General features: G+C 40.8%; 20 protein-coding genes, 1 long non-coding RNA gene and 1 pseudogene across 50 annotated transcripts; 16 read left to right on the top strand and 6 right to left on the bottom strand.

The window, feature by feature from the left end:
• Nucleotides 1-7,179: 7,179 nt before the first annotated feature.
• On the top strand, nt 7,180-9,734 carry LOC103707919 (COBRA-like protein 7). The gene has a single exon (XM_008792633.4). The coding sequence runs from the start codon at nt 7,415-7,417 to the stop codon at nt 9,440-9,442; it is 2,028 nt and encodes a 675-aa protein (XP_008790855.1). The 5' UTR covers nt 7,180-7,414; the 3' UTR covers nt 9,443-9,734.
• Nucleotides 9,735-12,284: 2,550 nt separating this feature from the next.
• LOC103707917 (two-component response regulator ARR1-like) lies at nt 12,285-19,858 on the bottom strand. 3 transcript variants are annotated; one of them, XM_008792631.4, is made up of 6 exons: nt 19,375-19,858; nt 19,119-19,271; nt 18,644-19,030; nt 18,211-18,287; nt 13,243-14,610; nt 12,285-12,897 (listed from the first exon to the last, which is right to left on the bottom strand). In XM_008792631.4, exons 1-6 carry the CDS (start codon nt 19,538-19,540, stop codon nt 12,826-12,828), a joined length of 2,223 nt encoding a protein of 740 aa, XP_008790853.1. In that variant the 5' UTR covers nt 19,541-19,858; the 3' UTR covers nt 12,285-12,825. The 3 variants fall into 3 exon arrangements, with proteins under 3 accessions (XP_008790853.1, XP_038973836.1, XP_017698498.1); XM_039117908.1 differs by having other exon boundaries at nt 12,285-12,900; nt 19,375-19,855; XM_017843009.3 differs by lacking the exon at nt 12,285-12,897 and adding an exon at nt 12,915-13,075.
• Nucleotides 19,859-26,697: 6,839 nt separating this feature from the next.
• Nucleotides 26,698-32,981, bottom strand: LOC103707916 (coatomer subunit alpha-3-like). Of its 2 annotated transcripts, XR_005507832.1 has the most exons (5): nt 32,463-32,980; nt 31,241-31,735; nt 27,863-30,810; nt 27,136-27,254; nt 26,698-27,034 (listed from the first exon to the last, which is right to left on the bottom strand). XR_005507832.1 is itself a non-coding variant. In XM_039117907.1 (3 exons), the coding sequence occupies exons 1-3, from the start codon at nt 32,668-32,670 to the stop codon at nt 27,869-27,871; spliced, it is 3,645 nt and encodes a 1,214-aa protein (XP_038973835.1). In that variant the 5' UTR covers nt 32,671-32,981; the 3' UTR covers nt 27,498-27,868. The 2 variants fall into 2 exon arrangements, 1 of the variants encoding a protein (XP_038973835.1); XM_039117907.1 differs by lacking the exons at nt 26,698-27,034; nt 27,136-27,254 and having other exon boundaries at nt 27,498-30,810; nt 32,463-32,981.
• A 3,323-nt stretch (nt 32,982-36,304) lies between these two features.
• Nucleotides 36,305-37,261, top strand: LOC120105428. The gene has a single exon (XM_039117859.1). It carries the CDS (start codon nt 36,305-36,307, stop codon nt 37,259-37,261), a length of 957 nt encoding a protein of 318 aa, XP_038973787.1.
• Nucleotides 37,262-43,754: 6,493 nt separating this feature from the next.
• LOC103711244 (putative zinc finger CCCH domain-containing protein 21) lies at nt 43,755-51,600 on the top strand. Of its 3 annotated transcripts, XM_039117906.1 has the most exons (6): nt 43,755-46,640; nt 47,358-47,567; nt 48,752-48,889; nt 49,025-49,111; nt 49,244-50,901; nt 50,984-51,600. In XM_039117906.1, exons 5-6 carry the CDS (start codon nt 50,230-50,232, stop codon nt 51,248-51,250), a joined length of 939 nt encoding a protein of 312 aa, XP_038973834.1. In that variant the 5' UTR covers nt 43,755-46,640; nt 47,358-47,567; nt 48,752-48,889; nt 49,025-49,111; nt 49,244-50,229; the 3' UTR covers nt 51,251-51,600. The 3 variants fall into 3 exon arrangements, with proteins under 3 accessions (XP_038973834.1, XP_026662103.1, XP_038973833.1); XM_026806302.2 differs by lacking the exon at nt 48,752-48,889; XM_039117905.1 differs by lacking the exon at nt 48,752-48,889 and having other exon boundaries at nt 49,219-50,901.
• Nucleotides 51,601-54,034: 2,434 nt separating this feature from the next.
• Nucleotides 54,035-66,577, top strand: LOC103711242 (protein DEHYDRATION-INDUCED 19 homolog 2). 2 transcript variants are annotated; one of them, XR_604741.4, is made up of 6 exons: nt 54,035-54,364; nt 54,462-54,607; nt 57,170-57,247; nt 57,420-57,688; nt 64,147-64,315; nt 66,449-66,577. XR_604741.4 is itself a non-coding variant. In XM_008797315.3 (5 exons), exons 1-5 carry the CDS (start codon nt 54,289-54,291, stop codon nt 64,247-64,249), a joined length of 672 nt encoding a protein of 223 aa, XP_008795537.1. In that variant the 5' UTR covers nt 54,035-54,288; the 3' UTR covers nt 64,250-64,516. The 2 variants fall into 2 exon arrangements, 1 of the variants encoding a protein (XP_008795537.1); XM_008797315.3 differs by lacking the exon at nt 66,449-66,577 and having other exon boundaries at nt 64,147-64,516.
• Nucleotides 66,578-67,709: 1,132 nt separating this feature from the next.
• On the top strand, nt 67,710-70,940 carry LOC103711240. The gene is made up of 3 exons (XM_008797313.3): nt 67,710-69,758; nt 69,898-70,169; nt 70,303-70,940. The coding sequence occupies exons 1-3, from the start codon at nt 69,609-69,611 to the stop codon at nt 70,658-70,660; spliced, it is 780 nt and encodes a 259-aa protein (XP_008795535.1). The 5' UTR covers nt 67,710-69,608; the 3' UTR covers nt 70,661-70,940.
• On the bottom strand, nt 70,810-77,465 carry LOC103711241 (probable protein phosphatase 2C 33). The gene is made up of 7 exons (XM_008797314.4): nt 76,716-77,465; nt 76,454-76,625; nt 76,155-76,372; nt 75,943-76,050; nt 75,741-75,866; nt 75,377-75,615; nt 70,810-71,261 (listed from the first exon to the last, which is right to left on the bottom strand). The coding sequence occupies exons 1-7, from the start codon at nt 76,932-76,934 to the stop codon at nt 71,042-71,044; spliced, it is 1,302 nt and encodes a 433-aa protein (XP_008795536.1). The 5' UTR covers nt 76,935-77,465; the 3' UTR covers nt 70,810-71,041.
• Nucleotides 77,466-85,548: 8,083 nt separating this feature from the next.
• Nucleotides 85,549-88,392, bottom strand: LOC103711239 (coniferyl alcohol acyltransferase-like). Its single transcript, XM_008797312.3, has 2 exons — nt 87,902-88,392; nt 85,549-86,757 (listed from the first exon to the last, which is right to left on the bottom strand). Exons 1-2 carry the CDS (start codon nt 88,316-88,318, stop codon nt 85,798-85,800), a joined length of 1,377 nt encoding a protein of 458 aa, XP_008795534.1. The 5' UTR covers nt 88,319-88,392; the 3' UTR covers nt 85,549-85,797.
• Nucleotides 88,393-98,535: 10,143 nt separating this feature from the next.
• On the top strand, nt 98,536-109,140 carry LOC103711238 (lysophospholipid acyltransferase LPEAT1-like). Of its 12 annotated transcripts, none has more exons than XR_005507831.1 (9): nt 98,536-99,370; nt 100,886-101,002; nt 101,125-101,162; nt 101,371-101,429; nt 102,265-102,333; nt 103,830-103,917; nt 104,687-104,756; nt 106,654-106,794; nt 108,497-108,909. XR_005507831.1 is itself a non-coding variant. In XM_039117901.1 (9 exons), exons 1-8 carry the CDS (start codon nt 98,840-98,842, stop codon nt 108,529-108,531), a joined length of 1,134 nt encoding a protein of 377 aa, XP_038973829.1. In that variant the 5' UTR covers nt 98,539-98,839; the 3' UTR covers nt 108,532-108,560; nt 108,992-109,136. The 12 variants fall into 12 exon arrangements, 9 of the variants coding, with proteins under 9 accessions (XP_038973832.1, XP_038973831.1, XP_038973829.1 ...); XR_005507829.1 differs by lacking the exon at nt 104,687-104,756 and adding an exon at nt 108,992-109,136 and having other exon boundaries at nt 98,539-99,370; nt 103,830-103,963; nt 108,487-108,638; XM_039117901.1 differs by lacking the exon at nt 104,687-104,756 and adding an exon at nt 108,992-109,136 and having other exon boundaries at nt 98,539-99,370; nt 103,830-103,963; nt 108,487-108,560.
• Nucleotides 109,141-113,061: 3,921 nt separating this feature from the next.
• Nucleotides 113,062-120,264, bottom strand: LOC103711237 (protein FAR1-RELATED SEQUENCE 11-like). 5 transcript variants are annotated; one of them, XM_039117895.1, is made up of 6 exons: nt 119,653-119,757; nt 119,419-119,462; nt 118,052-118,212; nt 114,932-115,930; nt 114,223-114,666; nt 113,062-114,149 (listed from the first exon to the last, which is right to left on the bottom strand). In XM_039117895.1, the coding sequence occupies exons 4-6, from the start codon at nt 115,898-115,900 to the stop codon at nt 113,289-113,291; spliced, it is 2,274 nt and encodes a 757-aa protein (XP_038973823.1). In that variant the 5' UTR covers nt 115,901-115,930; nt 118,052-118,212; nt 119,419-119,462; nt 119,653-119,757; the 3' UTR covers nt 113,062-113,288. The 5 variants fall into 5 exon arrangements, with proteins under 5 accessions (XP_038973823.1, XP_026662102.1, XP_008795529.1 ...); XM_026806301.2 differs by having other exon boundaries at nt 118,089-118,212; XM_008797307.4 differs by lacking the exon at nt 119,419-119,462 and having other exon boundaries at nt 114,451-114,666; nt 118,089-118,212; nt 119,653-120,264.
• Nucleotides 120,265-132,721: 12,457 nt separating this feature from the next.
• On the top strand, nt 132,722-158,358 carry LOC103711235. Of its 8 annotated transcripts, none has more exons than XR_005507827.1 (12): nt 132,722-133,025; nt 134,499-134,668; nt 137,559-138,240; nt 138,367-138,451; nt 139,376-139,466; nt 147,610-147,794; nt 150,605-150,737; nt 150,837-150,973; nt 151,137-151,211; nt 152,171-152,287; nt 152,404-152,936; nt 157,745-158,358. XR_005507827.1 is itself a non-coding variant. In XM_008797305.3 (12 exons), exons 2-11 carry the CDS (start codon nt 134,518-134,520, stop codon nt 152,443-152,445), a joined length of 1,698 nt encoding a protein of 565 aa, XP_008795527.1. In that variant the 5' UTR covers nt 132,722-133,025; nt 134,499-134,517; the 3' UTR covers nt 152,446-152,492; nt 157,754-158,358. The 8 variants fall into 8 exon arrangements, 6 of the variants coding, with proteins under 6 accessions (XP_008795527.1, XP_008795524.1, XP_026662101.1 ...); XR_005507826.1 differs by having other exon boundaries at nt 152,404-156,904; nt 157,029-158,358; XM_008797305.3 differs by having other exon boundaries at nt 152,404-152,492; nt 157,754-158,358.
• A 5,649-nt stretch (nt 158,359-164,007) lies between these two features.
• Nucleotides 164,008-165,032, top strand: LOC103711279. Its single transcript, XM_008797365.4, has one exon. It carries the CDS (start codon nt 164,134-164,136, stop codon nt 164,731-164,733), a length of 600 nt encoding a protein of 199 aa, XP_008795587.1. The 5' UTR covers nt 164,008-164,133; the 3' UTR covers nt 164,734-165,032.
• Nucleotides 165,033-172,762: 7,730 nt separating this feature from the next.
• LOC103704724 (bifunctional levopimaradiene synthase, chloroplastic-like) lies at nt 172,763-178,937 on the top strand. The gene is made up of 8 exons (XM_039117890.1): nt 172,763-173,063; nt 173,390-173,586; nt 173,853-173,944; nt 174,141-174,370; nt 174,741-174,916; nt 176,286-176,504; nt 177,338-177,473; nt 178,066-178,937. The coding sequence occupies exons 1-8, from the start codon at nt 172,869-172,871 to the stop codon at nt 178,609-178,611; spliced, it is 1,791 nt and encodes a 596-aa protein (XP_038973818.1). The 5' UTR covers nt 172,763-172,868; the 3' UTR covers nt 178,612-178,937.
• A 12,878-nt stretch (nt 178,938-191,815) lies between these two features.
• LOC120105440 (E3 ubiquitin-protein ligase RGLG2-like) lies at nt 191,816-192,408 on the top strand. The gene is made up of 3 exons (XM_039117891.1): nt 191,816-192,023; nt 192,089-192,195; nt 192,306-192,408. Exons 1-3 carry the CDS (start codon nt 191,890-191,892, stop codon nt 192,311-192,313), a joined length of 249 nt encoding a protein of 82 aa, XP_038973819.1. The 5' UTR covers nt 191,816-191,889; the 3' UTR covers nt 192,314-192,408.
• A 1,416-nt stretch (nt 192,409-193,824) lies between these two features.
• On the top strand, nt 193,825-199,673 carry LOC103699093 (bifunctional levopimaradiene synthase, chloroplastic-like). Of its 2 annotated transcripts, none has more exons than XM_039117889.1 (8): nt 193,825-194,087; nt 194,412-194,608; nt 194,874-194,965; nt 195,142-195,371; nt 195,746-195,921; nt 197,052-197,270; nt 198,103-198,238; nt 198,829-199,673. In XM_039117889.1, the coding sequence occupies exons 1-8, from the start codon at nt 193,890-193,892 to the stop codon at nt 199,372-199,374; spliced, it is 1,794 nt and encodes a 597-aa protein (XP_038973817.1). In that variant the 5' UTR covers nt 193,825-193,889; the 3' UTR covers nt 199,375-199,673. The 2 variants fall into 2 exon arrangements, with proteins under 2 accessions (XP_038973817.1, XP_038973816.1); XM_039117888.1 differs by having other exon boundaries at nt 197,043-197,270.
• A 4,022-nt stretch (nt 199,674-203,695) lies between these two features.
• On the top strand, nt 203,696-213,563 carry LOC103699011 (bifunctional levopimaradiene synthase, chloroplastic-like). The gene is made up of 7 exons (XM_039117858.1): nt 203,696-203,978; nt 204,244-204,335; nt 204,454-204,683; nt 205,818-205,993; nt 208,647-208,865; nt 211,378-211,510; nt 212,185-213,563. The coding sequence occupies exons 1-7, from the start codon at nt 203,791-203,793 to the stop codon at nt 212,728-212,730; spliced, it is 1,584 nt and encodes a 527-aa protein (XP_038973786.1). The 5' UTR covers nt 203,696-203,790; the 3' UTR covers nt 212,731-213,563.
• Nucleotides 208,907-210,593, top strand: LOC103699012 (annotated as a pseudogene).
• Nucleotides 213,564-213,816: 253 nt separating the features above from the next.
• LOC120105427 (bifunctional levopimaradiene synthase, chloroplastic-like) lies at nt 213,817-241,031 on the top strand. The gene is made up of 9 exons (XM_039117857.1): nt 213,817-214,023; nt 214,151-214,471; nt 225,568-225,764; nt 234,109-234,200; nt 234,377-234,606; nt 234,971-235,146; nt 236,278-236,496; nt 237,341-237,476; nt 238,067-241,031. The coding sequence occupies exons 1-9, from the start codon at nt 213,817-213,819 to the stop codon at nt 238,739-238,741; spliced, it is 2,253 nt and encodes a 750-aa protein (XP_038973785.1). The 3' UTR covers nt 238,742-241,031.
• A 5,300-nt stretch (nt 241,032-246,331) lies between these two features.
• On the top strand, nt 246,332-247,941 carry LOC103698991 (bifunctional levopimaradiene synthase, chloroplastic-like). The gene is made up of 2 exons (XM_008781036.3): nt 246,332-246,463; nt 247,131-247,941. Exon 2 carries the CDS (start codon nt 247,173-247,175, stop codon nt 247,674-247,676), a length of 504 nt encoding a protein of 167 aa, XP_008779258.3. The 5' UTR covers nt 246,332-246,463; nt 247,131-247,172; the 3' UTR covers nt 247,677-247,941.
• Nucleotides 247,942-249,466: 1,525 nt separating this feature from the next.
• On the bottom strand, nt 249,467-251,048 carry LOC120105439. The gene is made up of 2 exons (XR_005507825.1): nt 250,743-251,048; nt 249,467-249,660 (listed from the first exon to the last, which is right to left on the bottom strand). It is a non-coding gene; the product is annotated as an uncharacterized LOC120105439 (long non-coding RNA).
• A 9,135-nt stretch (nt 251,049-260,183) lies between these two features.
• Nucleotides 260,184-276,487, top strand: LOC120105426 (bifunctional cis-abienol synthase, chloroplastic-like). Its single transcript, XM_039117856.1, has 8 exons — nt 260,184-260,390; nt 260,518-260,838; nt 272,374-272,570; nt 272,835-272,926; nt 273,118-273,347; nt 273,688-273,863; nt 275,080-275,298; nt 276,197-276,487. Exons 1-8 carry the CDS (start codon nt 260,184-260,186, stop codon nt 276,354-276,356), a joined length of 1,602 nt encoding a protein of 533 aa, XP_038973784.1. The 3' UTR covers nt 276,357-276,487.
• The last annotated feature ends 8,754 nt before the right edge of the window (nt 276,488-285,241 follow it).

Genomic DNA, 285,241 nt, shown 5'->3' with positions numbered 1-285,241 from the left:
ACCAACGAGCGGAATTTTCCGAGGCCTGACAACCCTCAGATGCCAGGCTAACCCGATGATCATCCCGGGAGCAGACTAGCCTGAAGCCCCGACCGGTCGCCTCGGCTTGCGCCAGCCTTGGCCGACCAACGAGCGGAATTTTCTGAGGCCTGACAACCCTCAGATGCCAGGCTAACCCGATGATCATCCCGGGAGCAGACTAGCTTGAAGCCCCGACCGGTCGCCTCGGCTTGCGCCAGCCTTGGCCGACCAACGAGCGGAATTTCCTGAGGCCTGACAACCCTCAGATGCCAGGCTAACCCGATGATCATCCCGGGAGCAGACTAGCCTGAAGCCCCGACCGGTCGCCTCGGCTTGCGCCAGCCTTGGCCGACCAACGAGCGGAATTTCCTGAGGCCTGACAACCCTCAGATGCCAGGCTAACCCGATGATCATCCCGGGAGCAGACTAGCCTGAAGCCCCGACCGGTCGCCTCGGCTTGCGCCAGCCTTGGCCGACCAACGAGCGGAATCTCCCGAGGCTTGGCCCTCGGATGCCAGGCTAATCCGATGATCATCCCGGGAGCAAACTAGCCTGAAGCCCCGACCGGTCGCCTCGGCTTGCGCCAGCCTTGGCCGACCAACGAGCGGAATTTCCTGAGGCCTAACCCTCGGATACCTGGCCTAGTGCCGGAAGAATTTCCTGAGGCCTAACCCTCGGATGCCTGGCTTAGCGCCGGAAGAAGTTTCTGAGGCCCAACCCTCGGATGCCTGGCTTAGCGCCGGAAGAATTTCCTGAGGCCTAACCCTCGGATGCCTGGCTTAGTGCCGGAAGAATTTCCTGAGGCCTAACCCTCGGATGCTTGGCTTAGTGCCGGAAGAATTTCCTGAGGCCTAACCCTCGGATACCTGGCCTAGTGCCGGAAGAATTTTCTGAGGCCCAACCCTCGGATGCCTGGCTTAGCGCCGGAAGAATTTCCCGAGGCCTAACCCTCGGATGCCTGGCTTAGTGCCGGAAGAATTTTCTGAGGCCTAACCCTCGGATGCCCGGCTTAGCGCCGGAAGAGGTTCCTGAGGCCTAACCCTCGAATGCCTGGCTTAGAGCCGGAAAAATTCCCTGAGGCCTAACCCTCAGATACCTGGCCTAGCGCCAGAAGAATTTCAAGAGTCGGGAGTCAGCGAGACGCTACCAAGAGTTAAAAAGAAGAAGGACGAAAGTGAAATGAAGAAACTCTATTTGCATTAACTTTCATTGTTTCAGGGCCGAGACCCATACAACTTGGCAAAACGCCAACACACAAAGAAAAGAACAAAAATACAGAAGGTCAGCTTGGAGGAACCCCCGGGTCGGGAACGCCGGGCACGTCCGCAGGGGGTAGGGAGGCGGTTGGAGAATCAGCAGGCAATGGCGCCGGAGAGGAGTCTAGAAGAGAGATCCCACTCAGGTCAATTTCGGGGTACTTAGCCGACACCCTTGTCAGGCCTTCCTTGAAGCCTAAGATAAAGGAGTCGGACCCCGCGTCCGACATGTCACGGACGAACTCGTCAGACTGACGATAGGCCTGTACCGCCTCCGACATATCACGGGTGAACTCGGCGGACTGACGATAAGCCTGTACCGCCTGACGCCCGATTTCCGCACTCTTCTCGGCCAGCGCCGCCTCTGCCCGCTCCATAATCTGAGCTTTCGCCTCCAAGACCTTCGCCACAATCCGGTCGTCCGCCTCGGAGGAGATCCTCAGCAGATCAGCCTGAGCCTCCTTGTGCTTCGCCTCGGCGGCAATGCGAGCAGCCTCAGCCTCCTCCAGGCGCGACTGAAGCTCCTGGTCGCTCGCGCGGGACTTCTCCAAGGCCGACTCCAATTCGCCCAGCTTGGCTTCAAGAGACCGGGTTCGGTTGCGGGCGTTGTCGGCTGACCGCTGGGCCTTCTCCCACCTCTCCCGGTAGTCGGCAGCCTTCCGGGACTGCTTCTCGGCCCGCTCCTCCGCCTTCTTGATCTCGCCCTCGAGACCCGAGGCAACCTTGAGTTGCTCCTGAGCCTCCAACAGTTGCTTCTCGAGGGTGACGAAGCCGAGTGCCCGCTCTTCGGCCACCTGGAGCCTCATCTCGAGGTCCCTGGTCGTCCTCCCCGCCGCAGCCTGACCTCCCTCCTCTACTGCCTTCAGTTGGCTCTCGGCCCTCGCCAGAAGCCTCGCCTGTTCCTCGTAGCACTCCTCCAGGCGGATCATGTACTGGGCGAGCTAAGAGATAGGAAAAACGAGGGCGTCAGGCGGGGATCAACAGAGCCTATAAATGATGAAAGCGACCAAAAGAACACTCACCGACATGAGACAGACGCAGCTGGCAGCCCCAATGTCAGGGACCCTCATCTCCCGGACCTGCCTGCGGTCCTTCTCCAGCAGCACCGTCTCGATGAGGTTTCGGGCGCCGGCGAAAGTGAAGGCCGACCCCGACTTCTCCCCGGAGTCGGACGGTGGTTCTGCAGCCTTACCCTTACCCATCGCTTGGGGAAGAGTCATGCTGACCATGCTCGGGGCGGGGACCGCCCCTGGAATTGACAGGGTCCCGCTCGGCCGGGGCCTCGGCGCGTCCCTCCTCGTATCATCCGGAGCCGACCGAGTCGAAGGCTGGGCTGGGGACCGATCACGTCCGACCCGTCCATCTCGGGCGCGCCCGGGTGATGCCTCCGGAGAAACGGTAGTCTCGGCATCGGAGGGCTGATACAGCGTCAACTGCCGGTCCGCGCCCGCGGCGTCCCCCTGATCGGTGGGTCCGGACCCGTCTGTCGGCGTCGGAGTCGCCTGCCGGCGGGACTTCTTCGCCGGTGGGGCCCCGCTCGGAGGAGCTCGTTTCTTCCTCCGGACTGCTTCCAGTAGGGACGTCCTACCAACAGCCGTTGCCTTGTCCGACCGCATGACGTCGTCGATCTCTGCAAAAAGGACGAGGTGGTCGGAGGTTGAGAAACTGAAGGAAAGAACGAGACAAAAGAGGAGAAAAGAGCTAAAAAAGAAATGGTGGCGGGCTCACGGTCAGCGGGGACCGAGCTCAGACCGACGTTCACCAAGGTATCCTCGGAAATAAGGCGAGCCACCGAGGGGAGCCGGCCCTCGGCAACCAACCCCTTCAGGACGGCGACGCCATCGGATTCCTCCCTCGACAACCTCGATAGGCCAATCGGGGACTTCATCGGCGTCTCCCAGGTTGCCCTGATTCCCCAAGAGGGATCTGCGTCAACGAAAAAGAAGCGCCCCTTCCAGCCGTGAATGGAGGTAGGAGCCTCCTTGACGAGGCCGCACCCTCGCCGCGCCGCAAAGCACCACCACCCTTTGTCCTGGGGGTGGCCGCTCAGGCCGTAGCATTCCCAAAAGACATTCAGGGTGGCGGAAACCTCGTGCATGCGGCAGAGAACCTGAAAGGCCGTCAGGGCGCGCCATGAGTTCGGCACCAGTTGCGTCGGCGCAACTCTTAAACCCCGAAGCACCTGAACGACTAAGTCCGAGGGGGGAAAGCGGAACCCGGCCTGAAGAATGCCCTCGTTGATGGCAACCTTCCCTGGAGGAGGATGGGACATCCCCTCCTCAGGCCCCGGGAGCGTAACATTGCAGGCCTCGGGAAGGTGGTATCGAGCCACGAACCTATCTAGGTCTTCGGCGACCAGCTCCGACTTAATGCGGTCTCCTCTCACTTCGCCCATCCCTAATGGCCAGTGAATCTACGGTCAGGACGGGGTCAAGAAGGGGGAAAGGACCGGAACGACTAGAGTACACTAATACAAAAGGAGAAAGTATGGAGAGCCTTAAATTGAAGAATGGGGCAACTCACCGGAAGAGAAGGAAGAACGGCTCCGAGAGCGTCAAAGGAGGAGCAAGCGAACAGTCCGACGGCAATGACGGCAGCGCAAAGGAGAAACTCGAAGATGTCTGTAAAGAGAAAGGCGGACGGAGGAGGGCCCCCGGTTAAATAGGCGGAAAGGTGGGTGACGCCTCAGTGACGCCAGAGGACGCCTGGCTGCCGAAGGGTCGCTCGCGCCCCAAAGGCGAATCGACGCCATTAAGGAAGGATGTCCGCCGAAATCCTCAGACTGCCAGGTCAGCAACAACCGCCATACGCCATAAAGAAGGCGGGGAGCTCGAAGCGCGCGCGCCTCTCCGAGGGATGGCGGCAATCTCGAAGCATCACTCCCTTCACCCGTTCCCCTTCTGGTTCCAGGCTCGGAAGTGGGGGGCTACTGTTACGGGGGAACTTAGCCACCATGCCCCACGTGACCGGCACGCGCGCCCAGGAAGACTACGGCAGTCCGACCCCGAGTCGGCAGCCCCTTGATCCAGCAATCCGATCCCGAGTCGGACATCTTCGGCTCCGCAGCCCGACCCCGAGTCGGCAGCCCCTTGATCCAGCAATCCGACCCCGAGTCGGACATCTTCGGCTCCGCAGCCCGACCCCGTGTCGGCTGCCCCTTGATCCAGCAATCCGACCCCGAGTCGGACATCTTCGTCTCCGCAGCCCGACCCCGAGTCGGACATCTCTCGACAATGACAGGCTATTCCCCAGAGGCACGCCGCAGCTTCCTGCTCCACTACTCCCTGCAACGGTTGTATCTGGCGCTGCTCCACGATCCCCTGTAACAGCCGTACAAAGCGGAGCTCCACTACGCCCTGTCATGGCCGTACCCAGCGCTGCCCCACGACGCCCTGTAACGGCCATGTCAGTGGCAGCTCCATCGTGCTACACGATGACCAACCCCCCAAAAGGACCCCCCAGCCTGGTATATATGCGGCTGGGGGGAGAAGGGGGAGGGTAAGCAAGAACTTCCAGAGCATTCCCTTACTTGCTACTATTATCTCTCCTTCTCCTCCAATCTCCTCTGACTTGATCGTCGGAGGGCCCCCACTACCCCAGTGGTGGTGCGAGGCTTGCTTGCAGGTTTTCCGGTGGAAGGTGGAGCGCAATCAATACCAACCATGGCAACTCAAACGGAACCCCGTTCACACCGCTGTGCCAATCGTTCTCGGTTTGGACCACCAGCAACACCTATCATCCTTGACCCATTTGTATGGGAAGCCCACCGAAAGCACAACTTCTGAATGTGTTCCCTGCTCAGCATGGGAAGTCTTGTTTTTACCAAAGACCAAGCTTGTTCCAGCTATATGGAGTCGGAATTCTCTGCGGCACGTGTTTTGCATTGTAGAATCGATGTAGCCCGACATGGAGATGAATGACCAAGATCTCAAAGCACTTTATCATTCATCTGTTTGCTTAGATCTCAAAGTGACCACTGCACGATTTGGATTCGAGTGAAGGAAGGTGAATCCTTCTTTAGATACAAACCCTAGCATGCTAGTGACGGTACTTCGAGCAGCAGTAGTAACCGACCCCACATTTCTTGCCTTTGATATTTTCTCTCAACTGCCTCTCTTTGTACAATGGAAATGCTCCTATTTGTATAGATTGTGCTACATGCAGTTTGTATTGACTCTTGTAACTGTGTATAAAATAGTTTGATATTTCCTGTCCGTTTGGTGGAAGGTCCCTTGTCCTTGCCCATATTCAGGGTTTTTAGCCTGAAAGCTCAGTTAGGCCTGTTTTGAGAAAAAGTCCAAATTGTTCAAAAAGGCTGGCCCCAGGATAAGATTTGTTGCCTGCAAATGTAAATTAGGCTTAAATTGGGCCAGTTTGCCGTACCTGCTATTGGTTGGGCTCGAGCGTGGGCCTTCGAGGACGGGGCTGTTCCGACCTTGCTCCAACGTAACACATTGACAGCCCTAAACTCATTAAGGAGCACACGTATGATATCCTGGTTTCTAATTTACAGCGAATTTACTAAGGTTCTTTAGGACGTGCATATCAAGCTCAGGGTAATCTTATCAAGATAACAATGATCTCAGCTTAGTTCCAGGCCTTGAGCAGATGCAGTCATCATCAGCATCATCATTTGCAATATTACATGAGATGTGGCTAGAGAGACATTAAAAGGGTCCCAATGATGGCTCGGCTCTTGCGAACATAATTAATACACACTGCAGCTAAAAATAGCATGACAGTTAATAGTGAAATGAACCATAAGTTGTACTTTTATTAGGTGATAATCCTTTACAATGTGAATATTTCAATATGAAAACGGGATCCTCCACAGTTCAAGTTCGACCTTTGCACTGTAAAGTACGATACCACCGTGGATCGCTACCACCTTATACATCTCGAAGATGAATGGCTCTTATTCATCACCGCGACACATCATGTATGATACTAAAGGTGCCTCTTTATATTCCAGAAATAAGTGAGAATCGTCTATCTATAAGATGTATGATATGGCGGCTATCTGCAATGATATCGTACTCCGTGATGTAAAAGTTGCACCAGAAAGGATCCAAACTCTTTCATTATAGGTTCTATATGGTCCAGCCGAAGGGGGTAAAACCATTTAGATTTTGAAGTTATCTCGTGTATCTCGTACATTCCAGTTGGCTGATTATGATTTTGTTTAACCTTTTCCTTAGGTCTATAAGAAGTCATGCCGCTTCTCCATACTTTGCCGAACATTGGCTATCTGAGAGAACTGATGTATTGGATATGGGCCACAATGAGCCCAAACATATCAACTAGGACTTTAGGTGTCAATATAGGAACTTCAGTCAGGACCATGTACGTAATCACCGAGGCCCAAGCCTGGAACTGAACCAAACTGTCAGCTTGGACCTGATCGAAGTTTGGCCTTCTTGGATGATATGAACGCACCGCCTGTTCCATTCCCTAAAAATGTTTCTCGGTGAATCGCTCAATCCCTATATGATACACACCTACTCCTGTGTATTACACCACAAAGATCAATTGGGCTAGAGATTTTAAGCGCCATCCAACATGATCGTCTCAATTCAACGTTTCCTCCGCCTTCCAGGGATTTCAAGGGAGCGTATTTATCTACCTTACTAATATAACCAAAAAGAAGAAGAAGAAAATACACTGAATAAAGGGAATAAAGTTAAATAAAAAAATAACAAATAACAGCCTGTTAATGTTAATCAACCTTCCGAATACATTTCAGCTATTCTAGGAAGTATCCAACAAGTTTCTCTCTCTCTAATCAATTACCGTCTGAAAGATACGCATACGGTGGGCCACGCTAAATGTGGAAAGTACAAAAGAAGGTATAGACCTCTCCTAATTTTTCAACTTGTAACAATGATTTCTCAATACCCTTATTTCGCTCCCTTCTCCTGCCGTCCTTCCATCTCCCACGGCATAAACCCTACGGTACATGCTTAAACCCACGGCTCCCCAAACGGTAACCCCCTTTTTCCCCGAAGGCCGAAAGCCCCACCCTTTCCCAGCCTGCATTTCCTTTCTCCCAAACTAAAACCCCACGCCGCGCCCGTCCATCCCCTCCCAGCTGTTTCCGCCGTCCCCCACGCGGTTTCCAGAACTCGAGAGACCGATCAATGGCTTCTCCCGAATCCCGTTTCCATCTCCATCGCATCCTCGTTTTCGTTTCTTTTCTTCTTCTTCTATTCCGTCCATCGAGGTCACAGCAGGGGTCTCCGCCTGACGCCTCCGCGCCGGCGCCCTCCTCCTCGGACTGCAACGGCGTCCTCCTGACCTACGACTTCCAGCGCGGGCAGCGGCTCCGCCCCTTCGTCCAAGACCCCAACAAGCAAACCTGGGCCTTCACCGCCACCGCCACCATCCTCAACTCCGGTACCGCCGACCTCGACGCCTGGGAGCTCCTCATCGGCTTCCGCCACCGTGAGATCCTCGTCTCCGCCTCGCCCGCCATCCTCACCGACGGCTCCCCCTTCCCCTACTCCACCCCCAACGACTCCGCCACCTCCTTCTCCGGCTTCCCCAACCACAACCTCAAGTACCCCATCGAGGTCGCCGGCGATCTCTCCCAGATCAGCGTGCAGATCTCCATCGGTGGCATTTTCTTCGGCTCCCCTCCCCCTGCCGTCCCCCTTCCATCCTCCCTCTCCCTCGCCGACCCCGCCTTCTCCTGCCCTGTCCCCGTCGTCCCGTCCAGCACCTCCACCTCCATCACCACCTGCTGCCTCCCCAATCCCGACTTCAACTCCAACACCACCACCAACTCCTCGGATGCCGACGGCTCCGACTCCTTCCTCCCCCGCCGCTCCGGCGACCTCACCATATCCTACGACGTCATCCAGGCCTTCCCCAGCAGCTACCTCGCCCTCGTCACCATCGACAACCACAGCCCCCGCGGCCGCCTCGACAACTGGCGCCTCTCCTGGGAGTGGATGCGCGACGAGTTCATCTACTCCATGAAAGGCGCGTACCCCCTCCTCGTCGACGTCTCCGACTGCATCTACGGACGCCAGGGCGAGTACTACGAGGACCTAGACTTCTCCAAGGTCCTCAGCTGCCAGACCAAGCCCACCATCCTCGACCTCCCGCCGTCCAAATTCAACGACACCGACCTCGGCCGCATCCCCTCCTGCTGCCGGAACGGCACCATCCTTCCGGCCTCGATGGACCCTTCGCAGTCCTCGTCGGCGTTCCAGGTCCAGGTCTTCAAGATGCCCCCCGACCTCAACCGCACGGATCTCCACCCTCCCCGGAACTGGAGGATCTCCGGCAGCACGATCAATCCCGAGTACAAGTGCGGCCAGCCGATCCGCGTCAGCCCGGCGCTGTTCCCCGACCCCAGCGGACTCGAGTCGAACACCTCCGCCATTGCTAGCTGGCAGGTGGTCTGCAACATCTCCACTCCCAAGGGTGCCAGCCCCAAGTGCTGCGTCTCCTTCTCGGCCTTCTACAACGACTCGGTCGTCCCCTGCAAGACCTGCGCCTGCGGTTGCCCGGCGAACCGCGGCGGCCGCACCTGCAATGCCACCGCCCCTGCCCTCCTCCTCCCGGCGGAGGCCCTCCTCGTTCCGTTCGACAACCGGACCGCCGGCGCCCGGGCCTGGGCTGAGATCAAGCAGTTCCACGTCCCGAGCCCGATACCCTGCGGGGATAATTGCGGCGTCAGCATCAATTGGCACATCAACACCGACTACACCCGGGGTTGGAGTGCGAGGATGACGCTCTTTAATTGGGAAGAAGTGAACTTTGCCGACTGGTTTGTTGCCGTGGAGATGGGCAAGGCCTACGACGGCTACGAGGATACGTATTCATTCAATGGGACGAAGATGGGGAACAACACGATCTTCATCCAGGGCCTGCCAGGGTTGAACTATCTCGTGGCAGAGACGGATGGGGCGAACCCGGCGACCGATCCCAGAGTGCCAGGGAAGCAGCAGTCTGTGATCTCTTTTACGAAGAGGACGGCGCCTGGGATCAATGTGGCTCAAGGGGATGGTTTTCCATCCAAGGTCTTCTTCAATGGGGAGGAGTGTTCGTTGCCCGACATCATTCCGACAAGCCAGGGTTTCAGGAGTGGCGGTGCTGTTGGTCTCTTTAGCTGCGTACTGCTTCTGGTTGCTTCAACTCTTCTACTGCTTCATCAATAGCTTTAAAGCATGCTGCTGCTTCCGCCGATTCTTTGATTCCTTCGATGGTTGATGGGTGAACTTGTGCCAAACTGAGTGTTTGGCATTTTGAATGGGCTATAGAAAAAAGGGATGTGGTAATTAAGCATTGTTACAAAGTGGTAGAAACGTTGGGAGTTTGCTCACCTTCCCTGTTGTTAAGGGGAAACGCATAGCTGCACATTGGTTGGGTTCAACCAGATTAGGGTATTCCAGAATGACTTGAGTCAGTAATGTTTGATCTTCTCTCCTGTTTTTTCTTGTCTTTTATACTCATAGGAAATATGTGTAATATTCAGTATTATCCTCCATCCAAACTCGCTACATCAGCTTCATTTAACTTCCAAAGACTATTTGTAAATTATCGGCTTGATCTCTGTTTTTTTTTTTTTTGGCTTGATTTCCTTCAGTTTTATACTACCAACTTCTTGGAAGGAAGTGGAAGTGAGGAAGTTGCGAGAATTGGGACAAGTGGGAGTGGCTTGAAATTTTGAAGGGCTCTCTTTTCTTGTTTGGCCTATTTGTTGGCCAGGTCGTGGGAAGTTTGGGCTGTCTTCATTGTAATAAAATTTATTTTGATGGGCCATTAGCCCTCCATTTCCCTTAAATAAAAAATCGCAGCAGGGAACAATGCACTTTTTCTCTTTGAACTTTTGTTTACAAGCATCTAGGACCTCATTATGTGCCAAGCTTAATACCGCTATTGATGGCTGGTGAAAATAATTGCATGGCAATCTTATTTTTTCAAAAATTCCATTGATTTCTTATCAGACCTTCAAAAAATTCCTATAAAATATATATAAGAGTGCAGCATGTCATGTAAAAGCAGTGATACGCTCGTCCATCTCAAGATTTTCATGGCTTTGTGCTGGACTACTTGCTTGCCTTTTTGATCAGCGTGAGCTTTTATCTTATTAGAATATCTGGAGAGATTGAATGGTTGGGTGTTTATACGATGTCACTGTTCAGTTGTTGTTGGATTGTTTGCCGCATTTTTGTCAGTGATTTTTGTTATGTGGGCTGCACAGGATGTAACATGATCAGCTGAAGCCTGTTCTCTGCCATTATAAATTCATTGATTTTTAGGCTACGTAATCTGCAGCAAGTCAGTAATATTTGTCAACTTTGCTGTGCAGCATGTATTTATTCCACAAAATAGTCTGTTTACTTCCATTGTAAGGTCATGCAATTTTTAGACCCTCTGTTTCATTTTTCCATGTTACCAGTAAGAGCTCCAGGTAACCGATGCAAATGGGCTTCTAGCTGCAGTTTACCTTTCCTTGCTTGATGTAGGTTTCTATTTAATCAGGTGTTGTCATTTACAAATGCAAGTTTTTTCAAGCCAAGTTGGAGAGATGGTTAATCCTTTCGTTCTTCCTATCATTTCTTCTAAACCTTAAGAAAAATACTCGAAGGTGCACTGGATTTCGGCATGATGTCTGTAAGGCTGATGAAATATCTTAAAAACTTTACGGGTTTGCACCTGTCCGTCTGCATGGCATGATGATAAGCACAAGAATACTTGGGCTCCGATTGATGAAGAAACCTGAGAGCTGGGAGTGAGTTTGTATTGCCTTTGCTCAAATATGGGTTCTCTAGTAATATTTAAGCGAGCTGGAATCTGCGAGCCTAGGAGATGAGTCTTCCAACAGTTTCATTGAGTCAATAATGTTAAGTCTGCTCCACTTTTTTCATTGTCATAAACATGTAATTTTCTATATAGAGCTCTTCTTCTCCATGAAAACCTCGGTGAATCAGCTTCCTTCCATTTCAGAAGACTTTTTTGTTGAATTGTTTTCCGATTTCTTTTCTGCTTCATCTTTAAATTTCTTCCTTCTCAACAATACTTGACTCTCCCGCTTCCAATAAGTTTGTTGTTACAGCTTTTGTTAGAATTATGCATATTATTTTGCCTGATTAACTTTGAAAATATTCCAAGAAGTATTTAATCAGATGCTGTGAAGATTCATTGTCTAGAGATAATTAAGGAGACTTTAATCATGATGCTCTCCCAGATAATTGCCTCCTCAACTCTCTACTCATTGGGAAAAAAAAATAAAAAAACCATCAAAAAAAGAAAAAACCAACTCCATTGTGAGGTTCTTGTATATTCGATGATGAAATTACCGATGAATTGACGCAGGTGTACATTACTGTAAAATGTGGATATTTTACCACTTCAATTCCAAGCACTTTTCGTCGTAACCTTCTAATATTAGTAGATTACAGCCAGGATTTTAATTCTGAAATTTTACAAACAATAATCTGATTGCATGAATTGAAGTTTCGGATAAATTTGGAACTTCCACACAAGTTCAGGATTTTTGGTGCAAATAACCCTTTGTGTTTTAAGTGGCATGATAAATACAACATAAATACGATCTTTTCACTACACCCATCATAATATTGATCAATTGAATTGATGGCTCTCAAGACTCCCATTGCCGTTTAGCATCTTAATTTAATTATTCTAACAGGAGGAAGCTCAAATTCATTTCCCACACACAAACGTAGATGATAAAAAAGCACCTACCATTAAGGAAAATTAGGACAAGGGTAAAAATATATAATGTTTCATTAGGAGGTCTGTAAAAATGTCACAATAACACTATTTAGTAGTTTATGCTAATGATTAACGATGTATTTCTTATAATATTGCCCTACTTTCCTCTAGTATACTTTTTTTAAGTTTCCATCGACATCTATTTGACAAATGACAACATATGATACTCGAGGACAATCTGGAAACACTGATAGACAGCATATGATCTACTAACAAGGTACAAGGTGTGTAGAATCTTAGCAGCAGCAGCAGCAATCAAGAGAAAAGAGATGGTGCAACCTTACAAATGAACAATTAAATAAAGGTAGTTGTTCATGAATCAGTAGAAAACTGTACATGCTAATTGTAATTCTAAAAGCAACAAAACAGCTATTGGAGTTAGGAAATACTCCCCTGAAATATTGAAGAGAGTAACTGAAGGCTCCTATTACCCAGCGTCAAACAACTCAAATCACACCACAACCACACAATTCACATCCTCCATTAAACTAGGTCTGTCTTGTTAGCACGAGCGAAAGTTCAAAACTTTTCAGGTATGCCTTTGCATACCGGCCATTATCTTTGATGCCACCGTGAATAAATTCAGCAGCTCCAGGACGTTGATCTGCACTAACTTCACATTTTCTTTTCTGGAGAGCTCCTTGAGAGAGAGAGAGAGAGAGAGAGAGAGAGAGAGAGAGAGAGAGAGAGCTGCCATGAGACAGGTTCTCGATTTTTTTCCGTATCTTGACTGTGACAAACAACTTGTGCAATTCACTGCAGAAGCTCATAATCGGTGGCATCATTGGAGGATGCCAGTGAGCTACACCTGAATGTCATCCCAGGAATATCCATCAAAATTAAACTCAGGATCAACCTGTCCAACACCTTCCTGCTGCTGAAATTTAAGCAAAACCACAACATGAGACACCAGTATCTGACACCATCCATTTAATTAATTTAAGAACTGATGAATGTACATTCTGAGAGATTTATACAATAAGCATCAGAAAAATTGTACAAGAAACTAAAACCTTTTGATGTATCAAATTTGAGATGTAGGACCATGTTTACTGAAAAAGAAAAAAATCAGCATGTGAAGCTAAGCTTTATGGTTCATGGTGTTTGGATTAATTCTATAATTAAATCAAGTGTTATAAAAAAGATCTAAAGACAGAAAAATATAAAACGAATGACTTAAAAAGAATATTATATATAGATGACGTAAAAGAAAACTGACCTTCTTTCCCACAACATTCATTAGCTCGTTTTGTATGATATTGTCATCAAAAAGCACTTCTTGATAACTTAGATCTGACATGCCCTCGGCCATTACTCTGAGAGAGTTTTCAACAAGAATGGTACCATTGCGTTGAGCAGTACAGTCTCCCTTCTCATGTTCAATCTCTGTTCTTACTGAAAATATCTCCTTCCTAACAGTGCATGCATTCCTACTCTTATCATCTTTTATAGCAGCAATCGAATCTTCATGAGCCAATCGTGAAGAACCAAAGTCAATATTGCTTTGCTTGGAGCCAAGTTGTTGGGCTGACTGATAAGAAACATCTATATTCTGTGACTTCCAGTCTTGGCTTTTACTTTGACGAACGTCACTAAGGAGATCATAATCTGGAACAAAGTCGTTCGCTCCTTTAACGCTGACGGAATTACCTAACGTTTCAACATTTCCCACCGGGGGCAAAGCTTCTTGAAGCATACCAATTGATGTGAAATTGGTCGTTCCTGCACCACTTGCAAGAGGATAGCAACTTCCGGTTGATTCATTCATGCCGCTATTAGAAAAATCAGCATACAAAGCATGAGAAAGTGGACCATATGAAGAAGCATTCATGTAGCCCTCACGCAACGATGTGCGCACATTCATATTACTCCGACCTCTTCCTGAGACATGACCTGAAACCTCATTTGAAAGAATTTGATGTCCCATGGGTGTCGAAAGCCTCGAATCATATTCACCTAAAATTTCATTTAGTAGTTGTTCCCTTGTTTGTAGCTGTCGTGGCATACTAATATGTATTCGATTCTGTTGCTGACACACAGAAAATTGCTGTCCTTGCTGAGTCATTTGCATAGGTAAAGAGTTACTCAGGTTTACATTGATGGTGCCTCCCGGAAATGAGGTGCTTGTTCTTTGTGAAGATGGTAGGTTAAAAAAACCTGATGCACCTTCACCGACTCGCAGTCCCATATTTCCATATGATTCGACCAGTTGTTGTGACTGACCATGCTGCCCTGACTCCATATTGGTGGAGGGTCCAGAAAGGAAGTTCAATTGCTTATTGTTCATCTGTTGCATCATTGCAGGCCTTATATTTGAAGCATTAGCCATTTGTGCGCTAGAATTGAAAAAACCTACTTGATCAATAGAAGGCAAGCCTATGCCAGTAGTTGTAACTCTTCTGGGCCCAGAATGTAGAGTCGTAAGACTTTGTGGTGGAAACTGACCAGAAACAGCAAGAGCTTGAGTATCAAGCCCATCAAATGAGCCAACTGAACGAAATGTTGCTTCTGAAGCGCCTGTATATGGTGTATCAAGTCTGGCCTCATGTTGTGGTACGCTTAGTCTCCTCAAATACAATCGGTATTTCTGTTGTATATCATTACATTTGTCAATAGACTATCAAAGGATGACTTTTAGAACAATGATATAAAAGAGGGAATCATGTGCATCAACATGAAGCATGTGACTCATAATATGCTCCAGTTGCCACAGCGACAAAAACTGCTCTAATTAGAGAAAAATGACGAGAGAGAATTCAAAAAGCAACAATTTCACACAAACAATACCGACCACATATGTGAATAATCAGCACAAATATTCTTGTAGACCTATAGGGTTATCTTTATTGACCCATTAAGAACCATGATATTACAAGTTTCACTGCAAATATGAAGAGAAAATTGAGTAGTACACATCCAAATACATGACTATACATGATTGCACGAAGAGTTCATGCAAATGAATGAATGCAAGAGCAGCTGAGCAGATAAATAATAGATCAACAACTCAAGAAAATAGATGCGGCAGAGGCTGGCACTGTTGAAGATCTTTGAGAACCCTAGCATGAAACACATTCTCAGATGTTCACTACTGCAGAACAGCAGTATGTTATTATCTGACATAACTGCAATATATTGTTGAGCCAAGGTTCCCAAATAAAATAATGCTACGATAGACACGACAAAGTAACTTATCTCGCAGTATCTAATAATCATCTAAGAGACAATATATGAGAGACACCATTTTCTGTCTAAAATCCGTACATTTCTTAACACGAGAAAAGTAGCAAAAACAGGAGTCTTCTCTATAAAACAAAGGGTCATCTATCCCTTTTCACAGCTTGCAAGAGAGATCTTTGGTGCCTTGTCCATCAATTCCCTTGACATTTTTCTCACCACTATCAATTTCATAATATGGGAGCTCAGTGCCTTGTGAAGTTAGTCAACAAGAAAGAGCTTCTCTCTGCTACAAGGATTAACTGTCTTTGCATGTTTTTCTTTTTCTTCCCAATATATAATCACCTCTCCAATATTTTTATGCCTGCAGTCGCAAATATTTTTCAGGCAGAGACATGTTGATTATGCTACAGGATTTATTTCCTTCTTGATAAAGCTACTTTTATTTGCATAACTGAATAAACATTCTCCATGATTAGGATTTAATCAGTCAACAAAGTTCACCTAGCTTGAGAAGCGCATGATAAGTTCTATCATATAGACAATAGGGCTATAGCCTAAGGGCTGCACCTCTCTTCTGCTGAGAGGAGGTTCCACATTTGAACCTTGGATGGTGTCTCCCAAGCGTTTGATATGCAAAATTTGTCCACTTCTATGAGGTGATTGTTGGTGCTTCTACAATTTATTCTCAAAAGGATAAGAAATGTCATATTCTTATCCGTGAAATGCTTCACATGCCTTCGATGTCTATAAATGATAATTCAAGTTATCAACAATGGATTAGAGGTCATGCAAATATGAAATGATGAATACGTGGTCAATCCAAAATGCAATTTAACAATGGGAAAATATTCTCATGTAGAATTTTGAGGGATGACAGATAATGACTGAGTTTATGAGAATGTATCAAGAGAGGAAAGGGGAATAAATAACATGCAGAAGGAAGGTTTCTTTTTTGTGAGAATAGGCATGCAAAATATAAAGGGATCTAATACACGCCTTAACATCAATCAAATGGCCTTATCCCATCTATAGGATGTCAAACAATTTGGTCCATCAAAATTTTGGACAAACCATACAAAGGGCTAGTTGGTGAATTGAGAGAACTATGTTGTTGATCATGTTATTGAAGCGAAATCCTTTCAAAATCTATGTATAGGGAAAAGGTGATTCATGGATACTAGTCAGAGGTAAATTTGCTAACAAGAGAAAAAGAAACACATTCACCAGTCCAAGAAAAAAAAAACTCCTATAGATATGGGATCAAATTCAGAACTTTTAGAGTCTTTTCTTCACTCCTAAAGAAATATAAAAATTCCATGCAACCAACTGCCTCAAATTATAGAGGCACGATGCTCACAAGTATCGAACAGCTATCATACAAGGAAAAGTAGTTTGTTCGGCTTTGAAAATTCCTATGCTTTTATCTAATTGTCATGCAGACTTTTAGATTGCTATAGCTATCCGCTAGTCTGATTTGTTAAAGATTTCCTTTTTTTCTAAAGATAACAAATGTCATGGATTTTACTGAGTTTTTCTATGTATCCTCTTCTAAACAGAGAAGCATTACTTCATTTAATCTTTCCACAAACATTATGAACTAGATATGTGCAAGATTGCCTTATTCAACCTCTCAACAAACATTGTGTACTAGGTATGCTATGTTATATCACATTTAGGCCATTTAGCCATAGTACTGGATGGTGATATATGTCCTTCAGGACAACTCATCCCATCAAAATTTTCTTTGTGCTTTCAATACTTTCTATAAAATAGCACAAGATAATGGAAAGCTTACTTTTATGAAACTGTTAAGGTAACATAAGACAGGTTGATCTCTGATATTCGATGTCCCAAATTTTGCTTCAATAACTGAAATCGTACAGTTCTGTGAACCAAGGGGCCCAGTGCAGGATATGCTTTAACCCACATTATTCTGCTTTTTCATATTTGGTGCTCTATCGTTTGCACAATGAGTAACATCTAAGCTACTCTCATCTTTACAATCCATATGTAGGCTTCCCATGTGGTTCTATCTTTATCTCCGCCACATTATGCCAACAAGAACACATATCCTCACTTCTCCACATGAAAATTAATGGAAGTGGAAAATTTTTACTCATACAGTTTGAAGTGTTTTTGTGGGCATGTTCCTCACCAAAATCCAAATACTAAACTTTTTCAGCAAATGATATTCCTTAAAGATTTTGGTCTTATTCACATAATGGTGGGTAAAAGACAGACACACAACTTCTGGTTGGACACACCAGGTAAATGTACAATGGTAGCATGCTTTGCATATCTATATTTAGAAAGATATTTCACAAAGGAGGGAATTTGGGAGGCAAATTAACTTGTTACCTGTCTTAGATTGAATCTATAGAAGTCGAGGATACCAGATATTGAATGTGGTGAGCTAATAGTTTATGTTTTCTTACTCTGAAGGCCTTTTGACATAAGAGGGGACTCAATTTTGTTCACACAAAATGTTTTGAAATCCAATGTTTCTGCATAAGATCCAATACAGTTCTGGAAAGAATACTCCCAGCAGAAAAACTTTCAAGGTGATTGTTGATTGAGAGTATGCCCTTTGAACAGCTTATACTTTGTGGGACATTAGCACTTCGATTTTTGAATAAATTCAGTTAACAGTCACGCAAGAGCATTGAACAAAGAATTCCATATGAGCACCAATGATGCTACAGCGTTTCTGCTTTTTTTCTTTTTTATTCACTCTCTTAAATACTCTCAAGTCAAACAAGAGAAATTATTCAACTTAATTATGCTGAATAACAATGTATTGCATCTACTGAATTCAAACATTTTTACAGAAGGTAATTTATGATTTTAGTAATATGAAATTTATCATATATGCAAATCAATATTTACAAGTCACAACATAAGCATCTGAACTACTACATGCCAGTTTGAGAGAGAGATATAAGTCGAGAGTTTCAAAATCGCATACGGAAAAAAATACTGGCTCACACTTTTGAACTAACTAGTGTACCTGCAGGTGGCTCGCAACATTTTCTCTGGTAAGTCGAGGAACCTTCATCAACTCAAGGATTTTTTTTGGAACAGCCTCTGCATGACACAGGACACATTTAAATAAGATTACAGAACAATGAAACCAGAAATTACGAAGACTGAACAATCACATGATCGGATGGGGAACTTCTTAGAATCTAGGCGCAAAGATGTCTTAAATAAACTAATTCAACTATTGAACAGCAACTCTTTTTTTGTCAAATAAAAGAGTAACACTTTCCATTTTAACTAACTTGTCGTCCCTATCAGTACCATGATTAATTTGAAATGATGATAGCTAATATTACTGGTTTCTTAATAATTTTTCACTAACTAAAACTAGATCGAATTACAGAAAGGAAAACAATTAGCACTCCAAATATCACATAAGAACAAAGAGAAAGTCCACTTACTGTCAACACCTAATTGGTTCACGGCAGCCACAAACTGCTGGTGGAGATCAACAGACCACACCACCCTCGGTTTCTTCAGCGTCGAAGGATCTTCGCGCTCCTCAACCTCCTCCTCCTCCTTCCCATCCTTCCTTCTCTTCACATTCTTCCAATTCCCCTCACTTGCCGAGGATGCGTTATCCCCATCTTCCAAAGCTCTTTTCTGCCTGTCATTCTCCTCTGCACTTCCTGAGTGCTCCAACTCCTTCAACTCATTCCTCCTCTTCCTCACCACATGCTGCCATATATTCCTCAGCGCCTCCATCCTCACTGGCTTTATGAGGTAATCGCAGGCACCATGAGTGACCCCCTTCATGACAACATCCCTCCCGTCATCGGCCGACATCACTAGCCATCAACGAAAACAATAAAAGATGAATCAAAAACACGCTCCGAATCTAAGGCCACACCCAACCTAATCCACATGTTCACTTACTGATAACGGGAAGGTCCATCTCCAACCCGATGTGCTCGAGAAGCTTGAAGCCATCCATGTCCGGCATGTACACATCACTCAGAACCACATCGAACGCTCCCCTCCTCTCCCGCAGCATCGCCAGAGCCGCCGCCGCCCGCGTGCAAGTTGTCACTGCACCAAAGGAATCATCCACTGTAAAAACCTTTGAAGTAAAGTACTCGATCGGCGAATTAGAGTGATCGATACTGGAGAATAAGTAGAGAAGCAAGGGTACCGTCGTAGAGGCATTTGCGGAGCATTCTATCGAGGATTTTTAGGCAGGTGGGGTCGTCGTCGACTACCAGCACCCTGAGGCCGGCCGGGAAATCGGGCGGAGGGCCGACTCCATCCCTCGGCCTCCCCGAGCTCGCCGTGGATGCGGCCGCTCTGCTGGGATCCATCGTTCCGAATCCCGCATCCAAGAAATCGAGATTCCAGAGGATATCCGTGAGAGAAGTACTACGAAGAAGCCTTTGGGGGTGGATCTGAGGTCTAAGAAGAGAAATAGAGAGAGAAGAGGGGCGATTGTTGGACTGACTACTCTGCTCGGTTGGACTCGTTCTGTTTGATTGCTCTCTCTCTCTCTCTCTCTCTTTTCACAGCTTTTTCTTTCCTTCACCTCTTTCTCTCTCTATTCTAAGCTCCAACCTCTCCCCCGATAGCGGAGGAGCCAGCTCATTTCCCTTAACCAGCCAACCGTATTCTCCTCTCTCTCCCCCCAGGTTGGAAACGAAACGCCGTTAAGAAATGTGGCTTATTTCTAAATTCTCCGGGTCGCGTGAAATTAGAATTATTTTATTCCATTTTCTCTACAGTCTGTGTTTCGAATTTCGATACATTTTAAAGGCCTCATCATATTATTATTATTATTATTTTGCTTTTAATTCCTTTTGTCTCATTTATAGCATTTGATGAATTTAGTGAGAGTATGCTTGCACTCGTCAAAAATGATTTTGAATCCAAAACCAAGATTTTAAACGTTAGGCTACAATCTAAAAATAATTTTGATTCGTATTAAAGATGTACCAAAAATAATTTTACTACTTGCAGCCCTCTTGGATTCTACTAAATACTTCAATTTTGTTGTAAGTGCATGAATGTGTAGAAGAATTAAATAGCCACAAGAAAGTGTATTTATTTGACTGTGTAGGAAAGGCAAGAGAAGCTTCAACAACAATATTTTTTAAATATATGTACATATAAAACTTGTAAATATATGTGAAAACAATGATATTGAAAAGTTGAAAGAAACACGCAAGTTTGGCAACTAATGTGGATTTAAATATTTTTTTTTTTGGGAAGTTCGTTAATTGAGGCTTTACATAATAGCATATCTATAGACTAAAAGTACTCTTTGATAATTGATTGATTTTTAATTCAATCTTCATAAAAATAAATGTGGAATGCCCTTTTCTCTCCAACACATTCAAGACAATTTTATAAGCAAAAAATTAAATTTGTTTCCATAAACGTATCTATCAAGAAATACCATTGTAGGAAATTATAAAAAAAAAGGAATGGTGGTGTGGCTCGTATCCTTAACCACAAATTTTCTTTTCAAATTGACATAAATTAATTTATGAGATGACGGACACACTTTCATCACAAACTTTCATTTTTAAATTTAACAAAGACTAATTACCACATAGACTTGACAAATGAATATGATATCAATTATGAAAGAAAAAAATATAGTATGATGGCAACAATGGGTTGGGTGGAGCCAACTAGTTCCAACTTCATGAAATTTTAATTTCAGTTCCAAATTTAGTTGAGGTATTAACCTAATTGAGTCTAACCCTACCCTCATGTTATTTATGGTAATCCTGCCCTATATATCATGTTAATCAAGCTAGTTTTCCACTCCCCATAGTTTTTCCAGGAACTAAAAAACACCAAATAGGAATCATCAATTGCCAAAACCTACTATTTATACCTTTCAGATTGGTCAATGGCAGCAATGGCGTGCTCGCTTTAGCTTAATTAAAGAACTAATTTAACGTCTAAACGTGGAAAAACTGATTAAAAGGTAAATTTTTTAAAATAATAAAAAGTGGATTCCGTGACCGCCTACCTTTCCAACGGAACTGACCGTATCCGGTTCCAATTTCCAAATATCCGCTCTCCTTTTCACGCCCCGTCCACTCACCGCGGCACACTCTAACGACTCGTAACCTACATCGCCGGGTACAAAGGATTTAACGCGACCAGCGGCGACTTTTAGTAGGACACGTGGCGCACCTCCAGCGGTTTCCTCCCGAGGCCAAAGATCCGCCGTGGCGCATCATACCGCGCGCGGTAGGTTTTCTCCCTCTCCGCGGTGGAATGAGCTCCGGCTTTACATGTGGCACCATCTGACGCGCCGTACGCTTCGATGGTCTCGTGGAAAGCGGAATCTAACGGTTTCCATCAACTTCGGGTGAGTCGGTAAATCATTGATTCTTTCTCTGCTTTTATTTCTCAACGAAATCTCCCGATTTGAGATAAAATCACAAACGTAGATTTGAAACGGAAGATAAGGAAAGTGGGGAGGGCATAATTTGTTATACAAGTTGGGGATGCATTCATGGGGTTTGTTATGTTTTTGTAACTTTTTGTGACCTTTTTTTACTGGTGCAGTGCAGGGGTGCTTTTAAGGGAATCGAACATGTGCGACTGCGCACATTGATTCACGCCGGTACAAAATAATGGGTAAAATTTGAGGGTACGAACTGAACGCTATCCATATGGGAATCGACACGCGTCCAGACGCATGGACCATATGCCGGGAGCGAGCCGGTTGGACCGAACCGATCTACACCGAGCCCGGTTCAGAACCTAGACCAGATTTGTAAACCAATTGGGTTGTGAGATAGACGCATGGAATTACCACCAATATTAGATTAGATGAAAATAGGATAATCAAAAGATAATGGCTTTAATTTTTAAAAAAATTTGCTACATAAATATCCTCATAAATATCGAATTTTGCATGAATATCCTTCCAAAATTGATATTTTCCTGTATGTCCTCGTCAAATACTTGTTTTGTCATTTTACTCTTTTTTTTATTTTTATTTTTGCATATCCACCCATGCTATCTAACGACGTTAAAAAATTAATGGTTTTAAATTAAAATGACTAAAATACCTTTAATGGGTAGACATGCAAATAGATCGTGATCCCGATAGCAGAATAAGCAGACAACAGCAATAACGTAATTTTAAAATTTTATTTTATTTTTAATTAATATAAATATGTTTTTTCTTAACACCGTTAAAAGAACCGAGCATTTGTACAATAATAGAGTTTTATTAGGGTATACATGCAAATATCAATTTTGGAAGGGTATTTATGTAAAATTCGATATTTAGAAAGATGTTCATATAAAAAATCTTTCAAAAAAGAATATAATAAGATAGGATAAAGGAGGGCCTATAATTAATTACTTTATCTCTATTACTCACCAATCGCGAATCATGATTCTATTAAAAATAAACTGGTTTTATTGATCGGTCAAATAATCTACAGTGATATAGCTAAAAACTGCTGAGTAGCCCCTAAGTTTCTGTAACCAAGACTCAAGAGGCATCCTTCCAAGATACTGAAAGGAGACAAATTTAAAAGAGAAGGATAAATAAAGGAACCAAGTCACATCCGAGAGCAATCATAACGTGAGCAATGGAGCACAACTCTTCCCTGCAGCAATATTGGCCTCAAAGGGGAGGCCGATCCACTTCATTAACTGGCACGGATAACGACCCAAATGCGGCCGCGGTCCACACGTGAGATTGTCGCTTCGCGCCCACCCGGTGCTTGACGAAAGATTTGCCCCGAGACCGGGCTAACCATCCGGTTCGGTGCGCGCCCCACAAATTGGCTCCGGAGCCTTTGGCGTTGCTCCACGCGGGCTGGCATGTCCGACTCATCGATTTTAATGGTTGAAAAAGTAGTTACTGGTTAGGTTTGAGCCGGATAATGAAATGCTGGTCCCATGGGTTGGTATCAACTTTCTCTTTAGTTATATCATCTGATTAGTTAGGGTTTTGAACTAGTTTTGATTGCGTAGGGATAAGAACAACCCACCTACAAATTAGTCAAATTTTTGAAATTGTGGTATCCATCATCTAGTAGGGTGATCCAAGATTGTGATGGATCGAGATTTTGGTTTATCTCTCTGTCAAGGAGAGAGGACAATTTTTTTTACAAAAAAATGAAGATGTTTTTAGATCTTGGCCAATATGTTCTAACTAAAGTTATCAAAGTCTCCACTAACATGATAAAATTGAGATTAATGATCACTCTTAGATGTTAATATTGAAATTTATTAATTAACTGAAGGAAATATTTAAAAGGTTAAAAATGTGATTGAGAAACAATATCCTGTATATTTATTGTATTGATCGATATCTCAAGATGTATTAATTTATATCAATTGAGATAATAGTGACTCAGAATTATTGTATTCATGAGTGCCTAATATAGATACAAACGGAGATGCTATCCAATATAGAAACTATGAGTTTATTCAGGTTGTAGGTTTATCTAATTTAGTCAAAGTCATGTTTGCAAGTACTAAGTGTGGGGGGTTTTTTTTGAAAAAAAAGGATATGGTAAGGGTACCGTAACTCTTTGCCAACCTGATGTCAAAGACTGAAGCTATTTATTTGCTTTTTTAAAAAAAAAGATAATCATAAAATATAATTTTATAAGCTATTTTTTTTATTAATAGAAGATATTTTGCTTTTCATGAAACTCATTTTTTGGATTATATAATTTGCTAGTTTTAGCAACACATGTTTTTGAAAAGTAACCAAAATATTTTTTTCATGCAACTCCTTTATTTTGAATTTTGTACATAACAATTTCAATAAGATCTTTAACCAAACAATTCCCATTCTTAAAAAAAAAAACTAGGAGGGGGAGGAAATCGGATAAAATTCAAATCCAAGTCATTATCATTCAACGCTTGATAACATTACCAACCAAGCAAATTGGCACCACCAAAGAATTACAAGTATCAACTTTTCCCTTTTATTATAAAAAAACCAAGATGAGGTGAAAATCAGATAGAATTCAAATCTAAGTCATTGTAAATCAACACTTGATAGCATTACCAACTAAGAAAATTAGCACCCTCAAAGAATTACAAGTATCAACTTTTCCAAAGAAGCCATGAGAAATCTATTTGTACTACAATGACTCTCGATCTAGACATAATACTCAAATGTAAAACCTTTAATTACTAAGCAAAGAGGCATGAATAATCTACAAACCTTAGTTTACATCTACAGTTATTAGTCAATATATCATTTTCTTAAAAAAACTTTTAAAAAATAATTTCTACTTGTAATTGGTTCATCTAATTTAGTACTCTTTAGTTTTTCATAATTAAGTCCAAATGATTGGCTAATCGATATGGCCTTCAAGTTGCTCCAATTTGTGCCATGTACACCTTGAACAGCCCTTCACCTCTTATTAAAATGTTTTCTAATATCCAAATTTGAGGACACCATGATTAGATCTCGACTAATAGACTTTTTTTATATAGAGAGAACTTCTGACTTGCTGCATTAGAACATCTTACAACAACTAATTGAAGACTTTCATGTTGTACGATATAACTAATTTTTAATTGCACATACTTGCAACCAGTTTATAATATTATTCTAAATAATAATATTAGTAAAGCTCGGGCCTCAAGTGGAATCGTTGGATTTTGCTCCAAGCTTCGCATGACAGCCAACTTCCTCATGAATGCGGTTAAACAAAACCCGGTCCTTCTCCGGCAAGTGCAGAGAATGGGTGGTACAAATGCGGACAACATGGAGCCAAAGAAGTCCACACACCTGAAAGGCTGGAACCCAACCTTGTCCATATTTTTCCGACACTTGTAGCATTTAAATCTTGTCCCATTATGGAGATTCTTAGCAGAAATGAGTTGTTGAGACTGGAAGTGGGCTTGCTTGTCCCTTCCGCAACTTACAATGAAAAGGCCCCACACTCATGTAGGAAGTGGGACACGGCACTTGAGATGTGATACTTGGAATGAGCTCATTTCAATTGCTTCACACGAGGTTATTTATGAAGTGTACACGGAGCAAATATTGCCGTCGGCCGTCGGTCTATATATCAGACATGACAAGATTACCTCATCACTGATATAAGTGGGGTTCTTCTATTTGACTCATTCCAGCTAAAGATTCCGATCGCGCAAGGGTATAAACAAACTTCTAATGAAAGCAAATCAAGTGTTGGGTTCTCTTGGGATGTGGTAGAACTTCTATAATTGTTGAACTTCCATAATTGTATGCAGTAAATTCACAATAAGGGCTCGTTTGGTTCGCGGAAAAAAAAGGAGGAAAAGTGTAGTCAACGAAAAAATAATGAGATGCCTCTTGTTTGATTGGAGTTTTTAAAAGAGAAAGACGGAAAAGTTGCATTCCTATGGGAATATGATTCCCACATTTTATGGAAATGTCTTTTCCAGGAAAAACATGAGAAAATTACTTTCCCATAAGGCGGAAATTACTCCATTTTTACTTTTTTCCAAAAAGGCCCTTTAGCATTAAAGAAGCATTTAAGAGGCATTAAAGACTTAATTTTTATTAAAGGCATAATAGGAATTATATATAACTTTCTTAGGAAAGTGGATGGCCAACCAAATATAAGCATTTTGGAAATTTGTCACTTTTCCATGGTTAACCAAACATACCAAAAGTACTTTTCTAGGTATTCTCTTCCTAGGAATTTGTTTTTCATGAATTATATTTGTAGAAGGAAAAATGCTTTCTGCGAACCAAACAAGCCCTAAAGGAGAGGTGCTAAATGTATTCACTTGAATGCATTCAGCAGAACTGTGTATCTGAATCGGAAGGATAGAGAGGGAAGGATAAAAAATGGTAGAAGGACAGCCTCACGGGCTATTCCTTTTTTTTTTCCTATTTTTTTAAAAGCATGGGATGGTTGGACTCCGTGGTCCTGCTTTGACTTTTCCATTTCTACTTAGGATGTGGATGCGATGAGATATGTGAGAGAAAAAAAATGCCTCATAAGATCTCTTTTGGTGCGTGGATCAGAGGATTTTTGTCCAATAGCACAAGACATGTCGGCAAACTTCTGTCCTTTTGTTGATTTTGTTCGAAAAAACCAAAACTCCACATCTATTTCTCAAGCAAAGATCAATGGATATAAAAACAGTAATTCAAGATAAGTAATGGATTGGCAAACCATCACTACTGATTTGATGTGAACACTCACAACTAAACTCGAGCAAAAATGCCTTTGTGTTTTCAGTGTGACTAGGTAGCGATTTTTAGTCTTGATTAGAACCTAGTCGCACCCGGGCTCAATAAAAAACTATCCTCGCGACATCCGGTCAAGCAAGGGCCTTCAAGATAATAAACACCAGACTCCATTCACGCTGGAAAATTTAGACACAAGGCCAAGCAGAGACGGGCTCGGACCATATATATATATATATATATATATATATATATATGGCCATGCTATGAAGCCATAGGCCCATAGCCCAATCTGGACTTTGCTCAGATGTACCTAGGGCATGACTCCCCCAATGAACAAGGCAAAAGTGCATGGTTCCCCAACTATGATCCATTTTAAACCCTTGTGAGCCAGTTGCAGAGGATTGATGAGATGGGTATTAGTGCCATGAAACCAACGCAAGGCAAAATCCATCAGATAATTAGTATTCCTTGAATCGAGATCTTGAGAATTTTCTCCCTTATTCACACTACGAGCTGTGTATCATATGTCTCAATCTGATAAAGGTTACTCTTCAAAGCTTACCAATGAAAAGCACTGTATCATTTACCGATAGAAAATGTTAGAATGGCGGCAACAAGCACAAAGCAGATCATCTGCCAAGAGGTTTCTATCATCGAAGAAGGGCATGTTCTGTGCCAAAAAACAAAACAAGAAGGGCCTGGTTCAATTAGCAACTTGATACCTTATTAACTAACACATAATGGTTGACAAGCTCAGGTATTAAAGAGTACCATATAAACTTTGCCCCGGGTCTACAGAAGCTTTTGTGCCAGACTAGTAAGTGGAATTGCAAAGCAGTTCCATGGGGTTGGGGAGATCCGCCTGTGCCCACCCAAGTTGCTATGATAGACTGACAATAAAGCCATAAAAGTATGAGCATCTTTTTCATTCATGACATGGACTGAATTAACGCACAAAGCAAATGCTCTTGTTTGGTGTTGTTTCATAGAGGCAGACAGGCAGTGTGGCAGACTCAACTTACTTTTACTTCCAATGAAACCTGAATGAGAAATATAGGTATCACTTTTATGTCCTGTCTGAATTAATAAGCCATGACTGCATAATCCTTCATTGTTAAGCCATTGCTTAGTCATTTCACCAAATATAAGAAATTCAGACAAAATTTATATTGTGTTTGAACAAGACCCTTGCCATGCCAATACAGGTCTTCTCAAAGAACTCTACATGATCTTTACGAAATACCAAGTAAATGTATTCCTTATTCCACCTCTAGATCAAATTCAAATGAACCATGTCCATGCAAATAACCTAAACTGAAAGGAGCACACATGACTCAAAAGAACTGGTAGGTACCGGAAGGAGGGAAAAGGTCTCAAGAAAGCAACATTTCAATGTATCTTACTGCACTATTTTCTAGCTAATCAATATTCCAGGCAAGACAATAACTCTAAGATAAAGACCACAATGAAAAGGATTGCATAATAGTATGATAAGTACCTTTCATCATCTTGTCTGGGTTGGAGAACATAACAGACCTGATGCATCAGCCCCCACCACTGCTATTTCACAGACCGCACAAATTTGGCCTTCAATGGCCGGAACAAATCGTGCCCGACAGTAAGGGCAGGATATATCCTTCTGCCCTTGGTAAAGTGGAACAAAAGTTGCCCCACAAACAACAAATGGATTCCTAGAATCATAATTCAACTGGCTTGCATCTTTCCTATCGCCACATGCCTGCAGCACTTGCCTAGCCTTCTTTGCTTGAGCCTCACTTGGGCTGCTCTCCACAAGCATCCTTGCGAAGTAGGCTGCTGTACTGTAGTTGCCTCCCTTGAAGCAGGTGGTCATGGCACTGGCTAGCACTAGCTTCATATGAATTCTATGGAGTTTGCAGTTGGCAAAGTAGGCTGCCAACTCCTGCTGCCAGAGCGAATTGTCCTTGATTTCCTTTCTTTTGACCTCCATCTTCAAGCCCACCACATACTCTTTCGCTATTTCAATCAGCTCTTTGACTTCATCAACCTCTCTCCTAGAGCCCACAACAATAAGAGGGATAGTGTGCAAGATATTGAGAAAGACCCGTAGAGCTTCTGAGAACTTCCCCTCTGTTGTGGCCCTATATGCTATTTTAAGTTTCTCGTCCAGCTGAGATAATATATACACAAGTGCCGGAGGACCTCTCACATTAGCGCTAGCAGACTCACTCCAACCCTTCTCAACAGCAATAGATATTACAGGAGCTGAAGCAAAAGCATTCAAGTATGTGTGACTGCCCATATGTAGATCCATGAACAATGGCTTCAAGGGAGCGAAGTTTCTGATGCCTAATTGTCGGTTAAGCAAGCGCATGGCGGTATCAAAATTCCCAGCTGCTGCATGCTCCCCAGCAAGTGATGATTTCTGAATCCAGATACGGCTCACCGGCATGCCTGGAGTAGGGGCGACAAATAAGGTGGCAGCATTACCTGTAGCTTTTGGAGCATCGATATCAGGTGGTAACTCCAAATCTTCAAGGTCCCATCCTCCTTCCACATCATTCTCTTCATCTGCCTCAGCATCCTCGACTTCCAAAACTCCATTCTGCATCGCACCCTCCGCATCAACAAGTTCCAAGCCATCATCACCCCAATCTGCCCCAGTGGCTTCTTCTTCCTCCTCATGTCCTGTCCTTCCTCCATAGTCCAAGCCACCTTCAGAAACTCCTCTCATGACCCTCAACATGGGCCAATCACCACTGCACACAAGGGGACGAGGTGGCATCAGAAGAGAACAGCCTTTGCCTTCAGGTAGAGAGGGAACATTATCGCCCAACTCAGCTGCAAGCCGATCCGCAATCTCCGTAAGACCATGAATAGAAGCTGTAATATATGCTAGGGGCAAATGACCTGCATTCTCCAAGATCTTGGCACATTCCTGTATATCACCTAGATACAATGCATTGTGGAACTGACCCATCACATCATTTTTAATCTCAGCGGTCCTCAGCATTTTGCAAAGCTTTTCTATGTTTCCCGCTACAAGATACAGGAAAGAGAGCCTTTCAAAATTCTTCGTCCTCTGGTATGCATATTCCACAATACTGGTATTTCCCTGACGAAGGGCCTCGATGCCTAACCTGTACCAGCAGTCTTTCTCATCTATCTCTTTTGCAGAAGCAACAGCTACCTGGATGTTTCCACTCTTGAGAGCCAGATAAAACCTTGTCTTCTGGTCTTTGGCAAAATGAAGAGCAACTTCTGCAAACCCTTTCTGCTGCAAATAAGCAACCACAGCTTGTCCACGCAGCTTTGAGCTCTTGATCATACTCATGACATGGTCGTATCTTTTCCTTAGAAGGGCAAGCTTAAACATATACTCTGTTGAATCAATTGGTATGACCTTGTTCTTCCCATCACGATCCAAGCAATAAATATTGTTTCCAGAAACCTTGGTTAAGTATATAGGAACATCGAGTGTCCTGATAATCCCACTGTCCCCATTTGGTAGGTAATACTTGATGTGGTTCAGGGTTGTATATATGAATACACCATTCTCATCCCAAGCACCACTTTTTACACGGATAGTTTCATGCAGCGTGCACAGGTGCACAAGTTTCTTACCAGCAATAACAATCGTATGCTTGCTAAGCAACGCAACAGTCTCCATGTCACCCGACCAAACAACATACTTAACAGAAGGAGTCTGAAGTTCCCCGAGAGTGATCCTCTGTTGGAGATCGAATATGACCACCCTATCCCCAGCCCTGCACAATATATTGCCTGTCCCAGCATAATAGATAGCATCAGTGACAATAGGAAGAAAAGACTTCTTCACAGTTTCATTCTTAAGATTTTTGACCAATACTTGATTGCTACTCCTGTCAAGGACTGCAAACCTATTGCGAGCAACAACTACTGCTGATCCCCCACTTCCCTTCTTTACCTTGATAACATCATCTTTTCTAGCACCATAATTGGGAACAATATAGAGTTCGTACGACCCGCCATCAACATCAGAACAGATTAATACAGCATTTTCCGTGGGGATAAAGGATAGTGTTCTAGGTCCCTGATTCAAAAAAATGGAACCAGGTCTTCTTATAATACACACTTGCTTTTCCTTCTGTGATGAAAACTCATAGGATCGCAAAAACTGGTCTCTGAAGTAGTAAAGAGTATCTTCACTCACAGAGAAGGCAGGGCGTTCTCTCTCCAATTTGAAAACAATCATACCACTGTCATGACCTGCGGCAAGAAGGTTCATCTCCGGATGTGCAGCGAGAATCCAGAAACGGTCGTGTTCACGCCGAAATGTCTGAAGAGCGGTACGCTTTGTAGCATCCCAAATGCAAATGCTTCTATCCTCGGAGTTGGACACAATGATGCCTTGCCTCGTATGGAATATAACACAGGATACATTGCTCGTGTGCCCTCTCAACGTGTCCATTTCCCAAGCCTCCGTATCTGCCAAACAAAAAGTAGATCTGATTAGATCCTTTGTATGTTTTATTTCTTTGACTAGAAAAACTTGTAAGTTCCAACAACCAAACTTCTTCATAGCAGTCGTTTAATTAAATAGAGAATGGACAGAAGATAGTGATTGTTAGCATGCAAGGAAGGATAAAACGACTAAATATGATAATTATGCTTTACATTGAAAATTCTAGTTCTAAGTTCTCCAAGAAATTTCTGATTCTCTTAAAGCAATCTAAACAGAATCAATAAGACCATAAGTTAACCTTCTATAGCCATGCAGAATCACAAATTATATTAATTTTTTGGTACGTCCAAACACTCAAACCAGTTTTAGCACTAAATTTCAATTTCTATAGTGTACTTATTTTGCATATGAATTATCAAAGTCGACATCTTGACATGGCCATAGAGGATTTACCATTCATTCGCCACAGCTTTACTTGCCTATCATCAGCCCCAGAAACAATAAGAGGAAGCTTTGGATGGAATGACGCCCAATTGACTCCACGATCATGACCTTCTAACACATACTTGACTATAACATCAACTTCCCCCAACAAATATGTGTTCATCCGGTTCAGACGCGAGGTGTCATCGGCTAGGGCCACTGTCTTCTTCCTCAATGCACCAATATCCCAAACTCGGATTGTTTGATCCAAGGAAGCTGATACAACCAAGTACTCCTTTGGATGGAATGAGGCACACATGACATAGTGGCCATGCCCGGTCAGAACTGAAATGCAAGTCCTTGACAGCCAGTTCCAAATCCTGATGGTCCGATCATCACTGGCAGTGACAATCCAAGGGCACTCATTGTGGAATTCCACAGTACGGATGTAATCAAGGTGTCCAAGAAGAGTAAACAGGCACCGGTCTGTCTTGTAATTCCAGACCTTAATCTTGGAATCATCTCCTGCAAATTGCAGCTTGAAAAATTACATTGGACTGAAACAAGAAAAACAAAGATCGGATTCCAGCCAGATCCAGTGCAGATATAGAAAAATATTTCACAAAGAATTAGAGAGACCAAGCACTTATGCATGCATGAATGCAACTAACCACACACTGACCTACTGAATCAGTCAAATTAAATGCAATATCGTGGAAAAAAAGTTGAGAACTGCAGATATTCAACAACGATAGCTCTATAGCAATTTTCTTAAGGTTCTGCCATCTAATGATCTAAAGCCTTTTTTTTTTCATTTCCTTTCATGCACAATACTGAACGAAAAGTTTCAAACTTCAAATAAAATAAAACAATACAAGGAAAATAAGAAGCAAAGCGTTGCCAATTGTTATGATAGTTCCTCACGGATATGCATGGAGATCTAAAAGCCAATAGTTTAAGAAAATGATAACTAAAAGACATTGTCCAATGAAGAAGAAAACGCACGGTTCTGGAAAATCCATCTTTTTTTTTTTCAGACAGAATAACAAAATTCGATCAAACAGACCAAAAAGTTTCAAACTTTAAGAAAAAAAAATAGTACAATTAAAGCATTGCCAATTGTTATGGAATTTCCTAAGAGATGCATAGAGATCTGCAACCAATCTGCTTAGAAAACAAAAGTTAAAAGAGATGTTCCAATGAAGAATAAAAGGACGATGAGGAAATCGGAAAAGGGAATAAAGGAATAAACCTCCGGAGACGAAGAGGGGTTGGGAATTATGGAAATGGACGCTGCGGACGGGGCCGTCGTGCTCCTCGAAGCGGTCGAGAAGGGTGCCCATCCGGTAGTCCCATAGCTGGATCACGCCGCTGTGGAGGCTGGCGAGGATCCATGGCCGCTTGCTATGGAAGCTCAGCCCCCTCACCCGATTGCTCTTGGTCTCGAACTTGGTCAGCATCTCTCGTACATTTTCCTCCGACAAATCTCTCTAAAAAACCCAGGGCGGTCTGGTGCTAGGAGGGAGAAATCGCGAGGGGATTGAGGAAGAAGGGCTCAAATCTGGGGATTGAGAGGGAAAAAGAGAGAGAGAGGATCGATCAAGATGAGGCGATCATGGTCGACGATGACAAGATCACCAAGGCCGATGCGGGTAGAGAGAGATGAAGTAGAACGAGATCTGGGTTACAGTAATGCGGTGGCATTCTCTCTCTGTCTCTCGGATGAGGTCTCATTCTCGTCGTTGGAGCTTTTTTTTTCTTGGCAAAACGGATGAATAGATAGCCGTTGGAGGTTTTTAAGTTGGCATTCTTTTTTATTTCTCTGTACCAAGGTGGGTAGTTAGGCCACAAGGGAGCGAAGCTGGAAAATGGAACGGGATCTTTGCAGTTTTTTTAATAATCGATAAATTAAATAATTCGAACCTAAATATATTTATAAGAATTAGAAATAAAATATTTAAAAATTAGACAGAAAGATTTGAAATAAAATTTTGGATTTTTTGCATGAATACTCTTCTAAATATAGGATTTTGCGTGAATACCTTTCTAAAATTGATATTTACATGTATACCCTCGTAAAACTCTGTTATTGTACAAATATCTTTAATATAACGGTTGATATAACGGTTGTTTTAATAATATTAAAAAAAATCATGTTTATATTAATTAAAAATAAAATTAAAATTTGAAATGGCGTTATTAACCTCACCATTATAACCCCCCCCCCCCCCCCCCCCCGACGCCTGGCTTCCCCACGCCCCGACCCAGCACCACCCCAATGCCCGGCTTCCCACACCCACCCACCCCCCCCCCCCGGCGCGCGGCGCCCGTGTAAAGATCTGAATTTTGGGCCTGTTATTAGGCCCAAAGAACTGAAGTCGGCAATGGATGCCGACTTCAGTTCGCTCTTCGTGTCGCCCCACGAAGACCACGCCGGCCGAACGGCCAGCGAAATCACCGCAAGCCCCCCCTCTTCCCTCTCCCTCCCTCTCTCTCTCTCTCCCTTCGTGAACTATCAGAGGAACCCCTCCCTATTCCTCTTAAAAAAAAAAAATCTAACATTTCCTCCTCTAACTCTTTCCCCTTCCTTGAGAGCCGCGGCCGCTGCCGTCACCGGAGCCCCGTCACCGACGGAGCCGCCATCGCCGTCGGGAAGCCTCACGTCGACGACCGGAGGTGAGAAAGATCGGATTTAAAGGGGAAGAAATGAGGGTTGTTAGTGGGTTTTCCTTCCCCTGTTTCGGGGAAGTTTTTTTTTGTGAAATCCGGTCGGCCGACGGTGGCCGGCCGGGGTCAATCCGGCCGAAACGGGTTCGGCCGGAGATGGGCGAACGGGGGGCCGGGCTTCCCAGCCCGAGCTCCCTCTCTTTCCTCTTTTTCTTCCTCTCCTTCTCCTCTTCTTCTTCTTCTCTTTCGCCGCCTGTGAAGGTGGGATGGCCGACGGCGGCTGGCCGAGCGCCGCCGCCGAGGGCCACGGTCGGCCGCCGAGGGCCGACCGGAGCCACCAGCCACCCCCCCCCCCCCCCCTCTTCCTTTCTTCTTCTTCTTCTCCTTCTTCTTCCTCTTCTTCTTCTTCTTCTTCTTCTTCTTCTTCCGGCTGGGTGCTTTCCTTGCATCATTTTCCGTGCCCTGTTGTTGTCTCAAACCAGACACAAATGAACTTTGGGTGTTTCCCCTTGCATCGAATTCCGTGCCTAAATTGTGAACCGGACTTGGACCGGGTTCAAACTGTGAACCGGTTTCATCCATGCTGTGAATGAGGTTTGATCCAAGTTGAATGAATGGGTTTTGTTATGGTCTGATTGAACCAGTGATCAGTAGGATGGATTGAGTTTGAGTTGAATCCGATTGGATCTGTGGGCTGAGTTGGGTTGGGCCCGAAATCTGATCTGAACCTGTTATCCGGTTTGGTTCAATTGGGCCTAATCTATTTTGGGCCACAATTGACTTGGGTTTAAGGGATTCTGATTTTAGGGTATATGTTTGATTTTGGGGGCCCATTCTTGGATTTATGAGCTTAGGAGTTTAAGGGGTTGAAATTAGTTTAAATTATGTTTCTTAATTAATTAAATAATTAATATTTATGTTTAATCAGGGGTTCGTGATATCTGTGGCAGGGATTTTTAAGCGAGCCCAGGTAGGTGACCTATTGCTTTAAAGTAGAATTTTAACATGTATCTTGCATATGTTGATGTTATGTTTTATTATTGGCATTATGTGTTAGATTTAAAATTAAATATTTAAATTTCATAAATTGTTATATGCTTTACTGATGGGAGTATGATTATGACTTTAATTTGGAAAGTTGATTTATTGATTTTTAAAATCCGCGTGACTATAGTCTAGGCCCCGCCAATGGGATGATACGTTGGCCCTGTCGACTTGTACTGAGGAACTAGTTCCGACACCGCGACCACCGGTGATAGAATAGTGGCAGCACAGGGGTGCGTTTTGCTCTTCGGAGCGGCTCGGTGGAGCGTGAGTTTGGCACCAGGGGGTGCGGCACAGTGGTGCGTTGGCTCAGTGGAGCGGCTCTTCGGAGAGTTGTATTGGCACTTCGGTGTAACCATGCCACTGGGTGATGTGGCCGTAGTCATGCGGTTGAGTTATTTTGAGTCTCGGATTGGGTTTACAGATTATTGTGTGGATTTTTGGATTTATGTGTTTAGCTGCTTTTATATGCATTATGACATGTTATATGATGACTTTATTGCATGATGTTGTCTACTGAGCTGTTAGCTCACTCCTACTATTTACATTTTTTTTACAGGTGATGATATGTGACTATGGGGATTACGGGGTGGAGTGATCATGATGTAGTTAGCTAGTAGATATTGACTTTTTCTTTTGACTTATGTATATATGGACATTTGAATTGAAAGTTGGAATTTATCTTTGTTTAGCTATTGATGTGGAATCTGATTCATCTGCCTTGCGTGCCTGCGGGGTTCGCCCTGCAGGTGCGCGGCGTCTGCTCGCGCCCCGGGCCCCGGGTTCGGGGCGTGACAGATTTATTGGTATCAGAGCATAGGTTAAAAATCACTAGGGACATTAAAACAAAATCATAATAAATATAATAATAAATAATAATAATAATAATAAAAAACTTAGGAATATAGGGACACATGTGAAGAAATGAGAGTGGGGTAGAAAATCTTATGGGTCGGTGAATCTAACACTAATGATGTGTATTCGAAAAAAAAAAAAAACACTTAGGAATATAGGGACACATGTAAAGAAATGAGAGTGGGGTAGAAAATCTTATGGGTGGATGGATCCAACACTAATGATAGTTATTTAAAAAAAAAAAAAGAAAAAAAGAAAGGGAATATAGGGACACATGTGAAGAAATGATAGTGGGGTAGAAAATTTTACAGTGGATGGATCTAACCCTGATGTTGTGTTATTTGTGTATGTATCAGCATGCCGCCCCGCCGTGCACGTGTGGCACCTCGCCGCCTGATCGAGACTATCGGGAGTGATCCAGCCACTTCTCATCTGACTGAGAGAGTCCAGGAGGATGAGGCTGATCAGACAATACTGGATGGACCAGATCATGGCTAGGAGAGCAGGATGGGAGGTCCGACCCAGGTGATGGAGCTGATCAGAGAGGTTGTTGGGTTAGTTCGACAGCAGAGGGGACCACAACAGCTTTTTCCCTCTGCTAGTTCTTTGGATCAGGGGAGGAGTATAGCAGAGTTCAGGAAGTTAGCTCCTCCGGCCTTCAAGGGAACTACCGATCCCCAAGAGGCCGAATGGTGGATAGATGAGATGGAGAAGGCCTTCAGGGCCATGGGCTGTACTGAGGAGGAGAAGATCAGATTTGCCACCTATATGCTTCAGGACCGGGCTCATCATTGGTGGGAGTCTGTAGAGAGGACCATGATGCAGGATGCAGGATCTGTGACCTGGCCGGGATTCCGCATGGCCTTCTACTCCAAGTATTTCCCTTCCAGTCGTATCAGGGAGCTGGAGAGGGAGTTTCTGAGTCTCTCTCAGGGGAGTATGACTGTGGAGGACTACGAGGCTGAGTTTGATCGGTTGTCCCGTTTTGCACCATCTCTTGTCCAAGACCCTAAATCTAGGATGAGTAGATTTGAGGAAGGACTGAGGCCTCGCCTGCGTCAGGGTTTAGCTGCTGTTCACTCGACTGATTATGATGACCTAGTTGACAGAGCTAAAAATATGGAGATCATCTGGAAGGAGACACAGGATGCTCAGAAAGGGAAGTCGAAGAGGACCAGGGACTTTGATTTTGACGGTGAGCGGCATCTGCGCCGACCTATGCAGTTCCGTCCAGGAGCAGGGCAGCGAGTTCCATATGGGAGGACTGCACCGGATCGCAGGGGGATATCAGGAGTGTGCTTCAGGTGTGGCCAGACGGGACATAGAGCTGTTGAGTGTCGTCAGACACGGCCTGGTATTGGAGCATGTTTCAGGTGCGGTCAGCAGGGCCACCGGATAGCTGAGTGCCCTCAGGCTCACTTTTTCTGGAGTTTGTTTCGGGTGTGGTCAGCCGGGTCACAGGATTTCCAGTTGTCCTCGTACTAGATCTGTGCAGAGGCCACCGAGCGCTAGGGCTCCTCAGCGACAGATTCCCCCTGATCCAGCACAGATTTTTCAGCCAGCCGCTCCCAGACAGCAGACAGGAGGAGGGTCTCGCACCCAGGGACGGGTATATGCACTGACACAGCAGAATGCTCAGGCATCCAACACGGCAGTGACAGGTACCTTATTAGTACATTCTACTTATGCATATGTACTATTCGACTCAGGGGCCACACACTCTTTTATTTCATCTACATATGTGCATAAGCATGATATATTTTGCTCACCCTTGGAGAGGGAATTATGTGTTAGTACCCCAGCTGGGGGTAAGATGATCACCTCACTGATATGCAAGTCTTGCCCAGTAATTGTAGAGGGTAGAGACTTGAAAGCTGACCTTATTGTCATGGACTTACATGAATTTGATTTAATTCTGGGTATGGATTGGTTAGCTATATATCACGCTACCATTGACTGCTTCTCGAAGCGGGTGACTTTCCGAATCCCTGACATTGAAGAGTTTTATTTTGTGGGTGATGGAGGGTGTGTCTCCTCTCAGATAGTGGCAGCCTTACAGGGTATTCGGTCTCTCAGGAAGGGGTGCTCTGTGTATATGGCAGCCGTCATGGATTCTGAGCAGTCGGAACAGAAAATTGAAGACATACTTGTGGTCAGGGAATACCCTGATGTTTTTCCTGATGAGCTTCCTGGTTTACCACCAGTTAGAGAGGTGGAATTTGCCATTGATCTAAACCCTGGTACGGCACCCATATCTAGACCTCCTTACAGAATGGCCCCTGCTGAACTAAAAGAACTGAAGGAACAGTTGCAGGAGCTATTGGATCTGGGTTTCATTCGACCTAGTGTCTCTCCTTGGGGTGCACCAGTGTTATTTGTGAGGAAGAAGGACGGCAGTATGAGGCTATGCATTGATTTCCGACAAATTAACAAAGTGACTATCAAGAACAGGTACCTCCTGCCCCGGATTGATGACTTGTTTGATCAGCTTCAGGGTGCCCAGGTGTTTTCAAAGATTGATCTGCGATCTGGATATCATCAGTTGAGGATAAAGGAGTCTGATATAGCCAAGACTGCCTTCCGCACCAGATATGGCCATTATGAGTATCTGGTGATGCCTTTCGAGTTGACAAATGCTCCAGCTGCATTTATGGATCTGATGAACAGGGTATTTAAACTTTTCTTGGACAAATTTGTAATTGTGTTTATTGATGACATCTTAATCTATTCCAAGAGTCATACTGAGCATGAGCAACACTTGAAAATTGTTTTGGAAATTTTGAGACAGAATCAATTGTATGGGAAACTGAAGAAATGTCAGTTCTGGCTGGATCAGGTGATGTTCTTGGGGCATATGGTATCTAAAGAAGGAATTATGGTTGACCCGAAGAAGATCGAAGCTGTAGTTGACTGGAGCAGACCGACAAATGTATCAGAGATCCGCAGTTTCCTTGGATTAGCCGGCTATTACAGAAGATTTGTAGAAGGCTTCTCTAGTATTGCTGGGCCCTTGACTCGACTCACTCGCAAAGGAGTGAAATTCGAGTGGTCGGATCAGTGTGAGAAGAGCTTCGAGGAATTGAAGCGCCGGCTAGTGTCAACACCTATTTTGACTCTGCCAGTCACGGGTGGTGATTATACTATTTACAGTGATGCCTCCAAGAAGGGTTTGGGCTGTGTGCTGATGCAGAATGGAAAAGTTATTGCCTACGCCTCTAGACAGCTCAAGCCTTATGAAGAAAACTATCCCACACATGATCTCGAGCTTGCAGCAGTTGTATTTGCTCTGAAAATATGGAGGCACTATTTGTATGGAGAGACATGTCAGGTATATACTGATCATAAAAGCCTGAAATATCTCTTTACTCAAAAAGAGCTGAACATGAGACAGAGGAGGTGGCTGGAGTTGTTAAAAGATTATGATCTGACTATCCACTATCACCCTGGAAAGGCAAATGTAGTAGCAGATGCACTGAGCCGGAAATCTTCAGGAAATATTGCAGCCTTGATTACTACTCAGAAGGATATTCTGGAAGATCTGAGGAGAGCAGAGATAGAGGTGTATCTACATGAGGCTACTATGAAATTGGCAAACTTGCGAGTCCAGCCTACACTTATTGATAGAATTAAGGCAGCGCAAGTTGATGACCCTCAACTCCAGAAGATCAGGAGGGATATCGAGTCTGGTACACAGTCAGATTTCCGTATACATGAAGATGGCTCTTTGAGGTTTATTAACAGAGTCTGTGTTCCAGATAATCCTGGTCTGAAGAAGGAAATCATGGATGAAGCTCACAGTACGGGATATACAGTGCACCCAGGCAGTACCAAGATGTACAAGGATCTGAAAGCGGTGTTTTGGTGGAATAACATGAAGAGGGAGATTGCCCAGCATGTATCTCAATGCTTAACTTGTCAGCAAGTTAAGATTGAGCATCAGAGACCAGCAGGTATGCTACAGCCTCTGCCGATTCCAGAGTGGAAATGGGAGCATATCACTATGGATTTCGTATCAGAGCTACCTCGTACCCTTAGAGGTCATGATTCAGTCTGGGTGATCGTAGACAGACTGACCAAAACAGCTCATTTTCTGGCAATCAAGACTGGGATGACACTGGAGAAGCTGGCAGAATTATATATCGAGCAAATAGTACGGCTGCACGGAGTTCCAGTATCCATTGTATCAGACAGAGACTCCCGGTTTGTGGCACATTTCTGGGGCAGCTTGCATAGAGCTTTGGGGACCACCCTTAGCTTCAGTACAGCCTTTCATCCACAGACAGATGGACAGTCTGAGAGGACCATCCAGATTCTAGAGGATATGCTGAGAGCCTGCTCTATTGATATGAGGGGCTCTTGGGATCATCACTTGTCACTGGTAGAGTTTGCTTATAATAATAGCTACCAGGCAAGCATACAGATGGCTCCTTATGAGGCTCTATATGGTAGGAAGTGCAGATCGCCTATCTGTTGGGATGATGTGGGGGAGAGGAAGATCTTGGGTCCAGAGATGGTGCAGCAGACAGTGGAAAAGATTCAGTTGATCAGAGAACGACTCCGAGCAGCTCAGAGCAGACAGAAAAGCTATGCAGATATCAGGAGGCGGGAATTGGAATTTCAGGTCGGAGATCATGTGTTCCTCAGAGTATCCCCTTCTAAAGGGATCATGCGGTTTGGAGTTCGAGGCAAGCTTAGTCCGAGATATGTGGGACCCTTCGAGATTCTCGAGAGAGTTGGATCTGTTGCTTATAGACTGGCACTTCCACCTGCTCTATCGGGGGTTCATTCTGTTTTTCATGTCTCTATGTTGAGGAGGTATATTGCTGATCCCAGTCATGTGATTGAAGTGGCACCTTTGCAGCTCCGCGCAGATCTTTCTTATGTTGAGCAGCCTATCCGTATAGTGGATAGGAAGGACCAAGTTTTGAGGAGGCGCACGATTCCTTATGTAAAGGTGCAGTGGAGCAATCACAGTGAGAGAGAAGCCACTTGGGAGCTGGAGGAGGAGATGAGAGAGAAGTTTCCTGCCTTGTTCTCGGATTGAGGTATGTTTTAATTTCGAGGACGAAATTTTTTTTTTAGTTGGTTAGAGTGTAAAGATCTGAATTTTGGGCCTGTTATTAGGCCCAAAGAACTGAAGTCGGCAATGGATGCCGACTTCAGTTCGCTCTTCGTGTCGCCCCACGAAGACCACGCCGGCCGAACGGCCAGCGAAATCACCGCAAGCCCCCCCTCTTCCCTCTCCCTCCCTCTCTCTCTCTCTCTCCCTTCGTGAACTATCAGAGGAACCCCTCCCTATTCCTCTAAAAAAAAAAATCTAACATTTCCTCCTCTAACTCTTTCCCCTTCCTTGAGAGCCGCGGCCGCTGCCGTCACCGGAGCCCCGTCACCGCCGGAGCCGCCATCGCCGTCGGGAAGCCTCATGTCGACGACCGGAGGTGAGAAAGATCGGATTTAAAGGGGAAGAAATGAGGGTTGTTAGTGGGTTTTCCTTCCCCTGTTCGGGGAAGTTTTTTTTTGTGAAATCCAGTCGGCCGACGGTGGCCGGCCGGGGTCAATTCGACCGAAACGGGTTCGGCCGGAGATGGGCGAACGGGGGGCCGGGCTTCCCAGCCCGAGCTCCCTCTCTTTCCTCTTTTTCTTCCTCTCCTTCTCCTCTTCTTCTTCTTCTCTTTCGCCGCCCGTGAAGGTGGGATGGCCGACGGCGGCTGGCCGAGCGCCGCCGCCGAGGGCCGACCGGAGCCACCAGCCACCCCCCCCCCTTCTTCCTTTCTTCTTCTTCTTCTCCTTCTTCTTCCTCTTCTCCTTCTTTTTCTTCTTCTTCTTCTTCTTCTTCTTCCGGCTGGGTGCTTTCCTTGCATCATTTTTCGTGCCCTGTTGTTGTCTCAAACCAGACACAAATGAACTTTGGGTGTTTCCCCTTGCATCGAATTCCGTGCCTAAATTGTGAACCGGACTTGGACCGGGTTCAAACTGTGAACCGGTTTCATCTATGCTGTGAATGAGGTTTGATCCAAGTTGAATGAATGGGTTTTGTTATGGTCTGATTGAACCAGTGATCAGTAGGATGGATTGAGTTTGAGTTGAATCCGATTGGATCTGTGGGCTGGGTTGGGTTGGGCCCGAAATCTGATCTGAACCTGTTATCCGGTTTGGTTCAATTGGGCCTAATCTATTTTGGGCCACAATTGACTTGGGTTTAAGGGATTCTGATTTTAGGGTATATGTTTGATTTTGGGGGCCCATTCTTGGATTTATGAGCTTAGGAGTTTAAGGGGTTGAAATTAGTTTAAATTATATTTCTTAATTAATTAAATAATTAATATTTATGTTTAATCAGGGGTTCGTGATATCTGTGGCAGGGATTTTTAAGCGAGCCCAGGTAGGTGACCTATTGCTTTAAAGTAGAATTTTAACATGTATCTTGCATATGTTGATGTTATGTTTTATTATTGGCATATGTGTTAGATTTAAAATTAAATATTTAAATTTCATAAATTGTTATATGCTTTACTGATTGGAGTATGATTATGACTTTAATTTGGAAAGTTGATTTATTGATTTTTAAAATCCGCGTGACTATAGTCTAGGCCCCGCCAATGGGATGATACGTTGGCCCTGTCGACTTGTACTGAGGAACTAGTTCCGACACCGCGACCACCGGTGATAGAATAGTGGCGGCACAGGGGTGCGTTTTGCTCTTCGGAGCGGCTCGGTGGAGCGTGAGTTTGGCACCAGGGGGTGCGGCACAGTGGTGCGTTGGCTCAGTGGAGCGGCTCTTCGGAGAGTTGTATTGGCACTTCGGTGTAACCATGCCACTGGGTGATGTGGCCGTAGTCATGCGATTGAGTTATTTTGAGTTTCGGATTGGGTTTACAGATTATTGTGTGGATTTTTGGATTTATGTGTTTAGCTGCTTTTATATGCATTATGACATGTTATATAATGACTTTATTGCATGATGTTGCCTACTGAGCTGTTAGCTCACTCCTACTATTTACATTTTTTTTACATATGATGATATGTGACTATGGGGATTACGGGGTGGAGTGATCATGATGTAGTTAGCTAGTAGATATTGACTTTTTCTTTTGACTTATGTATATATGGACATTTGAATTGAAAGTTGGAATTTATCTTTGTTTAGCTATTGATGTGGAATCTGATTCATCTGCCTTGCGTGCCTGCGGGGTTCGCCCTGCAGGTGCGCGGCGTCTGCTCGCGCCCCGGGCCCCGGGTTCGGGGCGTGACAGCCCGGCTTCCCCCCCCCCCCCCCCCCCCCCCCCGCTCGCCCCCGGCGTATCGCGATCGCGATGGCGAGAGCCATGGGGAGCGAGATCAAGATCCCGCAGACCATGGGGAGCGAGGTCGGCCCGAGAACGCAATGCAGCTCGCTCGCGATCTCCTTCCTCTCTGTTCTCCTTCCTCATTGGCTGGCATTTCCCATCCCTTTAGAGAATAATAAGGCCATGGGAGCAAGCTAACAAGCTCCTAAGAAACCCATATCTCCTTCCTGTCTGCCTTGAAAACCCACCATGAATTCACTTAAAAACGACCAATAGTACCACCGCCCACACACAAAAAAAAGAAGCGACTCTCTTGCTTGTTATCACAAAGCAAACTCATTTCTCTGAGCTTTTGCTGGATTTTAGGTGGCTTTGTGCAGCCTTTTTCCTGATTTTGTTTCTCTTTTTCTGTTTCCATTACCACCAACTCGATCAGTGCTGTTAAAGCCACCTACTTAGCATCATTTCTGGTCCTTAGACAAGCCAAGCCACCTTCTTTCCAACTCAAACCAGCAGTCCTCTCTCTCTCTCTCTCTCTCTCTCTTCTGGGCCCAAGAGATTTTAAAATGAATATAATTAATAAATTTTATAAAAAGCACGACAAATATGAAAGTAAAAAATCGTCATAAACATCAATGTCATTTCTTAACATATTATACGATCAAGTATTCCTACCTCTATTCGCTCCATCACTCTTTCGATCATAACACTAGGAAATTGGTGCATTTTTCTTTTTTTTGAGATGAATGAAAATGGTGCAGTGTACTAGGATAGGTTGTCAAGTGGATCCCAATATAGTTCGACCGTCCCATAAGCACCATACGGAGGATAGGAAAACGATGGTGAAACAAGGTGGCGATTACAAGAAGCACCATCAGACCGCACGCCTTTCAAAGCTTTCGCCGGAGCGAACTAGCCGTTACCCGCACCAGATACATTGCCATGAAAGAGGAGTCCCAGTGGTGGCGGGCTGGAAGACCAAGACCCAGGGGGGCGTGATTCGAGAAAAAGGACTCCCATATTTCCCCCATTCCACTCCTCTCTCCGGTCTCCCACCCGTTTGGCCCGAAAAGAACCGATTCCCACTTCCCCTTCTAGTTTTACCCTTTCTAGGCTTCGGTAAGCATCACGCATCAACAGCCGCCCGTTTTGATCGATACGTTTCTTCCCTCAACGTCCACTCCTGAGCTATTACTATCGCCTCTCTTTCTCCCCTCTGAAATTCCCTCCAGGTGCTTCTAGTCTCTAAAGCTGTTCTTCCAATTTTTCCATTTTCCTCGTTTAAGCTTAGAATCCTGCTCTTTCTATTAGTCTCATGTTCTTTTTTCTTATTTATGTTTTTATTGTTTGAGGAATACCGTCAAACATTTGGTATAGATCGAACGAGTATGTTCTTGTCATTGTTTGTGATCCTTTTCTTTTCCCTTTTATTTTCTCTTTTTTGAGTAAGTTCCAAATTTTGATAGTATTCATGAACAGTTTCAATGAGACCTGGACTGAAGCTCCCTTTTTTTTTTCGTTTTTTCTGTGTTTTATTCGGTGATGTGATGTATGCATTGGATGTTCTAAGGTCATTCGTGGAAATTTCGTGTTTTAGTTTGTGTGGTGAGTAATTTAGTTAATTATGATGCAATTTTGATCTCATGGGCATGGTTTTTGTTACAGTAGATGCTCTTTTTTTTTTATGAGTAAGTTCTAGATTTTCATGGGGATTTGATCAGTTTTGATTATACCCATGAGACAGTTTTTCTTGTGCTTAGCTTTGTGGGTATAGTGTGCGTCTTTAACATGCCTAGAAATTGTTGATGGAAGCACTGTGGTGTCTTTGTATTTTATTAATTGTGAGGAATTTCATCAAGCAGGAAGCTGTGTACATCAAATGGGCATGGTTTTAGCTAGAGTTAATCATACTTGATCATGCTAACTTTAATTTCAATAATACCTGTAATAGAATCATACCAATATTGAAGTGCTTTAGTTTGATATGTCTAAGAAACCGTAGCCGTGTCTTTGAACAAAGAGCTATTGAATGCGCTAGTATCAAAATGGATTTTTTAGCCCACAGTTATTGGTTCATGCACTTTGTCATCCATGTTCTTCTGTACACTTGCTCTTTTGACCTTACAGAAAAGAAACTGTGGTTATGCTGCCACTCCCAAAGGAAACAATGAGTAAACAGATAGTGTTGGATCGTTAGGGGTTGGCTTTTGATGTATGATTATACTCAAAATCATAGCATGCACATTCTTAATCTCTCTTTAATTCTTTCTGGTAACAACCATCGAGCTTTATCAATAAGGAGTCAAATAGGACTCCTCGTTCTTCTTGCATGTCAGATGGTATTATACCATCTCCTTTTACATTATTAGTGCTTCTCGCCTCATTATTGCATTCCCTAATGAAAAGCCCCATCCTTTTGCTGTTGAAGTGATCTTAAAAGACTTGCTCTCTGTTGATCCACTTCCTATGTAGTATTCATATTAGTGTTCATTCAATGGCGCAAGGGGGCATTTTTGGTTTTATATGTTTTATATGTGATTCCAACTTATGACTTTGTTAATATATTTTCACTAGTGATGTTTCTAAGTTGGCATGAAAAGTTTCTAAGTGAAGTTTCTAAGTTATGTTTCTAAGTTGGCATGAAAAGTTTTGATGTCTTCAAATGCCATAACATACAAGAAATTCTTCATCCTGTGTACACAAACAGCAGATGGATTTCATGGTTGCACATTAGGATCTTTTTTGTGTATGCATAGTTGATAACTATGTTCAAGTTATATGTGAAGATGCAAATGCAAATCCGGAAAAAAATTATAAAACAGTATGGGATCCAAGAGGGAATAGTCATGAGTTGATTTATGGTAGAAAATCAATAGAAACCATTAAAATATCCTGATTCCATGGATAAGTTTTGGGTTCTATACATACTGCCAGATTTTGTATGCATAAATCTCAGTTCAGAAATTAACATCAATCTGTTTATGTTTGCATTTCCAGGATTAAATCCTATGACCTTGATGCAAAATCTATAGTCTGTAATGATCTTTGTGCCTTTTTATTTTGTAACTGCCCATATGAGGGCAAGTTTCATATGAAATTCTGTGACATGAGATTCTTGATGCTGGGTTCACCATCTTCACAAAATGCCCTTCGCTGCTATCTTTTCGGGAAACATTTCTTAATTAAGGAACAGTCTTGCGAGCAATTGTTGTTTTAAGTTGCTCAGATTTTGTACTGAATTTATTCCTGGAAAGATTCTTGATGCTAGAAGATGCAACCTACGATTTTTCTCAACAAGATTAGAAGGAAGGAATTGGAAATCACAGAGCAGTAAACCATGCAGCGTTGATCTGAAACTTCATGATGGAACAGTTGAATCATCAACAAATACTAATACAAATCAATTACAGCTTCATGAATTTAAAGCAATTCAGTAAAGAATTATCGAGTTTGCACTTTGTGATCTCATAGGAAGCAAGAATAGTACATTACAAATCCTTGTAAATCCTGAAAAAAATTCTGAACACAGATGTTCATGGCATTAGCAATTACATGGTCAACAGGCCTGATGTCCCAAGGTATGGTTCTTCGACATATTTAATTTTCTAGCTTTATTTTCTTCTCCTAATATTCATGGTTCATCTTGGAGGATACAACCCTTATTAAATGGTTCCTTGTATTTGTAGTTTGAGCTCCTACGTTAGACTACCAATAAATTTAAATATAAATAACTGAAGATTTTGTGAACTTGTGTACTACCATGATCATCCATTCACAAAGGCTTTTTAACTAAAGTTTATTTGAATCGCATACTACTTTTCCTATTGATGTTGAGATCTAAATATATGGTTGTATTCTCCATGTATCTGTGTTTGTGTCTGAGAGAGAGAGAGAGCTGCCCATTGCATCTGATTCAAGGTTTATGATGGTAAATATGGCCTGCTTACCACATGTGACATTAGAATATAAACTGGCTGTATATTCTGAATCTGTGAAAAGAAATTTTGTGATAGGAAGAAAGAAGAGTTGAGAATTGGTGGAATAATAACTTCTAATTTACCTCACCATTGGGGATGCTGCATATAATCTGAGACCCTTTATTCTTGCAGTTGTTTTGTTGCAAATGATATTGACCCTGGAGTTTTATCCAGCATGAGCAAGCTTATACTTGTTTTTTTTAAGTTTTTAAATTTCTTTATATGTACATATTTTGGTTAATCAAGTTGTTCTCATGCCTAAGTTGGTATTGTAGTTGGTTATAGTTCCTGAACCTTATCTTCATGATTTTACAATAGGTTTAAGGAACTGGTTCCAAGCCTCATTCAATATGTTAGGAACCGCCAAATGGCTGGCAAACCAGTTCTATGTGTTTCTCACAATGGGCGCCGGTTCGATGTACCTTTTGTTATCGAGGAATTCCAACATTGCTCTGAGGAAGTTCCTGCAGATTGGCTGTTTGTGGACACATTTCCTCTTGCACGCCAGTTAGCTAAGCCAGACAGTAGGTAATTGTTCCTTGTATTCTACTTTTTTTTATGATAAACCTAATGTCAAAGTACTGCTCGGTTGTCTTAGTTATTCTAGGTTAGATGAATTATGCTGTTTTTTTGTGGAAGTCTTTTTAAAGAAACTACAAATACAGAGTAAAAGTTATATTCCGTTAATATTTTAGTGATGCAATTATCAGTAACTAAAAAGCGACTCTGATTGGCCAACTAAACATAATAACCATCAAGGCTAATCCAACTATCTGTTTTTGGCTTTGCTACCAATTGTATGGCCTTCTGAGAAGATCATTTTTCTGAGTTTATGTTTAAATCTGCCTTGACTGAATAGAGATATTGCAATATTTGATTTATGTAGTTGCACTTATTTAACTAGGTATTTCCAGTACTCCTTATAAGCAATCTTCTTTATAGTGCATAAGAGAGATTTATTAATCTGCCTTAACCACATGGAGATATCATGACATCTGATTAATGTAGTTGCTCTTATGTAACTAGGTTTCTCCAGTTCTCCTTATAAGTTATCTACTTTATACTGCATAAGCGTAAGAAAGAGATACCTCTTACCAACCACAATCGGTTTTCTTTATTTAATTCTCTCACTTACGCAAGTAATCTCAGCTGGAAATACAGAATTGTTAAGGCCTACAAACCAGATAGTCTAATGGCTCCACAAAGTTCTTTTGGGTATGAGGACAAGAAATCCAGATCTGCACAATTTGGAGTGTTTAATCTTTGTGAAACTTTGTTCGAGTTGCACTTTCTTGTGTGTGAACATCTTATGATTGTGTTACTGTAATTCTCGGTCAAATCATCTCTTCTGGCCTCTTATAGTGCCAAGATTATTTTTTTGATATGTTTTTAGTGCATAATTGCCTGACAACAGAGGAGTTGAGAAAAGAGAATGAAACAGAAGCCAGCACAAACTACAAATTTTGAGCAGTGATTTAACTGGATTCAGGTGATCTTTGGTGAAATGAAACCAGAAATTTGACAAAATTAACTGTCAGGAGATGGGCTTGCTAGTAATAAAATGAATTACCTTGATGGTCAATTCTTGTTCGGCCTTATGTTAATCAGATATATGACTCCTGGATAGGGTTGGACTCAATCAGTTGATCTTAAAAGTAACTTAATTTTGCCAAATCTAAACCTGATTCTGACATAGGATTATATGAATTTAGAGCTGAAATCATGGTTTAACTGATGAGACTTCCAGTGGAGCAATTGATATGTGGCAAAGCCCTATGGCTATACATGACAATTGTAACTGGTTTGAGTTCAGTTGCTTCGCATGATCACTGTCTCTGACTTCCTCCAAGGTATTCTCCATGATGCATGCCATCATTTTTTAACTTCTAGTTAATTGTAATATATGGATAGAGAAAGTATTAAACCAAAGGTACATCTCATCAGCTGAAGCAAGCTAAACTTTGCCATTTCTATTTCTGTTGCAGGATCAAGGCTTACCTCCTCCTCATGGAATGCACAACGCGAGCACTATGACATCTGATGCAGGAGCACGAGCCCAAATCATGATAAACGTACGTCGAGTTTGGATCCTTGCTTGAGAGTGCCCAAAAACACATTGGTTCATGATTTCCAGCATTTAATTACATTGGATTGAGTCTATTTTATTTTGGTCTATTAGGTCACATTGAGTCCTTTTATTTCAGCCATCATCCATCAAAAATTCAGCGGCACCTACCCCCGTTCTACGTCAACATCCCTTTAGTTAGGCTTGCACTTTTGATTTGAAACTGGCTGTTCCAGAGCTGATGCATAGAGCTTTCCAGGCTTCAGATATTATCAAGGCCCCTCCCTGACAACTGCAGCTGCTGTTCTCAAACTTAAGATTGAATGTAAAAGCCAGCTATCTCATTCTTGTCCCCTAACTATCATTAAGTATTATTGTATGACAGTGTCCATTCTTTTCGGCGTCGTCTTTAATTTACATTGTATTGCTAAAGTCTGAATAAAGTCCATAATCTATTTATCTTGTCAACTTAATATGATAATAAGCCCTGAAAAGTGCATCTTTTGAAGTGAATCACCATTACAATCTTTTGTGAAATTTTCACATAAATTGAGTGTTCTAAACCTTTAATTGGGAAATACCAAAATGTTTAATTGCTGGGTTGTGAGTTGTGACCTAATTGGAATTTGAGCATGCATTTTTCCTTGTTTGTATTGAACTTGAGCACGCATGACCATCATATGGATTTGTTCTCTCTTTTTTTTGGTCATTAAGGATATATTAATTTGATTAACTAGTTCCTTGTGTAGATTTTAATTATTAAATAATTATCACATTTTCGAAATGGTTGATCTGCCATATGCCCAAAGTTCAAGGGCAAAGAAGTCTTTCTAGTCCATTTACATCCTCCATTTCTTCCCTCCATTTCCCAACTGCTCACTGACCCATACTCTCACGCGCGGCGATCTCCGATTCTCAGGAGCTCCACCGCCTCGAAGGTATGCTCCTTCGAACCTATCTCCCATGGCGACCGATTTCAACTCCACCGCTACTTAGGTTCTCTCACGATCTACTAGTTCTTCTCCGATTCCTCAATCTACCCCCAAACTCTTATAAACAAAAGGGATTTGGCCTTGAAAATCTCATCTCGAACTCTGAGGAACCCCAGTGTCGGTTCTTGAATTTATGACGATTGTTTCAGTTTTCTTCTTATTCCGTGGAATTTCGGGAAGCAACGAGAGATCGGAAGGATTCGTGGCAGTAGAAATGGAGGGAGATATCACACTACCGGCATCACAGAACTCGGTGGCGGCGACGAACACCTCGTGCTGCTCCTTCGAGGACTGCGACGAATCGACGGCGGAGTCGGCCGGCTGGATCTCCGGCGACCAGTTCGAGATACAGAAGAACCAGATCCTCCGGGAGCTCCAGCAGATGGTCAACCGCTACAACGACTGCTTTCGCTGCCTCCAGGCCTCCCTCTCTGACCTCGATCTCCTCCGGCATGACAACCTCCAGCTCACCGCCGACCACCTCCACCTCACCTTCCTCCTCGAGGAGCTGGAGTCCGCCGCCGCCGCCGCCGCCGGCCGTGAATCTGTCTCTCCGGAGGCACAGGGGAAGCAAAAGGTCGTCGGAGGAGAGGGCGCGAAGGAGGATCCCGATCCGGATCCGGATCCGGCGCCGCCGGGGGGATCGGACGGCGGAGGTGGAAAAGGCGGGACACGTGTCGGTCTGCCAAAGAGCATCTCGATCCGGTCGCGCGGGTTCTTGGCTGTGAAGCAACCGCCGGCGGGCGGGGACGGTGAGGCGAGGCGGCCCCACCGCCTCCGCCTCCCGGCATCTCCGGCGCTAGAGGTTAGCAGCAGCCCTTTGATCTTGCCACGTGTAATTTCCCACTATTCTTTGAATTCCTGGTCGTCGGGTTCGATTGATGCAGGGAAAGGAGGGCGACGGGGAGGTGGAGGTAGAGGCCTATAGCCAGGGGATGGCGAAGACGGAGCTGTGCAACAAGTGGGTGGAGAAGGGGTGGTGCCCGTACGGGGAGCGGTGCCAGTTCGCGCACGGGATCCAGGAGCTGAGGCCGGTGATCCGACACCCCCGCTACAAGACCCAGCTCTGCCGCATGCTCGCCTCCGGTGGTGACTGCCCTTACGGCCACCGCTGCCACTTCCGCCACGCCCTCCCCAGCCCCCGTGACGCCTAGCCATTTCGGTCCCCATGGATCCTTCTCCAATGATTCCATCAAGCGGTACTTCTCTTCATTCTCGGTTCTCAGTTTCTCACTCTATCTTGGAGCTCTCACTGAACGCTGGTACGGCAATACTACTCTCTTATACTGCTTCATACGTAGTTTAGTACTAGTAGGTGCATACGATACAGTAAAGCCATTCTAAGGATGATTGGGATGATTGGTTCTCCTATTGCAACTTTTAGAAGCATGACATTTATGACCCATGTATGTGATGTAATGGAATTAACAAATGCTAATAGCCTAGTGTGGTTGTTGACTGTGATTTTCTTGGAATCAAAATATGGATATCCCTGGTTGGCTTATTGTGGCGAGCATGATGAAGTTAATATAACTGAAGGGCAAAAAGGTAGCAGCATTCTTTTATTGTATTGTTTATAGAACAAGAGATTGTATTATGGGTTGATATGATGGTTTGAATCTTAAAAAAAATATTTGAAGGCTGATAGCAGACTGGCAGCATAATGGGCCAATTGGGCCTTGTGCATGTCCAAAGAATTCTTAGGCAGAGAATGGATTGATGACATAACTGATATAAAAAATGTTGGTAAAGCATATCCTTAGTTGTTGACACTTTTCTCTCCAACTTGAACGTCTTGACAAGTGGAGGATTGTGGACATGTTGGGTGAAATGCTTTTAAGGTAAAGCCATGTAAAATAAATTAGGACCAAATACAAAGAATTTAGAATTTCATGTGGCAAACATATTTTAATCCCGATGATCGACATGTTTGAAGATATAAAACAAGCAGTAGGAGATCAAAAGTCACCTAACTCCTTGTTTGCATGTAAAACAAAACGAAAGAAGAATTGCATAATATATATATTTTTTTAACAAAAGATGTCCATTGGTTCTATTGGACCGTAGCCAACGACCCAAGTCCCTAAAAGGTATCTGAAATATATAAATAGAAAAATATGTATTGATATTGACATGGTATCTCTTGTGAATGACCAGAAGACAGAAGTCGTTCTTCTTTATAATATTATGAACCTCTGGATTCTCCTGGGAATGAGGAGCATGGCTCTACGATAGGCTATGAATTGTTTCAATTGTTTGAGACTGACTACAAGTATTATAATTATAAAACGACAGGCCAAGATACAAGATCAAAACATATTCCGCCTCTCCTCGGAAGGTTCCATGTTGGGCGGCGTGGTTTTTTTTTTTAAAAAAAAAAAACTCTAGGCAATAGGCTATATTAACAGTGTTGTTGCCCAACTTTCTAACCTTGATCGCTTTCGCTGATAACTACATCTACACTTGAACCTCTTTTGTGCCCTTCGTGCTAGAAATCGGCGACGTAGGCATGATATATGGAAGATTGGTTTTAGTCAAGAACGCTTTTGTGCACCCTAATCAACTTTGCATGGGCGCAGTTGGCAGCACGCAGGCATAGAAAACGGCGAGTGCCATGAAATCTAATGACTTCTTTGGGCGTTGGGACGTGACGTTTGGGCATAATTACCTTTCCTCGAGATATCATAAAATAGTGAAAGGTGTTGTCCTAACAACTCCACTCCCCCCTGGCCGCACGGCTTTTAGCAGGGTCTGACATGATAACCAAATGGATACCACGAGAAACTCTAAAATGTACCCTGCGGTTCATTTGCTTTGCGTGGCGGCCTTCTCAGCCGCGCACTTTTGCCGCCCCTTGTCTCAGGCACGTGCGAGAAAATCAACCCGGCTAACGTGTCTAAAAGCCTGAAACACCCAATCAGAAGAGTGCACGTTCCAATCTTATGCCAGGGAGCCATCTGAGGAAGCAATGGTTAGATTGGTACAAATGTAACAGCTAAGCCTCCCACCAGCATAGGACAATGAGCTAAGGGTGGCAATTAATTTGAGCCGAGTTAGATATGGATTGAATAAAATGTAGGTCAAATCAAAAATTTACCAAATCGACCTCAATTATTTATTAAACAAATCAAAATTTTAGATTTAACTCTGATCTGTTTATTAAATATATACTCCGATTCGACCCACATACTCACTTATTAAACCGCTCAAGTTGGATGTATGGATTAAATAAATTTTTAATAAATTAAATAAATTTAAATAAGTTAAATAGATTAAGCGAATCAAATCAAATAGGTCAGAAATATGTTAAATAAGTTTTAAGCAAATTAAATAGATCTGATTACGATGCAATTTAATTATTAAACAAATTAAAATAAATTAAATAAAATGAATATCTAAATTTAAATTGAATTTATTTAATAAATAAATTTAAATGGATTGAACTATCTATGACCTAAATTTATTTATATCAAAATCAAATCTACTTGAAGCAGATTATTAATAGATGGAATCGATGGGTTGGAATAAATTGCCGATCGTTCACCCCGTAAAAGAGAACCTCATTTCTCACGCAAATGTGATGCGGAGATGGTGGCTATCTTGGGGCCTGACAAGTCACACGTCAGTGGGGAAGGATGGTTGTTGTCTGGGACCATACAGCTGATCCTCAACAAATTTTAGGCGGTGGCTCAAGTGCCGAGGCTGATCGTCTCATCAACCGCGCCAGCACTCCACGTGCTGTGGTCCTCGAATATTGTAAGAGGAACTTGCGGTCCGCGTGATTTCCTTGACCAAAAACAAAAAAAAGCATTACTCGATGAGATCAAATGTCCCGCTAATACAGCAAAGAGCACAAAAAAGATCCAACGATGCGTTGTTCAAGTGGGCCCCACTTCTCTTAAATGCATATACGAGGTTTATCTCGAGACAAGGTCATTTCCATTATTCGGACCGAAGGTCGTGTCCGTTTTGTAGTCCCCAAGAGTGCGAATCAGCCGGGGGCGGTCGGTAGGAGGCCTTCGCAGAAGGAGTTATCGGCACTCCCTCTCTCCATTTACGCACAGTTTCCATAAATTATTCTTTCTAAAAACTATTTCTAGGGTTGTCAGTCACTGGCGGGGGTCTTGGCTCTGGGAATTTGGGAGGAATTGCATCATCGCATCCAAGTTTCGGCAGGGAAAAAGAGGAATCGATGGAGGCCGATTCGTGGAACCGCTTTTCGTCCGCCGCCTCGAAGCGCCACCAGTCCGCCCTCCAATCGCGATACGGTGAGGCCTCGAGATCCTAATTCCATTTTGTGGGCTCTGATTCTTGTTTTTGCTGGGTCTTTTAGGGTGGGTTTTGATGAGGCATTTTGGTTACCAGATCTGTACCTTGGGTTCGAGGAGATTGATGGCGGTGATGTTGACTACCGCGCGGAGTTCCCCTGCCCGTTTTGCTCCGAGGATTTCGATATCGTCGGGCTTTGCTGCCACATCGATGATGAGCACCCCGTGGAGGCCAAAAATGGGGTATTACTTCCTATCCAGTCCTTTGAATCTGTATTAAGTGGTCTTCAATTATCCGATCTTGAAAAGGATGAACTTTGTTTTTTTCCCTATAATTGTTGGATATTTTTTTATTTTTTTGTAAGGATTGGAATGGCTATTTCTTAAGAAATTTTTTAGGTTTTTAAGTGTTTCTATTTTCTAATGGTAGATATAACTTTTCTCAAAGGTCTTTCATTATCTTACTTGGTTAAAGTTCGAACACTTTAGGTGTTTTCTTCACTTTCTGTTTAGTGAAATTTATTAGTTGGGGGAATGCATGATTTTTATAGCTGCATCTGCTATTGATGTTTACCTGCCTACGGGAATTCTGCTAGAGTTTAATCTGACAATTGGAGCCTTTTAGTGTGTATCTTTACCTTCCTGTTGTTCGAGTTTTGTATTAGATGTGCACACATTTAATTTCCTCGTTCTTTAAATGGTCACTGCAAAACTGTCATTTTTATTCAAGAACCCTCTCTTTCCCATTTTTAAATACCTATATATTTTATCTGAAGTGGGTGTTAACAAGTAGATACCATCAATCCTACTCAGTATGTTATTTTAGAATTAGAATTGAAGTTCCTGGGAATGTTTGAAATGTGTATACCAAGACATTGGCTTTTGGACAATATTGAGTGCCATTGTATGGGGATGGATCTGTAATAAGTTTTTGCTCCCTTGCTTGTACATTTCCCATGTCATTGGTCAATTATATCAAAGCGATGTACTCAACTGCTCGTTCATCCGTTTTGCCTCCATTAGGCATTCTAAGTGGGCTTAGTCATTTAACTGCTGAAGAAGATACACTTTGCTTCTAAGGAGTTCTGAGAGTGTAAGTGTTTTCACTGTGCCACAAGATCTTGATGATTACAAATATCAACCTAGTGGCATATTCAGGAATTCTGTTCAAAAGGGGGTGCAGTCATTTATGCAAGTTTTCTAATTTAAAAATTCTCAGGAGCTAATTAAATAATTTTATTTACTTTTGAAAGTCAACTTAAGCAGTTAAAAGTAATAAGCATAAGAAACAATGATAAGTAAATAAAAAAAGGGTGCAATTTAGGTCCACTGCACAGAGCTCCTTTGGGGCATATGATGCCATTCAGGGGGATCTTATTATATGAGCACCACAGATGGTCACTCTTGGATATACATGCACCAACAGCCTTATTGGCATCAGTTTTCAATTAGACGAAACATTTTTATTTGAAAAAGGAAATAAAAAGAAAAAGAATCTGAAACATAAATTGAGAAATAGATCATACTGATATCTAAAAAAGTGATTATTTTGAGAATGAATTCACAAGAAGACAAGCATGCTTGAATGAATACAAGCAGATGAGTGAATCTTCTTCTTCGTCACAAACATGAGCAAGCAGAAGAATCTGGATGAAATTCACTAACAGGTTAACAATAAGGCAAAAATAAACCAAAAGAGTATGAGGAAAGGGGAAAAAAGGAAAATATGATTTTAGTCCTTTCTCCTTTAAATTCATTTTCTTTCATACGCCATGCTGCTTTAGCCTGGTACTGCAATTTTAATTTACTTTTCTTCTTTTCGAACTCTGTAATTCCATTTGTAGAAGAAATGCTTATGGGTTCTTCCTGCCTCTTCCACAAAAATAGTAGGAAGGTGTAAAAGAATAATGCAGCCTGATACCTCTATAACATGGTTTATAAGTTCTTTTGGATTTGCACCGATAGGGCTATCAGAAGTTTGATATTTCATGGATTCAGTAGGCCCTACTTTATTTTAGATGAATAAGAGGAAGAACTAAAGAATAACTATAGCGAAGTTCTCAAGTGACAACTCCAAAAATGTTGTACCATAGATCTTGCCCCCCCCCCTCCCCCCCCCCCCCCCCCCCCCCCCCCAAAAAAAAAAAAACCCAATTTATGCTATAGGCATGTTATAAATTTATTCCTAAAGGGGTTACCTTGTTGCTAAAGTGGTCTTACAAAGGGATCCTAAAAGTGTAGGTTGTGATATCTATGGAAATTATCAGTACTCAAAGATCATGTTTGGAAATTGTTCAGATCAGATGGCCATGCGAAGAGCTGGATCAGATGTGATTCTGTAGATATATATCCAGTACACTTCAGAATTTCTAGGGGGGAAGTGCCCCCACAGAAAATCCTTGAATGGTAGATATCTATCATTACTTGTATCAAAGTGAAGCACATGATTATGTTGCATTTATAACTACATCCAGATGGCGTAAGATGGATTTCTTCATTCTTTTTTTCATATATAGAAGTATAGAACTAAATATTTAAGTACGAGAAGATGGCATATTGTACTGTGCATGTGAAATACACAGTAGATGTTTTCAGCTTTAGTTTGATCTTTTTTTACAAAAGTATATCAGCACAAAAGTAGTGGTGTTTTTGGTGTGCAGAAGTTCTCTAAGGCTTTCTTGAATGCATATGAAAGGCTATCAGTACCTAGCATACAATATCACAATTCTTATGATTCATATCATGTAAGCTATATGTTGAAAAATCACTATTAATCTTCTAGTTGGGATGGATTATCTTTTGCAGGTATGTCCTGTATGTGCAGCTAGGGTTGGTTTGGACTTGGTTGGGCACATAACGACACAGCATGGAAGTTTCTTCAGGATATCCTTTTGCCTTTATGAATGACGGTCATCTGTTTTAAGCTAATATTATTCTGCTTAAGAAGTTGAATTCTCAGAACAGTTTAGTATTTCTTTGTATATTCTACAAAGTGGTTATGATTCGTGTTTAAATAAATATAATGATTGAATTGAATTCCTTAAGAGAAACTTACATGCAACGTAGGAGGAGATTCCGCAGAGGTTCATCTGGCTCCCATTCGATGCTATCTCTGTTGAGAAGGGACCTAAGGGAAGGCAATCTACAATCTCTTCTTGGAGGATCGTCCTACGTGGCTGCTCCTTCCTCTGCAGCACCTGATCCCTTTCTGTCATCACTGATCTACACTTTACCTGTGGCTGAGTCATCAAGAGAGGTTCAACCTGAGTCTTTGGATGAAGAAAACATGATTAACAAGAGTTCAGATGAAAAAGTTGCAGAGAGGTATGATGCGTTAGGCCATGTTAATTTAAATGTTCCCATCTTCCCTATTAAAAATCTGGGGTCGGCATGATGATTGAGAAATGGAAGATATTATTGATTCTTGCAACTTCATCAATGATTCAGAGAGTTTCTCTTTTTTAAGATGTTCTTTTAAGAAGTTTTAAAAACTTAAATTAGCATCCTGGAGATGTGATAAGTGCTGCTCACTTTGGACTGAAGAAACTTTGCATTCTAGGTAAGCACATGGTGCATGATGTTGCTTACTATTATAAAAATTTAGATCTAGGAGGACAAGAATGAATCTTAATCACCAGAACTATTGATTTCATAATTTCAGTTAGGTGCAGTATGAAGTCAAGAAATGCATATAAACCTATGTAAAACGGTATTATATCTTCTGGTATTTTAGTTTGTGTTAAGATTCAAGATGACCTCAAGTTATCCTTTATGTTTTTCTCTATTTCTATGATGTGAGTGTCATGCAATTTTTCATATTACATAAGGGAAAATTGTAATTGCTCATGCTATTCTTTGGCTTAGATTACAATCTATATTCAATAAAGGTGCATTATTTTGCTTTACCATGCATTAATGACCTAAACATTCAAATGCATCATTTAACCTCTTAACTATGTCTAATACCATTTTATCACTTCTCATTCAACTTAAATGTGAGTAGCAAATGGTTGCATGATAATCAAACTGCCAAGTAAGGTAATGCACAATAACTCATGGGCAGTGGAATCAAATTCTTGGGATAGCAACTTTGGAAGCTTGTGATGTGGGCTATCACTATCACTACTAAAGCTTGCACTATTGAGAGCATGATTTATGACTTTTCTGAGGGGATATCATTGAAGCTTTGGGGTAGCAAGGGCTCAAACTGTCAACCAGAATTTAACTCTATCATTATAAGACCTGTGCTCCAGTCAACTGCCGTCGCTCCAGTATGAACATGATTGAGGAATTTTCTGACAGTAGATGTAGTGGTTAGTCTTGGAGTTCTAGGGGCTTAAGATAAGGTGGTCCATAATTTTTTACTTATCACTTTGATTATGAATCTATTGCTAGTTGATATTAAATGTGGATTGTGGGTGCACTTACGCTGATAGTTATTGTCTTGTCTCTTACTTTGTGCCTCAGCATTGAGAATTACGTATTTAGAATCTTGTAGTCTTATGTTGAGCATGTGGCACATATTTTAACTTTTGCCTTTTCTTTTCTCTAGATTTGTCATGGGTCCATGACGACTAGTATAGACTTCTTATTTTTATTTAATCATGTTAATAGTCTTGTGGTTGTTTTATTGTATCAGGAGTACTGTTAGTTGTTATTAGCTGTCCCAAGAGTTCTACTGGTTGTTTTAGTTATTTTCTACAACTTGTAGTCTAAAGTTTTCTCATTGGCATCTATACTGATGTTATACATGTGTAAGGTGAGGAATAGTTATTAATTTGCCTATCTGTGTATTGCACTAAAGTTGATTTGTGAAATTTATACTATATCAGCCTTTTGGACATGTTTTGGGTCTTTATAGACTTAGTAGCTTACTTTAAATGCCATTCATCAATCTCAACTAACAATTCATGTCATTTCCAAGCTTTTACTGAAATGAGATTTTATCGATGATTGAAAGAAAAATAAGCACTTCGAGATACTAAGTCCTAGTTCCAGTTGACATTAAATGCCTCCAGCAATTGTAAAATCTCAAGTGCACCTGGCTGTACTAGCCTAGAACCAGAATGTGGCACCCTCAGGACGGTTTCTTAGGTGCCAGTCCAAACTAACCTGAACCAGCCCGTACAAGGCCCAAACCTACATGCTTCTAGTACCAAGCTTAAAGGTGTTTTCACACCCTTTTTTTATCCTTTCAGATACCAACTGGTACCCTGTTCTGTACTCTATGTACGTACTGGCCAGATACCAGTACAGAGCCATATGTGAAAGTTGGAATCAACTTTTTATTTGAATCAGCTGCAGAAATTCTGCTTAGTGTTTCTCAAGCACCTTCTTTCTAATTCCACAAACTGAGGAGGCATGATTTACTATTCGAGATGTTTCAGTTACCTGCATAAGAGGAAGACCTTCCAGTTAGTGATCCTACGAAATAAGGAGGATTATGATAGTGGATTTGTGTATTCAGGAGTCCATGTATTTACTTTTATATAATATAATTTATAAAGATATGAATATGTAATGGTGAAAAAGGACACATATACATATGAGGTTTACATTGATGGAAGTTAGCGAAAAATGTCATAATAGATAATTTTGACATCTGTTGAATTGTAGCGGAGGATTGTTAATGTGACAAAGGGCAACTTGTTATCAGAATTCATGTTGAAGGTGAAGTTATTGTTGAGGTGAATTCATGTTGAAGATGTGAGAATTGAACGAAATTTTATGGGCATTCAATGAAAAGATACAATAAGTCCTTGGTAAGAAGTGATCAGCTATCTCCAACATTTAAAGTGGGAGGGGAGGACCTAAGTTAACCGGGTGGAATCATTGTTGAAGAAAGGATTGGAGTTGTTGGGTGGTTGAGGATATAGTCGTTAACAGGAACAACTGCAGTAGGACTTGCGGTAGGACTCATAAAACCAAATCCTTAGAGTTGGGGTAAAGCTCATTGTTTACGGGTTTCACGACGGCGAAATCTAGGTTGGATGAACTTCTATCCGTAGTTGGTTTCTCACTGGAGTCTCTAAACTAGGAATTTTCCTCTTTCTATCCGGTCAGGTGGTTTTTGTGTTAATTATGGTTTCTATTTGGTTTCATGCATTCATAGCTTAATGTGTACTTATGATTTTGCTGGAGAGCATTTTGCTTCTTAAGTTTGTTATTATGTAAATCAAGTAAAAGACACTAAGGGGCAATACTGAAGGAAGCAGAGCATCAAGCAACTTTTAGAGGCCAAAGTACAAGAGAAATGAATAGGAAACTATTTTAAGGAGAGTATATGACTCAAATAAGCACTTCCATGGACAATATTTCTTTATATGGTACCACTTTACATGGATGAAGTTAGAGGTGATTGCAAGGGGAATAGGGGATTGCATGGACTTGAAGCTTTCGCGCAACTTGAAGATATCAAAGTATAAAAGATATGAAAAAATAGTCCTTAAGGATAGCTGATAGCGTTTTCCTAAAAAAGGATTGCAAATAATCCAGGGTAGTTTCCAATCACTTTGGCTTCGGAGCTTTTTATGATGGATTTTCCCACCTGAAAGACAAGCAAGAGATAGGGAAGCATAGATTTAAGACTACTTTCCTTGACCTTGTTGGAGATGCTTGTTTTGCTCTCATCAAAATCTTGCTAGTTGAATGGTGAAATTTGCCCCAAGGAGACCAATTGTAAAGTTGAGACCTATCCCACATCCTTATTTTCCCTATTATGTCATCTATCTCTGGACCATTATTACTACTCGCCCATTACAAAGTTGACACCCATTCCATTTCCTTTTTGCTTGTATTAGTTTTACCATTCTTACTTTTTCCTCTTCTTTGTCCTTTGTCCTTTGGTCATGATGGCTAATATTTACAACTACTTTCCTGAAATGCTTTGTCATCTTCTATGATTCTTAATTTCTATTTTTTGTCCCTTTTTAGTAAAACCTCCTGCCAGCTAACCTGATGAATGCTTCTATTTCTGATTATTTTTTTTTAAGTTTACCAAAGCAGGATGAAAGACCGTGATACTTTTTAACAGGTTATTCTCCCTTGCATTAAATGTCGTGGTGTTTCTTTTTTTTTTTCCCTTTTCCAGCCACAGTTAAACAGTTTTACATCTCTGTGAGTAAACACCAGAGATATCAAAAATGCAAAAGTCAAGTTAGCTCAGTATAATTCGCAGTTGTTCATTTTGAATCCATGGGCGACTTCTGCCAAAATTTGTTAGTCGACCAGCCACTTTGTTGGCTTCTCTGTACGCATGCTCCACCTTATAGTCAAACTGTCGAAGCAAAGTTAAATGTCTTCTCTAACTGGGTAAATCCTCCAAGGGATCCTCTGCTCCCTCTTACAATGGCATACGTTTAAACATAAGATTTTTTATCCCTTCAGATTTTGATGAGTCAACCGGCAGTTTGCCCTCAAACACTCAAGGCATGTCAATAAGATCTTGAATCTTCATATGTAGTTAAAGATCTTTACTTACAGGATTATCTGCATATTGCAAATGGGGTATGGTTGAATAGCTGGTTGACATTTAAATCTGCCAAATCTGGGGCTGAAAATAGATTGGATATCAGTAAGTTAATATTTGTATCCATTTTTGTTTGGCGAATATGAATACAATATGACTATTAATCAGATGTTGAAATTTGCATCCACATTTGTTTTAATGGATACGAATATGAATCTGATATTGACAGTATGGATGTAAATGTTAATATAATTGAATCATTAAACTTAGGGTAGAATAATATTTCACTTTATGCTTTATTAACTAAAGTGTATAAGCTTCCTAACTTTTATTATTTTCTAAAATAAAAGTGATCTTGCAAAAAACAAAAAAGATGTAACTGCACCCACTCAAACACAGTACTCTTTTAGTGGATCCTAATAATTCTTCTAAGCTACACTCTTAAAAAACTGACTGTTAATGATGCAATACACTAAATCATAGTTGTAGCTATATAGAAAAATAAATAAATTATAGACATGTTGATGTTGTGACTTCTTTCCTTCTGGAGATTATGAGAACTATACCAGGAACTAAACAAGGTTGCAAACAATTATCCAACAAAAAAAGATTGCAAATGGAATTGAATACTCAGAGATCAGTTTTTCGTGTCTGTTTTTCTTTGATAGATGCAGATACTGATATGGATATTAGTCAGATTTGAAATTTGTATTTGTATGTGGATAGATTCAGATGTGAAAATGGATCCAGACAGATATTATCTGATCTTTATTTTCCTTAACAGGATCACAATCTCATTTTTTATGACGTGCTGCACTTTTATTAACAGTGTTCATAAGAGTTTTGAAAGGAACAAGGGTAAATCAGATACATTACTGTATTTTGATATATATTATAACTTTATTCAGCTGATGGATTCGTGGTATATCTACAAGTTATATCTTGAATCCTGGTGTTGCTTTCTCTCTCTTGCAATTTGCTATCGTTTTGTAGCATTTTGGACAACTTTTGTATGATATACTGTAGAAATGCTCCTTTGGCCACATGACAATCTAAAAGCATGGTGAAAGAGCTGCCACTACAGTGCCCTTTCTTGGTATTTTTTGTTGGAGGTCAGTCCTACAGTAAGAAATACCAGCAGCCTGTTTCAGATCTGTGGAGACAAGTTAAAGAATGGAAACCTAGGAATATATGATTGGAGATAGCAAGTAGTACTTAAAAATGCACATATTTGGTGGAGAAGATTACATGTCAATGAGCCAGTATATATGGACTACAAGAGAAGTATGCCATCGGATGCAGAATTTTAACAATCATGCATTATTTGACAGCTTTAGATGTTCAGCTTCGTGACCTCCTGATGGCAGAGGACTCTGCATAAATTTAGTTAAATAGGAATTGATGATTATTCTTGTTTTGGGGTTTGGAGTTTCTTTTAGATAAATTTTGATTTCACCCATTCAAACATGCATAGTTTAGTCAATATGCTTGTGGGGAGAGTGACTAGGATCATCTCTTGGTTGTCTTAGCCACATTGTTTTTAAAATAAAATCTGCATCTTCCATAAGAAAGTAGGGGATGATTAAGCTGAAGATGAATTTGTTTCCAACGTCAGTCTGCTTAAAAATAAGGGACTAGGATTTCTGGGAACGTGGTACCTTAGCTTTCCCCCTCCCAGAAATCCTAGTCCCTTATTAATCTGGTCTATTAAAAATTTAAATAATTTGTTTTTCTTTGAACTGAATAATTTACAGTAAAACAACTTCTTTGCTGAAATCTATCTCATCTTGCCTTATTGGTGTCTGAATTATTGTTATAAAGTGGTTCTGAGGGGGCATGCTTCTTGAACAGGGTTTGCTACGCTAAAGCTGAGGATGCTTTTTTTTTCTTTAGTTTTTGATTGCTAATTTTCTCCTGATAATCCAATGAGATCTGCCAGGCACTTTCTTCACCGTTCAAAATGGTCTACTTTTCTAGAACATTCAGAATTGGATCTTCTTGTTTTGCCATATTGGCCTATTTTTCATCAGCAACAGAATTCATAATATATTTAGATTTAGAGAAAATACTGGGGCAACATTTAATTCGTTTTTAGTTTCACGGGCCTGTGCACCTTTGCCTGCCTATTTCTACTTGGGATCTGTTGCCATGGCTTTGGTTTATGCAACCATATGATTATCATCGTTGCCTATAACACTTAGTCTACAATAATTTATTGCATTTAAGTATCATTATGTTAGTCTATATGTTGTAGTTTCGTAATTATTTCAGCACTGTTTTTGTTCATTTCACTAACTGTTTGATGTTCCACCAGGGTGGAATCATCTTTATCTGAGAAAGATCAGCAAGAGAGAGCCAGGAGGAGTGATTTTGTGCAGGAGCTTGTGCTCTCCACAATATTTGGTGACGCATTATGAGGGAGTACTCTACCTCTATGTGGCAGGAGGGATCCTTATGGAAACCTGAAGACCATCGGCAGGCTGGTACGTTGTTGTAATTGTTGATTATGGCTCTCTTTTTAAGCGTTGGGGGCATTTATTTAAATGTTGTATATCTAAAAGTCTTTTAAGAGAGAGAAGATAATGGAATGTATTATATATTTAATGATAGTATCAAGATATGAAGGGACTATATCTATATGGGGGCCATGCGTGCTTGAAATGGAAGACTTCACCACTTGAGTATCCTGTGAGTTTGTTATGACAACCTGCCTACCCGAGTAATATCTAATTCCTCTTCTTCTTGCAGAATTGCAATGTAGGTTGCTGACAAAATTCCTTCTGATGCTAAAGAAAACGTGGCGTTTAAGTAGTTGTCCTCTTTGCTATAAAGGACATGGTTGCCATAATTTCTTGTCATTGATCTTGTAGCACCCCAGGCCAGCCCAGTTTTTTTTGGGCTTGTGGGCTGGCCTGAAGAAGGCCGCCCAAATTCACCGTCCCTTGTGGCATGATGAAGGGGAGAAGAAGACTGTTCTTCCTCCTCCACTTCTGGTAGAAATCGGGTACTTCCAAGACAATTTAAGTTTATCTAGAATTCAGGGATTTTATCTATTTAATCCCCATCCTCGTTAGGTTTCCTTCACCGGAATCGTCAAGAATAGTTGCCAATTTCGAGCCCTTTTCTTGGGCTTTCTTTCTCGATTTCTCACCGGAAAAGGTCATCGGAGAGCCTCGCTGGATAGGTATGAGCTCTCCATCTTCTCCTCATTCCCTTGTGTTTTGGGCTCTTGTTAGCATAGATTTGAGTCGGCAATCGCCGGAGTCTTCTCCGAAACAGAGCACCTTTATTCCTATTTCTTCCAACGGGTTTTGGCACCGTCGAATGTTGAGTTTGGCCGGGGTTTGCGGCCACCTAAGGTCGCCGTCGAGTGGGCAGCCAGGCCTTTGCGGCTACCACCTATTGCCGACAAGGGGAAAGAAAGAATAGACAGAAAGAATGATTCTTTCCTTTTTCTTGTTTTCTCTTTTTCTCTTCTCTCTACTTTCTCTCTCTAGAAGACTCAAGGAACCCAGAATCGGGTCATGTCGACCTGATCTATGAACCAGAGTTGATCTGAAAAGAAGCTCTAAATTGTCCTAGTGCTTGGGTTGCCTAATGGACTGATCACCCGACCTTGTCAAATATCTATGGAACTCACTGATGATGAACTATGTTAAACGACCTTAGCTCTGATCGAGTACACGCCTTATGATTTATTGATCGAATTGCTCAGGTCTGACTCACCCGAAATCGTCGATGCTATCATCCGGCCAATCTTTTCTATTTCTTATTATTTTAATTCGATTAAAACTGTCAAACAAAAATTTATTTTGATTTTAATATTTTTATAGGGTTAACTGAATTGCTTAGTGAAGTTTGACAATCTAAGACAAAAGAGATAAGTAGATTTTACGCTCCTTATTATTTTTCAAATAATCATGTTTTCTGTACATAAAATTTACTTGTAGAAATATCATGCTTTTTTTAAAATTATGGATCATTATATGTGTTATGAAAATCATGCTTATTATGAGAAATAGTTTCATAAATATTTTGATGAATATAAGTTTATTATGAAATATGAATCTGATCATGTCTTTTTTTCTTCTATTTATATGTATATTTTAAGAAATAGATATAAGTGTTTTAAAGACTTAGATTGCTATGAATGTCCCTAAAAATGGAAGCCAATCGATACCTTAGAGCTAGCATCCAATAAAAATGGCCTTCTGCCAATGGGTTAAAGTTGGTGATGAATAAAAACTATGATATCTTATTGATTACGAAGATAATCCTGTCAGGCTGTCACGGATTAGTGATCATGGTACGAATATCTGTGAGCAATGTTTTTGATCCATAATAGGATTAAATATCATGAAGAACGAATTACGGATTTATTTGCAATAATGAACTTGGTACTCTGTTTATAAAAGATGGATGATTAGATCATATATGATTTGCTTTATAATTTATTCTTAATATATTGTATTGTAAAATGCTTATTTTGGAATATCTATTATTTTTCTTAAATGATGCATTGATATGAAAAAACTTATGCTTGATCCAGTAAGGTAGTGAAAGGTTTGCTTACTGAGCTGTGTCGCTCATATACCTCTATTTTTTTTTCTCTTCAGATAAATAGGGCCGATAGGAACGAAGGATGGTCCAGGCTTGGAGTTTGCATTAGCAAACTTGGTGATCTATATAGCAGAGTAGAAGTTTAGTTCTTCAGTTGATTATGAAATTGTTATTAGTGATTTTCTGAAAAGTATGGATTATGGGTTTGACATTTATATTTGGATTTAGATGCTTCGAACCAATATTGGTTTTATTTAATAGATGATGAAATTAGATTTTTGTTTATTCTATTATATTTGAGATAGAATTGAAAACTAAATGAAACGTTTGGCTTCGAATTATTATGGATATACCTCTCAGTAGCACAGCCATATCATTCTCCAGATTTGGGGTGTGACAGATCTCTCGAGCTTGATAGAGGGTTCTAATTATTTGTGCACTAATGAATATAGGAGCCATGTTCAGGTAAAATTGCCATCTTCTTAGTTAGAGTGAGAGGTTGAGGAGGTACTCCTGTAATCTTGTCTTGGATTCCTGGGATGAGATCGGTGGCTTGGGCTTTCTTGATGGCTTGGTTTGTTGGCATGCAAATTTTGCAAGGCTGAAGTAAGAACTTGCACTTGTTGAAAGAGCAGATTGACATGCCTGATATTGATGATATCAAGGGTCTGAGAACCTGGGAGAGGTGTGTGGTGGGCTTTTTTCTTCTTAGGAATATAATTTCTGGAAAGCAGATTTCTGAAAAGAGGATGCATAGGAAAGTACTTTTGGCATGTTTGGTTGACCACGGAAAAATAATAAATTTCTAAAGTGCTTATGTTTGGTTGACCATCCACTTTTCTGAGAAAGTTATGTATAATTTCTATTATACCCTTAATAAAAATTAGGTATTTAATACTTCTTTAATGCTGAAGGGCCTTTTTGAAAAAAAATAAAAATAGAGTGATTTCCGCCTCATGGAAAAGTAACTTTTCCATGTTTCTCTTATAGAAAATACTTTTCCATGAGATGTGAGAATCATATTTTCATGGGAATACAATTTTTCCGTCTCTCTTCTTTGAAAACTTTAACCAAACAAGAGGCATCTTATTACTTTTCCGTTGGCCACACTTTTCCTCCTCCTTTTCTCGCGAACCAAAGGAGCCTTAAATGGTTGTCTTGTCAAGCATGTGTTGCGGGAGGAGGTTTTTTGGTTTAGCCCAGGGTACCACATCATTTAGTGAGGCACGGGCTCAACTGACCTGGCCTTCCGGCCAACTACTTAGGCTCGAGCTCACTACTTATTGGCATTCGGGCTTTCTTTCTTTTTTTTTTTGCTCTATCCAATGGAGTGGCTAGAGGGAGAGGATCCAGTGCTGGTCGTGGGGCTGGAATTGGGAAGCTCTTGAGCTTGGCAAGAACATGATAGCCTGGCGAATGCCATAATTTTCGACAGTGGTGTGGCAGTCGTGGTCGAAGAGGATGCCGTCGGAGCAAAGCATAGCGTAGGGAATGTTGATGTCGGCCCAGGCGGAGTGGAAGCCGGTGACCGACGTCGACCTTGATGAGATCCGCATAGACACCTCAATCGTAGAGGGTGGAGATGATGTAGCTGGTAGAGAAAGGGACAGGGATGATGCGAACAGCATCATCGACAGCGACGACGACAAGCATGAACTGGGGGAGGAAGAGGGAATCAACATGGAAGGGCGAGGGACATTGGCGGGGGAAGCAGCAGCAGAAGCCGAGCTAGCCACATAGGCAACACTGTGCATGAACTGGGGGAGGAGGACGTCAGTGTGGAGGGGCAAGGGGACGTAGTGAGGGAAGCGGCGGCGGAAGCCTGACCAACCAACCAACCACGGAAGTCATTAAGGCAGATGATGAGGGAGGGGAGGGAGAAGTTGCAGGAGAGTGGGAGGAGGAGAGGAAGACAAGGGTGTAGCCGAGAGAGAGGAGAAGACGAGAGGAGTAGTTCGGCCTCTTTTTCTTAATCAAAACTAGGCTCAAGTTAACAACAACAACAAAAAAGAAAAATCAGAACCAGCTAGGCCGTGAAGCATGGACTTAGAGCAAAATTAGCTCAAGTTACCAAAAAAAATCAAAATCGGAATTAGGCTGCTGGGCTCAGAACTAATATGTTGTATATACGTTATACAAATAGCCTCGAGTTCGGTCTATTTAATGGGCAGGCTCAATTTTCAAATTTGGTCCAGCTTGTCGAGCTTAAAAATCAAGTACAGACATATTTGAAACACTACAAGTTTGAGCAAGCGAGATCTATTAGTTACCACTAAGAGCATAACCGAGCCAAACCGAGTCGAGCAGCTAGAAGCTCGAGCTCAACTAAAATCAAAATTTACGTGCTCCAAACTTGACTCGAGGTTGATCAAGTCCTAATATCTAAGTTCGAACTCAATTTGACCAAAAAAATAAATAACATTTGAGATTAACTTGACTCGACTCGAACATCAACCAAGCCATACTCAGGCTCGAATATGAACCGTGGTCATATTCAAAAAAATATGATTAAAAGTTAAAAATTAGATCAAATTAGAAAAATATAAATATTATATTTCAAATTATTAAATTAAGACTAGATTTGTAAGATTTTGAGCCAGATATTTTGCTAGTCAACTTGAATACGGTAATAGTCGAATCAAGTCAAATGGTTGCACCCCTAGTCACCTTTGTTGGAACTCTTTTTGTTTTTTGTTTTTTTTGTCTCTTCAAGTTGTTCTTTCCTTGGATGCCACTTCGCTCCATGCTTCGTCAGACCGCAGCAGATTTCTCTACATAAATAAATAGAGCACCATCGTTGCGTCGTTCCAGAGTCACCTCAATTTAAAGTTTAAACCAATAAAAAAATCACGAAAACGAGGTGGGAAAGGGTGGGATAAGAAGAAAGAAGGTTCGGCCTAACTCCTAAGCCAGGTTCTCCAGCGCTTCATTCCTGCCCATTCCCCATTCAAGAGCTTATATTATTTTCACAGGCGTCAAGCTTTTTGTGTTAGGAGAACCTGCTTGCAAGGCCTGCACTAAGATGTGCAACAAAAGCACGGGAATCCCTCCCACAGCACGCAAGACCGCCGCCTCTGCTGCAAGCAATGCCGCTCGTGGATTCCTCCCTTCTTACCACATCCCAGGCCTTCTCTCTGCAATGCAACCTCGGTTCCCATCGAGTCCTATATTTCTGGTGCCGGTTCACTTCCAGCCACATCCCAGAGATCATCCACCATGGCCATCACGCATGATGATTTGTCCCTCAGGGCCCACCGGAGCACCGATGTCAGGAGCAAGCTAGCTCCCTCCCTCGCGGCTCTATCCGTGGCCTGTGGCCTCTTCAGCTTTGTTTTATGTCTCGCCGCTGAGGGCTCCAGGACTGAGGTAACAACAATCCATATCCCCCTTTGATCAGCAGATTCTCTCAGGACATCCATTTCTAGTACTGTTAACCTGGTAATTCCCCATTCTGAATGCACAAAGCGCATGGCGCCCTTTGAATCATTACTGAATACTTTGGCAGGCCACTTGGTATATCATGAGCAACCAGGGTAATGGCAGTAAGACATACCAGTGCGTCTACGACGGGAGCGGCCGGAGACCGCTGGTGCTCGCTGTGAGTGCATTCCTGTTGCTTGCGGTGGCCATGTTCGCAGAGCATGCCTATATGTTGGTGGCAGTAACGAGCCCTAAACCGCCGGGATCACTAGTAGCCTGGACGCCAGAGGATCCAAGCTTGGCATCATCCGCCAGAAATCTTGCATGGCAGACCTGTTTTATTTTTCTCGCAACCTGGTAAGAAGGTCTACATTTGCATCAGCATTCAGGCCATCATGCCATCATCTATTAAAGCCTGCATGCACGCAGATGTGGTGCCATTGAACAACGAGAGCATCCAATTTTTGACCGTTTTGTGTTCTGCTTGCAGGATCTGTTTTACCATCGCTGAGGTGCTTCTGATGATTGGCATGGCCGTGGAATCAAGCCATATAAGCCAATGGACAAAACCAAGGCCTGACTGCCATGTAATTCGGCCAGGGTTATTTGCAGCAGCAGGAATCCTTGGATTGATAACGGTGTTCCTTGGAATCGCCCTGTATCTAACGGCGTTCAGGACTCAAACGTTGCACCAGGTAGCGGAAGGCATGCAAAGAGGAGCACCAAACACAGCTCACCAGCATCGCGTACCCCCTAGTGCGCCAGGAGAGCCAGGTGCCACGGCGGCGCATCAAAGCCAGGCCCCGCAGGAGAATCCCTCACTCAATAAGACCTCGACTTCAGCATAACTTCAAATGGATTTTGGGTATAACATAACTATGTGCCTTACAATGGTTTCACTGTATCTGAATTCAGTAGATTTCTTTATTCCGCTACTTCATAAGCTGGGAGCCCTCAAACCAGAAACCTGAGAACGCCTAGCAGATTGACAGCAGGATTTCTTGAAAAATATCACTGTCAACTACTGTTCCATAAAAATTTCCAAGTGGTTAGTTATCAAACTATCACAATCTGAGATAGCACTGGAGTTAGTTTACCAAACAATAAAGTGACAACTTACATACGGCATCAAACAGTTTATTCTACTTTCCTTTTTTTACATGTAGAAGCAAGCCACCCTGAGAAACCGAATACTTGCATGAGAATTAGAAGGTGGTTCATCAATCTTTTCACCTAGACACTGTCGACCGGCTTCGTCGTTTTCCTTCCATGGCATCCTTCTTTCTTCTGCACTCGACACAAAGATAAGGACCCTCCAGTGGTTTTGATGTGGGCGAAAAATAAGAACCTGCAGTGGCAGATAAACCCTCATTTGGTGTTTGATCCATTTGGCATATTGCGCATCGGAAAGGCGCCGAGTTTGCCTTCAACGGGAAATTTTTACCCAACCTACATGAAAGCAGGTTTAGAGTGAGCATCTTCTCTAACGCACAAGGTGATAAACATATTATGCCGACGATTTTTGGAAACCATGCTAGGCTCCAGTGAAACCAGATCCCTTGGTCAACCGGCCACTCAACAGTAGAAATAATCTTAAATTTACTGAGAATCTGATCAACAAAAATCTACTTGTAGAGTCAAAGATACTGCAATGATGACTGGCTCAAAGTTACTTTCCATCATTCCTGCAAGCTGGGGCTATGTCTACGCCGGAACCGCTGGCCATCCAAACAGAAAGAAAACGGATGCGTTCGATACTCGAGCAATATGCATCAATCAGTAAGCCTAGGTGATAAATAAACTTATTCCAGTGCTCAACATAAACTACTAAATGCTAAAAACATATAAATCCCCATGCAAATGCAAACAAAAGCCCAACCAACATAAGGAGAATCCTTTCTAAATGCATTTTTAGAAAAAACGTATGCTCACTGTTGGGTGGTTATTTTCTTGTTTTCTTGAGCAGTACACAGGTTTTGAGCCTGGACCTCCTCCAAGGGCGAGGCCTTTAGGGGGAGGTGTCAGAGCTAACAATTGTTGGCAATTTTTGTATTGGTTCAGAAGGTATTCCTATGCCTTCTTTGTACATACCATAACACATTTACAACGTCATTATATCATAAAACCATTATAAATTCAAAAAAAAAAATGAAGGATAGAACCAACAGCCACGATAATCCAATTTGATATCCTTCAACCTTTCGCCTGAATGATGCCTAGAAGGGAAATGGGGAAGCCATCTATTCCAGAAGAAAAGGTCCCATTTCTCATACATAGATACATGGATCTTTCCAATGATTTTGTTGAAATTTAATATATATAATGTATCCATGGGAAACTATGGTTTTAACCCTGTTCAACACCGCCCATGTTTCACATACACCTCTTGGGTTTTAAAAAAATTTAGTTGAACCCATCAACTTAATTTTTGTTGCAATCTGACCCTTCTGTCCATCTACCGTGACCGTAAAAGACTAATGACTGGACTTCAATAAAAGACTAACGTGATGACAACATGTGTTTTAAAATTTGCTAAAATTTCAAACATGCCCTTGTCCATGTCTAATTGAAGAGGAAAAAACTCCCAACCATGTTTGCCCTCTGCAATGAACCCATTTGCACTCGCAGCTCTATCCAATTGCCTCAACATCACCTCCTATGCCACTCCCCAAGGCCATTGTCCTCGCCCCAACAGTCATCACCGTCATTGGAGCCTCCACTGCCATCGTCCCTATCGTGGCTGACCTCGCCATCCTTAAGGAGCAGCCCAACTTCACCAAGATGGTCAAGGACTCCGTCGCCATCGGTGATAAGATCTACCCCCAAGACTTTATCCACCAGTAACAAACATCAGTAGTTGTTGGAGTGAGCATTGTTTATGCAGTAGATGGGAGGTCATGGGGCAGCTAATGTCTATGTGGGTGCCTTTATAGTGGCAACAACAAAATTAGATGTTGCCTACAGTAGTGCTGATCACAATAGTGATAACCATTGCCATGGTGATGGTCAAAATCACAAAACCAGCTATATCCAAAGCTGACACATAATGCAATAACCATTGTTTAAGAAAGCTTAGTATCCTTCTACCTAGGGTAATGCACCTGCTTTGGACTACACTTGCTTGCCAAGTGCTTCCTTATTAAAAATGTTTTCACAATATCTGCTTCCCTGCACCTGCATCTACACCAATATCCGCTCCCACACCGGCTCCTGATTCTAGCAACTAAGTAACAACCACCACTCATTATAGTTTCAATTATAACAATAATAACCAGAAGTGTTGAATGTGCCTATGAAAGCAACAAAATGTGCCTACAACAGCATTAAACACAATAATCGAAAAGGCAAAAAAAAGGGAGACAGGCAAGAAGAACTTAGCTCTAGTTACTGTTACCTAGGCACTTGGCATGAGTGCCAGGAGTCTAAACGCCCTCAAGTGTCAAATGTGCGGTCTACAAAAAGGGGGGAGGAAAGAGAGATATGGTCTAACAAACAAAATAATAAAATGGCCATGAGTTTGCATGTCGTTGAAGTCATTTGTTTGGCTTCATTTAAGATTACTTTAGATATGACAAGAAACTTTGATAATTAACTGTGATAACTTTGAAGAAAGAAACAATGATACATGGCATAAAATGTACAGATAGCTATGACAACCTGATATCAAAAACATAATGATACTTCGCTTAAAGTGTCCAGCACTTGAAATTGAGAGTCCATTACATGATACTTCCAAAAACAATAACAAGTATTGCACTTGTTGCTAATGTGAATAGAGCACTTGAGTGTAGTGTCTAGTTGTGAATAGACACTACCCTCTAGTTTGCACTTGTTCAGACTAATCTTGGAAACGGAACAATAAATGGTTGGTCTCATTAATTGCTAAACTTTCACCAATTTTAATAATTCCATACTAGAAATTTACTAAAATTTATTTGGGAATGCAGTATTTTAGAGTTTTAATTTTCTGTCAAGGCTTATTTGTTCTCCGAAAGCACTATAGGCACCATTTAGAAAGGTCTCAATCACATAGGAATGAGGGTTCCTAACCAGCAAGCCCATATCAATACTTGAACATTTCTAGTTACCTAAACAACACTGAAATATAGAACAGCCTGTGTCATGTTGATTCTGGTCACGTCACCACCATGAACCCTACCATGTTCGTGTCTATAGTATCAACCAATTATACCAAGGAAATCCACATGAAATACTTATCGTCAAAGACACTAAGAATAAGTGCAAGTTGAAGATGATTCGTAGCTATCATATTGGAAGATGGTTTTAGTAAGTTCTAATTGAGTTCTCCTTTATCCTGGCTATCTCTTTCTCCTCTTCTATCTTTGTAAGTTATAACTGTTTGTCAGCTTATTTATTAGATATTTTCTTCTTTCCAGGTTCTATTCATTTTCTCTCTGAATTGAAGGACAGAATGGGGTGTGAGAGAGGAAGAGAGAGGGTATTTATATCATGAAGTGAAGATAGGATACGGATCATCCGCATGCATTGCACATGCCCTTCATTGACAAGTAAAATCGAATGAAGAACTAACAAGAAATTTAACAATAGCTGGTTAGGATGAGATATTTGACCATGAGGACAATATAAATAAACAAGTTGATAAAGATTTGTTAGCATTACTGTAAGGAACAAAATAAAAGAGGTCTAAAGTGATATCTTAATTTACACAAAGTCATGAACCAACAAGGATAAAAACCAACAAAAATACCAATTATCTATTGAAAATAAAAACATACTACTTCCAACGGCGTACAAATGTGCATGTCATCCATCATTATGTGCAAAAGTTAAAAAAAGGAAGCAAGAAAATGAAGCTCTACATTAATTCAACACACATTTGATTTATTTTTACATATCAGTATACCTGCTGCATAGTTGTCATTGCAATTAAATAGAATTTCTTTATTCAAATATTAACTTATATTATCACCATAGTCATGCAACAAACCAGGCCACACTCAGATTTGCCAGAGGGCTAGGGCTTAGTGCCAAAAATGTACTGTTTGATGTCTCACTAGAACCTATTGGAATTAAAATGTCTAACCATGAAAGATAAAAGTGTCGTAAAAAGTTTAAAGAATGGTCTGGGACTTTCATTGAATAGACACGAGTACAGGAATTCCACAAATATAATTGGATGATCTATCGAAAAAGGATGCATATAGAACTAAATATAATTTGCCATAACAGAGCATGGAAGAATTTGGTTAGCAATACATAATTAACAAATTTGCAGTGCTGTGAGGTAGAGAAAGAGTTTATCGTGGAAGATAAGCTAACATTTGCAGCCCCTCTGCTATTTTGTGCTTAAATCTTATGTCGTCTCAGCAAAAAGATGATCTCAACAAGAATTTTGAATTTCTGGATGAAAATTGTTGAAGATCTTTTGGCTCACAAAGGAAAGAAATTCATAAACTATTTGGCAAAAAGATTTTCCCAGCACAAATAACGCAACAAATTGTGTTATGAAGCATGATAGGTTACATATCATAGCATCATTCACAACAAAACGGGATAATAGATGGGATTAGATGAAGTCGCACCTTTCTTCCAGTATTGCAGAACCCTCTTCAAATAGTTCCTCGACTACACCAACAGACGAAAGTTTGTTTGCGTGTTTACCAGCAGTGTTCCGTAACTTTCTCCCGAAAAGAAGAGATGTAAACTTATTCTGATGCTTTTTTGGTGACAGTGGTAGGACGAAATGATCAGGAGGAGGTGGAACGATATCAACAACTACACAAGTTGTATCATCTTTCAGTCCACTTTTTCTCAAAGCTTCCTAAATAAATCAAATCCACGATAATTCAGCTACATGAGCTTAACACTAGTGACAAAACCATAGTACTGAAACAGATAACTATATAAGAAATAAAAACGAGGTGACCTATTAATGAATGGCATCACCTTAACAACCAGCTTTGCAGCAAGTTCTGCAGGTATCCCTCGGCAGGCCTTCGCAGCCACCTCAGATGACAAAGCATCCCATATGCCATCTGATGCAATTATTAGGCGTCCTCCAGCTCTTGATAGCTAACCATCCAATCAAGAAAATGCATCGGTCCATAGCAAATCGAATGTAACAGAGCACCAAGTTTGATTTACACACCTTCACTTGCTTAACATGTGGTATTGGGACGATGAATTCACCCACGTCCGTGTCGCCTATTGACCTTGAAAGGCATAAGCCACCCGGCCAGCAGCGGAGCGGACCCACCTGAGAAGGCAGCACCAAAAAACCAAAAAAAAGGCTCACAGATCCTAATCAAGAAATAAATTTTGATCATAAAACTTGCAACAGAGTTCATTGACACCGGATACCTCCTGCCCGCCAGAAAGATTAAGCCTCCCCACCTCCCCACCACTAGCAGTAACACGTTCCCTCTCCTCGGCATTCTCTTCCAACCTATGATCGACGGTCAGCAAAGAAACTACACCACCCTGTGTATCCAGTATGCACCGCGAGTCACCCACTGATGCAACCGTCACCGTCCACCCATCAACCACGACAAGGGTCACGGTGGTTCCCGAAGTCTCTCCTGCGGGCAACAATCAAAGATCAGATTTTTACGAACAAACAAACAAGCAAAAACGACAAGGAGGCACGCATCAAAACTTGCCTTTTCGCTGGAAATCTATATCAGTCCTCACGAAACCGGCAACCAGAGCCTGTGGAAGGGCCTGGAGCCACTCCTCCCTACCAAGCCCCGGAGGAATCGCACTCGTAACATTGTCCAAAAGATGCTCTTTTGTGAACACGGCCGCAGACACTCCGTTGTGCCCATCAAAGATCTACAACCAAGCGCCGGATCCCGTAATCCAAACCGAAAAGAAGCCAAAAGATGAGAAGAAATAAGAAATCAAAGGAGACGGCGATGATACCGCGAAGACCGAAAAGGAAGAGGAGGGGTTGCCGGGGATCCGGAGGCAGTCGGGCTTGACCAGGAAGTAGTCCTCGCCCCTCTTAGCGAAGGCGTGGTGGCCGCACTTGACGGTGGGCTTCTCGGACTTGTCGCCGTGGAGCTCGCGGCCGATGAGGGTGGCGAGGGGGACAAGGGGGGGTCTCATGCCCGGATCCCGGCGCTGCCGCACGTCGGTCATCGGCGACGACTCCGCGGTCCACTCAGAACCCTAGTCCATTCAACTTCTGCTCCTTCGGCGACCAATCCCATCTCAACAACCGCATTTTTCTTGCACCCTTCGGATCCAGATCAAGACAAAAGATCCAAGCAAAATATCAAGAAATGGATCGACGGAAACCCTAACCGAGATCGGCAGAGGGTATCGGAGGCCCCAAAGCCGGTCGGAGAGGCGTCGAAGAATCAAGAAAAGGGAAGGAAAGGTGAGAAAGGATGGCAGGAGGGGGGATCCAACGTGGCGAAGATATCGAGGAAGGATAGCGCGAAATCACCGTAGCCCACGGATTCGGGATTTGGCACGAAACAATGAGTGAGAGAGAGAGAGGCGGGGGGGTTCTGCAGTCCCTAGTCTGGGAGAGAGCAGTAATGCTGCTGAATGCGGGAATAAAATCTCTAAAGAAACAAGAAAGAATAGGGAAAGGAATAGAGTAGAGTCGGTACTAGGCGACCAAAGTGGAGGAATCAGAGAGGCGTTCTGTTTTGCTTCGCTTTTCCAGTTGTCTATTCCACGGCCTCTTACCGATTGCTTGGGGTTCATGTGCTCAGGAAATGTGAGCTGGAAAGACTAAGATATTCCTATCAAACATATGATAGTTATCCCGCATATAATAGTGCCAACCTACAAGTAGAAGCATGTATGATGTATAGTCTTTGCGCTCTATACCGCTTTTTTGAACTCAATGAATTTGAGAATTGTTCGAGAATAATAACTCTCGAATAGTTATTGACTGGCTCTCTCGGTGCCTGAGGCCCTATTCCGATGTGCACCCGCTGCTTCTTATATTTGGAGAATGGCCTTGTAACTCGAACGCTTCTAAGCTTCGCAAGTTTATCGCGAGAATAACTCCATAATCGGTTGGGGTGCTTCATTCATGGCTAGACATTTCAGGAACTACTTGTGGACTAAACTGTCTCATGTGCCTGAGCACTTGTCCTATAAATTGTTCAAGGATGCGTATGGTTGCATTCCCTCACGTATCATCTGATTTACCGCAACAAGATGAGGGTAATAAGGAGCATATTTATATTTTCTATACGAAAGTGAAAAAATACTATGATGATATAGCCTAATCATTACGGCATGTGAAAATCTCATCAAAGTTAAACGCATGTTAATAGTTTGACATTTTCTTTCTTGAATCTTGAAAAAGTTCTGGTTTTTTTTTTTTTTTTTTTTTGTAAAACACTCTCTGAGTTATGGTTTGATAGCTTTTTCTTTCGAAACTCTCTAATTACTCACTTAATCATTATCCTTTCTCTCATATTACTATGTGAGACCATTCAACCAATTATCTAGAAGTTTCATTAAGCATAGCAAAAGATAGCTGCTCTCCAATGAACACAAATTATATAAAATAACTATGCTATTTTTTAGGAGAAAGTAAGAAATTCATTTTCTTAATCCAATTTCAATGCTCAGCCTCAAAGATGATGGGCTTGGACTACTTTACTCAAGTGAACCAAGTTGGGATTATTAGAATGGGCAGTACAATAGGGAGGTTCCAGTTGATGGATGTACAGGCAACATGGTTCGAGGAGGTTATTATTTGGCCAAGATCATCTATCGTCATGGCACGGTTTAATGCAGGCTAGTGGAAGAGCACTAAGTTGGACGGAAAATATCCCTTGCAGCCACAGGGGATTTTGTAAAGTTGAGGTACTGGAATGCTGTAATAGACAAGGATGAATGATGCTATTACGTAAGCGTTCCACTTCTTAATGCAATGAACTCCACGTAAGCGTTCCACTTCTCAATGTAATTCACACCAGCCACTGCTGTCATATCAAATGATAGTCGCACTCAAGGTTTAACGACTAACCACTCTCCACAGTCCACACACAAAGCTTCACATATCTCCTGCAAGACCAAGCGTGCGACACTTGAGAGTATAAAATGACATCATGGCTGTTAGTTTTGTGTGAAGTAATGGAGTGTCTTATTTTACAATCCAATATGCCAATTAGAGGGGAAAAATGGATATTAAGAGAGGCAAATCTGGTAGCTGATAAATTGGCTAATGTAGTTGCAAATTTCCTTTTTTCTTTTCTAAGAAAAAGAAAAAAAAGGAAACATGAAGCGTTTTGTTTACTAGCCACCACAAATCAACTAAAAAATCCGGGAATTAGGATTCACCATCTTTTGGATTTTATTTTTTTTTTTGGCTTTTGCATTCAGGAACCGAAAAGTTCGAAAAAGTTGAGATAAAGGGGAAACCATGAAAGTGAAGCAAAGAAACAGCATTCCTTTAAGATAAAACTAAGTATAACTTGCAAGAAACTTATGATTTAACTACCATTTTACCATATTTTTAAATGAAACTTGCAAGGATTGGAAATAATATGGGTAGTTGTCTAAAGGCCAAACTATACAACAACGTCCAAGTCTATCAATCCTAAATCCACAAGAAATCAAATTACTCATATCACTCTTTCAGGCAAGGGAGCCATTTAGGAAGCCACTTCTCGCACCCCCTTTAACTTATAAAGCCGCTCTTTATCAAGGTTGGTAGTTGGTAACTAATTGACCTAAATCATAGTAGAAACCTTGTTTTGTTGACAACCTTTCGGGAGATAATTTTGATGTAGTCAGGCTTACACATTATGAGAACAGGTATGATTTAGTCTCATCATTTCTCACCAGTTTGAACAAACTTATCAAATGCATCTTATAAGGATAGCTATTTCTAACAAACTCATCTTATTTGATACAGCTTGTAAAGATTTTTCATTATAATTTTTTTGAAGAAGCAAATCTACGGACATGTTCATCATCAATGGAAAGAGCAGGGACAAATCAGGCCATTCGCATAAAACCGAGCGTGCGACGATCCGCACCTTCGTCCATTATTTTACGGCATAGGATTCTCGAACGGATCCCACTACGCCCGGGACCACCCTCGTCGTGTTCCACGAGCGACGATCGATCCCCTGCGTCGTGGGTCCCACGAGAAAGCACAACGCAATAGGCAGACCGTCGGATCCGGATTCGACGGTGGAACGTCGAGATAAGGACGGCAGCAGGGAAGGCGACACGGCGGGACGCGGTGACATGGCCACATGACGGTGGGTCCCGCGTGGAGCCTCGTTCACTCATTGGATGAGGTGCTGCCTCGCTGTCAGAATTGACAGAAAGAAGGCCGGCTTTTTCCACCAAGTGGATGCTTCGCTTCCGCAGTTTCAACTCCCTTTTTTTCTGCGCAACCAAAGATCCAAATTGAAGCCCGAGGCAAGTGTTCCTCTGGAACCATTTAAGCCAGTATGGTAATGTGATGGAGAAAGGAGAAGCCTTGGTTTGCCTTCCGTACCTTCTTTGTTGATCTCATCGACGCCTTTGGTGAGTGGAGCCCAGTGTTGACCGATTTGGGTTCTTTTGCTTCAATAAGTTTCTTCTTTTTCCTTTTTCTTTTTTCAGTTAAAAAAGTTGTATGCTCAAATCCCACGACCACGTGAAGCTCTCAACCACGTACGTACGGGATAAAGATCTTTTGTTAAATATATTTCAGTTCGTCAATTTTATTTTTATTCTTATTTTATATATAAAAGATTTTGCACTAATTCTTTTGCTCACCGCTCTCCATGCTCTATAACAATGGAAACTTTTATTATCAAAATAAAAAGCATTTAATAATCTTGAATAATTCTTGGATAAACTTACTTATCAAGTAGCAAAACAATTAATGAGTATTAGTTAAATTTAGCTGAATAAAAGGATGAATCAAATGTAAAAGAGACAAAAATGGCTGATCAACCAAGGCCTATAAAAGTCAATTAATCAAAAATAGTCAAAGGAGACTGATGATTTAAAAATAGTCAATCGGTCAAAGAATATCAATCCACCAAAATATTTCTCCATGTTGCCCAAAAATAGTAGCATGGATTATGGTGATCGACCATCTATAAACATTATTTATATCTATTTTTCTTCATCTTAGTTGACTATTAAGAGCGCATTTATTAAGAATTAAGGCATGATTTTATCATAATGCATGTGTTTATTCACTAAACAAAATATATTGTTTTTTAGTCAAGCAACTCAATGATTAATAAAAGTGGTGGACAAATATAAGTATAATTGATCGAGATTTTATTATCATGACTTACTGCTTATTATAATTAATCAATCCTATATCAATTGTTTACATCCAACTTTATAAAAAATATTATTTTTTATTTATTTTCATTAAGCGGCGGGAGGTAATGTTTACTTCCAACAATCAATTTCTTATCGACCAACTATATGAAATGGTCAAAATATTAGACTGGTCAAGATCTGATTAATTAATGTATGTATGACATCTGGAAGTGCTATGTTTGGCTGCTTGTGACATCACATATGGATATTTTTTGTTGGACTTACCTTTCTAAAAAAAATTACTCCAACAAGGAGAAATTAGACATATAAAGAACCATCCATAGCTATCAAGGAGCGAGTTACCAAAAAAAAGAAACAATCCAAGAGGGGATGATTATTGCTGAAAATAATTACCAATATACAATATAAAAAGTGGAAAAGGCTCTGTTTGCTATCTCTCACACTAGACATACTGATGGACAATTGATATCAATGTCAACATAGACTAGACTTTGACACCATTCTGTATCCTTGACCTTGGTCCAAAGTTCTCAAATAAGAGTCTCCTTCCATCTCGAGAAGATTGACAAGATTGACACAACGTCGAGAGGGCCTGCATCCTTGACCTTTATTGGTTTATCAATTCTTTGGTATGATCACCATTCTAGCCTAAAAAAACTTGTATCTTGTACCACTTATTTTCCTTCCATGTAATCAATCTTCATTGGATAATTTCACTATCTATGATATTACTTCTTCACTTGCTTTAATTCTTTGCAATATTCTATTTCTATTAGAAATTTTAAGTTCTTTTACTAAGGCAAATCGAATCAAGTCTATGATAAGCCTAATCTTTTGATCAACCTTGTCGCTCTAGCATACCTGTGATCCAATCAACCGCAAACTTTAGTTTTAAGAAAATATTATCAAATGATAAACATGTGAACCTAGGGCAAGGATGTGGTTCATAAAGGGCAATCACGTTGACTCGTGGTCCCACCAGAAAGATACATATAGTAACGCTCCTATCAAATAGTTCTACTTCACACTGTAGATATTAAATTCAGAAAGCATAGTAACAGATCTACTTTGCTCAAACTGTATCTAAAGTCGAATTCTATTAGATTCATGGGGACCTAAATCAATTTTTTTATAATTTTATATACAAGTTTAAGAAGAGTGAAATGAGAATCAAGGGGTAATACATCATATCATAGTGCATTTAAAGTGGAGAAAAATGAACGAGTCTAGGTTTAGAACTGTTTGCGCAAAGTAGAAAATGATACCGAACTATACGCTGAAAATTATATGATGCCAAAATTTTGTCAGCCTGATCAGGATTTAGTAGTGCAGCTAAGTAGGAGGAGTGGGTCCCTATCCTAATTAAAGTGGCAAGTTGGAAGTTCAAAAATTATTTGGTGATATTTCTGACAAATTTCAAACCTAGTTAGAACTTGTTTGGGTAATTCAGTAGGATGGTTAGATTGGATGGTTTGAGCATGGCCCATATCAATCCAACACCTCTCAGAAAATAAAAAATTCTCCACAAGCCTTCTTTTTCTTTTCTTCTTGGAGACCAATATACCAATAAGCTAGGATTTAGACTGGGACTTTGACAGATGCTTACTGTGCAAGTGTTTCCTGACCAAACCCGTGGGGACTATTCAACAAACAATTGGCTTATTCAACAAATAATTGGCTTATGCTTTCAATGGCCTTTTCCTACTTACACTCCTTTATTGTTTTTCTTGTTCTTTTCTTTCTCTATCGACGAAGATTGTGTTTGGTGGTCAATTAAGTGATGGTTAGCGGATAGTTGTTCAATTAACTAATTAAATACTACTAAAAATAGAGATTAATTTCAAATGATCAATGCACCAAAAAGGTGCTTAACCTGGGTATACTTATTCTACCCTTGGTGAAATAGGTTCAACTGAAAGAACTCTTTCTTCTCTTCTAATTTTTTCCACAGCTTAATCCAGTAACCCCCAAGCTTTAACCAACAAAAAATATTACTAACTAGAGATAAGTGATTATGAGATGGTTACATGGAGTTAAGAATAATTACCAACTAGTTAGCTAGCCAGCATCCAGACATTGCCAAGTCTCAAGAGTAAAATTGGTTGGTCAGAAAGTCAATAGTCTCATGATTTGGATGAGTAAATGTGTTTGAACATCAAATGGTTGACCACAGGGTGAACATCAAATGGTTGGTAACCACTCCTAAATTAGATATCGTGGGTTAGAATTATTGTTGCTGCTCACTTAACCCACCATTAATGTTAGAATGGAGGAAAAATATGCTGTTTGATTGACAATGTGGTAGTTAACCGATTAAGACCTTTTTTTAAAAGAAAAACTTTCATGGATAACAAGGTGAGGTTAAAAAAGAAGAGAGGTTGTTGACAACCAATTAAAACAGGAAGAGTAATTGGGAATTAGATTGCTTTGGGAATTAATAACCACACCATTTTGGGCTGTTATTTGGCTCGTTAAACTAGTAGCCACCTTCCGACAAAGTCACAACTAATAGTCAATGTAAATTATCAGGGCAGAAACAGTCTATTTTGATCTCAAAGAATCTCATAATTTAGATTTATTGGTCACTGTAATCCAAGTCTCAAGGGCAGAACTTGTTTCATTAAAAACTTGGGACAGCTTCATGATTCAGATGGATTGCATGGGAGATTTAATGGTCGGAATCAATAACAAGGACAAAATCTCTCTGGCTTGGAACTTTGGTTAGCCTCATGATTTAGAGAAGTGCTATGGGAGATCCAGCGGCCATTGTAATTTGTAAATCAACTACGTCCACCGAGTGGAGCTTGTTTGGTTAAGACTTTTAGATAGGGTTCCACAAGAGATGTAATGGTCAGGATAAATCATGAAAGCAAAACTTGCTTGGTTCAGAACTTTGGAAGGCCTCATGATTTAAATGGGTGCCATGAGAGATACGAGGTTCAGTCCATATCAACCTAGTCTCAAAAATGGATTTGGGTGCCATGGGAGATGTAATGACCACTGGGAATTACACCCCTCTAGAGAATGGACCACTGGATCTCATTTTTCATCTTCATGGTCTGCATCTACCTTAAGAGATACAGGCCTCTATTGCATGCAATAACTCTTCCCTCTGGTGTTGGAATACAAAGTTTATCCATAGAGTATGCTTGGTTGCTTGGAGAAAGTTTCGAAAAGCTGAAATTTTTTGAAAAAAAAGAAGAAAAGTGTGTGTTTGAGCTAGTTGGATGGTGGAGAAATTAAAATACATAAAAATATGCCTTCAAATTTGACTAGATTTTTTCCTTTGAAAAACTTTCCTTTTTCATCCATTTCCAAAGCTATCTGAAGAATCAAAGACAACTATAACCTTCCTTGTTGATAATTAGCTGGGCTTGGGCTGCCATGGTCCATTCATTGTGCTCGTCTTAGGCTTCTTAAACTTCGTATTCGACCCAAGTAGATTACTCCCTCTCACCTACAGATTGAGCCACTGAGTGTAGGGATAAATCTTGAAGTAGAACCCAGGAATTAAAACCAGGAAAACCATTGCCCTAAAATGTCACGAGTAACATTTCCACATGGACATCACTTCTCCAGAAATCAAAATTAAGGATCATCCTGTCCTGACGAGAAATACAGAATGATACGTCATCAAAAGAATGTTGTCAATTGCCATGTTGCAACGATTTGACACATTGGCATGTGCTTTTTGATAGAAGTTATAAGAGCCTAGTTGGCATTCTTTCAACTTAAACAAGATGATAGCAAAAAACAGAAAGTAAACAAGAAAGACCTGAAAAGGTAGTCAACCACCAGGAAGTGCTACGTGTGATAAAAATTTCATAATTCTTTTCCCCTTCAAACGGACTGCAATTTCTAATATGGATTCGATATATTTAACAAGAAATTTAGCATCTGGCCAATAACTCGGGGCATGAACATAAATAGCCACCTCACAGTTTGTACTCGGTGCATAACTTTTACAGAACGTGGGCCGTGATTCCTGCCAGATTTCCTCTTGATGCTTTCAAGATCGAGGTGGATCCAACATCCTGGATCTGCTGATGCTCTGGAATATTAAAACTACGAAAAGAAAGAAGCACTACTTTCTATGCTAGCTTTTGGGGCACTTCAAGCTCTTTGGTTGACTGTAATTTTACAATTCATTTATTTTAAATAGAAGTTTTGTATCTGATCCTTAAATTTGATGGATCTTTTATATTTAATCCTTGTCTCATAAGTATTGATATCTCGGTTATATGTGTACAAAATGTGGATAGACGTGTATAAAAATTTCTAGTTGTATACAGATCTAATCATTTGCAATAACTAGATGTTAAATGCTGGCTGTGCAAGGATTAAACATCAAACGGCAGAAACTAGTGTTAAGTTCTGAGTTGCTGTTGTCTTGATCCTTCTACTTTACCATCCAGCCCCTCATATTCCAATAGTCCAAACCAACTACCAGAACAACAAAAGGTTGCAAGAAAACGCAGGGATCTGAGCCAAATTTGCCTTTATAATATATAATACAATTATACAGACACAATAAACAGTACAAGCAACGTTTATTGTCTTTGGATATTGGAGGAGGAAACCAGTACATACGACAGTGGATAGAGCAAACAAGTATTAGACGGTAATCCAGACTTAATACATCTATCTGTTGCCCATTATTTTTTTGTATTCTCCAAACAAGAGAATCTATGGTTGGGCAACAGATCCGGATTAGATCTTCGTTGTGGCTCAATCATGCAACCAGTTCGAGCTCGAGAAGTTTGAGATAGTAGTCGGGTGTCAGCGGCCGAAACACTTGAGGCGACTCGGCCTCCAAGACCTCCACCAGATCCCTGAGAAGGTAAGCATACACCACCCAGTCCCCGTTCCCCTTGGGGCTCGGCATCGGCATCACAAACCCGGTGCTGCCACCCCACGGGAAGAAGTACGATGCCAGCGCCGGCTTCCCCCATCCGAACTCCACCTCTGACGCCGGAAACCGCCTCCCCGACGACACCACGCACGCCACGCCCCCCTCCTCATCTTCCAAGTAGATCCTCGCCACCGCCGGCTCTGGCCGGTGCGACTCCACCCAGTCGACCAGTCCCCGGAAATGCTCCGCCGTCATGGCCGGCCGGAGAAACTCATGCACCACGTCCGCCACCTCCGGCAGCGCCATCCGTCCAAGCTCCTCCGCGCTGAGGGTCCCGTAAGGAGGGGTCAGTACGTTCCCGAAGTAGTTGGCCATGGCGCGAGCGTCGATCCTGGACCGTCCATCGACAACGAGGCCCATCCGGCATGGCTTGTCCCCTGACACGGTGCCCTTTGCGAGGACGCGCCAGAGGTAGGCGGTGAAGGCCTCGACTTTGGTCCTATGGGCGGCTCCGCCGGAGCTGGCAGCGGTCTGCATGCGGTCCACGTCCTCGGCGGTGATGTAGTAGATGCGGCTGACGGTGGGCTGCTGCAGCTGGGGTGGTGACGATGGGGGAACCAGCGAGGAAATGGGCGCGAAGAGGCGGTCCGGGAAGGAGTCGTGACGTCCCGGCCGGCGGGGGTTGAGCAGCGACCTTCGGAAGGAAGGAATGCGGGAGATGGGCTTGGAGCTGGCTAACTCGGCCCAGGCCACCAGGAACATGTCCGCCGAGACTGCGTCGGCGATGCGGTGGTCAAACGAGCATGCCACCACCAGCCCGCCGCACTTGAGCTCCGTTGCCTGCGTGTGTGTGTGTGTGTGTTTAATAAAAATTGGAAAAAAGATCACTTAGTTGCACCATTAAATCGAAGTACATTCGCTAATGCTCCCTTTGGGCCATCATTCGCTCGTAATAACATTAACACTAAAAGAAAGCTCAGTTTTTTCTTACAAAAGGAACAAGACGGGTGCGGAGCGGCCAGGAGTTTTCGTCAGCTACCTACGGCAGCCGGAAAGATGGAGACTCGTCTCCCGGAAATTAACTTGGCGGCTGCATCGATCGTATTAATTGGTTTGGTAAGTTGGCACATCACAGCCGGCTGGTTAAGCATATTACATCTTACCAAATATGACCATCGGCTGTGTCCAACAAGCATTTTTCTATTTTAGAGTTTGCCGAAAAATATTCACTTGATTTACTTATATTTTTTAAAATATATATATTTATTCAATAACATTTGTTTATTTTTCTTAGAAAAAATATTTTTTGTTTTATTATTTGAGTTAGACAAGTGTGATGCACGTGAGAGAGAGGTTTCTTTTTTTTTTTTTTTATGGCAGGATCCTTTTGGCATCTCTCTCACTTTTCGTTTTTACATTCAAAAACCCACAAGAGAAAATTAAACTAAACAGAACAACATTTGTGATGAAATTCTTTTGTTTTTCAGATTGTTTGTATATTTTCTAGAGCTTTGGGAAGCAAAGGTCCATTGCTTGCAAAAAAAGTAAAAAATAAAAATAGAAGCAACGAATAACAGGAATTTTGCATGCTATCTTTGACATCAATCTAGATCTATATATATGTTAGTTCACTAGTTTTTAGAGAAATAACAATGCAAAACGACAAGAGCCCTAACTACCTTCCTAATTAAAGAAAGTTCCAACCATCAAGATGTCTAGTAGATTATTATTGCGCGCAACTCAACTTAACATCCAATACATTAATATAACTGATTTCAGATGAAAAGACAATTTTATCTTGATTTTTGTTTGTTCTATCAGGATTCTTCATGTATCCAAGCTGTAAGGTTTTACTGCAACCTAGTTTTCAAGGGATCCAACATGCTAGATTCATCTTCCTTGTTCCTTAGTGTCGTACTTAAGCAATTAATGATCTTGTTATTTCTTTGGTGATGGTCGGGCCGGGAGGACGGGGTTGGTTTACCTGAACACAGAACACCCCTCCTTCCTTCTTGGGCACGAGCTTTTCCTTGAAGCTGTCATCTGGCTTGTACAGGCAAAGCTCTCGGAGCTCTACGTCGGCGTAGGCTTCAATGAAATCCACCCCTCGGTTGTTGCAGAGCAGCTCCGGCTCGCCCGTCGAGTTGGTGATAACCTCACCTGCAAAAGGGTAGTATGTGACAAGGGCTTGCACCAGCGATCCCTTGAGAGAGCTGAGCATGGCGGCAAAGGAGGGGGAGCCGGGCAGCTTCTCGTAACAGAAGAAGACGCCCACGTCCAGGGGTGGCAACAACAGGTCCAGGTTGGAGAAGGGTAGCCAATGCTCTTGGAGCGGTAGCACGGCCGCCACCCTCTCCTTCCGGCGGACCGTCACCGTGCATCCTCCTTTGCCTTCGCCCATTCTCGATTAATCTGCGTGCTCGCTTCCAAAAAGTACAGCAGGTACGAACACGCTCAGAGAGCTCGAGGGAGGGGTTGGGTGGATATGGAGTGGAGCACAGGGCTTTTTAATATTGTGGTGGGGAAGGAAAAGACAGATTGAGACCAGTCAACTAGAAAAACATCACACGACACCTGGAGAAATTATTAATTTATTCGGTAAGCCTTAGTTTACTATGGACTAATCCGATAAAAGATTTCAGGGGAAATTAACGGGGTCCATCCTTGGATTGTAGCTTAGCTGCTGGTCCCAGGGAACTTAATATTAAACCATATATCTCTGAGGATAAAAATGCCCTTTATTTTACGTCAACTCCAAATACTCCTCAAGTTTCCAACTCCAATACTGTCGAAGCCTCTTTCCAATTTTCCAATTGCCTCTTTTTGAATTTTCCGACTCCCTCTAACTTGGTCTCCTTGCCCGTCCGACCCATGACTCTCTCATCTAACTTCTTCGATTTCGACTCACTTCCCTACAGCCGGTCAGTCCTAACCATTCTTCTCAAATCATCCCGACTTCGGCCGACTCCTATTCTATCGAAGCCTTATTCACGATTTTCCGACTCCTCATCCCACCTTCTCGCTCGTCCGACCAACGACTCTCATCCTATTTTTCCGATTTCGACTCACTTCCCTTCAATCGGTCGGAACCCTTCTTCCGTTCCCAAAATCCTTGAAAACTCTATCTTTGTAGTGTCGACGCGTTAATTTTTGACTTCTGACTTCCACACTCCTCCATATTTTTCTCTTCTCTCATATGTCATCCTCTATTCTGCATGCATGGGCATCTGCCATTATGTCTCCGGCGTGAGTCGTCTCTGCAGCCTGCCTCGTCTCTCTCCTTTTGCTGGGTAGGTTAATCGATCAATCCACCGTCATCTGCTTTTTGTATGTGAGTTGCATATCTTTCGTACCAAATTATTACTAGCATCGCTGTTAATATCCACTAAGTGCATGTATCATACAGAGTCAGATTTGCATCTCTCAGTAGTTCCATACTAAGTGTAATTAACCTCAATTTAGATAAATACCAAAATGTTGTATAGTATACTAGGTCATTAGTTTTTTAATAGTAAAAATGGCCAGAATTTGAAAATATAGTAAATAGAGAGTTTGAGATAGTATATTAGACATATTTGTCATGAAAATATCATCATCATCTTTCATTGACACAGTGCTATTTCTGTTATTTATTAAAGTTATAAAGATCATTCATTAATGCATAATGATTTACTCAAATATGCATTTCTAATTTTGAAATGATATTACTAAAAAGTATTATTTGAATACCATTTGTGATGCAGAGATCTAAGATGAAAAAGATAAAAAAGAGCAACATCAAATGTAAAAGAACGAAGAATGCTCCAATTTTGAGAAGAGGAAAAGCACCTTCTGTTGGCCTGAAGAATATGTTCAATGGAAGGTGATACTTTAGCCACTTTGTATATCTCACTATCACCCTTATTGAGTCCATGTCTCGAGAGCAGAAGAAAAGGGTGACCAGTACTCCATTTGGATATATTCTAGCTCTTTCATATATTAAGTAGAGCAGGCCAGTCCTAAATACATTGCTCTCTTTCTAAAATGATAATGAGGAGAGTTTTTGGTTTGGTAAGGTTACTAAGGTATAAGTGCCTTTTATAAGGACCGATTTTGTCCTTATTCTTAGTTTGAGGACCACAGGTGATGAGGTCGAACTGTGAAGGGAGGGAAGGGTTAAGGCTGACCGCATCACCCAATTTTTTAAGGGTGACCACAAAAAGGCGAACAATGATGCAGTAAAGAATAAATTATAATATCATATAGTTAGGGTATTACAGTTTTCACTTTTCTTCTCCAGCAGATATGGAGTCTAGCTGAGAGTGTAAGGAGAAGGAACATCACCAGCAAGGGATCTGCTAAGTATATGGATGGTTGCAAGATCGCTCTGGTGGTAAGCATATTTATGTTTCTTTGCAATTTTATTGTTGAGATATGTATTGACTTAAAATGTAATGGTTAAATTGGTTATTGGGACCAAAAATTATGAAGACCGTTAACTGTGGATCGGAAATGGAAGTTTCGGTCAACAAGAATATTTTGTTATAGCATGGTTATCAGGAAGATCGAAAATTAATTTTCTCAAGAATTTATCTTTCTCTACTTTTTGAGAAATTATATCCTATACGTCGTGTCGTGGAGGATATAATTTCTCCTATTTTCTTCCATCACATTTGCCTTTCGTTCCTTTTCTCTCCTCAAAAAGACAAATATTGCAGAAAACAAAGGTCATAGAACGAGACTCTATCCATTTCAACCAACCCAATGGATTTTAGCTATTTCTTATCTCATTATAACAAATTATATCCTACACGGCATGCACTATGTAGCCATGCATACGATCAATCACAACCGCTCATTTCGATAGTAGTGCACCAAGATAACAACTTGATAAATAGAGCCTGAATTAGTGGTTGTGATTGGCGGTGTGTACGACCATATGGTGCACATTGTATAGGATATATGTTATCCCATCATATAAACCCGTCCTTTCTTCTCCCAAACTAGGTCAATATCACCACTTGCCTCACTTTCCACTTGTATCAAAAAGAAAAAATAGAAACGATCTTTATTTCAATCCAAGCAAACCCAATCCCATCTCGGTGATCCAAATAAGGAAAGTTTCTCATATTTTGAAGAAAAATTAGAAACTAGAGGCGAGGTGAAGAAGTTCTGGACATCTCTGACCTCACTAATACGGGTGCTCACCTTCTACCAGAGCCTCCTCCACATTGTCTTCCCTCCAAAGCTCCGCTTCACAATAGCAAAGCCGTTCAACTGCATGTTCAACTACTTCTCCTCCTGCTAGTTCGACATCAACGAGATCGACGGGAAACTCGAAGCTTGAAGTGCCTGAAGTTCGTTTATTAAGGGCATTCTAAGAAACACGACACTCCTAGCCATAAAAAAGTATATCCTCCACCACATGCACCATTAAGGTTGCAAATGGGTCAAGTTGACCCGTGACCCAACCCGACCTGTTTTGGATGACCTGTGGGGCCAAATCAGTCCTAAAATTAGACCCGTTCTATTTCTCGGGTTAGGTCTGGGTTTACCGAATTCAAACCCGACTCGACCTAAATTTGTAAAATTATTGGGCCCGCGAGCTGCAGCCCGCGGGGTACAAACACAAATTCTGAAACCGTGGATGGGTTGACCCGACCCGGACCCGAACTGGACCCGAATTTTTTGGATATGGTTCGAATTATACATGGACCCGACCCAACCCAAATGACCCGTTGGATCAAAAATTGTAGTGTTGGACCCGATCTGACCTGACCTGACCCGATCTTCTATTAGGTCAGGTCTGGGTCCAAAATTAGGACTCGAACAAGAAACTGAGTTAAATCGAGGTCACTCATGACCCGACCCGACCCGACCAATTTGCACCCGTATGCACCATAGGCACAAGCCGCACAATTCGAGACGAGTTGAGGACGATAGTAATTCCAAGACAAGTGTATGATAACCGAGGCCCATAGGAATGAGACGAGATGATTGGCTAAGTTATAATTTATCTCGGGCCATGGTTAGGAAACCAGGTGAGGAGGGTTGACATGTTCAATTTTTATGGGACTAGTCTACAGTTAGGGGTGCAAATGGGTTGGATCGGGTCGAGTCATGAGTCACCCCGACCCAATTTGGTTCTTTGTTTGAGTCCTAATTTTGGATCCAAACTCAACCTAATAGAAGATCGGAGTGGGTCGTGTCCATCGTTACAATGTTTGACCCAACCGATCATCCGGGTCGAGTCAGGTCTATATATAACTCTGACCTAACTTAAAAAATTTAGGTACAATTCGGATTTGGGACAGATCCGATTCGGATCAACCCATCCGTGACTTTTCTCCTCCTTTTATTGCTATTCCGAATCAATCCAGTATATTTACATCTCAAATATAGCTTGATTTACTTACGCTTTAACCTCATGAGTGATCTAACGGTCCTTCTTTGTGTTAAGACTGATGCATGGCAAGCACCAAGCAAGATATTTAAATCATGCTCCCAGCCAACCTCGAGCACAAGCTGACTTTCTGAAACAACATAATCCTAGCCGACCTAGCCAGTTTGTCATCTTGTTCTAGTAATCATTCGCTGTCATGATCCATAGTACGCCTTTCTTGTAGTGTGGCCCACAGCCAAATCCCTTTGTGATTTGAGAGAGTTAGGTGTGGTTCGTGCAGGATTTAGACAGTTTTCACCTTCATATCCGTGCAAATTTAACGCTACCTACTCCTAAATGGGTCCGCCCATGCCTTTATTCCAGAGCTGCGGCTGTAGGTTGTTACATAGGGATGTCGACCTAAGTTTATCCATTAATTTGTTGAGACGGGCCAATGGCATTCGCCTAGATACAAAGCTAGGCTTTAACATAACTTGTTTTACATATTCAGATCGGATCAGAACGAAACGGGTCATAGAATTAAAAATTTAAAATTATCTAAATTTTAAATAGATTGGATCGGGTCAAATCTGAAGCCAGTAAATTTAAATTTGATCCAAAAAATAGAATGAATTTAATTTTAGCATTCGATCCGGTCCTACGGATGCTCTAAAATAAATCGAGTCGAATCTAAATAGGTTAAGTTGGATTAGATCACGAGTCGGACTGATCCAATTGCAGTCTTACCTACCGCTGATATTGTACGCTAAGCTGACTTGATAGTTTCTCCTCGGAAAAAATTTTTCCTATCAATTTATTATTTCCTTTATCAGCATGTCATCTGACCCTCACCAACCAGATGCACGTGCATCCCCAGGAGATCATTTTAAGGAACATGTTTTAGTTAGTTATTTTGGGGTAATCATACCTGAACCGCGGATTTTAGGTATAAAAGTTTGTGGGGCCCGCACCAGGCGAGCGAGGCCCGGCTGAGCGACGACACACCTCGTGGGGTGTGCTCGTCGCCACTCAATCAAGATCAGATGGTTGGCGTTTTCGACGGACCACAGGTGACATGGGATCTCCACGGCCACCGCCCGGTCTCCTCCACCAGTGCAATCTCCTCCGGGTGGAGACGACTCCGTATCCCAGCGAAGTGCCCTGGGTTTGCCACTAAGGTGGTAGCCTAGTGGTACTAAACGGGGATTCTAACCTTATGATCCCAAGTTTGAGTCGCTGTGACTACAATTAAAATGTAGTTGAGCTAGGCTCAAGGATGGAAAAGATATGAGTAAAACCGGTCGGGATGGCCAACATACGGCCATTTCTATCTGCATCGAACATTCTTCAACCAGATAAATCCAGATAAAGCGAGCAGGGTATCGACTTCAACCGAGCCGCATCACAGTGGAGTACACTGGGTTCGAGGACAACGCAAGCTGTCAACCAGAACCCGAGACACAACGGCGATGTGAGGCAAAACGGACATTAGCGCCCAAATAACATTCCTAGAAAACCTTCTGTATTGCACCAAAATCCGGTTTTGTTCTCATTCTATGTGCACGTTGGGGTATCATAGCATTCACTTTCTTTTTTGTATAGCGTCTGACCCGCTTAGTTGTATCTTCATTTGTACCATTTATTGTAATAAGTAAATGCTGTCAATGCACTTGCATGAAGGGAATTTTGAAGAGCCATAGGATCTTCTAAAAATAATTACGGCGCACTATTACACGATGTTCTATTTTTCTATAAAAATATGTTCGCTCAAAAAAAACTCTAAAAAATGTTAATTGTAAATAAAAAGAAAAACTAATACATATTCACGTTCAGGTGCATAAGAATTATATTGAAATGAAAACAGTCTTTTATTTGTTTTAAAAGAATAGAATTTTTGGAGTAATAAGACACTGCACGAATCATCTATATATGACTCGGACCAAGCATGATGCAAGCCCAAGTGTATTGATGCACAACTTAGGGTTAGGCAGACCTCTACCTGCTTATTTAACTACATCAGAAATATATATATATATATAACCATCACAGCCACCCTCTTGTGGGACTACAAAAACACCCTTCACACTCATCCTTCATACTCAGCCATCAAAGGGACTACAAAAACATCAATGGTATTGGTACTATGATTCTCTCTAGATCTAATTTGAACACAACTTTGATCGTTGTTCTCTAGGAAGGATTCAAGATGGTAAGAAATATTAGAGGGTTTAACTCTCATAAAATCAACTGAATGTTTTTGGTACGTGACTCCGACAGTATACATTTGTAGCACATAAAAGCCACGTTGCTCTAAGGTTGGTAAGCATGGTCTGGCTTTGTGCTTCACCACTGACCTGAGGTCCTTTAGAAAACAGTTGGTGATTAGTTGGTAAATTATTGCCCCCACTCCAGTAGGTGAACTGAAAGCAAAATTAGAGGGAGACTGATGAATAGATCATGGCCCTCAAATGGGATGGGCATTTGTAAGCAAAAGCAGTAACAATGAGAGCGAATGAAATGAGAAAAGACGTAGATATTAGCATCCACGCAAACTGACGAAATATGCACGTACATGTGAGCTCCAAAGTCAAGACCCAACACTTTGCATTTCTTTTTCTTCCTACTTTTCTTTTCCTTTCCTCTGTGACTTCTGAACATGATAGATAAAGAATGGTCATCCGAAAATAGATACGTTTCGACCACTTGAAGCTAAAGCAAAGAGGGTGGCAGGAGTCCTACCGCCCTCAATACAACCACCACCACCACCAAAGGAGTAAGAGCAACTCATTAGTGTACTCGAGAACGAGGCTCTCGATCTATCTTGACAATCTAAAAGGAAAGCCAGAAAAAGCAAAGAACAGCATCCTTTCAGCAACCCTTCTTACCTCACGTTGTTCATTTTCCCTCCAGATGAAGTCCGTTTCCCATCACTGCTGCTAGAATAAGGCCGCCTCCCTGTGCGATTAGACCCGTTCAACACTTTCCTGGGCGGTGTAGGCATTTGTGTTATGATTTGGAGTCCTAAATTATGATGCAGGAAAATAAAAGCCATTAGAAGCATTGAAAAAATTATTTTATTGAAAAAGAATATGCAGAAATAATGCAGTAAACAGAAACAGACGAGCTCATTGTACTCTGTTGATCAGTAAGTTCAAGCAAAATGCGAAAATAAGGAAATTCAAGAATCCACATTATCAAGTAAGATATGAACCAAATGGCAATCTATATACCTTAAAACACAAGCTTGATTACAGATAAGAGGGTAGGTGGGGGTCAGATTCATAGCTTTCTGGGTTTGAAATCTGTACTTGGACTGATGTAACATCAAACCTTCATGGATCGTTGAAAAATTTTAAGCAAAAATAACCCTTTGGCAGCAAGTAATCAAGCTCATGCCAGAAAGCACTAGCTCACAAAGAAATGCCTGAACTCTTGCAACAAAGGAAATTTTGATTAGCATCTAGACCAAGACAAAGAAAAGCAAATTTTGATAAAAAGTGCTTTACGTATAACCTCAAAGGTGCCAATTATGAGACCAGGAAGAAAGATAATTGTAAAGCATGAATCTCATGTTAAATTCAATGACAGAGCAGTTAGAAGGGGTTAGAGATTATTGGTTATGATCACAGATCTTTTATGGAGAAAAACAAGCTCCAACTTAACATGCATCCTAAATTTGGTTCACTTTCCAAGCTGTGATGAAAAAAGATCATATGGTAAAATAGAGGATATAAGAAAGGGAAAAGTATCCAAATTGAAACCTAGACTTTCTACTGATTTGCCATTCTGTTTGCCTGACAAATCATAATGCCCTAGTCTGCTGCAAGAGTTATCGATTGCAATTACAGGATATTGTACGCAGAGTGATGCATGCTAAAAGGATTATGAGGTAAAAGAATTGGCATCTCTGATATGGCAAGATGCTGTTCTGGTTTGGTTTCCAACAAGTACTGTACCTAGGATGGTGTTCCTTCACTAATGATAAAAAGGTATTGAAATTTCTCACACAACCATTAGTAGCCTCCATGTAGTCTGTATGTAACTATTGATCGTAGTGAGTACATACTTTCTGTCTCTTACTTAGCACAGTCTTACTGGCTCTCTCTAGGTGAAGTACTATGTTAACACACACACAGTGAGTACATACTTTCTGTCTCTTACGTAGCATGGTCTTACTGGTTCTAGATCTCTAGGTGAAGTATATGTTAACACACACACACACATGATATATACACATGCACACATACACATATATACGCATAAAACATTGTGGACATGCATAATTTAGATTATATGTTCTCAACCCATGAGTCTATCTACTATGAAAAGACGAACCATAAGTTATCTTTATGCTACTTAGAAATAAATAATTTATCACACATAAATTAGAGGATCTTATCACAGGTTAAATTGGCATTCCGTTGTAGCAATTTCAATTATATTGGCGTTGGTATTCTTCAACCAGAATTCATGGGAGAGGAGTTTTAGGATGCAAGCCTACCACCAATGATACTGTGATAAAAATAATTAAAACATTTAACTTTATTTCACATTTAGATTCACAACTTTGAAGTATATCTATATTTGCACTATCAAAAGTACAGTGTAGCTAGAAGATGTCTACGAAAACTTTATTAATCTTGCAATGAACTTTTATGGCTCGTGTAGTTGAAGTACTGGATTAGGAGGAACATGACAAGAAAAGAAAAATGAAATGTATGCTTGCTTCCATAAATACTGGCTTCATGAATGCACTGAGATGGCAAGGTAAACTGAACGTCATATCTAACACAAAAGAAAGGGAAGCAGCTTAATTGGAATGTGATTTTCTATGCAAAGTGTGTTAGTTGGACAACTCAACCCACTCAAAAGCTAAGAAAGGAATGATGGCTTGTCACCAAGGGAGTGGTGAGCTAGCCTATTAGCTTCTACATTTAGTTCTATTCGCATTAAAAATTTGCCTGGATGCTTTCCATTCGCTGGCCAGTACTAATGCTGACAAGTTGGACACCACAATGCATCCATGACAATAGAAGGATCGAAGGATCTTCATCACAAATTAATGGTATGCAGGAGGGAAGATTGAATCTTTTCCAAGCTAGCTGTGCGTCACACCATATGTAGAGCATTGAATCTTATTGATCCAATTGGCCAAAGAAGACTCCACAGTAGGGAAGGGAATTCGAAGTATATACATCATATAATACTTGATTGGTTAAGAATTGGAAACATCAATTCAGAAGTGGGCCCATGCTGGCCCAAGAACCCTTGGGCCGGGTGGCTCAGAGTCGGGCCTTGGCCCTAGTCTAGGGAGAATCAGTTTGGGCCTAGTGTGAAGGTTTTTTTTTTCCCGCTAAGAGGGGGGAAAACCAGCTACAGTCTTAAAGGGTTTATGTCCAAATCCTAAACTCACTAACCTCCTAATACTATAACCCCTTGTGTCCTCACCTACTCTCTCGCATCTTACTACCGCTGTTCTACATGGCCTAGTTCCCTGATTTCTCTCCTCTCCTCTTCGTTTCCCTAATGTCTCTTTTGCATGCAGGAGAGACCTCTCCTAAGTCGAAAAACAAAGAAGAAGAAGAAGAAGAAGAAGAAGAATCAGGATCCTCTCAATTTAAGTGTTGAGCGAGAGAGAGCTCAAGCAACCAATCGAACTATACGCATGGTATGGGACCCTCTCAGTCATAACCATTGAGCCATATAGGGACTTCTATAATTCAAAGATTCCAACTATATTTTTGCAATACTGGCATTTGACTCCACTTGAAGCATTTTTGTTAAAAAGAAAGCTCCTCCACCTGGAGCAACTTCTCTACGGTGGCATAAATGATACTTAATTCTTCATCGACTCTTAATTTGTTGAAATTTTTTAGCAGACTCGAATCTCATCTGTTAATTAAACATGTCAAAAATTTAGAACCAAACCTGTCATATTATTAAATAGATAATTTCACCCAATTTATAATGAATGAAAATAAGTGAAATAAGTTAAATGGTTAAGCATTACTATTCTTAGTAATGCACGGAAACTTCTGATAAAAACTTCTAATAATTGATTTGGACCTCCTAGGATCTCTGAAAACAAAGATCCAAGGTTGAAAACCATACCTAACGCACAGGTGCAGATTGTAGATTTTAGGTGAGGTCCATAATTCCCATCTGCACCCCTAGATTGCGATTCGTCGCATACGGTATCCAGATTTTTGCCGCACCCATGTCGCTGAAACTTTACGCATATCTCCAAACTCGCTTAATTCCATGCGAGTGCATGTGGCATTCAGCTTGGGATTTGGATAGGCACAATACTAGGCAAAACAATAAACGAAGTAATGAACCAGAAGAGATGAGGAGACAAATTCGTTCCGTTAGATCCGTGGCCGTACTGTGATCTACGGCCACGATTCCCCGGGCCGCCGCGACGGCGGATGGCCACGCCCCCCACTCCCCCTCAAACTTCGCGAACCCGCCACCCCCTCCCTCTCTCTCCAAGAATCACCCACCAATGGCTTCCCTCCTGCGAGAGGATTAGGGTTACAGTTAAGGTTTTGGTTCCTCCCAATGTCGTCGGAGCTGAAGGATCTCGTCGGGTCCAACGGATCCCTCGACTCCCAGGAGGAGTCCCCCCACGTCGGTGGCGGCGGGGGATCCTCCGGCAAGGCGAAGGACGAGCGGCCGCTCCTGAAGCCGGGATCCGCCGCCTCCGAGGCCGCCAACGCGGCCACTCCCTCGGAGAGACTCGAGGAATTGGAGAAGAAGTACGCGCCGTACGTGCGGAAGGACGCCTATGGGACGATGGGCCGCGGGGAGCTACCTCCGGCGGAGTGGGTGCTCCTCGGGATCGCCCTCGTGACGCTGGTCCCGATCCGGCTCGTGGTCGGGATCTTTCTGGTGGTGTTATATTACCTGATCTGCCGGCTGTGCACGCTTTTCTACGCTCCGAACCGGGAGGATGGAAAGGAAGACTACGCCCACATGGTGGGGTGGAGAAGGGTGGTGGTGGTCCGGACTGGGAGATTCCTCTCCAGGATAATGCTATTCGTGCTCGGCTTTTATTGGATTCGGGAGTCCCATCGGAGTTTCTCCTTCGAGGTATGAATTCAACGATGTCAGATTTTTTCCTCGATTAGTATGTTGTCGTGTTTGATGTCAATTTAATGATGTGAAGATTTCTTAGACTAGTTTCTTGTCTTATTCGGTATTTCTTGAAGAATTATTAACTATAATTTCTCTGCAGAACATCATAAAGTGACTGTTGATTGATCGAGACCCTGAGAGTGGAGAAGTTTACCAGCTTATGTTGATTTAGAGGGTACTTGCTTAAGAAGTACTTGGTTTGCATTCTAGAGGGCAACAATAGATTGCTCCCTTTATCCACGCCACATTTTGAATAATGTTGTAGAAAGTAGTATTAGTAATGGGGAACCACACAAGCTAGACATGCCAAATAAGTAAATTTATAAATTTATAGTGACATTGTAAACTGTATAGGACTAGTGTTGAAATATCATGATGATCTTCATTTCCGAGCTACTTTTGTTGAAAACTTTTCTAGCTTCTTCTGTATCTGTTGCAATTTACAAATGCTGTGCTTGTCTATCATTTCTCCTGGTTTTCTCAAATAAGCAACTTAACCACAATTTACAGAAAAATAATTATTAACGCATGTCAAGCATGCCCTGAAGAGATCAATATAAATTTGCTTTTTTTAATGTTTTTAGCAGAAAGTAGGTTGTATTGCTAGAATTTATTAATGAGCCTCCCTCCTAATACAATGAGTACAAAAAAGAGGAAAGAAAATAAATTCCTCTTCTCCATTTGGGGGTTTCTGAACATAGAACATGTTTCATGAAAATGAAAGGGGATACTTTTTAATTTTAAAGAAGGGGATACGTGTTTTTCAGGGGAAAAAAAATCCATTCTTCAGATTTTATACTGTCATTTTTTACAAAACTAGTCCCATTTCTTTGTTTTTTTTAAGGAAAGTTTTGACAACTAAACAGTCCTTTCAGTTTACTCTTAGAACTAAGTTCTAGCATAATTGCAAGGAGCTTTACTTGTATTATACACTATGAGACATCTTATGGCATTAGAGCCATGGTTATTGAAGTACTTTACATAGATCTTTTTATTTTTTTACCTGAAGAGTGTAGCAAAAGATGACCATCCATATTTATAGATTCTGTTTGAAGCATTGATTTCAATCTTGTCATAGATTTTCTTTTTAATTTTGTTATGAATTTCTCATAAACTTTTGGCCACAACTTCAACCTTTTTATGCTTCCTACTTTATTTAGACTACTATGTAAAGAGAAGGGAAAGGTCCGCTAGCATCTCCTTTCCAAACAAGGATTTTAATGGAGCAATATAATCAGGCACATTGACAATCTTCAATACTGTGAAATGGTAGCAATATATATATATATATATATATATATATATATATATATATATATATATATATATATATATATATATATATATATATATATATATATATTCTGATAAGGAGTATTTGCAGAGTATGATCTTCAGAGATTTCATGAAATTATCTATTATTCATGGGTCTTAAAATGTTTGTTAATTACACTTTTCAATTTTACTCAGGATGAGCACGAGCAGCCTGATGAATCTGAAAGACCAGAGGTTATTGTGTCGAATCACATATCTTATGTGGATATTCTCTATCAGATGTCGTCATGCTTTCCAAGTTTTGTTGCAAAGGTAGGTTGATGCCTTGTCATTTGTATGTTGGCATCATTAAACCCGAAACCATATACATTTTGACTTTATCCTGACGTACTCTCCTATTTTCGCAAAAAAAATCCTGGATTTCGTTTCTGAAGAGGTCAGTGGCTAGGCTTCCCCTCATTGGTATCATCAGGTAGCAACGTATATCATTTGCTTAGATGTTTCTTATAAATTAAAATGCTAGCCTGACCTTAATTTTGTAACTTCACCATTTATGTCGATGGCACCATTATTTCGTATTATTTCACACTATAATATGAACATTCTGTGCTGCATACTTTAGCTCATGAATTAGACTTAAATCTGCTGATTAGGAATAATGGCTTCACTTTTATTTGCAGCAAGTGCCTTGGTTGTGTCTATGTTCAACGAGAGTCGAAATCTTCTAAGGGTGTCTCGGGTACGTTAGCTTTCAAAAATCTTAACAATTTTTACATGCATTTCTTTACTGCAATTCATATTTTTATTCAATGTGTTACACTTGCTGCTCTACTAATTGAACATGCAAGGTGCTTGATTTCTTTTGGCAGTTTGGGCTTTGATTTTCTTATGTCTTTGCAACAATATATGAGCCATTGCGCTTAAATAAAAAAATTAAATTTGGTAAATAAAACACATCAAAGCCTGAGCATGTGATGTTACAGACATGGTGGAGGATTTTACACATTGTTATAGAGTTGCTAATTGTACATGATGTGTCATTATAATGCAGAGCATGTGCATGGTGGAGGATTTTGCCCATATCTTTGCTTTAGTTTTGTCTTAAGATACAGTATACTTGTATACAATTGAAAGAACTTGAGAAATAGGGCTGCAATTGAGAATGCATGAGAGGGTAGTGCCTTATAAAGCACGCACTTGCTAATGAGTAATTTTCTTGAATATTGAGAAATACTAAAAGATTTTTTTTTTTTTTTTTGTCAATGAGCTAAGTAACAATACCAACAAATTGAAGTAACTCCAGATCTTCAAGTTAATGCTTTAATAAACTAAGAAGTTTGGAGCATATCTTCGTCCATCATTAATTATTGGAGTTTTAAAATGCAAAAAATATGTAACTGAATATCTTTTATATAGTTGTAAACTGAGAGGAAATTGATTCTGGTCTTTTTTAGGCCATAGGCCACACATGGCCTGTTTTCCCACTTTTCTAGTAGTCTTATCAGCAAAAAACTGGTGAGTTGCATCTAGCATTTGGTACATTTGCATCTGAATTTAATTTCTATTGCATGCAGGTATTCTGACAGAAAGAATTAAAGAGGCCCATCAAAACAAGCTTTATCCAATGATGATGCTCTTTCCAGGTCAATGTGTGCCATCATTTCTTTATAATCTTCTTCTTTGATTGTTATTTACCAGTTAACTGAGTTTGTCTTCCTGTTTAATGTGCATACTGTTGAACAGTTCTTTGGATCAGTATGTAAAGACAATAAATTATGATATTTTTGGTTGAAAATCATATAATAAAGCTCATTCAATGTTTATATTGTCCAACCTTCTTTCTTTTTATTCCCTAGGTTTTCATTTAAGTGTAAAATGCAGAATTCTTTGGAGATAAAATTCTTAAAGTTCCAAAGTCTCATTATTGCTATACCAATATGTGGGATCACATGTCAATTTTTGTTGAAAAAAAAAATATTGGAATTCTTTGAGAGTTTGAAGGTAGGATATATACATATAAATAACCTTGGTAGTGGGATGCCAGAGTCAGAAAGTGATAAATGACTGAAAGGTTTTGTTGCTAGGAATCTCAGGAAAAAAACCCAATGCATAACAGAATTGGGAAGATTGGACTGTGTAAAGAAAGCAAAAAAAATGCTTACATGAGTTAATGCTTGTGGCGGTTTATACTAGTTACAGTTAATAAAGGTGACGAGGATGTGCTGATATTAGTGTAATTAGGTGAGATTATTGCCTTAGCTGCACTAAGAGTGAACAATTGTACGCCTCACCAAATGATGGTAAGTATATGGATATGAATTATTGTGGTACTCTAGTGGAAACCAAAATCATCATGATTTTGATGATGTGAAAATGTTTCTCTCTGACAAGACTAAGATCAAGAGTGAGGTCATGATTGCTGAGGTATTGTGCCTTGAGAGAAGTTTGTGACTTAGATTGATACTTATGAGTACTATCAAAGTGGAAGACTCTGTTGGCTTTGTGGAATTGGATGGGAATTATAACAATCAGGTCATTAGTACTGTGACAGGCACCAGATCCTAGATGCATGTAAAAGAGCCAAGCAATTTGGAGAAAACATCGATAGAGCTAACAGAATAAAGAATACCACCAGAGAATGTAAGAGTGAGTTGAAATCGTGAAATCAAAAGGGACAGAAGACATTAAATCATTGCTTGAAAAAAGGCTGAGAATTGTGCCAGCCTATTGCCTACATGTTATCGCCAACTGGATGAAGGTACGTTGTCTAGAACGCCTAAATAAAAGAGGTCTTTTTGGCACCAGCTTCCCATGGATCCAAGCGACTATGGGGAACTACTTTGCGCAGAGGTATGCAGATGGAAATGATCTAAATAATATGGAGGTATAGGCCACTTAAGCATTCATGCAATCTAGTGGTTAAATGATAGAATTTTTTAGTAGTCCTGCACGAACTAGTCCGTTACATATAGATAAATCATATGTGCAATGCTAAACTGGTTAGAATTATATCCTCTTAGTTCCTTCGAGCTTTGTTTCAATCTGTTGATTCTTATTATATGCCTTTTCGAAAAATTAAAAATAATTTTCTTTTTCTTTATTCCCTCATGCTCTAACTGGCCTATTTTGCTAAATTCAGAAGGTACAACCACGAATGGCAATTACCTTCTTCCATTCAAGACAGGTGCCTTTCTAGCTAAAGCACCAGTTCTTCCAGTGATTCTAAAGTATCCTTACAATAGATTCAGTCCGGCATGGGACACCATATCTGGGGTGAGAAATCTATGAGCTTTTTATTAGGTTTGAAGTTTGATAAATCCTAAATTTTGTTTTTGATTCCTTAGCTAGTAATACTCAACCAATATATAACTGAGGTTTTCTTTGTTCAACTACAAAGCAATTTTATGTAATTACTGATAACACAAGTTTTTGTTTTCTGAATGTATAATGAGCTAAACCAGGAAGCCAAACATTCACATAATGCTTTTGTATATAACTTGGTGTGGTAAGTAATTGCTAAAATCATTAATGTTTCTGACTTCATTTGGATGATGATAGAATTAATAATGTCTTCAAGTATAGCTTTTTGAGTAGATTTGAAAATAAAGGATATGTTATAATCCCTTAAATAATTTGTTCCAGCACCACTTTGCTTCCAAATTCTCCAAGTCTTCTATTGTGTTCGCTGGCTGTTTGTTGCATATTTCATCTAAATGCATATTGCATTTATTTATAGGTTGTTTTGGGCCCATCTGTATACTTGAAATCATGTGTAATACATGGCAAATTTTCTTTCAATGCAATATATCAAGTATAATTGTTTTTTCTAAAAGATGTTTTAGGTTCTCCCACTCAATAACGTATTTCAGGACCATCACATCCCCATGCTCATAGTTGATCTGTTGCCAATTTCCTTCTTGCTTTATGTGTCCATATCTGAAGTATATTGAACTTTGGGCTTTTCCATTTATTGGATTCTTGACCATTTCTTGATAGAAATCATCAAGCTGTGATTACATCACCGTTCCATGCTAACACTGGCAGATTGACATAGAAGATATCATGGGTAAAAGTAACTTCTCTTAAAAGTATTCATCTTATAATGAGCTGCCATGTAGTTGCTCCAGTTGATTTATATTTGAAACATGCATACATACATATCTAAATTGACCCATTTACAAGATACAAATGTCCGACGATGTAATCTTTTTTAAATGTTCCCGTCTGTTTCTTTTTGGAAACCTAGACACTCAGACACCTTTGTCACATTACTTTGGGAAACCTAGACATTTGTTACCTGTCTCAAGCATTTACTACTGCATATGGAGAAATCATGTAGTCTCACCAACAATAGACCCTCATTAATGATCAAGTTTTCTTTTGTTTAAAAGGTTAATTGCTTCAATTGTTATTGTTTATAAGGAGCCCTGAGATTCAAATATCATTACTGGATTGCTGGACTGCTGTTAGTTAACTTCTCCATGTGTTACTGGTAAGCCATTTGCAATATCGTATTAAAGCTGTGGGGCCAAGCCACTTTAAATTAAATAGTGGAATGGTGATCTTGCACAGTTAAGAACGAAGAGACAGTGGATTGGTGGTCAAAGAGCATAGACTGATGCAGAAGCTTTGTACCTACTGGTTTTTCCCTTCATTGATGCAATCCAAGCTGAAGACGAGCACTGATGACAAGGAAGAGGAAATGTGGGAGCATAAGAGTCTAAAGTTTTGAGTCAATTTTCTGTAATTTTAGTTCAATTTTTGAGTCAATTTTCTGTAATTTTAGTTCAATTTTCAGTTTAGGTCTGATCTTAGGTCTTCACATGGTTACTTTGATTTTTTTAAGTGTCTAGTTGATAGACGGCTCAGATTTGATCTAGCTATGGTCCTTAGGGTTTAGTTTTCTTCTTTCATTTTGCCAACTTAGCAGTCAACTTAAGCACTTAGGTGTAAGAGGAGCCGACTGCTTATTTGGGTCCCACATCAACTTAAAGGAGACTGTATGCTTCCTTTTGGAATCTGTGCGGACTAGGCAGGTCTTTGCCTCTTTTCCCAATCCAATTGTCGACAGCAATGCTTTTATGTTTTACCATTCACCATTGGATATGTTATGAGTACTAGTGTCCATAGGATCAAATTAGGCTTTCCCTGGTTCATCATGAGATGGAATAAGAGTGTAAGAGAATCAGCTTATTTGCAGAGAGTGTATGATATTTCAGCTTTATTGTTTTCTTCTTCCAACTTTTTTGGCTGATTTGCTTTGGCCTGAGGCTGGTTCTACGCCTCTGGAATGTCTTTACGCTCCCATTTGCAAGTTTTTCTGCACTTCTTTCTGTCGACTTCAGATCTGATGTGAAACCAGACCTTAAAAGTAGTATAGGTTGGCCTTTGGAGGGCTGGTTTACATCAGGCTATCATTCTACTCTTACTAGGATAGGTTGACCAACCAATCAGCCAACATCTTATAGCTAGTTAAGTTTTTGAGTCAAAGGAGCATGGTTCTGAAACAGCTTTATATGAAGAGAGTAAGAATTGACTTGCTAATAATTTTTGTGATGAATAGGTGCTTCTTTTATTTTTATTGTCATATGCATGAATTTTTCTGCACTATTCATTCGATGAAAACAACATTAAATAGATGGCTGAGCATTATCTCATTTTACTTGATTTTTTTGTTTATTCTTCTTGTGCTCTCCTATGATATGTCTTTTCAAAAGGTAAATTATTCATTTTTCTGGACAGAGCTGATAACAAATGGTAATTAATTTGTCAAACTGCTGCTTTCATTCACCTCCACACACCCATGCATACACCCCATTCTTCTGTCTCTCCCACTCCCTTTGTGCTGTCTCTCACCTTTGTTTTTTTGCCGAGCTGGAACTTTTGAAGGGAATTATAAATCATTGTGTTAAACTTTCTAACACATTAGTAATCATCTCGTGATTAACCCTTGAGGTTTGCAGGTGCGTCATGTGTTTTTGCTTCTTTGTCAATTTGTCAATCATCTTGAGGTGATCCATTTGCCTGTATATTATCCTTCTGAGCAAGAAATGGAGGACCCCAAACTCTATGCTAATAATGTTCGGAAATTAATGGCTACTGAGGTATGCATGTATTTGATTCTTTCCTTTAGCTTTTTCACTAAGAATGTATAGTTTTGCTGTCATTAAGTATGTAAAGAGGTCATAATGCTCAGTCCTTCTCCAAATGATGGTTTATATATTGGGCCTGCAATTGGGCTGGGTAGGTTTGGAATTTGCATGATCCGGACTTGACCCATTTTATCATCAGTCATGAACACAGCCCATACCTGAGAAAATACTAATCAGAATACTTAGTGTCAGGGCTAGAATGCACTTTTTACACCCATTGGGTTCTTTAGGGCACACAGATCCTGCCACAAGCACTAGATCTAGATCAGGAGGCGAGGTCATTGTAGCTAGTATGGGTCTGTTGCATTGTGCTGGCAATGTCATAGATTGTTTGCCGGGCATTGTGCTAGCTCTGTTAAGGGTGACAATGGAGGGGCAAAATAGACGAAAGAAAGAGGAAAGGGAGAATAAGAGAGGAGATGGATTAGGAGAGATTCGGGAAGAAGGGTAAAGAAGGGGGAATGAAAAGGTATGGATTAGGGTTTTCCCTAAGGTTGATATTTATTAATCATGTTATCATATTTTCATCAAGTGACGAACAATTGTGCTATAGAAAACAGAAAAGAGTAGACTCTAAGAATAAAACAAATGTGGAGGAAGTATGGACTCTGTCAGCATAGCCAAACTTGAGAAGTAGCACAAATCTTTTTCTAAGAAGTGTCACATTTTCCGAAATGCGGCTAGACCGAGGCAATCTAGGTTGGATCAGGTTGGCGAAAGGATTCAGGTCAAAGTTGCCAGTCTTATTCCCCAGAAAATTTGTTGAAATGATGCGACGAAAAGGTTGTCATTTCTTATTTCTTCAAAGCGGCATCTATTGTCTAAACCTTGTTCTTTTAGGTTTTCAAAGGGGTGAAGTATATCTTTTATTATATAGGAAAAATCCATCTTACTGTGCATTATTTGAATGAGCAAATAAATATTCCCAAAGTGATACTAAATGAAACATAGGTATCCTGAACATTTAAAAGATCGACATGATTATTTGTCACTAATATCTTCTTATCCTTAAGATTCCTACCCCTGATGACTATTAGGCCTGAACAAGAATGATCCAGAGGCTAGGGTTCATTTTCTAGAGGCTAGTTAGTAAGATTGTGGAAGATAACAAGCAAACTAATGCCTGACGATTTTTAAAAGCTTAGAGGCTACAACATAGTGTCTGTCTGATGATAGGGTCAAATACTCAGTGGAAGATAACAAGCAAACTCATGCCTAAAGATTTTTAAAAGCTTAGAGGCTACAACATAGTGTCTGTCTGATAATAACGTCAAATACTCATAGCCATCATACTAAATAGATAATTGATCTGTCATTCATTTTGATAGTTAGTAAATTTTGCTTTTGATTTTGGTGGTATAAACGTGACATTTAATATTTTTGTTTCTGATTTCTTTCTCTACTAGTAAACTTTACCTAGTTCCAAATTACTGATGGATACATACAAAACTTTCTTGTCTTTGAGAAATTCGGTGGGAGTGCCACCGTACCAAGTCGAACAGGGAACCTCTCCAAAGAGGAGTGGAATGCCAACCTCCTACAAGAGGGAGATCACAAATGATTAAATATTTATTGGTGGATATGATAAGATGTACAAAAATTAATCCTTCACTTAATGTTTGTGATATCTAATTTGTTGGTCAGTTTCCTGCAGGGCAATTTAATACTCTCAGATATTGGGTTAGCTGAGAAGCGAATCTACCATGCTGCGCTGAATGGTAATAGTCTACCTCGTGTTTTACATCAGAAAGATGACTGAAAAACTATTGACCTCGCTCACAGGATTTGTATAATCAGTTGAGTTGCTTGTTTCCATGCATTATAACTATATCCAGAAGTGCTAGCTGTTTTCCTCGTTTTGTTTCAGAGATGGATGTTGTGCATGCCATCATGCTGTAAAACCCCATTCCCAGGATTTGGGTAGCGCAAATTGTTTGTCTAGAAAGGATGCCCTTTGATGCCATGGGCTCTTTAATATACATGAACCATGTTCCAAAGCTTAAGATTCAGTCTTGTACATTTGGAGACTAATAATTAATAAATTACTTTTAATGTCTCTAATATTTATGAGCCGTCTTCTTGTTCTCATTCCATCATTTTCTTGAGTCTGCATCACTAAAACTAAATCATCTCTTTGGTCTTCCTGCAGGTTTGTTATGTCAAAGCTAATTTGGATTTGCGCCTGTAAATTCTTCATAGATGTTCCTGTAGTTTAAGAAAAAAAAGAATAGAACAGAAAGCAACATATTGGAATGAGTATTTCTTTCTCGCACGAATCAGTATTTTTTCTCACACCCACTTAAGCTCTACACTCCAATATGCTCAAGGAATTTCTAAGAGCAACCGTTCACTTGATTTATATCATTTTCAAACTCTCATCGATAAGGAAATATCTGAATTTTATGTTCATCAGGCAATTTTAGAAAATCCTCAGATAAGTGTGTTAGAAAGAGAAGAAATAGATGCGACATAACTTGTCCCTTGCTAGGTAACCTGTTGACCAATTCATGTTGATGTCACAAGATTTATCATGATGCATACTTTAACAATTATTGACTCATTGGTTCACATTCAATATATTGAAATTATGTTTTTGTAATGTTCTGCCCAAAAACTGTCAAATTGAAGTTGATGTTGATTGTTGGAATCCGTGTCAAGCCATGTTCCAGCAATCCATGTTTGAGCGTTCTATGGGCCTGCTGGACAAGCTTACATGTTGCTGTTAGACAGGCTTAAGATATACAGTGCAAATCTATGGGGGTTTGAATTAATAAGGCCTGTTTGAGGTTGTAAGCAGTCGCAAGGAGGCACTGGAGCATATGGTATCCTTATGCTTTGGAATATATTGGAGCTGATTAGAAGAGTAAACAGGTGTAAAGAAATTCTATACTTCCGACCATGAAGGGCTTAAAGGACCTAAGATGAACACCGAAGATTTTGCATGAGTTTAACTTATAGATCGGGTCATCTAGAATTGAAAGGCTTTCACATATCCGTTAAATGATTTTATGAAACTTTTAAGGTGTGTGGCTATCGAAAGGTCACCCGCAAGTAACTTTGAAACCACAAAAGTGGAAGGTTTAAAATAATAGCCGTTATAATGTCATAATTGTCTTAAATCATGATTTCGAAGGCCTGCATTTATGTCGGACAAGAGTTCTGTATGTGCATCGCAGGAATCCAATTCCCAGGACCGAGAGAGGCTAGGGTTTGGCGATAAAACTAGAGTTTCCTCTCTCGAGGGGAAGATTGCAGCGATCCAGCGTCGCATGGCCAGAAAGCCAACGCGGGGAGCTCCTCGGCCAGGCGAATCCAGGGGATACGGGGAGAGGATCCATAGATAAAGACGAAGGAGAAAAACTAGTGTCTCGATGGAATAGGAGGAGCGAGAGGCGACGCCATTAAGGGCTCGTTTGGTTCGCGGGAAGCATTTTCCTTCCTATTCCTAGGGAAACAAATTCCTAGGAAGAGGATGCCTAGGAAAGTACTTTTGGCATGTTTGGTTGACCATGGGAAAGTGACAAATTTCCAAGGTGCTTATGTTTGGTTGGCCATCCACTTTCCTAGGAAAGTTATATATAATTCCTATTATGCCCTTAATAAAAATTAGGTTTTTAATGCCTCTTTAATGCTTCTTTAATGCTGAAGGGACTTTTTGGAAAAAAGTAAAAATGGAGTGATTCCCGCCTCATGGGAAAGTTACTTTCCCATGAAATGTGGGAATCACATTCCCATGGGAATACAACTTTCCCTTCTCTCTCCTTTGAAAACTCCAACCAAACAAGAGGCATCTCATTACTTTCCCGTTAACCACACTTTCCCCCCTTCTTTTCCCGCAAACCAAACGAGCCCTAATAGAGCTTCCCTGTCGGACTCGTGCTCTCTTCCCCCTCTCTCGTTCTTGGCGGAGTTTCCAGGCCAGGAGGACGGACCAGGATCACTGTTTTGCAGTTTGACGGCGTCTCTCGCCCCTGCAATTATGAGATCATCTCGACCGTCCGATTTGCACATCGAATTTGATTCGGACTTTTCGGTTTGACGACAGCGATCGGCCCAAATTATCGAGCTAATCATATGCATGTTGGCTTTTTTTTTTTTTTTTTTTGCAAAAAAAAAAGGGGGAGGGGGGAGGAAGGGACAAGCCCACCCCCCTCCACTGGGCCTCCGCTCCGTCAGGAGAATGTTCGATGCAGGCAGACAAGTTTTACTCATATCCTCCCCATCCAAAGGTGAGTATATCATATCTGGCACCACCAAAACTACCAGCGGATTAATAAGCGCTCTTAGGCCCCATATCCAAGCAATGTCACTACATTTTAATCGACGCACAGGGCGATTCGAACTTAGAACCATGCAGTTAGAAGACAACGCCCAGCTCTACTGAGCTACCACCTTGGTGGCATGTGCATGTTGGCTTTTGGGCAAAATGATGGTGCATGTTGCCATAGACTATGTTGAAAGAAAATGCTGCAAGATATGATGGCTGTGGGATTCATGGAACAGTAGTGTGGCACAGAACTGAGATGTAGAGGACATTGGCATTCAAATGCACCCTAAGCTAATGTGGTGGAACACATCACAAGTGGTAGGTTGCCGGTCCGTGCAAAGAAAGGGTATCACATTTTTTTGAGGGGTTTGTTCTGATGATAAATGATGCCTATCCACATAATATGTAATGATGTTCGTGATATAGTTAAATATCAGAGGCTAATTCTAGATGTTGGATACCAAATTGAAGCACGACGGAGCAAGCTTTGATACTAATTGATGCGGGACAAAGTTGGTTTTGATACTGAATTGATGTAGGACAGAAGGAGGGAAGAGAAGAGAAGAAGAGAAGGTAGAGGGTAACTCTATTTTGTATTCTCCAATTTCAATAATGCGAATTGTGCTCTCAACTACCATTGCAATAAACAATCCAAAATCTTAATAAGAGTCGGCAAAAAAAAAAAAAATAGCACAGCTTTCATAAAATTCTAATTTAAGAGTCTACAAAATTTTAGTAATAGAGTCCCATAAAAATAAAATTTTTTAATTCTTAAATAAAATTAAAGTTTCCTAACTTCTATATTTGTGTTTAATAGAAGTGTGCCTAGGTTTCTCATGATTCTCCATTATACTCGCCTGGTTGAAAAGAACCGGAAAGGCTGCAGCGTTTGCGGTCATGAATCGGTAAAAAAAAAGGGAACAAAATATTTTTTTGTTGTTGTTTCTTTTCTGGCTTAGTAGGTGGATTGAATTTCGAGATGGTGTTGTGGGCGGAGGGTGTGGATCTTGAGGTTGTGATGGAGTGTGGAATGATAGTGGAGATGGTGCTACAAGGATGCTATGGCAATGGCGATGGATTGAGGTTTGCTCTAATACCAAGTAGATGCAGGACAACAAGCTCTAATACCAACCTACGTAGGACAGGAAGCTCTGATACCAACTGAAGCAGGATAAAGTTAACTCTACAGAGCACATTCCAGACAACCCAATTTATACCCGTTTAAAGCTACATAAAAAATAAGTTCCAAATACAATAAAAGTCAAATGTCAAGCCTTACAACTTGCTAAAGTTTTATCTTAAATCTGTCCTAGAAAAGTGATATATTTTATTTTGATTTTTTAAAACAAATTGTTATTACATCAATGCCTATTACTGTTTCTTTATTAAATTGTTTGGTGTACAGGTTCATTTAATGAGTGGCAAAAGTATTGACATCCTATCTGAATATCAAATTAGGAAGTTCATGTTGAAGCTAATTTGTGATTCACATAACTTTCGTAGCATCAGAAACCCCTAAAGACATTTTATGGTTCCATTTTACTCTGATCCAATTCATCTTTCATAGTCTTGGAATGTTAAACAAAACCAACCCATCTCAACTATGGATGGCGAAGAAAAAACTGACGGGTAGACAGATCATTATTATGTTTAACAAACTAGGCGAGATGCATTACACATAAAGGTAGAGCAGGAAGAACTAATAAGTTACCCACTATAGCAATGGCATAACAATTTTAGAGGACAGTTTATAGCAAATCATATGCTTCACCGCTTATCCTAAAATGTACCTTGAAGATGAACATGGCTCATGTTAATTCAGAACATGAAAGCTACACATGGTTCATTTCATGTTAATCACTCACTTCCTTCTCATACCCACAAATTACCTTTCAGTAAAAAATAAAAAGTAACCCCCTTCACCTTATTTTATACTTGCTAAAATATCCCAGACAAGTAATAAGTTGCATATGACGTAGAAAGAGTTCCATATCTCACTCATATATGGAAAAAAATCTTTTGAACAGATGTAAGGCTGCGGTAACACATCTTAATTATAAATTTGGGAGAATAAAGAAAGGTAACGTGAGATTGCATCCTAATTTGGGAAAAAATGAATACATATACGTACAACAATGACCGAACTAACTGCCATCATTTTATATATCGGCCAGACATCCTACAGGAATCCCAAATCATCTCCATTCAAACCTTCAGTTCCCATCATTGGGCAGTCATTAGCATCATGTCCAAATTGCCCACAGTAAGGTGCTGGATAACGCCTCCTTTTCCTCGACATCTCCACCCCATCTCTTGTTTGTCTTTCTTTTAGCTTGCCCAAAGTATAAGATACATGAGTACGTCCAGCAGCAAAGCTATGGATGATGCCATCAGTCTCCTCTACTTCTGGTATAATCAGTGACTCAGAAGGGCTCTCATAAGCAATGTCGCTCATACCATGTGTAGACAGAGGAAATTCTCTGATGCGAGATAACACCATGGCTACTTGTTCTGAAGCAACCTCAAGTCGCTCCTCTGACTCGACAGATTCTGCCATAAGAGCAGACACCATAGCTTGCAACAAATGAACACGTTCAGCATGTTCCCTTGGAGCAGTCCTAGAGCACTTTGTCAGAGGTGAGTTGATGCAGCGCCATCGAATAGGTAGGTAATCATCTGGAATATGAAAGCAATTATTCGTTGACAGAATACGAAGAATGTGTCTACAAAGGATTCCTGTAAACTCAAAATGATGACAACTACAGCTTATGAGCTCTTCCTGAGGTGCCCAAATTACTTTGCACCCTCCATCCATCTGTGTATGGTGTCTCACAAGAAAGCTTCCATCTTCTAGTGGAAATGATGCATACTGTGGAGCTAATACAAGCTCCTCCTGGAGCTTGCAAAAGGCATAAGGGGTAAGAACAGTAGCTGCATGGGACTCTATAGGGGACCCTGTTTTGAGACGTATCTTATGGAGCTTTCTTTGTGATTTCTGTTTTGGTCCTATCTGATCTTTAAAATCGAGAATAGCTGCCACCTGCAGATAAATCAAATCAAGGATCAGATAGGTGACAAATAATAACACGAAGTAAAAGATAATAACTACACACTTGCTCTACAAAATTATCAGGCTGAGACTGGGCACTAAGAAACTGTTGGGTGAAAGCACTTATTGACTCTGAATATACTGCTGAAGTAATTCCTGCAAAGAAGTAACATCTCAAGTACGGCAATGCCCAAAATGTCCTCAATGCATATAAACTGGCAATATGCTTGTTTGTATGAAGTGCATAAGCATTAACCATTTTCCTCCATTCAACTTCAAATTCCTCTACTACCTGCATATTGTAAAGACGGTGGAATTCAGCCTTCCAATTATCATACCGTGACCCAAGAAGTACCGAAAACCAATCAGAGAATTTTGCAATGATGCGCCAAATGCAGAAGGCATGTTTTGTATTTGGCATTTCAACAGAGGTTGCCTCTTTAAGCCACATGTTTTGGTCTGTTAAAATTGTTTGTGGAGCCTTTCCTCTTGTGAAACCCAAAAATGACTGTGTAAAATTAAACAGAATGTTAGGGTAGCAATCATTGAATATTTCACAGAGATATATTAAATTAAGTGTTTTGAGTATTGGATTGTTCCAGCAGGTATGGGGCATACCATACCATACCAGTATAGAAACAATAACTAGTACACCCCCCATACTGAGTGTTGGTGCCAATGGGCGTACAGTACTGACACTCAGTATGCAATGTACCTGTTGGGTATCAGCAAGGTTACCAAAACTGGTACCCAAAACCTAGTTAGTTTCATACCTTCAAAGCCCAAGAAAATGATTGAATATTTTCATCTCGTAGAAGAACGCATCCAAAAAAACAATTCATTCCATGATTATCCACTCCAATCCAGACTCCTAATAGCATATCGTAAGCATCCAAACGGTGAGTTGTGTCAAAAACCACTGCATCTCCAAAAGCTTCATATAACTGAACCGATGAAGCATATGACCAAGAAATATGTTCCAACCTGTTACATCCATCTATCTTAAATTCGTACTTGAAGTTGGGATCTTCATCTTTGATTTTCTTGCACATTGTAAGAAGGTCGATTGCATCATGATCCCGATCCAAATTTTTAAAAGATTGTAGCAAGTTCCTTACATCTATTTCTGTAAATTGTAGACAACCAAGTTTCACACCTTTCTCAAGCTCCGTTAGTCTCAACATTTGCCGTACAGATATTCCTGCTTTAGAAAACATGCAAATGCGGCTCTTATCATCTGCTGATATAGTACAATAGGCAGGAAAGTGATGCACTTGGTTTGATTTCAAGAATTCATGGTTGTGGACGTTACTAAAGCCAGTGACACACCATTCAGGGACATCAAAATCTGCCCTTTTAACTATTCTCATGTATGCCTGGCACCCACAACGTGATGATTTTCGATTTCTCTGCAGCTTGCTGTCATCCAATTGCTTTTCCTGAGGCAATCCACCACGATGACAGGTGAAATCCCTTCTGGTGATTCCTCGACCAACCCCATCTTTTCCTCTAGTGCGATGACGCCTAATCGAGAAGCCACATTGCTTTGCAAAGCTGCAATAAAATTCATAAGCAGCATCTTGGGAAACAAATCTTTGGCCAATGAAAGGGACAAGATTTACAGAAGTTTGTTTTGTTAGAACTGTGCCTTCAGGCAATTCATCTATGGAGTCGACAACTTCAGGAGATAAGTCAGTGCTGATATCAGGAGCATCTTCATGATTTTCTGATGTTTTGTCCATAATAGATAGACTTGAGCTCAAATTTGGTGCCTGATTTAAACACACATTCTTCATTTTAGTTAAGTTTAAATTCAAGCCTACAATAATAGCATAATATAAAAAATTATAGCTAAAAAGTAGAAATGTGCCATGTAAAGGAATTTGTAAAGCACGGAAAACAGCACGAAATAAACTTCTCAGTGGATCTATTTTATATGTGAAGATAGAACAAAGAAAAGCTAGATAGTATATGAACAACAATAAGGGGGAGGCGCGCGCGCACACATGTATGTATGTATATGCATGTATGTACGTACGTACGTATGTAGATAGGTATATGAATATATATGTACATGTATATGTATATGTATATGAATATGTATATGTATATGTACATTGGTTACGCAAAACCATAAAAATGTAACTTCCAACTAACAGATATGCTCTGTTAGCAGAAAATGGCTTACCAAATTGTAAACAGTATAATCATACTCTTGAGGGCAAACTACTAGTTAGCAGTGGTAACAATTTTCTGGCCTTTGCATGCAGATTCATTGCCATCATTGCTGCGTGAACTATAAATTGTAAACCATTCAAGAAAACTAAACACACAACGTGCAACAATATGTTACATAGAGTGTTTGAGATGACTGCCACCTTCACAATGTCTAAGATTACATATTAAGACACTCCTATTCTAGACATAACAATAATAACCAGATGGTCTTGTTCTATTATGTAGGATCTACTTCATAAGGGATACTTCATCTTATGCATATAACTTTATACCTTCAAAAGCCCTCAACACCAAGGTTTTAAACGGCTTGTACCGAGGCCTGTACTGCTTTCCAATTGGAATAGTATGGTACCATACAGTACCAGCACTGATGATATGTACCAAAATTGACAGGTTAAAAAAAAGAAAAACTATTGGTATGCACCAGTACAGACCTCTACAGCCATTACGTACTGGTCCATAGGGTTTCGGCATCTCAGCACCAATGATGGTTTCACATCAGAACAATGCAGAATCTGTCATACCATCCAATTCCAATGGTTTTTTAATCCAAGCAATACATTGCTGACATCCATGTAATTAGTTTAAGATCCTCCTCTCCTTGAACCTTATTATCAGTGCGAATCCAAGTCTTACCTTGTTGGGTCTCCTCATAAGCACAAAAAATCATGATCTAAAGAATTCTTATCGGAAGATTTCAAATAAAAACATATGATAGTATCACCCTCTCTGATGAAGAGCACATCTACCATTGTACCAATGTTGTATAAATATGTGCTGTATTCATGATCAAGCCAGAAGGAAGTTAGCACTATTATAGACCGTGTAAGCTAGTATGGTGCCTAAACCTAGAAAGATATACTAAGATGTGGAACCATAGAATTCTTACGTATTTGATCTAGAAAGTTTTTTCATGTTTTACCCAAGAAACATCTAAAAGATGACTATTATAAAACTACACATTATTTACCTCCTGATTAACATTTAGAGATTCACTCTTTGCCCCATGGTGTGAATTAATTAGTACAACCATAGGTGATAACTCCTACATCCTCTTGGTTGTGAAGACTCCATTATAATTATCCACCTTTACATTTATTGTCTGGCTTGGTTCAACTTTATTGCAATTATTACTTTACTTTCCCACAAACACGATAAATCACTTTCATGTTTTCATATCCATTCTTCAAACCAGCCTCTAAAATGGTTTTCTAAACCTGCTGGTGCCCAATTAAATTCCAAATATAAGATGTATTTACCCTGTCCAGTATATGAGAAACCATATAAATCCAGCTTCTGCTTAACACTAGAATTCCTACCTTGACCCATGATCTTCCATCCCAGTACAGCACTCTTGCATCTTGAATGCTCACCAGCCACACGAACAGCATGTTCTCAAACCACTAATCACTATGCATGTGATAAATAGAAATACATATGTACGTATGCACATACATTGTACCTATATAAAGAGATACATATCAAGTTATATTTTGGAACTAGTTACTTTTACTGCAATCTCCATTAGTCACTACAAGTTATGAATTTATCAACATACGCTCATTGTAAGACACCACGATCATTGTCTTATCATCATTTGCAGAGTAAAAGAAGAGCAACAGTTCTCTGATAATACATAAAGTTATTGCTCTTACAGCTCTCAACAAACATAAGGCGCCCTTATGGTGTTACCTCAAGTCCAGCATTGTCATAACATCTTCTTCTCTCTGGATCAGACAGAATGCTATAAGAATAAGAAACCTCCTTAAAATGCTCAGAAGCTTCAGGATTGTCTACATTTTTGTCAGGATGGTACCTGTTTGATCACTCAAGATAAGAATTTGGAAAACACACTGAAATCTCAACTGAAAGAATAATTTAGTATAAAGAGAAAGAACTAACACATCATTTTTTTTGGACTTGCAGAAGGCAAATGACCTTAAAGGAAAACAAATGTTCAGTAAAGCAATATATGAAAGTTATTAAGGATATGTATGTGGAACAGTGGAAGCAAGTATTTAGAGCAAGAGAAGTAAGATTTTCATGTCTCAATGCTGCTATAGGAAGGCTGACCATAGGATTATACCTTTTTACACTAGTCATACATGAAGTAGTGGCTGATAATTACAAGTATTGACACTGTATTTTATTTGGTGTTGGACATAGAATTGAAAATAAGGCCTCAAACAAAATTAGCAACCCAAGCAAACGACTTTGGTATAAATTCAAATGTTGAGATGGATATGCAGTAAGCTAGGAAAGGTAGAGTGAGGAATAAGTATATTAGAGGAAATGGAGGAATGACACTGGAATAGTATAATATAACTGATTTAGTGATATAGGCATGTTAAAGTAAAATTTGAGGATGATAATTAAGAGAGGTGTTTGAAATTAAGGTTTTAAATACCATGGAACGAGGAATGGCAGCCCAGTCCATTTCCCAGTTAGTCCTGTCCTGACACACAGGACTATGGTATCCCACCGATATTTAGAACTATGTTCAAGGGTGCGTTGTTTCAATATGCCTTTGGAACCATGGAGTTGCAGTTTGAGGATCAGGCCAGAAAAACATGTCTATTGTCCCATTAGCGCAGTTTGTGCGCCCTAATTGCATTATATAGAATAGGTATTTAGATAAACAACTGATACTTATCTGCTCTATTGTTATAACAGCCATTATATAATAACAAGAACAGCTGTTAGTGAACCTTTTGCTATTGATCTCATCAGATGAAAGTATTATTATCAAATTCAAATATCCATGTCAATTCAAAAAAAAAGAGTAACCCATATTGCAAACGTGCACATAATCAGACAAGTCCGTTGTTATAGTCTGTTATTTCCCGTTATAATGGCTACTAGAACCATTCTAACCGCCACTATTATATTCCACAACAATCCAATCAAAGACCAGGCCCGGCAAATAGTGGTCGTTATTTCAGTTATAACAGTAAACAAAATAGTTTTGCGTGGGGACCATTATGACATGATAACAACGTTACTTGGATAGTGTCGTGCCTACCTCGGCCAGAAATTTTCTGATTCTTAGATATCTCGAGTCTCTACCTAAGAGAATGAAAACAGATCAATTTATGTACCAAACCAAAAAAAAAAAAAGAGAAAAAACTCGATTTGCACTTGAGAAAACTGCATAAAAAGAGCTATTTTTATCAAAGTAAAAGGATTATACATTAAAAAAAACCCAGAAAAGCACAAATTTATAAGAGAAAATGGTGGTGTTCTTTAATCGAATTACCTGAAAGCTAACTTCCTGTAAGCAACCTTGATCTCAAGGCTTGAGCAGAATCTAGAGACCCCCAACACCTCGTACGGGTCTCTATGAATCGCCGGCCGCGACGGGTTCTCCATTCCCGCCAAATCTCAGCTCAAATCACTCCAATCCCAATTTAAAAAAAATAAAGAAACCCTAACCCTATAATCTCCGTGCAAAATAGGAATAATTTACAATAAATTAGAGAAAAGGAGGAGAAAGAGGAAGAAAGAAAGAATGGGACACGGGAAGATCGCATCCATGGCGAGGTTTGCGGATCTATCGTGCGCCGCCGGGATGGACGGGACTATCGAGCGCCTAGGGATTCGTCGACGTCGGATCACGGGCTCGTGAGAATTCTCTCCCTCGAATGGCGGCTCGTGGGGGAAGCGCTGATCTGCGCTTACAGGGTTCACTGAAGCGACGGGCCACGCGCGGGAAGGGGGCGGAGCGCCGCCCACGCCCAGCGCAGGTTAGAGGAGACCATAGGGGATCGTCGGAGGTTTCTGCTTTGGAACCCCGCATCCACGGACGGGATCTAGCGTGCGCCGTGTGGAGCTTGCCGAGTGGGAAGTTATTTTCTTGCCCAATTCATGGTTGGCAAAAGAAATGATGATGGATGGCTGTGATCCATGATTGAAGGCATTCATTGATGACAATATGAATTGATAAGTATACTCTTATTTTTTTATTGTATCAAGGTTGGGTCTTAATATAAGGTGAACCTACTAATAAAAACTCGCTATATAGTCATGAGCTTATCATTCAAAACTTGTCATGTGGTCTACTCAAAAGATATGTGGAAAGTTCTTTGCATCTTAAACTCTTTCTGAAGCTAACAGCAATTGCTAATTGTTTTGTGATAAACATAGTATTTGAGTAAATCACATACCAAGAAAGGCATGCGAGAATTATGGACGAGATATGCAGTTTGTTGCCCTATTAATGAGTGTATAGCTTCAAACCACTTAGTGAGGCTCTTTAAATAAATCTCTTTCGACTCTTTTAAGTTGTTTCTTCGCCCCTCTCAGGCCTCCTTCTGTTCTCTGAAAGTTATATCTGACTTAGGCATTAAAAGATTTCCGAGGGATTGTAATGGACAGAGCCCTCCGTCATGTAGCCGAGATCATCAACACTACCAGGGCGACTTCACCTAGGAGGGCAAGTGATATCTAGGGTTCCTACACCGCTGTCATAACGCCCAAAGTTACTTTTGTTACTTGGGAGCCCCCACATCCTAGCCATCTTAAGATGAACTTGGTAGTGTATCGGCAGGAGGAGACAGAAGAGAGATGGATTTTGTGATCTGGGATCACAACTCCAGATTGATTGCTGCAAGAAGGCGGTGCACTTGTGACATGACTGTTATAGAAGCGAAGCTGAGGGCAGCATGAGAAGGTATCGCCTATGCAAGGAGTGTTATAGGGGCTGATAACATTTTCTTGGAAGGAGACTCTGCCATGGTGATTGATTGGATTCAGAATGTAGAGTAATAGGGCGACGATCATCTACTACTTAGGGATATTCAGAGGCTGGTAAGAGACTGTGACTCGTTTCAAGCTGCTCATGTGTATCGGAAGGCGAACATGGTGGTAAATTGGGTTGCCTCCTTTACTGCTTATCACTCTGGAGAGGGTCTATGGACATGGTCTGATACCCCCCACCTTACGCTATTTTATTTTTCTTGACTTTGCTGGCTACACTCATACTAGACTGATGTGAGCAACCGTTGTACCAAGAAAAAAATGAAGGTCTCCTACTACACACTCCGATGGGTGAACTTTTTTGTTTTTGCTGTTTTAGGTCAAAATCGATGTCGGAGCGCCACTCAAAGTCATTCCTCTACCGTCCAACTCCACCAAAAACATCATTGCGGAGGCATGTCGCGATCTTATCTGATTTTTTTCAATCTGAACAATAGACGAGCCAAGATCTCTTATGGCCACCAGCAACTCGATGTTTGGGTCGAACCGATTCCAAGTGGTAATAGATCTTATGTAAAGTTACTTGACTGGTGAAACTGAATTGCATATAGAGGGTAGGCACAGGGCCAATCATGAACATGGTTGAGTATAGAAGACGAGAGCCCTTATGGCAGCCTCCATGGACGTATAGTCCTGGGTCAGATGGACAGAGAAAGTGAGGTCAAATTAAGTAAGATTTTGATTGTTATAATGTTTTACAAATTGCGAAACTGTTAAATGGGGGTTAATGTACTTAACAATTGGATGGTTAAAGTGCAGTGAAATACCAACACGATTAACTAGACAGATGCATTTCTAGTTGATTGGTTGTGGTCTCATTCAAAAAATGACATGCCTCTGTAGAGTATAGAAGTCGAGAGCTCTTATGGCAGCCTCCATGTACATATAGTCATGGATCAGATGGACACAGAAAGTGAGGTTAAATTAAGTAGGTTTTTGATTGTTATAATGTTTTACAAATTGCAAAACTATTAAATGGGGGTTAAAGTGCAGTGAAATACCAACATGATTAACTAGACAGATGCATTTCTAGTTGATTACTTGTTCTCTCATTTAAAAAATGACATGCCTCTGTAGTATGTTCTTCAGTGGGGGCCATTGATTCTATGAACGTAACCATAAGAAATTTCCACGATTAGGTGTCAAAAGAGTTATTTATTGTGCAATTTTAGCACGTAACGTTCCTCTTTCTACCATAAATAAGTATCTTGCTTCCTCCCTTTATAATAGAAATTAGTTTTGAATGAAAAGAAAAATTATTTTTTCCCTTTATAATAGAAATGGCACTAATTCTGATAGGACTCTTGCACAATCTTCTAACCTGGAGAGCAAAGTTCACATGAAAAGATGATCACTGTGATTAAAGATAGCCAAAGGCTGCCCTCTATTCTTCTTCTTGTTCTTCTTCTTAATGCACCTCTTTGGGGTCTTTTAAGAAAAGGTTCCCTGGTAGCAAGTTTAGCCACTCATGGTTATTCTATCGAATCACTCTGCCCAATAGCAAATAAGGTTTGAAAATGACCAAGACGATTGGGAAGACAAATAGGTTGAGCAAGAGAGAACCATAAACCTGAAGGCTAGTCTAATTTAAAGACCTAACCTGGAGACCAAATATGGCGTGTTGCTGGAAATTGGACCCGGGGGCGGTCGTCGGTCGAGGAGGGGGAGCGGCAGGTGGACACAGGGGAGTGGCGGTCCGTCGGCGGGCGGCGTCCTCCGTCGGGGTGCCTGCAGAAAAGCCGGTGGCCGGGTTTTCCGGCGCCGACGGTCCGTCGGCGGGCGGCGTCCTCCGTCGGGGTGCCTGCAGAAAAGCCGGTGGCCGGATTTTCCGGCGCCGGCCCTCCGATGCTTAAGTCAGAGGGGGGCAATCTGTGTTTAAAGGAGAAAGAGAAGAACAATATCTTTTGAGTTTTCTGTCTCCAACCCCCCTTTGAGGAGCAAGGGTTCCCTTTTATAAGGGGGGTCGGTTTACCTGTGATGTGATAGGGCGAGACCGTTGTACGGCTCGGCATGTTGCTTGGACTGGCACACGATCGGGTGAATCATTGCATTGATGTCGGAGATGAGGCCGTCGTACGACCCGAGCTGGCACGCGATCGGGTGAATCATTGCATTGATGTCGGAGGTAAGGCCGAGATCAGAGACTTCTCATGGTTGACTGGACTCTGCTGAGCTGATTTGCCGTGGAGAGCTGTAGGTCCGTAGATAATAGAAGCCATGCGCATTAATTGTTGAGTAAGCCGGAGGTGCGCATTAATTGTTGAGTAAGCCGGAGATTCGCATTAATTGTTGAGTAGGCCGGAGGTCCGCATTAATTGTTGAGTGAACCGGGGGTTTGCAAAGGTCATGCGCAATAAATGCTGGGGCAGTGGCAGGATATGGCCCTTGGCCGGACCTCGGGGGGTACGGCCGTAGTAGGTGGTCGACAAGAATAGACCTCGGGTGTCGGGAATTCTCCAGGTCGGAGGTTCTGAGGTCGGACGTTCCGAGGTCGGACGCCGACTTCGGTTGTCCAAGGTCGGCGGTTATGCGGCTTCTTAGGGGCGGGGTTACTATATTGCTGGGGGAAAACCGTATTCCCCCCAACACTACCCCCAACTTCCGAGTTCGAGCAGCTTGCAAGCTCGGACGCGGGAAGTAGAAATTGTCATTGTGGTTATTGAGGTCGAAGGGAATCACGTCCGCACCCTTACGCGTCTTGGAGCTTTTATAACGGAGTCTGCACCCTTTGGCGCTTCGAGGTCGCTTTAGACGGCGAACTTACAACGGGGTCTGCGTCCTTACGCCTCCCAAAGCAGCTACAACGGGGATGGCGCCCTTTGGATCTCCGAGATCGCTTCGTACGGCGTACTCATGATGAGGGTCCCTGGGCCCGATGGGGCGGCGCCTCAATCTCGTGGTCGAGGCCCCCCTCATAAGTAGGTATGCCGTTTCGCGCTTCAAAATGAACACGCGGCATGATCCGAGGTCGGATGTTTCTGATCTCGTATTGGCAGAATACTGATCTGGGGAGGCTGAGGTTACATCGGCGCTCCACGTGTCCCTGAGGCTTATTAAATGAAGGGAGCGAGAGTGACGTCCGCTCGTCTTTCAAGGTGGTCCGGTTTTGCGGACCCATGATGAGGCCGTGAGATCCGATGGGACGGCGCTTCGATTTTGTACCCGACTTATTGATCCGGAGTGAATGCGGTGCTTCGGCTTCCGAGGCCGACACGTGGCGCAATCCAGATGGGGGGTGGGAACCGAACCCGCCGATCTGGGCCGTCAGGGGGGTCTATATAAACCCCACGAATCTGCCCTAAGAGTTCTATTTGGTTGCCTTTCATTTTTGCCGTTTCCTCCTTTGCTCCACCTTTCGACCAAACCTTGCCGACGGTGCCCGGAGCGATTTCCGGCGACTTTCCCGTAGGTTTCCACCCTGTGTTAGCTAGGGTTCCTCTTCCTCCTCCTCCTTACTCCCTTTATCTTTAGTTTATTTCATTTCTCTGTAAAATGGGTCTCGGTCCAGAGGAAGTAGGGTCGAGTTTGTCGGGGGAGGAGTTGGAGTTAATCCACTCCCGGTTCTTCTTCCAGCCCGGGTTTCGTCTCGAAACTGCGGGACCGGAGGATAGGGCGACGCGGCCGCCCCCAGGTCGGATCGCGATCCACCGCGAGACGCTCTGAGCCGGTCTGCGGTTCCCTGTTCACGAGTTCGTGAACAACTTGCTAGTAGAGTATCAACTCGTTCCAGCACAGCTTGCTCCAAATTCGTGGAGGACCATAATCGGGTTCCTGTCCTTGTGTCTTGCGCACGGGATCCCGAATCCCGATCTCGGTGAGTATTTTCCGCCGGTGTTTTTTATTAAAGAAAAACCCGGCGGATGCAGGGTGGCTATACTTCGCCTTTCGGGGCGGTATGTCACTCTTTCAGGGCGCCCCTTCCTTTATTCATGAGTGGAAGGGGAAATTTTTCTTTCTTGCGTCCGAGGTGCCGTGGGGGTTCAACCCGAGGTGGGGGCACCCTCGGTTGAAGGCTCTCAATAGGCTCTCCGAGCCCTCGGGGAGGAAGCTGAGGGTCTTGGACTCCCTACGGGCCCTCGGGAAGGGATTCAACCTAACCGAGCTCCTACGGGAGGACGTCTTGGCGAGCGTGGGCTTGAGTTCGGCGCGCCCCGAGGGTAAGAGTAGTCGCATCGCTTTGTTTTTATCTGTTTTTTCTTCTCACTAACATTGGTCTGACACTTGAGAAAATTTTTGGTTTCAGACATTTTCCACATGCCGACCAGCAACACGTCCCTCTTCTCTCGATTGAAGAGGCGGGAGGCCGAGGCCGGGGGGGCTATTCCCCAACCTCGGAAGAAGTCGAGGTCGGTTGGTGCTTCCACATCGGCCGGGACGGGAGGCCCGGAGGCGGGGGCCTCCACAATTGATCAGGGGCGGACACGGGCCGCCGGCGACGCGGGCCCAGCGGCCCCTCCTTGTCCCGCCCCCGTCGCCCAGCGGGAGGGGCCGACCGTAATCCGCTTACAGCGCCCGGGGCCTGAGCCGACCAGAGGCCCCGAAGTCAGAGGCCCCGAAATCCCTAGCTCGGACGAGCCGAGCTCTTCAAGGGTTTTTAGGGAGGAGTCGGCCGAGCCAGGATCCCCACTCCTCGAGGGGAGCTCGGCCATCCACGACGCCGATGTCGCACGCGCCGTATTTCGGCGTGCGATGCTTCCAGCGGACCGGGCCGAGTTCCGGAACTTGCCGCTGGAAGAGGTTGTCGACGGTACTTACCGCAATACCGCTCGGGTAAGCTACTTTCCCAATTTTCCTTAGACTACTGGTGAATATGTTAGGTTTTTCAACTCGTAATCGCTTTACCCTTTTTCTCTTGCAGCATATCCACGAAGTCGACACCCTGGTATTCATTGCCCAAGGGTGTCAAGAAGAGACTCGGCAAGTCAGCCGGCAGTTGGAGCTGGCTAAGAAGAAGATTGCCGAGTTGGGGGCGACGCTGGCCGAGGCCGAGGCGCGGAGGGAGGCCACTGAGGCCGGGCGCCTAGCAATGGTCGAGGTGCTTGAGGAAGAGAGGGCTGCCCACTCTTTGGCGAAGTCGGCCTTGCGCGCCTCGGAGGCGCGCCTAGGGGAGGTCCAGTCTGAGGTCGCGGGCCTCAGGTACGAGGGCGGGGTCCTGCGCCTCAAGATCGAGCAACTGGAGGCTCGAGAGAGGAGGGCACTCGAGCGGGCCGAACATGCCGTAGACTCCTTCAAAGAATCGGAGGAGTTTCGCGACATGTTAGAGGAGGAAACCGTCGACGGGTTCCTCCGGGGTTTCGACAACTTCCGAAAGCAGATGGCCCGGATCTGCCCCCAGTTCGATCTTTCAACGATTCGTCCGAGGATGAGGCTGGGTTACAGCTCCGATTCAGACGACGTTCCCGCCGTCCTGGCATCCGAGGCGGAGTCGGATGAGTTGGGCGCAGCCGAGCCTGCGACGGCGGTGGCCGAGTTGGAGGGCGTTCCCGAGGCACCCGCCGAGGCTCCCGCCGCAGACCCCGAACCCGTGCCCGCTGAAGACCCTCCAGTCATCGCCATAGATGACCCCGAGGGTGACGCCGACGCGACCGCCGCCCCTTAGGACTTAGATTTATTTCTTCTTTCCATTGTAATCGAGGTCGGCCTTCAAGTTTTTGAATGGTCGACCTCCAATTCTGTACTTAGCCTTTTGGCATTTCATCAATGAAAAATTCCTTTTGTCACTTCATGTTTATCTCTCTTTGTCTTTCTTTGTTGTAAACGAGGCCGGAATTTTAACTTATTGTTTTACCGAGCTACTTGATAAAGGCATGTTCTTTTTTGATTATGTTCCGCTTTCCTGAGTTCAGATTACACTAGCCAGAGGGAGCTCTGAGCTTAGATTTTTAGGAAACTTTTCTAGGTCCATGTTGGGGGGAAAACCGTATTCCCCCCAACATGGCGTATTCGCATTTACGAGCCTTAGTAAATAACAATAGCCGAACTCCACTCTTTGCAAGACCCAACTCTAGTGATCAAAGTGGTGCGGTTCATGGGATAGCCGAAGGCCGCCCATCAAGTTTGCGACCATACATGGACAAGCGACTCAATTTTAAAATAAAAGCTTGTTACAAAAAAAAAGAAATTAAATGCCATAGACATGTTTGAATCTGTAGATATATCATGAGCAAAATTCAAAACTTCCATTGGCTATTATTTTTGACAAATGGTCAGTCCATCGTAAGCACCTTCTTATTTTTTTTTTTTTTTTTGGTGAAGTGGATGTATCATACAGTATGAATATAGGTCAACCAAAAAAATAAAAAAATAATAGTTTTTAGAGCACACTAAGCGACCCTCTCCTTTTAATTCAAAGAGTATTTTCGGAGGGGTTGTTCTCATCAATCATTTTATTGGCCATGTTACTGCTTTTGCAGTTCCTTTCCATGCCAATCTTTTCATCAATCATTTAATCTTCTCGGTTCACTTCACGCGAGTCATCCATTCATCTCCTGCATATTCTTCTACCTCTATTTACCGTTACCTTTTCCCTAAGCTCACCACAGGTAAGCCGACCCTTGCTCCGTTTCATATAAATTATTCCCCGCTCCTCACTTGCGTCGATACGCTTCCATCCTACCCGAAGCTCCGTCTCTCCCCCCCTCTCGGCCTCTCTAAAAAGTAGCGACAAAAATGGGAGAGGACACGAGACCTAGCGTAGTGAGACTGTTTGGGTTCGAAGTGACGGAACCCGGCGAGCACGACCACCCCGCCGGCGGCAGCGGGGAGGACTGCCGGGCCGGAGGTTCGAGTGCCAGTACTGCCGCCGGGAGTCCGCCAACTCTCTGGCGCTTGGGGGCCACCGGGAGTTCACCCACAAGAAGGAGCGCCAGCGGGCGAAGCCGGGAGTTCCCCGCCACCCGCCGCCAAACCCCCCCACCCCACCCCACCCAAGCCGCGTTCTGGTGCCCCACTGCCGCCTCCTTCTGGCCCTCCTCCTGGCCCTGCGCCTCTCCTCCCTCGTCGTCGCCCTTCTCCACCGACCGGACCGTCTGCGACGACGTCGACCCCGGGATCGATCTCCATCTCAGCCTCGCTCCCTCGTCGCCTCCTTGATTCTTTAATTCTTAAAAACGTGAGATGAGATTGTTATAGTAGAAATTAAATAAATTTTGAGAGTTGTGCCCTTTTGCTCGAGCTCATGGCATCATGTTGTTGTTCATGTCCCTCTACATGGCAAACTATGGGCTCCGGTGGGCTCTTGTCCAATACGTAGGGCTCGTTTGGTTCGTGAGAAAAAAAGAAGAAAAATATGGTCAATAAAAAAGTAATAAAATGTCTCTTATTTGATTAGAGTTTTCAAAGGATAGAGATGAAAAAGTTGTATTTTCATGAGAATATAATTCCCACATTTTGGGCTTGTTTGGTTCGCGGGAAAAGAAAGGGGGAAAGTGTAGTCAACGGGAAAGTAATGAGATGCATCTTGTTTGGTTGGAGTTTTCAAAAGAGAGAGATTGAAAAGTTGTATTTCCATGAAAATATGATTTTCACATTTCATGAGAAAGTGTTTCTCATGAGAAACATGGAAAAGTTACTTTATTTTTTCTCAAAAAGATCCTTTAGCATTAAAGAGGCATTAAAGACCTCATTTTTATTAAATGTATAATAGGAATTACACATAACTTTTTCAAGAAAGTGGATGGTCAACCAAACATAAGCACACTGGAAATCTGTCACTTTTCCATGTTTAACCAAACATGCCAAAAGTACATTTCCAGGCATTCTCTTCCTAGGAATCTTCTTTCCATGAATCATATTCCTTGGAGAGAAAATACTTCTCGTCAACCAAACGAGCCCTTCATGAGAAAGTCTTTCCCATGAGAAACATGGGAAAGTTACTTTCTCATAAAGCGGGAATTACTCCATTTTTACTTTTTTCCAAAAAGGCCCTTCAGTATTAAAGAAGCATTAAAGAGGCATTAAAGACCTAATTTTTATTAAGGATATAATAAAAATTATACATAACTTTTTCTGAAAAGTGGATGGTCAACCAAACATAAGCACTTTGAAAATTTGTCACTTTCTTATGGTCAACCAAATATACCAAAAGTACTTTTTTAAACATTCTCTTTCTAGAAATCTGCTTTTCAATAATTATATTTTTAGAAAAAAAAATACTTTTCGCGAACTAAACGTGCCCGTAGATCAACACCCGCATCTGTGGATATATTAATTGAGACTGCAGCAACATATTAGTTAGAGTTTTTTTTAATTAATTAACCACATTTTTATTAGGGGTTTTGTTAGTTAACAAGTGTAGAGATAAAGGACTTACACATTGTAAATCTAGCATCCACCATAACAATCTAATTTTGGATAGTTAGATTGTTTTATATTGGCTAAGATAATTATGATTACGTGGCCTTCCATCTCCAACAGAGAGAAAAATATCTTGGCTCAACTAGATGTTGATGCTGGTAATACATTGTTGGTATCTGCTTTGCCTCACTATATATATGTTTACAAAAATGAAGACTTGAACCATGTGCAATAAATTTGAAAATAACTTCTTGCATGAAGTCTGATCCATTCAATTTATTCTTGTGAAAAGAGATAAAGTTAATTCATGTTTTATGACATAATCAACAACTTAAAATGGATCCATTCAACTATTCTTGAAACGTACTAAATTTCAAGAATTATAGTAAATTGAAAGCTTCAATAGCTAAATTTTTATTGTGTATTAATAGTAAAATTTAATAGTGGCCAAACAAAAACTCCCGTCCTTAATATTGTTGCCACTAATATCGGGACCTAAATGCCAAATGGAGATTTCCCAAGAGTCGAGCCTCAATATAGTAACTTATGTTATTATTATTAGCATCATTAATACTAGTATCCACAAAATGTAGAAAGAACTTCGCCCAAATCAAGTATTAGTATAGATACTATCATAGTCGATATTATTAATACCGAGTCTATATAACCAATAGAGAATTCTACACAAGTTGAGCCAAGAATTAAGCAACGAGCTTTAATGATATTGGAGTAGATGCTCCTATCACCAATACCATCGTTATTAAGCAAATAGAGAACTCTATAGGCCTTTCTATGGAAATTCTCATCAATAATACTAACATTTTAATACCTATCCCATATCATGCCTAGGATATAGTTTTTTTGCTTTTTCCAACTATTTTTGAAATATAATATGACAATAGGGTTCACTAGCTAATTTTTTGTTGCAAATTAAGCAAAATATTTTAATGATGGTTGAGCAAAAACTTCAGTCATTAATACTAGGATCCATATAGCGAGTGGAGAATTATGTACAAAATAAGCTTTATAAAGAATTTCTGGATATTAACACTGATATTATTAATACCAATCTCTGCATGGTGACAAAGAACTCTACACAAATTGGGTCATATTAAGTAATGAACCTTAGTGATGGCTGAGTAGAAACTCTCATTTATACCACATTAACACCACCATCATCAATATCATATGGTGATGAAGAACTATCATTAATATCGATCTTGCATGATGTATGAAGAATGATTTTTGCTTCCGTTCTCATGTTTTTTCTTGTGCTTATGCAAAAAACTTCTGTCATTAATACCGACCTTGTGCAATGCATGGGATATGATCTTTGTCTTCTTTTCCAAATATTCTTAAAATAATATAAAATAATGGAACAAAATATAATAAATGAAAAGCCTTAACAACCATTTCTATTTCACATTAAGTGATGAACTTAATGCTCACCAAGCACATTAATATCGACATCATTAACATATGTCATATATTAAAAAATAAATTTTAATAATTGTGTGTACATTAATACCGACTTCTATATAGCAAATGGAGGACTCTCCACAAACTTATCTATTACATATTAAGCAATGAAGTTTAATGATAGCGAAAAATATTAATGCCAATATCATTAATATTGACGTCCATATCTTAAATGAAGAATCTAAAGGCTCTAATAGCTTTTTTTTTTTTTGTATATTAAGCAATAAACTTTAATGATAGCCTAGTAGAAATTCTCTTCATCAATACCAGCTGTATTATTAATATTGATGTCGATATGGTGAATAGAAAATTTGCATAAGCTGAAATTCCATATAGAAACTTTTCATCATTAATACTGGATGTCATTAAATGGTGTCTATGTGGTGAACAAACAACTCTGCACAAGAGTCTCCACGTTAAAAATTTCCATCATCAGTAGGCATCATTAATACTAGTCCCTCGTGATATGTAGCATACTTTTCTTTTCCCATTTTTTTTGAAAGCCATATAAAGATATGATAAATTCTAACATCAATAGTAAAACTTTTTGTTGCACATTAAGTACTGAACTATGTACATTATGTTGGCATTATTAATATCTTGTGCATATTAAGCATCAACTTTAATGATAACCAAGTACATTAAGCATCTATATGAGAATGATGAACTTTGCACAAGATTATTTGTTGTACATTAGCCATGAGTTTTAATGATAGAAAAGCATATTAATCTACTGTTATTAATGCTGTACCTATACGGTGACATACACTTATATGTTCACATCAAGCAATAAATTTTAATGATGTTTGAGTATATTATACTGGTGTTATTAATACCATATTTATATGGTGACCATCTCTCTCTCCATGTGTGTGTGATATTAGCACAGACCCAAGCTGGAGCTGCTCAATTTGTTTGATAACGCCCCCACTTTGGGGGCCCTAATTTTTCTCAGAACTGAACTAGAGTGGGAATCCTTGAAATGATGACTGGCACTGCAAGCTTAATACATTCACAACATTAAACATGCATTCTTTTCATTACTTCGGATGAGAATCGCTAGATATTCCGATTCCCCTATCCCAGCCAACGGACACTCAGGGCTCGTTTGGTTCGCGGGAAGTATTTTTCCCCTAAGAATATGATTCCTGGGAAGTAGATCCTTAGGAAGAGAATGCCTAGGAAAGTACTTTTGGCATGTTTGGTTGACTATGGAAAAGTGACAAATTTCTAAAGTGCTTATGTTTGGTTGATCATCCACTTTTCTGAGAAAGTTATGTATAATTCCTATTATACCCTTAATAAAAATTAGGTCTTTAATGCCTCTTTAATGCTTCTTTAATGCTGAAGGGACTTTTTGGAAAAAAATAAAAATGGAGTGATTTCCGCCTCATGGGAAAGTAACTTTCCTATGTTTTTTATGGAGAAAAACTTTTTCATAAAATATGAGAATCATATTTTCATGAAAATATAATTTTTTATCTCTTTTTTTTGAAAACTTCAATTAAATAGAAGTTATCTCGTTACTTTTTTTTTTTGTTGACCATACTTTTTTTTTTTTTTTTTTTTCCGAACCAAACGAGCCCTCAGAGTACTGCAGCCTCTGGAATCAAACGGGTCTCTATGCCAAATGGCAAGAGGTGATTGGTGATATTAAATAGAAAGAACCAATTCCCTTGTTCCTCGTGGCAATTAATACATGTGGGCCCAGAGATTTTCTTTTTACTACGGATCCCTGCGGGTAGCGATGCCTCGTACAAATCTCGTCAAAGTCTCCAGGTGTCGATTATCTCTATGTAATGAATTTTTTGGATATTAAATTCGAGAAAGGAGGTGGGAAGCCATGACGGAACCGAAAAGGGGCATATCCGGAGCGGGGCCCGAGGGGAGTATTTCTTTTCCGTTTACGGCAAGAAAAGATCCGGTGGGCCAAAAAACCGCTCGCTTTAGAGAAGAAAAAACCTAGGGTTTCATCTAGAACCCCGTCCACGTTTTTCTTGTAAAGAATCAACTCCGGAATCCTCTTGGAATCGCTCCCTTTCCTTCTTCCAGCTTTGGAGAGGAGCTGTTCAATCGACTCTTAGAGCCCTCATCTTGCCGGTATTTTGATCCTTCCGCAGCCATTAGGCTCCGAAACGTAGCCAGATTAGACAAGAAATGTTGATTAATCGGTCTTTTTTTCTCATCTTTTCTTCTATCTTATTCAGTTAGATTATTGTTGTCTTCGAAGATTTTAATCTGGATCTATTTGCATGCTCTTTAAGATTTTGGTTGTATGTATATTGTCGATCTTGTTTTGATTCTGAAGTAGTATTTTTCACTCGAAGAGTTGAATAGGTTGAAGCTTCGGTTCTGATATACGAGTTATTTCTTGATTCTTGAATTGCGTGGTCTAAAGATTTTTTTGAAGTAATCGAATGTACACCAAGAATGATGTGCTGAGGGGTTTAATAGATTGAATCTTTGGTTTGTGAGGGTTGGGTTATTGTGGGTTTTCTTGAATAGCTTATCCTGGAGTTATGAAGTAATGAGATGGTCGTTGAGAAGTTTTTGGATTTTAAAAGGACTTGGCTGGAAGGTGTTCGGTGAATTGGTTAGCTGTTATATAAATCTTAAAAAGGTTCTCAAATATATGTAGAGGGTGCTGCAATTTGCATTGGGACTGACATTGCATTTAATTAGACATTGGAATGTATATAAGATAAGGAGGGACCGAGAGATACGCTTCTCCGTGCCTTATGGTTTCCAAGGGGAAGGACAGGGAAGAGAGGAGGATAGAAATGTAGCCTGTGGTAGGTGAGTGAAAGAATATCTGAAAGCTAGTATGAGAAAATCTTTGGCATGATTTAATGTGAATTCCGAGGTTATGCCTCTTTTAGTGTTACAAACAAGAGAGAGGACCTCTTGATTTTTCCAACAGGCAAAATCTGTATTAGGTGAATTGCAACCGGTGCAAACTAGGATATGCCTTAGCTTGCTGGCCTTATCTCATCTATATGACGAGCCTTTTGTAAATCACAGTACAGTGAATTTGATGCCCATTTTGTCAGTTATTACTTCATGCTAATCCTTTTAATGGTTGTGCCAAATTTTCATCTGAGGCACGATTAGGCCAGAGGATGGTCTGGCAAGAGTTTTGCTAGACTGATGTGTTAGTTTGAGGACCCTTGATTTTTGGTTGCACATTTTAAGCTAATGGTTTAAACAGCAGTCCTTCAAGATTTTCGGTCGCTTGGAAAAGGTCTTGGCAAGAGGGAATCAGCAAGATTGATGTTGAGAACTACATAACAGATGTGACAACTTCACCATGCTCTCCTTTTTTGTTCATTTTTCCCAAATAAATGATGTTCTTAAGCATTAGCTTAGGCTGGAAGGTTGCAGCGATTGGGGCATTGCTTTTTATTCACTCAAAGAAGTTCATTAATTGCTTCCAGAAGGTGAGGTTAACGAGAGATGTGTGATGTACTGCGTTGGAGATAAAAATTAAAATTCATCCTGTAGTTTCCTTTCTACTTTCCAAATCTTGTAGTAAACTCTGGTTTATGCTATTTCTATTTGTGCTTTGTTTTCTAGGTTGAAGCTTCCCTCAAATATGGGAGATTATAGAGGAAAACTTAGGAGAGGCAATGCAATTGAGGAATACTTACATGGAAAAGGTGTCATTTGTTTGCATGCATTTTCAGACTTGTCACACATTTCACCAGCAACATTTGTCTATCTTCTGAAGGAATGTTACATATGTGGTAAGTTTTTCTTTACTTAGATATATTTTATACACCAATCATGAACTACTTACTGAGATCGACAAGTTCTAAATGCAGAATGGCATATTCTCTTATTATTGAATGCGACAATCATCATACCATGGAAATTTGTAATGGTATACCCAACCATAAGTGTAAAGTATGTGCTTTCTAAAATAATGGTGTCCTAGTGCTCGATGCTTCCGCCATTGTGGGATTTGGGCAGGGCCAGATGCATGCAGCCTTGCTTTCGTGTGCAGACAGGCTATTTTCCTATTTTAAAACCATGATACCTAGGATACATTGGAGTAACCTTGCCGTTGCATCAAGGCCTGCCATCTAAAGCTATGAGGTTTCTAATGGAGCACTAATTATTCCTATGTGATATATCTAACTTTTCATTCAACTTCTATTTTCTCTTGAACTTTTAGTGACATATCTATCTTTTTGTTTGACTTCTGTATTATCTTACTGTGGAAAAATAGTTTCACTTACAAATTTATCAAAAAGATATTTCGTATGTGACATGTATATGCATGCTAGTTGAAACTCAATAAACTAGCTGCTTTGCTAGTTGCAAAGATATTTTGATCCTTTTGTAACGATCAGTTATTTTAATGGCCAATGCAAGTTATCTTGGTTCTTAATGTCTGAATATTTGAAAAATGATTTTTAGGAGGATAGTGATGTCTTATGTTTTTTGTTTATTGATGAAGATGGGTCTCCAATGTACTGAGTCCTACAGTGAGGTTGTGAATTACTCGTAATATACAAATATCTTATTGTGTATTGTTGCAGTACCTTTGGTGTTTCTTGCTTTTGAATCTTTTATCGCAAGTCATCTGTATGAATCTTTATCCATGATGTCTCAAATCCTCTTTTCTGGTGACTTCAATTCATGTTATCTTAGGCTTTGCTTCTCTTTTTTGACCATTTAATCTTAATTTGAGTACCTTTTCTTAGATCACATGTTTTATTTTTATTTGCATATGTATTTATTTATTTATGCATGTATTGAACATGCATTTTTGTATAGATAACCATAACCATCAATAGTAAGGCTGCTCCATTATCACCTTGGTGTCATAGGTTCGAAACATAGAAACATCCTCTCAGCATGTGGGGATAAGACTGCGTACATCCAACCTTCCTGGATCCTATAGTGGCAGGAGCTTTGTGCATCAGGACGCCTTTCTTTTTTAACTATAACCATCAAGCCTTGTCCCAACTATTTGGATCAGATTTATTTATCCTCATTGACTAAGCATTCCTATTTAGGTTTGCCTTTAATGTTTTTGTGTGTACATCAATATATAGACATATATACCCATGTTTACATGTCTGCATATAATTGGTTGGTGTTATGATCTTGTCAAAAATGATTGTTTCCTCATATTTTCTAATTGGAATTCTAATGTCGTGAAGTTTTGAAGTTGATCTTTGAGTTATAGTGGATAGATTGATCTTTGACTAAAGAGGACTGGATCTTCTTATGGGAACTGATTATTTTTTTCAAAAATGTTGGATACTATAGAACTGTAGAATAAGGATTGCCGAGCCAGTACCGGTAGGCTTATTGGTCGGCTACCGGACTAGTACCGAACTGGCCGAAAAGGTCACAGTGCGTTGCACTGTGGCATATCGAATTGAACTCGGTGCTGGTTCGCACCGAGTCCTGTCCGAACCGGACGGAACCGGTCCGGTTCCCTCCGGTTCGCTCTTGTATTAGCCGGTTCCACCCCTATGGGGCCGGAATCATTTTCTATGCCCGAACTGTCCCGGTCAGAGACCGGACCTGTTCGGTACGTTCGGTATGGGCTGAACTGGCCGGTACCGGCCAGTTTAGCATTCCTTGCTGTAGAACTATAAATTTATTTCCAAAATTGTGGATGCTATAAAATAGACTTGAACACTAAATCTATAGCTGAGTTAGGAGAATTACTTTATGATGTTATGAGATACAAAATATTGTTCAGGTAGTTGATTTATTCATCAGCTGTTGGATGATCCCACATGCTACCAGATTTTAGTTAGTTTATAGAGGATCTCACTCACCAGTGAAGAATAACCATTATTATTATCATGATTGTAGATTTGGAATGAGAAATAAGATTATGTTCTCTGTAAGGAAGTCAGAAAGCTTGTGTTATCTGTCCTTTTACTGGCATAAGAATTTGTTAAAATTTGGAGGTGGATGAGGGTGGGATCATTTAAGGGTTGCCTTGGTATTTCTAACTGTTCAGGTAAATATGGGTCTGTATTTGCAAGACACAGGCTGATGTGGTCGTTAAATAAGGTCTAGATGTGTACTTGGAGTCAGAGCCGCATCTAAGCACTAGCTCTGGCTTCAAGATCTGGACCTGGATAAATTTGGTTCTTCTGACTCTGCATTTAAACCTGCAGCTTTGACAAGGGGAATGTTAGATTTTACTTTTGAACTTCCCTGCTGATACTGACACATCGTCCCAGGTCTGCATGCTTCTGTAAATATGAATTGAATGCCTCTTAAATTGTACTGGTGAATTCAATTTTTTTGTTTGTTTGTGTTTTGGAGTTCTTCACGTATGTAACTATGTAGGCCTTTTGAGTTGCTTGTGTTATTTAGTGATTAGTTTGTTTTTAAAATCCTAGATAAGCTACTGAGCTTGATGCTCATTTCACCAAAAAGCTTTAAATGTTGGAGGATCACTGTTGCTGTAATAGAAGACTGGCACATGTTTTTCAATGCTGTACTTAAATAGATAGAACTAGGCTTGTTAGTTACTGTTATGTTCTTAGTAGTCACATATTGAAGTGCATCATGTTTTTGTTGACCTGATAGCAAGGTTCTTTTGCATCAGTTTCTTTGATTTAGAAAATACTGTGCCTCATTTGACTATGCTGATGACAGGCACGCACAAAGCAACTCGCAAGTTTCGAGTTCTTCAGCAGCAAGTTTCACGAGCCCTGTATCATGGACCTCAACCTGGACCATTCACTTTTATCATTCAATGCCTTTATATTGTTTCTTTACTGGGACCTAATCATGCTGATGGGTTCAGTCACATGCTGATTTCCTCTCTTCGGAATATAAGAACACTGAAATCCGTGCTAGAAGATTTTTCTGAAGCAAAGCACCTTGTTGTAAAGCTATTTCTCGATAAATTTGCTTGTGCTATCACTGATGATGAGAGTATAGTTGTAAAGTTGTTGGAGGAATTTGATGTTGAGTTGAAAGATATTGGAGATGCCATATGTGGTTCAGAGTTGAATAATGGATGCTTAGACCGGGCAGAGGCATATGCTAAACAATTTATCTCTGGTTTAATAGAATCAAAGTCATATATGGCTGCTGTAAAGCTGTCAGAACGATTTTCCATTCAACATTCTGGGGAGTCTTTTCTTGTAAAAATGATGCAATGCAATCAATTTGGAACAGCAGAAAGATGGGCTACTTTTATGGGGAAGCCAATGATATGTTTACTGGTCCAAAAATATTTGGACATGAATTTGCTGAAGCTTGCTTATGACTTGGTAAAAGGTAATAATCTCATGCAGGAGTTTCCAGATGTGTCCCATTTATATAAAGAAAGGTATCAATCTCATGTCTCTTGCCTTTCAACCAAGTTTGCTTGGGATAAGGTCCTTCAGTTATACAATCTTCACACGCATGTAGTTTCTATCTCAATAATTCTTAGAAGTTTTCCATCCAATTGCAGTTCATTAAGAAAACTGGCCGAAAGAGGGTGTTGGGATGTTGCAGAACAGAGGGCAAACAATGACAGGGAACTTTTAGAGTTCCTGGTAAGAATATTAATTTTATCTACCTGTATGTGGCGAAAACCTTTTAGGCCTTGTTTATTTGCTTGTATGCATTGACAATTCATTTATATTCACTCATAGTTATGGATGACTCCATTAACATAATACTATTAATATATAAGTGCATACATACCTTGGGTGGAACTGACTTTCTTTCAAAAGGAGCACAGGTTCTTTAGTCACTGATGTGACCTAAGTTGGGGTAACAAACCTTTTTGACTTTTAAGTTTTAACTACAGCAGTCAAGTTGTGGTTTCATGTTTCTTGGGAAGCAAAAAAAAAGAAAAAGAAAAAGAAATAAGAAGGATGAAAGGAGGAGACGTCAGGAAGAATAGACGAAGAGGAGATGAATATGGGGAAAAGAAAGAAATGGTTTTAGTTTGACTGCTGCTTGTTTGATGTTATCAAGGTAAAAGGTTGCGAGATGAGAGCCAAGAGTGGAAAAAGTAGGTCTTAGGTTAGGTGCATGGATTTTTATTTTGATTTTGTAATGCTTTGTTCGATATTTTCATAATTCATGTTACCTCATGCACCTAATATATATGCACACATTTAACACACACATAGGTATACACGCACATAGGTATGCGCACACACTCACATGAGTTCACATTCATATACATACATATGACATACACGCACATAGGTGCCGTATCGTACTGGACCAGTATGCAGTTTTGTACCTTGCTGACACTCGGTATGACTCACTGTCTGATATTGTACCACGTACCGACATTGTCATTGGATGGTACCGATATGGGGTCTGGTACCGAGCGGCGAGCCTTGCTCATATGTGCTGTTTATATTGTTTATATTGGAGAAACATGTCTTTGAGCAATACTGAACTTTGTGAGCCTATCTTGCACTTAGTTTTATAATTCGCTTGAAATGCTTGTTCCAATGAAGGTATATCTGGCCATGGAAGCTGGGTACATGGAGAAGGTTGATGAATTGTGTGAGCGTTACAACCTTGATGGTTTCACTAAAGTGGTTTCGGGTATGCAAAATATGCTTTGGTCTTTGAATAAATCATCTAGAAAAATGTAGATCAGCTTTATCAATTGTTGGGTAAGATGTCTCTTCTGAATCATTATTTATAAGCTACAGCTTGCAGTGTTATGTATTTTATTTGTTTGACTGTGATTCAGGGAAGTATGTCTGATGGGATTTATTTATGGCCATTTATGCTTAGTAAGTTTTTCCCCTATTAGATATAATTAAACCTGATAGCCCTTTCTTCCAGGGTATAATATCCAAGAACCTTCTATACTTCCATAATTTTTGTTGAGGCTGAATGGTCTTCATTATAGCTGTAAATTTAGTTATAGGGTATAATATCCAAGAACCTTCCATACTTCCATAATTTTTGTCGAGGCTGAATGGTCTTCATTATAGCTGTATATTTAGTCATTGATGACTTTTCAAAATTTCCTGAATTTTATAAAGTAGTGCATAGGGTCCAAGAATATGATTGTTAAATTATTTAAATTTATGATAATATAAGGACTTCAAATAATTTCTAACTTTTAACAGTCCATAAGTCCATTTTGGAGCAGCTAACTTAATGAGATGGAGGAAGAACCTGATTGAACCATTCTACTCTGCGTATTAGATCTCAACCATTAGTTCAAAGGTTGCTCTTCATGCAGCTTACTATTAATCATCATGTGTGTGATTTTGTCTATAAAAACTCATTTCCACTTGACCTAGCCTTTTCATATTACCATGTATCAATCAAGAAGTACATTTTTTTATGCCAACAGGACTTGGTCCTGCTGGTTGGCACTATTCCCTTGTGGGGAGAGGTGTTAGGTTCAGTGTTGGGGGTGGCATGTTACCACCATAGTTCTCAGAGAGAAAATAATTACATTCACTTCTATGGAGGCTTCTGTCGCAGTTTGCTGTATACACCTTATTACTCTTGAAGACGCTAATCCATTGGAAGTTTCTTAGTGCCTGCATAGCGCTTATTATCAAAGATTGGATTCTTCTTTAGGAGCCACAATGATGATTCCGATAATTGGGACTTCAAATCTAGTTTTTATTTTAGAAAAAATAAACTATCATATAAAATAGTAGCAGCAGTAGTATTTGCAGTAATAATAATAGTAAATCTTACAAAGTATTAAAGTGATAAAATATTGGTAACTTTAAAAAAATTGAGGAAGCATTAATTCTAAGTGATTCATAACTCTAAAATCTGTAAGTTCATATATATTTTAATGTAAGTTCCTTGTATTAGGGATTGAAAACAACTCTCAATTTTTGAAAACCATCTTTTCCTTCACCTTTGTCTTTTGATGTTTTACCTTTGCATTTTAAACTTTAAAGCCTTATACCTCGACTTGTAGCTAAAGTTAAAGATAATCATTCATTAGTTCACATGGCCATTGCTCTTGGTCATAACGGTGATGGTGTGTGATGCGCACACTGGACATGCACATACGACAAACCAATCGCTGCTATTTCCATGGACATGCAACCTACTCCAAATTCCATGATTGTAGAGAATTGGTAGACATCACACTCATCAACATTGATCTAATTGAGTGCTACCATGTTGACAATCGTATATCTTTTAAAGAAGCCACCAAGGATCTTTTTTTCTTTTAATTTTTTAAATTCTAGTGTTATATCAAATGCCCTTGTTATTCAAATAATGTAGCCTGTCCAATGGGATCAAAACTAATTGGGAAATCCAGCAGGATTGGGCTGGATTATCCATTGAATTCATGGAGTAGCTAGTCTAGTTGAGTAGGCCCATATGAATTCAATACCTCCCCAGCCCAAAAATCCTATGGGAGGAAAAAAGACCCATGAAGGTCCTTTTTTTTCTTCCTGCAGACCAACAGTAAGGCTGCAAATGGGTCAGGTTGACTTGTGACCAAACCCGACCATTTAGACCTGATCCGACCCGCTTTAAAGGACCCATAAGATTGGGTGGCCCTATATCTACAGCTGTGAGAGAAGTAGTAGGTGGATGATGACAAAACTTCAAGTGGAACGCCAACTTTGCGGCCTCTCCAAATCAGCTTCTCGGTTGCCCCAGTTCGTAGGTCCTGGACAATGCAACCAGATTTAGAGAAGGTTACATTACTTTCTTATATCTGCCCATGAAAGTCTTCTTTCTTCAAGTAAGAGAGGAGAAGATTCTCTAATCTTTCTGTAATTGACTCCCTCCCGAGTTCTAAAATTAGACATGTTCCACATTTCGGATCAGGTCTGGCTTTATTGAATTCTTATCCAACTTGACCCGACGTGACCCATTCTTTATCTAGGTCTAATTTGTCTTATAATTTATGACTCGACCTGACCCGAACCCGGTATACCTATTAAACTTGGAGGGGGTGGAGTGTGTTAAGTCGGTCTCTCAGTCTCTCCCGAATAGAGTGCCAAATCTTTTGATCCCCGAATACCTTGATTGATATCTCCCTTCCTTCGAAACGGCGGTCCTTCGAAACCCTAGGTATCTTGAATTGGCGTCGGCGTGCTTCGAGCCTCTTTCGTGATGGTCCCCCGAGGTTTCCCCTTCCACCATGTTGGCATGCTTTGAAGCCCTAGATCTCCTGAGGTACCCCCCTCCTCCGATCCTCCCCCTCCACCATGTCGTTCTCCCTATACTACTCTTCCCAACTCCTCCCAGTCCCATTCCGCCTCCCCACTTCTTCCCTTCCTCTTCCATGCCTCTCCTCTCCTCTCCTGAAGAACATGGACCGCTCTCCCATGGTCAGGTTGTGCCCATGGTGAGCTGATCTCTCACCCACCCATCTGACATCAGTTGGTGATCCTCCGCCTTTGATCTCACCTCTATGCTCCAATCGTATGCATGTACCCTCCCCCTTCCCCTCTTTTTCCTAGCTTCGTCTTTCCAACGAGATCACTTCCACCTCATCTCCTTAGTCTTCGCTCAAACTCTTCGTCTCTAACCCTAACCCTTACCGAAAACAATCATAGTATTTGTATTAATTTAGCAATTATTATGACTATGATTTGTTGAATTGTTACCGAATCATTGTGATTGGTTGATATTGTTCATTGCTCTCAATTTTGCGGATTCCTAGGCAATGCCCTCTTTTATATAAATACCTAAATGTATTTATGCCTCCGAATTCTTTGTGTTTGTGCATGGTTCTCTATGAAAAGCTTTTTGGTAAGCTAAAATACGATTATAACTTTCATCTAGATGAGTTTTTTGAGATGGAGGTTATAACCACATTCTTGTAATTGTTCATAAATTCGCACGACTGGTATATCATATATATGGGGCAATTACAAATACACCAGTGAAATGCAGGGTTGGGACCCAACTCGGACCCGACTTAGACCTGATCCGGACCCGAATTTTTCGAGTTGGGATCGGGCATACATGGACCCAACCTGACTTGACCCAATCTTCTATTGGCTGGGTTTGAGTCCAACATTAGGACCCGAGCAAGAAACTAGGTGGGGTTGGGGTCATCCATGCCTCGATCCAACCTGACCCATTTGCAACCCTAGCCAACAAGCCCCTAGATAGGATTTAGGCTAAGATTAGGATGGGCCTTTAGAAAAATATGGGTTGGGCAAGTCAGAAGTCCTGATTCTTATATGAAATCCAGCCCAATCTTGTTAGATTTTCCAAACAAGCCCTAACTTGTTTATCATGCATATTACTCTATCTCTATGATTGATCACAAATTCATTGAGGAGCAAGAGTGCAATGGCTACTGGAGTTTTTGTTGGTGGCACCCATCCATCTCTATAATAAGATTCATTTAACTTAAAACTCTCCACCAGCTAACACATCCTACCCAACGTTTTTATAGTGAGATTTGGCTGACAATTCAATACATGCTTGCTTGGTTTTCTACTAAGTTGGCTTGGATTAAGAGTCCTGATTTATTTTAAAAATGTGAAATTTGCTTGAATAGTTGAGATGCTTTGAACTAAATCTAAGGGCCATAAATCCCTCTTGGCAAGAAATTATTTGTATAAGTAATAAGATTTGTTTTTTATTTCCCTACTTGGTTTTGCCTCATCTTCTATGCAATTGTACATGTGAGATCTTGTGTTTCTCACTAATGCATTTTGGATTTTTGTTTGTCCATTCTTGCTGAAAATTTTGGCAAAAAATGCATAGACAAATTCTATATTCCCCGCTCACTGAATCAGTAGATTTGAATGCCTTCACCATTCTAATTTCAAGAAAATATTAGGCTTCCTATAAATATATGAGCATTGCCAATTCCCATACTCAGCAAACGAAAAAAGAACACTATATTGATTTTAGAAAAATAGCAAATGGTTGTGCCTCTATTTGTAGATGGCTATATAGGTCAATGTTGGTCTTTGCAAGACTTGGTTGCTTTTTTTTTTTTTGAGAGAGTGTGTGAGAGAGAAAGGGAGGGAGACCCACCTGCACTATAATTATCTAGGTACCAGTACATGGGGGTGTGCCAACCAGGACTCGAATCTAGAACCTTTGGTTGTAAGTAAAGGGGTATGATCATTTGAACAAAACCCTATTCATCTTGGTTGTTTCTTAGCATTACCTTATATGAATCGAATTCTATTGAAGCATAATTGCTGCTTTGAAAAAAGTATTCAAAATAAACTACAAAAACTTTTGCCACTCATATCCATCAAATGTGATTATTTAGATGAATTATGGGACTATGGAGGATAGGCTTGAAGCATGGTTATAAAAACCGGACCGCACTGGTTGATTGTACCAAAAAATGGTGAACCAGAGCCCTGGCAGATCTGGTGTCTTTATAGGACCTAATTTGCCCCCGAGGCTGGTGCAAACTAGATTGAATTGGCCGATTTTCGGGAAAACCAGCAACTCGAGAGGTCCAAAACTGGGTTAACTAGGTATAAAAATTGAACCGGCCATTTTTTTGAGAAAACCGGCAATGATAGCGGTCCAAAACCAGGTTAGCGAAGTTTAAAAATTGTGAAACATATTTTAGATACAATTATTAAACCAGTTTTGATTTTGGATTGCTTGGGTAGTCGACTTTCTTGAACGGCCAGTTCAATCCAGCTTCTGCTGGGTATGGTGCAGATCTGGTCTTATTAAGAAACTGGACCAGCTAGGGCTCTGGTTCATAATTTTCCAGTCAGATTGGGCGATCCGATCTGATTTTTAATACTTTGTAATTTATCACTAATTATGTATAGTTTTCTAATACTGTATATAATTTTTATATAAATTTATTTTTAAATATTTTAATTATACCCTGGTTTTGATTAACTTGGCAGTCAGACCACTAAACTGGTGACTTAGACCCTTGCCCGGGTTGTTCTCTTGTTTGACTTCAATAACTGTGGCTTAAAGGTTCTGATACATACTGATACCGGTGATCTAATATTACATAAATTGATATACAGGGTTGGTCTGGCTTAATACTTATCAATTATGACGTAATGTCACCGTGCCTTCATTCTTCTTATAGTTTTGGGAGCATTGGCATATATTATAATAAAACAGAAGTGAATCATATCATTGTTGAAATGCTGTGGGTGTCTTTTGTAAATGATGCTTTAGCTGTTTTGTTTATTATGTTAGGCTGTCCTTTCCAGTTGATGCTTAGCTGTTTTGTTTATTATGTTAGGCTGTCCTTTCCAGTTCTTGAGAGAGATTAACAATTTCTACGTCTCCTAACAGGGAACAGGACCTGATCAGGTACACATAATTAAGAGGATAACATATTATTGGTATATAAGAAGACAATTACTTGAAAATGCAAAGGTTATCGTTTTTAAGTTCTTAACATGACATACAAACTATGCTCAAAACAATTTTCGTAAAACTATAGTTTCTGTAACCCTCGTTGTTCTATGCATGTTCATGTCATGTGGCCTTATGATTTATGCGGCAACCATGAGACTGGAATAATGTATGTGGTGTGCAGATTAGCATGCAGCCTCAGTTGAGGTTCCCTGTATCTTAAGAGTGTTGCAGTGTTGCTGACTGCATAATTGTCAGGCCTCTTGTATTTCAGGACTGAGCAATGTATGCTCATAGCATCAAACTTCATGATTAATGTATTTTTTATCAGCCTGATCATTTGATGGTGCACAGTAACTTCTACACTCAAAGGTTTGACCTTAATGTTTTAAGGCATACCACTTTACGAATTAATAATATCTTTTTGTTGACTCTTTGTATTGTTCAATGTACCTACAGAACGCAACCTTAGAATTATTTTGTTTTTAGCAAACAAAGCAAGGCATATCCTATCTATACTTGGTCATCTTTAGGAATCCAGATATGCTTCATCAAACTTTACATATGTTGTATGTTGGCTCTCTAGCTGGCATCAACTCTTAGAATTAGTCTGAGTTCTCTGAAGTTTTGGTCAAGGCAGGTTTGAGAAGAGAGCGACCAATAGTGAAACCTAAAGGCTAGTTGGCGGGTAGAGAAATTTTACATATTGCTTATTTAAAGCTCAAGTAACTAGGAAGATTCTCCTGGATTTGAAAAACTCCTAAAGAAAGAGGGTTAAAGACAAGGATTTGTATAGGAAACTACATTCTTATGCAAATCACAAATTATAAGCTAGACACAAACTGAACTACTATCCTGTGACATTATAGTGGAACCCCCTGGACGAGAATGCTAGGAACATCATAAATAAAAGCATCTATCTGTCTGTCAATTTTCTTGATCAATCTACTTGCCCTAATACCTCAACTTAAAATACTGCAGTAGGCAAAACAATCTTCAAATATGGATAGATTGTGCAGATGATTTGTTAGAGAAAATGCACGTTTTTTTGGGTTCTTGTAATATTCTATGAAAATATGATTCCATCATTTTCATTTGAATTAAAGAAGGGATTGCTTCTTCTTTAATCTCTTTAGGTACTATTTTGTTTTTGCCTTGTCAGTAACACCAAGTTTAGCTAAACTGGAATTGTGACTAGTACAAGTGCTGGGTATTCCGTACCATACCATCGCATGGTACACAGCATTATACTTGTAAGATTAATAGGGTTACCTAGTGCTCTTCGCGCAAGAGGAAAAATAAAATAAAAAAATAGTGTGCCTTATTATCCTCTTCTCTTTTCTCTTTTATGCGAGCTTGTAGGACCAGTGTGACAATGGTGGTGGCAGGCAACTGCAAGGTTTCTGGCGAGGTCAGAGGGAACAATGGTGAAGTGAGGTTGGGAGGAGGGGAAGTTGTTGCTGGTGTTGTGCTGGTGCTAATGGTGAGGCAGGAGATGAGGTAGGCGTTGACATTAGTGATGGCATGGAGGAGATTAGCGAGGCTAAGGAGACCAAGAGGAAGTGTGGGTGTTGGTGACAACGAGGTCGAGGTGGACGAGGTGGTCATCAGTGAGAGGTGGGCAGCATCAATTCGGTGGGCATCGGAATGAAGGAGGTGGGAAGTGAGTGATAAGATTTTGAGGAGTGGAGTCGAATGGTTAGAATGAGGACGCTCAATGGCCTCGATCCTTCCTTTTTCAGTTGGGTGAATTGAGTCAGAACTGCCCGAAACAGGGGAGAACTGCAAGGTTCAGTCTAGTTTGGCCTGTTTTAATTGGTTCGTTGCATGCACTATTTCGAGAGCCCAAATTGCCCTGGTTCCTGGCCATTTTGGTTTGATACCCCTTGAATTGCCCAGTTAGTTCGTTTTATATCTATCATGGGTTACTTCTGTAGTTTGTTTTTCCAAAAAGGCCAAATTACTATCTTATGCAAAAATAAGAGACATTAATAATACGAAAAGGTGATCTAGGCATTGATGGCCACAAATCTGTTTTGCATGAAATGTATGCTCAATTAGTTGTATGGTATTTAAATGAGATTCTTTGAATCAGTTGGTTGATTAGGAATTTTCTCATCGATTAGAAATGGTCAGATGTTTGAAGGGGATCTTAATTGATCTATAGATATATTTTCAACATTTTGGCCCAGAAACAGTTGCTGAGCTCAATCACATTTAGACCTTTTGGAGATGTACAAATTGAAATTTTCAGACTCTAGAGTTTTCTTATTGTTATGTCCAGCTGTTAAGACTATGCATGCTCATAATACTTTTACTTGCCTAAGTTTTGTTATGAATTCTTTCTCTCATCAATAATTTGGTTTACATTTACTCCAGCATCGTTTCATTTTTTATTAGATTTCTTTATTGCTCCTGTATGATGCAGGGCCTGGGGAAAGCTCTTATGGGGTGTATTATTTGGATCTGAAGAAATTGAATATGGATGATATCATATGGGTTGATAACATTGATGGACTCTTAACCGCTAGGAACTATATCGAGGAATGTAAAATTGTTGGCATAGATTGTGAATGGAAACCTAATTATGAGAGAGGCAGCAGACCCAACAGGGTAACTAGTCAACTACTAGAAACTTTATACTATAGTTTCAGTTATTTCTTGAGCAATACCATTACTTATCAATCTTGTGTGCATGTGTCTGTGTTTTGTATGTGAAAGTAATAGTGTGCAAGGAAATGTTACATTGAATAAATATCACACATTGGGCTATAAAAGAGTTCTTCATAAATGACAATGTCTAGAAGTTCTTTTCCACCGTACATTGTGAAATAAATCCTTGACGGGCTGCTAACTGCTTTGAACCATATCAAGCAATGAATGTTAATTGTAAATAGAAACGTAATTATTAAAAGTCAGCAAGTTAAACATAGTAACTTTTTATTTAATAAAATATTGTTCTTTAAGTGAATTATTTCTTGCTTGATTAATAGATTATTAATATTTCAAATATTTTTTTATGAGATTTCACTAGTGGGTGATCCATTATTGCATGGATTAATATCTACATAGGATTAATCATGCCAAAAACCTTGAACTTTTTAGGGCATTTGAATTTCATCCTGAACTCCAATTTAGTGCAGTCAGGTCGTTGAACTTTCAAAATTTTGTAATTCATACCATAGCTGTGTCATCCATTTGGTTGCCATGATAGAGATGGTTACGTGCTGTCATGCGATTTGCCGATGTAAAAAGGGCTGATGTGGACAAGCTTTTCTCCCCCATTTTTGCCCCTCTTCAGTCAGAGTTTTCACTTCCAATCCTATCCAAATCCCGTCCCTCGTTTCTGGTGACCGGAGCGGCGACGGGCGTGAGAGTGGTGGTGTCTGCCTTTGGCGACGAGTGGCGGTGCCTAGGCCTCCATTTCATTGATAAAGGTCCTTAACTGACTTATCATTCTTGTCCACCTCTGCTCGCTTTCTCAGGTCCTCCATGATGGGGTTCTCAGGGTTGATTTCCATTGTGTTATTGGAGGACATGTAGCCTGCCAAGCTAGAGTCCCTCAGTGCCTGTGCCTTCATGATCCTTTCCATATTTGCAGTCCAACAATGTTCACTAATGACCAAATAGCAAGGAGAGTCGACCATACAATCAGACACCATGACCTTTTACACCTTGTCACCCAAAACTTTTTTGATCATCTTGCAAAGACCTTCAAATTTCTCCTTAAGGGCCTCCTTTTTCTTCTTCTTATCCTTACTCTCATCAAGCTTCAATCCTTTGTAGTAGACACCAATTTCTTGCCTTCAAACTCCCTCAGTTGACCACGGCATACTTATCAATTGCATCAACCATGAAAAGGACCTCATAATACTTCTTCTTCGGCCTCTCTAGGAATGGGGAGTCTCCACAGCCTTTCTGCTCTCACCATGATGTGGTAAATGCCATTCTGGCCCTCCATCATCCTTGTAACATAGTCCTTATGGCTGCTCATCTCATTACTTCTCTTGGTGGAGTGATACCTCAGCAAATTTGCAAGCTCTGCCCTATTGTGAGAGTCCTCATGTATGCGAAGCTTGAGGTTCTTAAAGAATGCCTTGTAGAAGTTGCTGTAGCCCTTTTTGCTTTCAGCAATCTCAAAAAACAATTTGATGCACTTCTTGACTAGGTTCTTGCAGATGACTTTGAGGATCTTTTTCTGCTAGAGCATCTCTCTTGAGATGTTCAGGGGAAGGTCCTCAGAGTCCACAATTCCCTTAATGAAAACTTGAATCAGTTCCTCACAATTGTCCATGATGAAAACACAGCAAACATAAAGCTTGATATTGTTGGGCTTCTTCCTTGTGTCAAAGGTCAAAACAAGCCCTCTTGGGCACAAAAAGGATGGCCTTGAACTCCAGCCGGCCCTCCATAGAGAAGTGCTTCACAGCCAAGTGCTTGTCCCAGTCATTGGTTAGACTCTTGTAGAAAGCACCATACTCTTGGTGATCTCTTCAGGCTTCCTCATTTAGATTGGTTTCTTCTTGTTGACCAAAGACCACTCATATGAGACCTCCTTCATCTTCCTTTTCTTCTCTCCCCTTCCTTCATCAACATTTTCCACCTTGCGTTCCTTAGTTTTCTTATCCTCTCTCCTTCACACTCTCCCAGCTCGCCTCATGGCCATCACAGGTCTCCAGTTGCCGGATGGCAAGGAGGAAAGGAATTGGAAAATGAAACCCTAGCCGAAAGAGGAGAGAAAGAGAGAAGAGGGGTGGGGGGGGGGGAGAAGAACTTCAGGGCTTTTTTCCCACATCAACCAGTAGAAGGGCAGATCAGCAACTTTTAGATGGCATGTGACAGCACAGGACCATCTCCGTCACAGCAATCAAACGGAATTCACAGCCAGGGTCGGAATTGAAACATGTTGGAAGTTCGATGATCTGATTGCTCTAAATTGAAGTTTAGGAGGAAATTGGCGTGATTAATCTTCTCTACATATTTTGCTAAAGTTTTCCATTATAACTAAATGTGTGTACACTGTTGCTTTTGTTTTTTAAAAAGTCATTCTCACAAATCAAATTCATTTGATTTCATAAATAGAAGTATTTTATGGTATATTTGTCATTTGGGAATTGTGTATCATACAACCACTTTTTATGGATGAGATTACCATATCTGGATGAGGAGTAATCTCACAGAAGAAGCTAGAAGCTAATTTTTCTATCACATCTACTTGAAGCTAATTCTGTTAGCAATTATAATACATCTAGATAATTAACTTTAGAAGCCTCCTAGCTCATGAATTTGATATCTTTCATGAGATATTTATACACCTCCATCATGTGTCTTCCACAGAAATGAATATCACTATTATGATTGATGTCCTAGATTTACTTCTATTAGTTAATTTGTCCACTAATGTTAAGCAACTTGTGTATCAGGTGTCTATCATGCAGATTGCTTCAGAAGTCCGAGTTTTCATCTTTGATTTGATTAAGTTATATGAAGATGAACCAGAAGCATTAGGCAGTTGCTTGAGGCGCATTTTGTGCTCTTCAAACATACTAAAGCTTGGTATACATTCATCACATGAAATGATAGTCATATCCGTTTTTCTATGAAGAAAGAAGAATAACATAATTTTTACTTTATGTTACTTCTTGCAACATATAGGCTACAACTTGCAATGTGATCTCAATCAGTTGTCATATTCTTATGGCAACTTGGAGTGCTTTGATTCCTACATCATGCTTCTTGATATTCAAAAACTGTTCAAGGAACCTAAAGGTGGTTTATCTGGGTTAGCAAAGGTACTTTGATGATTTATAGTATGGCACCCTAACTAATAATATTTATATGTCTATGTGATTATTCAACTGGTGCTTGTTCTGTTTGAACTTCATCTAGCAGTTGCTGTTACATTTTTCAATAGATTGAGATGATGAGTCACAGAATGTTTTGTGCCTTGAGCAGAAAATATTAGGAGCTGGTCTGAATAAAACAAGACGTAACAGCAATTGGGAGCAACGGCCTTTAAGTGAGAATCAGGTCTCTCTCTCTCTCTCTGTGTGTGTTCGTGTTCATGCATGTGTACGCATGCATGTGTGTTTGCATGCTTGTGTATATGAGCATGTGTGTTTGCATGCCTTCAACTCCCTCAAGTAACAACTTCCCCCCAATTCCCTCAAAACCAAAAAAAAAAAAAGTTTTAAGAAGGGGCTGCAGTATGCGGCAATCAAGGTTGCATAGCGCTGTTGCAATACGCAGATGCATAATTGCATGCCTATGCAGTTGGTATTGTAGAAATACTTAGAATTAAATAAAATTTGCAATGGGTGAAACGAGTTAAAGATGGCAATAAACAAATAAAAACTCAAGAAAAAATTTAAGCATTCACTGATGCATATTTGAGAACCTATCTCAATATAATATGACATATATTAATCGAGAAATAACAATATTTTCACATAATCTAAGCTTAGATTTCTGGACTAAGAATTGATGAACAATCAGTAAAACAAGCAAGCAGGTATTTGCCTTATAACTAAGCTTAAAGTACCTAGCTAGTAAACAGACATGCAGCATTTAAGCCACTAATTTTTAGAAGGACACTGAAATGCAAATACTCTTTTGGGAAGTGACTTAGCATTTGATGTCATCACAATTTGATCTGCAGGTCGCTTGAGCCCATATAAGCACCCAATGTCTAGTAGTGCTGCAATTTTTTAAACATGCAGCTGCATTAATTGCATTTATCAACATCGTCTTCCTATTTTAAATGAAATTATAAAATCACATCCAGGATGTTAGCATCAGAACTAAGCATGGAGAAAGGTTCACTTTCTGCCCTACACACCAATATATGGAGTTTCAGCATTGATCTAGATGCAATATCTGAATCTAAAAATTAAACAAGAGAATAGGTCTAACTAATTTGGAATTATTAGACATCAACTAGGTCAAAAAGGGTGATTAATCTGAACACAAAACTGTGTATGTATATGCAGAAAGAGTATGCTGCTCTTGATGCTGCTGTCCTTGTTCGTATATTCCATCATGTCCGTCAGCAGCCTCAGTCGGGTGCTAACAAGGAGTGGTGCAAAATTGAATGGAAATCTCACATTGTAAGTAATGAATGCAAATAGAGCAAGTTCCAAAACCTAGTTCATTTGAAAACAAGCCAAGCACATTTATACCTTTTTTTTTAATCTACTTACCAAATCGTTCTATACTTGTGCAGGAATCGCGCATTAGTAGAAGAAGGCCTACAAACACATCTTAAATTAGTGCAGAATATGGCAATAGTGTCACCTACCAATCCATTTCGAGGTTACTGTTTCTTACCTCTGCACCAGAATTTATCTGTTGCATAGCTTATTATACATATCTGGTCATCAAACACCACCTCACATTCTGTTGCTATTGCTGGTCAGTGGTCACCCATGCGTATAATTGTTACTGTACATAGATAAAGTTACTAATAGAAATGTTGATCATATTACACCTCTTGTTCAAATTGTTCCTTCAGTTAGTAGACTCTGCCTTAGCTTCAGTAGATATTGATTTGCCTTCACTATCCATTCAAGAAGTATTCTCATGCTTGATGCAGATGCAACTCAGTCTGTGTCCTGGAGCCTGGACCTGTACTGCTCAGGTTCTTCTGGTTAATCATTACTCAAAAATTTGTCTCACTGAAAAGTTATAGATTTTTGTGGTGCTGAACAATGACAATGTGGTCAGATGGACCATAGAAGTGAGCATATGCCTTTCTTGGTAACCGGTCACTCTGGGTACCGTTTGGCTACTTTCTGGCTAATGAGTCTCAATATCGGTCATTGTGATAGTTAAATGAATTAACCGTCTGTGTAGCCTGTAGCCCGTACATATATATTCAGTTGATATTGTGCATGAATATTGAAACCTTTGCCGACTCTGGTTTGTGATCCTATTACGAGTAGAGCTCTTTGTTAGTTGGGAATTATGATAACTTCTGGGATATGTTGGAAAGGTTCAACAATTACATATTTACAACTGGTTATACTGTCTGTTAGTTTTATAGACGTGAAATCAAAAAGAAGCCCCATTGATGATATCAGATGTTTGGAGAAGATATGGCTGTTAGTTTTATTGACATGAAATAAAAAAGAAGCCCCATTGATGATATCAGATGTTTGGAGAAGATATGGCTGGTTATATCCTGATAATATCTGCTTTGTTTCTAAATTTTAGTTCACGGACAGAGGAAAATAAAGTTGGAAGGATGTATCATGCTTTCAATTCTTTCCATTTTTTCTACTAAGCTTTGCCCCAGGCTGGTATCTCATTTGAAAAAATGTGCTCAGTCATCTCCTGTGGTTGGTCTATTAACCGCCATCTGATTCAGTGTGGCTCTCGTTGGTAATCTTACATAGGGGATGAACATTTAGGCAGAGGGTACACTTGAGGGTTTAACACGCCCACTCTTAGAAAAAGACATTTCCACAGAAATGGAGATTCAACTTATTAATAACCTTAATATCCCATATTTCTTTCCAGCTGCTTCATAAATGTATATTCAATGCATCTTGTGTTATAGGCAGAAATCTTTGGGCTGTTTTTGCCATAATTTTCTAAGAGATGTTGCAAGGACAAAAAATGCATCCCTTCCACCTTCAAATGGAATGCTCTTCACCTCTCGTCTCCTTTTCCATATTTTCCTAATACGACCTTGTTTCCATTTTCAACTTTGCCATCATCTTACTTATTTACCTTCTATATATTGACCCTCTCTCTATCATCAACTCTTTGTTGCAAACTCTCATATATTTCTTTGCATTTTTTCTGTTGTCCAAGAAAAAACCCTTGTTTTGCTATTTGTCCACCATTTACGAATGATTTCTTGTAATATATGGGATCCTCTCAGGGAGAAAAGGGAGACATTTTTTCAATCTACTCAACTCCGACTTTCATAGAAAATAAAAATAAAACAATGTTAATTCAAGAGTATGGTTCTCAGCCCTTGTTCTTTTATTAAATGAATAAAATCGTTACACATGTCCAATATTTATACTAGTAAGGTCTGTCATTTTTATTTGGGTCGGATTCTTCATCTAGTTAAAGAGGTTACAATTTTCTGGCTAGCAGAAAATCACATTAAAACTAAAATTATCGTGGAGTTAGATCTTGACTCTTACATCAATTATCTTTTGTTGCATCGCTTAATTTCTCTTGGATTAGAAGACGTGTCCGATTAAAGTTTTACATGTAAAGGAAACTTGTACTTTGTTCGGCTCATCTTGCGATGAAAATGTTGTTCAACCCCTATCATCGGGATACGACAAACCCCTAGGGGGTGGTGGCACCCCTGTAGTACTCATCGAGAGTTTTTTTTCTAAGTTTTGTTTTGGCGCTTGATAGACTGAAAACAGACATAAAGTTATGGCCTCCAAAAGCTGTGGTTTGTGATTGAGTTTTGGATATGATGGATCTTGCTCCAGATCCTGTCCATACCTACCCAATGTGGCCATAGTGGTCCATAGCGAGTGATCCTCGTGTATCAATATATAGCAAGCATTAAGTATGAATATGTCACTTTGTAGAACATATGGAAGAATCGGAATAAGAAATTTTGAGGGGAAGAACTTGGAAAAAAGCTCCATGCTTATGCTAATTTGTAGCCAAAACAGAGAACCTCCAGAGGTTGATCCGGAGGAAGTGATTGTTAAAATCAACCAAAGTTGCAAAAGGCAGATTTCTAGGCAAAGAAAGGGTCATGATGCATGGATCAAAGAAATATCTTTAAAACTAAAAGCCAAACCAAGGAATCTCAAGGTATATGGGAATAGTAGTAATAGTTACTGCAGAGTGAAAGAGATGAAGAAGGAAACTGGACATATCTTAAAAGTCAAAAGATTATATGATGATTTAATTTAGCATCTAAATTGCATGTGATGGTTGGGTGTTCAGAAATCCCATATGGGACTAATTCTTAAGGTTGCTTTTAGTTGCGGAATGAGGTAAGCCAGTGTAAATAGTTAACCTACTCCTAACCTGCTTTACATAGGTGTAAACTACCACACCCTATATGGGTGGAAAGGTAGCTTTACCAACTTTTTAAATTGTACGCTCTTCCCTAAGAATCAATAATTTCGGGTGTTCGGTAGGTTAAAGTGGAATAGATGGGTTAAAGGGCCTTTTTCCATTTAACCTTCTTTTAACCCTGAATAAAACAAGCTTAAGTGCTTAACCAATTAAAGGAAAATTAAACTGGTGTGTATTGTTTCAAAAAACAGCTTCTTCACATAAGTTAATATCATTCTACTTTGAAAGACTAGATGGAATCATATTCATAGCAGCATGAGTGGAGCTTGGAACTTACAGAATATAAGTGACAAGACTGCTAGATAACCCATAAATGCTTTATTTTTTAGGAATTTATAAAAGTTCAAATGGCTAAAAAGGATGTATGTTTTTCTCCTCAGATTATTTTCTTCTTCTTTGTCTTCACCAAAAATTATCTATTTTTCATCCTAAAATTATGAGCAACTTGTTGATCTCTCCTGTTCCCTACTTGTTTTAGATGTTTTCCATGTTGTCATGCTAAACGAAAAAAATCTTGGTTATACAAATCAAAACTCTTCTTAGGGGTTCCTGATCTTGATTAGAAGCTGTGTTTACTGGTGCCTCTGTTTCCAGTTTTCAGTTTTATCTTGTATTTGAACATGTTCCTAAATTTCAGAAATCTTTGGGTTAAATATTTTTTTCATTTACTTCTTAAGTAAAAACAAAATATCAGTCTGGGACAATCCCTTCATTGTTATTTCAACCGCCACACCATTGCTGCCGATGCTACCTACAGTTGCTGCCATCACATTGTCATTGCTGCCATCACATTGTCATTGCTACCACCATCAATATTGTTACTGTTACCCCTAAAGCAGCACTACTGCCTTCATTCTCCTGTTATCTCCAGCACCAGCAACACCACAACCACCATGACTATAAAACATTTGTTATATATATTTTTTTCTTTTGAGAATATAGCTGATTATGGTGTATGTTTCTGTATTCAAACAATTGGAGCAAAAGAGGAACAAATGGCTTGTTTCTGGTTTTTATAACCATGAAAAGTGACAACAATGCCAAGCACAACCTAACCTAACGAGTTATAGAAATATGAAACGTAGATAAGCAGCATACCAAGGTGAAAATTTTACTTCTAAGATGTTTATGTGTAAATATTTAACTTAGATGCCAGGGATGATTAAGGTTCCTTTAAACGAGTCTTTGAAGGTCTAAATGCATTTTTTATAACAAAATGAACCATATGGACTATCATTTGTGATTGGGCTTTTGAGTAATTTGAGAAACCTTGTAATGGAGGAAGCTGATGCACTATCTTTTGAATGGATAATTTGGTTCAGTAGTCTCCTTATTTTACAGGAAAGTTTCCCTCTTTATCAAAAAATTATTAGCATAAATTGCCATCTTAAAGTTAATTCCTAATTTTTAGTGATCTTTCCCCCCCTTTGTTTGGTCGAATTTACAAGTGATTTTGCACAGTAGCTTGTGACTTCTTGCGCTTAAGCAAAGGATTCAATCATAACAGATGCTTGCAGGGCCCGGGCTATCTTGAAAGTGCCCTGTGTTGGTTCTGAAGGTTTCTCAATTCTTTCTTATCGTCAACTAAAGCAAGTTTTAAACACAGGATTATTTGCTTTTTTAACATCCATCACATCAATCAATCAAAATTATATCTGTTGGTAAGTTGAATCTGGGAACTAGTATAATTTTAAGGATAGGCAAGAATAATATGCCCATGTTTCTTGTTTTTCCTATATAGTTCATTTTTGCAGGTAAAATGAAAACACTTATATCATTGAACAGATTGCAGGTTTCCCTAGTGTTCAAGGATCTCAAGGGTGATTGTCAGTGTTGAGAATCTCTTTTATTGGCCAAGTGGCAATTTGATGTCCATAATTATATCTTCAATTACTAATAATTTCTTTAGCTACACATCATTATTCATTTCTTTTGAGGGAAAAAGAGGAATGATGAGAAACCCCTACCCCCTTCCCCTGCCCCAAATTATCAGAAAGAAAAATATGTACAGAAAAGTATCCCAAGAAGCTAGTTAATGGGAGGCAAGGCAAAAGAGAGATTTTAAAGAAGCCCCTTCTTCATGCTTCTTGAGCCTCTTAGAATTACATAGGTCTCTCCACTGCACGAAGCATTCAAGGCCGACCTCAGCACTGCTATGATGGATGATTTGTGCTCAGAAACACCCTGTTATTTCTCTCTTGCTGCTCTTTTCAGTATATGTTTTTATTCTGTTAGCCAAATGATTTACATTATTTCCTTGCTTGAAACTTCACCTTGTCTTCAATGTTTTACTTATTGCTAGTAATATTAACTTCTTTTAGATTTATATGAATTATTGGTTACTGAATTTTATTTCTGACTCTTTATTTTGTGATTTTCTGAGATATTTTTCAGTTAATCTAATTCTGTTTTTACTTAATGAAACATTTATTAATTCTTTCCATCAAAGAAACATCTATGAACGCTGAATCTTTAATAACAGCTAATATTTACTATACAAGGCTATGCAGCGGTGCAGTTATTTTATCCATGACATCCAAAGTCTGCCAATCATCCTGCTGGAGGCAGTGATTGAGATGAGAAAAAGCTGACTGGTGCCAGCCTGTGTGTATAATGTAGTTTTGAGATGAACAAAGGCAGATGGTGTAACCCCTTATCTGACCTGGCCCATGGTCAGCTCACCCAACTTTGCATTTGGATGGGCTGAGCCATATTTGGTTGGGACGAGCCTGGTTGTGAAAACTCTTGGCCATTTCAAAGTCAACCACATTGCTTTATGCGCACATACAAGTACAGGTACCTTTAACATGCACTGAGTTGACATGATGGTCGATGGATATTGGTTGCATGGAAATTTGTTAACATGTAAATGTGGTCAAAATCCATGTGACATCATTTTCTAGTTTATTTTTTTTCTTAAAAACCAATGAGGTAAATCTTAAATGAGACCTGCTTAGTGGTTTCGGCTCACCTCTGGTACTTGATGTATATGAGGGTATACTTATGACAGAATTGCCTATATTTAATAGCCACTATTGAAGTTTCTAATAGTTGTTGATTTTCATAATTATATGCAGAACAAAATCATCTAATAAAAACTGAACAGTTATTTTCATCCGTGGAGTGAAAATTGTGTTCATGTGTTTGCATCAAGTTTGGAGTCTCTCACAACCTTCAGTTTAGCAGCAAAAATTCAGTGATTCATACTGCATCTCTATGCAAAGAAGCCACTTTATAAGCATTGATCCTAATTTATTAATACCAAAGAGTAAATCTTTTCTCTCAAAGATTTCACAAGAAATGTGCACTCTAAATTGTGATCCCAATATGAAACTGATTAGATGCAGAGTATTCAATGGCACAGTGTCGTTGCTATATTATTGCATAAGATGTTGCTAACTGTTGTTTATCATTTGTCATCATAATAGTCTGTTATCAACTATTTGTTAGGTTATGTGATGTCTTTTGGCACAGGCATTTTATCTCGTGACTATTGATAATACCATGTTTTGCTATTTAAATTAGCCTTGAATTTCATAAAAAAAAAAGCCTTGAATTATCTTAGACTTTGCCTTTTGCTTAGGCAGGTTAGCAACTTTTGCACTCTGCCATTTTTCTTTTTGCTCATTTAATTGCTTAAAACTCTCTGGATTCTCAGACCACAATGACAGTGGAGGTGAAATCTGGGCAATCTAGATACAATATCTGTAAGCAGCAACTGCTGCAAACTATCCTTGTGAAATTGTTTGTTGTTGTAGAGCGTTCAATTTTTTGAGGTGATTTATATTTGTAGAATATAGCTGTCATGAACTGCTGAATTTGGGAAAAGACTTGGACGGTAACAGTAACATTACGTGTACATGTGGACTTGGAGTGTGAGTTAGCGGACAGGTGGGCTTAATGATCTGACTATTTTTGCAGTCCCTGATCTTTCCTTTTGTAGGCTGCAATTTTTGTTGCCCAAGGAGATGTTGAATCTCTTAAATGTTGGTTACAGACAGGGCCGGCCCGAGCCCTAGGCGACCGAGGCGGTCGCCTAAGGCCCCGAGCCAATGGAAGGCCCCGGGAGGCTGACCAAAAGGAAGCAAAGGCCCCATATAAAACGGGATCAGGAGCTGGCTATGAGTCTTCCCCCTGATGGAAGGGAGGTGGAGAGTTTCCTGGCCTGCAGGGGGCAATTTGGGATGTTGGGGACAGTAGTTTTGTTTTGGGTGGGGAGAGGGAGAGAGAGAGGAGGGAATTGGTTGGCTTGATAGACGCCTGAAGCCACTCTTATCTTTCATCCCTTCTCTTTTTTGGTTTTGGTCTTGGTTTTCCTTCCCTCACATTACTCCTGATCCACCTGGGCCATCCGGAAGAAAGATAGGGGGATTGGAGATGGACTTCTTGGAGGGTGGAGATTCTTTTAGTTTTCTCCTCTCGGTTTCTTCTCCCCTCTTGGGTGGTAGAGAGAGAAAAGGAGGGAGGGGGTTGAATGGCTGCTGTGCTGTGATCTTGCAGTTGCTGCTTGGGTACTCACTTGAAGGGGAGATGGTGGGACGGGACTTTTATTAATTAGATGGAGTGAATTTCCCATAATGACCCTACTTTCTCTTATAGAGAGGTTCCTTTATGGACAAATTCTTTTCTTTACCTTGACCATGAAGTGCCATGGGATGACCTTTTCCTATTCGGCTCTTGCTTGACATGGTAAACAGCATTGCCAAGCATTATCTCAGTTATTTAATCAGTTTCATGGCCCTTCATTTAGAGTAATTACTTTTATGTGCTTCCATTCAAGAATTATATTAAATTGAAAAGGCTTCTTGTCTATCTTTGTTAGATTCATGTCTCTTTGTTGAAATAGTGTACTTGATAGCTATCTATTTTCATATATTTTTTTAAGTATTTTATATTTATTAAAAAAATTATTATTAAAAAAAAAGGCCTCGTTCATTGGATTCGCCTTAGGCCCCGGAATGTATTGAGCCGCCCCTGGTTACAGACATCCAAGTCATTGCTCGTCATTCTTTAACTTCAGCCGTGCATGGCTATTATCCTTCTAGCACTGGCACAAGCTTATTTGCTTAAAATTTGCATGTGGTGTTGTGACCAAGGGGTGGTGGAACTTGTTATTTGAACTAGTACAACTCTACTATCAACCCATTTGATAAAATTACAGTATAGATGAAGGGGGCTGAGGGAAAGACTTGATAGATGGAATTACGTTGATTTCTGAGAAATCAATTCTAAACCAAATAGCCAAATATAAAAGATAGTTGCTGTCTTTAATTTTGTTTTTTTATTGAACACGCTGATGTTGGAGTGGAGATGATACCTAGTAGAAACTGTTCTAGACATGGATTCGAGCAAAGCTATCCATTTTGATATAGGAATACTTTATCATGCAAACAGCGTCAATTGACTAAAACTCAGCTCCCATGTCAACCTGTTTTGTGAGCCAAGAGGTCTGTAATGTTGGGTTTGTTCTAACCATTGTTCGCCATATCAGTACCAGATCCTACGCCAGTAATATCCAGGTACAGTGCTGGTATGCTCTATAGGGAATCAGTTCAGTGTATCGATACTCGGTGCATCTTCCCATGCCACGTATTGGTTTGATACCAGTATAATACAGTATGCTTGTACCAACCGGTATGGTGTATGATGGTTGAAACCATGCTTGGACAATTATCTTTGTTTCAAGAAATAACAAACGCATATTCAAGCATTCTATGATAGGAGGTGCAAATTAGCTCAATTAACAAAGTCACTGGGTATTGGTCTCAGTGTGACCAGGCTCTCCTTTAAAAGATTTTTGCCGGGCTGCTTCTTGTCTTATGCAAAGCTGTGTAATTTCTTCCAAGTAAATGCAGGAGCCTCCTCTGCATGTTATGGTTAATTGTGCAATTCCCATGAAGGTTATTGATATTCTGGAAAGAATTTTTAAATCTTTCATCTGGGAGCAAGAGATAGGAAACAAAGCTTTGCACTATTGTCAACCGAAATCACTTGGGAGGACTGGGAGTCCAGCTGCTTATTTAATCCTTAACGATAGCAGTTTATGATCCGGTTGGTCGCTAATACATACAATTTCACTGGTTCATGAGAAAGTTACAGTTATGGAAGAAACGTATCATCAATTTGGAGGGTTATTTGTAACTCAGCTTGGATTGTTCAGCATGAATGCCAATGTAAATGGGTAGTCGGTCGCATATAAACTTCATGATCCTTATGTTAAAGTAACATTCCTGTGGAGAGAATGCCAGTTCCCGTGAATATGAATCGGTTAGACAGTGCTGCTTTGCTATCTGATTTCATCACGGATCGGTAAACATGGAATGCCCGGTTACTTTAAGAAGTGTTTGATGATGAGTTAACTGCACAGAGTACAACCATTGCTATGACCAACAATATTTGTGGTGACTGTCTTGTTTGGAGTTCAGCAGGGTGACATGTTCTAAAGGTTCGGAATGTATGCAAGAAACTAAGGGATGAATTGCAAGTGGATTCTCGATCTAGATTTATTGAGCCTTTTACCTCCATGTGAAAGTTGGAAGCAGCATCTTGAGTCAAAATGTTTTGGTGGACGGTTTTAGGGTGCAACCACCTTGCAAAACTTTAATTGTTTCTAAGACATCCTCCAGCCGCATGCTGCTGCTTGTGATGTTTGTGGTTTAGAAGAGGATTTGGAACATGTATTAATCGCCTGTTTAGTAGCTATATCTACTTGGAATCATTTTTGGGAGTATTTGTCCATTGTTCTCAATTTTGACTCTATTGATTCCTTAGTGCATGCTATGTTTGATTTGAGATATATTCGTGGACAATCCATTCTCTCGTATTGTGTTTGGCTATTATGAAAGTCAAAGAACAACAAGCTTTTTCAAGGCTCACGCACAACTTCGATGCAGCTGGCTAATTTGGCAATCAATCCGGCTTTAGAATTTCATGAAACATCGAAGGCTACAACTACAACTGCTCTGGGATACCTGCAGCTCTCTCCCAGGTATAGTTAAACGTTAATTTCAGCTCTTTTGCACAAGGTCAAGCCGCTGCTGGATTTTTGGAAAGAAACCATCTTGGTCAAGTTTTATTGGCTTGCTCCAGAGTTTTTTCTGCTGCTTTTGTTGCTCTTTTCGAGCTTCAGGCTGCATGGGAAGGTTTAATGCTAAATATTCATGAATAACGTTGTAGTAAGACATTCTGGAAGGGAACTCTGCTATTGCTAATAAAAAAGATATCAAAAAATGTTTCCACGGCCAGCCCATTTCGTCATTTGCTTCGAGATATAAGTCATGCCATATCATATCTTCAGTATTTACAGGTGCGTCATGTATTCAGAGAAGCAAACTTCCCTGCGGACTGGTTTGCTGGATGATATACAGACTTCGATTTCACTGGACACTCATTTTTTTCTTCAGATTTTGCTCGTTTTCTGTATGATGCTTTGGGTTGTGCTTGTTTTTCTTGTGATCTTTGACCTACGAATTCATCCAAACGAAAAAAAAAATGTAGGAGTGCGAGTGCCAAGTAGTCTTATTAAAATCACTGGGCTGCGGTGCTTGGTAACCTGGATTTGAATTACCTGGGTGGCTGGGTGAGATGTAACGCCTAAATAAGTAAATTTGTCAGCCAGACCTCAAACGTCGGGGTTCATCTTGTTTGCCTGCACTCTTTTTATTTTTTTTCCAGATGCGCAGGGGGAAGGGAGTTTTTTGTTTGTGGGGTGAGATTTGCTTGACGAGGATTTATCGGGTTCTGTTTGCACGATTATTTTCACATTTCGTGAAAACAATCCTGGGATTAGATTTGTTTGTTGAGATTTTTTGTGGAGTTTTGCCTGATCAAACTCTATCTTTCGCACACAAATGACCATAATTGGGAGGCTGGGCCTCTCCGCCGAGAGTTGACCTGTAACTCTTATTATGCTGCATAACAAAAGATATGATGTTTTCGTTCTTTTGTGGATTATGACAAATTTGAAGGTTTACACAAATGACAATTTTGATAACCACAATATCTATTGGGAATTATACCAGACCAGGCAATGTAAATTCTGCTGCCAAGATCTCTTTGGAACCAGATTGAAAACGACATGGTCTCCAGTATGGTCAAACTGGCCTCCCCTCTTCCAATTTCTTGAGACCATATTAACCCACACACCAGTACGTCACCGTCGCCCAGCTCCCTGACCAAGCCCGTCTATAAACGTCTTCCAGACAAGTTTTCAATAACGATGTTATTTTTGTTATAATGGATTATTATCAAATCGTTAATAATTATTGTTTGTCTAAAAATGTCACGTTTGATTATTTTTTAAGTTTAAAGTAATACTATTTCAATAACTTATTTATCATTTTAAGAAACAATAGCACCAATTGTGTAAAAATAAAGCTGCTATATATATATATATATATATATATCTTCTCATGTGCAAGTTTGTATGTGTATGTATGTATGTATTATGTGTAAGTGTGCGTATACATATATTGGGGGGAGTAAGTATGTATACATATCTATGTATATTAGGCAGAGATAGGGATTTATCTTTTACGGCTCCCAACCGCCTCCTCTTTTTATTTCACCTTTTACAGTTAAAAATAAATAAAAAATATAAAAGTATTAACATACTATTTATAATATAATAAATCATATATTATTGAGCCAAGTCGGATCGGGCCGGGCTGAGTTTACCCTACCCTCAAATCTTACGACGGCCGTTGCTCTACAGCATGTTAATTTCTAGGTCCGTCCATCACGTACCTCTTTCTTCTCCCGACCATTCATGCCTCTTGGGACAGCGATGCCCGTTCCCTCCGGCTGTCTCTCCCTTAAAACTGAAAAAAGCAAACCCTGATAAAAGAAACCGAACGACCCATTCCTCCCTCCCTCCCCTGTTCCCTCTCCAATGGACGACTTCGCCAGGGCCTACCGGGCCTCCGGCGGCAACTACGACGACCGCCGGACCGATTTCCGCTCCTCCAGCGGTGCCGATTACGACCGCGGCCAACGGAGCTACTTCCACCCAGACGGCGGCGGCGCCTACGACCACGGCCACCGCGGCGACCTCCACCCCTGCGACCAGGGCGCGGGGAACGAGCTCGTGCTCTACGCCGGAGGCGCTCGGGCGAGCGACTATGACCGCGGCTACCGGAATGAGTTCCGGTCGATCGGCGGCGGCAGCGGCAACCGAAGGCTGGAGATCGTGCGGGGGAACGTGTTCAGCGCGAACCAGACCTACGTGACCCGGCCGCCGCCTTCACGGTCCACCGATCTGTCAATGCCTCTCCCTCCGTCTTGCCGGAACGGCGCCGCCGTCCGGCCTTACTCCTCGTTGTCGTCGTCGGGCGGGGGGTCGGGGGCGCGGTGCTTCGGCGACCCGGAGATGAAACGGCGGCGGCGGGTGGCGAGCTACAAGATGTATTCGGTCGAGGGGAAGGTGAAGCAATCCATCCGAAAGAGCTTCCGGTGGATCAAGGGCAAGTGCTCCGAGATGGTGCACGGCTGATAGGGCGGTGCGGAAGTGCGGGTCGCCGGAGAGAACCGCCGCCGGGGGTGCGGGCGGGGTGTGGAGAGGATGGCGTTTATGTAAGTTTATAAATCTAGCTTGGTCGTTTCTGGATGAAACATTGTTGGGGATTGTTTGCTTACTTTCGGCCCTTAAAAATGTACGATTTGAATTCTTAAAAATATGCTAATCTTTCTCCGATTTTGTTAGATCAATTAAAACTAGTCAAACTTTAATGAATTATTTGTTGTTGCATAAACAAATCATTTCTTGAAGAATACATAAATTATTGATAATTATATTTGTTGTTCCATATTCTCTGGCATTTTTTTTTCTTTAGTATATTTTTAATATGAACCTCTCATTTATTGGCCTATTTAACAAATGAGTTATTTAGATTGGGTTGGGTTACCTATTTAATAAATAGGTTAGACTTAAATTTAAATTTTTGACTTATTTAATAAATTGATCAGATTTGGGTTGATGAATTTTTGGTCCAACCTGCATACACCAACACCTGACCCAATCTGACTTGATCGTCACCACCCCCAGGAGGTTCCAAAGGTTTGCCCGTTGCTTCATTCCTCGAGTTTGGGCTGTGAATTTGGCTATATGGATTGCTATGAGTGGGAAGGAGAGAAATGAGGAAAGAAAGGGTAAGGGAAGTGGAGATACTTTCTAAAATTAGATGGGTTTTTTGAGTACTCCAATGCTTTGGTTATAATTGAAATCCTTGAGAGGTTCAAACTCGTGCACCTCTAATTCTTAATTTTTCCCCTCTAACTACTCTAACCAAATTGTTTGTTTTTAACTAATGGATTGCAGAAGGGAGGGAAGGAGAAGAAGCACAAGTAAAGATAAAATGGTCTAGTATTGTAATATGGAAAATAAAAGTCCAATACCACAGGACTGCATGATATGCAACTCCTCTTGCCAAGGATCTGCATGCATGCTTGGTATCTTCAGTACATGCAGAGGATACATGATTCGGTTTCAAAGTAGAGGTGCCGGTTCCTGTTTTGATCCTCAGTATCTTCACTACATGTAGAGGATACATGATTTAGTTTTAAAGTGGCCAAGTGCTGCCATGAGAAGGTTTCAAAGTAGAGGTGCTGGTGCTTGTTTTGGTCATCAAAGCAGTCCTTTCGATAGATTTTTCCTTGGCAAACCTATAGAATATGATCAATCAAGTTCCCTTTAATGGACTTAATAACGGCCACCTACCATTCTCGACCGTTGGAATCCTTGGAAGAAAGCCAACCTTCTCTGTTTGTACTGCTTCTGGGCACCACTTTAATTCTTCCTCTACCAATCTACCCTCTTCTAACCGGGGTGGGCTCCTTAAAAACCTCCTTAAGAACCTCAGCTCATCCATCCATGGCCAAGTTTAAGAAGGGATGATGTGATGCTTTAGGTGCGGCGAAGCGAAGCGTCTCAAGAGTGACTGCAGAGATGCCATATTAGTGTGTTTCTTGTGCAAGGTCACTGGGCATTCATCCAATGTTTGCAGCTTCCTATCAAGTCCAGTATGCCTAAAGAAAATGGTCGACAATGGGAGGCCTAGTAGAAGGCTTGTTTTTCGTTTTGGTGGATGATAGAGGTTCATAGATTGTGGTCGGGACCATCATCTTATCCATAGAATCAAGATTCACCTGAGGACCTTTCACTAATTTGCCAAAACTTAGAATCCATTCGGCGGACAGGACAACCGTATAGGTTCGGTCTTTTTGACCAGATTTCCCCTGCTTCCTTAGCAGTGTTGGACCAAGAATTCATGGACATCTTCATCTTTGTTGAAAACATAACAAATATTCCTTTTAAAATTAAAGCGCTCTATGACAATTTCATCTATTCTGTTGGAGTACAGATTGTTGACAATTTCCAGGTCCTAATTTTTGAGCCCGACAGGCTGTGCCGAGCTTGAAAATGAGATTGACCACCTCGATATCTATTTGCAGGTGTTCTTATGGCTTTACAGCATGGAAAAAAGAGCTTTTATGAATATTTCTCCGTAGATTCGCCAACCAGCATGTAAGCTATGTTGAACTTGTTGGAAAATGTAATCAAAAAAATAATAATGCCACAATTTTTTTTTCTTTTTGTATAATTAAATAAGATATTACTCACAAAGCAACAATAATCTTTACAATCTATTCAAGCAATTAACAAGTAAAACAATCAAGCAATTCACGCACAAGGGGCAACATAATTTTTTTAACCTAAAAAATCTTTCGATGTAAAAGAAATAACCACGAGACCTAGTCCCACTAAAAGCTTTTACTATTTAGAATAATGAAAATATGATTACAATAGATCATCTTTAGTTCAACTAGAGGCTGCACAAACATCAATAATATTTAATCTTAGCTTTCACAACAAGAACATTCTTCACCAATAAGACGAATTTCAATAATAAACAGTAAAATAAAGAATGAATCTCACTAAATATTGATGCTTAAAATAATCAATAGAGAAGACTTTTAAAAAATCCAAACCATTAAATGTGTAGCTCTCAATATCAAAAACAACATATTCATAAAATTTCAGCCAAATCTAAATAAAATCAACTATCGACCATCTAACAAAATAGCATTTTTTTTTTCTCTCTTATTTTTATTTTTTTTTTCTTTACCATTTTTTTGCAGAGCATTGGACTCCCTATTTCAATTCCACGATAACCTCACCCCCAACCAAAGCAGTCTTAAACTGTCCCCTTTGTTTTTAAATTTTAAATGAGATGGATCCCACGCCAGGAGGACCACCCCAACAAAACCTGCATCGGTGCTCTCAGACAGGCTTCCCGTCTGAATCAAAAATAATGGGAGAAGCACAGGAATTTGCAAGGTCCCAGCTCCTTAACGTCTTGTCCGAGGGGAACCCAACTCTTTTGCAGCCCAACAACCTTGGGATAGAGGTAAGACCCCCACCAAGCACAGAATGTTTCCCTCCTATCTAGAAAAGAGGGATCTACAATCCAAATTGCGTCCTTGTGCCATGCCCATGGACACGAGGCTCTTTGTCATCCGGTCGTTGTACCCTAAACAGCCCCAGTGGGGCTTAGATTGGACAATTAAGCATCTTTTGCATTTAGCCTCTAAATTTTTTGATTCATATAATAATGACTCAATTCTTATTAAATTAGTATAAAATCGCTTAACTATATAAATATTGCATATAGGTCCATGCAGACTAATAACAGCAATTAGACCAAGAAAAAATTAGCTGGAACTGATTGGTGCAATAGAGGTGGAACTTGCATCCATTGAGTAGTATGGCTCTCTCCTGCTCAATGAGCCTCCTGCTCCATCACATCTGCCCTCTCTCACCCATCGCCCATCTGCCTTGGTATCACTGTCAGGATCTCCAAGCCGCCACCTCCATTAGTTATGTAACTTTTCTACTCAAATGAACCAATCTTTATAGAGCACGGTATATGATGTAGCTATCAACTACTTCTAGAGATGTAATAATGAATCTGACTGACCGGAAAGTTTTATCCAGAATTATCCATCCAATTTAAATTTTTTCTAAAATCTCCATTTTGCACTTGCTTTCTAAATGATTGATCACTAAAAATATATCTAAAACATGCATTTCTTTGCCCTAGTACTTGTACCACCTCTTGATCTCACTTCTGAACCCTTTTTAGCCCTGCTCGTAGAGCCCAAAGTGTTTCACATCGAGTCTAACCATTCTCCTGGATATTCATAGAGGCCAAAGTGTTCCATATTGAGTCTAGTGATTCTCCTGAATAACCGTAAAGGCCAAAGTATTCCACATCGAATCTAGTGATCCCTTTGGATACTCGTAGTGGCTAAAGTGATCTACACCGAGTTTGGTGATCCTCCTAAATACTCGTCGTGACCAAAGTGTTTCACATCGAGTTGGTGATCCCCTTGAATATCCATAGTAGACAAAGTATTCCACATCGAGTTTGCCGATCCTCTTGAATACTCGTAGTGGCCAAAGTGATCCACATCGAGTTTGGTCATCCTCCTAAATACTTGTAATAGTCAAAGTGTTTCACATCAATTTGGTAATCTCCTTGAATACTTGTAGTGGCCAAAGTAATCCACATTGAATTTGGTAATCCCTCTGAATACTTGTAGTGGCCAAAATGTTCCACATCAAATCTACTGATCCTTTTGAATATTTGTAGTAATCAAAGTATTTTATATCGAGTTTGGTAATCCCCTTGGATACTCATAGTGGCCAAGTGATCCATATCAAGTTTGATGATCCTTCTGAGTATTCGTAGTTGCCAAATTGGTCAACATCGAGTTCGATAATTCTCCTAGATCACACAAACTAAGCAAATTGGTTTGTACCCACATGAATGCACTCCTCTTCGGTTAGGAAAAAGGGCTCTCATTTTAGATCTTGGATTGGTCACGAAGTGTTTGACTCAAGTAAATCGAAGATAGTGATGGAAATCATTTTATCTAGCAATATAATCTGTCACTTATTTTTATCTGCATCTTGTAGCTCTTTGCCTTGGATATTTCAATATTCCTCTTTGGGTTTTGCAGATGGTGCAAGAGATGTGGGTTTGATGAACTGAAACATGCCCGTAAAAGTCTTGTACAGTCTTACTTTATAAGGGCACCAAATATGTATGAACCTCAATTTTCATCTTTTCGTCTGGCCTACGCCAAAAGTGTAGCCCTGCCCGCCCTTCTTGATGATCCCTTTGATGACAAAAGATTTGACCTTCAAGAACTTCGGTGCTTCAGTGATGCTTTCAAGAGGTAACAATATTTAATTAAGTTTAAGTTACCTACACTGTGCCAGTTACCCACCCCCACCCTCTATATCTCAATTGGGGGCGCAACTAACCATTTCAATGTCAAAGATTGTCGTTCTCAGAGAAGGTGTTCAATGCATTGAGAAATTTTCATGTTAACTAGTAGCTCATGCAAATCACCTGCTTTGCCACTATTATATAGCAAAGACATTGGTTGGATGATTGACTTCAAAGTCTCTGTCTCGAGTTAAACTCTTGATAACTACTAATAGTCTTCCATTGTTGCCTTTTTTTATTGGTGTCTACATTTTTTTTTTCTTTTAAATAGTAACTAACATGCACCACTTTATTTCGATTTGACTATTCTTATAGCATTATTCTAAGTTCGAATTTCTTCTGGTGCCTAACTTGTTAACAGAGCAGCCTTGTCTAATTCTAGCGCTTGCGCATTTTGTTTGGGCTCCAACCTGCATCGAGAATTGCATGCTTAGCATAATTTCTTATCTTTTTTCTTCTTGTTTTTGAAAAAATGTGATCAAGACCATGGATTGATGTTAATTACTCATTTCTAGCACCCAGAAAAACACCTCCCAACAAGTTTGAACATGGAACCTCTTCTAATTGAAAGAAGGATGCAATCATTAGGCTATACTGGTTTAGAATGTTTGTTCTCGATTAATAACGTTTTCTATCATTCATTTTTTTTCCATGCCAGGTGGGACTCATCTCTTATTGATGATCTTCCCGAACACAAGCTACTACTCGAACGCATAGATGCTACTTGTGTAGAGTTGGCAGCAGAATCCAACATAATTCAGGGTCGCGATGTCCTTCCCATATTCAAGCATTTCGTAAGTATGAATTTTCTTAATTAACCAATTGAGACACTGAAAGCTAACTTCCAATAGATTTAGAGAGCTTGTCCTTTGTCATTTATCTACCTCATGGATCTCAATGTGCTACATCCTTTGTAATCCATGCATCCACCTTCATAGATTTTAAAATGCTCCATCCTTCATAGATTCAGAGAGCCTCTATCTCAAAGTGCTCCATTAGATATCAATCATTCCCTAGCGCAAATCTAAAAAACTCCACCCTTCGTTTAAAATTTTCTAGCACAGATCTTAAAGTGCTTCGTCCTTAATCATCCATTTGCATGCATAGATCTCAAAAAGTTCCATTCTTTATCATCTATCCACCTATACAAATCTCAAAGCACTCCATTTGTGATCCATTCGTTCACACAAATCTCAAAGCTCTCTATCCTCTATCACTCATTCACCTACACGTATTTTGAAGTGCACCATCATTTATCATCCATTTGCTTGCATAAATCTCAAAGTGGTCTATCCTTCATCATCCATCCACTTGCACAGAGCTGAAAACACTCCATTCTTTTTCATCCATCCATCTGCATAGATCTCAAAGCACTCTATCCTCTAGCATTCATCTACCTACACAAATCTCAAAGCACTCCATCCTTTAGCATTTATTTGCTTGCACAGGCCTCAAAGCACTTCATCCTTTGTCTTTTATCTGCTTGCATAAATCTCAAAACACACCATCACCTATCATTAATCCATTTGAATGGATCTTAAAGTGTTTCATCCTTTGTTATCCATCCATTTGCATAAATCTCAAAAGACTCCATCCTTTATCATTCATTTGCTGACACAGATCTCAAAGCATTACTCTCCCTCCCCTTTTCTTTAATTCTCGACGAAACAAGAGTCTCTTGCTGAGTTAGTGGGACGGGCAGCTCCAGATTCTTATAAAAAAATAGTTATCATAATATCCTTATGTGAGTTACATTTTGTAATGGAGATAGACGGCTGAGACATATTGCAACGAATTTAAAATTTTGGTGGCTAATTGACATTTTTTAAACTTTTGTAGTCTAAGAGTAAATGGCTCAAACTTGGCCTCTAATTTTTTCTTTAAGTTAACCATTATTGGAATTATTGATCCTTTCATTCTTTTGGGGAACAAGTTTCGTGGAATCTCATGGAAAAATATTTAATTTTTCACTAAGAATATTACCTTCCAAGACCCTAGCCTTCTTTCCTTTTTTTTTTTTTTTTTTTTTTTTGTAGTAACCAAACTTTTGAAATGTCTATGGAAAAGTGAAATTGCATCACAACCCACGTCCGTTCTGATTATGGTTCTACTTTGGCGAACGCGCCCGTCGGTCAAAGGACGTGCCACTGGTTCCCTTTTTGGAATTTGGAAAGAGATTCCTTCCCTTTTTTTTTTTTTGGGCCGCCCGCACTTAGTCAGGGAAGAAAATGCTGACCGGAATGCACACCCGCGGAACACGTGGAATGGCGATCGCTGGTCCGACGACCAAGCGATGGAGTATCTAATGGGAAGCTGCTGGGAGGCGTTGCGATTTGAACGATTAAGAGTCAAAGAAGAAATATCATAGACTCAAAACTTAGGATCCATGACCAACAGATCAAGTAATTCAGACGCTAAATTTATAACTGACCATGTCATATTTTAAGCATCGCTAACTCTCCCTCCACAATTACCTGCTCAATTGCCCAAGTCTTTTGCATCATTATTAAGCCATACGAAACTATGGGTGCTTGAAATTGTTAATTGACACCAAATGGCATCACGCTGGTCGTATGTTATTTATAAATAATAATTGTCACCATTGTCATTGGAAAAACCATTTTGCTGGCCATATACCGATTTGAATTGCGGCCCATAGACCACATGATGCATGACCCAGCCTGGACAGATGAGTTATACATATATTTTGGAGGTATTTGTAGGCTTATTTCTATAAGGACCCATATGAGCATGTGTTTAGTCCCACATCGGCTATTCGCCGAAGTTTCTTTTGGTACTTATATAGGACTAAGGAACCCACAAAATACATTCCGACTAGCCATTTTAGATGAGGTCCTGGATTGCGACAAATGATATTAGAGTGAATCCGGTCTATAACCTTATGTGAATTAGAAGACACAATAACATGTGCTCATTGAAGCTGACCACGGGTCGATTGTGATGTTTGTAATTAAATTTGAATTGATTTAGATTCTTAGTACTTAAGAAGTCAAGAGTTAAACAGATGAGTATGGAACGACCCACGTATATTTAATTTTATATCGGTTATTTGTTAAGTTTTTTTTTTTTTGCGGCATGTGGAAACTTTAAGGTTTATTTTTTTGCTGCATGTGGAAACTTTGAGGTTGCCCCAGCAAGAACGGAAAACACGTTCCCATTAGAAAAGTCAACAATGACGGCCTCTTCGACTTAAGGGACGAATGTTTAGGCTTTAAACCCCGCGCTCATCCTTATATAGCAGGCAGCGAGGCATTATACCTGGAGTCACCACGAGTAGATCAGAGGCCAGAGGAAGGAAAAAATTTTGAGCAGTATGGCTCTTTCATTTGCTCAGCCAGCTGCTCCGTCTCCATCACTTCCGCGCTCCCTCACCCATCGCCCATCTGCCTTGGCATCTCTGCCTGTATCTCCGGGCGGCCACCTCCGTCAGTCACTCTCCCTTTCACCTCAGCTTCTCCGCACGAGAAGAAGCACGCGCCATTCCTCCTTTGCCCTTCTAAAGCCGGAGGTCTCTGTCTCTCTCTCTCTCTAGCAGTAGAGCAAGATTTATTTAACCTCGAGATGCATGCCAGTTTATGCTAACTAAAAAATATAACATGTCAACTCCCATGTATGATTTATCTTATGATTAATATGGATCTGAGGAAACTGGATGCTTGCATTCTTGTTAGTTAGATTTGATTCACCTCCCCACCCAGCCGAACAGGATGACCCACAAAATAATGAACCTCCCTTTGTTTGTAGAAGGGTTACCAAACATGACTTATATATACAGGAGAAAGATGAGATATAGCTTTTTGTCGGACATGATCTTACCAACCTAGCCTCTTGCAGGAGGGCTTCATGCAGGCAGATGAAAAGGAGGAGGATCTGATTGGTGCAATAGAGGTGGAACTTGCATGCATTGAGACTTGTTTAAAGGATACTGCTACTCTTTTTGAGGCTCTAATGTTGGTGGATTTGATGGAACGGCTTGGAATCCAAAGATACTTCGAACACCAAATCCGACGTATTTTACGCACAAGCTACATGTAAGTGCATTGATCGTGTTAGTATATATAAACGCACCTCAGTGCCATGAGTGTATCAAGTGCCACCCAGCCAACTGTAGAAAAGGAAAATATGAACCAGACTCTAAATCAACAAAAATTTGGCATCTAATAAAACAAGTGTGTCATGAGATCATGACCACATCTTCAAAATTTCTTTTGAAGGTGGAGACTCCTATATATATAAGGTGCGGTCATCTCGTATTTACCTAAACAGCTCTGCACGTAATTATGTTTTTCAACTGCAGGCAATGGGATGATAAGTATGGGTTGAATGATGCAAAAACCACAGTATTAGCCTTTCGCTTGCTAAGGCTTCATGGCTACCCAGTCTCTGCAGGTATTGACGCGCGGCCTTTTTTCTCTGCTCAAATAATATCTGGATGGGAACTTGAGGGGCACACCCCGGTCCCTGCGAATTGCATGCTTGCTTGCAGGCCTAGCTGTGATTTATGCTTGTTATGGATCTTGTTCCAAGCCCATAAGCCCATATAACTCAACTAATTGAGATTGACCACTTCGTTATCCATTTGCAGGTGTTCTTATGGCTTTAGAGGATGGGAAAAAGAGCTTTTATGAATGTTTCTCCGTCGATTCACCGACCAATATATCAGCTATGTTGAACCTGTATAGATGCTCTCAGACAGGCTTCCCGTCTGAATCAAAAATCATGGGAGAAGCACAGGAATTTGCAAGGTCCCAACTCCTTAACGTCTTGTCAGAGGGGAACCCAACTCTGTTGCAGCCCAACAACCTTGGGATAGAGGTAAGACCCCCCCAAGCTGTCGCTGGAATATTGTTCTCAAAGCAAGGGAGGAAGATTGGGGTGTGTGTGTGTGTGTGTATATATTGCCTTCCATCCTTCTTTCCATATTTTTTCCTAGTAAGCAAACTTTTGCAATGTTCATGGAAAAGTGAAATTGCAACAATATGATGAACCTGTCCACATTTAGGTACTGCTAGCAGCACTATTTTAACAATTTGTACACGACATCAAATTAAATATCATGTTCCATGCACATGCCAAATACTAGAAGGTGGCCATGACACTTATTTTCAAATCATATTCTAATATCAAATGCCGGGATTCGACGTTTTTCAGCTTTATCTAATCTGCTTTAATCTGATTTGTCTAGGTAAATTTTGCATTGGAATTACCTCGTCGACGCCTCATGCCAAGATTAGAGGCAAGAAGCATTATAAAACAATTGTGGCCAGGAAATGAGAGTACAAGAAAATATTTGAAACTTGCAAAATTGGACTTGCAAAAGTTGCAGAAGCTATATCAACAAGAGTTGGAGGAATTGGAGAGGTCAGTATGATAAGTCATATATTTTAAGGAATGCTGACTAATTAAGATCTAGGCCATAGGATGAAAATAATAATTGCTTGCTAACCATATTCGCATCCTTCAACTGGCATCTCTATCCTCACAATTAGGGTTGGCAATGAGCTTGCTTAGGTCTTGTTCAATCAACAAAAACCCTCAACCCATACCCAACCCATTCATAATTAATTTCAAAAGAATAAATCTAAAGCTATTTATTTTCATACAAACCCGTATTCACCTATCATCCTCAATAAGCACATTACTTATCAATTATAAATATTAATAAATAAAATCAAAATAAACTTAAAAATAAGTTATGTAGAACGGGACATCCAAAAAAGTAAGAAAGTGAGAGAAGAAATTTAAGAGGAAAAATGATAAATCCTAGACATGCCATATTCTCCGCTTTTTATTTATTTTCTTAAATATTACATATGCGTTTTTTCTAGTCATCCGAACAAATCTTTTAATAGAGCATGGCATATGATGTAGCTGCTACTAATTTTAGATATTTGAGAATAAATCTTACTAGCCGGAATCTTATATCTACAATAATCCATCCGATTCAAAATTTTCCTCAAAATCTTGATTATGCACCTGCATTCTAAATGCTTTGTTACTAAAAATATCTATATAATATTAATTTCTTTGCACCCATACTTGTACTTATTCTGGCAACTAAATTCTAGAATTTGAAGATTTATTTTCTCGCATTGACCCACCAGGCCAAGAGGCTAAACCTATGCCCGACCCATTTGTAATAGAATTAGTCTCAACTAATTGATATCCGATCTATTTAATTATTTTCTAATTTATCCCAACTAAATTATATATCTGATCAATTTATATATTAAAAGAGTTATATATGTGTATGTGACTTTCTAGCAACATATAACCAAGATCTTGGAGAAAGATCAAGTACATATACAACCTATTCTTTTAATTTCACAATATTATTTTGAGCCCAATCCTCACAAGAATTACTTTTTATTTTTACCAAATACAAGGTCTTTGTAATCTAATAAAATGAATCTTGTAATCCTAGATGGCATTTAGCAATATTAGGAAATTGTTGATAGTAATAGACCCACAATCATCAATGTTGATTGGAATAGACTTAAGGCCCGTTTGGCAAAACTTTTGAAGGGTCAAAAAATACTTTTTGATCCTTCAAAAGTATTTTTGGATAGGATAGTGGTGTTTTGTAAAAAAATGAAAAGCTGATTTGGCTTTGCCAAAAAGAAGAAAAGATCTACTTGGAAAAACTTCTATTTTGGAGCTTCTCTTCCAAAAGTGCTTTCTTGTAGCTCTTTGCCTTGGATATTTCGATATTCTTCTTTAATTTTTGCAGATGGTGGCAACGATTTGGGTTTGATGAAGTGAAATGTGCGCGTAAGAGGCTTGCACAAACTTACTTTGTAGTGGCACCAACTATCTATGAACCTCAATTTTCATCCTTTCGGCTGGCCTATGCCAAGGGTGGAGTCTTGACCACCATTCTTGATGATCTCTTTGATGACAAAAGCTATGACCTTCAAGAACTTCGGCGCTTCAACGAGACTTTCAGGAGGTACGTATATTTGATTATGTTTAACAGGACCCAACACCCTCCCCCCCAACTCAAGATTTAACCTAAAATGTTCTCGATTTGGAGGAGGCAGCCCAGTTTCTCAGCATGCTAGTGTTTCATGCTTAGCAAAGTTGGTCTTTGGATGGTCTTCTTAACCAATTGCTAGGAGAATGTCGCTAGCAAATTGTTTTTCTCAAAGAAGTTGTTCAACACATGGAGAAATTTTCATGTCAATAAGGATCTCATGCAAATCGCCTACTTTGCCACAATTATAAGGCAAAGAGTTTGGGAGGATGACTAACTTTAGAAGTCTCTGTCTCCATTCAAACTTTTGATAACTACTAATAATCTTCTATAGATTTTTACATACTTTTCTTTTAAATAATGAATTAACAAGCACCACTTTATTTCCACCTCCGGTGTAATTATTCCCACAACATTTTTTAAATCCATACTAAATTATCAAACATTCCTCCGTGTCGAATTTTTTCTTGTGCTTAACTTCTCCAAGCCTATTAACAGAACAACCACAATCTAGTTCTAGCCGACCCATGTCTGGGTTCCAATCAGCGTAGAGACTAGCTTAGCATAACATCTTATCTTATCTTTTTTTTTTAAAATTTTATTTTTGAGGAACGTATGATCAATGCCATGGATTGATGTCAATTATCTATTTCTAGCTATTTCTAGCACCCAGGGAAACGCCTATCAACAAGTTTGAACATGGAACCTCCTCTAATTGAAGGAAGGGTGCAATCATTAGGCTATAAACCGGTTTAGAATGTTTGGATTAAAGGCCTTTTCTATCATTCTTAATTTCCCTTCCATGCCAGGTGGGACTCATCTCTGATCAATGATCTTCCTCAACACAAGCTAGTATTCGAAGGCATAGACGGTACCTATCTAGAGCTGGCAGCAGAAGCCAACCGAGTTCAGGGTCGCGACATCCTTCCCATATTCAAGCATATGGTAAGTATGAATTTTCGCAATTAATCAATTTAGATGCTGAAAGCTAAGTTCTAGCAGGAGGACAATAACCTAAAGATTAGGCATTCAGTCCTGATGACATTAGCCCAGGTCCATCATAGGCTTTGGCCGCACCTCTTTCCGACCTTTTTAAGAAGTCATTCGACCAAGTTGAAAGAAGAAATGAAATAGCTAAACGAGGTCTCGTATTAATTTGGATTGGTTACATAATTCCTTTTCCTCTGTCCCTCTCTTTAACGAAAAAAAACAGAAGAAACTCTCCTTAACTCTCTTTTTAGATAACATCCCTGTCCATAAACTGCTGGACTTTCTAGTGTCCCAACAATTTAAATGGGTCAGCACAGAAGTCTGGCCAACCGATCAACTTAAAAGCATTAATATTGGAATGAGTTATTGCTCAGCAGTTGCAACCGTCTTAGATTTCCATATTCCAAACATGATAGATTTCTTTTTAAAAATATTTAATTGCAATATTTCTCATATCATATCTTTGAACTAATTGAAGTCCTGAGCCATAGGCTCTCTCACAAGCATAACAATGGGCTTATATATCGTATGCATGCGTTCATTTCAGTGGGCAGAGTATGCAGCTTCCTTTCTAAAGGAAGCAGAATGGATGCATAGCGAACACATTCCGACCTACGAAGAATACATGCAATGCGCCACGGTCTCCGTTGGAGTGAAAATAATAACATGGACATCTGCATTCTTGCTGGGAGAGAAGATCACAGATGAGATGCTCAGCCGCATTGGTCCTGACTCACGCTTCACGGACCTCGCTGCAGTCGTAGGCCGACTTTCCAATGATCTTATCTCCTTTCCGAGGGAGCTCGAGGAGGGAAAGTTGGCCACGGGGGTTGGCTGCTACATGAGGGACCACCCAGGCTGCACCCAGGAGGAAGCCACGGTAGGTCTCACCAATGTGATTGACTTGGCTTGTCAGGAACTGGAGTGGGAGCTCTATCGATCAAGAGCGGTAGCGCCAGAGTTCTGTAGCCGTGCGGTCCTGAGTAATGCTCGGAGTGCCCGTCTTCTTTACAGAAGGATGGATGGCCTTACCAATTCCGATGAAGAATTCATGAAGCTCTTCCAAGATTTTATGTTTAACCCACTTGAATGAAGGCTTCTTGAGCCTGCAGCGAAGCAATGAATTCAGCAGTTCGCACCAAGTCAATCTATATATGTTTCCCTCTCGCACCGTCTATGACACAATTTGAACTTGTAAGCAAATTAATTCGTGCCTTATGTTAGCATAATTTTAGAAATCATTTTGCAATATGCAATCGCCTATAATATTTTTTTTATTTGCATAATCATGTATCAATTTATTTTATTTTTCTTATATGGAGTTTTTTCTCATATGGAGTATGTACACTAGTATATATAACTTCATAGATGTATTGAATATGATGGAACAAAGAAATAAAATTAATTTTCTTTTTTTTTTCTTTTGTTTTCCTCTTCTTCTGTAAGTATTTTAACATGGTAAATATTTTTCTCTTATTTTCTCTTGATATATCAGTCTGCAATATCGACTTTTGAGTTGTTATGTCAACTTCTTATCTGCTACATCCGCTTATAAGTTGCTATTATAGCTCTTGATCTACAAAGTTAGACAACGAGGATAATAACTATCGTTACAAATCTGAGGTGACAGTTTTATTTTCTGGTTTTGAGAAAGCCAGAGAAAAGTCTCCAAAGTTAGAGATTATTCCGATCCACTTGCTTTGTCGAATCTTCTGGAGCTTGGATGATGGAATATATATGGAAGTGTAACCAAAGAGTATGAAACTCTCCATGCTCAGAGGATGCAGGTCATCAAATTCTTGTCCACATTACGGCCATCACTTGAAAATTCCTGTCCAAGGCTATTTTCTAGCTCTCATCGTGGGATAAATACTTGGTCGGACCTATCAACCAAAGGGAATCAGAATTCAGATCGACGTGTTGACAGTTCAATATCTTCAGATATAATTGATTTGGAGGCTGACTTCATTGATGCTGCTGCCAATACCTCCATATGAGAATGTCTGCAGGAAAAAAAAAAAAATAACATGAGTCCAGTGTTCAGAATATTTTATATTGTGGTGATTCTGATTTAATGATGCATAGGAAAATTCCAGATGTTGCAAATGGCCCTACGGATTCTTGCCCAAAATACAAAGAAGGGAAAGACAGCACATCTGTCATAATTCTTGATTCAGATGATGAAGATGCAATCCATCAAACAGGAAGTCAACATGCTTCCCATTCTGGAAGGAAATCCTCTGATTTACAAACACTGGAACTCGAATTGAGAGCTTCCAAAGACAAGCCATGATAACGCAAGAAAGTCATTCAAACCAGATAATTCCCTATGTGTCACGCCCCGAACCCATCACCCGGGTCCGGCACGCGACCGGCCGCATGAGCCCTAGAGCAATGCCCTAAAGATCATGCAAGGCCTAAGATAAACAACAATTCCAATAATTCCAATAATTCCATAAATGCCAAAATCAAAGATTGATGTAATTCAATCAAATCCAGCTACAATGTACTGATTTATTACATAATTTCAAATGTCCATAAATAAAAGATAAATTGACTTCTAACTATCTAGCAGTCTGACTCCAGATCGAGCTCACTTCTTGTCCCATCCGACAGATTCTACGAATCCAGTGCCTCTGAAAAAAAATTGGAAGTGTAGTATGAGCTTTTCCAGCCCAGTAAGAATCCCAACAGCCACACACGATAAAATCATAAAATAATCAAGTATCAAAATATATATCATTTCATCATTTCAAAAGCTCAACAAACAACAAATATATGTAATCAGTACATATACACAAATCCTTTTTCACATTATGTGATCCATTCCCGTATTACTCAAATTCCAAAGTTTTCAAACTTTTCATTTCTGGCGTTGGACTAACCAAGATCATGTCCCAGTCCAAGACTGCACAAATCCCACGCATAAGCTCGTGGCAGCTATCCCACGCGTAAGCCCGTGGAGGCTATCCTACGCATAAGCTCGTAGAGGCTATCCCACGCGTAAGCCCGTGGAGGCTATCCCACGCATCAACTCGTGGCCGCTATCCTACGCATAAGCTCGTAGAGGCTATCTCATGACAAGGTTAGTCCAACCCATATTACATGTCTAGTTTTACATGTTCAATCACATTCCCATCCCATCACATATTTTCATAAATTTTCAAAAAAATATGTTATTTCTTCCCAAATGAATTTATCTCAATATTTTCATTATAAACAACATGCACGCCTTATAGGTGCCGCATCAACTCATAAACAATAACCACATAATAATGAAAATATGTTGATAAAAAATTCGTCTCATATGTATCATATCAACTCACAAGCAATAACATCAAAACCGTAAATAAATCCAACGATAAATCAATATATGCATAGAAGTGCTCAGATGTAGGGATTCTTACAGAAATTGTAGACTGACTCAAACACAGTCCGAATCACAACCTACGCGCTGGGGTGCTGAGTCCCCTGATCAAAACCTCCTGGCTCTGCCGACTCTTCCTCTACAACATCAATTACAAATCACAAACTAAATCATTTAATATTTAAATATTCCAAACCATAATTAATATTTACTATGGGGTCCATAACCAGATCCCCAAACATCTCAATCTCTCCAAGTCTAGGGCAGTCGGGGTGGCCCGACTCCCACCCTTGTACCACCGGCCCATGTCGTCGCCAGCCGTGGCCGCTGCCACGCCGGCGACGATGGCCGGTCCCGATGAAAAGACCAAAAGAAGGGTGGATGATAGAGAAGGGTTCTTCCTCCACCTCTTTGGTCCAAGGGCAACAGCCGGGGTGGCTGTGCCCTCACCTTCCCCACCCTCGGCCACCATTGGCCGAACCATCGCCGGCCGCCCCTGCTGCAGTCACCGGCGATGGTGGCCGGCCAAGAGAAAGAGAGAAGAAGAAGTCTCTTCCTCTTCTTCTTCTTTTCCTTCTCCTCTTATTATTATTATTATTATTATATTCTTATTTTTCCTCCTTCTTTTTCTTCTTCTTCTCCTTCTTCTTCTTTCCAACCGACACAGACCCCTCCCCCTTCCTCCATTTCTTCCACGGAAAGGCCACCGTGATGGTGGCTCGGCCCCCAACCGACGACACCCAGTCGCCGTCGCCGCCGCCGGTGGCCAACCGACGAGGGGAAGAGGAGGAAGAAGGTGGAACCACAAGGAGAAGACCTCGGTTCACCATTCCCATCCACAACAAACCCTAGGAACTCATATCCAACCCTCACACAGATCCGATCAACCCCCTTCCCGCCATGCATCTCGGCCATTCCGGCAGCCGGCGGCGGCCAAAAATCGGAAAGAAGAGGCCGAAACAGGGGTACCCTGTTTCGGACCCTTTTTCCAGCGATCCGCCGGCCAAAATCCCATCCACACGACCCAAAAACCAAGCAAATGATACGCAAGGGAAAGATCCACGCTTACCTCAGTCCGGCGGGGTGCTCCGGCGGCCTTTCCGGCGACGAAATCGGAGAGGAATCTGTGAGCAACTCGGAAAAAAAAATCCTCTCTTGTGGAGGGTCTTCACGGAAGGAAAGAGGAAGGCTTGTCCCCCCCCGCGGCCGGCCGGATCTCCCTCTCCGGCGCTCGGTCTCCTCCGGCGAGTCGCCTCCCACCGAACGCCGCCGCCGCCCCTCTCTCCCGTGCCCCCTTCTTCCACGATCGTGCCCTAGGCACGATCGTGATAAGGGGGATGGGCCCGGTCTTTTCGGGCCGGCCCATCCGCCCCTTTCCTTTTTTTTTTTTTTAATTTTGGGGGTTTTACATTCTCCCCTCCTAAAAAAAAATTTCGTCCGCGAAATTAATGTACCTGGAATACCAAAGAGTTGAGGATGTTTGGGTTTTATTTCTTCTTCGAGCTCCCAAGTGGCCTCTCTTTCGGAGTGGTTACTCCATTGCACCTTTACATAAGGAATGGTCCGACGTCGCAACACTTGATCTTTTCTGTCCACAATCCGTACCGGGTACTCTTCATAAGTCAGATCCTCATGCAGACTTATAGGCTCAAAATCTACCACATGGTTCGGGTCCGGAATATATTTCCTCAGCATTGAAACATGGAATACATTATGTACACTTGATAAAGCTGGTGGTCGGGCCAAACGATATGCCACTTCTCCAACTCTGTCCAAGATTTCGAACGGACCGACAAACCTAGGGCTCAATTTGCCACGAATTCCGAACCTCATCACACCTTTAGTAGGAGATACTCTCAAGAAAACATGATCGCCAACCTGAAACTCCAGTTCTCTTCTCCTATTATCAGCATAACTCTTTTGTCTACTCTGAGCTATAAGGAGTCGTTCTCTGATCACCTGTATCTTATCCACAGTTTGTTGTACTATCTCTGGACCCAATACTTTTCTTTCTCCCACATCATCCCAACAAATTGGAGATCGGCATTTTCTGCCATACAATGCCTCAAAAGGAGCCATCTGAATGCTGGCTTGATAACTATTGTTGTAGGCAAATTCAACCAGCGACAAATGACTATCCCATGCACCACCCAAATCCATGACACAAGCCCTCAACATATCCTCCAAGATTTGAATAGTGCGCTCCGACTGTCCATCAGTTTGTGGATGAAAACCTGTATTGAAGTCCAATCTTGTACCAAGAGCTTTATGAAGGCTCTTCCAAAATTGTGACACAAATCTAGTATCTCTGTCAGACACAATTGAAACTGGAATCCCGTGCAGCCTCACAATTTGCTCTATGTACATACTTGCCAATTTCTCCAAGGAAAAGCCAACTCTAAAAGGCAAGAAATGTGCTGACTTGGTCAGTCGGTCAACAATCACCCACACTGCATCATTACCCCGAGGAGTCTTAAGCAGAGCAGTCACAAAATCCATGGTGATATGCTCCCACTTCCACTGAGGAATGATAAGAGACTGTAGTGGTCCAGCAGGTCTCTGATGCTCAGCTTTCACTTGCTGACACACTAAGCACTGTGCAACATACTGAGCTATATCTCGCTTCATGCCGCTCCACCAAAAATTTTCCTTCAAGTCCCGGTACATTTTGGTACCACCTGGATGCACTGTATAAGCTGAGTTATGGGCCTCATCAAGAATCTCTTTCTTCATTTCTGGTACCTTTGGCATACATACCCTGCTCCCGAATCTTAAAGAGCCATCTTCATGCACCCGGAATTCTTACTGCATACCTGACTCTACTGTTTCTCTGATCTTCTGTAACTCTGGATCCTCTCTCTGAGACATCTTGATCTTTTCAATCAGAGTAGGCTGCACTGTGAGGGTAGCCAGATGTACCTTAGGATCATGTAGCCTTATCTCAATCCCTGATCTCTCCAAATCTAATAAAATATGCTTCTGTGTAGTGATTAATGCTGCCAGCCCACTTGAGGATTTTCTGCTCAAAGCATCAGCCACTACATTTGCTTTCCCTGAATGGTAACTAATAGTCAGGTCATAATCTTTCAGTAGTTCTAGCCATCTCCTTTGCCTCAAATTCAACTCTTTCTGTGTGAAGATATACTTCAAACTTTTATGGTCTGTGAAAACCTCACAGTGTTCCCCATACAAATAATGCCTCCATATCTTCAGAGCAAAAACTACCGCTGCCAACTCCAAATCATGTGTAGGGTAATTCTGTTCATATGACTTTAACTATCTAGAGGCATAAGCTATCACCTTCCCATTCTGCATCAGTACACACCCAAGTCCTTTACGAGATGCATCACTGTAGATGGTGAAGCTTTCTGTTCCAGATGGAATAGCTAGTACTGGGGCTGTCACCAGACGCTTTTTCAGCTCTTGAAAACTCTGTTCACAGTCATCTGTCCATTCAAACTTTACTCGCTTCTGAGTCAAGCGACTTAGAGGCATGGCAATACGGGAGAACCCCTCAACAAATCTTCTGTAATATCCAGCCAATCCCAAGAAGCTGCGCACTTCAGTTACATTGGTAGGTCTACACCACCCAACCACTGCCTCCACTTTCATTGGATCAACAGAGACACCTTCTTTGGAGATCACATGCCCAAGAAAAGAAATACTATCCAACCAGAACTCACACTTTGATAGCTTTGCATACAACTTCTTTTCTCTAAGAATTTGCAATACTACCCTTAGATGTTCTTCATGTTCCTGTGAGCTCTTTGAATACACCAAAATATCATCAATGAATACCACTACAAACTGATCCAAATAAGGTTTAAATATCCGATTCATAAGATCCATGAAGGCAGCCGGTGCATTTGTCAAACCAAAAGGCATGACCAAAAATTCATAATGCCCGTATCTGGTCCTGAAAGCTGTCTTAGGTACATCCTCTGCCTTTATTTTCAATTGGTGATAGCCAGAACGAAGATCAATCTTTGAGAAAATCTGAGCCCCTTGCAGCTGATCAAACAAATCATCAATCCTTGGTAGTGGGTATTTATTCCGTACTGTCACCTTGTTTAGTTCCCGGTAGTCTATACAGAGTCGGAGGCTACCGTCTTTCTTTTTCACAAATAACACAGGAGCGCCCCAAGGAGAAACACTAGGCCTGATAAAACCTTTATCCAGTAACTCCTGTAGCTGTTCCTTCAGCTCTTTCAATTCAGCTGGAGCCATTCGATATGGAGCCTTTGAAATTGGACTAGTGCCAGGAATCAAGTCGATACAGAATTCAATCTCCCTATCAGGGGGTAATTCTGGCAATTCATCTGGAAACACCTCTGGAAATTCTGCCACCACAGGGATATTCTCTAACTTGGGCTCCTCTTTCTAGGTATCTAACACAGCAGCTAAGAATCCTTCACAACCTTTTGCGAGAAGCTTCTTAGCCTGTAAAGCTGAGATTAATTTCATTTGATGAGGTGACTTGCTACCCACCAACCCAAACACTGGCTGACCAGGGATCTGAAACTTGATCGTTTTCTCAAAACAATCAACAGTAGCATGGTATGCTGCCAACCAGTCCATTCCAAGAATCAAATCAAAGTCATTCATCTCTAAGACCAACAAGTCTGCATTCATTTCTCTGTCCTCAACACCCAAAATACAGTTTTTGCAAACTGAATTAACTAATATAACATCTCCACTTGGCGTTGAGACACAAAGATCAAATTCTAATGGTACCGGTGATATTTCAGTATTCTTTCTAACAAAATTGGCCGATATGAATGAGTGGGTAGCACCAGAGTCAAATAAAACATTTGCATCATATGACATTAACCTAATCATGCCTGTCACCACTGAATTAGAAGCCTTGGCATCCTGCTCTGTGAGTGCATAGACCCGACCCTGGGTCCTAGGCCTCTGTTGCCCTCCTTCTTGTTGTTGTCCCTCCTGAGGTGCTCGATTTTCAGGGGCTCTCTGAGAAGACTGAGGTGCCTGTCGCCTCTGCTGTTCCTTCCCACTAGGACAAACAACAGCCTTATGCCCTTCTTGACCACAAGAAAAACATGGCCCTCCAATCCAGGTGCAATCTCGCTTAAGATGAGGTCCTCCACAGCGGTAGCATCTAATAGCACCTCGGGCTTGTCCTCTGTCCCTTGTAACAACTTGGTTCGGTCTCTGATCCTTCGACTTGAAAGGTCTACTATTTTGGCTCGGAGAATCAGTAGATCGAAACCTTTTCTTCATATTCTTTTCTCTAGCAGCCTGGGCGTTGTCAAGCCCTTTTTCTATCACCAGGGCTTTGTTAACCACATCTTTGTAACTAGATAGTTCAAAAGCAGCGACTTGTTGTTGAATCCTTCCCCTGAGCCCATTTTCAAATTTCCTTGCTCGATCACTATCCTCTGATATCAAAGTCGGAGCATATCGGGACATCTCTTCAAACTTTGCTGCATACTGAGCAACTGTCATATCACCCTGCTCCAGTCGGTCAAACTCCCTATATTTTTGGAATCGGATACCCTGGGGAAAATACTTCTCATGAAAAACCTTTTTAAATTCTCCCCAAATGAAGGGGGCATCATCCGGACTAAGCTTCCCTTTCTCCATCTCCCACCAATCAGCTGCCTCACCCTGTAACATGAAGGTGGCAAAAAGAACTTTCTCCTCATCAGGGCACTTCAAGGCTTGAAAGACTTTCTCTATCTATTTCAGCCAGCTCTCAGCCTCCATCGGGTCAGCCGTACCTTTAAATGCTGGGGGTGCATATCTCTGAAAATCCAACAGACTGACTCGGTGCTCCGGCTGAGCTGTAGTGCCTTGAAACTGCTGCTGTTGTTGCTGCTGTTGTTGATACATTGCTTGCTGCTGCTGCAACTGTTGCTGCAAGAACTGTTGCTGTACTTCTACCATCCTCATCATGTCTTCCCTGGCAGCAGCTTGCTGTTGCACCATCATTTGCATCAACTGTGAAGCACTTATCGTCTCCTCAAGCTGAATACTTGGTCCTTCGGATGTCCCAATCTCCGGAGCTCCCATCTCTGGAGTACTACCAGTAGGGTCCATGGTGTGCTCCTGCTGTGGCACACCCCGAGTCGGCGTGGATGAGGTATCTTCCTGCTGTCCAGAGGGTGCCCAAGCCGTGGAGCCATCCGCAAATCGGGTCGGCCTCCTGGCACACCCTCGACCACGCCCTCGAGCCATATCAACCTACACAATTTTTTCCAGCATCAAGTTCATCAGATTAAGAAAATTTCGCATTCTTCATATGCTAATCACACCATTTAATATCTTACGTATTTAGTGATTTTCCCCACTCAGGCTTATTCGAGCCTAATCCCTAGGATTCCTAAACCTTAGGATACCTTAACCTTAAGCTCTGATACCACTCTGTCACGCCCCGAACCCATCACCCGGGTCCGGCACGCGACCGGCCGCATGAGCCCTAGAGCAATGCCCTAAAGATCATGCAAGGCCTAAGATAAACAACAATTCCAATAATTCCAATAATTCCATAAATGCCAAAATCAAAGATTGATGTAATTCAATCAAATCCAGCTACAATGTACTGATTTATTACATAATTTCAAATGTCCATAAATAAAAGATAAATTGACTTCTAACTATCTAGCAGTCTGACTCCAGATCGAGCTCACTTCTTGTCCCATCCGACAGATTCTACGAATCCAGTGCCTCTGAAAAAAAATGGAAGTGTAGTATGAGCTTTTCCAGCCCAGTAAGAATCCCAACAGCCACACACGATAAAATCATAAAATAATCAAGTATCAAAATATATATCATTTCATCATTTCAAAAGCTCAACAAACAACAAATATATGTAATCAGTACATATACACAAATCCTTTTTCACATTATGTGATCCATTCCCGTATTACTCAAATTCCAAAGTTTTCAAACTTTTCATTTCTGGCGTTGGACTAACCAAGATCATGTCCCAGTCCAAGACTGCACAAATCCCACGCATAAGCTCGTGGCAGCTATCCCACGCGTAAGCCCGTGGAGGCTATCCTACGCATAAGCTCGTAGAGGCTATCCCACGCGTAAGCCCGTGGAGGCTATCCTACGCATAAGCTCGTAGAGGCTATCCCACGCGTAAGCCCGTGGAGGCTATCCCACGCATCAGCTCGTGGCCGCTATCCTACGCATAAGCTCGTAGAGGCTATCTCATGACAAGGTTAGTCCAACCCATATTACATGTCTAGTTTTACATGTTCAATCACATTCCCATCACATCACATATTTTCATAAATTTTCAAAAAAATATGTTATTTCTTCCCAAATGAATTTATCTCAATATTTTCATTATAAACAACATGCACGCCTCATAGGTGCCGCATCAACTCATAAACAATAACCACATAATAATGAAAATATGTTGATAAAAAATTCGTCTCATATGTATCATATCAACTCACAAGCAATAACATCAAAATCGTAAATAAATCCAACGATAAATCAATATATGCATAGAAGTGCTCAGATGTAGGGATTCTTACAGAAATTGTAGACTGACTCAAACACAGTCCGAATCACAATCTACGCGCTGGGGTGCTGAGTCCCCTGATCAAAACCTCCTGGCTCTGCCGACTCTTCCTCTACAACATCAATTACAAATCACAAACTAAATTATTTAATATTTAAATATTCCAAACCATAATTGATATTTACTATGGGGTCCATAACCAGATCCCCAAACATCTCAATCTAGTCGGGGTGGCCCGACTCCCACCCTTGTACCACCGGCCCATGTCGTCGCCAGTCGTGGCCGCTGCCACGCCGGCGACGATGGCCGGTCCCGATGAAAAGACCAAAAGAAGGGTGGATGATAGAGAAGGGTTCTTCCTCCACCTCTTTGGTCCAAGGGCAACAGCCGGGGTGGCTGTGCCCTCACCTTCCCCACCCTCGGCCACCATTGGCCGAACCATCGCCGGCCGCCCCTGCTGCAGTCACCGGCGATGGTGGCCGGCCAAGAGAAAGAGAGAAGAAGAAGTCTCTTCCTCTTCTTCTTCTTTTCCTTCTCCTCTTATTATTATTATTATTATTATATTCTTATTTTCCCTCCTTCTTTTTCTTCTTCTTCTTCTTCTTCTTCTTCTCCTTCTTCTTCTTTCCAACCGACACAGACCCCTCCCCCTTCCTCCATTTCTTCCACGGAAAGGCCACCGTGATGGTGGCTCGGCCCCCAACCGACGACACCCAGTCGCCGTCGCCGCCGCCGGTGGCCAACCGACGAGGGGAAGAGGAGGAAGAAGGTGGAACCACAAGGAGAAGACCTCGGTTCACCATTCCCATCCACAACAAACCCTAGGAACTCATATCCAACCCTCACACAGATCCGATCAACCCCCTTCCCGCCATGCATCTCGGCCATTCCGGCAGCCGGCGGCGGCCAAAAACCGGAAAGAAGAGGCCGAAACAGGGGTACCCTGTTTCGGACCCTTTTTCCAGCGATCCGCCGGCCAAAATCCCATCCACACGACCCAAAAACCAAGCAAATGATACGCAAGGGAAAGATCCACGCTTACCTCAGTCCGGCGGGGTGCTCCGGCGGCCTTTCCGGCGACGAAATCGGAGAGGAATCTGTGAGCAACTCGGAAAAAAAAATCCTCTCTTGTGGAGGGTCTTCACCGAAGGAAAGAGGAAGGCTTGTCCCCCCCCGCGGCCGGCCGGATCTCCCTCTCCGGCGCTCGGTCTCCTCCGGCGAGTCGCCTCCCACCGAACGCCGCCGCCGCCCCTCTCTCCCGTGCCCCCTTCTTCCACGATCGTGCCCTAGGCACGATCGTGATAAGGGGGATGGGCCCGGTCTTTTCGGGCCGGCCCATCCGCCCCTTCCTTTTTTTTTTTTTTTTTTTTTTTTTTATTTTGGGGGTTTTACACTATGACTATGGGAGTAATAAGTTAGATGGTAGTGTTGAGGGCTTACTACTTTGTTCATGACTACCACCAGAAGTGGTAATTCATACAACATGAGTCAACCACAAAACCAACACTCCCGCCCAGAAACCACTCAACACATCGACCAAAACATTCCAGCCACTACAAATGCAACCAACCCCAATCCAAACCAAATCAACGAACTATTGCTACAAGCTATTCAACAGCTTCAAATTGTTACCCAGAGGATGGATCAAAGAATGGACCAGTTGTAGACAGGGTCTTGTCCGTGGAAGAAAGGGTGGAACCACCCAACCATGACGAGGAGATGGGAGAAGCATAGCACGAGGTGCACATGGGGCGACAAAATCGTGGAGGATTTCAACCCAGAGGTGGTGGGCATCATCACAAACCAAATTTTGTTCAAAAAAACCGTGAGGGGGCCAATGGAGGAACAAATGATGGTGCCAATGGACATGCACGTGAACCGCTCGATGAATTGACCAAGAGGATGAAAGTAGATGTTGCAGACTTTCATGGAAAGCTTGAACCCCATTGTTTCCGGGACTGGCTGACAGCATTGGAGGATTATTTCGATTGGTTCTCAGTGTCAGAAGATAGAAAGGTGAGGTATGTCAAGATGAAATTGAAGGGACATGCTCGGGCTTGGTGGGGAAGTATGGAGGAGCACTTGCAGAGAATAAGACAACCAGCAATTGCTGAGTGGGAGGAGATGAAGCTTAAACTAAAGGAGAAATACTTGCCTATTGACTATGAGCAAGTTATGTATGAAGAATTGCTTTTGCTGAAACAAGGAACACTGACAGTAACTCAATATACTGATAAGTTCCATGAACTTAAGGTGAGAAGTCAAGTGGTGGAGAATGATTATCAGACTATTGCGAGGTATCGAACCGGATTGAGAGTTGATATCCGTAAGGAGTTGATGAGGCAAAGGCTGCTGAATGTGGATGAGGCGTATCAAATGGCTCTTCGCATTGAAGCTCAGACTGGTGAGACCAATTTTAGGAGAACCAGCACTCAGGATTTATGGTTTGCAAGATCTGTCCCTAACAGATCTCAAGCTTCGAAGCTTTTCCCCTTTGAGGATCTGCTCTGAAATGCGTGTACTTCTTAGTGCTTAGTGGGAACAAGAATCCGATGCATTAGTGTGGCCATGATCATACTACATAAACAGTGTTCGGATACTTAGTTTTTGAAATGAACCCTTATGCTAAGAGGATAAAACCTTGGGAATAGATAAGATATTATTGGAAGAACTCTATCTGCTTTTGATGAGGATAATCTTATTCCTTGCTTTGGATTTGGAGATGGTTAGTGTCGCTCTAGCTTGTAGAAAAAGGTCTACTTAATTTTGCTACAAATTTCAAGGCTACCTTTCTAAAACTGTCTGGGGATTCTTGTTATTGTTTCTATATTGCAGCATCCACACATGATCAGGAGGTATTCAGTTTTTATCCAGAGAACCGACCATGTAATGGCTTTGAGGAAGCACTACAAACATATAAAGAATTAGTTCTACATCTTCGATTAGCTGGTCTGTACGATGCTCTTACTTACATGCTATTTTTTTGTCAACCTCATATAGATCATTGTGAAGTTCCTATTTGGTCATGACTCTGGACCTTCTTGACAGGACCAACATCCTTTGCACCAATAATTGAAACAGCCATCGGCATTGCAGATAATAGTGGTGGCCAGTATCATGTTCTTCTTATAATAGCAGATGGACAGGTCAGCTATTTAGGATGCTTCTCTTTTCAATTTTTCGTTGTTATTTTTCCTATTCGTGGATTTTTATTTTATGCAATAAAAGAGCACTAATTTGAGATAGTAAAGCCTTTTTATTTGTTTTTTAATCATATATTTACTGTTAATTATTCTGACTTGCATCTCTTATGTTGGTACTTGGTAGTGATTACCCGCTGTCAATAGTTCTAGTTGGAGTTGGTGATGGACCATGGGACATGATGCGAGAATTTGATGATAATATACCTTCACGCGCATTTGATAATTTCTAGGTTACAAACTGAACATACATAAGTATGATACTACATATGCATATGAAGAGTGGTCATTTTGTGATTTGGTTTTATGCAGTTTATGAACTTTACAGAGATCATGTCTAGAAATATTGCCAACAGCAGAAAGGAGACAGAGTTCGCGCTTGCAGTATTGATGGAAATCCCATCACAATATAAAGCAACAATAGACCTTCAACTTTTGGGGTATTAGGATGATGTTTCTGATTTAATGTTTCTGCTGTTCAAGTTATTTCCTTTTTGTTTCCCAGTAAAGGAAGAGGAACACCAGAAATGACTGCTCTCCCTCCACCAATTAAAAGTCATGGTTCAGCATATTCAAATCCAAAATACTCACACTCAAGTAGCTCGGAGCAAGGTGCCGGAGTTCATAAAAGGGCGTCAGCCATTGCATAAGAGAGTTCTCTAGAAGAGAAACAAGTAAATAAATTAATTTACATATATGGTTTTTTCTTTTTTTTTTTGTAGATTCCTGAGACTTCAAAAGCTCATAGAGATGATGATGATGGAGCTGAATCCTGTCCTTGATACCTTCTAGACTGGTTTTTATGGAGTTTGATATGTATATGTTTCTTATTTTACAAAGTACATTGTAATTCTAAGATATGACAATTTAAATATTTCGAATGATTTGAATGTTTGTGTCAATGTAAATGTAATACAGGTTCATATTGTTATAATGTGTTTTTATAATTTACATTCGTATTTTTATTTTTTTAAAAAAAATAGCAATCCCGACGCTTTAAAGCGTTGGTAAATAAAAGTTGTGGCACGCCTACGCCGATACTTTAAAGCGTCAGTAAACTGAAAGCCTACGCCGACGCTAAGAAAAGCGTCGGCAAAAATACATTTGCCGACGCTTTAAAGCATTGCGAAAACCCAGAACTGGCATGCTTTGGGCTTTCCTGACGCTTTAAAGCGTCGGCGAATGTTGTTTTTGCCGATGCTTTTATTAGCGTCAGGAAAGCCCTGTTTTTGCCGACACTTTCTCTTAGCGTAAAAGCGTCGGCAAAAACTTTTGCCACTCCGGTATCGCCGACGCTTTTGCGACGCTTCTGTTTGCATCGCGGGAACTTCAGCTGACGCTTATAAGCATCGGTAAAGATTATAAAAAGCGTCGGAAAAGATGAATTTTCTTGTAGTGTATAGTTAATATTTAAAAATTATGAGCTTCAGCAATATCATACTAATGTTGATATTGATAAAAAAAATTATTGTTGAAGGTTTCTTGTACGCTTAAAAAAGAATGATTAAGTGTCAAAGAAGAAATGTCATATCTAAGACTCAAAACTTATGTCCATGGCCAACAGATCAAGTAATTTAGACACTAAATTTAAAACTGACCATGTCATATATTAAGCATCGCTAACTCTCCCTCCAAAATTGCTGAAGTCTTTTGCATCAGTATTAAGCCATACGAAACTATTGGTGCTTGAAATTGTTAATTGTTACCGAATGGCATCACGCTGGTCATATATTGTTATAAATAATCATTTGTCACCATCGTCATTGAAAGACGATCGTGCCGGCCATATACCGATTTGAATCGCCGCTCACAGACAACATGAAGCATGACCAAGGCTGGACTGATATATAAGGTATATATTTTGGAGGTTGTTGGAGGCTCAGATCATCCCTCGCTACTGTTCAAGTAAAACTTGTTCATAGAGAGATTTATGATGCTCACGTGTTGCTGAGCTTTAAGGACCGGTTCTCTAGGAGTATACTTTTTTTGTACGTCGCCATATTTTGATTATCGATTTTAGTGGGCGTGTAACTTCCAGACTGGTCGATGATAGTCTGATCAAAGAAGAAAAAAAAAAAATCGTATGAACACCATTTTCTTTTGTTTTTTTAGCTACATATGGGCACTAATTTTTCTTTGAGGTTGCCCGCAAGAAAAAGAGAAAATGACACTCTTCGACGTAAGGGACAAGCGTTTAGACTTTAAACCCCGCGCTCGTCATTATATAGCAGGCAGCAGCGAGGCATTACCTGGAGTCATACCAGGAGTAGATCAGAGGCCAGAGGAAGGAAAGAATTTTGAGCAGTATGGCTCTCCCCTGCTCCCTTGCTCAGCCTCCTGCTCCATCACTTCCGCGCTTCCTCACCCATCACCCATCTGCCTTGGCATCGCTGCCAGTATCCCCGGGCCGCCACCTCCGTCAGTCACTCTCCCTTTCACCTCAGCTTCTCCGCACGAGAAGAAGCACGCGCCATTCGTCGACGTTTGCCCTTCTAAAGCCGGAGGTCTCTCTCTCTCTCTCTCTAGCAGTAGAGCAAGATTTATTAAACCTCGAGATGCGTGCCAATTTATACTAATTAAAAAATATGACATGTCAACTCCCATCTATGATTTATCTTATAACTAATTAATGTGAATCTGAGGAAACTAGATGCTTGCATTCTTGTTGGTTAGACTTGATTCATCTCCCCACCCAGCTGAGAAGGATGCCCCACAAAATAATGAACCTCCCAGTGTTTGTAGAAGAGTTACCAAACATGACTTATGCAGGAGAAAGATGAGATATAGCTTTTTGTCGAACATGATCTTACCAACCTAGCCTCTTGCAGGAGGGCTTCATGCAGGCAGATGAAAAAGAGGAGGATCTGATTGGTGCAATAGAGGTGGAACTGGCATCCATTGAAACTTGTCTAATGGATGCTGCTGCTCTTTTTGAGGCTCTGATGTTGGTGGATTTGATGGAACGGCTTGGAATCCAAAGATACTTCGAACACCAAATCCGACGTATTTTACGCACAAGCTACATGTAAGTGCATCGATCGTGTTAGTATATATAAACGCACCTCGTGCCATGAGTGCATAAAGTGCCACGTCCAGCCAACTGTAGAGAAGGAAAATAAGAACCAGACTTTAAATCAACAAAAATCTGGCATCTAATAAAACAATTGTGTCATGAGATCATGACCACATCTTCAAAATTTCTTTTGAAGGTGGAGACTCCTATATATAAGGTGCGGTCATCTCGTATTTACCTAAACAGCTCTGCACGTAATTATGTTTTTCAACTGCAGGCAATGGGATGATAAGTATGGGTTGAATGATGCAAAAACCACAGTATTAGCCTTTCGCTTGCTAAGGCTTCATGGCTACCCAGTCTCTGCAGGTATTGACGCGCGGCCTTTTTTCTCTGCTCAAATAATATCTGGATGGGAACTTGAGGGGCACACCCCGGTCCCTGCGAATTGCATGCTTGCTTGCAGGTCTAGCTGTTCTTGTTCCAAGCCCATAAGCCAATATAACTCAACTAATGAGATTGACCACTTCGATATCTATGTGCAGGTGTCCTTATGGCTTTAGGGGAGGGAAAAAGGAGCTTTTATGAATGTTTCTCCGTCGATTCACCAACCAATATATCAGCTATGTTGAACCTGTATAGATGCTCTCAGACAGGCTTCCCGTCTGAATCAAAAATCATGGGAGAAGCACAGGAATTTGCAAGGTCCCAACTCCTTAACGTCTTGTCAGAGGGAAACCCAACTCTGTTGCAGCCCAACAACCTTGGGATGGAGGTAAGACACCCCCAAGCTGTCGCCGGAATATTGTTTTCAAAGCAAGGGAGGAAGATTGGTGTGTATATATATATATATATATAATATATATATATATAGAATATTGCCTTCCATCCTTCTTTCCATATTTTTTCCTAGTAAGCAAACTTTTGCAATGTTTATGGAAAAGTGAAATTGCAACTATATGATGAACCTGTCCACATTTAGGTACTGCTAGCAGCACTATTTTAACCATTTGTACCCGACATCAAATTAAATATCATGTTCCATAGAAGGTGGCCATGACACTTATTTTCAAATCATATTCTAATATCAAATGCCGGGATTTGACGTTTTTTAGCTTTATCTAATCCGCTTTAATCTGATTTGTCTAGGTAAATTTTGCATTGGAATTACCTCACCGACGCCTCATGCCAAGATTAGAGTCAAGAAGCCTTATAAAACAATTGTGGCCAGGAAATGAAAGTACAAGAAAATATTTAAAACTTGCAAAGTTGGACTTGCAAAAGTTGCAGAAGCTATATCAACGAGAGCTGGAGGAATTGGAGAGGTCAGTATGATAAGTCATATATTTTAAGGGATGCTAACTAATGAAGATCTAGGCCATAGATGAAAATAATAATTGCTTGCCAACTGTATTCGTATCTTTCAAAGGACATCTCTATCCTCACAATTAGGGTTGGCAATGAGCCATCTTAGGTCTTGATGAGGTCAAACTTGGGGTTGAGTCAAAAAAAAAACTTCAACCTATTCATAATTAATTTCAAAAGAATAAATCTAAAGCTATTTATTTTCATACAAACCCATATACAACTATCATCCTCAATCAGCACATTACTTATCAATTATAAATATTAATAAATAAAAGCAAAATAAACTTAAAAATAAGTTATGTTGAACAGGACATCCAAAAATGTAAGAAAGTGAGAGAAGAAATTTAAGAGGAAAAAATGATAAATCCTAGACATGCTATATTTTCCACTTTTATTTATTTTCTTAAATATTATTTATGCAATTTTTCTAATCATCTGAACCAATCTTCTAATAGAGCATGGTATATGATGTGGCTGCTACTAATTTTAGAAACTTGAGAATGAATCGTACTAGCCGGAATCTCATATCTAGAATAATCCATCCGGTTCAAAACTTTTCTCAAAATCTTGATTGTGCACCTGCTTTCTAAATGCATTGTTACTAAAAATATCTATATAATATTAACTTCTTTGCACCCATACTTGTACTTATTCTGGCAACTAAACCTAAGCCTGACCCATTTGTAATAGAATTGGTCTCAACTAATTCATACCTGATCGATCCATTTATTTTCTAATTTATCCCAACTAATTATATATCTGATCTAATTATATATAAAAAGAGTTGTACATGTGTATGTGACTTTCTAGCAACATATAACCAAGATCTTGGAGAAAACCTAAGATCAAGTACATATACAACATATTCTTTTAATTTGACAATATTTTTTTGAGCCCTATCCTGTATTTCGAAGGAAGGTTCTCCTTTCATAACTTGGAGCGGTCACCAAGTGTTTGACTCAAGTAAATGGAAGATAGCAATGAAAATCATGATCTAGTATTTTATCTAGACATCATCACTTATTTTTATCTTCATCTTGTAGCTCTTTGCCTTGGATACTTCGATATTCTGCTTTAGCTTTTGCAGATGGTGGCAGCGATTTGGGTTTGATGAAGTGAAATGTGGACGTAAGAGGCTTGGACAAAGTTACTTTGTAGTGGCACCAACTATCTATGAACCTCAATTTTCATCTTTTCGGCTAGCCTATGCCAAGGGAGCAGTCTTGATCACCATTCTTGATGATCTCTTTGATGACAAAAGCAATGACCTTCAAGAACTCCGGCGCCTCAACGAGACTTTCACGAGGTAAGTATATTTGACCCCAAACCAACCATTTCAATGAAATGATTGGAAACACCAACTCAAGATTTGAACCTAAAATGTTATCGACTTGGAGGAGGCAGCCCAGTTTCTCAGCATGCTAGTGTTTCATGCTTAGCAAAGTTGGTCTTTGGATGGTCTTCTTATCCAATTGCTAGGAGAATGTCACTAGCATATTGTTTTTCTCAGAGAAGTTGTTCAACACATGGAGAAATTTTCATGTCAATAAAGATCTCATGCAAATCACCTACTTTGCCACAATTATAAAGCAAAGAGTTTGGGAGGATGACTAACTTCAGAAGTCCCTGTCTCCATTCAAACTTTTGATAACTACTAATACTCTTCTATAGATTTATACATATTTTTCTTTTAAATAATGAATTAACAAGCACCACTTTATTTCCACCTCTGGTGTAATTATTCCCACAACATTTTTTTAAATCCATACTAAATTATCAAATGTTCCTCCGTGTCGAATATTTTCTAGTGCTTAACTTCTCCTAGCCTATTAACAGAACAACCACAATCTAGTTCTAGCCCTGACCCATGTCTGGGTTCCAATCAGCGTAGAGACTAGCTTAGCTTAACTCTTTTTTTTTTAAATTTTATTTTTTGAGGAACGTATGATCGATGCCATGGATTGATGTCAATTATCTATTTCTAGCTATTTCTAGCACCCAGGGAAACACCTATCAACAAGTTTGAACATGGTACCTCCTCTAATTGAAGGAAGGGTGCAATTATTAGGCTATAAACCGATTTAGAGTGTTTGGATTAAAGGCTTTTTTTATCATTCTTAATTTCTCTTCCATGCCAGGTGGGACTCATCTCTTATCAATGATCTTCCTCAACACAAGCTAGTATTCGAAGGCATAGACGGTACCTATCTAGAGCTGGCAGCAGAAGCCAACCGAGTTCAGGGTCGCGACATCCTTCCCATATTCAAGCATATGGTAAGTATGAATTTTCTTAATTAATCAATTTTGATGCTGAAAGCTAAGTTCTAGCAGGAGGACAATAACCCAAAGATTAGACATTCTGTCCTAATGACATTAGCCCAGGTCCATCAAAGGCTTTGGCCGCACCTCTTTCCGACCATTTTAAGAAGTCATTCGACCAATTTAAAAGAAGAAATGAAATAACTAACGAGGTCTCGTATTAATTTGGATTGGTTACATAATTCCTTTTCCTCTGTCCTTCTCTTTAACCAAAAAAAAAGAAGAACCTCTCCTTAAGTCTCTTTTTAAATAACATCCCTGTCGATAAATTGCTGGACTTTCTAGTGTCCCAACAATTAAACGGGTCAGCACGCAAGTCTGGCCAACTGATCGACTTAAAAGCATTGGAATGAGTTATAGTTCAGCAGTTGCAGCTGTCTTATTTTTAGATTTCCATATTTCAAACCTGAGAGATTTTTCTAAGAAATATTTAATTGGAATATTTCTCATGCCATATCTTTGAACTAATTGAAGTCCTGAACCATATAGGCTCTCTCACAAGCACAACAATAGGCTTATATATCGTATGCATGCATTCATTTCAGTGGGCAGAGTGTGCAGCTTGCTTTCTAAAGGAAGCAGAATGGATGCACAGCGAACGCATTCCGACCTACGAAGAATACATGCAATGCACCAAGGTCTCTATTGGAGCGAAAATAATAACATGGACATCTGCATTCTTGCTGGGAGAGAAGATCACAGATGAGATGCTCCGCCACATTGGTCCTGACTCACGCTTCACGGACCTCGTTTCCGTCGTTTGCCGACTTTCCAATGATCTTGCCTCCTCTTCGAGGGAGCTCGAGGAGGGAAAGTTGACCACGGGGGTTGGCTGCTACATGAGGGACCACCCAGGCTGCACCCAGGAGGAAGCCGTGGTAGGTCTCGCCAATGTGATTGAGTTGGCCTGTCAGGAACTGGAGTGGGAGCTCTATCGATCAAGAGCAGTAGTGCCGGAGTTCTGTAGCCGTGCAGTCCTGAGTAATGCTCGAGGTGCCCGTCTTCTCTACAGAAGGATGGATGGCCTTACCAATTCCGATGAAGAATTCATGAAGCTCTTCCAAGATTTTATGTTTAACCCACTTGAATGAAGGCTTCTTGAGCCTGCAGCGAAGCAATGAATTCAGCAGTTCGCACCAAGTCATCTATATATGTTTCCCTCTCGCACCATCTATGACACAATTTGAACTTGTAAGCAAATTAATTCGTGCCTTATGTTAGCATAATTTTAGACATTATTTTGCAATCTGCATCACCTATAATATTTTTTTTATTTGCATAATCATGTAGAGACCTATATTATTTTTCTTATACGGAGTAAGTATACATAACTCCTGAGATGTATTGAATATGATGGAACAGAGAAATAAAATTACTTTTTTTTTCTTTTTTTCTTTTGTTTTCCTCTTCTTTTGTAAATATTTTAATATAGTAAATATTTTTTTTCTTATTTTCTCTTGATATATCAGCCTACAATATCGGTTTCTAAGTTGTTATGTCAACTCTTAATCTGCTATAATCTGCTTCTAAACTACTATTACAACTCTTGATCTACCACGTCTAAGTCTGCAAATGATTGGCTCGACCCGTGACTCGACTCAACCCGATTCTATTAGACCTGACTCAACCTATTTTAGAGGACCTATGGGTCTGGGTTTGGTTCTAAAATTAAACTTTTTCTATTTTTCGAGCCGGGTCTGGGACAACCCAATCTCAACCCGAACCAGACCCGACCCGATCCAATTTTTTTTGAGATCGATTTGGATTGTTTACCCAACGACCCGACCCGAACTCGGAATACCCAATCTCTCTCTTTGTCCGTGATCCCAAGTCACTTGTCCAGTTGTCCAACCTCAGCTCCCTCAGCCCACCGGCGGCCGAAAGCACCGCCACCTCCCAATCCCCGACGCCGACGCGGTGCGAGAGGTCCACCACCTCCAACTATAGGCACGTTGCCACCAGCGCCTCCAGCCCCCACCACCCGATCCCCGTGGCCCCGGCGAGGCACATTCCTTTCAACCCCCGACGGCCACCGGCGATGTGGAGGGAGGCGCCATCGAGGGCAGAGTAGGTGGAGAGGTCCAGGGATTCGAGAGTGGAGTAGCGGCGCAAGAGGGAAGGGAGGGACTCCCAGTGGAGGATGCGGAAGGCGTGGCGGTGGAGCACCTCCACACGGAGGAAGCTACGGGAGACAAGGTGTAAAGACTTCCGATCTCCGGAGTTCAGCAGCCGGTCCATGATCTGGACCAAGAGGTCCACGAAAAGTATAGCCAGGATCAAATCAGGGGGCTGGGGGGGTCCCATTATCGCGACTTTTTCTAATGAATTATTCGGGAAGAGGGCAGCAAACTTGGCTTTTTAGGTGGGGATAAAGAGGAAGGAGGAGAAAGGGGCGAAGGGTTGGAGGAGAGGGATTAGGAATTCGAGACTAGCGTTCCAGCAGCGGTGTTTTGAGTGCCGACGGCATGATTGGCGGAGAGACGATGACATCTTCTCTACTTGTTATTCTTCCTTTTTTTAATGTGGGTGGGAGGGGGTGTAGGGTAACAAAATCGGGGACGTAGCAGAAAGAAAATCCCCTCTTTTTGGATCACTCTCATATTGGACCCGACCTGGACCTAGACCCGACCCGGACTTGAATTTTTCAGGTCGGGTTCGGGTTATACATGGCCGCACACAGGTGAGTCCCCGCCCCCTTCTTCCCCCTTTTCTTCTTCTTCTTTCTTTCTTTCTTGCTTCCTCTCTTTCTTTTTCTCTTTTAATTTACCTATCCTCCCGAGTGGATCGGGAGGAGGAAGGGCAGAGAAAATGGAAACAAGGTGGTCGGAAGGCTTACCTATTTCGGGGGTGAACTGCAACGATCCCTGCTCCGGCGCCTCAGTGGTTGCTGGTTCAGGAATTCCTCTCTGAGGAAGAAGGAGGGGCACGATAAGAGGGCTAGAAAATAGGGCTTCTTAGGCGGTGATAACCACTTTAGCGGTCGGCAGCTGTCTCTCCCTTCCGCCGGCAGCTGTACCTCTCTAAAGTAGGACCATAGGAGGTGGTGGCCTCCAGATGGGCTGCCGACCTTGGTCCAGGTCGGCCCATCTGGCGGCCCAGTCCCAGTAGTCACAATACACATACACATGACAAATACTAGCAAGCTGTCCGTGACACTTATTTTCAGGTCACATTCTAACATGAAATGTAGGCATTTCAAGTCTTTTAGCTTTACGTAAATTGCTTTAATTCTGATTTGTGTAGGTAAATTTTGTATTGGAATTTTTCCGTCAATGCGTCCTGCCTAGATTAGAGACAACAAGCATCATAAGACAATTGTGGCCAGAAAATGAGAGTACAAGAAAATATTTAAAACTCCCAAAGTTAGACTTTCAAAAGTCGCAGAAGCTATATCAACAAGAACTGAAGGAATTTGAGAGGTTAGGATGATAAGTCATATGCTTTAATGGTTGTCAACTAATTAAGATCTAAGCCATTGGATGAAAACAATAATTGTTTGCTGACCATATTTGGATACATTAATTGACAACACTATCCCTATAATTATGGCTGGCCATGAGCTAGCTTAGGTCAGGTTTGGATCAAATCAATTCGGGGTTGAGTTAAGAACCTCAACCCATAACCAACCAATCATAATTAATTCCAAAAGAACAAATCCATACGCAACCTATTTATTTCATAAAAGCCCATACCTACCTATCAACCTCAAATAGCATGTTACTTATCTATATTTATAAAAATAAATAAAAGCAAAATAATCTTAAAATAAGGTATTTAGAATGGCCGATCCAAACAAAGTAAGAAAGTGTGGGACAAAATTTAAGTGGAAAAAGTGAAAATTCCAAAACATGCTACACTCTCCTCTTTCTTTTTATTATATCTTATTTATTTGCTTAACTGTTAGTTATGCAACTTTTCTAGTCAAATCAACAATCTTTATAGAGCATGGTATATGATGTAGCTATCACTTTTTTTAAAAAAATTAATAATGAATCTAACTTAACCGAAATGTTTTATCTAGAATAACCCATCCAATTAAAATTTTTTCTCAAATCTTCATTCTGCACTTGCTTTCTAAATGCTTGATCACTAAAAATATCTCTAAATATGCATTTCTAGTATTTTGTACCCACTCTTGATCTTAGCAATTAAAAGATAGATTTTAAAGATTTATATTATACTTGCATTGACCCTTCAGGGAGACAGGCTAAATCTACACCCGATCCATTTCTAATAGAATTGGTCTTAACTAATTCATAGCATTTGATTTATATTCTAATTGATCTTGACTAACTTATATTATCTATTTTAAAAAAAAATCAAACCAAAATCCATTATTTTGGATGAGTTTTGATGGGTTAGTGAATGCAGATAAAAATTGCGACTCTTCTCATGGCGTAGACAGGGAGAGGGAGAGAATTTAGGTTCGATCTTGACAGGTGAAGGGATATTCTTGCCACTATCCTCATCTCTTCGAAAAAAAAAAGAAGAGAAAAACAAACATGCATAAGCATTCGGATATGTGTGTGCGAGCGATTTAATTTGGCTACATACATGCACCGGATGCTTGTCTTGTCAAATCATGTATATGTACACCATATTCTTTTAATTCTCAATATTATTGCACGGATGCTTGTCTTGTTGCATGGACTGTCAAAATAGGATCTAAGATATATATAACAAAGATTAAAGTTACTCTTTATTTTTGCCAAACACATGGTCTTTGTGATTTATTAAATCTTGTAAAACTTTTTGTTTTTTTGAATTTATATTGTGGTAATGTTTTAAATGACGTTAACATGTTTGAACGAACTGATAACTCTGCATTAGCTTAAGGGACGGGTGTTTAGGCTTTAAACCCCGCGCTCATCCTTATATAGCAGGCAGCGAGGCATTATACCTGGAGTCACCACGAGTAGATCAGAGGCATTATCGTTTTCTTTTTTTATGACTTGACGGGCTGCTGTGTTCATTTAAGAGCCATATGAAGTGCCAGATTTACTTAAAAAAAAAAAAAAAAAAAAAGCATGACGAGAGTTACCAAACATGATTTATTATAACAATTCAGCATCTCACCCAAAATAACTAGTCGGAAGGTATTATCTGGATTTTTTGGTTTTATATAAGTAACTAAGATCTTCTCGGCAAATAACCGATGTAGGAATAAACATACGTCTGCACGGGTCATCACAGACTCCCCCATTCAAGTGTTGATGTACTCGCCCCTGTGGGCAGCCTTAATGAATCCGGCTGTAGTGTCTCCTAGTCCACATAGACTATTAACCGAGTTCGCTCTGATACCATTTGTAATAATACAGGATCTCACCCAAAAAGGCTATCCGAAAGGTATTATTTGGATTTCTTGATTCTGTATAAGTACCCAAAATCTATCCAGCGAATAACCGATGTGGGACTAAACACACGCCTGCACGGATTCTCACACTGATACAGGAGAAAGATAAAATATAACATGATCTTACCAACCTAGCCTCTTGCAGGAGGGCTTCATGCAGGCAGAGGAAAAAGAGGAGGATTTGGTTGGTGCAATAGAGGTGGAACTCGCATCCATTGAGACTTGTCTAATGGATACTGCTGCTCTTTTTGAGGCTCTAATGTTGGTGGATTTGATGGAGCGGCTTGGAATCCAAAGATACTTCGAACACCAAATCCGACGTATTTTACGCACAAGCTACATGTAAGTGCATCGTGTTAGTATATATAAACGCACCTCGTGCCATGAGTGTATAAAGTGCCACCCAGCCAACTGTAGAGAAGGAAAAATATGAACCAGACTCTTAAATCAACCAAAATCTGGCATCTAATAAAACAATTGTGTCATGAGATCATGACCACATCTTCAAAATTTCTTTTGAAGGTGGGGACTCCTATATATAAGATGCGGTCATCTCGTATTTAATTACCTAAACAGCTCTGTACGTAATTATGTTTCTCAACCGCAGGCAATGGGATGATAGGTATGGGTTGAATGATGCAAAAGCCACAGTATTAGCCTTTCGCTTGCTGAGGCATCATGGCTACCCCGTCTCTGCAGGTATCGACGCACGGCCTTTTCTCTCTGCTCCAATAACATCTCGATTGGGATTGTTCCAAGCCCATAAGCCCATATAACTCAACTAAATGAGATTGACCACTTGGATATCTATTTGCAGGTGTTCTTATGGCTTTAGAGGATGGGGAAAAGAGCTTTTATGAATGTTTCTCCGTCGATTCACCAACCAATATATCAGCTCTGTTGAACCTGTATAGATGCTCTCGGACAGGCTTCCCGACTGAATCAAAAATAATGGGAGAAGCACAGGAATTTGCAAGGTCCCAACTCCTTAACGTCTTGTCCGAGGGGAACCCAACTCTTTTGCAGCCCAACAACCTTGGGATAGAGGTAAGACCCCCCCTAAGCTGTCGCTTGAATGTGGTTTATACGATCATTGATGATTGGTCTTGGCAAAAATGTTAAGTTTTTGGCTGAACAATCCAACGACATATCCTGTTCTCAAAGCAGGGAGGAAGATTCTTTTTTAATAAAAAGAAAAGAAAAGAAAAAAAACTGCGGAAAAGAAGGGAAATTACCATAATATTTTAGGAGAGTAGTCTTGGTAATGAATCATGGGGGTATACTGCTTGTCTCTGAAGTATTTGAGCTATATTCTTACCGGATAGCAATAGCACTATTACTTAGAAAAGAAAGGAAATAGACACATGAAACTTGTATTGTAGTATGAAAATTAGGATCTACAATCCGAATTGCATCCTTGTGCCATGTCCATGGACGAGACACTCTGTCATCCAGTCTCTGTTCCCATAAACTTGACCCGGTGAGACTTATATTGGAAAAGATTTTTTGCATTTACTCTCTAATTATTTTTGTAAATTCATGTAATAATGCCCCGATTCTTTAAATTTGAATGAAGTTCCTAAGTATATATTCGTTGAATATAGGTCCATGCAGACTAATTAACTGCAATTGGATCACGAAGTTGGCTTGATGAGATTAAGTGAGAAATGTTCCAAATATCCAGAATATACAACCTTAGATTATTTATCGTTTTCAGATTAACTAAATCTTCAATAGTTTGCATATTAACCCTTCAATGCTTTTAAATTTGCATATAAACCCTCAGACATACAATGTTTGCACATACATTCCTCATCAGTCAATTTAAGTTAACTATGGTTGAAATTGATGGTCCTGTTATCCTTTCGGGGAATAAATTCCATGGAATCTCGTATAAAAATATTTACTTTTTTACTAAGAGTATCAACTTTCCATAACCCTATTATTTTTTTCCCCAGTACTTATGGAAAAGTGAAATTGCAGCTATATAATGAACCTATCCCTATTTAGGTACTTCTAGCAGCACTATTTGTAACCATTTATACCCCACATCAAAGTATCATGTTCAATACACATGACAAATACTAGCAAGCATAGTCTATTTGTAACCATTTCTAACATAAAATGCAGGCATTTCAAGTTTTTAGCTTTATGTAATCTGCTTTAATCTGATTTGTGTAGGTAAATTTTGCATTGGAATTGCCCTGTCAATGCCTCCTGCCTAGATTAGAGACAATAAGCACCGTAAGACAATTGTGGTCAGGAAATGAGAGTACAAGAAAATATTTACAACTTGCAAAGTTAGACTTTCAAAAGTTGCAGAAGCTATATCAACAAGAGCTGGAGGAATTTGAGAGGTTAGTATGATAAGTCATATATTTTAAAGGTTGTCAAATAATTAAGATCTAAGCCATTGGATAAAAAGAATAATTGTTTGTTGACTATATTTGGATACATTAATTGACACCTCTATCCCTATAATTATGGCTAGCAATGAGCCAGCTTAGGCCAGGTTTGGATCAAATCAATTTGGGGTTGAGTTATGAACCTCAACCCATAATCAGACCAATTATAATTAATTTCAAAAGAACAAATCCATACCCGACCTATTAATTTCATAAAAGCCCATACCTACCTATCAACCTCAAATAGCATGTTACTTATCTATTATTTATTAAAAAATAAATAAAAGCAAAACAAACTAAAAATAAGGTATTTAGAATGGCCGATCCAAACAAAGTAAGAAAGTGTGAGACAAAATTTAGGTGGAAAAAGTGATAAATCCTAAACATATTACACTCTCCTCTTTCTTTTTATTATATTTTATTTATTTTCTTAACTATTAGTTATGCAACTTTTCTAATCAAATGAACAATTCTTTATAGAGCATCGTATATGATATAGCTATCACTGTTTTTAGAGATTTAATGATGAATTTGACTACCGGAATGTTTTATCCAGATTTATCCATCCAATTCAATTTTTTTCTCAAAGCTTCATTCTGCACTTGTTTTCTAAATGCTTTATCACTAAAAATATCTCTAAAACATACATTTCTTTGCACCAGTACTTGTACCCACTCTCGATCTTGGCAATTAAAAGATAGATTTTAAAGATTTATATTATACTTGCATTGACCCATCAGGTTGATAGGCTAAAACTACACCCAATCCATTTCTAATAAAATTGATCTCAACTAATTCATACTGATTGATTTAAAAAAATAACACCCAAATCCATTATTTTGGATGAGTTTTGATGGTTAGTGGTAAGGCTGCAAATGGGTCAGGTCAATCCGAGACCCGACCTGTGTAGATCCAACCCGATCCGAATTTTAGGATCCGTGGGTCCGGGTCGGGTCCTAAAATTGGACTCGAATCATTTTCTGGGTCGAATCTGGATTTACCGAACGGATCCGATCTGACCCGAATGGACCTGAAGAGAGAGAGGAAAATACAAAAGAGAATTTTTTGATTATTATTATTATATATGTGTGGGTCGTGGCACTATTGATCCGTCAGCTCTCGATCTATTACACTGTTGATACATCTGGTGTCTCGGTAGCTGGCTTTTTTTTTTCCTTCTGTTTTTGGGTTTTTGTTTTTTTTAACTTTTGCAGGGAGGAAGTGAGGGAACACTGAATTGAATATGGGTCATGTGCCAGGAATTGGATTTTGGAAGGTCTGGGAGACACCAAGTTCCGTCCAATCAGTCATATAGATCAAAAATAGTGTGATATGGGTCATTAATTATGATTTGACCAAATTAGATTTGCCCAAATTCTTATGGATCTGATTCGGATCTGAACCCGTCCCAACTTGAATCCGGATCCGACCCGAACCCGACCCGATCCGATCTTCAACCAGGTCGGATCTGGGTCCAAAATTAAAAATCGACTAAAAAATCGGATTGAATCGGAGTCACTCAGGAGCCGATCCGATCCGACCCATTTGTACCCCTAATTAGTGAGTGCGGATAAAAAATTGCCACTCTTCTCATGGCCTAGCCAGGGAGAGAATCTAGATTCGATCTTGACACGTAAAATGGTATTCCTGCACTATTCTTTGCTCTCTGTGGAAGAAAAATATTAAGAATGAAACAAACATGCATGAGCATTATGATGCGTGCGTGTGAGCGATTTAATTTAGCTACAGACACGGATGCTTGTCTTGTCAAATCAAGTATATGTACAACATATTCTATTAATGTCTCAACATTATTGTTGCATGGATGCTTGTCTTGCTGCATGGACGGTCAAAATAGGATCTAAGATATAACAAAGATTAAAGTTACTCTTTATTTTTGCCAAACACAAGGTCCTTGTGATTTATTAAACTAGATCTTGTAAACCTTTTTCTTTTTGAGTAAGCAGATCCTGGAAACCTGAACGGCGTTCCGCGATATTAGAAAGTGTTGATGGGAATGGACCCAATCATCAGTGTTGAATGAAATAGACCTAGTTGCATGGATACAGGGGAGATGAGAGTAACGGCATACTGTTTTGTGAATCATGATAAATTTTGATACATAATTATATTAATTTATGTAATAAGACTAATTTTACCGCACTCTCGGCGAAACTAATTTATCAAAAAAGATACAAATTGCAAATTGTGGACCCAAATTCCAACAATGATATTTTAAATCAAATAAAACAAAGCATAAAAACAAGTTAGATAACAAAGGTCAAGCTTGACGACCAACCTCTTAATTCTTTTCATCAGAAAGGAAAATCTAAAAAATAATCTGAGAAGTTATACGAACCAAGCCATTATAACTAACCCACAACCTAAGCAAATTGGTTTGTACCCACATGAGCGCACCCATCCTCGATTAGGAAAGAAGGCTCTCATTTTAGATCTTGGAGGGTTTGACTCACGTAAATCGAAGATAGTGATGGAAATCATTATCCAGTCATTTTATCTAGCCGTATAATCTGTCACTTATTTTTATCTTCATCTTGTAGCTCTTTGCCTTGGATATTTCAACACTCCTCTTTGGGTTTTGCAGATGGTGGCAGAGATGTGGGTTTGATGGACTGAAATGTGTCTGCAAAAGGCTTGGACAATCTTACCTTGTAGTGGCACCAACTATGTATGAACCTCAATTTTCATCTTGTCGTCTGGCCTACGCCAAGGGTGTAGTCCTGGCCATGGTTCTTGATGATCTCTTTGACGATAAAAGATTTAATCTTCAAGAACTTCGGCGCTTCAGTGAGGCTTTCAAGAGGTAACAATATTTAATTATGTTTAAGTAACCTACACTGTGCCAACCACCCACCCACCCCACCCTCTATATCTTAATTGGGGGTGTTCAATGCATTGAGAAATTTTCATGTTAACTAGTACCCCATGCAAATGACCGGCTTTGCCACTATTATTATAAAGTAAAGACTTTGGTTGGATGATTGACTTCAGAAGTCTAGCTACAAGAAAAACAAGATTTGGCGATGCTTTTTGAGGCCTTTACCGACGCTTATAAGCGTTGATCTGTTTCCTTTTGACGCTTTTAAAAGCGTCGCCAAAGGGTCGGCTATGTCGGAGTGGAAAAAAGAATTGCCGACGCTTCTAGAAAGCGTCGCTAAGAAGGTTTTTAGCGACGTATTTTAGCGACGCTTTTAAACGTCGCTAAAAACCCAGTTAGCGACGCTTTAAAGCGTCGTTATAATTATTTTTTTTAAAAAAATAATTTTAAAAATAATTTTCTCGATTCCTCCCCAATGTCCTCCCCAACACCTTCCTCTCTGCCTCCTCCATCGCATCCTGCAGATACCCCATGCTCGCAAAGCTTGGCGACACCAGGGGACTCGATCTGGGGAACAAGAGGCCCTAGGGGCCAAGATCGAGGGCCTTCTTGACGCAGGCGGCGGAGAGCTCCGGAAGGCGGAGGATGGCCGGGGTGCGGGCGGTGTGTGAATTGATGGTGTCCACACTCTCTCTTATCTCCTCCCCTAAGCTAAAGCTAGGCTAAGCCCGAGAGTTAGAGAAAAGAAAGAGGGAGTTAGAGAAAGGGAGGGGGGAGGAGGTCCGGGTCCTGATCTCGAGATCTGACCGGGGATCTCCGGTCGACGGATCCGGAGATGGACTTCAACGACCACGACGAGCTGGAGGAGGAGATCGGGTTGCCGGTGGGCTCCGGCTACGAGGCTCCTCTGGGGAATTCCGGCAGAGGCGCTGCCGGAGGCGGCAAGGTGAGCGAAGGCGGTGGTAGCGGAGGAGGGGAAGTGGGGATGGTGGCGGTCGTGGGGGCGGGGGCGCCGGGTAACCGGAAGGTGAGCAGGGTAGGGGGAGGGAGGTACAGAGAGTGCCTCAAGAACCACGCAGTGAATATCGGGGGGCATGCGGTGGATGGGTGCGGGGAGTTCATGGCGGCCGGGAGGAGGGTACTCTGGACGGGCTGCGCTGCGCCGCCTGCAGCTGCCACCGGAACTTCCACCGAAAGGAGACGGAGGGCGGCGTCGCCCCCGGAGCCGGCGTGATCGGGGCGGAGTACCACCAGCAGTTCTTCCCCTACTACCGGACGCCGGAGGGGTACCTGCACCACCACCACCACATGGCGGCCGTGGCGGCGGCCGCGCATCAGCAGCAGCACTGGCCGGCGCCGCTGGCACTTCCGTCGACTTCTGGCGGCGTAGGGTACAGCAGGGAGGAGCAGGAGGACATCTCGAACCCGATGATGGGCGGCAGAGGCGTGGGAGGAGGCATCGGCGGAGGGGGAGCATCGGGGTCGGGGAAGAAGACCTTGTTGGTGCCTTTAATGGTGTAGGAATCGAGGTCCTTCTTGCCGGGTTTGGTCTTGGCCATCGCCTACCTTCCTCTCTGCCTTTAATGGTGACCGATGTTTCGAGAGAGAGAGAGAAGACGAGGAATGGGCGAGAGAGATGTGGGTAATACTACTGGTTAAATAGATGTTTCTGGAGAAGACGAGGAATGGGCGAGAGAGATGAGGGAGGAGGGATGAGAGAGAGAGGGGCGGTGGCCAGGCAGAGAGAGAGAGAGACAGGTGTGTGAGGTGTGGTTAGGAGGGAGCTCGTTGGTATTTAGCCTGAATCTTTTCTGTTGGCTTCCGACGACGCTTTTTAGCGTCGTCTTAGCCCGGAGAACTACACCTCGTCTGTTGCCGACGCTTTTTACAAGCATCGGCAACTTTTGACGCTAGACGGAAATTTACCGACGCTTGTAAAAAGCGTCGGCAAAAAAGCGTCGGTAAAACCAACTTTTCCTGTACTTCCATCCCCAGTTAGACTCCCGATAACTAGTAATAGCCTTCCATTGTTGCATTTTTTATTGGTGATTACAAGCTCCACAGATTTCTACATATTTTTTCTTTTAAATAGTCAACTAACATGCACCACTTTATTTCGATTTGACTATTCTTACAGCATTATTAAACCCATTCTAAGTTCGAATTTCTTCTAGTGCTTCATTTGTTAACATAACAACCATGTCTGATTCTAGCGCTAGCCCATTTTGTTTGGGCTCCAACTTGCGTAGAGAATTGCTTAGCGTAATTTCTTATCTTTTTCTCTTTCTTTTTTTTTTTTTTGAAAAAATGTGATCAAGACCATGGATTGATGTTAATTACTCATTTCTAGCATCCAGAGAAACACCCCTCCCGCCAAGTTCGAACATGGAACCTCCTCTAATTGAAAGAAGGATGCAATCATTAGGCCATACAGGTTTATAATGTTTGTTCTGGATTAATAACCTTTTCTATCATTCTTTCTTTTCCATGCTAGGTGAGACTCATCTTTTATCGATGATCTTCCTCAACACAAGCTAGTACTCGAAGCCATTGATGCTACATGTGTAGAGTTGGCAGCAGAATCCAACAGAATTCAGGATCGTGACTGCCTTCCCATATTCAAGCATTTGGTAAGTACGAATTTTCTCAATTAACCAATTGAGACACTTAAAAGCAAATTTCTAATTGGAGACCAAGATCCCAAAACGTTTAGAGCTAATGACATTTAGCCCAGGCCCATCAAAGCCTTTGACCGCTCCTATTTTTACTTCTCTTTTTAGGGAAGTCATTCGAACAATGGAGGAAAAAAAAACTAAAGAGATATCGTATTAATTGGGCAACCAAACCTAATTATTTGAAAAATGGAAGCAAGTATATAGATATGAACATATATACACGTACTCAACTCAATTAAGTTGTTATCCAAACCACTTGGATTGTCTACGAAAATGCTTCTCCTCCATTCTGCTCTTCTCCTTCAAAAAAAGAAAAAGAAAAAAAAAACTATGTAAATTTTTTTTTTGAATAAAATCATACCTACTTATAAATTGCTGAACTTTCTGGTGGTCCAACGATTTGAATTGTCAGCACACAAGTGCGTCCAACCGATCAATTTAAAAGCATTGGAATGGGTTATCGCTCAGGAATTGCTCCTCTTATATTTGGAATTTCCATGTTTCAATCATGAGAGTTTTTTTTTTTCGTTTCAAATATTTGGTTAAAATATTTCTCACATCATATCTTTGAAATAATTAGTGTCTTGACCGTTAGGCTATCTCATATCATATGCATGCGTTGATTTCAGTGGGCGGAGTTTGTAGCTGTGTTTCTGGAGGAAGCAGAATGGATGCATAGCGAACACATACCGAGCTACGAAGAATACATGCGATGCACCGTCGTCTCTATCGGAGCTAGAGTAGTAACATGGACTTCTGCATTCTTGCTGGGAGAAAAGTTCACGGATGAGATGCTCAGCCACCTGGGTCCAGACTCACGCTTCATGTACCTCATTTCCGTCGTAGCCCGGCTTGCCAACGACGTCGCCACCTTCCAAAAGGAGGTCCGGGAGGGAAAGTTGGCCACGGCGGTTGGCTGCTACATGAGGGACCACCCAGGTTGCACCCAGGAGGAAGCAACGGCGGGTGTCGTCAATTTGATCGAGTCGGCCGAGGAGGAGCTGGAGTGGGCGCTCTTTCGATCGAGGGCGGTAGCGCCGGAATTCTGCAGCCATGCGGTCGTGAATGGTGCTCGGAATTCGCGCTTTCTTTATAAAAGGATGGATGGCCTTACGAGTATTGACGAAGAAATCATGAAGCTCTTCCAAGATTTTGCATTCAACCCACTTGTATGAAAGCCTTCTTGTGCCGGCAGGGAAACTCGAACTGTTTGCACGCAGGACATCTATGTACGTTTCCCTCTGGGTCTGCCGGCGTTTGGATTCATGGGCTATTAATACTGTTTCTCCCCTCACGTAATCTGAACCGATGTGGGACTAAACACACGTCCGCACGGGTCCTCACAGTTGTTGTGAGATCCAGCCCAGATAGGCCATTTTTGGTTGGTTTCTTTGGCCCAGATAGGCCGTTTTGGGCCAATCGAACTCCGCCGTGCCACTCTTTCTCCGGCTCCAACTTCTCTTTTTTTTCGTTCCATGGGCGCCGGGGCAAGGGAAGAGAAGGGGATGGGAGAAAGAATCTTTTGATCTCCCCAAGGAGAACAGCTCGTCGGAAATCTTGAACCTGTATATGTATCTTCAGAGACATAAAAGATCAAAGTTAGACGATGAGGATAATAACCATCGTAACAAATCTGAGGTGACAGTTTTATGTTCTGGTTTTGAGGAAGCCAAAGAAAAGTCTCCAAAGTTAGAGATTATTCAGATCCACTTGCTTTGTCGAATCTTCTGGAGCTTGGATGATGGATTATATGGAAGGGTAACCAAAGAGTATGAAACTCTCCATGCTCAGAGGATGCAGGTCATCAAATTCTTGTCCACATTACGGCCATCACTTGCAAATTCCTATCCAAGTCTATTTTCTAGCTCTCATCGTGGGATAAATACTTGGTTGGACCTATCAACCAAAGGGAATCAGAATTCAGATCGACGTGTTGATAGTTCAATATCTTCAGATATAATTGATTTGGAGGCTGACTTCATTGATGCTGCTGCCAATACATCCGTGAGAATGTCTGCAGGCAAAAAAAAAAAAAAAAACATGAGTCCAGTGATCAGAATATTTTATATTGTGGTGATTCTGATTTAATGATGCATAGGAAAATTCCAGATGTTGCAAATGGCCCTACGGATTCTTGCCCAAAAATACAAAGAAGGGAAAGACAGCACATCTGTCATAATTCTTGATTCAGATGATGAAGATGCAATCCATCAAACAGGAAGTCAACATGCTTCCCATTCTGGAAGGAAATCCTCTGATTCATGACAAACACTGGAACTCGAATTGAGAGCTTCCAAAGACAAGCCATTATAACGCAAGAAAGTCATTCAAACCAGATAATTCCCTATGGCTATGGAAGTAATAAGTTAGATGGTAGTGTTGCATTTAGAGCAAACAGGCAACCATCTGTCCAATATCAAAAAGTTGTCCTACAGAAAGTTCCTGAGAAGCAGCGATTTCAGGATCTTGTGAACCAAGACTAAGCAGAGAAGAGAGGCGAAAGACAAGGTGGAAAAGCTCTTGCTTTTGAAATGACTATGGAGGAAAAAAAAAACTGATGTAAACTCCACGCTTGTTTCATCTGCGGCTGTGCAGGAGCATTCATCGATCATGGGAATCTGCCAACAAGATGAAGCAGAAAACTTAGAAAATGATGAGCATCGGCTGGATGATCTTTGGAAAGAAATGTCATTAGATATGGAGTGCTCAAAGAATCCTAATTATGTTGAGCCAGCTGCTGTGCAAGAAGAAGAAGAAGAATGCAAGCACCTCCCCGTACTTCAGGATGATCTAGGCATTGTTTGTCGTATCTGCGAAGTTATTCAAAGAAGTATCGACACAATATTTGAATACCAATGGGCAAAGGCCCCACGGGCAGCAAGGACGCTCATGTCCAGATCAAGAAACACCAAGGATGTAGACGAAACATTACAATATTCCGTACCTAAATTTTTGGAAGATTTTATAGCAGCTGACATTTTTATCCATCCTAGGCATTTGAAGCAAATGAAGCCACATCAGTTAGAAGGCTTTCATTTTTTGGTTAGAAATTTAGTAAATGATAAACCGGAGGGCTGCATTCTGGCTCATGCCCCGGGATCGGGTAAAACTTTTATGCTCATTAGTTTTGTCCAGAGCTTTTTGGCCGAGTATCCATTTGCCAGGCCCTTGGTAGTGCTTCCCAAGAAAATTCTGCCTGTATGGAAAAAGGAATTTCAGCAATGGCAAGCTGAGGAGACTCCCCCAAAATAATGATAATTTTAAAAGATAATTAACTTAATACTTTAAAATGTATTTTCCAAATTATTTGATAAAATAATTATTAGTTGATTTTGATATATATTTTATATTTAGTTAAACAGGTCAGGTATGTTATTGTTATGATAGTAATTATTTTAAATTATATTACGTTATGTTATGAAATTTGGAAAATATGACTGGATAATTTATGAAATCTGTTTGTATATGTATGTTTTTCTCAGCATGGATATCATCTGTTCTGATCCTGCCAATGGAGATTATTCGTTGGTCTTATCGACTTGTATATGTGAAAAACTAGCTTCAACACCGTACCACCGATGATTAAAATAGTGGTATTTGGACACCGTTGCCACCGGTGGTTAATAATAGTGGATTTGATACTTTGTGCAACCCATGCCACTGAGTTACATGGGCATAAGCCTATTTATGTTGCAATTTTGGTATCAGAGTTTTTTAAAAACGCTAAATAAATTTTTTTAAAAAATATGTTTATTTGTGATTTACTTTTCGGTCATTAATTTGTGCTTTAATTAAATATTTGGCATGCTTTGACCCTACTTTAGGGTATTATGTTGCTTATTTGGCTAGTGTAGCCCATTATCGTATTTTCTCTATTTTTCAAATCGTGAAGCATGATCACACGAGACTGGGGAGTGCGCTAGATTTCGAATATTGTTTTTCAATTATTGGCATTTTTGTTAGATTAGTTAGAATATTTAATATGATTTATGTTGATATATGTTATTTTGAAACTTTGTATGATTGCTTTGAATAAATTATTGATTAAAAAAATCAGAAATTTGTTATTGCTTTGATATGATCTGTAGCCTTGCATACCTGTACAGTCTGCCGTGCAGCAATGCGGCGTCTATTGCACTTCGAGTTCGGGGCGTGATAGTTGTGCACCAAGTAAATAAATTCAGACACGAGCAAATGGATAGTTCTTTCAATTATTCATGTTTGAAATTTTTTTAGTGAGATTGAGGATAGAACTTCCCCTGTGTGGTTGCCACTGCCATATTGGACAGTGTCTTAAGTATTTAGTGTGGTCTGCAAGAAACTATTGAACTAGACACCGTTGCCACCGATGGCCCATCGTCGATGGTTAGAAGTAAACTATCCATTTCCATTTCAGAATGATCTATTTGATGGTACTATAAAGTTGCCATCTACCCATATTCTACAAACTAGAATTGAAGTTCTTAGACAAATGTAAGGCATCAATTATAGTTATCCTAAGGTTCCAAATGTTCAAAGAAAAGGGGAAGGAAGGATGAAAGGGGAAGGAAGGATGTTGGCAACTCAATGAATGAAAGTTTAATAGTGGACATCACTACTAACAATATTGATGCAAAGGTTTTTGAGGATGATGATAACGTATATAGACAGAAAAATGCCGATGACACAATGGTATCATCTAAACAAAAATAGTTAAAAAAAGGAGCATTTTTTTAATTTACCTTATTGGGAGTATAATCTTCTTTGGCATAATCTTGATGTGATGCATGTAGAGAAGAATGTTTGTGATAACTTGATTAGAACATTGTTAAATCTTGATGGGAAGACCAAAGATAACTTGAAGGCATATCTTGATTTGAAAGATATGGGCATAAGACAAGAGCTTCATCCGAAAGCACTTGCCAATGATAAATTTTCTATACTTCCTACATGTTACAAAATATGTACTTAAGAGAAAGATCTTTTCTTAGCAGTTCTAACAAATATGAAGGTTACTAATGAGTATGCATCGAATATTTTACGACGCATAAATCTTAAAGAGTGAAAACTTTTGAATCTTTAAAAGTCATGATGGTAACATTTTGATGCAAGATATCTTTTCATTAGCTTTAAGATCGTCAACGCCGAAACAAGTTCTTTAAATTGTTTCTTAATTGTCATCATTTTTTAAAGCATTATGTTCCAAACTTCTTGTTCCTCGAGAGCTTGATCAGTTGGAGTCAAATGTTACACTTACATTTTGCCACATGGAAAAGATATTTTCTCCTAAGCTTTTTACCATTATGGTTCATCTACTCATTCACTTAGCTTCAGAAGCTAAACTTGGTAGACTAGTTCACTACCGATGCATGTATCCTATTAAGAGGTGAGTTTGCTAAACTCTATAGTCAGTATTTAAAAATTATTAGCTTTAGCAGTATCATACTGATGTTGATATTGATAAAAAAATTATTGTTGAAGGTTTTTTGTGCACTTAAAGAAGGATGATTAAGTGTTAAAGAAGAAATGTTATATCTTAGACTCAAAACTTAGGTCCCTGGCCAACAAATCAAGTAATTCAGACACTAAATTTATAACTGACTATGTCATATATTAAGCATCGCTAACTCTCCCTCCACAATTACCTGCTCAATTGCTGAAGTCTTTTGCATCAGTATTAAGCCATACGAAACTATTGGTGCTTGAAATTGTTAATAGTTACCAGATGGCATCACGCTGGTCATATATTGTTATAAATAATCATTTGTCACATCGTCATTGAAAGACGATCGTGCCGGCCATATACCAATTTGAATCGCCGGTCGCTGCCCACAGACAACATGATGCACGACCAAGGCTGGACTGATATATAAGGTATATATTTTTTGAGGTAGTTGGAGGCTCATATCATCCCTTGCTACTGTTCAAGCAAAACTTGTTCATAAAGAGATTAATGATGCTCGCCTGTTGATGAGCATTAACACTACAGGAAAACTAATCTTTTCCGACGCTTTTCATAATCTTTACCGACGCTTATAAGCATCGGCTAAAGTTCCAACGACGCTATTAAAGCGTCGCAAAAACGTCGGCGATACCAGAGTGGCAAAAGTTTTTGCCGACTCAACATGAAAGCGTCGGCAAAAACAGGGATTTGCCGACGCTTATAAAGCGTCGGCAAATCCCTATTCCTACAAAAAAATATAGTCTATTCTGACGCTTATAAGCGTCGCTGTAAATAAATTTTTTTTAAAAAAAAATTATTTACAAATCTCTGGGGGCCTTGAGGACAGCTTATAAGCCCTGATCGTTCGGAAGCGATGAAGAAGAAGAGGAAGAGGCAAGGGAGGGGGCTCCATTTCTAGTACCCGGTCATCTCCGGCATCTAGTAAACCCAAATCTTATATTCACATATTAATCCTAAGGAAAAATATATTCTATACATATAGCTTAAAAAAATTTAAATAAATGGCCATACCTAACCCAGGAGCTCCAGAGCTCTCTTCCTGCTAGCCACAGCCGTCACTGCAAAAGAGAGATAGAAAAAAATTCAATCAAAGTTCGTTCTTTGAAACTATATTATTTATCTAACAAAAAGAAAGAATGAAGAAAGGAAAGAGAAAAGAACATGAAAAAGAAAAAAAAGGAACAAAAAGAATAAAAAAAGAAAAGAAATGAAGATAAATAATAAGGGGAGGAAAAAAAATGGAAAGGAAAGATGAAGAGAGGCACCATAGAGAAATCTGAAAACCCCTCCGGTCAATGGAGCTATCGTTGACGGCGAGGACGTGCGGCTCTCCGCCCGTGCTCTTACACCCTCTCTCCATCGCCATCCCCTGTTCTCCTCCGTCGCCATCCCCTCTCCACCGGATAGAAACCCTAAAATGAAGTAGAAATATAAATAGAGGGAGGGGAGTGAGAGAGAGAAAGAGAGGAGGAGGATGAGAGAAGAAAAGGACCGTCACTTTTCTTTGGGGCTGGAGCATCTCCTCCCCCTATTTGGAGCTGGACCATGGCCATGGCTCCGAATCAGGGGTTAGGGATAAGGAGGGCGGCAGGCGGCTGGAGGGGCTAGGGACCAGGAGGGGGCCTTATATATGTGGGTGGGGGTGGGTGAAATGGGCACGCTTTAGAGAACGCGTCGTGGGACTCCGATGATGTTTTTAAGCATCGTCTAATCACCCAAGCTCCGTTCTAGCGTTGTGACCGCCGACACTTCTAAAAAGTGTTGGCAAATTTTGGCGCTGGACCAAAATTACTGATGCTTTTAAGAAGTGTCGGTGTATAAGCGTCGGCATTTCCCTTTTTTTCTGTAGTGTAAGGACCGATTCTGTAGGAGTCTACTGTCTGTGTACATAGCTTGATGCTCTTATTCTTTGTGGAACTTTTTTAATAGGACAACTTGAACACGGTAAAGTGTTAGAAACTGTAATTATAAGAAATAAAAGAATCTCTAGCAATTAAAATAGATGAGAAAATTGAAATATGCCACCTATAATATCTCTTATATTGTTTAAAAATTCTGAAGGCTAAGAACCACCCAGCCTCCATGTCAGCAATCTACTTTGTTAAAGTTAAGATTTGTTATAGTTATTAAAAGCTTATTTACATTATAAAATATACTTAATCGAAGTATGTTGATATTTCATATTTTAATAATTATTTCTTTTCGTAAAAAAAATCAATTCTTTTTCCTCTGTTAAAAATAAAAATTTAATAACTTCATTTCATTCTTTATGATATTTTTCAAACTATTTTGTTTAAAATATTAAAAAATATCAATAATTTCAATATTTTCCATATTATTTATATATATATATTTACAAGTTTCCAAAATCTAAATAATTTTATTTACACTGCAATATATGTAGATAACAACGAAGATCTAATAATTGCAGAAGGGGAGTTCCATGGCTAGAATCATGATAGTTTTTGACTGTTCTGCTGCTTTGATACAACAAATCAAGGTTCTGATATGGTTCTACTACAGTCGACGTGCATATTGGCTATCAAAGCGACTGCTTTACAAGAAAAAAGAAACATGCACGTTGGTTTGACATGTTAGTGCGACAAGAGACTAGCAGTTCACGTTCAGATCCTAGGGTTTCATCCCACTGGGGAGCTGCCAATCAAAGTAGAAGAGAAGGTTGGCCAGGGCCATCACCATTTGGAGTCTTGGACCATCATAAAGGTGCCCTTAGGGCATATTCTTTTGCCCATCGTGAAAGGAGCGTACTCAATGTTATAACCTTTGTAGTGCACCTTGCTGCCAATATGGAACCTCCATCTCCTAAAGCTCGATCTCCAAGTCCTCCCAATATCTTGGATCCTAGCCCATGTGTTGATGATAACCTTCTGGGGATTGATTCAATTTAAGCTCATCCAGATGCAGCCCACACTAGCAGGGCACCGAGTTTTGTTTTATTTATTTATTTTAATAAAGATTCTAAATTTAAAATAAAAGCCTCTGATATAGTGATAGAATATATGGTTTGTGGCCGTTACAATAAGAAACAAGTTTCTATGCAACCGTATTGGAGATTATATCCATCTTAATCTTTGCAATTATCTCTAATGAGTGAGGCACATTATAAAGCGATATCTTGCGGACTTGGTCCCTAACTCATTCCTTAGGTTCTTTCCATCACGATTGCTCAGAGTTAGGATTAGAGTGCCTCTTGTGGGTGGCGGAGAGCGCATGCAGCTCTTCTTCCTTTTGCCCCATGCAATTTAATATTATGGTGTCTAAGCATGCAGGCTTCTGGGCAAGAAGACAGAAGCCTTTATTTTTTCTTATATTTGCCCCTCATCCATTGAATAATAGATCTTATCCCGCATTCACATCCGTAGTGTGTGAGCCACCGTTGCACCAATAATAATAATAATAATAATAATAATAATAATAATAATAATAATAGATTTTGCCCATCAAAACCATATGAAAGAGGCCGGCATTGATCAGCAGCTCGAATAATCGGTACATTTGCCGTCCGGCTCGGTTGCTAGCAACAATGTCCCATCTAAGGAGCCGAGCCCTTGTCGAACTCCATGGCCATGGTGAGGGGCTTCGACACCATGTTGACATGCATAGTGAGAGGAAGGTGGCCAGCACTTGGCCTAGTAGGTTAACATCATCCAATGTGGCCTCTTCTTTCCACCTTGAAAGCCACCACCTCACTGCCAATATGTTGGCGATGGAGAGGCTGATCAATTCATCCCGCAGATCCAGGTCTCCTTCCAGACACCCCATCTTCTGTTTGTGGGAAATCGACCATAAGAGGGCTGGCCTCAACTGGTGGCCCACCAATTAAGATCCTGGTGGCCCATCAGTTGGGATAAGTCGGGAGGTGTTGCCCCCGAAAATCCGATCTGACGGAGTCGGCAATTTGGTGGATGAGGTCTGCTTGGCTAGGATAAAGATGGCCAACAAGGTACAAGCTCCAACCTGCGATGAAAGCGAAGCGATCAAGGTTGTCGAAACATATTGGTGGGAAACCCTTCAATGTTTATGTCAAGTAGATTTTTTGTCAGATGAACAAAAATCCGACAACTCCACAATTTTTTAATTAATTCAAATAGATAAATCCAACAAATCCAAATAATTAAATTGGTTCAATTACAAGAGTAGCTTTCAATGTTCATCGGTATCAAAATAAACTAACTAACTAACTGATGACTTTGACACTCAAACTCAGCGCTCAAACCTATCCGAAACTATTCATCCTATGACTGAAAAAAAAGAAAGAAGAAGGGATGGTGAGCTTTACACCCCAGTAAGAATCCTCACACATCTACACCAATATAATAATAATATAAGTTTGAAAACAACAAAATATCGTTGCACACATCATGAAATCACAAACTGGATATCAATAATACTCGAATAATCAGTATAAATATGAACATCAAATATCAATAGAAATCCATCCACTCAAGAGTGATATAGCATAAGATATTTCATAAATCTCCGTTGATGTTTTCAATGCTTTTCTTCCCGTTTCTTTTACCTTGATTCGGATCAATTATCTTATCGACTTTCGGCCAAATCTCGGTCACATTTTCCAGCCGTAATGGGGCTTGCCAAAGTATCACATTTCCAGCTTGTGGCGAGGCCTGCCAATTATAGTTCTACATTTCCAGCCCGTGATGGAGCCTGACAAACTATCACATTTCCAACCTATGGCGGGCCTGCCATAATAACGAGATAAGCTCTAAAGTCCTTATTTATTTAATCTAATTCACATACACATATCAATTTCTTTTTATTTATTTTTGGCTTTAGACTAACCACAGTTACGTTTTCAGCCTGTGATGAGTTAACCAATAATAACATTGTTAGTTCAGGGCACCACATCTATTAGTTCGATTATGCACATGTAAGTAATGCTCATATATGTACCCATCAAACCATCCATCACAAGCGAACATGATCAAAATACAATTTAATACCAAAACTATCATAAAACTATTCTGGCTTCTTACTTATCTGGATCATAGCATATCATATATATATATAGGTAGAAAAATATTTATATCATGCAAGTCAATGTACAAGGATTCTTACCTCTTTACTAACAACCAAACAAACCAATCACCTGCCCACACCGTGATCTACGAACCGGAGTGCACATAACCCTGCTCAACGTCCTCTTTTTCAAAAGATTGTTTCCCTAAAAAATCAAATCAATATAAAAAATTATTCGAGATATCCGACAACTCAGAACCCTCTACTAGTCCACTACAAGGTCTACCATCACGTAGCAACCTAGGACTATCCAACAGTCGTCACAACCAATGATCACCCCGTATCAAGCTTAGAAGGAGAAAGTACCAACAGGAAGAGAGAGAAAAGTTTCGAAAGTCCCATAGAGAGAGAAACTAGAAACAAGAGAGAGAAATCCAAGAGAGCAAGGAGAGAGAAAGAAGAGAGAGGGCTCTCTTTTTCTTCCAAAATAGAGGAGAGTTGTTTTCTCCCTCTCTTCCACGGATCAGGGGGTGGCGGCCCAAAGTGGTCGAGCTACGACGACGGCGACCCTCAACCATGGCACCACCGGCAACGGTAGTCGGCCGACGAGAAGAAGGGGAGAAAAGAGGAAGAAGACCATCAAAGAACCAATCAAAATCGGCCTGAACATGGCCGATCTCCCTGATCGATGCCACATGAACTTAGAACTCTCAGGAGGCGGTGAAGCTCGGCTGAACCCGGCAGCCGCCGCCGGCGGGGCTTGGAAGAAGCCGAAATAGGGAACCCCTATTTTGGATGGAAATTCGGCAACTTGCTGGCTCTATTCAAGGTGAAAACATGGCTAGATGATCCAAAGAAGAAGAGAGGAGTGGCTTGGGTCTTACCTCAGCTTGACGAGGATTCGGTGATGTTTCCGGCGAGGATTCGAGGGAAGAACTCGGAGAAGCAACTCGGAATCGGTGGCAATTCCCGACAATTCACGTGGTGGAAAACTAAGGAGGAGAAGGGGAGTTATATAGGCAAGATCTCTGAGTTTGATTTGAACTTGAACTGGCCTCGGGTAGCTACCTCTTCTGCCAGAATTGGGGAGGAATGGAGTCTTCTTCTCCGCTTGGACCGTGCCACTGTGCACGGTCGGGTTGGGCCTGGCCCCCTCCGGGCCGGCCCACAAGACCACGGGACTGGGCTGGTCAAAGGTCGGGCTGGGCCTGGCCCCTTTGGGCCGGCCCTTGGCCCCAATTTTTCTTTTTGCTTTTTTGGGTTATTACAGTTTTGGAAAGGAATAGTAGAGATCTGAGTAGAATGACAGGTGAAAGCAAGGTGAAAAGTCTCTTACCTAGGGTCCCCTAGCCAAGTTTATACAGAGGAGGGTGTTGATCTGTTGTGATTCCAATCGCACAATTTTCAGATGAGCTTTTATGCTTTTTCCCTATCTCTTGCCCTAGGCAATTACGACTTTCCTTATCCAGCGTGCCAAGATCATGCTGAGCTGTAACTACCTTTGTTAATCATTTGAAGATTTGTTTGGCTATTGACTCCACATGGCACGTGCTACGCTCCTATTGATCAGTTTAACTGGCGGGCACGATTTCGGTGAGCGGCGAATCCGAGCATGACCTTTGGGGGACGTTTTCTGCAATGAAAAATAGGTCGTAGCCCACTCTTTGCTATGGTGCTCGTGACCTTCTAGTCCAAGTTATGGATCTCCAGCATCTCATCAGTATTGGAAAATATAACAATGCTTACCAGAAAGCGTCAATAAAATCCCTTCTTTCCTTGCCGATGCTTTTAAGCATTGTAATCTCCAAATGCTAATAAGCTGCGTTGATAAATTTTGGCACGGTAGATAACTTACCGATACTTCTTCCTAGCATCGGCAAATAACATTCAGGATTAGCTCTTCTTCCTTAGTGTGGGAGGTGTTGCGATTTCAAAATGTACATGCATAAATTAGAATGATGAAGTGTCAAAGAAGAAATATTATATCTTAGACTCAGAACATAGGATCTATGACCAACAGATCAAGTAATTCAGACACTAAATTTATAACTGACCATGTCAAATATTAAGCATCGCTGACTGGATCTCCCTCCACAATTTCCTGCTCTATTGCAGAAGTCTTCTGCATCAGTATTAAGCCATTCGAAACTATCGGTGCTTGAAATTGTTATTTGACACCAGATGGCATCACGCTGGTCATACATTGTTATAAACAATCATTTGTCACCATCTTCGTTGAAAAACCGATCGTCCTGGCCCAGGCTGGACGGAACATATCATCCCTGGCTACTTTTCAAGCAGAACCTGTTCATAGAGAGATTAATGAAGCTCACGTGTTGCTGAGCATTAAGGACCAGTTCGCTAGGAGTATACTTCTTCTGTACGTCGCCTTATTTTGATTGTCGATTTAGTGGGCGTGTAAATTCCAGACTGGTCAATGATAGTCTGATCAACGAAAAAAAAAAAAAAATCGTATATGTACACCATTTTCTTTTGTCTTCTTGGCTACATATGGACACTAATTTCACTTTGAGGTTGCCCACAAGAAAAAGAAAAAATGACACTTTTCGACGTAAGGGACGAGTGTTTAGACTTTAAACCCCGCGCTCGTCATTATATAGCAGGCAGCGAGGCATTACCTGGAGTCATACCAGGAGTAGATCAGAGGCCAGAGTAAGGAAAGAATTTTGAGTAGTATGGCTCTCCCCTGCTCCCTTGCTCAGCCTCCCGCTCCATCACTTCCGCGCTCTCTCACCCATCGCCCATCTGCCTTGGTATCGCTGCCAGAATCTCCGGGCCGCCACCTCCGTCAGTCACTCTCCCTTTCACCTCAGCTTCTTCGCACGAGAAGAAGCACGCGCCATTCCTCCTTTGCCCTTCTAAAGCCGGAGGTCTCTGTCTTTCTCTCTAGCAGTAGAGCAAGATTTATTAAACCTCGAGATGCATGCCAGTTTATACTAATTAATTAAAAAAATATGATATGTCAACTCCCATGTATGATTTATCTTACAAAACTAATATGGATCTGAGGAAACTGGATGCTTGCATTCTCGTTGCTTAGACTTGATTCACCTCCCCACCCAGCTAAGTAGGATGCCCTACAAAATAATGAACCTCCCAATGTTTGTAGAAGAGTTACCAAACATGACTTACTGTAACAACCCAAAATCTCACCTAAAATGGCTAGCCAGAAGGTATTATTTGGATTCCTTGATCCTGTATAAGTACGCAAGATCTTCTCGGCGAATAACCGATGTGGAATTAAACACATGCCTGCACGGGTCTTTACAGACTCCTCCCATTCAAGCCCTAATGTAGTGTTCCCTAGTCCACGTAGGCTATGGGCCAAGTTCGCTTTGATACCATTTGTAATAACTCAGAACCTCACCGAAAATGTTACTCCAAAAGTATTATTTGGATTTCTTGATCCCGTATAAGTACTCAATATCTATCCAGCAAATAACTGATGTGGGACTAAAAACACGCCTGCACGGATCCTCACACTTATATAGGAGAAAGATGAGATATAGCTTTTTGTCAGACATGATCTTACCAACCTAGCCTCTTGCAGGAGGGCTTCATGCAGGAAGAGGAAACTGAGGAGGATCTGATTGGTGTAATAGAGGTAGAACTTGCATCCATTGAGACTTGTCTAATGGATACTGCTGCTCTTTTTGAGGCTCTAATGTTGGTGGATTTGATGGAACGGCTTGGAATCCAAAGATACTTCGAACACCAAATCCGACGTATTTTACGCACAAGCTACATGTAAGTGCATCTTGTTGGTATATATAAAAGCACCTCGTGCCCTGAGTGTATAAAGTGCCACCCAGCCAACTGTAGAGAAGAAAAATATGAACCAGACTCTAAATCAACCAAAATCCGGCATCTAATAAAACAATTGTGTCATGAGATCATGACCACATCTTCAAAAATTCTTTTGAAGGTGGAGACTCCCATATATAAGATGCGGTCATCTCGTATTTACCTAAACAGCTCTGCACGTAATTATGTTTTTCAACTGCAGGCAATGGGATGATAAGTATGGGTTGAATGATGCAAAAGCCACAGTATTAGCCTTTCGCTTGCTAAGGCTTCATGGCTACCCAGTCTCTGCAGGTATTGACGCGCGGCCTTTTTTCTCTGCTCAAATAATATCTGGATGGGAACTTGAGGGGCACACCCCGGTCCCGGCGAACTGCATGCTTGCTTGCAGGCCTAGCTGTGATGTATGCTGGTTCTTTTTCCACGCCCATAAGCCCATATAACTCAACTAATGAGATTGACCACTTCGATATCTATTTGCAGGTGTTCTTATGGCTTTAGAGGAGGGAAAAAAGAGCTTTTATGAATGTTTCTCCGTCGATTCACCAACCAATATATCAGCTATGTTGAACCTGTATAGATGCTCTCAGACAGGCTTCCCATCTGAATCAAAAATCATGGGAGAAGCACAGGAATTTGCAAGGTCCCGACTCCTTAACGTCTTGTCAGAGGGGAACCCAACTCTGTTGCAGCCCAACAACCTTGGGATAGAGGTAAGACCCCCGCAAGCTGTCGCTGGAATATTGTTCTCAAAGCAAGGGAGGAAGATTGGTGTATATATATATATATATAGAATATTGCCTTCCATCCTTCTTTCCATATTTGTCCCTAGTAAGCAAACTTTTGCAATGTTTATGGAAAAGTGAAATTGCAACTATATGATGAACCTGTCCATGCACATGAACACTTAAATTCAAGTCATATTCTAATATCAAATGCCGGGATTTGACGTTTTTTAGCTTTATCTAATCTGCTTTAATTTGATTTGTCTAGGTAAATTTTGCATTGGAATTACCTCGCCGACACCTCATGCCAAGATTAGAGTCAAGAAGCATTATAAAACAATTGTGGCCAGAAAATGAGAGTACAAGAAAATATTTAAAACTTGCAAAGTTGGACTTGCAAAAGTTGCAAAAGCTATATCAACAAGAGCTGGAGGAATTGGAGAGGTCAGTATGATAAGTCATATATTTTAAGGGATGCTAACTAATTAAGATCTTGGACATAGGATGAAAATAATAATTTCTTGCTAACCATATTCGCATCTATCAACTGATATCTCTATCCTCACAATTAGGGATGGCAATGAGCTAGCTTAGGTCTTGATGAGATCAACTTGGGGTTGAGTCAAAAAAAAAAACCTCAACCCATACCCAACCCATTCATATTAATTTCAAAAGAATAAATCTAAAGCTATTTATTTTCATACAAACCCATATTCACCTATCATCCTCAATCAGCACATTACTTATCAATTATAAATATTAATAAATAAAGGCGAAATAAACTTAAAAATTAGTTTTGTAGAATAGGACATCCAAAAAAGTAATTAAGTGAGAGAAGCAATTTAAGAGGAAAAAAAGATAAATCCTAGACATTCTATATTCTCCACCTTTTATTTATTATATTTTATTTATTTATTTAAATATTAATTATTCAATTTTTCTAATCATCCGAACCAATCTTCTAATAGAGCATGGCATATGATGTGGCTGCCACTAATTTTAGAAATTTGAGAATGAATCTTACTAGCCGGAATCTTATATCTAGAATAATCTATCCGATTCAAAAGTTTTCTCCAAATTTTGATTGTGCACCTGCTTTCTAAATGCTTTGTTACTAAAAATATCTATATAATATTAACTTCCTTTGCACCCATACTTGTACTTATTCTGGCAACTAAATGCTAGAATTTGAAGATTTATTTTCTCCTTGCATCGACTCACCAAGCCAATTAAGAGGATAAACCTAAGCCTGACCCCTTTGTAATAGAATTGGTCTCAACTAATTCATACCTGGTCCATTTATTTTCTAATTTATTCCAACTAATTATATATCTGATTCAATTATATATAAAAAGAGTTGTATATGTGTATGTGATTTTCTAGCAACATATAACCAAGATCTTGGAGAAAAGTTAAGATCAAGTACATATACAACATATTCTTTTAATTTGACAATATTATTTTGAGCCCTATCCTGTATTTGGAAGGAAGGTTCTCCTTTCATAACTTGGAGCGGTCACCAAGTGTTTGACTCAAGTAAATGGAAGATAGCAATGAAAATTATGATCTAGTGATTTTATCTAGATATCATCACATATTTTTATCTTCATCTTGTAGCTCTTTGCCATGGATATTTCGATATTCTGCTTTAACTTTTGCAGATGGTGGCAGCAATTTGGGTTTGATGAAATAAAACGTGGACGTAAGAGGCTTATACAAAGTTACTTTATAGTGGTACCAACTATATATGAACCTCAATTTTCATCTTTTCGGCTAGCCTATACCAAGTGTATAGCTTTGATCACCATTCTTGATGATCTCTTTGATGACAAAAGCTATGACCTTCAAGAACTTCGGCGCTTCAACGAGGCTTTCAGGAGGTAAGTATATTTGATTATGTTTAACGGCCCCGCATCTCCCCCCCCCCCCCCCAAACCGACCATTTCAATGAAATGATTGGAAACACCAACTCAATAACCTATAATGTTCTCGATTTGGAGGAGGCAGCCCAATTTCTCAGCATGTTTCATGCTTAGCAAAGTTGGTCTTTGGATGGTCTTCTCAGCATGTATCCAATTGCTAGGAGAATGTCACTAGCAAATTGTTTTGTTTTTCTCAGAGAAGTTGTTCAACACATGGGGAAATTTTCATGTCAATAAGGATCTCATGCAAATCGCCTACTTTGCCACTATTATAAAGCAAAGAGTTTGGGAGGATGACTAACTTCAGAAGTCTCTGTCTCCATTCAAACTTTTGATAACTACTAATAATATTCCATTCTTGCATTTTTATTGGTGATTCTGAGTTCCATAGATTTATACGTATTTTTCTTTTAAATAGTGAATTAACAAGCACCACTTTATTTCCACCTCCGGTGTAATTATTCCCACAACATTTTTTAAATCCATACTAAATTATCAAACGATCCTCCTTGTCGAATTTTTTCTAGTGCTTAACTTCTCCGAGCCTATTAACAGAACAACCACAATCTAGTTCTAGCCCTGACCCATGTCTGGGTTCCAATCAGCGTAGAGACCAGCTTAGCATAACATCTAATCTCATCTTCTTTTTTTTTTTAATTTTATTTTTGAGGAAAGCATGATCAATGCCATGGATTGATGTCAATTATCCATTTCTAGCACCCAGAGAGACACCTACCAACAAGTTTGAACATGGAACCTCCTCTAATTGAAGGAAGGGTGCAATCATGAGGCTATAAACCGATTTAGAATGTTTGGATTAAAGGCCTTTTCTATCATTCTTAATATCTCTTCCATGCCAGGTGGGACTCATCTCTTATCAATGATCTTCCTCAACACAAGCTAGCATTCGAAGGCATAGACGGTACCTATCTAGAGCTGGCAGCAGAAGCCAACCGAGTTCAGGGTCGCGACATCCTTCCCATATTCAGGCATATGGTAAGTATGAATTTTCTCAATTAATCAATTTAGATGCTGAAAGCTAAGTTCTAGCAGGAGGACAATAACCCAAAGATTAGACATTCAGTCATAATGACATTAGCCCAGGTCCATCAAAGGCTTTGGCCGCACCTCTTTCCGACCTTTTTAAGAAGTCATTCGGCCAATTTAAAAGAAGAAATGAAATATAGCTAACGAGGTCTCGTATTAGTTTGGATTGGTTACATAATTCCTTTTCCTCTGTCCTTCTCTTTAACGGAAGAACGAAACTCTCCTTAAGTCTCTTTTTAAATAAAATCCCTGTCGATAAATTGCTGGACTTTCTAGTGTCCTAACAATTTAAATGGGTGAGCACGCAAGTCTGGCCAACTGATCAACTTAAAAGCATTGGAATGAGTTATAGTTCAGCAGTTGCAACTGTCTTATATTTAGATTTCCATATTTCAAACATGAGAGATTTTTTAAAAAAATATTTAATTGGAATATTTCTCATGTCATATCTTTGAACTAATTAAGTCCTGAACCATATAGGCTCTCTCACAAGCACAACAATAGGCTTATATATCGTATGCATGCGTTCATTTCAGTGGGCAGAGTTTGTAGCTTCCTTTCTAAAGGAAGCAGAATGGTTGCACAGCGAACGCATTCCGACCTACGAAGAATACATGCAATGCGCCAAGGACACTATTGGAACGAAAATGGTAACAGGGACATCTGCATTCTTTCTGGGAGAGAAGATCACAGATGAGATGCTCCGCCACATTGGTCCTGACTCACGCTTCATGCACCTCGTTTCCGTCGTATGCCGACTTTCCAATGATCTTGCCTCCTTTTCGAGGGAGCTCGAGGAGGGAAAGCAGGCCACGGGGGTTGGCTGCTACATGAGGGACCACCCAGGCTGCACCCAGGAGGAAGCCATGGTAGGTCTCACCAATGTGATTGAGTTGGCCTGTCAGGAACTGGAGTGGGAGCTCTATCGATCAAGAGCAGGAGTGCCAGAGTTCTGTAGCCGTGCACTCCTGAGTAATGCTCGGGGTGCTTGTCTTCTTTACGTAAGGATGGATGGCTTTCACAATTCCGATGAAGAATTCATGAAGCTCTTCCAAGATTTTATGTTTAACCCACTTGAATGAAGGCTTCTTGAGCCTGCAGCGAAGCAATGAATTTAGTGTTGGAATATCACCTCAAAAGAACTCAAATAAACCACAAGTAATTTTATTTCGCTGAAACAACCAGTTCCGATGCGTACCTCTTCGATGTCGTTTCCTTTCGATCCATAATACAATAAATAGCACATGTAGTCGGTCCGAGGCGTGTAGTCACTGTCTTTGAAAGAGATTCGCCTCCTTACGTACACTGAATTCTAGCGATCCCTCTCCAAAATACAACGGACCGTTGAATTTGTAGACGTGTACAGTACTACAAATTCTCTTGAACTCGGCAGGGTATTTTCTGTATGCTTGTACACAATAGTTTGGTAGGAGATGAATAAATGATAGAGAAAGAAAGAAAACAGGGCTTGAAAGGCCGTATATTTTTTTTCTTTTTTGAAATCATGAAGAAAACCAAGAAAATATCACTGCTAGGAAGATCAGAATCAGAGAGCCTGTCTCTCTCCCTCTCGGTTACTTTTTGGGCTTCACATAAAAAGAGATTGGAGCCCAACGTCTCTCTATTCAAGACGGTTTTGAAACTGCCGTCCGTTGATTTCTTCAATGGGCAGAGCAATCAAGTTGATAGCCGTTGAGTTCTTCAACGGGAAAGACTTTAAGGACCAGTTTAAATGACAGGCAATAAAGGTTTGTAACGGTTGTTCTCAAATTTCAAAAAAACTTCTTACATTCCCCACCATTTTTGACATTTCAAAAAAATTTGAGATAATTTTGAAAATGACAGAAATTTTGAAAATTCAAAGTACGAGCAATCAGTACACTTAGCTTTCGATGAAAGGTGTCTTCCGGACTTGAACCTTCATCTAGTTGGTATTTCGCTATCCACACCAGTCCGAAGTGAACAAAGTCTTGAACTTGGACTTTATGTATAGATTTTGAGAATATGGAACAACTAAGAGTTAACCCTGCATGTGAGTTCCATCGGGGTAGCGCATTACGACCGTGCGCAGGTATCTTATTTTGTGAGTGTCTCTTAGAGAACAAGCCTTAATTCTCTATTTAACTGCGGCCCCACAGTCACACTCATATCGGTGATATCTTCAAGAGTATACTGCAACTTTATATCTTCCTATAATAGCCTTGATATCATTAAGACATTATGCCATCCTCTTATCTAGTGCAGTTGAGCACTTGCTCCATAGAGATGGATAGTGAACCGAGTTCACTTTAAATTTGGTGCTCCTACCAGCCACTCAGTCAGCTTGTTTGTCCCATTGAACCTACATCTTGGGATCTCCAGTCAGATAGGTTGGATTGTCGCTGACGGTGACTCAAAAATAGACTTTAAACCCATCTCCCTCGAAGCATATTGAACTTGTCCTCTCAACAAGCCCTTGGTCAGATGATTTGCCAAGTTCTCCACTAATTTAATATAACTTAAAGTTATAACTCCAGTAAAGATGAGCTTCCTTAAAATTTTATATCGAAGCTCAATGTGCCTAGACGACTTCGAGTTGTGATTTTTACTTTTCACTTTTGTTATAGTCGCCTGATTATCACAATTAATTAGAATAGCAGGAATAGACTTATCCATCATGGGAATATCTGATAACAGACCCCTTAGCCAATCTGCTTCTCCACCAGCTAACTCTAAGGCTACCATCTCAGCCTCCATGGTGGATCTAGTAATCAAGATCTATTTAGAAGATTTTCAAGCGACTGCACCACTGCCTAGTGTAAAAACAAATCCACTAGTGGCCTTGGTGTCTACGGAATCAGAGATCCAGTTAGCATCACTATACCCTTCTAGTATAGTGGAAAAACCAGAATAATATATCCCATAGTTAATAGTACCCTTCAAATATTTAAGAAGTCTTTCTATTGCATCCCAATGTATCTTATCGGGATTACTGGTGTATCTACTTAGTTTTCCTACAGCGTAGGAGAAATTTGGTTTTGTACAGTTAGACAAATACATAAGATTTCCAATTAATTGAGAATACTTTAATTGGAAAACATTGTCCCCACCATTTTTTTTTAATTTTATACTAGGATCATATGGGGTGCTAAGTGGCTTGTAATTTTCGTACCCAAATTTTTTTAACACCTTTTCAACATAGTAAAATTGACTCAGAACAATCTCATTTTGTGTCATTATAATTCTGATTCCTAAGATTACTTTAGCTAACCCTAGATCTTTCATCTCAAAATTGTCACCTAAATATTTCTTCGCTTCTGAAATTGTGACATGTTCATTACCAAAAATTAAAATATCATCTACATATAAACATAGGATAATAACAGACCTATCAAATATTTTCCAATATACACATTTATCAAAGTCACAAATGTTAAAGCCATATGATAAAATGACTTGGTCAAACTTTTCATGCCACTGTTTAGGAGCTTGTTTTAATCCATATAAAGATTTAACTAGCTTGTACACTTTATTCTCTTGACCAGAAACTACAAAACCTTCTGGCTACTTCATATAAATTTCTTAATCTAACTCACCATTAAGAAAGGTGGTTTTCACATCCATCTGATGGATTTCAAGTTTATATGATGCTGCCAGCGCTATAAGCACTCGAACTATAGTTATTCTGATGACTGGAGAATAAGTGTCAAAATAGTCCATTCCTTCCTTTTGACTAAAACCTTTAGCAACTAATCTAGCTTTGTATTTTTCAATAGATCCATCAGGATTTTGTTTTGTTGTAAAGATCCATTTGCATCCTAGTGGTCTAGACCCTGGAGGTAAGTCGGTTAACACCCATGTATTGTGTGAAAGGATTAATTCCATCTCACTTTTAATGGCTTCCTCCCATAGAGGTGCATCACTAGATTTCATCGCTTCAGTATATGTCAAAGGTTCATCTTCAATAAGGAATATGTAAAAGTCATCTCCTAGGTTTTTCTCTATCCTAGAGGTGGAACTGGCATCCATTGAAACTTGTCTAATGGATGCTGCTGCTCTTTTTGAGGCTCTGATGTTGGTGGATTTGATGGAACGGCTTGGAATCCAAAGATACTTCGAACACCAAATCCGACGTATTTTATGCACAAGCTACATGTAAGTGCATCGATCGTGTTAGTATATATAAACGCACCTCGTGCCATGAGTGCATAAAGTGCCACCCAGCCAACTGTAGAGAAGGAAAATATGAACCAGATTTTAAATCAACAAAAATCTGGCATCTAATAAAACAATTGTGTCATGAGATCATGACCACATCTTCAAAATTTCTTTTGAAGGTGGAGACTCCTATATATAAGGTGCGGTCGTGACTCGCTACGTATTCCTTTCACTGGGCAAGCTCCATCGCTCCTAATACTACGACAAGGCTCGCTTATGGCTCGCTACCGTGGCTCTAGTAGTCCATGTTTTTCTTTTCTTTGCTGATTCCTCTCAATGAAATTTGCCATGTTGCACTAAGTTACTTACGGATGTATGCATGCAGTCCGGGAACACTTTGGGTCATCTCGTATTTACCTAAACAGCTCTGCACGTAATTATGTTTTTCAACTGCAGGCAATGGGATGATAAGTATGGGTTGAATGATGCAAAAACCACAGTATTAGCCTTTCGCTTGCTAAGGCTTCATGGCTACCCAGTCTCTGCAGGTATTGACGCGCGGCCTTTTTTCTCTGCTCAAATAATATCTGGATGGGAACTTGAGGGGCACACCCCGGTCCCTGCGAATTGCATGCTTGCTTGCAGGTCTAGCTGTTCTTGTTCCAAGCCCATAAGCCAATATAACTCAACTAATGAGATTGACCACTTCGATATCTATGTGCAGGTGTCCTTATGGCTTTAGAGGAGGGAAAAAGGAGCTTTTATGAATGTTTCTCCGTCGATTCACCAACCAATATATCAGCTATGTTGAACCTGTATAGATGCTCTCAGACAGGCTTCCCGTCTGAATCAAAAATCATGGGAGAAGCACAGGAATTTGCAAGGTCCCAACTCCTTAACGTCTTGTCAGAGGGAAACCCAACTCTGTTGCAGGCCAACAACCTTGGGATGGAGGTAAGACACCCCCAAGCTGTCGCCGGAATATTGTTTTCAAAGCAAGGGAGGAAGATTGGTGTATATATATATATAATATATATATATAGAATATTGCCTTCCATCCTTCTTTCCATATTTTTTCCTAGTAAGCAAACTTTTGCAATGTTTATGGAAAAGTGAAATTGCAACTATATGATGAACCTGTCCACATTTAGGTACTGCTAGCAGCACTATTTTAACCATTTGTACCCGACATCAAATTAAATATCATGTTCCATAGAAGGTGGCCATGACACTTATTTTCAAATCATATTCTAATATCAAATGCCGGGATTTGACGTTTTTTAGCTTTATCTAATCCGCTTTAATCTGATTTGTCTAGGTAAATTTTGCATTGGAATTACCTCACCGACGCCTCATGCCAAGATTAGAGTCAAGAAGCCTTATAAAACAATTGTGGCCAGGAAATGAAAGTACAAGAAAATATTTAAAACTTGCAAAGTTGGACTTGCAAAAGTTGCAGAAGCTATATCAACAAGAGCTGGAGGAATTGGAGAGGTCAGTATGATAAGTCATATATTTTAAAGGATGCTAACTAATGAAGATCCAGGCCATAGATGAAAATAATAATTGCTTGCCAACTGTATTCGCATCTTTCAAAGGACATCTCTATCCTCACAATTAGGGTTGGCAATGAGCCATCTTAGGTCTTGATGAGATCAAACTTGGGGTTGAGTCAAAAAAAAAACTTCAACCTATTCATAATTAATTTCAAAAGAATAAATCTAAAGCTATTTATTTTCATACAAACCCATATACAACTATCATCCTCAATCAGCACATTACTTATCAATTATAAATATTAATAAATAAAAGCAAAATAAACTTAAAAATAAGTAATGTTGAACAGGACATCCAAAAATGTAAGAAAGTGAGAGAAGAAATTTAAGAGGAAAAAATGATAAATCCTAGACATGCTATATTTTCCACTTTTATTTATTTTCTTAAATATTATTTATGCAATTTTTCTAATCATCTGAACCAATCTTCTAATAGAGCATGGTATATGATGTGGCTGCCACTAATTTTAGAAACTTGAGAATGAATCTTACTAGCCGGAATCTCATATCTAGAATAATCCATCCGGTTCAAAACTTTTTCTCAAAATCTTAATTGTGCACCTGCTTTCTAAATGCATTGTTACTAAAAATATCTATATAATATTAACTTCTTTGCACCCATACTTGTACTTATTCGGGCAACTAAACCTAAGCCTGACCCATTTGTAATAGAATTGGTCTCAACTAATTCATACCTGATCGATCCATTTATTTTCTTATTTATCCCAACTAATTATATATCTGATCTAATTATATATAAAAAGAGTTGTACATGTGTATGTGACTTTCTAGCAACATATAACCAAGATCTTGGAGAAAACCTAAGATCAAGTACATATACAACATATTCTTTTAATTTGACAATATTTTTTTGAGCCCTATCCTGTATTTCGAAGGAAGGTTCTCCTTTCATAACTTGGAGCGGTCACCAAGTGTTTGACTCAAGTAAATGGAAGATAGCAATGAAAATCATGATCTAGTATTTTATCTAGACATCATCACTTATTTTTATCTTCATCTTGTAGCTCTTTGCCTTGGATATTTCGATATTCTGCTTTAGCTTTTGCAGATGGTGGCAGCGATTTGGGTTTGATGAAGTGAAATGTGGACGTAAGAGGCTTGGACAAAGTTACTTTGTAGTGGCACCAACTATCTATGAACCTCAATTTTCATCTTTTCGGCTAGCCTATGCCAAGGGAGCAGTCTTGATCACCATTCTTGATGATCTCTTTGATGACAAAAGCAATGACCTTCAAGAACTTCGGCGCCTCAACGAGACTTTCACGAGGTAAGTATATTTGACCCCAAACCAACCATTTCAATGAAATGATTGGAGACACCAACTCAAGATTTGAACCTAAAATGTTATCGACTTGGAGGAGGCAGCCCAGTTTCTCAGCATGCTAGTGTTTCATGCTTAGCAAAGTTGGTCTTTGGATGGTCTTCTTATCCAATTGCTAGGAGAATGTCACTAGCATATTGTTTTTCTCAGAGAAGTTGTTCAACACATGGAGAAATTTTCATGTCAATAAGGATCACATGCAAATCACCTACTTTGCCACAATTATAAAGCAAAGAGTTTGGGAGGATGACTAACTTCAGAAGTCTCTGTCTCCATTCAAACTTTTGATAACTACTAATACTCTTCTATAGATCTATACATATTTTTCTTTTAAATAATGAATTAACAAGCACCACTTTATTTCCACCTCCCGTGTAATTATTCCCACAACATTTTTTTTAAATCCATACTAAATTATCAAATGTTCCTCCGTGTCGAATTTTTTCTAGTGCTTAACTTCTCCTAGCCTATTAACAGAACAACCACAATTTAGTTCTAGCCCTGACCCATGTCTGGGTTCCAATCAGCGTAGAGATTAGCTTAGCTTAACATCTTATCTTATCTTTTTTTTTTTAATTTTATTTTTTGAGGAACGTATGATCGATGCCATGGATTGATGTCAATTATCTATTTCTAGCTATTTCTAGCACCCAGGGAAACACCTATCAACAAGTTTGAACATGGTACCTCCTCTAATTGAAGGAAGGGTGCAATTATTAGGCTATAAACCGATTTAGAGTGTTTGGATTAAAGGCTTTTTTTATCATTCTTAATTTCTCTTCCATGCCAGGTGGGACTCATCTCTTATCAATGATCTTCCTCAACACAAGCTAGTATTCGAAGGCATAGACGGTACCTATCTAGAGCTGGCAGCAGAAGCCAACCGAGTTCAGGGTCGCGACATCCTTCCCATATTCAAGCATATGGTAAGTATGAATTTTCTTAATTAATCAATTTTGATGCTGAAAGCTAAGTTCTAGCAGGAGGACAATAACCCAAAGATTAGACATTCTGTCCTAATGACATTAGCCCAGGTCCATCAAAGGCTTTGGCCGCACCTCTTTCCGACATTTTTAAGAAGTCATTCGACCAATTTAAAAGAAGAAATGAAATAACTAACGAGGTCTCGTATTAATTTGGATTGGTTACATAATTCCTTTTCCTCTGTCCTTCTCTTTAACCAAAAAAAAAGAAGAGCCTCTCCTTAAGTCTCTTTTTAAATAACATCCCTGTCGATAAATTGCTGGACTTTCTAGTGTCCCAACAATTAAACGGGTCAGCACGCAAGTCTGGCCAACTGATCGACTTAAAAGCATTGGAATGAGTTATAGTTCAGCAGTTGCAGCTGTCTTATATTTAGATTTCCATATTTCAAACATGAGAGATTTTTCTAAGAAATATTTAATTGGAATATTTCTCATGCCATATCTTTGAACTAATTGAAGTCCTGAACCATATAGGCTCTCTCACAAGCACAACAATAGGCTTATATATCGTATGCATGCATTCATTTCAGTGGGCAGAGTGTGCAGCTTGCTTTCTAAAGGAAGCAGAATGGATGCACAGCGAACGCATTCCGACCTACGAAGAATACATGCAATGCACCAAGGTCTCTATTGGAGCGAAAATAATAACATGGACATCTGCATTCTTGCTGGGAGAGAAGATCACAGATGAGATGCTCCGCCACATTGGTCCTGACTCACGCTTCACGGACCTCGTTTCCGTCGTTTGCCGACTTTCCAATGATCTTGCCTCCTCTTCGAGGGAGCTCGAGGAGGGAAAGTTGACCACGGGGGTTGGCTGCTACATGAGGGACCACCCAGGCTGCACCCAGGAGGAAGCCGTGGTAGGTCTCGCCAATGTGATTGAGTTGGCCTGTCAGGAACTGGAGTGGGACTCCCGGCGGAGGACGCGGAGGGCGCGGCGGTGGAGCGCCTCCACGCGGAGGAAACAGCGGGAGACGAGGCGTAAAGACTTTCGGTCTCCGGAGTCCGGCAGCCGGTCCATGATCTGGACCAAGAGGTCCACGGATAGTACGGCCAGGATCGAATTAGGGGGCTTTTCTTTTCCTTCTCTCTTTCTCCTCTATTTCTTTTCTTCTCTTCCCCTTTCTCCAGAACCTTCTCTTCCTCCCTTTCCCCACTTCTCCCGTTCCTTTCTTTCCCTCTTCACCTCCTTCACTCTCTAACGCCCTCTCTCACCCTGACACATTCTCTCTCGCTCCCCAAGCCCTCTCTCTTCCTCTCTTTATTCTCCCGACTTCTTCTATTTCTCTTTTCCTCTTTTCTCCTCTCTTTTCCTCTCTTTCCCTCTATTCTCTCGACTTCTTCTCCTCCCTTTCTTCTTCTCAACCCTCCCCCTCCCTCTTAACTCCTCACCCGAAGCCAAGAAGGAGAGGTCCTCCGCACGAGAGGGGCCGGGCCACGGCCGGCGGCGCCCTGCGGCTTGCGCCCGCGGCCAAGCCGAGGCCGGCGGCTCCCGCGACGTCCGCGGCCGCTCCCCACGACGCCGGCGATGGCCGCACACAGGTGAGTCCCCGCCCCCTTCTTCCCCCTTTTCTTCTTCTTCTTTCTTTCTTTCTTGCTTCCTCTCTTTCTTTTTCTCTTTTAATTTACCTATCCTCCCGAGTGGATCGGGAGGAGGAAAGGCAGAGAAAATGGAAACAAGGTGGTCGGAAGGCTTACCTATTTCGGGGTTGAACTGCAACGATCCCTGCTCCGGCGCCTCAGTGGTTGCTGGTTCAGGAATTCCTCTCTGAGGAAGAAGGAGGGGCACTATAAGAGGGCTAGAAAATAGGGCTTCTTAGGCGGTGATAACCACTTTAGCGGTCGGCAGCTGTCTCTCCCTTCCGCCGGCAGCTGTACCTCTCCGAAGTAGGACCATAGGAGGTGGTGGCCTCCAGATGGGCTGCCGACCTTGGTCCAGGTCGGCCCATCTGGCGGCCCAGTCCCAGTAGTCACAATACACATACATATGACAAATACTAGCAAGCTGTCCGTGACACTTATTTTCAGGTCACATTCTAACATGAAATGTAGGCATTTCAAGTCTTTTAGCTTTACGTAAATTGCTTTAATTCTGATTTGTGTAGGTAAATTTTGTATTGGAATTTTTCCGTCAATGCGTCCTGCCTAGATTATAGACAACAAGCATCATAAGACAATTGTGGCCAGAAAATGAGAGTACAAGAAAATATTTAAAACTCCCAAAGTTAGACTTTCAAAAGTCGCAGAAGCTATATCAACAAGAACTAAAGGAATTTGAGAGGTTAGGATGATAAGTCATATGCTTTAATGGTTGTCAACTAATTAAGATCTAAGCCATTGGATGAAAACAATAATTGTTTGCTGACCATATTTGGATACATTAATTGACAACACTATCCCTATAATTATGGCTGGCCATGAGCTAGCTTAGGTCAGGTTTGGATCAAATCAATTCGGGGTTGAGTTAAGAACCTCAACCCATAACCAACCAATCATAATTAATTCCAAAAGAACAAATCCATACGCAACCTATTTATTTCATAAAAGCCCATACCTACCTATCAACCTCAAATAGCATGTTACTTATCTATATTTATAAAAATAAATAAAAGCAAAATAATCTTAAAATAAGGTATTTAGAATGGCCGATCCAAACAAAGTAAGAAAGTGTGGGACAAAATTTAAGTGGAAAAAGTGATAATTCCAAAACATGCTACACTCTCCTCTTTCTTTTTATTATATCTTATTTATTTGCTAAACTGTTAGTTATGCAACTTTTCTAGTCAAATCAACAATCTTTATAGAGCATGGTATATGATGTAGCTATCACTTTTTTAAAAAAAATTAATAATGAATCTAACTTAACCGAAATGTTTTATCTAGAATAACCCATCCAATTAAATTTTTTTCTCAAATCTTCATTCTACACTTGCTTTCTAAATGCTTGATCACTAAAAATATCTCTAAATATGCATTTCTAGTATTTTGTACCCACTCTTGATCTTAGCAATTAAAAGATAGATTTTAAAGATTTATATTATACTTGCATTGACCCTTCAGGGAGACAGGCTAAATCTACACCCGATCCATTTCTAATAGAATTGGTCTTAACTAATTCATAGCATTTGATTTATATTCTAATTGATCTTGACTAACTTATATTATCTATTTTAAAAAAAATCAAACCAAAATCCATTATTTTGGATGAGTTTTGATGGGTTAGTGAATGCAGATAAAAATTGCGACTCTTCTCATGGCCTAGACAGGGAGAGAATTTAGGTTCGATCTTGACAGGTGAAGGGGTATTCTTGCCACTATCCTCATCACTCCGGAAAAAAAAAAAAAAAAAAAGAGAAAAACAAACATGCATAAGCATTCGGATATGTGTGTGCGAGTGATTTAATTTAGCTACATGCATGCACCGGATGCTTGTCTTGTCAAATCATGTATATGTACACCATATTCTTTTAATTCTCAATATTATTGCACGGATGCTTGTCTTGTTGCATGGACTGTCAAAATAGGATCTAAGATATATATAACAAAGATTAAAGTTACTCTTTATTTTTGCCAAACACATGGTCTTTGTGATTTATTAAATCTTGTAAAACTTTTTGTTTTTTTGAATTTATATTGTGGTAATGTTTTAAATGACGTTAACATGTTTGAACGAACTGATAACTCTGCATTAGCTTAAGGGACGAGTGTTTAGGCTTTAAACCCCGCGCTCATCCTTATATAGCAGGCAGCGAGGCATTATACCTGGAGTCAGCACGAGTAGATCAGAGGCTAGAGGAAGGAAAAAATTTTGAGCAGTATGGCTTTCCCCTGCTCCCTTGCTCAGCCAGCTGCTCCGTCCCTATTTAGGTACAATGATTATGAACCTATCCCTATTTAGGTACTGCTAGCAGCACTATTTGTATTGTTTTCTTTTTTTATGACTTGACGGGCTGTTGTGTTCGTTTAAGAGCCAAATGAAATGCCAGATTTACTTTAAAAAAAAAAAAATTAGCATGACGAGAAGCCGGAACTCAAGAAAATTTAGCATGACCAGAGTTACCAAACATGATTTATTATAACAATTCAGCATCTCATCCAAAATAACTAGCCGGAAGGTATTATTTGGATTTTTTAGTTTTATATAAGTAACTAAGATCTTCTCGGCAAATAACCGATGTAGGAATAAACATACGTCTGCACGGGTCATCACAGACTCCCCCATTCAAGTGTTGATGTGCTCGCCCCTGTGGTCAGCCTTAATGAACCCGGCTGTAGTGTCTTCTAGTCCACATAGACTATTAACCGAGTTCGCTCTGATACCATTTGTAATAATACAGGATCTCACCCAAAAAGGCTATCCGAAAGGTATTATTTGGATTTCTTGATTCTGTATAAGTACTGCTTGTCTCTGAAATGTTTGAGCTATATTCTTACCGGATAGCAATAGCACTATTACTTAGAAAAGAAAGGAAATAAACACATGAAACTTGTATTGTAGTATGAAAATTAGGATCTACAATCCGAATTGCATCCTTGTGCCATGTCCATGGACGAGACACTCTGTCATCCAGTCTCTGTTCCCATAAACTTGACCCGGTGAGACTTATATTGGAAAAGATTTTTTGCATTTACTCTCTAATTATTTTTGTAAATTCATGTAATAATGCCCCGATTCTTTAAATTTGAATGAAGTTCCTAAGTATATATTCGTTGAATATAGGTCCATGCAGACTAATTAACTGCAATTGGATCACGAAGTTGGCTTGATGAGATTAAGTGAGAAATGTTCCAAATATCCAGAATATACAACCTTAGATTATTTATCGTTTTCAGATTAACTAAATCTTCAATAGTTTGCATATTAACCCTTCAATGCTTTTAAATTTGCATATAAACCCTCAGATATACAATGTTTGCACATACATTCCTCATCAGTCAATTTAAGTTAACTATGGTTGAAATTGATGGTCCTGTTATCCTTTCGGGGAATAAATTCCATGGAATCTCGTATAAAAATATTTAGTTTTTTACTAAGAGTATCAACTTTCCATAACCCTATTATTTTTTTCCCCAGTATTTATGGAAAAGTGAAATTGCAGCTATATAATGAACCTATCCCTATTTAGGTACTTCTAGCAGCACTATTTGTAACCATTTATACCCCACATCAAAATATCATTTTCAATACACATGACAAATACTAGCAAGCATAGTCTATTTGTAACCATTTCTAACATGAAATGCAGGCATTTCAAGTTTTTAGCTTTATGTAATCTGCTTTAGTCTGATTTGTGTAGGTAAATTTTGCATTGGAATTGCCCTGTCAATGCCTCCTGCCTAGATTAGAGACAATAAGCACCGTAAGACAATTGTGGCCAGGAAATGAGAGTACAAGAAAATATTTACAACTTGCAAAGTTAGACTTTCAAAAGTTGCAGAAGCTATATCAACAAGAGCTGGAGGAATTTGAGAGGTTAGTATAATAAGTCATATATTTTAAAGGTTGTCAAATAATTAAGATCTAAGCCATTGGATAAAAAGAATAATTGTTTGTTGACCATATTTGGATACATTAATTGACACCTCTATCCCTATAATTATGGCTAGCAATGAGCCAGCTTAGGCCAGGTTTGGATCAAATCAATTTGGGGTTGAGTTATGAACCTCAACCCATAACCAGACCAATTATAATTAATTTCAAAAGAACAAATCCATACCCGACCTATTAATTTCATAAAAGCCCATACCTACCTATCAACCTCAAATAGCATGTTACTTATCTATTATTTATTAAAAAATAAATAAAAGCAAAACAAACTAAAAATAAGGTATTTAGAATGGCCGATCCAAACAAAGTAAGAAAGTGTGAGACGAAATTTAGGTGGAAAAAGTGATAAATCCTAAACATGTTACACTCTCCTCTTTCTTTTTATTATATTTTATTTATTTTCTTAACTATTAGTTATGCAACTTTTCTAATTAAATGAACAATTCTTTATAGAGCATCGTATATGATGTAGCTATCACTGTTTTTAGAGATTTAATGATGAATTTGACTACCGGAATGTTTTATCCAGATTTATCCATCCAATTCAATTTTTTTCTCAAAGCTTCATTCTGCACTTGCTTTCTAAATGCTTTATCACTAAAAATATCTCTAAAACATACATTTCTTTGCACCAGTACTTGTACCCACTCTTGATCTTGGCAATTAAAAGATAGATTTTAAAGATTTATATTATACTTGCATTGACCCATCAGGTTGACAGGCTAAAACTACACCCAATCCATTTCTAATAAAATTGATCTCAACTAATTCATACTGATTGATTTAAAAAATTAACACCCAAATCCATTATTTTGGATGAGTTTTGATGGGTTAGTGGTAAGGCTGCAAATGGGTCAGGTCAATCCGAGACCCGACCTGCGTAGACCCAACCCGACCCGAATTTTAGGATCCGTGGGTCCGGGTCGGGTCCTAAAATTGGACCCGAATCATTTTCTGGGTCGGATCTGGATTTACCGAACGGATCCGATCTGACCCGAATGGACCTGAAGAGAGAGAGAGGAGAAAATACAAAAGAGATTTTTTTATTATTATTATTATGTATGTGTGGGTCGTGGCACTATTGATCCGTCAGCTCTCGATCTATTACACTGTTGATACATCTGGTGTCTCGGTAGCTGGCTTTTTTTTTCCTTCTGTTTTTGGGTTTTTTTTTTTTTTTAACTTTTGCAGGGAGGAAGTGAGGGAACACTGAATTGAATATGGGTCATGTGCCAGGAATTGGATTTTGGAAGGTCTGGGAGACACCAAGTTCCGTCCAATCAGTCATATAGATCAAAAATAGTGTGATATGGGTCATCTGTTCTGACTGGAGGTCAATGGGGGCACCCAGCACCTCATAATTATGATTTGACCAAATTAGATTTGCCCAAATTCTTATGGAACCGATTCGGACCCGAACCCGTCCCAACTTGAATCCGGATCCGACCCGAACCCGACCCGATCCGATCTTCAACCAGGTTGGATCTGGGTCCAAAATTAGAAATCGACTAAAAAATCGGATTGAATCGGGGTCATTCAGGAGCCGATCCGATCCGACCCATTTGTACCCCTAGTTAGTGAGTGCGGATAAAAAATTGCCACTCTTCTCATGGCCTAGCTAGGGAGAGAATCTAGATTCGATCTTGACACGTAAAATGGTATTCCTGCACTATTCTTAGCTCTCTCTGAAAGAAAAATATTAAGAATGAAACAAACATGCATGAGCATTATGATGCGTGCGTGTGAGCGATTTAATTTAGCTACAGACACGGATGCTTGTCTTGTCAAATCAAGTATATGTACAACATTCTATTAATGTCTCAACATTATTGTTGCATGGATGCTTGTCTTGCTGCATGGACGGTCAAAATAGGATCTAATTTTACCTCGGCGAAACTAATTTATCAAAAAAGATACAAATTGCAAATTGTGGACCCAAATTCCAACAATGATACTTTAAATCAAATAAAACAAAGCATAAAAACAAGTTAGATAACAAAGGTCAAGCTTGACGACCAACCTCTTAATTCTTTTCATCAGAAAGGAAAATCTAAAAAATAATTTGAGAAGTTATACGAACCAAGCCATTATAACTAACCCACAACCTAAGCAAATTGGTTTGTACCCACATGAGTGCACCCATCCTCGATTAGGAAAGAAGGCTCTCATTTTAGATCTTGGAGGGTTTGACTCAAGTAAATCGAAGATAGTGATGGAAATCATTACCCAGTCATTTTATCTAGCCGTATAATCTGTCACTTATTTTTATCTTCATCTTGTAGCTCTTTGCCTTGGATATTTCAACACTCCTCTTTGGGTTTTGCAGATGGTGGCAGAGATGTGGGTTTGATGGACTGAAATGTATCCGCAAAAGACTTGGACAATCTTACCTTGTAGTAGCACCAACTATGTATGAACCTCAATTTTCATCTTGTCGTCTGGCCTACGCTAAGGTTGTAGTCCTGGCCACCGTTCTTGATGATCTCTTTGACGATAAAAGATTTAACCTTCAAGAACTTCGGCGCTTCAGTGAGGCTTTCAAGAGGTAACAATATTTAATTATGTTTAAGTAACCTACACTGTGCCAACCACCCACCCACCCCACCCTCTATATCTTAATTGGGGGTGTTCAATGCATTGAGAAATTTTCATGTTAACTAGTACCCCATGCAAATGACCGGCTTTGCCACTATTATAAAGTAAAGACTTTGGTTGGATGACTTCAGAAGTCTCCGTCTCCGGTTAGACTCTCGATAACTAGTAATAGCCTTCCATTGTTGCATTTTTTATTGGTGATTACAAGCTCCACAGATTTCTACATATTTTTTCTTTTAAATAGTCAACTAACATGCACCACTTTATTTCGATTTGACTATTCTTACAGCATTATTAAACCCATTCTAAGTTCGAATTTCTTCTAGTGCTTCATTTGTTAACATAACAACCATGTCTGATTCTAGCGCTAGCCCATTTTGTTTGGGCTCCAACTTGCGTAGAGAATTGCTTAGCATAATTTCTTATCTTTTTCTCTTTCTTTTTTTTTTTTTGAAAAAATGTGATCAAGACCATGGATTGATGTTAATTACTCATTTCTAGCATCCAGAGAAACACCCCTCCCGCCAAGTTCGAACATGGAACCTCCTCTAATTGAAAGAAGGATGCAATCATTAGGCCATACAGGTTTATAATGTTTGTTCTGGATTAATAACCTTTTCTATCATTCTTTCTTTTCCATGCTAGGTGAGACTCATCTTTTATCGATGATCTTCCTCAACACAAGCTAGTACTCGAAGCCATTGATGCTACATGTGTAGAGTTGGCAGCAGAATCCAACAGAATTCAGGATCGTGACTGCCTTCCCATATTCAAGCATTTGGTAAGTACGAATTTTCTCAATTAACCAATTGAGACACTTAAAAGCAAATTTCTAATTGGAGACCAAGATCCCAAAACGTTTAGAGCTAATGACATTTAGCCCAGGCCCATCAAAGCCTTTGACCGCACCTATTTTTACTTCTCTTTTTAGGGAAGTCATTCGAACAATGGAGGAAAAAAAAACTAAAGAGATATCGTATTAATTGGGCAACCAAACCTAATTATTTGAAAAATAGAAGCAAGCATATAGATATGAACATATATACACGTACTCAACTTAATTAAGTTGTTATCCAAACTACTTGGATTGTCTACGAAAATCCTTCTCCTCCATTCTGCTCTTTCCTTCAAAAAAAAAAGAAAAAAAAATAATGTAAATTTTTTTTTGAATAAAATCATACCTACTTATAAATTGTTGAACTTTCTGGTGGTCCAACGATTTGAATTGTCAGCACACAAGTGCGTCCAACCGATCAATTTAAAAGCATTGGAATGGGTTATCGCTGAGGAATTGCTCCTCTTATATTTGGAATTTCCATGTTTCAATCATGAGAGTTTTTTTTTTCGTTTCAAAGATTTGGTTAAAATATTTCTCACATCATATCTTTGAAATAATTAGTGTCTTGACCGTTAGGCTATCTCATATCATATGCATGCGTTGATTTCAGTGGGCGGAGTTTGTAGCTGTGTTTCTGGAGGAAGCAGAATGGATGCATAGCGAACACATACCGAGCTACGAAGAATACATGCGATGCACCGTCGTCTCTATCGGAGCTAGAGTAGTAACATGGACATCTGCATTCTTGCTGGGAGAAAAGTTCACGGATGAGATGCTCAGCCACCTGGGTCCAGACTCACGCTTCATGTACCTCATTTCCGTCGTAGCCCGGCTTGCCAACGACGTCGCCACCTTCCAAAAGGAGGTCCGGGAGGGAAAGTTGGCCACGGCGGTTGGCTGCTACATGAGGGACCACCCAGGTTGCACCCAGGAGGAAGCAACGGCGGGTGTCGTCAATTTGATCGAGTCGGCCGAGGAGGAGCTGGAGTGGGCGCTCTTTCGATCGAGGGCGGTAGCGCCGGAATTCTGCAGCCATGCGGTCGTGAATGGTGCTCGGAATTCGCGCTTTCTTTATAAAAGGATGGATGGCCTTACGAGTATTGACGAAGAAATCATGAAGCTCTTCCAAGATTTTGCATTCAACCCACTTGTATGAAAGCCTTCTTGTGCCGGCAGGGAAACTCGAACTGTTTGCACGCAGGACATCTATGTACGTTTCCCTCTGGGTCTGCCGGCGTTTGGATTCATGGGCTATTAATACTGTTTCTCCCCTCACGTAATCTGAACCCTGCAAGCAAATTAAATTCGTAGCTGATAAGAAGAAACGATGCTGTCCTCCTGATATGTTACGCCATGGGAAGGAGCAAATGCATGGACGTTATTAATGGCTTTGATTCTGTATACGAAGGGCATGAGTTCGACTGAATAAATCTTGAGTCCTTCTAACTAGCTCTTTTTGAGTAAGACCTTATTGTTGCATTAAAAATTTGAAAAGTTACTTCTCTAGACAAGTAATGGCCATCATAATTTTGGTGGAGATCCATCTAATAGATTAATAAGCTAGAATCTTATTAAGGGTTTGCTGGATAATTTATTGAAAAGATAGAAAGGTAACAGGGAGAAAAGATTGCACGCTAAACTTATTTCACCCCTTTTCCAGGTGAAATGAGTTTCTCTTGATTAAGCACCGATCTAGCATGCTGACCAAACAGATTTAACCTCTTGTTTTCCGCACACAAGCTCATTATCCGCACGCTGGTAGTCCATGCTGCTCTTTCCGCAACAACAAGATGAACATTTCGGTAGACGTGAAGAAAAAAGAAAAAAGAACATGCTTCTTATGCCAACAAATATTCACCAAAGCAATGCCCTTTGGAATTCAAGTATAAATTACAGCAAGACAGTAGATGTTGTTTCACAACAAAGAGCCCAAAAAATGAAGACTTACCATACATTATATATTTTAACTGATGGGCAGGGTGGATGCTCAGTTGATGTGAAGAAGTGGGGGTTTGATATATGTTGTTGAGGATGTGACCATTGGTTAGGTAGGGTTTCCTGCTGCCCAACTGGATGAGACAGGCTATGCTCTGATCTAAGCACTCAAAAGACAAAAGTTGAGACTCCATAACACACAGATTTCCAAAGCAAAAAATGCACAGATCAACCCTTAATTTAGTCGTGGTTACTTCTGATCACCATGATGGACCGAAAATGTAACATTTTATACTCATTTTAAGATGGACATAATTCAAGGAAGAAAAAGATACCAATATAAAGGACAAATTGAAACAGAAGGGAAACAATGTAACATCAACTTATATTGGAGAGGAAAGCAGACATACTCCATGGAGACAAAAGCAGACAAACTATCCTTTGATGCATAAATCAGCAACCACTTCATCAACTAAGGAACTCAGTATCTCTCCCTCAAGCTCTACTCCTGTTTCGAATACTTCAATCTCCAAATCCACCCATCTGCCCAAGTGACTACTCATGTCTTTGTCCGCAAGCTCATCCACCATCGAGTCTCCCATGCTCTTCCACCCTAAAATCTCCTCATAAAGCTCTTCTGCTAGACCCTTCCCGACAACTGCCAAACCTTTGGTCCATGCATGAAATCCTGCCCGGAAGTAACGGCTGCACTTCGATTCCAAACATTCGTTCAAGCAATCAAACAAGACCTTCCTTTTCGCCCTACCATCCTTGTCATCCCCTTTGAGTATGGTCCTACTTCTCTTATTCTCCAACTTTTCAAACAGGAGGGAATCCAAGATCTCACCAGCATCATTTAGATAACATGTCCTTTGACAAACCTCTGCCGTATAATATCTCTGTCACGCCCCCGAACCCATCACCCGGGTCCGGCACGCGACCGGCCGCATGATCCCTAGAGCAATGCCCTAAAGATCATGCAAGGCCTAAGATAAACAACAATTCCAATAATTCCAATAATTCCAATAAATGCCAAAATCAATAATTAATGGAATTTAATCAGATCCAACCAAAATGTACTGAATGATTACATAAATTCAAATGTCCATAAATAAGAGATAAATTGACTTCTAACTATCTAGCAGTCTGACTCAGATCGAGCTCACTTCTTGTCCCATCCGACAGATTCTACGAATCCAGTGCCTCTGAAAAAAAAATGGAAGTGTAGTATGAGCTTTTCCAGCCCAGTAAGAATCCCAACAGCCACACACAACAAAATCATAAAATAATCAAGTATCAAAATATACATATCATTTCATCATTTCAAAAGCTCAACAAACAACAAATATATGTAATCAGTACATATACACCAATCCTTTTTCATATTATGTGATCCATTCCCGTATTACTCAGATTCCAAGTTTTCAAACTTTTCATTTCTGGCGTTGGACTAACCAAGATCATGTCCCAGTCCAAGACTGCACAAATCCCACGCATAAGCTCGTGGCAGCTATCCCACGCGTAAGCCCGTGGAGGCTATCCCACGCATCAGCTCGTGGCCGCTATCCTAAGCATAAGCTCGTAGAGGCTATCCCACGCGTAAGCCCGTGGAGGCTATCCCACGCATCAGCTCGTGGCCGCTATCCGTAAGCCCGTGGAGGCTATCCCACGCGTAAGCCCGTGGAGGCTATCCCACGCATCAGCTCGTGGCCGCTATCCGTAAGCCCGTGGAGGCTATCCCACGCATCAGCTCGTGGCCGCTATCCGTAAGCCCGTGGAGGCTATCCCACGCGTAAGCCCGTGGAGGCTATCCCACGCATCAGCTCGTGGCCGCTATCCGTAAGCCCGTGGAGGCTATCCCACGCGTAAGCCCGTGGGGGCTATCCCACGCATCAGCTCGTGGCCGCTATCCGTAAGCCCGTAGAGGCTATCCCACGCATCAGCTCGTGGCCGCTATCTCATGACAAGGTTAGTCCAACCCATATTACATGTCTAGTTTTACATGTTCAATCATATTCCCATCACATCACATATTTTCATAAATTTTCAAAAATATGTTATTTCTTCCCAAATGAATTTATCTCAATATATTCATTAAAACAACATGCACGCCTCATAGGTGCCGCATCAACACATAAACAATAACAACATAATAATGAAAATATGTTGACAAACATTCATCTCATATGTGTCATATCAGCTCACAAGCAATAACAACACAACCGTAAAATAAATCCAACGATAAATCAATATATGCATAGAAGTGCTCAGATGTAGGGATTCTTACAGAAATTGTAGAGTGACTCAAACACAGTCCAAATCACAACCTACGCGCTGGGGTGCTCAGTCCCCTGATCAAAACCTCCTGGCTCCGCCGACCCTTCCTCTACAACATCAATTACAAATCACAAATTAAATCATTTAATATTTAAATATTCTAAACCATAATTCACATCTACTATGGGGTCCATCACCAGGTCCCCAAACATTTCAATCTCTCCAAATCTAGGGCAGTCAGGGTGGCCCGACTCCCACCCTTGTACCACCGGCCCATGTCGTCGCTAGCCGTGGCCGCTGCCAAGCCGGCGACGATGGCCGGTCCCGATGAAAAGACCAAAAGAAGGGTGGATGATAGAGAAGGGTTCTTCCTCCACCTCCTTGGTCCAAGGACAACAGCCAGGGTGGCTGCGCCCTCACCTCCCCACCCTCGGCCACCATTAGCCGAACCATCGCCGGCCGCCCCTGCTGCAGTCGCCGGCGATGGTAACCGGCTAAGAGAAAGAGAGAGGAAGAAGTCTCTTCCTCTTCTTCTTTTTCTTCTTCTCTTATTATTATTATTATATTATTATTTTCCCTCCTTTTTCTTCTTCTTCTTCTTCTCCTTCTTCTTCTTTCCAACCGACACAGACCCCTCCCCCTTCCTCCATTTCTTCCACGGAAAGGCCACCGTGATGGTGGCTCGGCCCCCAACCGACGACACCCAGCCGCCGTCGCCGCCGCCGGTGGCCAACCGACGAGGGGAAGAGGAGGAGAGGATGGGATCCCGAGGAAGAAGACCTCGGATCCACCCTCCCTCATCACATACATAACCTAGAAAACCCTCTCTGACCCCCTCACAGATCCGACCAACTCCAACCGCCATGAATCCCGGCCATCTCGGCGGCCGACGGCGGCCAAAAATCCAGAGGAGAGAAGCCGAAACAGGGGTACCCTGTTTCGGATCCTTCTTCGGTGATTCCGTCGGCCATAACCCAGGAAACCCAACCAAAGTCAGGCAAATAAAATGCAAAGGACGAAGCCATGCTTACCTCGGCCCGATGAGGGTGTTCCGGCGACTTTCCGGCGAGGAATCGGAGGAGGGGTCTTGGGTTTTCCCGCACGGATCCGAGACCTCTTCTCCCGATTTGATCTTCACCGAGGGAGGGAAAAGCTTCCGGCTTCCTCCGCGGCCGGCCGGTTCCTCCCTCCGGCGCTCGTCTCTCCGGCGAGTCGCCTCTAACGCCGCCGCCGTCTCCCTCTTTTTTTTTTTTTTGGTTTCTTCTCCCACGATCGTGCCCTACACGATCGTATATAGTGGATGGGCCCGGTCTTTTCGGGCCGGCCCGTCCACCCCTCTCTCTCCTTTTTATTTTTATTTTTTTATTTTTAGGGGTATTACATACTCTCCCCCTTAAAAAAATTTCGTCCTCGAAATTAACTTACTTGAAGCCTCAAATTTTTTTAAAAAAATTGCATCCATTATATCATCCCTGAGATTTCAAATAGTCTCCCTCTCGGAGTACCTACCCACAAGGTTTTGACATACAAAAATTACATCATCTCAAAACTTGATCCTTTCTATTTACCACACATAGTAAGTTCTTTTGATATCCTTCAAAAGAATTCCAAACTCCCAACCTTGGATTAAAATGCCATAATTATATCCCAGGAAATTAATTTCTCTTGATTCTACACAGAGATCATAATTGACTTGACAGAAATAGGAGAAATCTTTAGTATCAAATGCTCTTAATATTCTATAATCATTTTTCTTTTCTTTCTCCCACATCATTCCAACAAATAAGAGATCCATAGAATCAACAACATTCTCCTGAAACTAACTCAAGTATTTCACCATAATGCCTTTTAGATCAAATATTAATGATCTTAACCAGTTTCAAAATAAGTCAAACCACCACACTTCCGCTGCACACTCTGATTTAATTCATTTAATTCTTTAAAGTCACAAAATGATTTCTGACTAACGTATCACTTTGCATTAAGACTAAGAAACTCCAAATTTCAAATTTCCAAGTAGAACTAGAGCAAAACCTCTAGATCTTTTTATCCTCAATTTATATAGAGTGTACATACTTGCCAATTTCTCTAAAGAAAAACCAACTCTAAAAGGCAAGAAATGTGCTGACTTGGTTAGTCGGTCAACAATCACCCACACTGCATCATTACCCCGAGGAGTCTTAGGCAAAGCAGTCACAAAATCCATGGTGATATGTTCCCACTTCCACTGAGGAATAAGAAGAGACTGTAGTGGTCCAGCAGGCCTCTGATGCTCAGCTTTCACTTGCTGACACACTAAGCACTGTGCAACATATTGAGCTATATCTCGCTTCATGCCACTCCACCAAAAATTTTCCTTCAAGTCCCGGTACATTTTAGTACCTCCTGGGTGCACTGTATAAGCTGAGTTATGGGCCTCATCAAGAATCTCTTTCTTCATTTCTGGTACGTTTGGCACACATACCCTGCTCCCGAATCTTAAAGAGCCATCTTCATGCACCCGGAATTCTGACTGCACACCTGACTCTACTGTTTCTCTGATCTTCTGTAACTCTGGATCCTCTCTCTGAGACATCCTGATCCTTTCAATCAGAGTAGGTTGCACTGTGAGGGTAGCCAAATGTATCTTAGGATCATGTAACCGTATCTCAATCCCTGATCTCTCCAAGTCTAATATAATATGCTTCTGTATAGTGATCAATGCTGCCAGTCCACTTGAGGATTTTCTGCTCAAAGCATCAGCCACTACATTTGCTTTCCTTGGATGGTAACTAATAGTCAGGTCATAATCTTTCAGTAGTTCTAGCCATCTCCTTTGCCTCAAATTCAACTCTTTCTGTGTGAAGATATACTTCAAACTTTTATGGTCTGTGAAAACCTCACAGTGTTCCCCATACAAATAATGCCTCCATATCTTCAGAGCAAAAACTACCGCTGCCAATTCCAAATCATGTGTAGGTAATTCTGTTCATATGACTTTAACTGTCTAGAGGCATAAGCTATCACCTTCCCATTCTGCATCAGAACGCATCCTAGTCCTTTACGAGATGCATCACTGTATATGGTGAAGCCTTCTGTTCCAGATGGAATAGCTAGCACTGGGGCTGTCACCAGACGCTTTTTCAGTTCTTGAAAACTCTGTTCACAGTCATCTGTCCATTCAAACTTTACTCGCTTCTGAGTCAAGCGACTTAAAGGCATGGCAATACGGGAGAATCCCTCAACAAATCTTCTGTAATATCCAGCCAATCCCAAGAAGCTGCGCACCTCAGTTACATTGGTAGGTCTACACCACCCAACCACTGCCTCCACTTTCATTGGATCAACAGAGACACCTTCTTTGGAGATCACATGCCCAAGAAAAGAAATACTATCCAACCAGAACTCACACTTTGATAGCTTTGCATACAACTTCTTTTCTCTAAGAATTTGCAATACTACCCTTAGATGTTCTTCATGTTCCTGTGAGCTCTTTGAATACACCAAAATATCATCAATGAACACCACTACAAACTGATCCAAATAAGGTTTAAATATCCGATTCATAAGATCCATGAAGGCAGCCGGTGCATTTGTCAAACCAAAAGGCATGACCAAAAATTCATAATGCCCGTATCTGGTCCTGAAAGCTGTCTTAGGTACATCCTCTGCCTTTATTTTCAATTGGTGATAGCCAGAACGAAGATCAATCTTCGAGAAAATCTGAGCCCCTTGCAACTGATCAAACAAGTCATCAATTCTTGGTAGTGGGTATTTATTCCGTACTGTCACCCTGTTTAATTCTCGGTAGTCTATGCAGAGTCGGAGGCTACCGTCTTTCTTTTTCACAAATAATACAGGAGCGCCCCAAGGGGATACACTAGGCCTGATAAAACCCTTATCCAGTAACTCCTGTAGTTGTTCCTTCAGCTCTTTCAATTCAGCTGGAGCCATTCGATATGGAGCTTTTGAAATTGGTCCAGTGCCAGGAATCAAGTCGATGGAGAATTCAATCTCCCTATCAGGGGGTAATTCTGGCAATTCATCTGGAAACACATCTGGAAATTCTGCCACCACAGGGATATTCTCTAACTTGGGCTCCTCTTTCTGGGTATCTAACACAGCAGCTAAGAATCCTTCACAACCTTTTGCGAGAAACTTCTTAGCCTGTAAAGCTGAGATTAATTTCATTTGATGAGGTGACTTGCTACCCACCAACCCAAACACTGGCTGACCAGGGATCTGAAACTTGATCGTTTTCTCAAAACAATCAACAGTAGCATGGTATGCTGCCAACCAGTCCATTCCAAGAATCAAATCAAAGTCATTCATCTCTAAGACCAACAAGTCTGCATTCATTTCCCTGTCCTCAACGCCCAATATACAGTTCTTGCAAACTGAATTAACTAATATAACATCTCCACTTGGCGTTGAGACACAAAGATCAAATTCTAATGGCACTGGTGATATTTCAGTATTCTTTCTAACAAAATTGGCCGATATGAATGAGTGGGTAGCACCAGAGTCAAATAAAACATTTGCATCAACTGTGAAGCATTTATCGTCTCCTCAAGCTGAATACTTGGTCCTTCGGATGTCCCAATCTCCGGAGCTCCCATCTCTGGAGTACTACCAGTAGGGTCCATAGTGTGCTCCTGCTGTGGCACACACCGAGTCGGCGTGGATGAGGTATCTTCCTGCTGTCCAGAGGGTGCCCAAGCCGTGGAGCCATCTGCAAATCGGGTCGGCTTTCGGGCACGCCCTCGACCACGCCCTCGCACCATATCAACCTACAAAATTTTTTCCAGCATCAAGATTATCAGAATGGGACAGAATTGGCCTCCCTAATATGTTAAACACACCATTTCAATATCTTGCATGTTTAGTAATTTTCCCCCACTCAGGCTTACTCGAGCCTAAACCCTATGATTCCTAAACCTTAGGATACCATAACCTTAAGCTCTGATACCACTCTGTCACGCCCCCGAACCCATCATCCGGGTCCGGCACGCGACTGGCCGCATGATCCCTAGAGCAATGCCCTAAAGATCATGCAAGGCCTAAGATAAACAACAATTCCAATAATTCCAATAATTCCAATAAATGCCAAAATCAATAATTAATGGAATTCAATCAGATCCAACCAAAATGTACTGAATGATTACATAAATTCAAATGTCCATAAATAAGAGATAAATTGACTTCTAACTATCTAGCAGTCTGACTCAGATCGAGCTCACTTCTTGTCCCATCCGACAGATTCTACGAATCCAGTGCCTCTGAAAAAAAAATGAAAGTGTAGTATGAACTTTTCCAGCCCAGTAAGAATCCCAACAGCCACACACAACAAAATCATAAAATAATCAAGTATCAAAATATACATATCATTTCATCATTTCAAAAGCTCAACAAACAACAAATATATGTAATCAGTACATATACACCAATCCTTTTTCATATTATGTGATCCATTCCCGTATTACTCAGATTCCAAGTTTTCAAACTTTTCATTTCTGGCGTTGGACTAACCAAGATCATGTCCCAGTCCAAGACTGCACAAATCCCACGCATAAGCTCGTGGCAGCTATCCCACGCGTAAGCCCGTGGAGGCTATCCCACGCATCAGCTTGTGGCCGCTATCCTACGCATAAGCTCGTAGAGGCTATCCCACGCGTAAGCCCGTGGAGGCTATCCCACGCATCAGCTCGTGGCCGCTATCCGTAAGCCCGTGGAGGCTATCCCACGCATCAGCTCGTGGCCGCTATCCGTAAGCCCGTGGAGGCTATCCCACGCGTAAGCCCGTGGAGGCTATCCCACGCATCAGCTCGTGGCCGCTATCCGTAAGCCCGTGGAGGCTATCCCACGCATCAGCTCGTGGCCGCTATCCGTAAGCCCGTGGAGGCTATCCCACGCGTAAGCCCGTGGAGGCTATCCCACGCGTAAGCCCGTGGAGGCTATCCCACGCATCAGCTCGTGGCCGCTATCCGTAAGCCCGTGGAGGCTATCCCACGCGTAAGCCCGTGGAGGCTATCCCACGCATCAGCTCGTGGCCGCTATCCGTAAGCCCGTAGAGGCTATCCCATGCATCAGCTCGTGGCCGCTATCTCATGACAAGGTTAGTCCAACCCATATTACATGTCTAGTTTTACATGTTCAATCACATTCCCATCACATCACATATTTTCATAAATTTTCAAAAATATGTTATTTCTTCCCAAATGAATTTATCTCAATATATTCATTAAAACAACATGCACGCCTCATAGGTGCCGCATCAACACATAAACAATAACAACATAATAATGAAAATATGTTGACAAACATTCATCTCATATGTGTCATATCAGCTCACAAGCAATAACAACACAACCGTAAAATAAATCCAACGATAAATCAATATATGCATAGAAGTGCTCAGATGTAAGGATTCTTACAGAAATTGTAGAGTGACTCAAACACAGTCCAAATCACAACCTACGCGCTGGGGTGCTCAGTCCCCTGATCAAAACCTCCTGGCTCCGCCGACCCTTCCTCTACAACATCAATTACAAATCACAAATTAAATCATTTAATATTTAAATATTCTAAACCATAATTCACATCTACTATGGGGTCCATCACCAGGTCCCCAAACATTTCAATCTCTCCAAATCTAGGGCAGTCAGGGTGGCCCGACTCCCACCCTTGTACCACCGGCCCATGTCGTCGCTAGCCGTGGCCGCTGCCAAGCCGGCGACGATGGCCGGTCCCGATGAAAAGACCAAAAGAAGGGTGGATGATAGAGAAGGGTTCTTCCTCCACCTCCTTGGTCCAAGGGCAACAGCCAGGGTGGCTGCGCCCTCACCTCCCCACCCTCGGCCACCATTGGCCAAACCATCGCCGGCCGCCCCTGCTGCAGTCGCCGGCGATGGTAACCGGCTAAGAGAAAGAGAGAGGAAGAAGTCTCTTCCTCTTCTTCTTTTTCTTCTTCTCTTATTATTATTATTATATTATTATTTTCCCTCCTTTTTCTTCTTCTTCTTCTTCTCCTTCTTCTTCTTTCCAACCGACACAGACCCCTCCCCCTTCCTCCATTTCTTCCACGGAAAGGCCACCGTGATGGTGGCTCGGCCCCCAACCGACGACACCCAGCCGCCGTCGCCGCCGCCGGTGGCCAACCGACGAGGGGAAGAGGAGGAGAGGATGGGATCCCGAGGAAGAAGACCTCGGATCCACCCTCCCTCATCACATACATAACCTAGAAAACCCTCTCTGACCCCCTCACAGATCCGACCAACTCCAACCGCCATGAATCCCGGCCATCTCGGCGGCCGACGGCGGCCAAAAATCCAGAGGAGAGAAGCCGAAACAGGGGTACCCTGTTTCGGATCCTTCTTCGGTGATTCCGTCGGCCATAACCCAGGAAACCCAACCAAAGTCAGGCAAATAAAATGCAAAGGACGAAGCCATGCTTACCTCGGCCCGATGAGGGTGTTCCGGCGACTTTCCGGCGAGGAATCGGAGGAGGGGTCTTGGGTTTTTCCGCACGGATCCGAGACCTCTTCTCCCGATTTGATCTTCACCGAGGGAGGGAAAAGCTTCCGGCTTCCTCCGCGGCCGGCCGGTTCCTCCCTCCGGCGCTCGTCTCTCCGGCGAGTCGCCTCTAACGCCGCCGCCGTCTCCCTCTTTTTTTTTTTTTTTTTTTGGTTTCTTCTCCCACGATCGTGCCCTACACGATCGTATATAGTGGATGGGCCCGGTCTTTTCGGGCCGGCCCGTCCACCCCTCTCTCTCCTTTTTATTTTTATTTTTTTATTTTTAGGGGTATTACAATCTCCCTCACATAATTCATATCCTAGCTGTTCCCATGAAAATTTAAAACAGCAAGCAAATCACTCATGCCACCTACACATCAGAATAACCACTCAGGCAAATAACCCAGCTGTGGAAGGTGGAAGCAAACGCTTCTAAAAAGTCAAATCGTATTCACAAAATAGATGAGACTTGTACTAACATCAAGAAAGACCACAGTAGCATTGGGTTGAGAGTCACATAGTTTACATGTCTTTCTATGCAGGCCTCCATGAGTGGTCAAAAAATTTTACAATCTCATGGTGTTTATATGCAGTTGTTTAAAGGATTGATACATCTGATGTGTGATGTCACAAACTAATTATGTATCTATATCAAAGATAACATATAACTCCAGTCAATAACCATGAAAAAATTTCGAAGATGACTAACATTTAGAACTATAGTATGCGAATGATCCGTGGTAGGGTAAACAAGGTCAAGTACTAGCCGGAGAGTACAAATATCGTCTCCAAATCAACTAAGAAATTGGTATCTCAAAATCTCATGATCACTTAAATTGGTGAAAGAAAGATACATAATGATGACAGTTTGGGACATAAATACGCCCTCTACTACTACTCTTAAACATCCGGAAAAAATGCAGACTTGTTAAGGCCAGGCAACGCCTATCAAACCCAGTAGAGCATCTAATAGAACCTGTCTTTAGATGACTGTAGGTATATTCAAATGTCAATTTGAGATGTCATGAAGGTTCTCAGCTGTGTTGTTGTGAGATCCAGCCCAGATAGGCCATTTTGGGCTGGTTTCTTTGGCCCAGATAGGCCGTTTTGGGCCAATCGAACTCCGCCGTGCCACTCTTTCTCCGGCTCCAACTTCTCTTTTTTTTCGTTCCATGGGCGCCGGGGCAAGGGAAGAGAAGGGGATGGGAGAAAGAATCTTTTGATCTCCCCAAGGAGAACAGCTCGTCGGAAATCTTGAACCTGTATATGTATCTTCAGAGACATAAAAGATCAAAGTTAGACGATGAGGATAATAACCATCGTAACAAATCGGAGGTGGCAGTTTTATGTTCTGGTTTTGAGGAAGCCAAAGAAAAGTCTCCAAAGTTAGAGATTATTCAGATCCACTTGCTTTGTCGAATCTTCTGGAGCTTGGATGATGGATTATATGGAAGGGTAACCAAAGAGTATGAAACTCTCCATGCTCAGAGGATGCAGGTCATCAAATTCTTGTCCACATTACGGCCATCACTTGCAAATTCCTATCCAAGTCTATTTTCTAGCTCTCATCGTGGGATAAATACTTGGTCGGACCTATCAACCAAAGGGAATCAGAATTCAGATCGACGTGTTGATAGTTCAATATCTTCAGATATAATTGATTTGGAGGCTGACTTCATTGATGCTGCTGCCAATACATCCGTGAGAATGTCTGCAGAAAAAAAAAAAAAAAAACATATGAGTCCAGTGATCAGAATATTTTATATTGTGGTGATTCTGATTTAATGATGCATAGGAAAATTCCAGATGTTGCAAATGGCCCTACGGATTCTTGCCCAAAAATACAAAGAAGGGAAAGACAGCACATCTGTCATAATTCTTGATTCAGATGATGAAGATGCAATCCATCAAACAGGAAGTCAACATGCTTCCCATTCTGGAAGGAAATCCTCTGATTCATGACAAACACTGGAACTCGAATTGAGAGCTTCCAAAGACAAGCCATTATAACGCAAGAAAGTCATTCAAACCAGATAATTCCCTATGGCTATGGAAGTAATAAGTTAGATGGTAGTGTTGCATTTAGAGCAAACAGGCAACCATCTGTTCAATATCAAAAAGTTGTCCTACAGAAAGTTCCTGAGAAGCAGCGATTTCAGGATCTTGTGAACCAAGACTAAGCAGAGAAGAGAGGCGAAAGACAAGGTGGAAAAGCTCTTGCTTTTGAAATGACTATGGAGGAAAAAAAAAACTGATGTAAACTCCACGCTTGTTTCATCTGCGGCTGTGCAGGAGCATTCATCGATCATGGGAATCTGCCAACAAGATGAAGCAGAAAACTTAGAAAATGATGAGCATCGGCTGGATGATCTTTGGAAAGAAATGTCATTAGATATGGAGTGCTCAAAGAATCCTAATTATGTTGAGCCAGCTGCTGTGCAAGAAGAAGAAGAAGAATGCAAGCACCTCCCCGTACTTCAGGATGATCTAGGCATTGTTTGTCGTATCTGCGAAGTTATTCAAAGAAGTATCGACACAATATTTGAATACCAATGGGCAAAGGCCCCACGGGCAGCAAGGACGCTCATGTCCAGATCAAGAAACACCAAGGATGTAGACGAAACATTACAATATTCCGTACCTAAATTTTTGGAAGATTTTATAGCAGCTGACATTTTTATCCATCCTAGGCATTTGAAGCAAATGAAGCCACATCAGTTAGAAGGCTTTCATTTTTTGGTTAGAAATTTAGTAAATGATAAACCGGAGGGCTGCATTCTGGCTCATGCCCCGGGATCGGGTAAAACTTTTATGCTCATTAGTTTTGTCCAGAGCTTTTTGGCCGAGTATCCATTTGCCAGGCCCTTGGTAGTGCTTCCCAAGAAAATTCTGCCTGTATGGAAAAAGGAATTTCAGCAATGGCAAGCTGAGGAGACTCCCCCAAAATAATGATAATTTTAAAAGGTAATTAACTTAATACTTTAAAATGTATTTTCCAAATTATTTGATAAAATAATTATTAGTTGATTTTGATATATATTTTATATTTAGTTAAACAGGTCAGGTATGTTATTGTTATGATAGTAATTATTTTAAATTATATTACGTTATGTTATGAAATTTTGGAAAATATGACTGGATAATTTATGAAATCTGTTTTTATATGTATGTTTTTCTCAGCATGGATATCATCTATTCTGATCCTGCCAATGGAGATTATTCGTTGGTCTTATCGACTTATATATGTGAAAAACTAGCTTCGACACCGTACCACCGATGATTAAAATAGTGGTATTTGGACACCGTTGCCACCGGTGGTTAATAATAGTGGATTTGATACTTTGTGCAACCCATGCCACTGAGTTACATGGCCATAGCCTATTTATGTCGCAATTTTGGTATCAGAGTTTTTTAAAAACGCTAAATAAATTTTTTTAAAAAATATGTTTATTTGTGATTTACTTTTCGGTCATTAATTTGTGCTTTAATTAAATATTTGGCATGCTTTGACCCTACTTTAGGGTATTATGTTGCTTATTTGGCTAGTGTAGCCCATTATCGTATTTTCTCTATTTTTCAAATCGTGAAGCATGATCACACGAGACTGGGGAGTGCGCTAGATTTCGAATATTATTTTTCAATTATTGGCATTTTTGTTAGATTAGTTAGAATATTTAATATGATTTATGTTGATATATGTTATTTTGAAACTTTGTATGATTGCTTTGAATAAATTATTGATTAAAAAAATCAGAAATTTGTTATTGCTTTGATATGATCTGTAGCCTTGCATACCTGTACAGTTTGCCGTGCAGCAATGCGGCGTCTATTGCACTTCGAGTTCAGGGCGTGATAGTTGTGCACCAAGTAAATAAATTCAGACACGAGCAAATGGATAGTTCTTTCAATTATTCATGTTTGAAAATTTTTTAGGGAGATTGAGGATAGAACTTCCCCTGTGTGGTTGCCACTGCCATATTGGACAGTGTCTTAAGTATTTAGTGTGGTCTGCAAGAAACTATTGAACTAGACACCGTTGCCACCGATGGCCCATCGTCGATGGTTAGAAGTAAACCATCCATTTCCATTTCAGAATGATCTATTTGATGGTATTATAAAGTTGCCATCTACCCATATTCTACCAACTAGAATTGAAGTTCTTAGACAAATGTAAGGCATCAATTATAGTTATCCTAAGGTCTCCAAATGTTCAAAGAAAAGGGGAAGGAAGGATGAAAGGGGAAGGAAGGATGTTGGCAACTCAATGAATGAAAGTTTAATAGTGGACATCACTACTAAAAATATTGATGCAAAGGTTTTTGAGGATGATGACAACGTATATAGACAGAAAAATGCCGATGACACAATGGTATCATCTAAACAAAAATAGTTAAAAAAAGGAGCATTTTTTTAATTTACCTTATTGGGAGTATAATCTTCTTTGGCATAATCTTGATGTGATGCATGTAGAGAAGAATGTTTGTGATAACTTGATTAGAACATTGTTAAATCTTGATGGGAAGACCAAAGATAACTTGAAAGCATATCTTGATTTGAAAGATATGGGCATAAGACAAGAGCTTCATCCGAAAGCACTTGCCAATGATAAATTTTCTATACTTCCTACATGTTACAAAATATGTACTTAAGAGAAAGATCTTTTCTTAGCAGTTCTAACAAATATGAAGGTTACTAATGAGTATGCATCGAATATTTTACGACGCATAAATCTTAAAGAGTGAAAACTTTTGAATCTTTAAAAGTCATGATGGTAACATTTTGATGCAAGATATCTTTTCATTAGCTTTAAGATCGTCAACGCCGAAACAAGTTCTTTAAATTGTTTCTTAATTGTCATCATTTTTTAAAGCATTATGTTCCAAACTTCTTGTTCCTCGAGAGCTTGATCAGTTGGAGTCTAATGTTACACTTACATTTTGCCACATGGAAAAGATATTTTCTCCTAAGCTTTTTACCATTATGGTTCATCTACTCATTCACTTAGCTTCAGAAGCTAAACTTGGTAGACTAGTTCACTACCGATGGATGTATCCTATTAAGAGGTGAGTTTGCTAAACTCTATAGTCAGTATTTAAAAATTATTAGCTTTAGCAGTATCATACTGATGTTGATATTGATAAAAAAATTATTGTTGAAGGTTTTTTGTGCACTTAAAGAAGGATGATTAAGTGTTAAAGAAGAAATGTTATATCTTAGACTCAAAACTTAGGTCCCTGGCCAACAAATCAAGTAATTCAGACACTAAATTTATAACTGACTATGTCATATATTAAGCATCGCTAACTCTCCCTCCACAATTACCTGCTCAATTGCTGAAGTCTTTTGCATCAGTATTAAGCCATACGAAACTATTGGTGCTTGAAATTGTTAATAGTTACCAGATGGCATCACGCTGGTCATATATTGTTATAAATAATCATTTGTCACATCGTCATTGAAAGACGATCGTGCCGGCCATATACCGATTTGAATCGCCGGTCGCTGCCCACAGACAACATGATGCACGACCAAGGCTGGACTGATATATAAGGTATATATTTTGGAGGTAGTTGGAGGCTCATATCATCCCTTGCTACTGTTCAAGCAAAACTTGTTCATAAAGAGATTAATGATGCCCGCCTGTTGATGAGCATTAACACTACAGGAAAACTAATCTTTTCCGACGCTTTTCATGATCTTTACCGACGCTTATAAGCATCGGCTAAAGTTCCAGCGACGCTATTAAAGCGTCGCAAAAACGTCGGCGATACCGGAGTGACAAAAGTTTTTGCCGACTCAACATGAAAGCGTCGGCAAAAACAGGGATTTGCCGACGCTTTATACAAAAAAAATATAGTCTATTCTGACGCTTATAAGCGTCGCTGTAAATAAATTTTTTTTTAAAAAAAATTATTTACAAATCTCTGGGGGCCTTGAGGACGGCTTATAAGCCCTGATCGTTCGGAAGCGATGAAGAAGAAGAGGAAGAGGCAAGGGAGGGGGCTCCATTTCTAGTACCCGGTCATCTCCGGCATCTAGTAAACCCAAATCTTATATTCACATATTAATCCTAAGGAAAAATATATTCTATACATATAGCTTAAAAAAATTTAAATAAATGGCCATACCTAACCCAGGAGCTCCAGAGCTCTCTTCCTGCTAGCCACAGCCGTCACTGCAAAAGAGAGATAGAAAAAAATTCAATCAAAGTTCGTTCTTTGAAACTATATTATTTATCTAACAAAAAGAAAGAATGAAGAAAGGAAAGAGAAAAGAACATGAAAAAGAAAAAAAAGGAACAAAAAGAATAAAAAAAGAAAAGAAATGAAGATAAATAATAAGGGGAGGAAAAAAAATGGAAAGGAAAGATGAAGAGAGGCACCATAGAGAAATCTGAAAACCCCTCCGGTCAATGGAGCTATCGTTGACGGCGAGGACGTGCGGCTCTCCGCCGGTGCTCTTACACCCTCTCTCCGTCGCCATCCCCTGTTCTCCTCCGTCGCCATCCCCTCTCCACCGGATAGAAACCCTAAAATGAAGTAGAAATATAAATAGAGGGAGGGGAGTGAGAGAGAGAAAGAGAGGAGGAGGATGAGAGAAGAAAAGGACCGTCACTTTCCTTTGGGGCTGGAGCATCTCCTCCCCCTATTTGGAGCTGGACCATGGCCATGGCTCCGAATCAGGGGTTAGGGATAAGGAGGGCAGCAGGCGGCGGGCGGCTGGAGGGGCTAGGGACCAGGAGGGGGCCTTATATATGTGGGTGGGGGTGGGTGAAATGGGCACGCTTTAGAGAAAGCGTCGTGGGACTCCGATGATGTTTTTAAGCATCGTCTAATCACCCAAGCTCCGTTCTAGCGTTGTGACCGCCGACACTTCTAAAAAGTGTTGGCAAATTTTGACGCTGGACCAAAATTACTGATGCTTTTAAGAAGTGTCGGTGTATAAGCGTCGGCATTTTCCTTTTTTTCTGTAGTGTAAGGACCGATTCTGTAGGAGTCTACTGTCTGTGTACATAGCTTGATGCTCTTATTCTTTGTGGAACTTTTTTAATAGGACAACTTGGACACGGTAAAGTGTTAGAAACTGTAATTATAAGAAATAAAAGAACCTCTAGCAATTAAAAAAGATGAGAAAATTGAAATATGCCACCTATAATATCTCTTATATTGTTTAAAAATTCTGGAGGCTAAGAACAACCCAGCCTCCATGTCAGCAATCTACTTTATTAAAGTTAAGATTTGTTATAGTTATTAAAAGCTTATTTACATTATAAAATATACTTAATCGAAGTATGTTGATATTTCATATTTTAATAATTATTTCTTTTCGTTAAAAAAAAACAATTCTTTTTCCTCTGTTAAAAATAAAAATTTAATAACTTCATTTCATTCTTTATGATATTTTTCAAACTATTTTATATAAAATATTAAAAAATATCAATAATTTCAATATTTTCCATATTATATATATATATATATATATATATATATATATATATATATATATATATATATATATATATATTTACAAGTTTCCAAAATCTAAATAATTTTATTTACACTGCAATATATGTAGATAACAACGAAGATCTAATAATTGCAGAAGGGGAGTTCCATGGCTAGAATCATGATAGTTTTTGACTGTTCTGCTGCTTTGATACAACAAATCAACGTTCTGATATGGTTCTACTACAGTCGACGTGCATATTGGCTATCAAAGCGACTGCTTTACAAGAAAAAAGAAACATGCACGTTGGTTTGACATGTTAGTGCGACAAGAGACTAGCAGTTCACGTTCAGATCCTAGGGTTTCATCCCACTGGGGAGCTGCCAATCAAAGTAGAAGAGAAGGTTGGCCAGGGCCATCACCATTTGGAGTCTTGGACCATCGATCATAAAGGTGCCCTTAGGGCATATTCCTTTGCCCATCGTGAAAGGAGCATACTCAATGTTATAACCTTTGTAGTGCACCTTGCTGCCAATATGGAACCTCCATCTCCTAAAGCTCGATCTCCAAGTCCTCCCAATATCTTGGATCCTAGCCCATGTGTTGATGATAACCTTCTGGGGATTGATTCAATTTAAGCTCATCCAGATGCAGCCCACACTAGCAGGGCACCGAGTTTTGTTTTATTTATTTATTTTAATAAAGATTCTAAATTTAAAATAAAAGCCTCTGATATAGTGATAGAATATGTGGTTTGTGGCCGTTACAATAAGAAACAAGTTTCTATGCAACCGTATTGGAGATTATATCCATCTTAATCTTTGCAATTATCTCTAATGAGTGAGGCACATTATAAAGCGATATCTTGCGGACTTGGTCCCTAACTCATTCCTTAGGTTCTTTCCATCACGATTGCTCAGAGTTAGGATTAGAGTGCCTCTTGTGGGTGGCGGAGAGCGCATGCAGCTCTTCTTCCTTTTGCCCCATGCAATTTAATATTATGGTGTCTAAGCATGCAGGCTTCTGGGCAAGAAGACAGAAGCCTTTATTTTTTCTTATATTTGCCCCTCATCCATTGAATAATAATAGATCTTATCCCGCATTCACATCCGTAGTGTGTAAGCCGCCGTTGCACCAATAATAATAATAATAATAATAATAATAATAATAGATTTTGCCCATCAAAACCATATGAAAGAGGCCGGCATTGATCAGCAGCTCGAATAATCGGTACATTTGCCGTCCGGCTCGGTTGCTAGCAACAATGTCCCATCTAAGGAGCCGAGCCCTTGTCGAACTCCATGGCCATGGTGAGGGGCTTCGACACCATGTTGACATGCATAGTGAGAGGAAGGTGGCCAGCACTTGGCCTAGTAGGTTAACATCATCCAATGTGGCCTCTTCTTTCCACCTTGAAAGCCACCACCTCACTGCCAATATGTTGGCGATGGAGAGGCTGATCAATTCATCCCGCAGATCCAGGTCTCCTTCCAGACACCCCATCTTCTGTTTGTGGGAAATCGACCATAAGAGGGCTGGCCTCAACTGGTGGCCCACCAATTAAGATCCTCGTGGCCCATCAGTTGGGATAAGTCGGGAGGTGTTGCCACCGAAAATCCGATCTGACGGAGTCGGCAATTTGGTGGATGAGGTCTGCTTTGCTAGGATAAAGATGGCCAACAAGGTACAAGCTCCAACCTGCGATGAAAGCGAAGCGATCAAGGTTGTCGAAACATATTGGTGGGAAACCCTTCAATGTTTATGTCAAGTAGATTTTTTGTCAGATGAACAAAAATCCGACAACTCCACAATTTTTTAATTAATTCAAATAGATAAATCCAACAAATCCAAATAATTAAATTGGTTCAATTACAAGAGTAGCTTTCAATGTTCATCGGTATCAAAATAAACTAACTAACTAACTGATGACTTTGACACTCAAACTCAGCGCTCAAACCTATCCGAAACTATTCATCCTACGACTGAAAAAAAAGAAAGAAGAAGGGATGGTGAGCTTTACACCCCAGTAAGAATCCTCACACATCTACACCAATATAATAATAATATAAGTTTGAAAACAATAAAATATCGTTGCACACATCATGAAATCACAAACTGGGTATCAATAATATTCGAATAATCAGTATAAATATGAACATCAAATATCAATAGAAATCCATCCACTCAAGAGTGATATAGCATAAGATATTTCATAAATCTCCGTTGATGTTTTCAATGCTTTTCTTCCCGTTTCTTTTACCTTGATTCGGATCAATTATCTTATCGACTTTGGGCCAAATCTCGGTCACATTTTCCAGCCTGTGATGGGGCTTGCCAAAGTATCACATTTCCAGCTTGTGGCGAGGCCTGCCAATTATAGTTCTACATTTCCAGCCCGTGATGGAGCCTGACAAACTATCACATTTCCAACCTATGGCGGGCCTGCCATAATAACGAGATAAGCTCTAAAGTCCTCATTTATTTAATCTAATTCACATACACATATCAATTTTTTTTTATTTATTTTTGGCTTTAAACTAACCACAGTTACGTTTTCAGCCTGTGATGAGTTAACCAATAATAACATTGTTAGTTCAGAACACCACATCTATTAGTTCGATTATGCACATGTAAGTAATGCTCATATATGTACCCATCAAACCATCCATCACAAGCGAACATGATCAAAATACAATTTAATACCAAAACTATCATAAAACTATTCTGGCTTCTTACTTATCAGGATCATAGCATATCATATATATATATAGGTAGAAAAATATTTATGTCATGCAAGTCAATGTACAAGGATTCTTACCTCTTTACTAACAACCAAACAAACCAATCACCTGCCCACACCGTGATCTACGAACCGGAGTGCACATAACCCTACTCAACGTCCTCTTTTCCAAAAGATTGTTTTCCTAAAAAATCAAATCAATATAAAAAATTATTCGAGATATCCGACAACTCAGAACCCTCTACTAGTCCACTACAAGGTCTACCATCACGTAGCAACCTAGGACTATCCAACAGTCGTCACAACCAATGATCACCCCGTATCAAGCTTAGAAGGAGAAAGTACCAACAGGAAGAGAGAGAAAAGTTTCGAAAGTCCCATAGAGAGAGAAACTAGAAACAAGAGAGAGAAATCCAAGAGAGCAAGGAGAGAGAAAGAAGAGAGAGGGCTCTCTTTTTCTTCCAAAATAGAGGAGAGTTGTTTTCTCCCTCTCTTCCACGGATCAGGGGGGTGGCGGCCCAAAGTGGTCGAGCTACGACGACGGCGACCCTCAACCATGGCACCACCGGCAACGGTAGTCGGCCGACGAGAAGAAGGGGAGAAAAGAGGAAGAAGACCATCAAAGAACCAATCAAAATCGGCCTGAACATGGCCGATCTCCCTGATCGATGCCACATGAACTTAGAACTCTCAGGAGGCGGTGAAGCTCGGCTGAACCCGGCAGCCGCCGCCGGCGGGGCTTGGAAGAAGCCGAAATAGGGAACCCCTATTTTGGATGGAAATTCGGCAACTTGCTGGCTCTATTCAAGGTGAAAACATGGCTAGATGATCCAAAGAAGAAGAGAGGAGTGGCTTGGGTCTTACCTCAGCTTGACGAGGATTCGGTGATGTTTCCGGCGAGGATTCGAGGGAAGAACTCGGAGAAGCAACTCGGAATCGGTGGCAATTCCCGACAATTCACGTGGTGGAAAACTAAGGAGGAGAAGGGGAGTTATATAGGCAAGATCTCTGAGTTTGATTTGAACTTGAACTGGCCTCGGGTAGCTACCTCTTCTGCCAGAATCGGGGAGGAATGGAGTCTTCTTCTCCGCTTGGACCGTGCCACTGTGCACGGTCGGGTTGGGCCTGGCCCCCTCCGGGCCGGCCCACAAGACCACGGGACTGGGCTGGTCAAAGGTCGGGCTGGGCCTGGCCCCTTTGGGCCGGCCCTTGGCCCCAATTTTTCTTTTTGCTTTTTTGGGTTATTACAGTTTTGGAAAGGAATAGTAGAGATCTGAGTAGAATGACAGGTGAAAGCAAGGTGAAAAGTCTCTTACCTAGGGTCCCCTAGCCAAGTTTATACAGAGGAGGGTGTTGATCTGTTGTGATTCCAATCGCACAATTTTCAGATGAGCTTTTATGCTTTTTCCCTATCTCTTGCCCTAGGCAATAACGACTTTCCTTATCCAGCGTGCCAAGATCATGCTGAGCTGTAACTACCTTTGTTAATCATTTGAAGATTTGTTTGGCTATTGACTCCACATGGCACGTGCTACGCTCCTATTGATCAGTTTAACTGGCGGGCATGATTTCGGTGAGCGGCGAATCCGAGCATGACCTTTTTTTTGCTAAAGAAAAGGGGTAGGGGGGAGGAAGGGACAAGTCCACCCCCGCGTAGCAGCCCCCACTGGGCCCCCGCCCCGCCAGGAGAATGTTCGATGCGGGCAGAAATGGCCGTGTGTTGGGCACCCCGACCGGTTTTACTCATACCCTCCCCACCCGTGGGCCCGGCTCAGCTACTCCTCTGAGCTCTGGCTCGAGTCCCACGTATGAGTACGTCACACCCGGCACCACCCCGGCTACTAGCGGTTCAAGAGCGGTCCTACACCACAAGTCCAAGCAGTGGCCAAAAGTAGTAAGCTCCGGTCCACAATTTAATCGTCGCCGCAGTGATTCGAACTTGGGACCTTGTGGTTAGAATTGCTGCCCAGTACCACTAGGCTACCACCTTGGTGGCAATCCGAGCATGACCTTTGGGGGACGTTTTCTGCAATGAAAAATAGGTCGTAGCCCACTCTTTGCTATGGTGCTCGTGACCTTCTAGTCCAAGTTATGGATCTCCAGCATCTCATCAGTATTGGAAAATATAACAATGCTTACCAGAAAGCGTTAATAAAATCCCTTCTTTCCTTGCCGATGCTTTTAAGCATTGTAATCTCCAAATGCTAATAAGCTGCGTTGATAAATTTTGGCACGGTAGATAACTTACCGATACTTCTTCCTAGCATCGGCAAATAACATTCAGGATTAGCTCTTCCTCCTTAGTGTGGGAGGTGTTGCGATTTCAAAATGTACATGCATAAATTAGAATGATGAAGTGTCAAAGAAGAAATATTATATCTTAGACTCAGAACATAGGATCTATGACCAACAGATCAAGTAATTCAGACACTAAATTTATAACTGACCATGTCAAATATTAAGCATCGCAGACTGGATCTCCCTCCACAATTTCCTGCTCAATTGCAGAAGTCTTCTGTATCAGTATTAAGCCATTCGAAACTATCGGTGCTTGAAATTGTTAATTGACACCAGATGGCATCCCGCTGGTCATACATTGTTATAAACAATCATTTGTCACCATCTTCGTTGAAAAACCGATCGTCCTGGCCCAGGCTGGACGGAACATATCATCCCTGGCTACTTTTCAAGCAGAACCTGTTCATAGAGAGATTAATGAAGCTCACGTGTTGCTGAGCATTAAGGACCGGTTCGCTAGGAGTATACTTCTTCTGTACGTCGCCTTATTTTGATTGTCGATTTAGTGGGCGTGTAAATTCCAGACTGGTCAATGATAGTCTGATCAACGAAAAAAAAAAAAATCGTATATGTACACCATTTTCTTTTGTCTTCTTGGCTACATATGGACACTAATTTCGCTTTGAGGTTGCCCACAAGAAAAAGAAAAAATGACACTCTTCGACGTAAGGGACGAGTGTTTAGACTTTAAACCCCGCGCTCGTCATTATATAGCAGGCAGCGAGGCATTACCTGGAGTCATACCAGGAGTAGATCAGAGGCCAGAGTAAGGAAAGAATTTTGAGTAGTATGGCTCTCCCCTGCTCCCTTGCTCAGCCTCCCGCTCCATCACTTCCGCGCTCTCTCACCCATCGCCCATCTGCCTTGGTATCGCTGCCAGAATCTCCGGGCCGCCACCTCCGTCAGTCACTCTCCCTTTCACCTCAGCTTCTTCGCACGAGAAGAAGCACGCGCCATTCCTCCTTTGCCCTTCTAAAGCCGGAGGTCTCTGTCTTTCTCTCTAGCAGTAGAGCAAGATTTATTAAACCTCAAGATGCATGCCAGTTTATACTAATTAATTAAAAAAATATGATATGTCAACTCCCATGTATGATTTATCTTACAAAACTAATATGGATCTGAGGAAACTAGATGCTTGCATTCTCGTTGCTTAGACTTGATTCACCTCCCCACCCAGCTAAGTAGGATGCCCTACAAAATAATGAACCTCCCAATGTTTGTAGAAGAGTTACCAAACATGACTTACTGTAACAACCCAAAATCTCACCCAAAATGGCTAGCCAGAAGGTATTATTTGGATTCCTTGATCCTGTATAAGTACGCAAGATCTTCTCGGCGAATAACCGATGTGGAATTAAACACACGCCTGCACGGGTCTTTACAGACTCCTCCCATTCAAGCCCTAATATAGTGTTCCCTAGTCCACGTAGGCTATGGGCCAAGTTCGCTTTGATACCATTTGTAATAACTCAGAACCTCACCGAAAATGTTACTCCAAAAGTATTATTTGGATTTCTTGATCCCGTATAAGTACTCAATATCTATCCAGCAAATAACCGATGTGGGACTAAACACACGCCTGTACGGATCCTCACACTTATAGAGGAGAAAGATGAGATATAGCTTTTTGTCGGACATGATCTTACCAACCTAGCCTCTTGCAGGAGGGCTTCATGCAGGAAGAGGAAACTGAGGAGGATCTGATTGGTGTAATAGAGGTAGAACTTGCATCCATTGAGACTTGTCTAATGGATACTGCTGCTCTTTTTGAGGCTCTAATGTTGGTGGATTTGATGGAACGGCTTGGAATCCAAAGATACTTCGAACACCAAATCCGACGTATTTTACGCACAAGCTACATGTAAGTGCATCGATCGTGTTGGTATATATAAACTTACCTCGTGCCCTGAGTGTCTAAAGTGCCACCCAGCCAACTGTAGAGAAAGAAAAATATGAGCCAGACTCTAAATCAACCAAAATCTGGCATCTAATAAAACAAGTGTGTCATGAGATCATGACCACATCTTCAAAATTTCTTTTGAAGGTGGAGACTCCTATATATAAGGTGCGGTCATCTCGTATTTACCTAGACAGCTCTGCACGTAATTATGTTTTTCAACTGCAGGCAATGGGATGATAAGTATGGGTTGAATGATGCAAAAGCCACAGTATTAGCCTTTCGCTTGCTAAGGCTTCATGGCTACCCAGCCTCTGCAGGTATCGCGGCCTTTTTTCTCTGCTCAAATAATATCTGGATGGGAACTTTAGGGGCACACCCCGGTCCCTGCGAATTGCATGCTTGCTTGCAGGCCTAGCTGTGATGTATGCTTGTTATGGATCTTGTTCCAAGCCCATAAGCCCATATAACTCAACTAAATGAGATTGACCACTTCGTTATCCATTTGCAGGTGTTCTTATGGCTTTAGAGGATGGGAAAAAGAGCTTTTATGAATGTTTCTCCGTCGATTCACCGACCAATATATCAGCTATGTTGAACCTGTATAGATGCTCTCAGACAGGCTTCCCGTCTGAATCAAAAATCATGGGAGAAGCACAGGAATTTGCAAGGTCCCAACTCCTTAACGTCTTGTCAGAGGGGAACCCAACTCTGTTGCAGCCCAACAACCTTGGGATAGAGGTAAGACCCCCGCAAGCTGTCGCTGGAATATTGTTCTCAAAGCAAGGGAGGAAGATTGGTGTATATATATATATATATATATATATATATATATATATATATATATATATATATATAGAATATTGCCTTCCATCCTTCTTTCCATATTTGTCCCTAGTAAGCAAACTTTTGCAATGTTTATGGAAAAGTGAAATTGCAACTATATGATGAACCTGTCCATGCACATGCTAAATACTAGAAGGTGGCCATGACACTTAAATTCAAGTCATATTCTAATATCAAATGCCGGGATTTGACGTTTTTTAGCTTTATCTAATCTGCTTTAATTTGATTTGTCTAGGTAAATTTTGCATTGGAATTACCTCGCCGACACCTCATGCCAAGATTAGAGTCAAGAAGCATTATAAAACAATTGTGGCCAGAAAATGAGAGTACAAGAAAATATTTAAAACTTGCAAAGTTGGACTTGCAAAAGTTGCAAAAGCTATATCAACAAGAGCTGGAGGAATTGGAGAGGTCAGTATGATAAGTCATATATTTTAAGGGATGCTAACTAATTAAGATCTTGGACATAGGATGAAAATAATAATTTCTTGCTAACCATATTCGCATCTATCAACTGATATCTCTATCCTCACAATTAGGGATGGCTATGAGCTAGCTTAGGTCTTGATGAGATCAACTTGGGGTTGAGTCAAAAAAAAAAACCTCAACCCATACCCAACCCATTCACATTAATTTCAAAAGAATAAATCTAAAGCTATTTATTTTCATACAAACCCATATTCACCTATCATCCTCAATCAGCACATTACTTATCAATTATAAATATTAATAAATAAAAGCGAAATAAACTTAAAAATTAGTTTTGTAGAATAGGACATCCAAAAAAGTAATTAAGTGAGAGAAGCAATTTAAGAGGAAAAAAAGATAAATCCTAGACATTCTATATTCTCCACCTTTTATTTATTATATTTTATTTATTTATTTAAATATTAATTATGCAATTTTTCTAATCATCCGAACCAATCTTCTAATAGAGCATGGCATATGATGTGGCTGCCACTAATTTTAGAAATTTGAGAATGAATCTTACTAGCCGGAATCTTATATCTAGAATAATCTATCCGATTCAAAATTTTTCTCCAAATCTTGATTGTGCACCTGCTTTCTAAATGCTTTGTTACTAAAAATATCTATATAATATTAACTTCCTTTGCACCCATACTTGTACTTATTCTGGCAACTAAATGCTAGAATTTGAAGATTTATTTTCTCCTTGCATCGACTCACCAAGCCAATTAAGAGGATAAACCTAAGCCTGACCCCTTTGTAATAGACTTGGTCTCAACTAATTCATACCTGGTCCATTTATTTTCTAATTTATTCCAACTAATTATATATCTGATCTAATTATATATAAAAAGAGTTGTATATGTGTATGTGATTTTCTAGCAACATATAACCAAGATCTTGGAGAAAAGTTAAGATCAAGTACATATACAACATATTCTTTTAATTTGACAATATTATTTTGAGCCCTATCCTGTATTTGGAAGGAAGGTTCTCCTTTCATATCTTGGAGCGGTCACCAAGTGTTGACTCAAGTAAATGGAAGATAGCAATGAAAATTATCATATAGTGATTTTATCTAGATATCATCACATATTTTTATCTTCATCTTGTAGCTCTTTGCCATGGATATTTCGATATTCTGCTTTAACTTTTGCAGATGGTGGCAGCAATTTGGGTTTGATGAAATAAAACGTGGACGTAAGAGGCTTATACAAAGTTACTTTATAGTGGTACCAACTATCTATGAACCTCAATTTTCATCTTTTCGGCTAGCCTATACCAAGTGTATAGCTTTGATCACCATTCTTGATGATCTCTTTGATGACAAAAGCTATGACCTTCAAGAACTTCGGCGCTTCAACGAGGCTTTCAGGAGGTAAGTATATTTGATTATGTTTAACGGCCCCGCATCCCCCCCCCCCCCAAACCGACCATTTCAATGAAATGATAGGAAACACCAACTCAATAACCTATAATGTTCTCGATTTGGAGGAGGCAGCCCAATTTCTCAGCATGTTTCATGCTTAGCAAAGTTGGTCTTTGGATGGTCTTCTCAGCATGTATCCAATTGCTAGGAGAATGTCACTAGCAAATTGTTTTGTTTTTCTCAGAGAAGTTGTTCAACACATGGGGAAATTTTCATGTCAATAAGGATCTCATGCAAATCGCCTACTTTGCCACTATTATAAAGCAAAGAGTTTGGGAGGATGACTAACTTCAGAAGTCGCTGTCTCCATTCAAACTTTTGATAACAACTAATAATATTCCATTCTTGCATTTTTATTGGTGATTCTGAGTTCCATAGATTTATACGTATTTTTCTTTTAAATAGTGAATTAACAAGCACCACTTTATTTCCACCTCCGGTGTAATTATTCCCACAACATTTTTTAAATCCATACTAAATTATCAAACGATCCTCCTTGTCGAATTTTTTCTAGTGCTTAACTTCTCCGAGCCTATTAACAGAACAACCACAATCTAGTTCTAGCCCTGACCCATGTCTGGGTTCCAATCAGCGTAGAGACTAGCTTAGCATAACATCTAATCTCATCTTCTTTTTTTTTTTAATTTTATTTTTGAGGAAAGCATGATCAATGCCATGGATTGATGTCAATTATCCATTTCTAGCACCCAGAGAGACACCTACCAACAAGTTTGAACATGGAACCTCCTCTAATTGAAGGAAGGGTGCAATCATGAGGCTATAAACCGATTTAGAATGTTTGGATTAAAGGCCTTTTCTATCATTCTTAATATCTCTTCCATGCCAGGTGGGACTCATCTCTTATCAATGATCTTCCTCAACACAAGCTAGCATTCGAAGGCATAGACGGTACCTATCTAGAGCTGGCAGCAGAAGCCAACCGAGTTCAGGGTCGCGACATCCTTCCCATATTCAGGCATATGGTAAGTATGAATTTTCTCAATTAATCAATTTAGATGCTGAAAGCTAAGTTCTAGCAGGAGGACAATAACCCAAAGATTAGACATTCAGTCCTAATGACATTAGCCCAGGTCCATCAAAGGCTTTGGCCGCACCTCTTTCCGACCTTTTTAAGAAGTCATTCGGCCAATTTAAAAGAAGAAATGAAATATAGCTAACGACTAACGAGGTCTCGTATTAGTTTGGATTGGTTACATAATTCCTTTTCCTCTGTCCTTCTCTTTAACGGAAGAACGAAACTCTCCTTAAGTCTCTTTTTAAATAAAATCCCTGTCGATAAATTGCTGGACTTTCTAGTGTCCTAACAATTTAAATGGGTCAGCACCCAAGTCTGGCCAACTGATCAACTTAAAAGCATTGGAATGAGTTATAGTTCAGCAGTTGCAACTGTCTTATATTTAGATTTCCATATTTCAAACATGAGAGATTTTTTTAAAAAATATTTAATTGGAATATTTCTCATGTCATATCTTTGAACTAATTAAGTCCTGAACCATATAGGCTCTCTCACAAGCACAACAATAGGCTTACATATCGTATGCATGCGTTCATTTCAGTGGGCAGAGTTTGTAGCTTCCTTTCTAAAGGAAGCAGAATGGTTGCACAGCGAACGCATTCCGACCTACGAAGAATACATGCAATGCGCCAAGGACACTATTGGAACGAAAATGGTAACAGGGACATCTGCATTCTTTCTGGGAGAGAAGATCACAGATGAGATGCTCCGCCACATTGGTCCTGACTCACGCTTCATGCACCTCGTTTCCGTCGTATGCCGACTTTCCAATGATCTTGCCTCCTTTTCGAGGGAGCTCGAGGAGGGAAAGCAGGCCACGGGGGTTGGCTGCTACATGAGGGACCACCCAGGCTGCACCCAGGAGGAAGCCATGGTAGGTCTCACCAATGTGATTGAGTTGGCCTGTCAGGAACTGGAGTGGGAGCTCTATCGATCAAGAGCAGGAGTGCCGGAGTTCTGTAGCCGTGCACTCCTGAGTAATGCTCGGGGTGCCTGTCTTCTTTACGTAAGGATGGATGGCTTTCACAATTCCGATGAAGAATTCATGAAGCTCTTCCAAGATTTTATGTTTAACCCACTTGAATGAAGGCTTCTTGAGCCTGCAGCGAAGCAATGAATTTAGTGTTGGAATATCACCTCAAAAGAACTCAAATAAACCACAAGTAATTTTATTTCGCTGAAACAACCAGTTCCACCACCTCCAACTATAGGCACGTTGCCACCAGCGCCTCCAGCCCCCACCACCCGATCCCCGTGGCCCCGGCGAGGCACATTCCTTTCAACCCCCGACGGCCACCGGCGATGTGGAGGGAGGCGCCATCGAGGGCAGAGTAGGTGGAGAGGTCCAGGGATTCGAGAGTGGAGTAGCGGCGCAAGAGGGAAGGGAGGGACTCCCAGTGGAGGATGCGGAAGGCGTGGCGGTGGAGCACCTCCACACGGATGAAGCTACGGGAGACAAGGTGTAAAGACTTCCGATCTCCGGAGTTCAGCAGCCGGTCCATGATCTGGACCAAGAGGTCCACGAAAAGAATAGCCAGGATCAAATCAGGGGGCTGGGGGGTCCCATTATCGCGACTTTTTCTAATGAATTATTCGGGAAGAGGGCAGCAAACTTGGCTTTTTAGGTGGGGATAAAGAGGAAGGAGGAGAAAGGGGCGAAGGGTTGGAGGAGAGGGATTAGGAATTCGAGACTAGTGTTCCAGCAGCGGTGTTTTGAGTGCCGACGGCATGATTGGCGGAGAGACGATAACATCTTCTCTACTTGTTATTCTTCCTTTTTTTAATGTGGGTGGGAGGGGGTGTAGGGTAACAAAATCGGAGACGTAGCAGAAAGAAAATCCCCTCTTTTTGAATCACTCTCATATTGGACCCGACCTGGACCTAGACCCGACCCAGACTTGAATTTTTCAGGTCGGGTTCGGGTTATACATGGCCACACACAGGTGAGTCCCCGCCCCCTTCTTCCCCCTTTTCTTCTTCTTCTTTCTTTCTTTCTTGCTTCCTCCCTTTCTTTTTCTATTTTAATTTACCTATCCTCCCGAGTGGATCGGGAGGAGGAAGGGCGGGGAAAATGGAAACAAGGTGGTCGGAAGGCTTACCTATTTCGGGGGTGAACTGCAACGATCCCTGCTCCGGCGCCTCAGTGGTTGCTGGTTCAGGAATTCCTCTCCGAGGAAGAAGGAGGGGCACGATAAGAGGGCTAGAAAATAGGGCTTCTTAGGCGGTGATAACCACTTTAATGGTCGGCAGCTGTCTCTCCCTTCCGCCGGCAGATGTACCTCTCCGAAGTAGGACCATAGGAGGTGGTGGCCTCCAGATGGGCTGCCGACCTTGGTCCAGGTCGGCCCATCTGGCGGCCCAGTCCCAGTAGTCACAATACACATACACATGACAAATACTAGCAAGCTGTCCGTGACACTTATTTTCATGTCACATTCTAACATGAAATGTAGGCATTTCAAGTCTTTTAGCTTTACGTAAATTGCTTTAATTCTGATTTGTGTAGGTAAATTTTGTATTGGAATTTTTCCGTCAATGCGTCCTGCCTAGATTAGAGACAACAAGCATCATAAGACAATTGTGGCCAGAAAATGAGAGTACAAGAAAATATTTAAAACTCTCAAAGTTAGACTTTCAAAAGTCGCAGAAGCTATATCAACAAGAACTAAAGGAATTTGAGAGGTTAGGATGATAAGTCATATGCTTTAATGGTTGTCAACTAATTAAGATCTAAGCCATTGGATGAAAACAATAATTGTTTGCTGACCATATTTGGATACATTAATTGACAACACTATCCCTATAATTATGGCTGGCCATGAGCTAGCTTAGGTCAGGTTTGGATCAAATCAATTCGGGGTTGAGTTAAGAACCTCAACCCATAACCAACCAATCATAATTAATTCCAAAAGAACAAATCCATACGCAACCTATTTATTTCATAAAAGCCCATACCTACCTATCAACCTCAAATAGCATGTTACTTATCTATATTTATAAAAATAAATAAAAGCAAAATAATCTTAAAATAAGGTATTTAGAATGGCCGGTCCAAACAAAGTAAGAAAGTGTGGGACAAAATTTAAGTGGAAAAAGTGAAAATTCCAAAACATGCTACACTCTCCTCTTTCTTTTTATTATATCTTATTTATTTGCTTAACTGTTAGTTATGCAACTTTTCTAGTCAAATCAACAATCTTTATAGAGCATGGTATATGATGTAGCTATCACTTTTTTAAAAAAAATTAATAATGAATCTGACTTAACCGAAATGTTTTATCTAGAATAACCCATCCAATTAAAATTTTTTCTCAAATCTTCATTCTACACTTGCTTTCTAAATGCTTGATCACTAAAAATATCTCTAAATATGCATTTCTAGTATTTTGTACCCACTCTTGATCTTAGCAATTAAAAGATAGATTTTAAAGATTTATAATATACTTGCATTGACCCTTCAGGGAGACAGGCTAAATCTACACCCGATCCATTTCTAATAGAATTGGTCTTAACTAATTCATAGCATTTGATTTATATTCTAATTGATCTTGACTAACTTATATTATCTATTTTTAAAAAAATCAAACCAAAATCCATTATTTTGGATGAGTTTGATGGGTTAGTGAATGCAGATAAAAATTGCGACTCTTCTCATGGCCTAGACGGAGAGAATTTAGGTTCGATCTTGACAGGTGAAGGGGTATTCTTGCCACTATCCTCATCTCTCCGGAAAAAAAAAAAAAAAAGAAAAAGAGAAAAACAAACATGCATAAGCATTCGGATATGTGTGTGCGAGCGATTTAATTTAGCTACATACATGCACCGGATGCTTGTCTTGTCAAATCATGTATATGTACACCATATTCTTTTAATTCTCAATATTATTGCACGGATGCTTGTCTTGTTGCATGGACTGTCAAAATAGGATCTAAGATATATATAACAAAGATTAAAGTTACTCTTTATTTTTGCCAAACACATGGTCTTTGTGATTTATTAAATCTTGTAAAACTTTTTGTTTTTTTGAATTTATATTGTGGTAATGTTTTAAATGACGTTAACATGTTTGAACGAACTGATAACTCTGCATTAGCTTAAGGGACGAGTGTTTAGGCTTTAAACCCCGCGCTCATCCTTATATAGCAGGCAGCGAGGCATTATACCTGGAGTCACCACGAGTAGATCAGAGGCCAGAGGAAGGAAAAAATTTTGAGCAGTATGGCTCTCCCCTGCTCCCTTGCTCAGCCAGCTGCTCCGTTCCTATTTAGGTACAATGATTATGAACCTATCCCTATTTAGGTACTGCTAGCAGCACTATTTGTATCGTTTTCTTTTTTTATGACTTGACGGGCTGCTGTGTTCGTTTAAGAGCCATATGAAATGCCAGATTTACTTAAAAAAAAAAAAAAATTAGCATGACAGGAAGGCGGAACTTAGAAAATTTAGCATGACGAGAGTTACCAAACATGGCTTATTATAACAATTCAGTATCTCACCCAAAATAACTAGCCGGAAGGTATTATTTGAATTTTTTTTCTATATAAGTACCTAAGATCTTCTCGGCAAATAACCGATGTAGGAATAAACACACGCCTGCACGGGTCATCACAGACTCCCTCATTCAAGTGTTGATGTACTCGCCCCTGTGGTCAGCCTTAATGAACCCGGCTGTAGTGTCCCCTAGTCCACATAGACTATTAACCGAGTTCGCTCTGATACCATTTGTAATAATACAAGATCTCACCCAAAAAGGCTATCCAAAAGGAATTATTTGGATTTCTTGATTCTGTATAAGTACCCAAAATCTATCCAGCGAATAACCGATGTGGGACTAAACACACACCTGCACGGATCCTCACACTGATACAGGAGAAAGATAAGATATAACATGATCTTACCAACCTAGCCTCTTGCAGGAGGGCTTCATGCAGGCAGAGGAAAAAGAGGAGGATTTGGTTGGTGCAATAGAGGTGGAACTCGCATCCATTGAGACTTGTCTAATGGATACTGCTGCTCTTTTTGAGGCTCTAATGTTGGTGGATTTGATGGAGCGGCTTGGAATCCAAAGATACTTCGAACACCAAATCTGACGTATTTTACGCACAAGCTACATGTAAGTGCATCGTGTTAGTATATATAAACGCACCTCGTGCCATGAGTGTATAAAGTGCCACCCAGCCAACTGTAGAGAAGGAAAATATGAACCAGACTCTTAAATCAACCAAAATCTGGCATCTAATAAAACAATTGTGTCATGAGATCATGACCACATCTTCAAAATTTCTTTTGAAGGTGGGGACTCCTATATGTAAGATGCGGTCATCTCGTATTTAATTACCTAAACAGCTCTGTACGTAATTATGTTTCTCAACCGCAGGCAATGGGATGATAGGTATGGGTTGAATGATGCAAAAGCCACAGTAGTAGCCTTTCGCTTGCTGAGGCATCATGGCTGTTGCTGGAAATTGGACCCGGGGGCCGCCGCGAAACCAGGGGAGGAGCTCCGCTGCCGGAACGGCGGACGGCGGTGCGCCGGCTGGCTGCGTCCTCCTGTGGAGTGGGCGTCTATCCTGCAAAAAAGCCGGTGGCCGGGCTTTCCGGCGCCGGCCCTCCGATGCCTAAGTCAGAGAAGGCTAATATGTGGAGAGAGCAAAAAAGAGAAAATGTTCTGTTCTTTCGTGTCTGTGTTGTTTACTTGTTTTTCATCCTCCTCCCCTTCTTTTTCCCCCCAGGCTTCCTTTTATAGAAGGATATGTTACCTGGGAGGTGACAGGGGAATTTGTCCTCTTTTGTGATAATTGGGCACGATCTTGCTCATTAATAGCGTAGTGGAGAATAAGGCCGGATCATACCGGAGTCAGGGAGTTGTCACGATTGATCGGACCCGTTGGGGTGGTTGAACCGCCGGCCGTGGTGGGCCTGGGGTTCGTAGATGGTAGGCGCATTGATTGCTGAGTGAACCGGCGGTCAGGAAGAGCCATACGCTTTGATGGTTTAGTGATCCGGAGATCATCTTGAGCCGTGTTCATTTAATGACTGAGTGCATCGGAGGCCTGAGGGGGTCTCAGGCATTAATGATAGGTCGTGCCGAATACCTGTGAAGATCTTGTGCCTTGATGGCTTAGAGATGGTGGCAGGTGGTAGTGGAGTCATGTATCTAGTTGTCAGATCCTTTGGAGGGTTAGGCGGAGATTGGATATTTGGCTAAGGCATGGGCTCGGCGGGGTTGCCTTTCTGGTTGACGCTCTCTGGTCTCGGCCTTCTGGTCTCGGCTTTCTGGTCTCGGCCTTCTGGTCTCGGCCTTCTGGTCTCGGCTCTCTGGTCTCGGCCTTCTGGTCTCGGCCTTCTGGTCTCGGCTCTCTGGTCTTGGCCTTCTGGCCTCGGCTCTCTGGTCTCGGCCTTCTGGTCTCGGCCTTCTGGTCTCGGCTCTCTGGTCTCGGCCTTCTGATCTCGGCCTTCTGGTCTCGGCTCTCTGGTCTCGGCTCTCTGGTCTCGGCCGATGAGCTCGAGAGCGGAAGAGCCCGATCACTTGGATGAGCTTGAGAGCCGAAGAGCCCGATCACTTGGATGAGCTCGAGAGCCGAAGAGCCCGATCACTTGGATGAGCTCGAGAGCGGAAGAGCCCAATCACTTGGATGAGCTCGAGAGCCGAAGAGCCCGATCACTTGGATGAGCTCGAGAGCGGAAGAGCCCGATCACTTGGATGAGCTCGAGAGCGGAAGAGCCCAATCACTTGGATGAGCTCGAGCTTGCTGATGGATTTGGGTGCTATAATTGCATTTGTGGGGTGGTCCATTTTTCCACCAACAATGGCTACCCCGTCTCTGCAGGTATCGACGCACGTTCTTTTCTCTCTGCTCCAATAACATCTCGATTGGGATTGTTCCAAGCCCATAAGCCCATATAACTCGACTAAATGAGATTGACCACTTGGATATCTATTTGCAGGTGTTCTTATGGCTTTAGAGGATGGGGAAAAGAGCTTTTATGAATGTTTCTCCGTCGATTCACCAACCAATATATCAGCTATGTTGAACCTGTATAGATGCTCTCGGACAGGCTTCCCGACTGAATCAAAAATAATGGGAGAAGCACAGGAATTTGCAAGGTCCCAACTCCTTAACGTCTTGTCCGAGGGGAACCCAACTCTTTTGCAGCCCAACAACCTTGGGATAGAGGTAAGACCCCCCCTAAGCTGTCGCTTGAATGTGGTTTATACGATCATTGATGATTGGTCTTGGCAAAAATGTTAAGTTTTTGGCTGAACAATCCAACGACATATCCTGTTCTCAAAGCAGGGGAGGAAGATTCTTTTTTAATAAAAAGAAAAGAAAAGAAAAAAAACTGCGGAAAAGAAGGGAAATTACCATAATATTTTAGGAGAGTAGTCTTGGTAATGAATCATGGGGGTATACTGCTTGTCTCTGAAGTATTTGAGCTATATTCTTACCGGATAGCAATAGCACTATTACTTAGAAAAGAAAGGAAATAGACACATGAAACTTGTATTGTAGTATGAAAATTAGGATCTACAATCCGAATTGCATCCTTGTGCCATGTCCATGGACGAGACACTCTGTCATCCAGTCTCTGTTCCCATAAACTTGACCCGGTGAGACTTATATTGGAAAAGATTTTTTGCATTTACTCTCCAATTATTTTTGTAAATTCATGTAATAATGCCCCGATTCTTAAAATTTGAATGAAGTTCCTAAGTATATATTCGTTGAATATAGGTCCATGCAGACTAATTAACTGCAATTGGATCACGAAGTTGGCTTGATGAGATTAAGTGAGAAATGTTCCAAATATCCAGAATATACAACCTTAGATTATTTATCGTTTTCAGATTAACTAAATCTCCAATAGTTTGCATATTAACCCTTCAATGCTTTTAAATTTGCATATAAACCCTCAGATATACAATGTTTGCACATACATTCCTCATCAGTCAATTTAAGTTAACTATGGTTGAAATTGATGGTCCTGTTATCCTTTCGGGGAATAAATTCCATGGAATCTCGTATAAAAATATTTAGTTTTTTACTAAGAGTATCAACTTTCCATAACCCTATTATTTTTTTCCCCAGTATTTATGGAAAAGTGAAATTGCAGCTATATAATGAACCTATCCCTATTTAGGTACTTCTAGCAGCACTATTTGTAACCATTTATACCCCACATCAAAATATCATGTTCAATACACATGACAAATACTAGCAAGCATAGTCTATTTGTAACCATTTCTAACATGAAATGCAGGCATTTCAAGTTTTTAGCTTTATGTAATCTGCTTTAATCTGATTTGTGTAGATAAATTTTGCATTGGAATTGCCCTGTCAATGCCTCCTGCCTAGATTTGAGACAATAAGCACCGTAAGACAATTATGGTCAGGAAATGAGAGTACAAAAAAATATTTACAACTTGTAAAGTTAGACTTTCAAAAGTTGCAGAAGCTATATCAACAAGAGCTGGAGGAATTTGAGAGGTTAGTATGATAAGTCATATATTTTAAAGGTTGTCAAATAATTAAGATCTAAGCCATTGGATAAAAAGAATAATTGTTTGTTGACCATATTTGGATACATTAATTGACACCTCTATCCCTATAATTATGGCTAGCAATGAGCCAGCTTAGGCCAGGTTTGGATCAAATCAATTTGGGGTTGAGTTATGAACCTCAACCCATAACCAGACCAATTATAATTAATTTCAAAAGAACAAATCCATACCCGACCTATTAATTTCATAAAAGCCCATACCTACCTATCAACCTCAAATAGTGTGAAGACCCACTTAGGATTGGGCCGGCCTCTGAATAAGGCGGCCCAATACAAAAAAAGAGGGGAGGGAGT

The sequence above is a fragment of the Phoenix dactylifera genome, unplaced genomic scaffold, assembly GCF_009389715.1.
Source record: "Phoenix dactylifera cultivar Barhee BC4 unplaced genomic scaffold, palm_55x_up_171113_PBpolish2nd_filt_p 000283F, whole genome shotgun sequence".
Lineage (NCBI taxonomy): Eukaryota > Viridiplantae > Streptophyta > Magnoliopsida > Arecales > Arecaceae > Phoenix > Phoenix dactylifera.
The sequence above is the reverse complement of the archived record's forward strand: the minus strand, read 5'-3'. Positions and strand labels throughout refer to the sequence as shown.

What these genes read in the sequence shown, in the direction of transcription:
- LOC103707919 (XM_008792633.4), top strand. Translation starts at nt 7,415, where the DNA reads ATGGCTTCTCCCGAATCCCGTTTCCATCTCCATCGCATCCTCGTTTTC.
- LOC103707917 (XM_039117908.1), bottom strand. Translation starts at nt 19,540, where the DNA reads ATGGATCCCAGCAGAGCGGCCGCATCCACGGCGAGCTCGGGGAGGCCG. An exon ending in CCGCAAATGCCTCTACGACG is followed by an intron (nt 19,272 to 19,374) that starts GTACCCTTGCTT and finishes CCTTTGGTGCAG; the next exon opens with TGACAACTTGCACGCGGGCG. An exon ending in GAACCAATTAGGTGTTGACA is followed by an intron (nt 18,288 to 18,643) that starts GTAAGTGGACTT and finishes TGTGTCATGCAG; the next exon opens with AGGCTGTTCCAAAAAAAATC.
- LOC103707916 (XM_039117907.1), bottom strand. Translation starts at nt 32,670, where the DNA reads ATGCTGACCAAGTTCGAGACCAAGAGCAATCGGGTGAGGGGGCTGAGC. An exon ending in ACCCCTCTTCGTCTCCGGAG is followed by an intron (nt 31,736 to 32,462) that starts GTTTATTCCTTT and finishes TGCAATTTGCAG; the next exon opens with GAGATGATTCCAAGATTAAG. An exon ending in AAAGCTGTGGCGAATGAATG is followed by an intron (nt 30,811 to 31,240) that starts GTAAATCCTCTA and finishes TTTGTTTGGCAG; the next exon opens with ATACGGAGGCTTGGGAAATG.
- LOC120105428 (XM_039117859.1), top strand. Translation starts at nt 36,305, where the DNA reads ATGGAGCTGATCAGAGAGGTTGTTGGGTTAGTTCGACAGCAGAGGGGA.
- LOC103711244 (XM_026806302.2), top strand. Translation starts at nt 50,230, where the DNA reads ATGACGATTGTTTCAGTTTTCTTCTTATTCCGTGGAATTTCGGGAAGC. An exon ending in CGGCATCTCCGGCGCTAGAG is followed by an intron (nt 50,902 to 50,983) that starts GTTAGCAGCAGC and finishes CGATTGATGCAG; the next exon opens with GGAAAGGAGGGCGACGGGGA.
- LOC103711242 (XM_008797315.3), top strand. Translation starts at nt 54,289, where the DNA reads ATGGAGGCCGATTCGTGGAACCGCTTTTCGTCCGCCGCCTCGAAGCGC. An exon ending in CGCCCTCCAATCGCGATACG is followed by an intron (nt 54,365 to 54,461) that starts GTGAGGCCTCGA and finishes TTTGGTTACCAG; the next exon opens with ATCTGTACCTTGGGTTCGAG. An exon ending in GATGAAAAAGTTGCAGAGAG is followed by an intron (nt 57,689 to 64,146) that starts GTATGATGCGTT and finishes ATGTTCCACCAG; the next exon opens with GGTGGAATCATCTTTATCTG.
- LOC103711240 (XM_008797313.3), top strand. Translation starts at nt 69,609, where the DNA reads ATGGCCATCACGCATGATGATTTGTCCCTCAGGGCCCACCGGAGCACC. An exon ending in CTGAGGGCTCCAGGACTGAG is followed by an intron (nt 69,759 to 69,897) that starts GTAACAACAATC and finishes ATACTTTGGCAG; the next exon opens with GCCACTTGGTATATCATGAG. An exon ending in TTTATTTTTCTCGCAACCTG is followed by an intron (nt 70,170 to 70,302) that starts GTAAGAAGGTCT and finishes TTCTGCTTGCAG; the next exon opens with GATCTGTTTTACCATCGCTG.
- LOC103711241 (XM_008797314.4), bottom strand. Translation starts at nt 76,934, where the DNA reads ATGACCGACGTGCGGCAGCGCCGGGATCCGGGCATGAGACCCCCCCTT. An exon ending in CTTCCTTTTCGGTCTTCGCG is followed by an intron (nt 76,626 to 76,715) that starts GTATCATCGCCG and finishes GCTTGGTTGTAG; the next exon opens with ATCTTTGATGGGCACAACGG. An exon ending in ATCTTTCTGGCGGGCAGGAG is followed by an intron (nt 76,051 to 76,154) that starts GTATCCGGTGTC and finishes CTGCCTTCTCAG; the next exon opens with GTGGGTCCGCTCCGCTGCTG.
- LOC103711239 (XM_008797312.3), bottom strand. Translation starts at nt 88,318, where the DNA reads ATGGGCGAAGGCAAAGGAGGATGCACGGTGACGGTCCGCCGGAAGGAG. An exon ending in GAGGGGTGTTCTGTGTTCAG is followed by an intron (nt 86,758 to 87,901) that starts GTAAACCAACCC and finishes ACACACACGCAG; the next exon opens with GCAACGGAGCTCAAGTGCGG.
- LOC103711238 (XM_039117897.1), top strand. Translation starts at nt 98,840, where the DNA reads ATGTCGTCGGAGCTGAAGGATCTCGTCGGGTCCAACGGATCCCTCGAC. An exon ending in TTCCAAGTTTTGTTGCAAAG is followed by an intron (nt 101,003 to 101,124) that starts GTAGGTTGATGC and finishes TCGTTTCTGAAG; the next exon opens with AGGTCAGTGGCTAGGCTTCC. An exon ending in AATGATGATGCTCTTTCCAG is followed by an intron (nt 102,334 to 103,829) that starts GTCAATGTGTGC and finishes TGCTAAATTCAG; the next exon opens with AAGGTACAACCACGAATGGC.
- LOC103711237 (XM_008797306.4), bottom strand. Translation starts at nt 119,765, where the DNA reads ATGGAGAACCCGTCGCGGCCGGCGATTCATAGAGACCCGTACGAGGTG. An exon ending in TACAGGAAGTTAGCTTTCAG is followed by an intron (nt 118,213 to 119,652) that starts GTAATTCGATTA and finishes GTGATCAAACAG; the next exon opens with GTACCATCCTGACAAAAATG. An exon ending in CTGATAATTTTGTAGAGCAA is followed by an intron (nt 114,150 to 114,222) that starts GTGTGTAGTTAT and finishes ATTTATCTGCAG; the next exon opens with GTGGCAGCTATTCTCGATTT.
- LOC103711235 (XM_008797305.3), top strand. Translation starts at nt 134,518, where the DNA reads ATGGGAGATTATAGAGGAAAACTTAGGAGAGGCAATGCAATTGAGGAA. An exon ending in GGGAACTTTTAGAGTTCCTG is followed by an intron (nt 138,452 to 139,375) that starts GTAAGAATATTA and finishes GTTCCAATGAAG; the next exon opens with GTATATCTGGCCATGGAAGC. An exon ending in TTTCACTAAAGTGGTTTCGG is followed by an intron (nt 139,467 to 147,609) that starts GTATGCAAAATA and finishes TGTATGATGCAG; the next exon opens with GGCCTGGGGAAAGCTCTTAT.
- LOC103711279 (XM_008797365.4), top strand. Translation starts at nt 164,134, where the DNA reads ATGGACGACTTCGCCAGGGCCTACCGGGCCTCCGGCGGCAACTACGAC.
- LOC103704724 (XM_039117890.1), top strand. Translation starts at nt 172,869, where the DNA reads ATGGCTCTTTCATTTGCTCAGCCAGCTGCTCCGTCTCCATCACTTCCG. An exon ending in ATTTTACGCACAAGCTACAT is followed by an intron (nt 173,587 to 173,852) that starts GTAAGTGCATTG and finishes TTTCAACTGCAG; the next exon opens with GCAATGGGATGATAAGTATG. An exon ending in TTCAACGAGACTTTCAGGAG is followed by an intron (nt 176,505 to 177,337) that starts GTACGTATATTT and finishes CTTCCATGCCAG; the next exon opens with GTGGGACTCATCTCTGATCA.
- LOC120105440 (XM_039117891.1), top strand. Translation starts at nt 191,890, where the DNA reads ATGCAGTTTATGAACTTTACAGAGATCATGTCTAGAAATATTGCCAAC. An exon ending in ATAGACCTTCAACTTTTGGG is followed by an intron (nt 192,024 to 192,088) that starts GTATTAGGATGA and finishes TTTGTTTCCCAG; the next exon opens with TAAAGGAAGAGGAACACCAG.
- LOC103699093 (XM_039117888.1), top strand. Translation starts at nt 193,890, where the DNA reads ATGGCTCTCCCCTGCTCCCTTGCTCAGCCTCCTGCTCCATCACTTCCG. An exon ending in CTCAACGAGACTTTCACGAG is followed by an intron (nt 197,271 to 198,102) that starts GTAAGTATATTT and finishes CTTCCATGCCAG; the next exon opens with GTGGGACTCATCTCTTATCA. An exon ending in TTCCCATATTCAAGCATATG is followed by an intron (nt 198,239 to 198,828) that starts GTAAGTATGAAT and finishes CATTCATTTCAG; the next exon opens with TGGGCAGAGTGTGCAGCTTG.
- LOC103699011 (XM_039117858.1), top strand. Translation starts at nt 203,791, where the DNA reads ATGCAGGCAGAGGAAAAAGAGGAGGATTTGGTTGGTGCAATAGAGGTG. An exon ending in TGGCTACCCCGTCTCTGCAG is followed by an intron (nt 204,336 to 204,453) that starts GTATCGACGCAC and finishes ATCTATTTGCAG; the next exon opens with GTGTTCTTATGGCTTTAGAG. An exon ending in TTCCCATATTCAAGCATTTG is followed by an intron (nt 211,511 to 212,184) that starts GTAAGTACGAAT and finishes CGTTGATTTCAG; the next exon opens with TGGGCGGAGTTTGTAGCTGT.
- LOC120105427 (XM_039117857.1), top strand. Translation starts at nt 213,817, where the DNA reads ATGACAAACACTGGAACTCGAATTGAGAGCTTCCAAAGACAAGCCATT. An exon ending in ATTTTACGCACAAGCTACAT is followed by an intron (nt 225,765 to 234,108) that starts GTAAGTGCATCT and finishes TTTCAACTGCAG; the next exon opens with GCAATGGGATGATAAGTATG. An exon ending in TGGCTACCCAGTCTCTGCAG is followed by an intron (nt 234,201 to 234,376) that starts GTATTGACGCGC and finishes ATCTATGTGCAG; the next exon opens with GTGTCCTTATGGCTTTAGAG.
- LOC103698991 (XM_008781036.3), top strand. Translation starts at nt 247,173, where the DNA reads ATGCATAGCGAACACATACCGAGCTACGAAGAATACATGCGATGCACC.
- LOC120105426 (XM_039117856.1), top strand. Translation starts at nt 260,184, where the DNA reads ATGACAAACACTGGAACTCGAATTGAGAGCTTCCAAAGACAAGCCATT. An exon ending in AGCAGCGATTTCAGGATCTT is followed by an intron (nt 260,391 to 260,517) that starts GTGAACCAAGAC and finishes GCGGCTGTGCAG; the next exon opens with GAGCATTCATCGATCATGGG. An exon ending in TGGCTACCCAGCCTCTGCAG is followed by an intron (nt 272,927 to 273,117) that starts GTATCGCGGCCT and finishes ATCCATTTGCAG; the next exon opens with GTGTTCTTATGGCTTTAGAG.